Here is a 217,866-nt window from a genome sequence, read left to right on the forward strand (position 1 = left end):
GCCCTTGAACTTGTGACCCTCCTGCCTCAGCCTCTCAAGTGTAGGACTGTGGTGATGCCTCACTATCTTTCTTTTAGGCTTTTCCCTTGCTGGAAAGTTCTTCCTATTCCTCTCCCTGCCTAGTCAGATTTGACGATGGTCTGTGCCATCCTCAAACCCCAACGGTCCCAGGAAGTGAAAAAGGGACTTTGTGTTTCTCATCCACTATGGTCCTTTCCTAGTGACTAACGCCTGCCCTGAACTGGAAGCTCAGGAGATCCCCGACTGGATAAACAAGGTCATCGTGTCTGCCTCTGACTCCACAGCCTAGACTGCCCAAAACTTTCACTCCGCAAGCCGTCCAGTCCAGCCCAGCCCAGGACATCTCTCCTACTAAACGGTGTGTTTATTGCCTCCTGAGTCGCTGTGGCCAAGCAGGGCTCTTGTGTTGCTAGCGGGAGGGAGGGAAGACAGGGACTTGAAAGAATGCGAGGATGCTCTGCTTGGGAGATGGGCTTCTCTCTCTGATGCTCCAGCATCACCTGCTTCTGCAAACAGCCTTTCTTGCCCCCAGAGAATGGCTCTCTACTGCTCTGCATTTGAATCCTTCCAGCTCAACAACACAGTAAGAATTTCCCCCTCCAGCCCCAAATTTAAAATCCAGGCCTGAATAGGTCGCTTCCGTGTGTGTGTGTGTGTGTGTGTGTGTGTGTGTGTGTGTGTGTGTGTGTGTACATGAGTCACTGTACCTAAAGGTAGTGAGTGACACCAGGTAATTGGCAGCCCCCAGTTGGATAACTAGAGAGAAAATGGATCTCCAGACCCCGTTGAGGAGCATGGGTGAATGTTCAGGGCCACACTCTGGTGTCTGTGTTCTTGTTTTTATTCTTTTGGGGTGGGGGACAAGGTGTCAAGTGTCCCAGGCTGGCCCTACATTCCTTATATAGCCAAGAATGACCTTGAACTTCTGACATGATTCTTTTTTTTTTTTTTTTTTTTTCGAGACAAGGTTTCTCTGTGTAGCCTTTGCTGTCCTGTACTCACTTGTAGACAGGCTAGCCTTGAGCTCAGAGAGATCCACCTACTTCTGCCTTCCAGTGCTGGATGAAAGGTGTGTGCACCATGCCCGGCTCACATTTTGTTTCTAGGGTGCCAAAGATCAAAGCCAGGGCTTCCTGACATGTTGAGTGAGTACTTGACCAACAGGAGCTATGTCTCTAGCCTGAAGAATCAGATGAAGTTAGCCAAGGTCACAGGACTAAGATTCACTGGTTCCAGGATGTATTCTATTTTTATTTCCTTGCACCGCATGACCTTGGATTGGGCATCTAACCTGTTTGTATGTAGCTCCGTTTCCTAATCTGTAAAATGGAGGTGATTGTGACACCTGACTCGGGTTTGTTGTGAAGGTTTCAGAAAATGACCAGCTTGATCCCATCAGTGGACGGCTATGGTTGGTATTGTTGAAGACCTCCCACAGGGTCATGAGTTGGCCACTCCTTGTTACAAGAGAACCAGATCCCGTGGGAGCCCCTTTGCCAGCCCAGCTGCTCCTAAGACTCAGTGCAGGTGCCTGGGAAAGTTTACCGTGCAATCAAGGAAACAAAGGCTCCAGGTGCTCAGACAGGCCAGTGCCCAGCTGGCTGGAGGCCAGCTTCCTCCTCCATCACGTTGCTCATGGCTGCCCAGGGTCAGGGAATTTATATCCTTCTCCGTGTCCCTGCCTCTGCCAACCCAGGACTGAGAGCTGGGTTTGGGAACACAGGACAGGACCCAGCGTGGACTATATGCTCTTCCTTTCTGGATGGAATCAGTCTCACAGGCTGAGGCGGGAAGTCCTGGGGCACCAGGAGGGATCCTTGCAGCTTCTCCTTCCTGTTCGGTGGCCTTGTAAACCCTCTGGGGGATTGGCCTTGGAGGCAGAGACTAGGGCTTGAGGCTGGGATCCAGAGAAGACGCTGTGAATGCCAGCTGGAGAATGGAGCAAACGGGTGCCCTAGGGCAAGCGAGGCCAGGCTCTCTGTGGCTTGGTTTTCCTACTGTTTAGTTGGGTTTTTTGTTTTTTTGAAGGGGGGCAGGTTGGGGGTGTTCATGCTTAACGCCTGTGCCAGGCTTGCCAGTTCTCTTATGTCCTGAACAAAGCCTCCAGGAAAGGAAACTTCAGCCCCAGAAGAGAGTGATCTTTGTGGAGCACAAACTAGATCAAGTCTGAAAGGTCCTTCAAGCCTGCCGCAAGTCCCAGCCTGCTCCCTGCCCCCACCCCTATCCCCGCCCCGCCCCGCCCCATGGGCTTGCAGCCACCAGCCTGCACCACGCTCATGTGGTCAGAGTTGTTGCCCTGGGACTTTTTACTCACTGTCCCCTTCTCTGGGAACGTTTGATGCCCCAGGTCTTCCTGTGGCTGTCCTTCTCGCTCAGGTGCTCGGGCATGCTCTCCTCTGTTACCTCTATTTATTTATGGTTGTTTTGAGACAGAGTTTCTCTGTTTTAACCCTGGCTGTCTGGGAGTCACTCTGTAGACTAGGCTGGCCTCGAACTCAGAGATCTGCCTGCCTCTGCCTCCTGAGTGCTGGGATTAAAGGTGTGCAGCCGTAAAGCCACCTGGATGAAGTTCCTTTTGACTTTCCCTATCTCTCGCTTGGAGTAAGGCATCCAGGGCTTTGCTCCTGCTCAGTAATTGTTCTGCTGAGCCACGTCCAAAGCCTTCTGGCTGCTCTGCCTGCCCTCACCTGGGAAAGTCAGCTCCTCAAGGACAGTGGCTACGTCTCTTTATTTTCTCCAATGCCCCAGCAGTATAGGTTCCTGGGGTACTTGCAGGTCTCTGTAGTCTCTACCTGGAACCCAGTTTCCCTGTTGACCCCCTCATCTCTTCGGCTCTGGACAGGGGCCCGGAACTGTGCTATAAAAGGTTTGCGGGTGTGAACCTGGGTAGATTTCCAAATCACTTTCACACCGAGGTGCCTCTTCAGTGCCTCTCTGTAGCTCTGTTAGACAGGTAGGGCAGGATCATAAACCCCATTTCACACACGACAAAGTGGAGGCACCCAAAGGATTATAGGACTTGCCCAAGACCACTGGGCTCAGGTAACCAAGGGTCAAGAGTAAGGAAACCATTCCCAGGACATCAAGCCAGACATACCAATAACTGAAGAGGGACAGCCTACACATTAAAGCCAGTTTCCATCAGGCTACTGTATAGAACTGATGTATTTAGAATTACTTTAAGAGTGGTAAGTAAGCCGGGCATGGTAGCGCACACCTTTAATCCCAGCACTCGGGAGGCAGAGGCAGGCGAATTGCTATGAGTTCGAGGCCAGCCTGGACCACAAAGTGAGTCCAGGACAGCCAAGATAACATAGAGAAACCCTGTCTCAAAAAAACCAACCAAACAAAAAAACAAGCAAACAAACAAAAAAGTGGTAAGTAATCTGGCTAGGACTTTTCTGAGGTAAAACATTCTCTTTTTGTTTGTTTTTGTTTTTTGAGACAAGGTTTCTCTGTGTAGTCTTGGCTGTCCTGGACTTTCTCTGTAGACCTGACTGGCCTCAAACTCACAGCGATCTGGCTGCTTCTGCCTCCCAAATGCTGGGATTAAAGGCATGCGCCGCTACCACCCTGCTTAAACAAAAATTTTTTTTTTTTTTTTTTTTTTGGTAAAACATTCTTTTTTTAATAGATCAAAGAAAAAAGGCAGCCATAAGGGAGTGAGGAGAGTCTGCCTCCAAGACTCCCGTGGACACCAAAATCCACAGACACTCGATTCCCTTACATAGAATATAGAGTATTTGCATAACATCTGGGCTCATCCTCTCATATACCTGAACTTGTCTCAGATAACTTGTAACACCTGATTTAGTGTAAATCCTGATGGGTGGTACATACTTGTAATCTCAGAACTCAGAAGGCCAAAGCAGAAAAATCATGAGTTCAAGGCCAGCATAGACCACACAAAGAGCCCCTGTCTCAAAACCAAAGCAAAAGGAAAACCCTTAGAAATGCTATTACCACCAGGCATTGGAGAACAAAATTCCTTCTGCTGGCCTTAAAACAAAACAAAACAAAACAACAAAAAAAAGACACACCTGCAATCCCAGCACTCAGGAGGCAGAGGCAGGTGGATCTCTGAGTTCGAGTCCAGCCTGGTCTACAAAGCAAGTCCAAGATAGCCAGGGCTACACAGAGAAACCCTGTCTTGAAAAACAAAACAAAACAAAAATGATAGTTTCTCTGTGTAGCCCTGGCCGTCCTGCAACTCCCTCTGCTTTCCACCCTGGCCTCAAACTCAGAGATCCACTTGTCTCTTCCTCCTTATTGCTGGAATTAAAGGCGTGTGCCACCACCACCCAGATCTAATCTTTTTTTTTTTTTTTTTTTTTATGGGCATTGGTGTTTAGCCTGCATGTACGTCTGTGTGAGGATGTCACATCTTGAACATAGACAGTTATGAGCTGCCACGTGGGTCCTGGGAATTGAACCTGGATCCTCTGGAAGGGCAGTCAGTGCTCTTAACCTCTGAGCCATCCCTCCAGGCCCTCTAACCACTTTTTAAATCTGCGTTTGATTAAATGTAAGGATGTGTAAGTAGTAGATATAGAACTTTGATTGTGTGTACATCACCTGTAAGTAATGTCCAAGGAAACCCTAAAATTCTTGCCTTCTTCCTGGGCTGGACCGTCCCAGCTTCTTCTTTACCTTCTACCACTGAATCATGGTGCAGCCTCCGTGTGGTTGAGCACCCAGCACATGCTATGTACTACTTAGTTCACAGTACTGTGTGGTTGAGCACCCAGCACATGCTATGTACTACTTAGTTCACAGTACTGTGTGGTTGAGCACCCAGCACATGCTATATACTACTTAGTTCACAGTACTTGATGCTCTCTTGGTGCTTCACAGCAAGGTTTTAAAATTTCTTTCTTTTTTTTTTTTTTTTGTTAGTTTTTCGAGACAGGGTTTCTCTGTGTAGCCTTGGCTGTCCTGGAATCGCTTTGTAGACCAGGCTGGCCTCAAACTCACAACGATCCGCCTGCCTCTGCCTCCCAGGTGCTGGGATTACAGATGTGTGCCACCACCACCCAGCTTGTTTGAGGATTTCATACATACACACATGTCTTGATTAAACACATTCTCCCTGTTCCCTCTCCTCTGGTTCCTCCCCTGTTCTTCCCCCAATTTTCTCTCCCAATGTCTTTCTTTAAAAAAAAAAAAGTATTTATTTCTTTTTATTTTTATGTGCATTTGCCTGCAAATATGCCTGTGTGAGGGTGTCAGATCTTGGAGTTAACAGACAGTTGTGAGCTGCCATGTGGTGCTGGAAATTGAACCTGGGTCCTCTTAAAGAGCAGTTAGCAGTCAGTCAATCAGTGCTCTTAACCGCTAAGCCATCTCTTCAGCCCCTTTCTCTCCCAATTTCATGTGCCTTGTTTTAATTTTTATTTTTTAAAGATGTATTTATTTATTATTATGTATACAGTGCTTTGCCTGCATGTACACCTGCAGGCCAGAAAGGGCACCAGATCTCATTACAGATGGTTGTGAGCCACCATGTGGTTGCTGGGAATTGAACTCATACCTCTGAAAGAGCAGTCATCGCCATCTCTCCAGCCCATGTACCTTGTTTTTTGTTTTGTTTTGTTTTGTTTTTCTTTTTTTGGTTTTTTGAGACAGGGTTGTTCCATGTAGCCTTGACTGTCCTGGACTCACTTTGTAGACCAGGCTACCCTTGAACTCACAGAGATCCGCCTGCCTCTGCCTCCTGAGTGCTGGGATTAAAGGCGGGTGCCTCCACATCTGGCTGCATGTGCCTTGTTTTTAAGCCTATTGAATCCTTTCAGTGCTTCCTATGCTGCTTGTGTGTGCATGGATGTGGGACAATCTATTGGACCTTGAGTAGCCTATGTTATTCTTGTATTTGTTTGTTTTGTTTTTTTTTTTTTTCAAGACAGGTTTTCTCTGTGTAGCCCTAGCTACCTTGGAATTCACTTTGTAGACCACAGACGTCTGTGCCTCTGCTTTCTGAGTGCCGCCTTGCACGGTGCTTGCTCACCTGTAATCCCAGCACTCTGTGAGTTCGAGGCCAGCCTGGTCTGCAAAGTGAGTCCAGGACAGCCAAGGCTACACAGAGAAACCCGGTTTCGAAAAAAGCCTATGCCGCCACTACCCAGCTTGAACACCCTCCTTAGGATCAGATCCCTGAAGAAACCCAACTCTCCTCCATAGCAGTCATCACAGCCTACAGCTCCTCAACTAGGCTGGGGTTTCATGAAGCCCCCCCAACTTTTTCATGCTGGATTTTGGCTGATTTGATCTTTCACAGGTCTAAGCATGTAGTCACGATCAGTGTGAGTTTATGAGTGCAACAGCCCTGTTATACTTAGCAAATATTGTTTCCCCACAGATGTCCACCATGCCTGGCTCTTACAGTCTTTCTGCCCTCTGTTCTGCACTGAGTCTTAAGCTTTGAGGCAGAAGTGTAACGCAGATGTCCCACTGAGTGTTGAGCACGCCGCAGTCCAGTCTCTTCTTCTCTCCCCACCGCCTAGTGTGGGTCTCTATATAAACCACCATCTACTGGGAATTTCATTTTTCTTTTCACACCCAGCTTTGACTTCTGTTTAGCTGTACACGACGTTCAGAGAGGGGCAGGGACCTGCCCACACGAGGACAATGAAAGAAGCAGCTCCGGAAACTCAGCCAGTCTGACTCCAAGCAGGATGGTTTTTTGCTCCCATCATGCTTAGCTGCGTGTGCATTCATCTAGCAGCATGGAAGGTGGAACTCTTCATGGCTAAATCGTTAAGAGCGGAACGCCATCTTTAAATACCTTTATTAGGCTCGTTAAGGGCTAAGTCACTCCTTGCCACTGACTTCTGCTGCAGCTTGCGGCACAAGGGGAGGAGATCAGAGGCTCCTAATGAGCCCACATACTGGACTGGAGGGCACTTCCTGCCAGGGAAAGCAGAAACCGCCAATAGCAGTGACTTTGTAAATCTGTGTGCACGGTGTGCAGGTGTGTGTCAAGGGTCTGTAGGGGTGTGCTCCCCAGAAGCAAGGCTAGCGTCTTTGGGAATGCTCTTGTGCAGGACTTTTCACTCTACTGTTTGTCTTTGGAGGCAGAGTTTCACTCTGTAGCTTAGGCTGTGCTGGAACTCTTGGCAGTCCTCCTGCCAGGGTCTGGCTGCTGAGATTATAGGCGTGAGTCACCATTCCTGACTCTATTTTTTATTTATTTTGAGGCAGCATCTCCCTTTATAGCATAGGCTTGCCGTGGCTTTTAAATCCTCTGCCTCTACCTCCCGGGTGCTGGTGTTTTAGACATGTGCCATGAAGTCTGTCATGCTCCTCTATCCCTCTTCTTTAGATTGCTTTTTATTTTTACATATATGTCTGTGTTGATGTGACTTTATGTCATGGCTGTAGGTGCCCCAGGAATCCAACAAAGGGCTCCAGATGCCCTGGAAGTAGAATTACATGGGGCTTGTGAGTTACCATGTGGGTCTGAGGAACTGAACTCAGGTCATTAGAAAGAACAGCAAGTGCTGTGAACTGCTGAGCCATCTCCTCAACCCCTTTTTTTTAGGTTTTTCAAGACAGGGTCTCTCTGTGTCATCTTGGCTGTCCTAGACTCACTTTGTAGACCAGGCTGGCCTCGAACTTACAGTGATCCACCTGCCTCTGCCTCCCGAGTGCTGGGATTAAAGGTGTGCGCCAACACTGCCTAGCCCAATCCTCTTCTTTATTCTTCCTGATAATTTCTGAAGTTTGTTTTATTTTACTTCTTCATTTCTTTCTTTATTTATTGTAATGCTGGCTTTGAACCCAGCCTTGTGTGTGCTAGGCAAGTGTTCTTCCACTGAGCCACAACCCCAGTCCCTAGCTCTGATTTCAGAGTGGGAAAACTCTTCCTTTATAATCAGAAGAAACTAATAAAGGCATCTCACTTTGAAAAGGAATCGACAGTCCCAGCACTCGGGAGGCAGATGCAGGCAGGTTGCTGTGAGTTCGAGGCCAGCCTGGTCTACAAAGTGAGTCTAGGACAGCCAAGGCTACACAGAGAAACCTTGTCTTGAAAATAACAAAACAAAAAGTAAAAAAGAAAAGAGCCACTGGAGACTTTAGAAAAGGAGCTGGAGGGAGAGCTTCAGACAGGAGTGCTTGCTGTCAGTCAAATTGCTGTAGGCTGGATGCAGGTAGGAAGTGTGGCCACTGGTGAACCAGCCACCTATGTGGGAACGTCAAGATGTCAGGTAATGACGAGCAAGACATCTTCCGAGGATCAGGTCTCTCTGAACAGCCTCTGGTTTTCTTATTATCTGAACGGTTGGCTGGTGAATAGGTCGATTGAATCTGACTCTCAGGACTTTCGAGAAGGAGAGAACTGACAAAGGTTGTCCTCTGACCTACACACGCACACACACACACGCACGCACGCACTAAATTAATTAAAAATATTAAAAAAAAAAAAAAAAAAGAATGAGTAATGCTCCAGCCCTTCCCAAGGAGTGTGAGCTGGCCGTGGAAGAAAACACACCAGGAAGTGAAATGACTTGTTATGGATAATTGTGATGAGTCAGATGTCATTCTGAGCTTTGGAGTTTCCACGCCGTTAACTTATCTCTTGGGCTTGTGAGTCAGGGCCAGTCAGCCAGGGAGTGTGTCCACACCTCCTATCCTGCACTAACAGCTTGCATAAAAACATATCAGACTCACCCACAGGCCACCTCACCCGTGACGGAAAAGGGGCAGGCATGCTTGGCTTATTCATCTATCTGCAGGAGATTTGACTGACCTCTTAAATGCTGACGTTGTACCGGAAATGCCAGCTATGGACCAAAAAAAGGGAAAAGACATGTCTGAACTTCTTTTCCTGTGAGTGCTACAGCTGTAGACCTGTCGCTTAGAGCATGCATTTTCTGAGAAACTTCTTCAACCACTTATATGTCTCTCAACTATGGGCCATTAGAAAACACTGTAGTAGCCAGATATGGGGACACACATGCCTTTAATTACATGCCTAAAAAGACAGGCAGAGGCTGGTCAACGGCTGTGAATCTGAGCCCAGCCTGTTCTACACAGCAAATTGCATGCTAGACAAGGCTACATCATTAGACTCCATCTCAAACGAACAACAAAGAAAAACCATTGTAGTACAGCTAAAGAAAAGACTGTTGTGCAGCCATTACAAGTATGGGGCTTAGCTCCATGATAAACATTTGCCAAGAAAGGCTATGGCCTTGTTCCTCAGCACTGGGGGAAAAAGAAAAGAGTTTATGTGAAGGAACACAGAAAAGTATCACTTTATTTTAGTTTTAGTTATTTTTTTAAATTTTTAATATTTTTGGGTTTTCAAGACAGGGTTTCTCTGTGTAGCCTTGACTGTTCTGGACTCACTTTGTAGACCAGGCTGGTCTCAAACTCACAATGATCCACCTGCCTTTGATTCCAGCACTCGGGAGCGCTGGAATCAAAGGCGTGCACCCCCATACCTGGCTGAAAAGTATCACTTTTAAAAGTAAGAAGGGGTGCCAGGCAGTGGTGGAGCACACCTTTAGTCTCAGCATTCGGAGGCAGAGACAGTGGCAGAGGCAGAGGCAGAGGCAGAGGCAGGTGAATTGTTATGAGTTTGAGGCCAGCCTGGTCTATAAAGCCAGTCCAGGACAGCCAAGGTTACACAGAGAAACCCTGGGGGGTGGGGGAAGAGTAAAAAAGCAGGGGAGAGTAAAAGGGGGGTGGGAGTGTAGCTCAGTTGGTAGATTGTTTGTCTGGCAAGCCCCAGCACCAAAAAAACCAAAAAAACAAAAACAAACAAAAAACAAAAAACCCACAACCAGACATGCATACCTGCAATTCTAGCACATAAAAGGCTGCAGAGTCAGAAAAGTTCTAGGTCATCCTTGGCTGTATAGGGAGTTCAAGGCCAATCTAGGATACAAGAAATCTTGATGAGGGTGTGGAAGAAAATAATATATGGATGTCTCTTATTACTCTTTGTTTGTTTTTCTTTTTGTTTTTCAAGACAAGGTTTCTCTGTGTAGCCTTGGCTATCCTAGGCTCACTTTGTAGACCAGGCTGGCCTTGAACTCACATCGATCCGCCTGCCTCTGCCTCCCAGTGTTGGGATTAAAGGCATGTGCCACCACAGCCTGGCTCACCATGCTAGATTTTATTACTTTTAGTCTGAAAAATGATAACCAGCCATTTTTCTCATTGTCAGAAGATAGGGGCCTGGAGAGATGGCTCTGCAGTTAAGAGCACTGGCTGCTTTTCTAGAGGGCATGGCCTGAACCACTACCTACAAGGCAGCTCCCAGCTGTCTATAGCTATACCTCCAGGTGACCCAGCGCTGTCTTCTGGCCTCCGTTGTCACAGCACACATGTGGAACACAGACATCCGTTCAGATAAGACACCCGTAGCACATACGCAGATGCATAAAACATTTGAATGATAAATACATAATAATTTAGCACCAAATACAAAACTTCCCAGCACCAATTGCATCCACCAAGACAGGCTAGCTTATGCTGTACTAACATTTCCAAATAGCCAGGCGGTAGTAGGGCGTGCTTTTGATCCCTGGGTTTTCTTTTGTTCACATTCATGTCCTTGAAGATTTGTCATGACTGACATATACAGTACAGGGTTTGTAGGTTCGAGCTCCCAGTATCATGCAATATCATGTTTACCTACTGTGTGTCCCCTCCCCCCGTAAACAAGTCCCTTTATCTTTCCAAGATTCATTTTTCTAGCCATAGAGCCGTCCCATCTATAGCCAAAATTTCTTTTTATTATTTAAACATTTTTCCTTTTATTTCAAAGATTTTTTTATTGTTGTTGTCGTTGTTATTGTTATTATTGTTGTGATGATGATGATGAACCATTCGTTGGTTTTTTTATACTGACTAATTAATAAATTAAACTTGACTATAGACATGCACACATAGGACAAATCCTAGTATATATATAGGATTCTGTAGGAGTTTGGGAATGAGAGCCCTTGGGTGAGGGGCTCCCTGTTCCTGCTTCCTATGTGCAGGTGGGGGTTCAATGTGACGGTAGGTGCCAGGCGTGGTGGCGCACACCTTTAATCCCAGCACTTGGGGGGCAGAGGCAGGTGGATCGCTGTGAGTTCGAGGCCAGCCTGGTTTACAAAGCGAGTCCAGGACAGCCAAGGCTACACAGAGAAACCCTGTCTTGAAGAAACTAAAAAACAAAAACAAAACCAAACAATGTGATGGTAGAGCTGAGGCCTTTACTAAAGGCAGCTACTGAAGTCCTAACAGTAATATCTAACCAGGAAATCAGCTGTGCTGGAGAGTGGCTTTCGTTTAGGGAGGTGTTTCGTGCATTTTTCCGACTCATGGCTCCTTCCCCCTCAGAAATTTTAGTTAATATCTCCCAGTGATCTAAGTCTATAACATATTATATAACATATAACAACATGTTGGTTCCAGGGACTGGTCCCCACATCCATGTGCATACAGAAGCACTAAGTGAACTCAGTGAGTTATAAAAGAAAAAAATTTCACAGCACATTAACTTGGGAGAGGGACAAAGTGGAAGGGGTCTAAGAGGAGCTGGGAAGGGCAGTGGTGTCTGGATAAGTGGTTAGGAGCACTGAAGAGGCTATAGGTTGGATTTCCAGAACCTATCTGGTAGCTTACAACCATCTGAAATTGTAGTGCCAGAGGACCCATGCCCTCTCCTACCTCCACAGGCACATGCATGAGACACACACACACATGTATTAGGTTTTTTGTTTATTTGTTTGCTTGGGTTTTTTGGTTTTTTTATTTTGTTTTGTTTTGTTTTGTTTTTTGAGATAGGGTAACAGGGTTTCTCTGTGTGTAGCCCTGGCTGTCCTGGAACTTGCTTTGTAGATCAGGCTGGCCTCACATGCACAGAGACCCACCTGCCTCTGCTCCCCGAGTGCTGGGATTAGAGGCTGTGCCACCACCAACTGGCCATTATTTTTCTGTAAGAGCAGAAAATGCTGCATGTACAGTAAAAATATACCACAAGTCATAGCAGACAATAATCTTAAGTCTGAGCCAGGCGTGGCGGCGCACGCCTTTAATCCTGGCACTCGGGAGGCAGAGGCAGGTGGATCGCTGTGAGTTTGAGGCCAGTCTGGTCTACAAATTGAGTCCGGGACAGCCAAGGCTACACAGAGAAACCCTGTTTCAAAAAAACCAAAAACAAACAAACATACAAAAACCAAGAGTTTGTCTGTAAAATGGTTTGCACAGTGCAAAGGGTTCCAGTGTGCAGAACCAAGGAGCTAGTGAAGTCACGTGACATAAGGAGAGCACTGCCAGGAACAGCTCAGATTCATGGTATGCTAGACGTTGAGTTAATTTTGTTGTTTGAGACGGGATCCCTCTATTGAATAGGGCTGGTTGCCTGGGAGCTCACGCTGTAGACCAGGCTAGCTGCCAGCCTCTAACTCAAAGATTCCCCTGCCTCTGCCTCTTGAACCTGAGGGCCACCATGTACACCTCCCCCTCCTCCTCTTTTTTTTTTAATAAAAAAGAAATCTAAAACAAACAAAACAAAAAACCTAGGGTTTCACTGGTTAACTGTAGCTGTTCTGGAACTCACAGACCAGGCAGGCCTCCAACTCACAGACATATGCCTGCATCTGCCTCCCAAATGCTGGGATTAAAGGCCTGTACCACCACGGCCTGTCTCCTTCCCCTACCCACTTCTTAAAGAAGTTGGTAAGATGGGGGGAACGGGAAGATACAAGTGAGGGTATAACAATCGGGATGTAATTTGAATAAATTATTTTTAAAAGTTAAAAAAAAAAAAAAAAAAAAAAAGAAGTTGGTAAGAACAATTTCTGTTTACCCAAACTGCTGTTAATCCCACCGGGTAAGAATAAAACCGCTACCACGATTTCTGAGCCAAATTTGATGCAAGCTTTATTAACTGCTGTCCAGGACAATGGACACTGTTCAGGTCCACACGTGGGGTTCTCAGAGTGTGTTGGCGAGTCACATTAGTCAGGGGCTTATAAAGGTGACACCCGTGCTATGTACATCACATCTTTGTCCAGTCTAGGGCAGCCACACGTCCTGACATACTTTCTGCCTATGAACTTTGGCCTATGGATGATCAAGCACATCCTGTGCAGTTCAGGCAATAAAGCTTGTTTACAGAAGGGAAAATGGCTTGTTATCTTACATGAACACAGCCCCCAGCATTCCAGGAATTATCTGTCTGTGGGCAAATGGGACCTACAGGTTAGAGAGATTTTTGTTCTTTTTTAAAAAATTTATTCAATTTTAATTTATGTGCATTGGTGTGAGGGTGTCAGATCTTGGAGTTAAAGACAGTTGTGAGTTGCCATGTGGGTGCTGGGAATTGAACCCAGGTCCTTTGGAAGAGCAGGCAGTGCTCTTAACCACTGAGCCATCTCTCCAGCCACCACCCCCCCTTGTTTTAAAATGTGTTTATTTTATTTTATCTTATTTATTATTTATACAATATTCTGCCTGCATGTACACCTGCAGGCCAGAAGAGGGCATCCTCTCACATTATAGATGGTTGTGAGCCACCATGTGGTTGCTGGGAATTGAACTCAGGACTTTTAGAAGAGTAATCAGTGCTCTTAACCTCTGAGCCATCTCTCCAACCCACTCCCGTTTTTGTTGTTGCTGTCCTGGAACTCAATATGTAGACAAGAAATCTGCCTGCCTCTGCCTCTGGAGTGCTGGGATTAAAGGCGTGTGCCACCATGCCCAGCAAGAAACACTTTCTTGAAAAACAAAAACAAAAACAAAGCTTTTGTTTGTTTGCTATCTGTATAACAGCGTCTCACTAACTGAAAATGGCTTTGAACTCCTCCTGATCCTCCTGCCTTTATCTCTGAGAGACTAAGACCACAGGTGAAAGTAACACATCTGGCTTTGGTGTTTTGGTTTTTTTGTTTTATTCTTCTTGTTTTGTGTGTATGGGGATAATAGAGATGTGAAATCAAACCCAGGACACATATATTTTATTTCTGAGCTACACCCCCAGAGCCCACCTTTTCATCTTCTCAAAGCTCATATATATACACTTTTAAAAACAATACATCTGTCGGGCATGGTGGCGCACACCTTTAATCCCAGCACTTGGGAGGCAGAGGCAGGCAGGTCTCTGTGAGTTCGAGGCCAGCCTGGTCTACAAAGAGAGTCCAGGACAGCCAGGACTATAAGAGAAACCCTGTCTCAAGAAAACCAAACCAGGGCTAGAGAGATGGCTCTGAGGTTAAGAGCACTGACTGTTCTTCCGAAGGTCATGAGTTCAATTCCCAGCAACCACATGTTGGCTCACAACCATCTATAACGAGATTTGTATACATAATAAATAAATAAATCTTAAAAAAAAAAAAAACAAAACACCAAACCAAACCAAACCAACACAATGAATCAGAAAATACAAATGCCTTTCCATACTGCTTTTTTTTTTCATTTCTACTTAATGCTTTCAGCAGATTTGCAAGCCTTCATGTTTATAAATAGTTAGATAATTAATAGTTTGTTTAATCCTCTAAATCTGCACGTTTAGGTTGAGGTAGACAAGATGGCTCAGCAGGTAACGTTGCTTGCCACAGGACCTGAGTTTTGTTCCAAAACAAACCTAGTGGAAGGAGAGAACTGATCCCTGCAAGTTGTCCTCTGACCACCCTCACACATACAGTAGAAACAGCCCATGACACCCAGAATCCCACAGTCCCTTGTTCTGGGGCTGAGTTGGAGCCAGGCTTTCATACTCTGGGTCTGGATTTTTCTATAGCCTGCAAAGTTACCCCATTGTGAGCCTCATCTTTAAAACGACACCATCAGAGTACAGTCCCCTCCAGCTGAAAGTGTTCAGGGTCTACAAGAAATTATCACCCCCAGGATTCCCAGGCTCAGAGAGCTCTGTGTGTGTGTTGTGTGTGTGTGTGTGTGTGTGTGTGTGTGTGTGTGTGTGTGTGTGTTGGGGAGGGGTGTGTGTGTGTGCCTGCCAGCCTTGCCTAGGCTGCAGGACTCAGAAAACAGCAGCCTGCCCCTGGCTGTCAGGAGGGTGAGGGTGGTGGGTTGTTCTTGTCCTGGCATCTGGCCTGGTGCCTGTAGAACCAGGCAAGAGTGGCCCACAAGGGCTGGCTGGGTGCCAGGAACTCTTCGTCTTTTCTATTTAAACAGACACGGACTGTCTGTTGGGATTCTGGAAACATCTGACCTTTTCCCCGAGCATCTCTAGAGCCCTCAAGTGTGGAAGGAGCCTCCAGCTTTCTGTAAATGAGTTAACCCTTTCCAGTGAAAGAAGCCTGGGCAAGGCAGGGGGAGAGGGAGAGAGAGAGAGAGAGAGAGAGAGAGAGAGGCGGGCAGGTGGGGAGGAATCTGTTGCCTGAAGCTACTCAGATTCCTTTGGCCTTTTTGGTTAGCTGGCTGCAAGGGCAGCCACATTCAACCCCAGGGACTGTAGTTTTCTTAGATTCCCATTCTTAGGGCAGAAGCTCTAGAAGGGCAGATAGGGGATTCGAATGGAGCTGAGTGAGGGGATTCTGGCCAACTTACCAGCCAGAGGCTTCACTGAGATCTGGAAGTGGAAAGCAGGAAGAAGACAAGAGAGCCTGCGACACATTAAAACTCTAAAACTCTGTCTTTATAACTCCGTCACCCTATAATGTTCCGGCTGTTTTGTTGTTACGTTTCCACTTGAGACAGGCACTCATCTTTTTGTGTTGCCCAGGCTGACCTGGAAACCTTTGGCCAGCACTGTCCTAAGTTGCATTTTACAAATACTTCCCGGGCACCTCCCATATTCCAGGTACTGTGCAGTGTTGAGCAAACCCAGATAGATAAGGCTGGTGCCGTCCCTGAGTGTCCGTTGTATGGGGGAGTGCACAACAGGAAATGATAGCATGCAGGGGGAGCAAAAGCTGCTCCCCTTTACCCTTGTAGGTTCCTTGACTGAGCTTTAAGTCAAGTCACATGACCCACAAATTCAAAGAAGTGCAGGCCGTAGCTCAGGTGGAGGGTGCTTGTTACACTGAAGGGTTTTGGGTTCAGCCCCCCACTATTGCAGGAAGATGGATGAGAGGTGGGGTGTAATTCTGCACATCCCTCTGAAGCACACCCCTGGATTGTATCCCCAGCACAGAGGTCGGGGCGGGGGGATGTGAGGGGGGAGTACTTCCCTTTTTGACACATGGTCATCCTATGTAGCCTTGGCTGGCCTAGAATTCATTACGTAGCCCAACCAAAGCAATTCTGCCCCAGTTGCCCCAGTTCCAGGATGACAGGTGACTTAAGCTTTTACAGCTTACTGAGTTACACACCGGAAGGAAAAGGGCTTGGAGCGTTGGAAGCCAATGAAGACCTGGTTAGAGAGAGCAAAGGAGAGAGTGCAGCAAGAATGAGGACATGAGAGAAGCCCTGGCGGAAATGGGAGGAGGGTGGCGTGGTGGTGGTGGTGGTGCATGCCTTTCCTCCCAGTACTGGGAGGCAGAGGCAGGTGGATCACTGTTAGTTTGAGGGCAGTCTGATCTACAAAGTGAGTCCAGGACAGCCTAAGGCTACACAGAGAAACCCTGTTTCAAAAAACAAAGGAGCCAGGCAGTGGTGGCACATCCCTTTAATCCCAGCACTCAGGAGGCAGAGGCAGAGGCAGAGGCAGAGGCAGAGGCAGGTGAGTTTGAGGCCAGCCTGGTTTACAAAGTGAGTCTAAGACAGACTAGGCTACATAGACAAACTCTGTCTCGACAAACCAAAAAATCGAAACCAAAACCAAAAAACAGTGCTGGAGAGCTTGCCCTGGTGGTGTGGATAAGGGACTGGGGGGGTAGTCGCTGACCAGCTCAGCTGCCACCCAGGCCCAGATCCCAAATCCACACCATCAGTGAACTGTTGGTGTGAGTGAAAGGGGAGGTCCTGCTAATCTAAAGCCAACTGCAGGGTCTCCACGACACGGCAACAATAGGAGAACCAAGAGTCCCGGTGAGGAGCCAGCGTGATGGTGTCACAGAAGCCACCGACCTTAACTCAATTACCAGACCAGTGACTCATTGCAATAGACACTGCTAGTGAGGATGTGTAGGCAGAGGGGTATACTGTGGGACATACCGTGACACACTATAGCTTCCACGACGAGATCTTTTCTGTTTTGTTTTGTTTATTTTCATGCTTGTTTATGAGTGCGTTGTTTTATTTTGGGAGGAAGGTTGCAAGGGCAGAGAGAGGTTGGATAGGGGATGGGGACATGAGTGGGGACTGGGGTGCATGTTGTAAAACTCACAAAGAATAAATAGTTCTTTTTTAAAAAGATAAACAAGAAAGAGAAGCTGTCCTGGAACTCATTAAACAGACCAGGTTGTCCTCAAAACTCATAGAGATCTACCTGCCTTTGCCTCCCAAGTGCTGGGATTTAAAGGGCTGTGCCACTATGTCCAGCTGTTTTCTCGGCTTTGCTGGGGTACAGTGGAAACAGATGGAGGTACTCTGTCTCCTATGTTATAGGCACACACGTGTACTCCATGTTACGGAAAGGAATCGGCATGGTACGTACTGGTTACACGCAGTCAATGGCTTGTGTATTCTGAGTCAGCCCGCACCCAGCCCAGGTGTTCCTGGGAGTTGGTACCTCCAGACAGTAACTAGACTCAAAAGTCTGGAACGATCGTGGCTTCCTTTCAAACCACTGCCCACTTAAACATGTGCATGTCTGAAGTAAAACTACAATAGTTTGGCATGTCAGAAAGAAGAGGATGAGGATGAATCTGAGTCTAGACACCCCAAGAATGAAGGGCGAGCATGGGAGGTGCTAACAGGAAGGCACTCCTGAGCAGAGCCAAGAGTCAAGTCTGCAGCGACTGGCTTTCTTTGTTTCCTCCCCACCCACTTAAAGCTTGCTGGCTAGAGCTGAGACAGAAAGCGGGGAAGGAAGGATGGAGGAATATGTTGTTGTTTGCTTGTTTGCTGGCCTTTAATTCCAGCACTCCAGAGACAGAAGCAGAGGCAGGCAGATCTCAGTTTAAGGCCAACCTGGGCTACATAGTGAGTTCCGACCCAGCCAGTACTACATACCTGAGACCTTGTCTTAAAACATAAGCAAATAGCCAGGCGCCAGGTGGTGGTGGCACACGCCTTTAATCCCAGCACCCGGGAGGCAGAGGCAGGCGGATTGTTGTGAGTTCAAGGCCAGCCTGGTCTACAAAGTGAGTACAGGACAGCCAAGGCTAACACAGAGAGACCCTGTCTCAAAAACAGCCCCCCCCAAAAAAAAGAAAAAAGAAAAACAAAAAACAAAGAAAAACAAGCCAGCCAGCCAGCCAGCCAGCCAGCAAGCAAGCAAGCAAGAAAACAGGTGAGAGAGAAGTGGCTAGGGAGGTTAAGATACTAGCTGGTGCTCAGGAAGGCTGGCAGAGCCTGGGGACCTGTGTTTGCAGGGGCATCACGGAATCCACTCAGCATTTCCCAAGCAGTGATGACAGCGGCACGGGAGGTGTGGGAACTAAGACAGTCAGGGGCTGCAGGGAGAGAGTGAATCTCAAGTGAGTGGAGTGAGGAAAGAAAACGACTAATGAGGTCAGGAAATCTGTTGTTTAAACTGTCTTTCTGAAGCCGGCCATGGTGACTCACACCACCACAATTTGATGGTAATAGCCTATTGTGTAAATACCACACACTTTGGCCATATGACATAAGAAAAAAAATCAAACTGGCACTGACCCGGAAGCCAGTTTTCGTAGTTCGGGGAGGTGATATGAAGGTTTGGGGGGGGGGGGGGGGAAGTCACCGACTATCTTACCCAGCTGTAAACCATGCAAACTACGATAATGGCCAGCCTGACAAGACGTGTCCATTTGAGCCAGGCTTGATGGCGCACACCTTTAATCCTAGCACTCGGGAGGCAGAGGCGGGCAGATCACTGTGAGTTCAAGGCTAGCCTGGTCTACAAAGTGAGTCCAGGACAGCCAAGGCTGCACACAGAGAAACTCTGTCTCAAAAAACAAAACAAAACAAAACAAAACAAAACAAAACAAAACAAAAAGATATGCCCATTTGTGCAATAGGGGTATGAAACGTTTTGGGGTACCCAAAACTGCTTTCTTTCTGAACTGAAGGCCCATTTTATAGGAGTGGGACCTATGACTGGTATTGTAGACCTGGCCAAGAGCCTGTGACCTGGAAGGTCACACTACTGCTATTACTTTGTCAGTCATACTGCAAGCTGCCCCAGACACCATGCCCCCCCTGACACGATGGCTCTGCATCCCCTGAGCATGTGAACCAAAATAAAGCCTTGCTCCCCTCCTCCATTTCTGTCAGGTATGCTGCCACAGCGATGGGAAGAGTAATGAAGACAGTTTGGAGGGCTTACAGGTATATGTGCCCTCCACTGAAGATAGACTAGCAGTGTAACAGAGGACAAGTAGCCACCAATTCCTCCCCTGGGGCAGTCCCACCGCCGGGATTACAGGCACATGCTACCACACCTGGCTTGATTTGGGGTTATGATGTTTTTGAGACATGATCTCATTCTGTGGCCCAGAAGCTATGTCATTCAGACTGGCCTCAAACTCGTGGCAATCCCACTGCCTCTGCCTCTTAAATGCTGGGATTATAGGCATGAGTCATCCTAGTTGGTGGATCTATCTGTCTATCTATCTATCTACCTATCTATCCATCCATCCATCCATCTACTAAGTATGAAATGCAAGAGTCCTACCAGGGCCTCATGAATTACTTTTCCAGCTTTTGTTGGATTAGTTTTATTTTTTCCACGTGTAAAGCTTATTTACTATTGGATGGTATCCTACCCAATAGCAGATGCTAAAAAGAAGTGAGCCTGGGGCTGGAGAGATGGCTCAGAGATGGCTCAGAGGTTAAGAGCACTGGCTGGTCTACCAAAGGTCCTGAGTTCAATTCCCAGCAACCACATGGTGGCTCACAACCATCTATAATAAGATGTGATACCCTCGTCTGGCATGTAGGCACACATGCAGGCAGAGTTATGTATAAATAATAAATAAATCTTTAAAAAAAAAAAAAGTGAGCCTGGCCCTGGGAAGACCTAAGGTTGGTACTGGTATCAGGGTCATTGTTAGTCCCCATGCAGACAGAATTTCCCAGTTCCTCTGAGCAAGATGAGCCAGCTTTGCTTACCTGGCATCAACCTCCATGACCACTCCCCATTAGGACTGAATATTTGTGTGTATTCCCTAAAGAGAGGGCTGGGGCTTAGCCCACAGGCTGCTGCAGGAAGGCAGGCAGGTCCAGCAGTTAGCTATAGGCCCTGAGACAAGCTGTCACCCCTAATAGTGATGTCACCTTGCAGAAGCAAGGACCCTGTCTCATGATAAGTTTACTATATGGGGTGTCAGAGGCAGCTGGGGTGCATTGTGGGTGAGCTGGGGTGTGTTGTGGGTGAGCAACACCCACCTAGCTGTCAGGAGGATCCCTTCAAGTTAAGAGCTGCCCCAGGCCAGCCTTGACCAGGCCTCCTAGAGCCAGGGCAGGTCTAACCATGTGCAAACTCTGCAAGAAGGCACTCGCAGAGTTGGCACTGGTGGCCACTGGGTTTCTTGGGGCACACAGTTAGTCCGCCTGTGTAGCCTTATTCTCCATCACACATTCTCTTAGACCCTCCAAGCCCCCTTGAAATGAGGATGTAAACTGTGTTCATTACCTTTCTCATTGTTGTGGCAGGAACAGCCAGGAAAAGGAAGGTCTTGTTTTGGCTCACATTCTCCGAGGATATGAGCTTGTCAAGACAGGGAAGGTGTGGCCACAGGGCAGCTTAGTATGAAATAGCAGATGCTTTCAGCAAGCAAAGGAAAAAGGAACAGACTTTTTTTTTAGTTGGGGGGGTGTTGGTTTTTCAAGACAGAGTTTCTCTGTATAGTCTTAGCTGACCTGAAACTCACTCCGCAGATCAGGCTGGCCTCGAACTCAGAGATCCAGAGGCAGGTGGGTCTCTGAGGGTTCAAGGCCAGCCTGGTCTACAGAGCAAGCCCTGGGACAGCCAGGGCTACACAGAGAAACCCTGTCTAAAAAAAAAAACAACAAAACAAGAACCCACATACGTTAGCAAGGACCCCCACACAAAGGAGTACATCCATACTGTCAAGATTCTATTCAGAGGAGATCCTAAAACAGGCAGAATTAGGGGCAGCTTTTAGATCAAGGTTTGTGGGCTGGGAAGGGCAAACGACTGCAGAATTACAGGAAGGAGTTTTGGTGGTGATAGAATTGTTTCCTGTGTTCAGTGAGGTTGCACTTACTTTGTTGTTACTCATCAAAAAGCACACACACAAAAGTTGTGAATTATATGTAAATTGTATCTTGATAAAATACCATTAAAGACAAAAATAAGAAAAGATAAATGATAGTGTTTAGTTTTGGCAGAATTAGTTGGACAGAGCGCTGGGGATTGGCCCAGCATGGAGGCCCCCAGCCTGGAGAGATGTGGCCTATCAACCTGACTCCTGCAAATAGTCTCAAAGACACCAACTGCCATGTAGAACCAGAAGGCAGAGAGGCAAGATGACCTTGTCTGCAGTTATTTTCAGGTTCGATGTACTGGCCTCCTCCCTGCAGGTAAAGTCACATAAACTATGTGGACAACGGAGCAAGCTACAAGCCACTGAACAAAGAGCACTGTGTTTGTGCTGCAAATACAAAACTAAGAGACAAGCTCAGTGGACTAATACATGCCTATAATTCCAGCCCTGGAAAGACTGAGGCGGGAAGATACTGCAAGTTTGGTGCCAGGCTGAGCTATACAAAAAGACTCTGTCTCAACAACAACAAACAGCTGCCCCCTACCCACCCCAACAAACTAAAAAACAAAATGAGTCATATAACCAAAGACCAATTATGTAAATTAAAGACTAAACAAATAATCCAATTAGGAAATGAGCCAAAGTCATGAACTGACATCATTAAAAAAAAAAAAAAATACAGATTGCAGATGTGAAACAGCAGCTATCAGGGAAATGCAACTGAAAGCCATAATGAGATGTCACTAAGCAGGTAGAATTAAACTAACAATGACACCAGGGAGTGTGAGGCTGTGGAGAGAGTGGATCTCTGATACTTCCCTAGCGGGGACATGGGTCAGAACAGCTATCCTGGGAAAGTGTGTGACAACTTACAAAATAAAACAGGCACAATCCAGAGAAAGGAGAAGTCTCATTTATTCATAACTGTGTACATAGGGCTGGGCGGGGGTGATTCCAGCACTCACGAAGCCGAGATAGGAGGATCGCTCTGAACCTGAGACCAGTCTGAGCTATATATTGAGTGCTGGGCCATTCTGAGCTTCACAATAAGACGCTGTCTTGAGCCAGCGGTGGTGGTGCAGGCTTTTAATGCCAGCACTTGGGAGGCAGAGGCAGGCGGATCTGCTAATTCGAGGTCAGCCTGATATACGGAGTGAGTTCCAGGACAGCCAGGGCTATAAAAGAAACCCTGTCTTGAAAAACAAAACAAACAAAAAGACCTTGACTTAAGAAAAGAGAGCGGGCTGACAAGATGGGTAAAAGTGCTTGCTGCTGCATTGCATGGGAGAACAAGGCTCCTAGAGGGAAGATGTGCCTGCAGAGACTGACGGACTAGAAGTGCGGAACTGCACAGATGTGGGAATGGTGCAGTCCAGAGGCTAAATGACCAGTCAGCATCCACCTATTTTTTTTCAGCACCCATCTCTTTGCCAGGACTAACAGCCTGTAACAGATAAACACCTCTTGAAATCTATGAACAGGCTGCTAGCTTCTTCCAACTCAAAAGCTAAGATTGTCGTCAGATGGTAGAGAAAAGCTCCCTGCATCTTGCCGTAATTGTCTCTTTGATGTGTCCTCCAATGTATTTTAAACTTGTCTTGATTCATGACTTGGTTCTGCCAAACTATAAAATTTCATAAAACTGCTTCATGTGGGAACGTCTATACTCCCCGGGCCATGATGCTCCTCTATGCTCTAGGATGAACCATGTCTTTGATTGTTTTGAGGTGAGGCCTGTTTCTTTCAGTGACACATCCCAAATCCTCTGCCTGCACCCCCCTCCCATGCCCCCACAAAAGAAGTAAATAAATAACTGTGAAAAGAAATCAGCGAGGTTGGAGTGGCAGACCAGTGGCAGGGCATGTGCCTAACGTGTTTCATGTCCTGGGTACACGTCCCCAGTGCCACCAAAGGAAAGGTCATGGCTCATGGCTCAGTGGGGATGGATTCACCAAGAATCCAAGGATCAGGAATTCAAGGCCATGTTCATATACAGAAAGTGCAGAGAGGAGGGGAGGGAGGGAGGAAGAGAGAGAGAGAGAGAGAGAGAGAGAGAGAGAGAGAGAGAGAGAGGAGCGGAGAGAGGAGGAGAGAGAGAGAGAGAGAGAGAGAGAGAGAGAGACAGACAGACAGACAGACAGACAGACAGACAGACACAGACACAGACAGAGAGACAGAGACAGACAGAGACAGAAAGAATCACATCACTCAGATTATTATTCAAGGTGTGAGGAATGGAGACTTTTCTACCAAAGGTAGGCAATTTGCCAAAGGCCAATATTCCCTAAACCTCTCCCATCTGTGTGTGTGTTTGTCCAACTTCTAGACATTCCTGAGCTGCCACACCCTTCTCCTTTGAGCTGACTGGCTAATAATGTCAGATTGTGAAGTCCTGTTCCCATCAGTGGGACGAGACACAGTTACCTTCTGGGTTAGGGATAAAAGACTGAGGCCAGTTTGGGTCATGGTTCATCTTTCTTGCAAAATGAAATTGCCTTACAGAGCCGGGTGTGGTGGCGCACGCCTTTAATCCCAGCACTCAGGAGGCACAGGCAGGTGGATCACTGTGAGTTCGAGGCCAGCCTGGTCTACAAAGCGAGTCCAGGACAGCCAAGGCTGATACAGAGAAACCTTGTCTCGAAAAACCAAAAAAAAAAAAAAAAAAAAAAAAAAAAAAAAAAAATTGCCTTACAGAGTTAAATTTATTTTATATGTATGAGTGTTTCGTGTGTATATGAGTATATATATATGTGTGTGTGTGTGTGTGTGTGTGTGCATATATATACACACACAAATAAATAATTTGCATATGATATATATAGTAAACACTGTATATGTATATGGTTTTATGCAGTTAATCCCAGGAATAAATCTGTACTGCCACCCTACAATCAAGATACAGAACAAGCCACAAGAGAAGTATTTCATGGTACCCTTTCTGTCCTATCCTGTTCTGTTCCAGTCTTCTAGCAAAACTCAACCCTTCTAGGGCCAGCAAGATGTGTACCCCTGGCTGCCTTGGAACTCAACAGGTAGACCAGTTGGCCTTGAACTCAGAGAAATCTACCTGCCTCCTAAATTCTGGGATTAAGGAGTGGGCCGCACAAATGAGTGCATTAAAACAGGTGACAACTTGATGGTAAGATCTACAGTCTAACAGAACTGAACCAATGTCATTTTCTTGATTCTTCTATATTTTATATAATGTCATCATTGGAAAAAATTGTGATTTTTTAGAATAAATATGTTCTGTTTTTGCAACATCTAATTATCAAAATAAGAATTAACAGAAGGATTGTGGTTATAGCTCAGTGGTAGAGGATTGCCCAGTGTGCCCATGGTCTTTAGTACATATACATATGGCAAAAGAACAATGATATGTATAATTCTAGTATATATATGTATATATACATACATACATACGCACGCACACACACACCTACACACACACAAGAATAAAGCATGGCCTAGTGCGGTGGTATACATTTGGTCTACCTAGAGAGTTTGAGGCCAGCCAGAGCTAAACAATTAAATCCTGTCTCAAAAAGAAATGGGGGGGGGGGGGCAGGAGACAGAATAAGAAAAGTTTGTATGGATGCATTCTGACTACTTTTATGGCACCTTGACAAGCTAGAGTCATCAAAGAAGAGGGAGTCTCAATTGAGAAGATGCCTCCATAAGACAGGCTGTTAGGCAAGCCTGTAGGGCTCCCCCTCCCAAGACAGGATTTCTCTGTGTAGCCTTGGCCATCCTGAAATTGGTTCCGTAGACCAGGCTGGCCTTGAACTGAGAGAGACCCATCTGTCTCTGCTTCTCAAATTTTGGGATTTAAAGGTGTATGCCCCACTCTACCCCTGGCTGGGCATTTTCTTAATTAGTGATTGATAGGGGATGGCCCAGTCCATTATGGGGGTGCCATCCCCAGCTGGTGGTCTTTAGCTCTGTAAGAAAGCCAACTGAGCAAGGCATGGGGAGCAAGCCAGTAAGCAGCATCACTCCATGGCCTCTGCCTCAGCTCCTGCCTCCCAGTTTTTGCCCTGTTTCAGTTCCTGTCCTGACTTTCTTCAGTGATGGACTAAGATTTGGAATTATAAGCTAAATAAACCTTTTCCTCCCCAACTTGCTTTTGGTCCTGTTGTTTCATCATAGCAATAGTAATGCAAAGTAAGACAGCATATTAAACCCCTTAGAGCTGGGCGTGGTGGCGCACGCCTTTAACCCCAGCACTCTGGCGCAGAGGCAAGGGGATCTCTGTGAGTTCGAGGCCAGCCTGGTCTACAAAGTGAGTCTAGGACAGCCCAGTGCTACACAGAGAAACACTGTCTCGAAAAACCAAACCAAACCAAAACCCTTGGAATGTTGCCTGTTGGGGAAGGGCAGAGAAAAGACAATGAAGGATGAACACAGCTACATTAATCAAGGAGTTTTTGCAGTCCAGCCAATGCTGATCATGTGTGGAGAACTGAACCGATATTAACTCCAACCTCCCCATACCTGAGGTCAAATGGGTACTGACAGGACTTTGGCAGGGTGGATCAATATTGGTAGAGACCCCGCCCTTTTTAATGGGGCCTTTTATTCCCTCCAATGATGTGTGACATTTTCCCCCTTTACCGAATAAAAGAAAGGTTTCTGGAAGAGAAGCTGGAGAAAGAATGATGAGGAACAAAGGAGTTGGGGAGTGGGGTGCATTCTCTCCAGAGCCCTGGCTTAATGAAGGAACCAAGGGGACCACACAGAAACCAGCTGGAGCCCATAGGCCTGAGTGGGGCCAGGATTCCTGGTGTTTTTCCGAGCAGCTGATGCTCACAGGGTGCTTGGGAAAATTGAAAGCACTAATTTTTTTTTTTTTTTTTTTTTTTTTTGCATAGCCTCCAGGGCCAGGATGACCTTCGACCTCTGATTTAGCTGTGCTTGCAGGGTCCTTTAGACTTCCTGGCTGCGTTACTGGGAAGTCAGCGATAACAGAGAGTGGGAAGACGTCCAAAGCTGTTTGCCTAAGTGCACTCACCACCTTAGCTATAAACGGGATATATTTTATTTTACTGTTAAAGTGCCTGCTCATGAGGGAGGAGGCAAACGGAAATACACAGGAAGGATCTACAAGTATCCTTATTGATAAGGATGACCACCTCAGCATTACTTGAAAACCTTAATGCTCTATAGTAGAGACTTGGCTAAAAATTTATGTTGCAGCTGTGTGGGTCATACATACACCTTTAACCTCTGGAGGCAGAGGCAGGAGGGTCCCTAGAAGCTCCAGGCCAGCAGGACCTACATAGCAAGACTTGGACTCAGAAACAAACAAATAAAAACTCTGTGTGTGTGTGTGCGTGTGTGTGCGTGTGTGTGCGTGTGCGCGTGCGCATGCAGCTGGGGGTGTTGCTCAGTTGGTAGAAGGTGGCCTAGCATGCAAGAAGCCTCGTTCTCCATCTTCAGTACCCTGCAATTCAGTTGTGGTGGTGATCTTCCGCCATTCCCTCATCCCAGGGACTGGTTGATCCCAGGGGATCAGAAACTCAAGGATGTTTTCCATTCCCCCCCAAATCCATAGCTCCCCTACCCCACGCCACGCCACCCCACCTCACCTTTGTGGTATTACTTTTCACTGTTTTCAACCTTCTTGCAGTAAACACCCCTAAGTAACAGGTTTTGTAGATGAGTCAAAATAACCACTATGTTCTTTTTCTGCTTGCCCTCTTCCTGAGAAGGCTGAGGCACCATGCTCTTTAGGACTTCTCTGGCCCCGGAAGCACTAGCCCTTGGCCCATAGCTTCTCCTGGCTCTCTTAACCAGCCAGCTCAAGCCAGCTCAGCCACTTACATGACTAGAACTGGTTGTTTCAGGAACCGCCCAGAAAACTGCTGTCCTTTTCTGGTAGATAGGAGAGCCAGAACGCAAAGGCTGTCACTTGGGGCAAGGTCACTTGATAGACGCTGTTTATATTTGTACTCCTATCTCTTCTCTTTAAACTCTCCCAACTCGCTGTGGGTCATAGGTTTGTGGGCGGAGCTGTGAGTGGTTTCAGAGGCGGCTCTGCTCTCCTCTCTCTCTCAGCCTCTACTGTAAACAATACTACCATTATTGAGGGTTGACCAAGTGCCAGGTGTGTGCTTCTTTTCATCACGACACTGTGAGGTCCCTGTTGGTTTCATGCCCACACTGCAGGTGAACTAAGGCTCAGAGAGGTTAAGACACTTGCCCTAGCGAACACAGCCAGTTAAGTGCCAGTTGGATCCGGATTCCAACTCTTAACAGGAATAAATTCGAGCAGGGGAGCCAAGCATGCCAAGGTGAGAGAGGGTGCAGCCCAGTGGACTTCAGCCTGCGTGGTCTGCACAGCCAAGGGTGGGGGTGGGAGTGAGGGTTGGGGGGGGTGGAGGACCCTGGTCCAACGTGGGTAGCATCGTGTCCAGAGCTGCTGGATTAGGCTGCGGGACCTCCGAGCCGTGGCAGCGGAGCCAAGGAAGGCGCCTCCGGACAATTCCGGAGAACGCGAGCGGGCGGGGCGGGACTTGGGAGCAGCCCAGCATTTCCGGGGCCACGAAGACGCAGGGTGTTCACGGTACACTCCAGGTCCCCAGGGACGACGACGGGTCTGGCAGCAGGAGAGAGTCTGTGAAACTTCAGGGCCGCGCGGAGGTAGCCCTGTAGTTGGAGGTAACTCCTTCCAGGTAGGGAACTGGATGACACGGGAACTGAGGTCTCGGGGTGATAGTAGGGCAAGCCCAGGCCTTCGCCGTCGCCCCCCCCACCTTCCTCCCGCCCCTCTCTCCCAAGAGGACGCCACCTGCACGCTCTGATGGGCACCAGCCGGGGCCAGTGGGGGAGCCTGTTGCCATGGCAGCGCAGGAGGTTGGGCCCATGTTCCCATGGCCACCGGGGGCCTCTGCGCGAATCCTTTAACTGTGTCTTTCAATACCGCCCCCTACTCCCGGAGCCCAGAGGAAAATCACTAGGAAAAAGGCCTGGAGCCCCTCCTCTAAACGTTTGCGGGTTGTGACCTCCGAGTTTGGGCTTTTGTCGTGGCTTCTTTCTTTTTTTCTGAACAAGGTGGTGGATTAAGGGCCAGGAGAGGGAGCAAGTTGGGGTCCTGAGAATGAGGCCTATGCCTCTCCTTAGCTGTTCTAGTCGAGCACAAGAGGCTCAGGAGAGGCCTGGGTCACTTCCGGAAGGTCATCAAACCTATGTTCCCGGTCCCTCACCTGCCTTACGAATGTGTTTATTTAAGAATCAAGAAGGGCTGGTGAGATGGCTCAGCAGATAGGCGCTGTCCACCAAGCCCAAGGATTTGAGTTTCCAGGACACACATGGTAGAAAGAGAGCATTAGCCTCTGACTTCCACATGTGCAACATAGCACATGCTAACGGCCATCATACACACACACACACACACACACACACACACACACACACACAAAGTACAAAATTGAAAGGAAAAAAATAAAAGAAGAAAGAATCAGGACTCTCATAAGGGTCATCCACAGTCAGAACTGGATGCTTTGGACCTGGAGGAGATTTAGAAACCACCTTTTCTCTTCATCTTCCCAAAGGAAACTGGACCCTAGACATGTTCAATCCCCCCCCCCCCCCCCCCGCGCCAGGGGATTCCACCAGGTGAGTTGGTGGAAAGGTCAGGATTTGAACTCAGGCTTTTGACTCCAAGACTGTGCCTGAGTGATTTTTTTTTTTCCTTGAAGGTCAGAGAAATAGGAGTCTTGAACTCTCGGTGACAGGTGATCTGAAGATGGAGTGGGGTGTGTGTGGCAGAAGGCTTCTTGGATAAAAGTACAAGCCTGATAGATGACCTGTGCTGACCACAGGTCCCACATAGTGGACGGAGAGAATAGAGTCCTGAACGTTGTCTTCTGACCTCTTCATACATGATAGACATGCTCGCTCCTCGCATATAAATAAATAAGTGTAATTTAAAAACGATGGCGATGGGGCCAGTGTAGCTAAGTGGTAGAGCACAATGTTTAATAGCATGTGTGAGGCCCAGAGGGCTGGCTATGGTGGTGCACATCTGTACTAGCTTTTGAGAGGTGGAGGCAGGAAGGTTAAGAGTTCAAGGTTATCCTTAGACACCAGAAGTTGGAGGCCAGCATGGGATACGCGGGATACCAAATAAACAAATGAAAACATCTGAGAGCCCCAGAGCTCAAGGCCTGTGCACCGTGCACCAGGAAGACTTTTCAGCTCTGCCTGGGTCAAAACCCTCCACTTCCTACCATCTTCAGCTCATCTGCAATGTCACCCTAATAATTGTATTGAATATGTCTTATTATATGCATCATAAGTCATTGTATGCCTTTTTGGTATTATGTAATTCAGGCTTGCCTTGACCTCCCTATGTCACCAAGGATGACCCTTCTGCCTCCACTTCCTGAATAGAAGTGTGACCTGTCCCACGCAATGCTGGGAATCCAACCCGGGGCTTTACGCACTTTAAGCAACTGTTTTTACTAACTGCACTACATCCCCAGGCCCTGAGTCCCTCAATTTAAATTAGTGTCTGACAGGAGCCAAGCATAGCATCTCTTGTAAAGCCAACAGAGCTGCCTAGAAGAGTCTGAGCAAGAGACCACTGGGTTGCCCTAAGCTGGGGAGATGGGGCCGTAGCCCTAGCCCTCCCTTTGGTGTGGTGCCTTTCATTTTCCTCCTCCTCCTCTCCTTCCTCTTCTGGTTTTTTTTTTTTTTTTTTTTCCAAGACAGTCTTCTTCTTGTTCGCCCTGGCTGTCCTCTACTCCCCTTGTAGACCAGGCTGGCCTGGCACTCTAGAGATGCACTAGCCTCTGCCTGGGATTAAAGGCCTTCACTACCGTCCAGCCTGTGTTGCCCCTTCTCTTTTTCTTTTTTCTTTTTTTCTACCCCCCCAACCATGAATTTATTTATTTAGTCACTTTACAGCCTGACCGCAGCCCCTTCCCTCTCCTCCTCCCCGTGGTGTCTTTTCTTATTCACAATCTTTGAAAAGAATAAGAGAAAGGTTGGGGGAGGAGGAGGGTTAGAATCCAGGAAGGAACACTGGAATGAATTACTTGGAAATGATTTGAGAACCATCAGCGGGAGCAAAAAACTCATTTGTTCATTTAGTCAACATTTACTAGGCCCTTGCTGGTTCCAAGCTCTGCCCTGGGGCTGGACATTTAAAAACCCGAGTTGGGCAGGTCTGCTCTCTGTACTCACTGAGCTCAGTGGAAGGGATGGGGAGAGAGAGGGGTGGGATGCCAATGAGTGCTTTTACTGCAGGCGTAATGAGTGCCTTAATGGAAATCTGAGCCAAGGGCCCAAGGAGCCCAGAGGAGCAGCTCCGGAAATCAGTTGAAAACAGAAAGATCTAGTAGTCTGCAGCCTGGGAGCCCTTCTGGAGTTCCGCCAGGCTTGCCGTGGCTGCTACTACCTTTGTCTGAGACAAAGGAAGGAGTGAGTGAAGAGTGTCTAAAGATATTTAGTTCCCGATTGGTAGTCTCTGCAAAGGAGCATTTGATGACTCCGGGTGAGTTATGAGGTGGTGGCCTGCAGCAGCAGTTTGAGCCATGCCTAGAGGACAGCAAGTGAGCTAGAAGCAGCACTGCATGCCTGGAAGCAGGATAGGAGAGCGAGGGAGGGAAGAAAGGCAGCTGCTTGTATCATCAGAGAGTGGAGACGGTTTGCAAGTTGGGACAAAACCTGGTTGAAATTCTTCTTCTAGGTTTAGTGTCCACGCGCATTCCGGAGCCAGCAGATCCCTTGGCCCCAAGTCTTCTTTACCTGGAACACGCGTGGCCTTAGGAAGCCCCTGAACCTCTCTGTGCAGCCTGTCATCTGTGTAGTGGGAATATAAAACAGTAACTCTTGACTTCCCTCTGCTGCGAGGATTGAAAATTATTAAATGTGAAAGAGACCGGCATGATGCCTCACTGACAGTCAGCACTAAGGAAAATATTACCTGAATAACTGTCAAGTGTGATTTAGGTGGGGGCAGAGGGGTTGCCAAATACTTCCTGTGGCGGTTACATAGCTATTCCTGATACATGGTTATAGCTGGGTGTGGTGATGCACACCTGTAATTCCAGCAACTTGGGAGGTTGAGGCAAAGGGTTTGTGATCTTCCTGGGTCAAGTTCAAGGTCAGTCTGGGATATAGAGCCTTATAACCAAAACTAATGAGTTGGCTTGGTGGCTCATGCCTATAATCCCAGCACTCAGAGAGACAGAGGCAGATGGATCTCTGTGAGTTTGAGGCCAGCCTGGTCTAGAAGAGGACAGAAAAGGCTACACAGAGAAACCTTACCTTGAAAAAAACAAGAAACTCAAAACCAGCAACAACAAATGAGAGAGAGAGAGAGAGAGAGAGAGAGAGAGAGAGAGAGAATACAAGGTTCTTTTTATTTTTCCTTCCCGAGACCGGTTTTCTCCATGTATACCTGATGGTCCTCCTGGAACTTGTGCAGTGGACCAGGCTGGCCTTGAACTCACAGAGATCCCCTTGCTTCGGCCTCCCAAGTGCCTGGCCAGACAAAGTTCTTCACCCTGTAGGCTGCGTGACAAAGACGCAAAAGCCCTTTTCTGGAGCATGCACGGCAAATGCTGTAAGAACTAAGCTATATCCTCAGCCCTTGAAAAGAGATTTTTTTTTTTTTTTTTTTTGAGACAGAGTTTCTCTGTGTAGCCCAGGCTGTCCTGAAACTCTCTTTCCACACCGAGGGTGAATTTTGCTCTTTTGTTTAGTTTTTTTTTTTTTTTTTTTTTAAGATTCTTAAATTTTATTTCATGTGCATGAGTGTTTTGCCATGAGTATGTGAACTACATTTGTGTCTGGTGCCCATGGAGTGGAATCAAAAGAAGGTGTTGGATCCCCTGGAAGTGGAGTTAGGGGTGGATGTGAGCCTCTGTGCCAGTGCTGGGAACCGAACCCAGATCCTCTGAGAGAGCAACAAATGCTCCTAACCACTGAGCCATCTCTCCATCTCAGACAAGGATCGTTCTGAAATTAGACAAAAGCTCTGACACCTGTTCTCCAGAAGTGGCGCCTCATCCTTAGGGTTCCCAGTGCCCTGAATCCCACTCTGGAGTAAGGGCCTCTGTCTGCTGCACTGGCCGCAGGCTGCGGTGAGAGGCATAAGGCGACATTCCTGGGTGAGGTACCAGAAGACCACAGCATCATGATTGACCTCTGCGTCTGTCTGTCAGCTCTTTCAAAGAGTTATGAGAGCCGTGGAGAGTGGCACATAAGCCTACTCCAAGCTCCTCCTGCTAGGTTCACACCCCAGCGACCCTGAGGTGCCTCACTCATGGTGCACATGTGGCACTAGGAATCGCTGGGGTTTTCTAGTATTGCCGAGGACCCACAAGGCAGGTGCTGCCTTATTCCATCTCTCTGTGAGTGTGTCACCTGGTACCATTTCTTTCTTTGTTTTTGTTGTTGTTTTTCAAGACAGGGTTTCTCTGTGTAGCCTTGGCTGTCCTGGACTCACTCTGTAGACCAGGATGGCCTCAAACAGCGATCCACCTGCCTCTGAGTGCTGGGATTAAAGGCGTGCGCCACCACTGCCCAGCTTTTCTTTTTTTTAATTTTTGACTCCTTTGAGACAGGGTCTTGCTAAGCAGCCCTGGCTGGCCTGGAACTCAATCTGTGACCTCAGCTGGCCATGGAATTGACAGTGATCTTCTTGCCTCAGCATCTCAAGGATTACAAGCATAAGCCTGTACCTGGCTTTTGTTTGTTTGTTTTGTTTTGTTTTGACTTGAAATCTTGAGGAGGGAACAAGGTGTCAATCATAAGCTGGACTGGAAGCTGAGACTCTGCTACATCCTCAGCCTTTTGACTCTGTCCTCACTGGCCCAGGATCCCTGCCTTCTACCCGGGACTGGGGGACTGAGAGCAGCAAAATCATTGAGGAGTCACTGTCTCTGGGGTCAGTTACTAGCCCCCTGACAGGGTTGGGGGTAGGGTGGTAGTGGGGCTATGGGCACAGACAGCAATCATCTCCTGAACTCCTTCCTGTAAGGGAGCACAGGACCCGCAGTGGCAACTTCGTGTTCCACCCTGCCTGAGCAGGGACAGGCTGAGCCCTGCTGGTTGCACCACAGCCCTGTAGGGTGGGGGGATCCCCTCCCAGGGAGTGGCCAGCTCAGGTCCGAACAGGCCCAGTGGGGGTGGTGCTGTGTGAGGTGGGCTGCTTGCCACAGTAGGCACACCCAGGGCTTGGGCTGGGCAGGCTGGTTCCTTCTCCCCAGGAGAGTTGCAGCTTCAGCACCACATCTGCAGGAGGCTGGCTGAACCTGAGGGAGGACTAGGAAGGGGCTTCTAAGATGCTTGCTTTGTTGAGGCCGTGGGATGGCTTTCAGATGGGGAGGCAATAACAGTCTGGGACATAGGGCGTTCACTCTGCTTTGTGCTGCTGAGGGCTTTGTACGTGCTGTCTCATCACATCCCCTAATCATGCCGTAAAGCACCGTAGTATTACCTACCATCCCAGGAGAAGCAGCTAACAGCTAGAGGGATTGGTCCTCGTAGGGCCCATCCATAATGGGTAGTGATGGATTCTTCTCTGTTTGCTCAGCCACTGAATTCTACCACTTAACTGGGGGGCACATGGGGGGTGGGGGATGGGGCACAGCAAAGGGCTTATAGGCGGGGAAATTTTTTGGGGAGCAGATGAGGCAGAGAAAGCTGAAGGCAGTGTTAGTGTGGACCATGGGTGGATGCTGTCTGGGGCAGAGGGTGCTGCCTTTTCCAAGGAAGTGCCCAGCTCCCAGGACCTGGCAGTCATTGGACGATTTAAAAGCACACAGGGACTGTGTCTGCTGCTGTGACTTCCTCATCCAAATGTATTGCTGCTGCAGCTGGAGTTGCTGCCCGGCCCCTGGGGAGAAGACACGGCCTCGTGCCTAACCAGGGCAGGGTGGGGAACCGCAGCTGCAGATTGGCATAAGAGGAGGGCTTGGGGCTACGAGGGGATGGTGGCAGGGGGCCAGGGCCTAGGGAGCTGGGCCACAGCCAGAGATCATGGCTGAGAGACCTTGCTAGGCAGCCTGCCAGTCAAACACCCGGGGGTGGGTGGTGGGTGGGTGTCGGGATAGAGATGGGAGGAGTCTGAATGCTGCCCAAGGTGGGGTGGGTGGGACCTTTGGGTTCAAGCTTCACTGGCTTGGCAGGAGGCTCCTCCCCCGCATGGCAGCAAAACAAATCCAGAGTAGAGTCTGGCTCTCCTGGGTGGGAGTCAGAGGGGGCAGACCTGGCAAGAACTCTTTGGCCGGTTTCTTGCATGCCTGAGGACCTCTTCCTGCCTGCACCTGGGCAAAGGCTTGAGGGATGAGTGTTGACTGTGACAGGCTGGTTGTGAGGAGTGAAAGAAGCAAGGCCACAGGCAGGTGTGGGCGCTCATTTTCTGTTTTCTTTTTCTTTTTTAATTTTTTTGAGACAGGGTTTCTCTGTAGCATTGGCTGTCCTGGACTCACTTTGTAGACCAGACTGGCCTCGAACTGCCTCCCGAGTGCTGGGGTTAAAGGCGTGCGGTGCATTTTCTGTTTTCATCCCTCCTTCTCTTCCTCTTTCTTCTCTTTAATCTCCCCTACTGTTCCATCAGTTTGACCCTCCATTTGATTCTCCAGTCAGGGTCCCTGTTTCCCTTTTCCTCTCATTTCTTTTCTCCCATAACAGGTATAAAGTATCAACTTAGAGCAGGGCACATTAGGGTGCTCCTACATACGCAGCACAGAGATAGGGAATCTAGACTACAAGGCCAGTGTGGGCTACACAAGTGAGGCTATCTTTAAAAAAAAAAAAAAACTTTAATATAGCAAAATGAATAGATCTTAGGATCATAAAGCTCAACACATTGTAACATTTGTACACACTTGAAAATCCAACACTATATCAAGATATAGAATCTGTCACCTCTTCAGTTTCTTCATCTGCCCAGGAGGCATGTGCCCACTGGTCTCTCGCATCACTCACCACACAGCAGGTTTGTCTGGGGGACTGCTGCTTCTCCTCCTCTCCTTCCTCCTCTTCCTCTTCCTCCTCTTTCTGGTTTTTCTAGACAGGGTTTCTCTGTGTAGCCCTAGCTGTTCTGGAACTCATTCTATAGACCAGGCTGGCCTTGAACTCACAGAGATCCACCTGCCTCTGTCTCCCAAGTGCTGGGATTATAGGCTGCACTACTGCTAGGCTTGTCTGGGCTAATATATATATATGTTGTTGTTCATTTTGTTTTTGTTTTTCTCAAGACAGGGTTTCTCTGTGTAGCCCTGGCTGTCCTGTACTAGCTTTGTGGACCAGGCTGGCCTCGAACTCACAGCGGTCCACGTGTCTCTGCCTCCTGAGTGCTGGGATTAAAGGCAAGCACCACCACACCCAGCTATAATATATTCTAATGAACATTTTACTTCTCATCCTTGAATGTGTGTGTGTCTATGGAGGTGGGGGTGAGTAGACAGACAGACAGACAGACAGGATGGAAAGAAGAATGAAGGCCTGTGAGTGCAGGTGGGCAGCAACTTGTAGATGACTTCATCTTGCAGGCTAGGACATGGAGGAAGTATTGCTTTTTTCTTGTTCTAGTTTTTGGGACTCTCTTTCCACGCCGCACCCCCCCCCCACCCGAGTTCTTTGTAAACACTGACATCTGGCTGAAAAACACTTGCCTACATCCAAGCGTGGAGACACATCGTTGGCTTGGGAACTACTCTTTAGCCTACAGGAAGTCAATTCAAAGGCAGTTGTTCTTTGCCAGTCACCCGTCTGTTCTTTCCCATCTGGGAGAGCACATTAGGAACCACGTTAGCGCACTAACAGAAGACAGCGGAGCCCACCAGGGGCAAGGCTGCCGTGGAGGGGCATGGGAGGGTGCTTCCCCAGGCCAAGAGTCCTGATCCTCTCGTAGATATAGCTCCCCGTGGTACCTACAGGAGGGCCTTGCTAGGCATGGGGGGAGGGGTCAGAAGACAGACGGCCTGTCACTGGGTTTGCTGCCCAGTTGGCATAAGACATACTTTGAAAGCACATGAGCAGGATATAATTAACAACCATGAGAGGCTGCATCAGCCCCTGCCTCCTCTCCTCAGGGATGAGCACAGCCATCAGACAAGCTCTTTGTTGCCAAGACACAAAAGCAGGCCAGTCTCCCGCCACTTTAGGAGCTGCTAATGCCCAGATTCTGGCTCTCAATAAATGTTAATTGAGCAGATAGCCATAGATCAAGCACTGCTATAGACTCGGGTGCGGACAGACGAAGGAAGTGCTGTCGCTAGCAAAAACTGATTTTTGACAAGGCTTATATCTGCATGTGTATGTATATACATGGATGTGTGTGTGCACATATGAGATTGTCATGTATGTTTTCACATGCACATCTGTGTATGTATATGTGTGTACTGAGGCCAGCAGGCATTTGTATGTGACTCCTCGGGTACCATCCACCTTTCTTTGGAGACAGAGTCTCTCACTGGTCTGGAAGCTGCCAAGTAAGTTAGGCCAGCAGGGAGCCTCAGAAATCTGGCTGTTCTACCTCCTCTGGATTGGGATTACAAATGTGTTTTACAATGCTTGGCTTCCCCTCCCCCACCCTCTCTAATAGTTCTGAGATCAAACTCAGGTATTCCCGCTTGCATGACAAGTATTTTATCTACTGAACTATCTCCTCAGCCCTTGACAAGGTTTTTTGAAGAAAAAAAACAAAAAAACAAAACCTCTGTAATATTATTGTGGATAGTGTAGTGAAAAGTGTGGGTAGAACTGTGCACTGAGGAGCCCCACAGACAACTGCTCACCATAGAGCCCTGGTGGATGTCTCTCTGGAATGCTACTGGACATCCTGTTTTGATAAATCTTATTTTTTTCCCCTAAATGAAGAACTAAAATATTGGTACAAGACATCCAAAAATCGCTGGGCTTGGTGGCGTACACCTTTGATCCCAGTGGAAGCAGACACAGGTGGATTGCTGTGAGTTCAAGGATGGCCTGGTCTACAAAGTGACTCCAAGACAGCCAAGGCTACACAGAGAAACCCTGTCTTGAAAAATCAAAAAAGAAAAAAGACATCCAAAAATCTTTACATAGTTTGACCAGATCTTGCCAGCTATGTTCATATTTACACCACACACACACACACACACACACACACACACACACACACACACACACACGTATTTTTGCTGAATGGTTGAATGTCAGTTTGCAACATCATAGCCAGGGGACTTTATTATCCCAGAGAAATACTATGCTCGTAAGTAAGGAAATGAACATGAAAATAACTGCTAAGTAGCATGTTTTCAACCTAGCACAGGCCTTCAAATCTATTGCTAATATACAATACATATTTTTAAAAATGTCCTGGTTAGCTGGGTGGCGGTAGCAAACACCTTTAATCCCAGCACTCACACTCAGGAGGCAAATCTGCAAGTTCAAGGACAGCCTGATCTCCAAAGTGAGTTTCAGGACAGCCAAGGCTACACAGAGAAACCCCATCTTGAAAAAACTAACAAAAAAAACCCAACCAAACAACCAACCAACCAAACAAGCAAACAAAAAATGTCCCCATTGCTCCAGCCCCTTTTCCCCCTCTAAAACTCAGCCTGGATTCATATACCTTTATCTTTTGTCTTTAACTATAAACATCCCCACATTTATTATTTATTTATTTTACTTTCACCAGGTTGACCTTTTTGACGAGCCCAGGCTAGTCAGCTTTTCATATTGGGTGTATCTGCTTTCATCCTCATTCCTAGACATGGTTCAACCCCTTAGGTAGGAACACTGCGGGGACTGATGATGTGACTCTTTCATGGCATCGTATGGGAGGGGGCAATTTTGTCATATTCCTATTGCAGATGATGTTTCTTCTGACCACTTGGTTAAGATGGTGACTACTGAATCTCTTTGGCAGATATACATTTTCCTTTGGGCTAGTAAGTGGTCTGTGGGACAGGCTTTCAGGCTTTATTTCCTCGAAGTCTTTACATCCAGCCATGATCTTTGCTCAGTTTTCTAATTTTTCCACTTCTACACTCACCAGCCAGCATTTTTACATAAAGGAAAGTTCCATCCCTTTCTTTCTCCTTTCCCTTTCTCTCTGAGTCACACCAGGGACTAATGGGTTGTATTTTAATTGGATACATTTGCTTATTATGCCATTTGGTAACCAAAGAGGTCCTCCAGCCGCCTCCTATCAAAGTGGTCATCACACTGTCTCCCTGTCCTTCAGACATGGCCTCACCAGTCTTTGGCTTCTGTGCTTTCAGTTTGTGCTTTCCCTTCCATCCTGTGAGAGAGCTCTTTCCTTTTACAGGGGAGTGGTGTGCAGAAACCAGGATCTGGAGGCTAAGTCTGCACACCCATCATTTTTATCAGTGACTTGACTAAAGGAATACTTAAACAAATTTTAAGATGACTCAAAACTAGGAGGGGAGGTACCAAGCCTATGATAACAGAATTGATATTCAAAGTGACCTCTGTGGGATGAAAGCTGGGCCAGAATCAATAGATTGAAGAGAGATAATTTGAAGTCTTGGGTTCAGTTGAAAAAGTTTATTGCATAATTTCAGGTTCAGGGAACTCTTCACTGGGCAGAAATTGGCATCAAAAGATTGTTCCAGGCTATTAGTTAACCTGAGCTAGTAGTAGTAGTCTGTGACTCTTGTCACATTCGCTCCCTTGGTCATTCCTTCAGACAATATTTATTGAAGGCCTGCCTACCATGTACATAGGCACCACTCCAGCTGCTTGGGAGGTTTTGAGCAGAAGAAAGCTGTGTCTTGACTTTCATTTTATGTATTTATTTAAGTTTTTGTTTGTTTGTTTTTGAGACAGTCTTATGTTGCTGTGCTTGACCTCTAACTTGTTTTGATTCTGAGGTTGCCCTTGAATTCCTGGTCTTCCCCTCTCCACCTGCCAAGTGCTAGAATTAAAGGCATGTGCCACCATTTCCAGCTGACTTTAAACAATTATTTTTAGCTGGGCAGTGGTGGTGCATATCTTTAATCCCAGCACTGGGGAGGTAGAGGCAGGTGGATCTTTGTGCATTCAAGGCCAGCCTGGTCTACAGAGTGAGAAAAAGTTTTTACATGTATCTATTTATTCATGTATTCTCTCTCTCTCTCCTTTTCTGTACTTTCTCTCCTCTTTCTCTCCCTCTCCCACCGCCCCAATCTCTCTCTCTCTCTCTCTCTCTCTCTCTCTCTCTCTCTCTCTCTCTCTCTCTCTCTCACACACACACACACACACACACACACACACAAACCGTGTCCCTAGCCCCTGACAGTCACTTTTAAGGAATCTTGTAGTATATTAAGGGAAGATGCAGTTAAGAGGACCCTTAGTGTAGCCAGAAGAATATGGGTCGGATTTGGGGAGCAGTAAATTTCAGATTATAGATTTATTAGTGGTTTGGACATGAGGAATAAAAAAAGGACACCAGACTGTAGAAGGATGTCAGGATGGTGATGGTACAGAAATTGTGGGACATGAGGAAGTCTGGCTGTAAGAAAGAAAACCTGGGAAGCTGGGCGGTGGTGACGCACACCTTTAATCCCAGCACTTGGGAGGCAGAGGCAGGCAGATCGCTGTGGCTTCGAGGCCAGCCTGGTCTACAAACGGAGTCCAGGACAGCCAAGGCTACACAGAGAAACCCTGTCTCGAAAAATTAAAAACAAAAAGAAAAGAAAGAAGACCTGGGACTGTCCAAGCCCTTGCCTACCTTGACTGCTACCTACCTACCTGTGGGAGGTGTGAACCCTTGCGGGTGGGGATGAAAGCAGAAAGGTGTGGCTCTGTGGCTGCCGATATTGGCAGGGGGTGCACAATAGCTTCGACATTTGCAGAAAATTCTGGGCAAAACAGTCTCATTGTCACAAGAACAATGAACACAGATGATCAAGTTTTGTAATTTAACTATGCCCCTAGGAAAAGCTGAACCGGCTTCTCAAATCTTTTCTTTTGTTGAGCTCCTTCCTTAGTTCGCTTTATTCCTCTGCTGAGGCTCCACTAAGTTGACTACAGATGGGGCGCGCGCGGGGTGGGGGTGAGGGTACGGGTACCTCTGGGGGTCTCACTCCAGCCTTAGGGAATTCTTTCCTATGTCCAGCCACGTGCTGGTTGTGGAGAAGGTCTAGCCTCCTTGGCAGTGCAGTCCATGAAATCCTATTATCCCACTTGAGTTAATTCTGCGCCGCCCCCGGGCTTCCCGTGGACAGAATTCTAAACATAGACAACCCAGCAGAGTATCTAGATTCTAGACCATGCATAGACCTCTTGCGGAAGTAAGGCTGGAAAGCCACCAGTGCCTGTGTCTGCACAGCTCCCAGAACGGGGGTGGGGGTTGGGGGTAGGGGTGAGTGGGGCAGGGTCCTCAGGAGCCGGAAAGAGGGCGGGTCCGAGTGGCCTTGGGTGCTCCTGTCTCAGGTCCCCAGGCTCTGCATCTCTCCCTGTGTCCCAAGTCAGGTGACCCGATCCAGTGCCCCTCGCACTCCAGCGCCCAGGAAGGAGGAAGGGGGAAGAGCAGGGTAAAGACCAGCTAGGGGCCGGCTTACCCGCCGACTTCCTGCTCCGCTGGAGCCCACCCTGCAGCACTGGGCAGGGGAGCTTTCAGTGCGGCCGCCCACGTGACCGTCTTCCTTGTTTTCTCCCCCTCCTCTTCCTTTCCCTCTCCCGCCCTCTCCCCGCAGCACCGGAGGCGGACCGCGGGGCGGGGCTGCAGCTTGCGACTCCAGTAGAGCAACCTGAGCCGGAGCGGGAGGACGCTGCTGGCTGCCGCGGTCTGAGCTCCACGCGCCGCGATGGGCCGGGCGAGCGGCTCCTCCGCCCTGCTGCGCGGGCTGCTACGCCTGCTGCCACTGCTGCTGCTGCTGGGGACGATGACGACGCAGGCCCTCGGTCCCCGGATCAGTGTGCCGCTGGGTGAGTGCTGCGGGGCGCGGCAGAGGAAGGAGATTGCTGATGAGGTGCTTAGTTGGGTGGTCGCGACAAAGGAGGGGTTGAGGTGCAGTCGTAGGACCTCTTCCCTTTACAAAGTGCTGTGGTCAAAGCGAGAGAAGAGGGAAGCTAGGGCTCTTGAGAGCCGCTTTCTTCCTTTTTCTATCTGGACCTGAAGAGGGCCGCTCTCCTGCTCTGTTGCAGTTGCTTCTCTTCCAGGATGGGGCACACTCGGCACTGGCTAGGGGCCTTAGGTGCTGGCCATCCTGTCTACTCATCTACTTGTCTTTGATGCTGACCGGGGCCAACCGCAGAGCCACCCTCTGCACAGGGCTGAGGGGGCGGCTGCTGGCCCTGCTGTACGTTCTGGGTTGCTGGTATTCTCAGGCAGCCACAGCAGCGTCCGGAGCGTGGCGGATAAGCACCAGGTCTTTCCTCCATCTCTGATGAACCTGGAGGCTTTAGCCCCCACCCCCAACCGACTTGGAAACTGACATTCCGAAGACTCGGCAGGACCCTGCCTAGAGGGACCTGAGAATACCACCCTAGTGGGCCAGATTCCTTTCCTGGCGGTTTACATTAGCCTCTGTGTTTCCAACCCTCCACTCTTCCTCTCGTTACTCCCCTTTGTCTGATCACCCCTGAATCTTCTCCTGGAAACCTCAAGTTTTGGAATTCTAGGGACTTGGGTCTTAAGTCCAGCAAAAACCTCCTACTCCCTGCACTCCTGTTTCTTGTCCAGCATAGATACCTTGCAAAGCCATCTTGGGAAATTAATGAAACTTGGTGCATTAGGTGGGCCTCAGGCCCAAGGTGCCAACAGACACCGTTTGGCCAAACCCCTCTTAACTTGCAAGCTGTCACGTATGAGTTAGTGCATAAATTAGAGGTTACAGACTAAAACTGTACTCGACTTCCTTATCCTTATAACATCCCCACCCCTAAAAGCATCCCATTTGCAAAAGGGTAGAACCAGCCCCTCAGTTAAGACCCCTAACAGGATCTGAATCTCTTACGGGAAACATTACTGGCTGCCAAAGTTCAAATCCTGCCTCAGCCACTTAGTATCCATGTGACCTTAAGTAAACAACTTAACTTCTCTGTGCCTTGATTTCCTCATCTGTAAAGTAGGGATATTAGACCTTGCTCAAGGCTCACCCCATTACCCGTTGCAAAGTCCTTAGGATAGGGCTTGGTACAGAAACCTCTCAGCAGGTGTTGGCTGTCATTCTTGTTATGTTAAACTCGGACCACTCCTGCTAGGAGGATCTGGGTGGTTCTCCATGGGGTGGAGATGGTTCCAGAGTGTTAGTTTGACTGCAGCTCTTTGGGAGTTCTGTTCGTGAAGTGTGTGGGTGTATGAGCACATGAAACACGTGTGGAGGTCAGTGAGGTCAGAGGGCAACTGGCAAAGTTCTTTAGCCATGTGGATATCTGGCATTAAACTCAGGTCATCAGGCTTGGTGTGGAATGCCTTTCCCTGATGAACCGTCTCACGGTGACCCCCTCACCCTGGTTTCCCTTCTGAGCTAGGCATGGGACCCATCTTGTGTTAGCCATACCCCTTGCTCACACAGCTATCAAGCAGTGTCTCCCTAGACCAGTGGTCCCTAGCCTTCCTAATGCTGCGACGTTTTAAAACATTTCCTCAGGTGGGTGACCCCCCCAAACCATAAATTATTTTCGTTGCTACTTTGTAACTGTAAATTTGCCTCTGTTATGAATCGTAAGGTACATATCTGCGTTTTCTGACAGTCTTAGGCGACCCATGTGAAAGGATCACTTGATCCCCTAAATGAGTGAAAGCCACAGGTTGAGAACTGCTGCCCTAGACCCTTGTTCCCTCTCAGCTTTAGAAAAAAAGGCCTACGAGGTGGGGACAGATGCACCTGTGGACTCCACTCATGCCCTGGGAAGGCAGGACTAGCTCTTGGGGTCACACCAAACACAGTAGGTCTCTGTCTCTAGAAGTGGTGAGGAGACCTAAGGGAAATAATGATGTTCTGCTTTCTGGGAGAACATCAGTCCTTGGGTAGCTGCACACAGCTCCAGGACCTGGCCAGCTCCCACAGTTTTGTGATCAACCAGGACCTGCCACCGGTGGGTGAGGTGTGTCTTGTGCACTATACAGAGGTATCCAGCTGAGGGGTTGAAAGGGCCTGTAGGCCAAGAACATACACTTCATCTGTGTTTTGGGGCTGATTCTGCCAGGGGTATGGGGACACTTTGTCAGTCCTTACCAAGCTCTGCAGTGTTTCAGCAATGCCCAGCCACCTGAACACTGGGTGTGCATCCACACTTGGCTGAGCTACCATGCTACCACAGTGCTCTACTGTCCTGGGCTTCCATAGTGCCCTCGGCACCTGCTTCCACTCCCTTTCCTCCCGTGTACAGGCAGGTTCTGTGGCTGGACTCCCAAATGGGGAATGCCCTGGTGACTGAGCAGGCTCACCCTTTGAGTCTGGCCTGAGACCGTTTCCTGTCCCATCCCCGGGGGCTCGTTATATGTTCCTGGCAGTGTGCCCTTCCTTGGCAGGCCCTTGGTGACCATGGGGTGCCTGGGCCAGGGCCCTTCGGCCTTCTGACACAGGCATCTCAGGGATTGCACAGAACTGAGACTACACCCCTTTTCCCACCACCCAAACTGAATTCATACCCCCAAGGACCCCCAAGAACCTGATGCTCAGGTACAGTGGGCTCTGTCTATGACTGAAAACAAAGTCCCCTGAAACAGAAAGCCCTGTTTATTCTGCATCTGGGGTCTCATAGAGAACTCTCACTCCTGTGGATGGTTCTTGGGAGCCTCAGCTTGGAGGGGTACTTGTAATCTCACCTAGTGGTCAGTAGAGGAAAGGAAGACCTCGGACAGTTTGCGAAACAGTAGGGGAGCAGTTGTGGGGATTCCTGAGGCAGCTGGAAGTCTGTGGAAGCCACGCTTCAGAGAAGAACATGAAATTTGGCTTCTTTTGCCATAAAAACTCCAGGGCTGTAATGTGGGGCAAGAGCAGGCATCTGGCCTGTTTGAAGAAACAAAAACAAAACTGCTCCCTCCCACCGCCTGCTGAAGTCTGCTGGAGCCCCCTTATTTGGGCAATTAAGAGTTATTAATGTCCTCAGCCCCAGAAGCATCCTGCTAAAAAGCTCTGGAAACAGTGTATGAACCAGATTGGAATTAAATCTGTAGGCCTGCGAAATGCAGTCAACAAAACCCCATTGAATGCAGAGAACAAGGCACTTGGCACAAATCAGCTGCCCGTCCTCCGACCTGGAGCAGGCATTCACAGTCAGGGCTGCCTGAGTGGGCCCTGTGCTGATCGCTGCTTTGGTTCCCTCTTGTCTGGTTATTGACCTCCCGCCTCGATCTGACCTCTGCTCAACATGAGACTTTGTAGTTCTGTCCCATAGGCTGGTCTATTTATGATCCTTCAGAGGCGAGCTGATAGTGGAGAGCCCTATGGATGGCTACTGAGAGCCGGGATGGGAAAACTGGTTTACCACCCTTGTCAAAGGACACATTGCACGCCAAGCTATGGCCCTTTAAAGCCTTGTATCCATGTCCACAAGACAGGAAGAATAGCAGGGCCCATCATCTCCCGGGCTCCTGAGAGGGACTACAGAAATAATGTATGTAAAGTGCTTGGCAGCCTGGCCAGCAGAAAGTAGCAGCTTTTGCTGCACACCACCCTGCTCGAACCAGGAGGTGCATGCCGAGCACTGGCTGCTTGCATGGTGTAGGACTCTGGGAGGTGCCAGCACAGTTAAGTCCTGCATCTGCCACCAGAGCTGAGTGGGGTAGCCCCTGCCCTGACCTGGGGAGGAGTCAAAGCCAGGCCCCCAGGGCTGATGGGAGGTCAGTCCCAGGGACCCACTTAGGTTTGTCCACTTTTCAAGAGCTCCTGGTTCTGTCCTTTGAAAATTCTTCTATGGCTCAAGAACCTCTGCTGCTTGGGGCTGGGTTCCTCCCTGCCTGCCCTTTGCTGCTTCTCCTCTGCTCTGTGGTCTGTGGATGCCCCGTTCCATTCCGCTGTGGTATGCCTGCCCAGGAGAACACTTGCCGAGTGTAAGAGGAGCCTCTTGACACACTGCATAGCATAGTCATCATCAAGGTGATAGGCCCTAGTTAAAAGGCTTTGCAAGTTCGGGGCCAGCCTGGTCTACAGAGTGAGTCCAGGACAGCCAGGGCTACACAGAGAAACCCTGTCTTGAAAAACAAAAGCAGGGCTGGAGAGATGGCTCAGAGGTTAAAGGCACTGATTGTTCCTCCAGAGGTCCTGAGTTCAGTTCCCAGCAACCACATGGTGACACAACCATCTGTAATGTAATGTGGTGCCCCCTTCTGGTCTGCAGATGTGCAGGCAGAGCACTGTACACATAATAAATGAGTAATAAATCTTAAAAGAAAGAAAGAAAAACAAAAACAACAAAAAATGGTTCTGCAAGGCCATTTATACCTCTCCCTATAGCCACTGTCTCCTCCTCTTCCTCTTTTGTTTTGTTTTCCAAGACAGGGTTTCTCTGTGTAGTCCTGGCTGTCCTGGACTCCCTTCGAAGACCAGGCTGGCCTTGAACTCATAGAGATCCGCCTGTCTCTGCCTCCCCAAGTGAGTACTATCTTAAGACTACATTGTACAGCCACTTTCCCCCAAGTGGCACTCCCTGCCCTTCTTTACTTCTGGCCTCCCTGTCTTGGGAGGGTTTGTCACACCAGGAAAGAAGCCGGCTCCTGTAGGAGACAGCTTCTTGCCAGACCACAGGCCTTCCCTCTGCCGCTCACTTGCCCTCTGGGGTCTCGCTGGTCAGCCCTGTTCCTGTGGGATCGTCTGTGCCACAGGGCTGCCTGCAACCCTTCAGGGTCACAGTGGTGTTCCAGCCTTGGGAACGTAGATAGCTGGTGAGTTGACAGGTGTAGCTGAGGGTCACAGGCGTAGCTGAGGGTCACACAGGTGCGTGGTTTATCTGCGTCCAGGTGCTCCCTTCCAGGCCTGTGATGTAACCCTTCTTGGTTGGGCCTGTCGGAAAGCCCTTCCTCTAGCCTGGCAGAGGCGCTTCAGTGAGAGGCTTGTGGTAGGTGAAAGACAGAGCCCTCGTTCCTCCTCCTTCCCAAAGAGTGGCCAGGGTAGCCAACTTGCGGCCTTGGGGGATTCTTTTTTCTTTTCTTTTTCGCCCCCAATGCTAGAGTGGGCACCAGGAGCACAGAGCATAACATTTGCTGAGGAAACCCTCTGCTGTTGAGTTCCATCCCAGCCCTGGCCTCTCCTCACTCATCCTGTGTGAGAGGCTGTCTGCTTCAGAAGACAAGGACACCGTCCACTGCAGGGCCCACTGGGCATGCTCACTCTGGCCTGTGGAGTTGCATTGTTTTACCCAGTGTAGAAAAGCATGCTGAGCCCCAGAGAAGCCACCTCATCCTGTCAGGGTCACTGGTCATAACGATAAGAGACTGTGCATGGGCCAGTTTCTTCATGGACTCAGGAGCCCCATTCTGTGCAGCTGCCTCTGGCTTCACCTGCCAGTTACACACGAGCAGCATAGCGGCCCGGCTCAGCCCTTTAGTGATGGATCAGCTATGCAATTCCATCTGGTAAAGACCTCTACTGAGGTCAACTCCTCTACAGAGTGACTGAGCAAGGGAGCCAGCTGAGGCCCCGAAGGCACTGTCCAATTGGATATCAGCGGGCTTGGCCAGGAGGTGATGGGCACAGTGTGCAGGTTCGCACACTAGGAGTGGTGGCCAAAGCCAGCCTGCGGATACTTTTATTTTTATTTTTATTTTTATTTTTGGCTTCCAAGTGACTTAGAAAATTGTATATAGTGGCTGATATTTAAAATTTAGGAAATTTTATATAAAAATCCAGATTTCCGGCTCTAGGGGACTCTGGCAAGGCAGGGCCCCTTTTCCTTAGCAGTAAGCAGTAAGGGCTCAGCAGCTCCCTCCTTCTAAGGCCTCATGCCTCCAGGAGGTTAAACTCATACCAATGCTGTCTGCCTTGCCCTGGTACTTGGAAGAAGGTTATCACACATGTGTGAAAAGGTACAGAGGAAGGGAGGGGAGGGCAGAGGGCAGGAAGAGGAGTGCTGCCACGCCACACTTTCTTTTACTCAGAAGCCCTCCTGCAGGCTTTCCACTAAGGGGATAGGTGATCAGTGATGACGTCAGGGTGGGACTTTGTAACCATTGCCCTGTGACTCATTTCCTATTTCCTGCAGCACTTTTAGCTGCCACATGTCTTTTTGTGGCCTTTGGGATGCTGTGACTTGAGTGAGCTGCCAGTGTGCTGGAGGGGTCAGACCCGGGGTAGAGCAGGAACCCTCAGGACCTCCACGCTGTCTTCTTTCAGTGTAGGCCTTCTCTCTGGACGATAGCACCACAAAATGAGGGACTCTGTCCTTGGTTCAACCAACAAACATTCGTCACAGGCTTCCTTGGAAGTCACCTGACCAGGTGGTGTGTGCCTGGGGTAGCAGGTGTGAGTAAGATTTGGTCTTGATATTGAAAGTTCTTCTGTTTGGTGGCAAAGACATAAAGCAACGTCGCCCTAGCCAGTGGCCGCTGTGCGGAGTCTGACAGGCCTTTGTCTGGCTGGAGATTCAGGAAGGTTTATAGAAAAGATGGTAGCTTAGTCAGGGCGAACAGCAGCACAGAGCTGGCTGGCTGTGACCAAAGCGCCGTTGAGCTGCAGCTCTTTGTCGCTCACTTGAAACGAGTAGGGGACTGGTTCACCACTGTAGGCTTTGTGAGGCGGTGGCGACAGTTCTTGGAGAGCCTTCCAGAAGTAGCACGGATCCCTGGGAGGCTACGGTAGCCCAGGTAGGAGAGGTAGGGGCCTGGTTCAGGTTTGTGGTCGTGGAGCAGTGAGGTGGGGCAGATTTGGAAAATGCAGAGGAGGGAGAGTCGGCAAAATTTGATGATAGATTGCATGTGTGTGGCCGAGGGAAGGAGTGACACGTGGTACGAGAGGCACGTGAGAGGCCTATGAGGGTGTCCTTGGAGTAAAGCATTGTGCTTGAGTGGATGGCTAGAATTATGTGGTAGGTGTGGACACGTGACCCTTCTCAGTGAGAAGAACAAGAGCAACATATGAGAGAAAAGCCTAGAGAGGCCAAAGAGTGGTTGGGCGGCTGCACAGGTTCACATCCCACCTCCACCACATGCCCTAAGTGGAGAAGATCAACCATGCCAGCCACCTGGAGGGGACTGTGGGACTGAATACACAGAGGCCATGGTGTGTGTGTGTGTGTGTGTGTGTATGTGTGTGTGTGTGGCGGGGGGAGCATGAGATGACCCTTGAGGGCCTTTGGGCCCGACAACAGGAGGACAAGCAGTGTGAAAGATTATGAAGCCACTTCCTGGGCCTTGGAGGGCTCACCCACCACTGGTTGAAGCCAGTGCCTGGATCTGAGAGGGAGGCAAAGGCAGGTGAAGGTGTGGGCCAGAGCTCTTTTTAAGGAGTTTGCCTGGCTTTCCAGAAGGAAAACGGAGCCTCCTGAAAGGGAGCTCTATGCGTGGTAAAGCTAGAAGTTGAGGTCACTCGTACTCAGTGGCCCCTGTTTCTTCAGAAAAACACTGGAGACAGCTGTGAGGAAGAGGGTGGTAGGAGCACCAAGCCCGTGGAAGAGGGGGAGTTAGAGTGGCCAGAACTGAGCAGAGGAACATAGAAGCTGCCTGTGGTCCTGGGTGGGCCCAAGTGGAGTGTGGGGGGGGGGTCAGTGGTCAGGCTCTGAAGGTGTTGGAACAGTGTATGTAGCTGAGGCATAGGTCCCATGGCTTTGGGGTTCTGATGGGTTGGCCAGGTCACATAGGAACAGCTGGGAGAAACCCTCTCCAAAGTAAACCCTCCCTATGAGCACAAATGCTACACAAGGCTTTCTCTCTGTGGTTGGTTTATTATCATTGTTACTATTACTGGTTTTGAGTCAGAGTCTTGCTGTATATAACTTAGACTTTCATTGGGCTTCTAGTAGGTTCTTCCTCAATCTCCCAAGTGCTATAAATATTTTCTTTTTGTGGGGTGAGGTAGTGGGTTGAGACAAAGATTTGTGAGGTCCATACTGGATGCGCACTGGCATTGGAGCCATGGATGACCTCAAACTTCTGACACTTCATACTTTGACCTCCCAAGCGCTAGGATTCCCGCCCACCATACCAAGCTGAGAAATGGATTCGTGAGCACTTCAGCCCAGGGGAGACTGTGGCACAGACACCACCACAGTGGGACTGACTGATCTTCTCTAATCGACTCTGCCCTGGCCTTAGCCAAGTGATGCCGACCTTGGCTTCCCACTTCTGTAGCCTGGAGACAAGGTGGCTGCTTCCTGCCCAGCACTGGGTGGTGTGGAGGGAGGAAGTGCATACAAGTCAGCTTGCTGACTGTAGCAAGTGGGTTCAAGGTTTTGGTGACTTGGCATTGAGTCCCTGAGATACAGCCACCCAGGAGGCCTGTCAAGCCCCCTGCAAAAGGCCCCTTCCTTGCTCTGAGTTGGCAGGGAGGCTGGTGTGTTCTGGCCTCATCCTGCTGGGACTTGTGGAGGGCAAGAAGTTAGGGCCAGGTCAGCATCTCACTCTGATGGCTTATGAGTTGTAGAGCAGAGAAAAGTGGGGTGGGTCTCTGAGTCAGCAGTGCCACGGTGAGGCTGAGCCTTATTCCTGCCTTAACCCAGAAAACGCCAAGCTTCCGGCTGAGTCACAGGGAGAGGGAGAGTCTCCATGAGGCTGGGGGCTGAGGAGTTCCCCCATCACTTCCTGCTAGGATTGGGGGTGTGGGGCCCTGCAAGTAACTGGCCTGGAATAGCTCAATCCTACCTTCTTGAAGGATGGAGTACCTCTGGGGGGCACAGGCAGCCACCTGCGCAAGTTGCCCAGGGTCCACAGAGAGGCTCCATCCTGATTGGGACAGCAGCCAGAGCTTCTAGTTTGGGGATGGGGGACAGGGAGGGTACCTGAGCCACACTCACAGCCAGGAGACCAGGTGGGAACATGCTCTTTGGCACAAGAGGCACAACAGAAAACAACACACACACACACACACACACACACACACACACACCGCACCCCTCTCCCTACCTCCTCCAGTCACCTTTGCACAAAGAGCACCAAGAACTCATGCACAAGCCTGGACAGGCCCCAGGGTTCCGTGCACATATGCACACAGACACACAGACATGGGCAGGCTCAGGCAGGGCGTTCAGCACAGACGTCCACACAGCCACTCCGTCGAGGTGGCCCCAGACACGTGGGAGCTTGGGTAGTCACAGCACTCAATGCGTGCTTTGATAACACATATTTCTGTTTCCGACCTGGTCTGATCATGAGACCCTTGTGGACCACACTCAGAGTCAGGTGGGATGGGCTGATGCTGTAAGCTCTCAGGAGGGAGGCCGCACCCCCTGCCCTGCCCTGCCCTCTGTGGCTTGCCTGGCTGGATTTTCCTGCAGGCCTTTTGGATTTTGTTTTTGAGCCACTCGAGTGTTGATCGTGTGCCAGGCACCATGCCAGCACAGGGGAAACGTGTGCAAAGTTGTTTTGAGTAAAGCGCTCGGTAAGTGTGGGTTATTATGTACATTACTATTTACATGCGTAATCTCGTCTCTTCCCATAACAAGTCTATGAGGCAGAGGGCTATTATTGTCCCCATTTTACAGATAAGGAAAGTGGGGCTCTGAGAGGTTAAGTGGCTTGTCCTTATGAGCGGCAATGGCTGCACTGGAGCCTAGTCTTTGACTCCGGTATACGCTCTCAAGCTGTCCTGTGAGATAACTACAGCTGGGTCCATCAGTACACATGGCTCTTATGTTTGAGGCACAGGGTCGGTCGAAGGGATGAGGGGAGGCATGGAGGGTGGTCCCAGCATGAGAGAGCATGTGGTGAAGGCACTGTGCTCACTTCGGAGACTGTTCCACTTTCCACCCCTTGACCATTTTGTTCGATGTGTTTCCAGCAGATACAGTGAGTCTTGGACCGCCGGCACCCAGGCTCCCCCCTGCAGCCGGGCATGACTTTGTCTGAGGGACCCTGGGCAGCTTGCCATCCACCCAGGCTAAAGTGGAGGGGGTGTTGAGCTGCCACCTGGAACTGTGTTTATCTCGGACTCTGCGTTTCTTTTTCTGGACAGCATCCAAGGGTGGCTTCCACCCAGAGCTGTAGGTCCCACCCAGGTGGAAATGCCCTCTGGTATAGGCAGATAAACTTTGGCAAACCAGAGGCAGCCTGTGCTTCCAGAAACCTTGAGGGGTACCAGAGATAAAGGGGTACAAGAGCCGTGTGCCTTAATCTTGCTGAGTCTGCGTGAGGCTCTCGTGAGCTGCACTTTTTGTACACATGTGAGGAACCAAGTGAAGTGAGTAGGTGTCACACAGGGAAGGGCTTACCAGGAGCTTCTCAGAGTGCAGTCCTTGGGCCACCTCCTCCCAAGTCACGGGAGCTGGTCCAGTGGCCGTCTCTCAGACCAGCAGTTTCAGAATCTCTATGGGAGCATCTGGAGTGCATGAGATGTTTAGGGACGTTGGAATTGTACTGAAACTTTCCCTGGCCCCCCAGTGTGTAGAAGTACTAAAGGTTTGAAGTCTTGGGTGCTGCAGAAGTTAAGAGTTGGAGAAGAGGCTCTTGGTAGTTTAAAGAGAGGATATCTTTGGGTTTCAAGTGTCTCTGGTGTCAGTGGCAGAATTCGGGCTTGGGCATCAGGCTTGTGCAACCCTGTGTCTAACTCTGAGTTTTAGGAGTGTCACAAAACTTCAGCTACAGGGCCACACAAATTTCCCCCTGAACACAGTCCCCTCCCACCACTCCCTCCCCAGACCTTCTGGGGTGCAGCTATGGGCCCCAGTGGCCCTGTTGACTGGAGATGTTACTCATCCCATGTGTCTCAGCAAGCTGATTGGGAAAGCCCCATTTGAGAGGCTCCTCAGCATCTCATGTCATGGGATGAAAGGCTGAGCTTCCATCAAAGGAGTGGGATAGTTTCCTGTTCTTGAACAGTGAGAACCAAGGTACTTCATTTCCCCCTTCTCCGTGGCCACCGGAGTCTTGGAGCTAAATGTGCAGCACACGCCTGGTAGCTGTGTGACGATCTTATGACCTGCTTGTGTGACCTCTCTCCCCTCCCTTCTTTAGATGGCTTCTTCAGGTGGTTTTTTTTTTTTTTTTTTCCCTTCTGATTTTAATGCTTCTATTTCAACACGTTCTTTTCTTCATGTTTCCTTACCTCTTCCTGGAACCAGGCTGAGGGTATGTAAAAACACTGCACATGTAAACACACATCAAGCCATCCTCACAGTGCTCGGCTGGCATGCTGCCTCGTGGCTTCCCAGCTCTGAGAATCTGTTTGTTTGCATGGTCTCGAGCCACTGGTCAGCTGGGACATGCCTGAGGCTGCCCTGGGGCTGCTTGCTGCTTGTTTTTTTGTTCTGTCATGGCCGCTTAGAATTTTTAAAACAGTTTTCCCTCTGAGCCCATTGGTTATTCAAAGTGTAAACAGTACACTGATGGGTCAGTGGGGGTTGACTTGTTTTTCTCCTCTTAAATTTATCTTTTACATTATGCAAGTATAAATTGCTTACTGTAAAACCCCAAAATAACAAGTTTAAGGGGAAAATGGCTGTGACCCTTCTAGGGATTGCTTCAGTATTTTGTGCTTCAGTCTTCTGTCTGGATTTTTTTTCTCATTTTTATTCTTTGCCACACAGGGAAATAATCTGCCCAGACATTCTATAATCTTCATTTTTACCTAGTGATGAATAAAAATAGTGTCTTCTAATTATTACATCTTCTGCAACAATGAAAAGATCTTAAATTTTACTCAGTGGTACTGTGTGTGTGTGTGTGTGTGTGTTATGTAAATGCACAAGTATGCATGTATTTGTGTATTATGTAAATGCATGCGGGCTGGCCAGATGGCTCAGTGGGTAAAGGCGCTGTTGTTGCCAAGCCTGATAATCTGAAGTCAGTCCCTAGGACTCACACACACACACACACACACACACACACACACACACACACACACACACACATGCATTTTTTTGTTTGTTTGCGTTTCAACATAGGGTCTCTCTGTGTAGCCTTGGCTGTCCTGAACTCAGTTTGTAGACCAGGCTGGCCTCGAACTTGCAGAGATCCACCTGCCTCTGCCTCCCGAGTGCTGAGATTAAAGGAGTGTGCCACTGAGCCCAGGCACAGACACTTATTAAAATGTTAAGCAGGAAAGGGTTTGCTGTAAGAACCAACACTGTTGCCAGGCATATTGACGCACGCCTTTAATCCCAGCACATGGGAGGCAGAGGCAGGTGATCGCTGTGAGTTCGAGGCCAGCCTCGTCTACAAAGTGAGTATAGAACAGCCAAGGCTACACAGAGAAACCCTGTCAGAAAAAAAGACCAAAAAAAATATATATGTATTAAAAAAAATTTTTTTTAAACCAATATTGTCTCAGCAGTTGCATTCTATGCCTGGTTCACAGGCTGCCTCTGGATCATTGAGGGTTCACCCTACCATTGTTCCCTCTGGACACTGACAAGAAGGGTTCACACCACCATTGCTTTTCCATCTCTAAACTCTTGGCTTGCTGCTGAGAAAACTGAGGCCCCTCCATACATGCTCTGCAGTTTCCCTCCCCTTCCACTTAAAATAATACGCCTACCCTGGGTGGGGTGATACATTTTTGTCACCCCAGCACATGAGGCTGAGGCAGGAGGATCATGATTTTGAGACTAGTCTGCACTATGTAACAAAGCTGTGGTTTTTTGTTTGTTTGTTTTTGTTTTGAAAACATGGCTAGGCAGTGATGGCGCACGCCTTTAATCCCAGCACTTGAGAGGCAGAGGCAGGCAGATCGCTGTGAGTTCGAGGCCAGCCTGGTCTACAAAGTGAGTCCAGGACAGCCAAGGCTACACGGAGAAACCCTGTCTCGAAAAACCAACCAACCACAAAAACAAGCAAACTCCATTTGGTCTAAGGTTGTATACTTCTCAGTGGTCTAGGCTAAATGTCATCCACAATCAAAACAGCAGTACACTTGAGCATCTTGCTTAAATGTCTGATACAGCCCTCACTTTTGTTGTATGTATCTGCACATACAGACGTGTGCTGTTAGGGATGCAACCCAGGCCCTTACGTGTTAGACAAGCATGTTTCCATACACACTGTAGCCCTATAGCCCATATAGTGACCCTCTTTGCTCCTAGGAAGGACAGCAGAGTCTTATTCCCACCCTATCACCCCCAACTCTTCCCACACACTACCGTGCCCCCCCCCCCCCCCCCCCCCCCCCCCCCCCCCCCCGTCATGCTGTCAGTGGCACATTCATGTTTCTGAGGACAGGGCTAATGGCATTTATGTTCTGTTGAGTAACTAAGTCTTCCCAAGTGCTGGTGGCTCTGGCTTGAGGCAGAAGGGTTAAACTATCCCTGCAGGGTCAGGGGAGGGGCTGCCCTTGCCTTTCCTTTGCTTTGGGTCAGACACTGTTCACAGGAGGATATTACATGGACTAGTCTCCCTTGTCTGCATTACAGTTATTTATTTTAATGTGTACATGCACACTGCCATAGCACTCAAGAGGTCAGAGGACAGCTAGGGGAGTTCACCCTCCTGTTGTACGGGTCCTGGGTACTGACCTCGAGTGGTCAGGCTTGGTGGCAAGCACCTTTACCCACTGAGCCAGCCTGTCCTTTCTTATATTCTATTATGCACTTGCAACCCGTGACTTTATATTTTAATTTACTTGGTATTACTTGGTATTTTGACCCTTTCTCTCTCTTTCTTAAAACGGGGTCTCACTTAAATAAACCCAGATTGCCTTCAAACTTCTAATCCTCCTGCCTCATCCTCCCCTGTGCTGGGATTACAGGCATGTACCACAGCACCTAGCTAGACTATGTCTGTCTGTCTTTTTTTTTTAAGATTTAGTTATTATTATATATACAGTGCTCTGCCTGCATGTATAGGCCAGAAGAGGGCATCAGATCACATTATAGATGGTTGTGAGCTACTATGTGATTGCTGGGAATTGAACTCAGGACCTTTGGAAGAACAATCAGTGCTTTTAACCTCTGAGCCATCTCTCCAGCCTCTGACTATGTCTTTCTTACACAGCTTGCTTTGCTTATTTTCTGGAGTTTCTAACATATTTTGTTTTTACCTGCTGTGTAACACTGCATTGACTGGAGTGTCATAATTTATTTTCACCATATCCTTGGACTCTGAGGTTTCCAGTTTCTCAGTCCTATGAATGGAGCTGTAATTAATCTTCTTTTCTATGTATCTTGGTGCATTTCTTTCTTATGCTTGAGTGTCAGAAAAGCTACTTTTTTGTTTTGTTTTGGTTTTGGTTTTTCGAGACAGGGTTTCTCTGTGTAGCCTTGGCCATCCTGGACTCACTTTGTACACCAGGCTGGCCTCAAACTCACAGCGATCCGCCTGCCTCTGCCTCCCGAGTGCTGAGATTAAAGGCGTGCGCCACCATGCCCGGCTCAGAAAAGCTACTTTCTATAGCCAACCTATTGCCCCAAATTCTTGCCACTGACTGTCCTGCGGATCTGTCTTTGGCTAAATTCGACCATTCCTGAACTGGATGGAAAAGGTGGTTCTCAGGCAATGTCCGATTTCCTCTCCCTAGGCTCTGAAGAAAGGCCAATCCAAAAGTTTGAAGCTGAAAACATCTCCAACTACACAGCCCTTCTGCTGAGCCGGGACGGTCAGACGCTTTACGTGGGGGCCCGAGAAGCTCTTTTTGCACTTAACAGCAGCCTCGGCTTCCTGCCAGGCGGGGAGTACCAAGAGGTGAGAGTCGTGGGAGAGTGGCTGGGTGGCCAGAGAGGGGTGGTGAGAAAGCTTGGCCTGCTGGGCAGGATGCTCGGGGCAGGAGAGGAGCATTGCCCAGTGCACCCTCTAAGCCCTGGGACATCCCTTTCCCATCTTCTTCCCCAGCTGCTGTGGCGTGCAGATGCCGACAGGAAGCAGCAGTGCAGCTTCAAGGGCAAGGACCCCAAGGTGAGACTGGAGGAGGCGGAGGGACCTAGGCAGAACACTGAGCAGACACAGCCAAGAGTTATGAAAAGAGTATAGCCTGGAGATAGCCAGCGCTGGGCTTGGATCCCAGCCCCAGCTCCATCCTCTCTGTGATCTGGGGCAAGTAGATTCATCCAGCCGAGCCTTACTGTCCCCACCTGTAGGATGGGGATAGTATGCCTGTATCCCTGGATAAATCAGTGGGTCCAGGGCCCCTGACATAATAAAACATTAGTCTTAGCACCAGCATGACCCGGGTGAAGGGCTGATTGTGTCTGTAAAGGGTCTCTAGTGGAGAGACAAGTCTGGAAGATTCTAGTTTGGTTCTGGCCAAGACATTAGATGGGATCCAGCCCAACCCAGGGTTCTCCTGCACGACTTGCTGCCATTCCCAGAGGCCTCCACATCCAGTCCTGGCTCCCCCAGCCAATCATGCTTCATGCTGCAAACTGTCAGCAAGTACTTGTTGGCAGCATGGGGACAGAGCACAGTGCCTTCTGCACTGTAGACAGTGCTCTGGCTGTGAGCCGTGCCTCAGCCTCAGCCTCAGCCCCTCTTCAGCACTAGTTCTGTACTGTTAGCTACCAGAGACATGAAAAAGTAAAACCAGGCCGGTAATCCCAGAACTTGGGCAGGAGGATTAGAAATTCAAGGTCAGCTGGGCATGGCGGCGCATGCCTGTAATTCTAGCACTTGGAAGGCAGAGGCAGGCAGAATCTTTGCGAGTTCAAGGTCAGCCTGGTCTACAAAGAGTTCCAGGACAGTCAAGGCTACACAGAGAAAACCCTGTCTCAAAAACCAAAAAAAGAAAGAAAAAAGCTTACATAATGTGTAGATGTGTGAGCTATGATTTCAAGGCAGGAAAGGAACTTGATCTGGAAATATCCAGAGTGTGAGCAGGACTTTGGTTTCACTCTGAGTGAGCAGAGAAGTGACATGGCCATGCCTGTGTATTTTGCTTTGTTTTACAGAACTCTGGGGGTCAAGCCCAGGGTCTCATACAGGTCAGCCAAGTGCTCCACCACTGAGCTACTCTGTGGTGCCTCTGTTCTTGAGGCAGGCTCTTACTCTGTAGCCTAGACTGGCCTTGTAATTTAGGCTGTGCCCCTTCCCCCCTCCCCCACTCGAGACAGGGTTTCTCTGTGTAGCCTTGGCTGTTTAAGACTCACTTTGTGTAGTCCAGGCTGGCCTCAAACTCACAGAGATCCGCCTGCCTCTGCCTCCCGAGTGCTGGGATTAAAGGCATGTGCCACCACACTGCTCAGGCTGGTCTTGAACTTGGGATTCTCCTGTCTCACCTTCCAGAGTAAATGGAATTATAGATACCAGGCCTGTCTTACCTGTGGTTTAAAATGATCACTCTGAGCCTACTTGTAATTTTAGTACTTGTAAAGCAGAGAATTCAGTACTAATTCCAGGCCAGCCTGGGCTACTGGACTCTCATAAATAACAAAGAACAAATAGGTCCCTTTGTGTACATGCTAGAGTGGCCTCTCTGGGACTGGACAGAATGTCAGCCACTGAGGGTCAGCGATGATAGTGCCTCATGCAGGGTACTATCCACAAAGGAAGTGGGAAGTGGTCAGATTCTGGGTTTTTGTGTATTGAAGGTTTTGCATCTAGGAAGGTGTGAGATTTGAGAGACAGCAAGGCTGTCTTTCCTCCCATTGGAAAGATGGCACAGAAAGAATTCAGTGAGTCTTGGGGAGGCAGTGGCACGGATCTGGAAATTCCTATTTAGACACCTTGTGGGGTACTATTTGTGCTGGTCAGGGCTGAGCAGTTTGCCTGCTTTGCTTCCTGTTTGCCTCACTGGGTTGCAGAAGACTCCAGAGAGCCAAGAGGCGGAATTCCCCGCTCTGGGGTGCCCTTCACCACAGGGAAAGAACATTGCCAGTCTGGAGACTAGCTGAGCACCAGGAGCCTCTGCCTGCCGCTCCTGTTTTCCCTATTATTCTGTTATCCCCAGACCCCCAGCAAAGGCCCCACCCCCAGGCTTGGCCTCCCGTCTGGGCAGAAGGCCTCTGCAGTGCCCTCTGGTGGCATATGTGGGCCTGACATTCTCTCCTTCCCCACAGCGAGACTGTCAAAACTACATCAAGATCCTCCTGCCACTCAACAGCAGCCACCTGCTGACCTGTGGCACCGCAGCCTTCAGCCCCCTGTGTGCCTACATTGTGAGTTCCCTCTTCTACCCTGGGGCTTGGCTGCAGCTGCGGGGGCACAGCCCACCTGCCAGGGGAGCTCTCCTCTAGCTCTGACTCCTGGTGAAAGAGGGCCCTCAGGGTAGGCTTCTGGGTAGCAGCAGGCTCTTGAGACCCCAGAGCCCATCGTCCTGGCTTCCTCACACCCTGACATGCTGTAGCAGAAGGTGACATTAAGGCTGTGTTTTGGAACACAAACTCCTGGGTTCATGTTGTGTTGCTCTCCCTTGAAACTTTTCAAGCCACACCTCTCCCCTGCCCATTGGAGATTAGTGCCCACTGTACACATGCGGTCACATAGACCATGGTGTAAGGAGGGCACACAGTTTGGCCCCTGTACATCTCCCTGCTGGGCACTTCTCTGCTACCCGCCTTGGCCCTGAGCCACTTATCTACTCCCCCACAGAACACTGCGAGCTTCACTTTAGCCCGAGATGAGGCTGGCAATGTCCTCCTGGAGGATGGCAAGGGCCGTTGTCCCTTTGACCCCAACTTCAAGTCCACGGCCCTGGTCGTTGGTAAGCGGTGGCACAGGCTGGGTGCTTTGGGGCTCCTTGGAATCGGGAGGTGCACATGGCAGGAGGACTGGATTGGGGTGTGTTTGGACTTTGGGCAGTGTGAGCCCCAGGGTTGAGCGGGTGTCTCCTCATGCTGTGCTGGTTCCCAGGGGGCATCAAGTGACTCTAGGCTGCCCCCTCCCAAGTTCCTGCTTCCATCTAGGCAGGATGGATGGGGCTGTGGTCACTGTGGGCCCTGAGTAGGGCGCAGGGCCTGGGCCAAGGGAGCCATTCCCATGGGAACGTTCTCTTGGCAGACGGTGAGCTATACACTGGAACAGTCAGCAGCTTCCAGGGAAACGACCCAGCCATTTCCCGGAGCCAGAGCTCCCGGCCCACCAAGACTGAGAGCTCCCTCAACTGGCTACAAGGTGGAGTTCTGCCTCAGCTCACTAGGCAATCTCCTAACCCTTGGGAGGGGCCATGGTCCCAGAGGTTCCTAGACTGACTGTGTACCCTCCACTGGCCTCTGCAGACCCCGCCTTTGTGGCCTCAGCCTATGTTCCTGAGAGTCTGGGCAGCCCGATAGGTGACGACGATAAGATCTACTTCTTCTTCAGTGAGACGGGCCAGGAATTTGAGTTCTTTGAGGACACCATTGTGTCCCGAGTGGCCCGAGTCTGCAAGGTGAGAAGTGTGGGGATCAGGATCATCCACCCCAAAAGGCAGCTGACATCTGTAACCTTCCAGAACCAGCCTCCAGGGAGCAACAGCTCCACCAGCAACCTGCCTCTCTTCTTCCTCCTTGTCCTCCTCCTTTTTTTTTTTTTTTTTTTTTTTTCTCTTGAAACAGGGTTTCTCTGTGTAGCCTTGGCTGTCCTGGACTTGGTTTGTAGAACAGGCTAGCCTTGTACTCAGAGAGATCGGCCTGCCTCTGCCTCCCGAGTGCTGGGATTACAGTGTTTTGTTTTTCGAGACGGTCTCTCTGTGAGGCCTTGACTGTCCTGGACTCGCTTTGTAGACCAGGCTGGCCTCGAACTCACGGTGATCTGCCTCCCCAGTGCTGGGATTAAAGGTGTGTGCCACTACACCGGGCGAATTTTTTATCTTAATGCATGTGTTATCAGACCTGGCTTACATTGTGCTGGAGAGCGAGCCCAGGGTTATAAATATAAGGTAGGCACTCTAGCAGCCCCTTGGAAAACAGTCCTTGGCTTTCTCCTAAACTGAAAACCCAGGAAAGTACACATAACAGTGACCTACAAGACTGCATCACATTGTAAGTAAGAGCCCAGGTTTTTGAGTTCCAGCTTCCTGGTTCCTGCTCTGCTCCTCATCTGTTAAATGGCAGCGATGCCACAACCAGTGTCAGAGCTGTCACATGGATTCAATTCTGCCATGTAAAGCTCTTAGGGTGCCTACCGTCTCCACAAGAAGGAGCCACCCATACCATGAACGTGTTCTTTGCTGATCTATTCAAACTAATGTATTTGTATTGAGTTGGTTACAAACCTGAGTTGTGCTGCTCAAGGTGCTTTAGGCGTCCTGTTTGCTCAGCAGTCCATCATGGACACCTCTGCCTAGTATTCATGTATTCATTTAGATACTCATTGAGTTGAAGTCTTACTGTACTCCCTGGCTGGCTGCAATCCTCCTGCTTCATCCTCCTGAGTAACCTGAAGCTCCATGGCCAATGATGCTGACATGCTGGTGACACTGCTATTTCCTGCGCTATTTCCTGTCATCCACAATAGAGAGTGCATCTTCATGACCAGAGACACGTGTTTCTAAGTTTTCTCCATTTTAAGTGCTTATCTCTCCTGTCCCTCATTCTTCATTCCTCTGTCTGTCTCAGCTACGGCTGAGGGGCAGGCAAGACAACACGGTGCCTCCGCCTGTGGCCCTGAGCTTGTGGCTGAGCCAGTGCTGCCTCTTTTCCAGGGCGATGAGGGTGGAGAGCGGGTGCTGCAGCAGCGCTGGACCTCCTTCCTCAAGGCTCAGCTTCTGTGCTCCCGGCCTGACGATGGCTTTCCCTTCAACGTGCTGCAAGATGTCTTCACCCTAAGCCCCAACCCTCAGGATTGGCGCAAGACCCTTTTCTATGGCGTCTTCACCTCCCAGTGGTGAGATGCTAGGGTTAGCTGGGAGCAGGAGGGGAAAGAGTGGCCAGACCCCACTGGTGGCACCTTGAACCCTGACTCTCAACTAGGAATTAATTTGGCTGTTGCTTTTGCAGGCACAGAGGGACCACAGAAGGTTCTGCTATCTGTGTCTTCACCATGAATGATGTGCAGAAGGCCTTTGACGGCCTGTACAAGAAAGTGAACAGAGAGACGCAGCAGTGGTACACTGAGACCCACTCAGTGCCCACACCCCGGCCTGGAGCGGTATGTATCAGTACTGTTGCACTCAGAGTGGGTTCTGGGCAGGCTGGGTCCCTAGACCGTGCTGAGAGCAAGGCTGTGTGGCCTCAGACAAATCACCATGCTTCTCTGAGCCTGTTTTTCTCATCTTTGAAATAGGGCATAATAAGCCCAGGCCTCCTGTCTTACCTAATTCGATGTCACCATGATTGAATGCCTCAGCTCTGTCCTGTCGGCCTGACTTTTTTTTTTTTTTTTTTTTTTTTTTGGTTTTTCGAGACAAGGTTTCTCTGTGTAGCCTTGGCTGTCCTGGACTCACTTTGTAGACCAGGCTGGCCTGGAACTCACAGCGATCCGCCTGTCTCTGCCTCCCGAGTGCTGGGATTAAAGGCGTGCGCCACCACGCCCAGCTTCAGCCTGACTCATGTACTTGTTGTGTAACCTCTTTGAAGGTTGTCTGTAGAGTCAGTTGTGGTCGCTGCACTGGCAGAGAGCCGAGTACTAGCCAGGTTTTGGTACTGTCCTTCTTAGGGGTCACCTTTAGCATCGTATTTTGTAAATACACACTTTCCTCACTTGCTGATTGGTCTAATAAAGACTGACTGGGCAGAAGCTGTTCCTATCTGCTCCATTAGTTGAGGGTCACTGCCCGTGTTGCCTCATACCCAGAGAAACCCTTGGGCAGAGAGAAGCAGGGCCTGGGGAGGTATGGAGATTGGCTACGGCTCACTGTACTGAGATCTGACCAGCTCCAGCTTCCTGAGAACCTGAGTAAGACCCCAGGAAGATGAGCAGTCTGTGGGCAAATTTGGTAAGGAGCAGTAGGCCAGGGGCCAGCAAGAAATCAAAGCTCACATGTCAGGTTTGCCTTTAGACCAGCACTGTGCAGAAAGGCAGATGTGCCATGATTTCTGAAGCAGAGGGCTTGGGGCTGGGGATGCCACTGTCCCCTGCGGAGGCATTTCTCCACGCTCACTCCTATTCCTCCTGCTTCTGCCTCCTTCAGTGCATCACCAACAGTGCCCGGGAAAGGAAGATCAACTCTTCCCTGCAGCTCCCAGACCGAGTGCTGAACTTCCTCAAGGACCACTTCTTGATGGATGGCCAGGTCCGCAGCCGCCTGCTGCTGCTGCAACCACAAGCCCGCTACCAGCGTGTGGCTGTGCACCGAGTGCCTGGCCTGCACAGCACGTATGACGTCCTATTTCTGGGCACTGGTGAGTGCGTGCAGCCCAGCAAGATTGAGTTAAGGAGGAGAGTGCATGCATGGCGGGTGGATCCTGGGCAGTGGGCTCCACCAGGGCCTGAGTCGTGTCCACGCCCCCAGGTGATGGCCGCCTGCACAAGGCAGTGACCCTAGGCTCCAGAGTGCACATCATTGAGGAGCTGCAGGTCTTCCCTCAAGGACAGCCTGTGCAGAACCTGCTCCTGGACAGCCATGGGGTAAGTGGGCCATGGAATGAAATGGGCCGCTTCCATTGTCACAGAGCCAGCTCTTCCTCCCTTGCCCAAGATGGACCGTTATAGAGCCCTGTTTCATGACCATCAAAAGGATGTGAGGCTGTAGTGAGCATGTAAGGCTAGTGTGACTGACTGATGGGTTGCCTAGCCTCCCTCTCCCTCTCTGTGTTTGGCTGTGTAGGGACTGCTGTATGCCTCCTCCCATTCCGGTGTAGTGCAAGTGCCAGTAGCCAACTGCAGCCTATACCCAAGCTGTGGAGACTGCCTCCTGGCTCGAGACCCCTACTGCGCCTGGAGCGGCTCTAGCTGCCAGCTCCTCAGCCTCTACCAGCCTGATCTGGCCTCCAGGTGAGAGCACCCATGCCACCTCTAAGCCCTCTGCACGGTCTCCTTCCTACTCACGTCTCCACACGGTTAGTTCTTGGTTCTCTGCTTCCATCAGCGCCAGCACAGGCGGGATAGTCAGTGTTTGCCTTTCCTGCCTGGAAGGGGAAGAGAGTTTGTTAGATGAGAAACAGCCTCACAGGAGAGAGTGGATTGCCCTGTGAGCAGAGCTTGGTGAACAAGGACTACAAAGCAGCCTACTGAACCACTAAATAGCAGTTAGAGCGCCGGGCGTGGTGGCGCACACCTTTAATCCCAGCCCTCAGGAGGCAGAGGCAGGTGGATCACTGTGAGTTGGGGGCCAGCCTGGTCTACAGAGAGGGTTCCAGGACAGCCAGGGCTATTACACAGAGAAGCCCTGTTTGGAAAACAAAACAAAAAAAGTAGTCAGAGTAACATTTGGATTAGAGATGTCTATGCAGAAAATAGGGATTTGCTGTTTGGCATAGTGGTACAAACCTTTAATCCCAGCATTCAGGAGGCAGAGGCAGGAGGATCTCTGAATTCAAAGGCAGCCTGGTCTACAGAGTTACAGGCCAGCCAGGCTACATACTGAGACCCTGTCTCAATTTAAAAAACAAATTGGGGTGAGTCAGTGGTGGGGCGTGTCTGTAATCCCAATACCTAGTTTTATTGTTGTTATTGTTTGTTTTCATGTAGCTTAGGCTGGCCCGGAACTCAGTATATAGTTGTGGAGGATCAAGAAAAATATCAGGTGGTTAGAACATGGTGGTGCATGACTACAGTCATAGCACTCAGAGGTAGAGGGGGGAGTCCGGAAGTTAAAGGGCATTATCTGCAGCACAGTGGGTTTGTAGGACCAGCCTGGGTTACATGAGACCTGCTCTCACATAAAGGATGCTATTGGAGCTATGGCTAAGCAGAGGTTAGAGCCCTTCTGCTCTTGTAGGAGATCCAGGCTCCAGACCTAGCCCCCATCAGGCAGTTCACAACTGACTGCCTGTAACTGCAGCTCCAGGGGCTCCAACCCCCTGGCCTCCTACACATAAACTCACCCAGGCACAGACAGACACGCATACATTATAGTAATAATTACATCTTTTTTTAAAAAAAGAATAGGAGCTGGGTGTGGTGGCGCACGCCTTTAATCCTAGCACTCTGGCACTCAGCAGGCAGAGGCCAGTGGATCGATCGCTGTGAGTTCGAGGCCAGCCTGGACTACAAAGTGAGTCTAGGACAGCCAAGGCTACACAGAGAAACCCTGTCTCAAAGAGAGAGAGAGAGAGAGAGAGAGAGAGAGAGAGAGAGAGAGAGAGAAGGAGAAAGAATGTGCACAATGGATTGGATTTTAACGTCCTCATATTTTTCTAAAGCGTGTAAAACAATCTAATTGTTTTAGTAAACATGGGCAATCTCAATTGTAGTGTTCTTTTGTTTACAGCAAAAAGGACACACATTTTTTTAAAAAGGACACAGATCATTGTATAGCTACTGCACGGAAGTCAAACATCCAGTGTTCCTTGTATTCTTGTTTCACGTAGGGTGGTATAGCTGGTATCTGTGTTTAAACTATTGCAGGAGCTTCTGTGTTTGGGGACAGTGGTGCATGGCCTACAGTTCCATTACAAGAGAGAGAGGCAGGAAGATCTCTCGTTCAAAATCATCCTTGACTACAGAACAAGTTTGAGGTTAGCCTAGGCTACATAAGACCCTGTTTCAGCCAGGTGTTATGGTAAACTCCTTTAATCCCAGCACTGGGGAGGCAGAGGCAGGCAGATCTCTGTGAGTTTGAGGCCAGCCTGGTCTACAAAGAGAGTTCCAGGATAGCTAGGGCTGTTACACAGAGAAACTTTGTCTCAAAAAACCAAAATAAATAGATAGCACAAAGAAAGAAAGAAGGAGAGAGGGAGAAGAAAAGGGAAGTTTTTTGTTTTAGACAAGGTCTTGCTCTATAGCTGGGGCTAGAATTCATGCCAGTTCTCCTGCCTCTGCCTCCCGAGTGCTGGGATTAAAGGTGTGTGCCACCACGCCCGGCTGCCTCTTGGATTTTTAATTCCTTTTTTTTTTTTTTTTTTTTTTTTTTGGCAGCAGGGCTGGGGGACGGGTGTTATTTAAGAAAGGGTCTCATGTAGCCTAGACTAGCCTCCAAATCACTATGTAGTAAAATGACCTTGGATTTCTGTACCGCCTGTGTCTACCTCCCAAGTGCTAGGTTTTATAGTGAAAAGAGATTGTATGTGACTTTCATGTATAATAATCTGTAGATGGGAGCTGAAGAGACAGCTCAGTCAGTGAAGTGCTTGCCTCCAAAGTGAGCATCTGAGTTTGATTCCCAGAACAGACATAAAGCAATTCCAGGCATGTTGTGACGAGAGAGACAGGTGGGTCCCTGCAGGTCACTGGCCACTTAATCTCTCCCAGGTAGTAAATTCCAGGCCAGTAAGATGCTGTGTCTTAAAGGAGTAGATGGTGCTCCCGAGGAGGACACCAAGGGTGTCCTCCAGTCTGCGCATGAGCATGTACACACATAATCATAACTGGAGATGTGGGTCAGCTCAGGGAAGTTCCTTCCCGGCGGCCACGGACTTGCTGCTCCACACCACACCGGGTTCCCTGCCCAGGTCCAAGGCCAGAGGCGGGAGGGAACATGGGCCTATGGAATTCTACCTAAGATTCTTGTATCCAGGCCATGGATCCAGGACATTGAGGGTGCCAATGCCAAGGAACTCTGCAATATTTCCTCCTCCCGGCCCCGGTCTTTTGTGCCCGCAGGTAAGACACCCTGGGAAGGTTGGGCTATATTTGCTTGGAAGATAACTCCAGATATTTTTAGGAATAGATTTTTCCTCTAGTCTTACAAAAATGGTCCAGATAGTGAGTCTCACTCAGTCCCAAGAATCGCCTGGTATCAGCCATCCCATGGTATCACCTGTCATAGTTAATGTTCTATTGTTGGGAACAGACAGCGTGGCCACAGCAACTTTCATAAAGGAAAACATTCAGTTGGGGCTGGCTCACAATTCAGAGGTTTAGTCCGTTACTGTCATGGCAGAAAGTATGGCAGCAGGAAGATAGTCTCTGGGCCTAGCTTGGGCATCTGAGACCTCAAAGCCCACCCGCAATGACGCACTTCCTCCAACAAGGCCACACCTCCCAATAGTGTCATTGCCTGTGAGCCTATGGGGCCCTGTCCATTCAACCTGCCACACAGAGTACAGGAGGGTGGGGCTAAGCTTGGGACTGCTCTGGGCACTGGCCCCTTCTACCCCTTGCCTATTCTGCCCACAGGCAAGCCATGTAAACAAGTCCAGATCCAACCAAACACAGTGAACACTCTGGCCTGCCCACTCCTCTCGAACCTGGCCACTCGGCTCTGGCTGCATAACGGAGCCCCTGTCAATGCCTCTGCCTCCTGCCGTGTGTTGCCTACTGGGGACCTGCTGCTGGTGGGCAGCCAGGAGGGCTTGGGGGTGTTCCAGTGTTGGTCAATAGAAGAAGGATTCCGGCAGCTTGTGGCCAGCTACTGCCCAGAGGTGATGGAGGATGGGGTGATGAACCACAAGGACGAACATGATGGTGTCCCTGTCATTATCAACACATCTCGAGTGAGTGCGCCAGCTGGTGGCAGGGCCAGCTGGGGTGAAGACAAATCATACTGGAATGAATTCCTGGTGATGTGTGCTCTGTTTGGGGTTGCTGTGGTCCTTCTGGTTTTGTTCTTTCTCTACCGACATCGGGATGGCATGAAACTGTTCCTGAAGCAGGGTGAATGTGCCAGTGTGCACCCCAAGACTCGCCCTATCGTGCTCCCACCCGAGACCCGGCCACTCAATGGCGTCGGCCCTCCTAGCACCCCACTGGACCACCGAGGCTACCAGGCTCTGTCGGATAGCTCCCCAGGGCCCCGAGTCTTCACTGAGTCAGAGAAGAGACCACTGAGTATCCAGGACACCTTTGTGGAGGTGTCCCCTGTGTGTCCCCGGCCCCGGGTTCGGCTGGGCTCTGAGATCCGAGACTCTGTAGTATGAGAGCTGACTTTGGATGCGGCCACCTTGGCCTCGTGGGCTGAGAATGTTCAGTGGAGGTCAGCTGCACCTCTGCTGCTCACCGAACAAAACCATGGTACCCTGCTTGGGAGGCAGCTGGTATCACAACCCTGACGGTGCAGCCAGCTGGTTCCAGTGCCTGGCTCAAGATGGGGCTGCCTCCAGGGGCCCAGGGGCCCGTGTCTGGGTGGTAGGACTCTGCTACTTAAACTGAGCCCTTTGTTTAAAACTGCGAATGTGAAGCCAGAGCGAGAGGGGAGAGAGAGAGACAAGGAATACGACACAGCCACTCCAATTCAGCCTTTTGGGGAATTATCCAGAGTGGCTTTGTGAGACAAGAGTTGGGAGTCCCTCCCCCACTGGCCTATTTTACCACCTTACTCTGCTGCCGAGGGCTAGAACCTGGGCCCTGCTCCAGCTCCAGCCGACCGAGGACATATCTGTGGCCACTGACACCCCACGACCTCAGGGACCAGAGGGCTAGGCTGGCTCTGCAGCCCTCCTCACCAGACGCTGGGCTGTCCCCAGTTCCCAGGACTTTTCCGGCCTGTATCAGGCTGTGGCCTCAAGCCAGGGAGTGACCCCAGGGGAGTTTGTGACAGATAGTCAGAAGACTATGTCCCACCACCTCATCAGCCCTATCTTCCAATTCCAACACTAGGGCTTCATAGCCCTCCTCCTCCCAGTTCACCCTGCCTTTCCCATCACTCTAAGGGATGCTGACACTGCCCATCACAAGGACCCTTAATTTACATGGGTTTTATATTTTTTTTAATAAGATGCACTTTACTTTCTTTTTTAAATAAAATCTGACAAATTAATAGTTGAGGCCCTGACTGTTGAAAGACTTTGCTTTGTGTGCATGTGTGTACATGTAGAGGCCAGAGGTTATCCTTGTTTTGTGTGGTGTGAATACATGTGTGGAGACCAGAGGCTATCCTTCCTTCGTGTGGTGTGAATACACATGTGTGGAGACTGGAGGCTATTCTTAGCAACTGCATTCGCCTCTTTAGACAGGGCCTCATGAGCTTGGAATTTACTAGTAGGATGGACCAGCTGCCCAGTAAGGCCCAGGGATCCTCCTGCCTGCCTCCTCAGCCTGGGACTTAAGAATTGAGGTCTTCCTACTTGTGAGGCAGACACTTGGCCAGGTTCTGCTTTCTGGGGGTTCCAAGCCTTTTTCTCAAGGCTGACTGATGTTGCCTGGTAGTGCGGTTTTAAGCAGGGTGAATCCCTTTCCTCTGCACCCAGTTCAGGGGACAGGCAGGACTGGTTTTTGGCTTACTGTTCTCTAAGTTCTCATACATGTGGAAATGTACTTGAGTCTCCAAAGTGGGGGTGTTCAGAGGTTCTTACAAGTCTAGTCGTGTGGCTGGTGCCATTCAAGGAAGTCAAACTCTAAACCTTTATTACCGATTAGTAAAAACAGTGATGACAACAGCAGTGGGAAGGGGAGGGTCCTCCCCTGCCATGGGGCCGACTCTGAGTGCTCTCTCCAGGCTGGGCCGGCACTGGCCCTGACAGCGCAGGCATAACCTTGGCCACATCTCAGCAGTGCAAAGGTCTTGGACAGGATGTTGGTCCTCAGAAGCCATCACAGGACAATCTTGAAGGAGCTGCACAGGGAAGAGTAAGTTGGGGTTCGCTTTTTTGGTGCTGGGGATCAAACCCAGGGCCTGGCACATGTTAAAACTGCCCCTGAGCTACACTACAGCCAATAGAAGAGGGCAGTACAGACCTTTCCGATTGTACCCACTTCTTTCCTGGAACTTTTTTTTTTTTTTTTTTTTTTTTTTTTTTTTTTGTCCCCCTGAGACAAATTCTGGCTGGCTTGGAATTTACTATGTATATCAAGCTGACCTTGCAATACGCAGCAGTTCTGCCTTTGCTGTCCGTGTGCTGGGATCACAGACCTGCACCACCACAGTGTTAAGATTCCTGTTTGAGGGCTGGACATGTAGCTCAGTAGAGTGCTTACCAAGAGGTTTGAAACTTTTGTGTTCTATCCTTGGCACCACATAAACTAGGCATTCTGGCACTCAGGAGGCGGAAAGTCTACTCTAGGTGTAGTGGTGTGTGCCTTCAATACCAGGAAATGAGGAGGCAGAGGCAGGCAGGGTTTTAAGGTAAGTCTCAGCTACATGAGACTCTGTCTCAAAAAAACAAAAACGGAGTGGGCTAGGTCCCGTGTCCCCTCTGGAAAAAGAACATCCTGAAGCATCCCTGTAATAGTGTCTCAGAGTAGGTGGGTACTCAAATGCAGGGGGCTCCTGTCATACCTGGCAAAGTCTGGCGAGCGAGAGATGACGTGCTGGAACTCAGAGAGATTGATGGTCCCATCCCTGTCAATGTCCGACTCTTCCAGGATCTGGGGAAGGGAGGACTTTAGGCTTCGGGCCCCAGCTCTTACCCCCAACATCCCCAGTCCCAGCTGGGAGAGGCTGCTCACATTGTCGATGAGCTGTTTCATCTCAGAAGCACTGAGCCGCGTGTCCTCGCCCTCTCCTGTGAGGCAGTTGACAAGCCGACTCAGGTCTTCTCTGTCCAGGGTCCCATCATCGTCAAAGTCTAGGTGACAGACCCAGGGAGCAACAACAACACGCTCAGAGGAGTCGTGCAGGCACACACCTGCCCCCACTTCCCGTGCGTGAGGAGCGGGGTCCAGCAGTTCTTACGGTGCTTACCGAAGATGCGGAAGGCGTAGTGTGACTTGATGTCTGGGGTTGCTGTGTCACTGAAGACACTAAGAAGGTCCAGGAAGTCCTCGAAGCTCAGGCTGTCTCTGGTAGGGGACGTGGAGAAGACCATGCAGATTCTCTCCCTGAAGGGGTTGGCCTAAGTAAGAAAGCCTTATGTGAACGTCACAGGGCAGCCTGGGTTACATAATCAGCTGGCTCGACTAGAAATTTCTTTTGAGGCAGTGACTCATAAACCCAGGCTGGCTTCAAATTCCTGGTACTTCTGCCTCCACCTCCCAAGTGCTGGATTACAGGCGTGTACCACCATGATTGAGTCCCTTCTGGAAACTTGAGGAAGCTGATGATAGTAGCGGCACCACGGAGTCAGGCTTGAAGAGGAGACCTTAGAGGCCATTCCATGGAGGGCACAGGAGGGACCACTAAGCCAGCCAGGGAGGCTTTCTGGGAGTCTAACTCAGATACATCACAAGTAGAGTCACAGCAGGAAAGGAAGGCATGCTAAGTAGAGCAACAAGATGGGCAGATTATTACCGTAATTGTACATGTGTGTACATGTGTGTGCACACTCATGCCACCACACAGGGTAACATCCCATAGTCAATTCTCTTCTCCTGCCACGGGTTCCAGGGATCAAACTTAGGTCCTCAGGCTTACAAGGCAAGTGCTTTTGTTTTGAATTTTCCTTTTTTTTTTTTTTTTTTTTTTTTTTTTTTTTTTTTTTTTGATTTTTCAAGACAAGGTTTCTCTGTGTAGCACTGGCTGTCCTGGAACCTACTCTATAGACCAGCGTGGCCTTGAACTCAGAGCTACACCTGCTTCGGCCTCCCAAGTGCTGGAAATATGTGTGCCACCACCGCCTGGCACAAGGCAAGTGCTTTTGCCTGCTAAGCTCCTTGGCTGGATCAAAACTGGTCATTTTTAAATATACTTAATTGAACAATTATTTTGTTACAGAGCCAGGCTCTTTGCAAAGAATTGCACAGCACACAGGTGTTATGGTGCATGCTTTGAAGTCCAGCACTGAGGAGACAAAGGCTGGTGTATCTCTTTTTGTTGTGTTTTGGAGACAGGGTTTCTCTGTACCCTTCCCTGTTCTGGACTCACTTTGTAGACCAGGCTGGCCTTGAACAGCCTCTCCAGTGCTGGGACTAATGGCGTGCACCACCACGCCCAGTGCAGATATTTCTCTTAAGAGTCAAAGGGTAGTACTGGAGAGAGGTTAAGAGAACTGATTCCTCTTCCAAGGTCGTTAGTTCAATTCCCAGCAACCACATGGTGACTCACAACCATCTATAATGAGATCTGGTGCCCTCTTCTGGTGACTATGTGTAAGTGCAGACAGAACACTATACATAATAAATAAATGTTTAAAAAAAAAAAAAAAAAAGAGAGAGAGTTAAAGGGTAGCTTGTTTTACACAGCAAATTCCAGCCAGGCCAGCCGGGGTTCCACAGTGAGACCCTGTGTCAAAATAATAATTAAAAGCCAGGCAGTGGTGGCACATACTTTTAATCCCAGCACTGGGGAGGCTGAGGCAGGCAGATCTCTGTGTTCAAGGCCAGCCTGGTCAACAGAGCCAGTTCCAGGACAGCCATGGCTACATAGAGAAACCCTGCCTTGGAAAACAAAGAATTATTCACAGCAAGGCATGCTGATGCATCCCTATAATCCCAGTGCTCGGAAGGCTGGGAAGGGATTGACACAGATTCAAGGCCAATCAAAGCTGCAGAGTAAGAGCCCATGTCAGAAAAAAAAAGAACTGGGCTAGCTCAGTAAAGTACTTGGCATGTAAACATAACAAGTATTCAATCCCCAGAATGACTGTTTAAAAAGGGAGAGATGGATGATCCAGTGATTAAGAGCCCAAACTGTTCTTACAAAGGACCCTAGTTCAGTTTTTAGCACCCATGATGGGCAGCTCACCTCTACCTGTAACTCCAGCACCAGGGAATCCAATGCCTTCTCTACACCACGGGCACTGGCACTTACATGTGTACATACCCACACAAAACAATTATATATCATTATCATGAAAAAAAAAAAAACAGGGTGTGGTAGCCCGTGTTTCCCATCAGTTGGAACAGCAGGAAGAGGGAGGAAATGTAGCAGAGACAGGGTGGATAATGTGGGTTGAAGACCGAACCTTGAGCTCTGGAAGGCTGAGGATCTGCTCAAATGACACTCGGGTGTGCAGTGACTCCTCCACAGTCCGATGTTCCGGGGGAAGCAACTCACAAAACCGCCTGTGAGCTCTGGCAGAGAGAGGGGAGCTTATTGGTGCTGTGCAGCAGTCAGCCTCCCAGTGTTTACTGCGCTCCCATTCTGCCAGCTCTGTATCTAAGTCGCAGATCCAGAATGCCCAGCCACTGGGCAATCTTCAGCCAAAGAGGAAAGTCAGAAGACAGCAGAGGCTTGGAGCCTCTTAGGGTGGATATTTATGGAGGAGAGGAACTCATGTATGTCTGCAGACACTACCTGAGGGGACTCTGGCCAGCGTGAGCATGGCAAGGAGCACAGCTCTGGCAGGCCTTGCCCCTCTCCCCCATCCCCTCTGCCTTGCTAAGAGCCTGCATCCCCAAGGCTAGCCTCCAACGGCTATTCTCTTATTTGGCCACTTCCTGAGGTCGACTACCAAGGCCCAGCTATCAAAGTATTGACGTGCAGCAATCAAACCTCCCCTATGGCTCACCTAATTAACATGCCCAATATAAATTAAACACCTCATCCTAACATGGGGTTTCCTTTTTACCTTTATTAACTGCTATTTTCCTACGTGTTCCATCTGTCTCTATGCAAGGTAGCCCTTTGTCCTCCTGGACAAATACTCCTTCCCCATCTCCCTGTTCCCTTCCTCTTCTTCCCGGTTCCCTATCCCCTGTCTTTACCTCTGATTCCCTGCCCTCTGTCCCTCTAAGGCAAATAAATCTCCTTTGTGCTAAGAACTTGGTCTTGGGGGTCCTGAGCAGACACGTTTCCTTTTACTATCAAGCATTCTTGGCCAGTTGTGACAGGATGAAGAGACTAGAGATATTTGTGATATCTAGAGATATTCCCTTTGGCTGTCAGACTAAGGGGGAAAAAGTGGTCCCCAAGAAACTAGAATTCCCCAGTGATCTCTTGTGAGAAGGATGAAGCCTGGTGTCAGCAATGGAAGATCCGTCTACCAGGTGTAGTAACCTGTCAGATCACCTTTCATAAGAGAGCTGGAGGGACGACATCTTGCCATATATGTAAATATAAACCTCACGTTAGCGGGCCATGAAGATTGATTAAGGGGGAGAGGGTGGTCACTGGACCTCTTTGTTCCTTTTCTCTGTGTGGCCACATTTTGGTTCTCTGCTTTTGAATATTGTCCCTTTAATTGGCCTACTGACGGCAGGTAGCCCAGCCTAGCAGGTTAGGACTGCCTGTGGGCCAAGTTCCTGGACCCTAACATTACAATAATAATTTCAAAGACCCCTTTAAAAAAATGGAGAGATTAAGAAAGGAGCTATAGGGCCAGGCATGATGACACATGCCTTTAATCCCAGTGCTCAGTAGACAAGAGGCAAGTGGATCTCGGAGTCCGAGGCTAACCTAGTCTACAACAGGACAGCAGAGAAGTCCTGTCTGGAAAAACCAAAAGAAAACAACAACAACAAAAATCAAAAAGAAAACAAAACAAACAAAAGTGGAGGGGAAGGAGCTATAAATGACCCTAAACAACAGAAAATCACAAAAGCCTTGTTTCTCAACCACCCCCTCCTCCCTCCTGGAATTTCATCACCATGAGGGAGACCAGGAATCTCCTAACTCAAGCGCCCTGGCCATCAAATCACTTACAGTGTGCTTTATAAAACAAAGTTACCAGAACTCTCTGAACCGGTTTCCCTGTTCTGTAACCTCCTCCTTAAGATGTAAGTAATGTGGGAATCACTCGGCAGCTCCTGGGCAGAGTAAGGGCCCAATAAACGTTAACGGTTACTGTATTAAACAGGTAAAGTTGGGAGAAGAGCGCGCCAGGCTCAAGACTTCTTGTTTCAGAGGGCAAAGTCCGCACAGAGCCACAGAAGTTCCTTCCAAGAGAGCAGGAAGTTCGGCAGTGAGGAGGTTAGCCGGGCTCAAACAGCCTAACTTTTCCTGAATACACAGAGGGTTTGCGTCGTGAAGCACGGGGACCCTCGGAGGAGAGGGTCCGTCCCCACACTAAAACAACACCCCAAAGCCCACCCCCGAGGCAATCCCGAGGCGGAGGGCGGGGATCAGGGCAGCACTTACAGGACAATCTCCTGCTTGGTCAGGAACGTCAGGTCCTGAAAGGCAAATCCAGACTAGGGTCGGCAAGTCGCACGAAAGCTACGGCCTCCCCGCTGCCTGCTCCCGAACCCCCACTCCCGGCGCGGGCCCGCACGCGAGCTCCGCGCGAACTGGCGCCCCGCGCACCTGGTACTCGGCCAGCAGCTCCTTGGACAGGCGACTGCCCGAGCCTCCCATCGCCGCGGTGCGCGCACAACCGGACCAACTCTCTCCCGGACGCCGGCAACTTTCTCACTTCCGTCCTCGGGGCCGCGTCCCCGCCCCGTCCCCGGAGCAACCGCTGCCCGGCCTCCGCCCCCGGGCCCGCCCCTGCCTACGATGCCCCAGCTCCCTCGGCACCGCTCAGCTTGCCAGCTCCCGGCTCCTCACCCGCCCTGGAGAGCTGGAGGCAGGGCCCGGGGAGGAGCCGGACGCGCGGGGGCGGGGCCCAGGGCTCATGGCCCCGCCTCCTGGTGGGCGGGTCGAGTCCGGTCGCGTGCACGGGGTGCAGACTGAGCCTGCGTCGCGGACACTCTGCCCTCCGCTGTGTTCCGGGTTGCGTCTGCGCGCAGAGCCTGGAGATGCTTCTGCCTCACCTCGAGCAGGTGCTGGACACCTCAGTCCTGGGTGCGGTCGGGTGACCTCCAGACTCAGACTCGCACCGGGGCTGCAGCCCCGCCACTGTGCTGACTCTTTCTGAAGTAGCTTAGCTTGCTGGCTCTTGAAACTGTTGACTGGATTGTGCAGTTATCACCCATTCGTGGAATAGTTGACAAGGTAGGCTTCCATTTTGCAAATATAGGTCCAGTTTCAATGATGTGTCGGGACTCGGGCGTTTAGAGGGACCAAGGTTGGTCTATCTGTTCTTTTCTCCTCTCAGTTATCAGATGCATGAACAAATGAATAAATTTACACTGCGTGAAAAAAGTGAGGATTCCAAACTGCAGGGAGGAGGAAGGAAAGGTGGAGTCTGGGACATGATCGGATCTGTAGTCAAGTAGAAGGAGAAACTGCTGGGCACTCCTGTGAGGGACTTTCTTGATCAGATTCTTTCAAGTGGGAGGACCCACTGCGCAGTGCCCTCAAGTGGCAACCCATACAAAAGGGAAATAGAAGAAGGAAACTGCTTTTGGCCTGTTTGTTTGCCTTGGTTTGCTGATACGTGTCTATCCTCTTCCTCCACTGTGGCGTTCCTTTGCTGACATTAGAATCAGCTTCTTCCTTCCAGCTTCCATCTCAGACTGAACAGCCCTCCAGCAGCCCTCAGGCCTTCAGCACCAGATTGGGACTGCTGAGACATCCGTCCTTGTGGATTGAGCAGCTACTGTTGGGCTTCACAGACCATATCTAGTAAACCGATCTAATTAATCCCCTCTTTAATATCTGTTCATCTATGTGGGGCGGTGGTGGCGCAACTTTAATGCCAGCATTTGGGAGACAGAGGCTGGCAGATCTATGTGAGTTCGAGGCCAGCATGGTCTACAGAGCAAGTTCCAAGACAGCCAGAGAAGCCCTGTCTCAAAAAAAAAAAAAAAAAAAAAAAAAAAAAATATATATATATATATATATATATATACATACATACACACACACATATGTATGTGTACATACATATATTGTCATGGTATTTTATCACAGTGTGTGTGTGTATGTGTGTGTACCCATCAATTCTGTTCCTTTAGAGCAGTGGTTCTAAGCCTTCCTAATGCTGCCACCCTTTAATACAGTTCTTCATGTTGTAGTGACACACCCCCAACCATAAAATTATTTTCATTGCTACTTCATAACTGTAGTTATGCTACTGCATAGAAACGCTGCTCTTGAGTAACCTAATACAGATTTGGTTTTTCCCCTGGAAACCATAATATATAAGCAAAAGACCAGTAAGATTAAAATAAATAAATAAATAAATAAATAAATAAATAAAAACTCAAACAAACCATTTTGAAACCAAAAAGAAAAAAAAAGTATCCTAAAATACCATTGAGTTCATTTTCAGTTGGCCATCTATTGCTGGGCATAGGGCCTATCCTTGAATGTGGTTTGTAACTCATTTTAATTTCTGAGCTTTATTAAACCTGAGCATATATATCTTAGTTTAAAGTTGTTAAATAAGTTGGACCTGGTGGCACCGATCTGTAAGCCCAGCTATTTAGGAGGCTTGGCTTGAGGCCAAAGCATCACAAGTTCAGGGCTAGCCTGGGTTACCTGGTGAAATCTTAGCTCTCGTGATCTCTGAGTTCAAGGCCAGCCTGGTCTTCATAGTGAGTTCCAGGACAGTCAGGGCCGCACAGAGAAACTCTGTCTTGAAAAACCAAAAAAAAAAAAAAAAGAATTTTTTTTTAAATGAAAAAGAGAGACTGGATAGATGGCTCAGTGGTTAAAAGCACTGGCTGTTCTTCCAAAGGACCCAGGTTCATTTCCCAACAACCACATGGCAGCTCACCAACTGTCTGTAACTCTAGTTCCAAGGGATCTGACACTCTTAAAACAATGCACATAAAATAAAATTAAATAATTTTTTTAAACATGGAAAAGAGGATAATAACGTATCTTGGGGTTTCTATTGCTGTGATAAAACACCATGACAAAAGCAACTTGGAAAGAGAAGGCTTTATTTTATCTTACAACCCTCTGGACTCCATCACTAAGTAAAGTACAGACATCTACCTGGAACTTAAGTGGTAGCCATGAAGAAACACTGATTCCCGGCTTGCTTCTCATGGCCTGCTCCAACTTAGTCAACCCGGGACCACTTGCCCAGGGGTAGTGTCACCCACAATGTGTCGGACCCTCCCACATCAATCATGGAGCAAGAGAATGCCCCACAGAGGCGCGTGCCTACAGGCTAATCTGATGGAAGCCAGTCCTCAGTTGAGATTCCCTCTTCCCAGATATGTCTGTGTTTAAGTTGACAAAACAAAACAAAACAAAGCCAACTAACATGTTTAAAGCCCCAGCTTCAATCCCCTGGTACCTCAAAAATAAGTAAGTAAATAAGTAGGTAAACAAATAAGTAAGAACTGAAGGAAGGATAAAAAGCATTACATTTCAGTAAGATGGGGAGAAGGAAAACAGACAAGAGAATAAACAGTGACAACAGTCTTTTTTTTTTTTTTTTTTTTTTTTAAATGACAAACCTGCAGGAGGGAGTCTCTGGTCTAAGAATCGAAGCCACTGACTGGGGTAATTATGAGGCAGAAAGGGTTGGGATGGGGAATGGTTGGAAGCCTTCCTCTTTTGGCGTGCTGTTGGCCATTGCCGGGAGTAACAAATGAGTCAAGAGTGTGTCAGGTGACCAATAAGTACCCCTCATAGCCAACCATTACTGGGGGGCAGAGGGCAGAGAAGGCAAGAATCTAGAAAAACAAGTTACTTTAGTTCTAGAACCCAAATTACTTTAGTTCCATCATTTGTCACTGCACAGCCAAAATGAAGGTGGCTTAACAAAATGGCATGCGCATGGCTAACAGTTTGAAGCCCCAAGCCTGGCCCTCGGTAAGCAGACTTTCTCCTCTCTGCCCTCGGTTCTCCATGCCTCAGCCATGGTGCGCTCCCAGCTCTGGCTATCTCCTATGGCAGGCCTCCTCGTGCAGGCCTCCCAGGGTCTACACACAGAGCATCCAGTACGCTTCCACACACCACGCCCCGTGTTTACAGTTCCAGTTGACGCTGCTTAGGGTTGGCTTAAAGTCTTTCTCCTCCATTCTGCAAACCTCATAAGGAACTCTGAGACCCATGAGCTCCCAGGCCTGAGAGCACCAGCACTTGCTCAGCCATGTTTACTGAATGACCAGTTTTCCCAGCACTGCATAGTAAGGTCATCCTTCGTGTATGGCTGTTACCGCTACTTCCACGTGTGATTCCACATGTGTACAAACACTTCATGACGGGCAGGACATGGCCGCGGTCATGCCCAGAGCAGTTACTTTTCTATGAAGACAGGCCTTTGTTTGTTTTTTCTTTTGGTTTTTCAAGACAGGGTCTCTCTGTGTAGCCTTGGCTGTCCTGGACTCGCTTTGTAGACCAAGCTGGCCTCGAACTCACAGTGATCCACCTGCTTCTGCCTCCCGAGTACTGGGATTAAAGGGATGTGCCACCACACCTGGCAACAGGCCTTTTTTTTTAGGTCTGTTGTTAAAATAGGCTTGTGTAATTCACACTGGCCTGGAACTGGCTATGTAGCTGTAGCTATCTTTTTTTTTTTTTTAAATTAGTTTAATTTCATGTGTGGCTGTGAGTGTGTGCACACTTGTGTCTGTGGGTGCCGTGGAGGCCAGAGGATGTTGGATCCCTTGGAGCCTGAGTTACAGGCAATTGTGAGCCACCTGATCTGGGATTGGGACCTAATCCTCATGATTGAGCAGCAAACACTCTTAATTGGCGAGCTCTCTCTCCATACCTTAGCTGTAAAAGTGTGGACTTCCTATGCTACCCTTGCCCAGAATAATGACATGGAGAACTACTATATATATTTGTATATGAGCATTTTTATCTGCAGAAGAGGGCATCAGATCACACTATAGATGGTTGTGAGCCACCATGTGGTTGCTGGGAATTGAACTCAGGACCTCTAGAAGAGCAGGCGGTGCTCTAAACCACTGAGCCATCTTTCCAGCCCCAAGACCTATTATATTTATTAAGAGCTTTCGCCCTATACCTGGGCCCATTCTGAGCTATTCTAACCCAATAATACTGGCTTGGCCTGCTTCCCAGCCACGTGGCCCGACACCTGTCCTTCTTAGTCTTGTCCTTCATCCATGTCCCAATGGCAACTCTCCTCTCTGGTCCCCTCCTGAGGCCCTCTTCTCTCTGATCCTTGCCTTAACTCTCCAGCCCAGCTATTGGCCGGCACAAAAATCGGCATTTGAATACAGAGTGCACAAAAGCATCCTTCAACATTTAGCGTTGAATTTTTTTTTTTTTTTAAGATTTAATTATTTGAGCCGGGCATGGTGGCGCATGCCTTTAATCCCAGCACTCGGGAGGCAGAGGCAGGCGGATCGCTGTGAGTTCGAGGCCAGCCTGGTCTACAAAGTGAGTCCAGGATGGTCAGCGCTACACAGAGAAACCCTGTCTTGAAAAAAAAACAAAAAAAAAAAAAAAAAAAAAAAAAAGATTTAATTATTTGTTATGTATACAGTATTCTGGCTCATGTATGCCTGCACGCCAGAAGAGGGCACTGGATCTCATTATAGTTGGTTGTGAGCCACCATGTGGTTGTGGGAATTGAACTCAGGACCTTTGGTAGAGTAGTCAGTGCTCTTAACCTCTGAGCCATCTCTCCAGCCCTCTAATAATTTCTATTTGGACTACCTCCCATCCATAAATCCCCAGATACTTGCTATTGTTCTTTACTTTGTCTCCTTCCCTGTGGGACTTCAGAGTCCCTTCTCTGGACCACGTTGCTCTAGTCTACCCCATGGAGATTCTCCTCCCTCTTCCTCACTCCTGTTTCCTCCTCTTTCCCAAGAATCTCTCTGTCTCCCAGAGCCGGAGAACCTTAGCCACGCCCATCTCATTTGCTTGCTCAGGTGTGTGGACTTTTTATTGGTTAAATAAGAATAAATTTTGGGGCAAGATTACGGAGCTGTTTGGGGCCACGGAGACAGCAAGCAGTAATTAGCATCAAAATACATCAGATCAACCTTCCACAGACCAGGCTGTAAAGGTACCTGCTGCATTGAACCTTGACGGACACATTGCCTGTTCTTGATCTGCCGGATTTGGCATCATTTCGACTTCCTTAGTTTTCTGAGACATGGGAACAGATTCCTATCACTTTTACAGTCAGACTAAAAAGATTATTCAAAAAACAATCTCTGGAAATGGGCTGCTCTGGTGTAGTTAATTTATGCACTTTTCACCTCTGACTTTTTCAGGTAGGTAGCATTCATGGCTGCTGCACGTGACTCACAGGGCGCTCCCTATCTGCTGCCTCCAAACCGTGAGGACTGGGAAGAGCAAGGCATCCCGGACTTTACCTATGGACAGAAAGACCTCACAGGGAAGGGAGTTCGGTGGCCAAGGAATTCACCCAGCGCCCTGGACACAATGCCAGTGTCCCGCTTCGACTCTGCCCTCTGCGCGGCATGGAGGCAGCGGATGGAACTGGGCCTGTTTCGATACCGCCTAGAAGATCTGCAGACCCAAATCCTCCCTGGTTCCGTGGGGTTTGTAGCTCAGCTGAATATAGAGCGAGGGGTACAGAGGAGGCGCCCCCAGAATATCAAAAGTGTAAGGCAGGAGTTTGACCCCGAAAAGTTTAACTTCAATAAAATCCGACCCGGAGAAGTCCTTTTCCGGCTGCAAAGGGAGCCTAACGGCCCAGCTGCTCCACAGCAAGGGGACATCCTTGTGCTGATCAATGTCAGCCCCCTGGAGTGGGGTCACGTGCTGCTGGTTCCTGAGCCAGCTCACGGGCTCCCCCAACGCCTGCTGCCCGGAGTGCTGCGGGCGGGGCTTGAAGCTGTGCTGCTGAGCTTGCACCCAGGCTTCCGGGTTGGCTTCAACAGCCTGGGAGGTTTGGCCTCTGTGAACCATCTCCACCTGCATGGCTACTACCTGGCCCACCCACTGCCCGTGGAGGGCGCTCCAAGCACGCCTCTAGACCCAAAGGGCTTTATACATCTGCTGCAGGGCCTCCCAGCTCCTGGCTTCCTCTTTTACACTAGTGGGCCAGGGCCTGATTTGGAAGTCTTGATCAGCAGGGTATGCCGGGCTACTGACTACCTGAGTGACCATGAGATTGCACACAACTTATTTGTGACCCGGGGAGCTCCACCGGGCCAGTCATCATCTTCCTCAGACCTCATTGGGATCCGAGTCATTCTATGGGCCCGGAAGTCCAGCTTTGGGATAAAAGAAAGTGGGGCCTTCAATGTTGCTCTCTGTGAGCTGGCTGGCCACCTGCCCATCAAAACATCCCACGACTTCAGCTGCTTGACAGAGGCAGCTGCAGTGGCCCTCATTCAGGACTGCCTGCTGCCCCAAACTCAGGCAGATGAGGTACAGGCAGCGCTGGTGGCCCTGATGGCCCAGGAAGAGCTATGATTCTTGAGGAGTTTTTTTTTTTTTTTTTTTTTTTTTCTTTGCTAACTGATCCGAAGCCCTTCCCCAAAGGCTGTTGCTCATCACTGGCATCTGGGCATTTCTTTTCATGGTTGCCTTCCTACCTCGAGGGTCACTCCAGAATAAAATACGGCTTTGCAGGCAGCAAGGAGATCCAGAAGCACACTTGGTTTGTCAGCCTAAGAAACGTAAATAAAGCACTGAAGGGCTAGGGTGAGCCCGAGGACCTCCACTGCTCAACTTGTGGTGTTAAAATCCCAATATCAGCCCTTAAACCTCACTCAAGGATCTGAGATGGAACAAAACACGAAGCGGGGAATGCGAGGACCGGACATTACCAAAAGCCCTGTCACAAATCCTCCAGGAGCACAGGCCTACATCCACAGGCACCATCCAATCCCAGTTAGTGTCACATAGCCACAGCTAGGATGCACCTAGAAACTTTTAAAAGAGCCTGCGAGCTCCCCTGGTAGTCGCCGCCATTTTGTATGGATGGTGACCCCAGCATGCAGGCTGTTTCTGCAGAATAAACACTCTTTGTTTCTACTGTTTTGAGTCTGAGGTCCTCCTTCAGCGATTTTCAGACCCTTACATTTGGGGGTTTGTCCTGCATCACTGAGGACCCCTGACCCCGCAGTAGAGTGTTTTCAGGAGCACATATTCTGTTCTCCACTGATGGGTGAGTTTGGACATGCCTCTGTTTTGTTTGATTTCTCCAGGGACTCTGGTGTTGGGACACAATCTGATAGCCACTGGGGGATGAGTGGGCCAGTCAACTTCCTCTTCCTGGTCTGGGGATTCCTAGGACCCTCTGGACCCCTATCAGGTGGAACTGGAAGGTTCCTATCTGTCTCTGGTTTTGGTGACTACAAACCAGTTGCTCCCATTAGGTGGAGCTTGATTATGGGATAAGCCGCCTCTGGCTTAGGTTTTTTGTTTTGTTTCAGACCCCGGGAACTCTGGTTTTGTCTCTGTATGTCTGTGCTCTGTTTTCAGATTGTCTTTGTACTTTCCTTGTGGGAATCATGGGTCTGATAGCAAGCTTTCCCCCACCCGTAGTCTCTGCCAACCCTGCGCCCCAGTCCCACGGTGCATCCAGGGTGCATCCCGTTCTCAGTTCCATGAGGCCTGGCTGCTCTGTGCTCCTGTGGCTCATGCTTTGCCTCTTCCAGAGGCCCTGGGTTTAATTCCCAAGACTCCCAGGTGGCTCACAACTGTCTATAATGGAATCTGATCCCACCTCCTGGTGTGCAGATGTACATGCAGATGAAACTCTTTTCCAGGTGGTGGTAGAGCACGGCTTCAATTACAGCACTTGGGAGGCAGAGGCCAGCCTGCTCTACAGAGTGAGTTCCAGAACAGGTAAGGCTACACAGAGAAACCCTGTCTCAAAAAAACCAAAGGGGGGGAAAAAGTCACTGTTTTCTACAATGACTTATTCAAGGCCAAAGTACTTCTAAAAAACAACTGTTCATTCTGATGTCAACCCTAGATATAATGAGTCTACTAGATTTCCTGCTTTACTGGTTGCTATCTGGACACCTTTGTGTGACCCATCAGCCTCTGCTTTGGTAGGCTATGGATTATGGGGCTCAAACTGGCATGGCACTGGTGAGATAGGGCATGTTCAAACCCCAGAAATCTCAAATTTGAGATTCAAAAATCTCATCCTGAGAACCAGAACGTGTGGGACAAAGCTCTCTTCCCTGTTTCCGTTCCTGCCCCAGGAGCACGTGGCTCCAGGTGGTCTATCACGTGAGCTTGTCGCCTGTTATCTTTCCCCCATGTAAATAGAGCATTGCCACCATCCTAGTCCCAGCCAATGACACGCATTTATCCTCAAAACCCCTCCCACTGCCCAAGGTTTATAAGTCCCTGTTTCACATGAAATAAAACAGGCAGGTGCACCATCCGCTTCCCCGACTGGCTGCTTCTTCTGAGCTGTAGCACAGGGGAGTGGAAGGTTCCGGAAGAATTCATCACTGGAGCCCTGTACTTGACTGCCAGCCTTGGAGCCCTTACCTTCCACTGCCTCATGGCTCCGCTCAGCAGTCCAGCTGGCAAGGGTGAACCCACACTGCCTGCCAGTGCCGCTAAACTGGCTGTTTAACCTAAAGAACCATTAACGCTTTGCTGCGGAGAAATCTTTTTCTCTTGCACCCCTGGCTGGACTGAAAATCTTGTGGCACGGACCTCGTTCTGGGCCCCACCCTTCCCCTCGGGACACCTTGCTTCATCTTTTTTCGTGCTTCCTCCCCACCACCACCACCAGTGATGGAACCATCCTACTTCCATCTCTGCCTGGTGGCCTTCCTGAGAGATGCAGAGCTACAATGGATGCTCACAGCTACCATTCCTTGCCTTACCTTTCATCTTGTCCTTTTGCCCGCCACTGACTCTTTTCTCTTTGGTTTTTTGAGACAGGGAATCACTGTGGAGCCGTGGCTGTCCTGGAATTCTATACACCAGGCTGACGTTGAACTCGGAGATCTGCTTGCCTCTGCCTCCCAAGTGTGATCCACCAAACCTGTTTTGTCTTTTTGTTCTTTAACAGATGGAGCCTGCTTGTTGCCCAAGCTAGCCTCAAAACTCCTCAGAACAAAGAACCCTGCTTTAATTTCCTGAATGGCTGGGTCTCCAGCTTTGCCTATGACTGGTCAATAGGCTGACCCCCTTGTGTTTGGCACTGCCTCCTCCAGGTGCTCAACTTAGTGTTTCATGGAAAGTGTTTCATGGAAAATCCACCCTGATTTTTCATCTAGCCCCCAATAACAGAGTTGACTGTTGAGTCAAAGCCAGCCTAGCTTTATATATCAAGACTACATTTTTTTTTTTTTTTTTACTGCTACTCATAGGTCACATATAGTTCAAGGGGTAAAGGTACTTGCCATCTACACAATGATGGGAATTTAATCCCTAGGATCTTCTTAGTTCAAGAAGACTCAACTCCTGCAGATTGTTCTTTGACTTCCCATACATGTACCAAATAAATGTAATACAATTTCTGTTTTGATTTTTTTTTTTTTTTTTTTTTTTTTTTTTTTGGTTTTTCGAGACAGGGTTTCTCTGTGTAGCCTTGGCCATCATGGACTCGCTTTGTAGACCAGGCTGGCCTCGAACTCACAGCGATCCGCCTGCCTCTGCCTCCCGAGTGCTGGGATTAAAGGCGTGCGCCACCACGCCCGGCCCAATTTCTGTTTTGAGATAGGGCCTCACTATGTAGCTTTGACTTGCCTCCGATCCACAGAGATCCAACTGTCTCTGGCTCCTGCATGCTAGGATTAAAGGCATGGGGTCATAAGGCCTGGCTTAACCTTTTTAGAAAAGAAGTACTGGTCTTCTTATTGCTTCCACTTAACAGATGAGGAAATGGTTGTTGACACAGTCACTTCCTAGGTCAGGCAGCTAATAACAGAGTCAGGGCCACAGTACGGGTAGTGAGATGCCAGAACTGCTATAATATATAGTTAGAGACTATCTCTCTGGTCAGCAGTTGCCGTGGTGGTAGTGCTGTCTTTTAACATTGCTGGCCTGTTGGGGGTTGGTCTGGTGCTATATATTCTGATTCTAATTACTGTCCCCCCAAGATCTACTTGCTGCCCAGACAAGCACATTCTCACATACCATACACCTGTCCTTGTTGTATAAACCTTGCTCTACCTATTTAAAGTTGATTGGTTCATAAAAAAAATTCCAGAGGCTTGGAATTTGGCAGAAGAGAGAGAGGCAGAGTTTGAGGTTTGCAGGCCTGGGTTTGGGGAGGTGGGGGGGCCGAGAGGTGGGGGGGACCATAGGGAGGGGGAGATGACAGGTACAGGAGGAAGAAGAGGTCATGATGGAGTATCATGAAAAGAAGCACATGGCCAGATGGGCGCGGATGAAGAGAAGTAGCCAGACAGGAATGATTAAAACAGAAGGCCTGGAATGGGGGATGGGAAGTGATCAGGATAGTTTAGTTTAAAGGGTTAATATCTGCCCAGTCTCAGGTAACAAAGGCTATTCTAAAATACAAAAAGTGTCTGTGCCTTTACTTATTATGATAGCGGGTTAGATAATACTGCTGTCATAATTATAGGCTAATTTTATAATAAACATTATTAGATATTCTTATATTTTCTACAACAGTGGCCCTCCAGGGATCTTTCTACAACTAAGTCCCTCAATCTGTAGTTGAGTCAATCTGGGAAGTATTTAAAGTCTTATTGTTAGCAGGGCATGGTGGCGCATGCCTTTAATCCCAGCACTCGGGCGGCAGAGGCAGGTGGATCCCTGTGAGTTCGAGGCCAGCCTGGTCTACAATGCAAGTCTAGGACAGCCAAGGCTACACAGAGAAACCCTGTCTCAAAAGACAAAACAAAACAAAACAACCATGTATAATGAGATCTGATGCTCTCTTCTGTCATGCAAGTATATATGCAGGCAGAACACTGTATACATAATAAATAAATAAATCTTTTTAAAAATTACTTTTAAATGTAAAAAAAGAAAAAAACCACATAAACTCCTTCCCCCACCCATACCCCAAATCGCAGAGACTGTAGGGACATAAAGAAGATAGGACTAGTGCCGGGCGTGGTGGCACATGCCTTTAATCCCAGCACTCTGGGAGGCAAAGGCAGGTAGATCTCTATGAGTTCGAGGCCAGCTTGGTCTATAAAGTGAATCCAGGACAGCCAAGGCTACACAGAAAAACCTTTTCTTGAAAAACTCTAAGAAGGGGATTGGCTCAGAGGTTAAGAGCACTGACTGCTCTTCCAGAGGTCCTGAGTTCAATTCCCAGCAACTACATGGTGGCTCACAACTATCTATAATGTGATCTGATGCCCTCTTCTGGTGTGTAGGCATATATGCAGACAGAATACTGTATACATAATAAATACATCTGAAGAAGGAGGAGGAGGAGGAGGAAGAGGAGGAAAAGGCAGGACTAGAGGATGAAGAGTTTTGTAAAATGCAGTCTTGCAGACATAACATTGCAGTGGCAGTCATGAATTCACAGAGACTGTAGTTAAAAGACCTGTCAACATTCCAGTGTGTAAGGGGGCGGGGCACAGGTGGACCAGCCTCTAGCTGAGTAGCTTATTGGCTGTTGATAGCTGATGGGAAAGGAGGAGTCAATTTTCTTAAGTGTAGGCAGTGGAAAGTTGTCCACAACATAGTAAATAATTTCATACCTATGTGCATGCAAGAAATTCTAATTAAGCGAAGTTAAAAAAAAAAAAAAAAAGACATGGAATTAAGAGGGGGATGTATGTGTTGGGAGGAGGGGTTCCAGAGGCAGTGGGAGCAGCAGATAAGAGAGGATCATAAGATAAATATGATAAAAAGACGATATAGGATGTGTAATATACAAATAGGATATATAAACTTGTCAAAGAATAAAAATCCTTCTTTAAATCACTATACTGATTTTTTTAAAAAGTGTTTTTCGAAATAGGGTTTCTCTAGGCTGTCCTGGAACTCACTCTGTGGACCAGGCTGGCTTCAAACTCACAGAGATCTGCCTGCCTCTGCCGCCCAAGTGCTGGGATTAAAGGCGTGCGCCACCACTGCCCAGCTCACTATACTGAGTTTAAGAATAGAAGAATGAGAGTCTGGAGAGACAGCTCAGCAGTTAAGAGCACCGACTGGTCTTGTGGAGAGCCAGGATTTGGATCCAAGCAGCTACATGGCAGTTCGCAACCGCATGTGGCACAGGTTCCAAAGAAATTGTCAACCTCTTCTGGCCTCTGAAGGCATTGCACACATAATACATACATACATACATACATACATACATACATACATACATACATACATACATGCAAAACACCCACACACATAAAATAATAAATAAATCTTTAAAAAAAATAATGAAAGAGGGAGCTGGAGAAATGCCTCGGTGGTTAAGAGCAATGGCTGCTCCTCAAGAGGACTGGGTTCAGTTCCTAGCACCCACATCGTGACTCACAACCATCTGTAACTCCAGTCTAAGGGACTCCAATGCTCCTTTCTGGCCTCCTCTGCCACAGTGCACACAGCGTGCACAGATATGCACTCAGGCACACACACAGATACACATTTAAAAGGCTGGAGAGATGGCTCACCACTTAAGAGCACCAGTTGCACTTCCAGAGGACCTAGGTTCGGTTCCCATGACCCACATGGTGGCTTACACCCATGTGTAACTGCAGTCCCGAGGGATCTGATACCTTCTTCTGACTTACATAGGCACCAAGCAAGAATGTGGGCCACATACATACCCGCAGGCAGAAACTCATACTCATAAAATATAGATATTCTAAAAAATTGAAAGAATGAAAAAGCTTCCATTACTGCACAACCAGTTACTTTGGCAAATTTTCAGTACTGCAGAGTAAGCAGTAGATATTAACATCCATGTATTTTCTGCAGTTTGTCTTTTTATGAAAAAAAAAAAGTTCTATTCTTCTCTGGATTTTGCCACACAAAATAATCAGAATTATAAGTTGGGTTGGATTTAGTGGATAAAACTAGTGAAATTCAAAGTGTTTGTCATACATAAGTTAAATAAATACAAAATATTTAGTTGGCGGTGGTGGTGGTGCACGCCTTTAATTCCAGCACTCGAGAGACAGAGGCAGGCGGATCGCTGTGAATGTGAGGCCAGCCTGGTCTACAAAGCGAGTCCAGGGCAGTCAAGGCTACACAGAGAAACTCTGTCTTGAAACAAAAACAACAACAACAACAAAGAATTTATTGGGATAGGAGTAACAGGGAGGGAGGGTGGGACGGGGAGGAAAGGTAGGAGGGGTCTATGACCAGGATGTAAAGTGAAATAATAATAATAATAATAATAATAATAATAATAATAATAATAATAATAATCAGAAATTATTTATTTGTGGTGGCGGGCATCATGCCAAGGTGTGGGTATAGAGGTGAGAGGACAATTTACTGTTGTACTGTTTTTCTTCTTCCACTATGCGTTACGGAGGCCGAACTTAAGTCCTTTGGCTTGTAAACAAGCACCCTTACCCGCTCATTCTGTAATTCATTAACGCAACTGTTGCAGTTTAGCAGGGTGAAAACGTTGGAAGGCATGTGTTCTAATCAATGCTGTCCCTGTGAAGGGCGGCAATTTTTTTTAATAGCACCATTTCTAAAATGCAGAAGAAACAAACAGCTATTTGTTTCAAATACAGATTTGTTTGATTTAGTCACAGGATTACAGGAAAAGTGGAGTGGAAAAGGCGCACACCCACGCAAAAGCGGAACGACTACATGCCCCATAATGCATTGGAAGAATACGCCTTGGTCGCTCACTGGCTCCTCTACACTCGGATCTCAAGTCGCGCCAGCCAAACAGCACCTGGCCAAGATGGCTTCGACTGGCGCCAAAGTGGGTGTGGTTCCCGGGAAGGCCACGCCCCAGAACGCTACTCCAATAGGGGCCGCCTTCGTGTCCATAGCGACGGCGGCGGCGGCGGCCGTCGGCTTGCTTAAGAAGGCGCCGCCGCCGCCAGGATCTCGGAGCTCAGAGTTAACCCCGAGGGGGAGCGGGCTCCCCCTCGCGACAGCGGGGACAGACAGTCCTGTGGAACGAAGAGACGGTCCCCGACGTCCAGCAACGCCCAGGAAGAGCAGCAGCGAGCGAGGGGCGGCCATGAGCGACCAGCTGAGTCCAGCCCCGAGCCGCTAGGGGCAGCTCCAGCAGCCCCTGAGCTCTCCTCGAAACCTCGGGTGGGCAGTGTCGGCCGTGGGTTTCCTTTCCTCTATCACAACCCAAAGGGTCTCAGCCAACAGATGTCCGACCTCAACGTGTACAAATAGGGAAACTGAATCCTGGCTCAGGGAAATCGCCGGCCCGAGATCCTTTGATATTCAGCTGTATTTTAAAGCAAAGAGTCCTCAGGTCTGTCAGACACTCTTTTCCCCATCAGGAAACAACAGCTGCAGTCGTGGCTCCTACCAGCTCTGCTCTGCATGCACTGCAGTGTGTTGTATTATCCAGGGTGATCCTGAGTGATGGGGTCTTTTCGTTGAGAACTTTACGTCTTACAAACACCCCATGCATCTCACAGCCCTCTACTTGGAAACAACCAATTTTATAATAGTATTGTTGAAAGGGCAACATTTCCTTCTAGCGCCATGAGGGGACTCTAGGTGAATTCCTGCAGGTCTCCTTGGGCCTGGAAAAGAGGTCTCATAAATATTTCATTCCCATCTCTTTCCCCTTAGAATATAAGAGGATGGAGCCCAGTACCTGTAAGACCAGTGAATCTGAGGAAGACTATGTTGAGGAAGAAGAGTCTGAGGAAGAGTGTGTGAGAGAGGAAGCTTCCACCCCTAACTTGTCCCAGCAGGCACTTACGAAGACTGACTATAAAGAATTACAGAATGGGGTACCCTTATCAGTTGTAGCCAAGAAAATTCCAAAGAAAACGCTAAGTGCAACAGACACAGATGATTTAGAAGTTGGGAGGAGAAAGAGGAAGCGGAAACGAAGGTAACTTTTCCCTAGATCCCTCACAGGTCTGACTCTCGTTTGGCGATTGGCTTGGGTTACTGCTTGTCTTGGAATGCTAGCCTCAGGGTGGGGCAGATGGAGGTGCAGACCTATAATCCCAGCAATAGGAAAGCTGAGATAAAAGAATTACTGTGTGTTCTAGACCAGCTTGGACTATAGTGTCAGACCCTGATTCAAAAACCAAATAACAGCCAGGCATGGTGGTGCACACCTGTTATCCCAGCACTCGGGGGGCAGAGGCAAGTGGATTGCTCTGAGTTTGAGGCAGGCCTGGTCTACAAAGCGAGTTCAGGATAGCCAAGGCTACACAGAGAAGCCCTGTCTCGAAAAACAAAACAAAATGGCTCAGTTTGGGGAAGAGAGCTTGATACACAAGAATGAAGGCCTTGAGTTTGAATCCCCAGTGCTCACATTAAAAAAAAAAAAAAAAAAAAATTAGGTTGTAGTGGTGAATGCCTCTGATCTCAGCCCATGGGAGGCAGAGGCAGGTGGATCTCTGAGTTCAAGGCCAGCCTGGTCTACAGAGCAAGTTCTAGGACAGCCAAGGCTACTACACGGAGGAATCTTCTCTAAGAAATCAAAAATATGAACCTTTGCTGCAACAGAAAAATATCAGAGCATTTGAAGCCAGTCACATTGGCACACACCTGTAATCCCAGCACTCAGGGAGGTAGAGGCAGGAGGATCTCTATGAGTTCGAGCCCAGCCTGGTCGACAAAGCAAGTCCAGGACAGCCAAGGCTACACAAAGAAACCCTGTCTCGAAAAACAAAACAAATGAAAATCAAGAGCATTTGGGTCTGCCCAGCTTGGAAATTTAGCTTGTTAGTTTGGTATTTAAGATGTTTCTATAGAAACTGAGTTTGTGTTACAAGTTTGTTAGATGTGTCTTCACCAGGGTTCCTGGCAGCCTGCAGCCAGTCCTTTCCTCCTACTCGGTCTGATTTCTGCTCTTCCTCCATTTCAGACCTCTGGCCATCAACCTGACCAACTGCAAGTATGAGAGTGGTAAGCAGTGGACCCATCACTCACAGCTGTGTGTGTAAGAGGGACTATTGTTCTTATCCCTGGGACAGAGTCACAGCCATTTTCCCAGTCCCTGGCGCCTGGCTAGGTTACTGAGTGCGTACACTGAGGTCCCTGGGTGTCCCCAGGCTTAGCTCCTGGCAGCTGAGATGTTGCTGTTGCAGTTAGTATCAGTGGCAGAGAGGGTATCTTCACAGTCAGCTGAACAACAAAACAATCCCCCCCCCCAAAAAAAACTAATCATAGCCAAAAACCAGAAGCCAGGCACTTGGGAGGTAGAGGCAGGCAGGTTGCTATGAGTTCCAGGTCAGCCTGGCCTACATAGTGAGTGACAGCCAAGGCTACAAAGCGAGACCATGTCCAAAGGTATAGGCATATTATGATAATACTAATAATAAAAACAGTGGCTGCCAGGCAGTGGTGGCACACTCCTTTAGTCCCAGCACTCAGGAAGCAGAGGCAAGATCTCTGAGTTTGAGGCCAGCCCGATCTACAGAGTGAGTCCCAGGATAGCCAGGCCCACACAGAGAAACCCTGTATTTAAAAAAAAAAGGGGGGGGGCTGGAGATATGGCTCAGTGGTTAAGAGTACTGGCTGCTCTTCCAAAGGTCCTGAGTTCAATTCCCAGCAACCCCAGCAACCACATGGTGGCTCACAACCATCTATAATGTAATCTGATGCCCTCTTCTGGTCTACAGGTATACATGCAGACAGAACATTGTATACATAACAATAAATAAATAAATCTTTTTTTAAACCCAAATAGTAACAATAATAATACATAATAATAAATAATAATAAAATAAGGGGGTGCATTGGTAGAATTCTTGTCTAGCATGCTTGAAGCCAAGCTTGACTCTCGGCACCCCATTGAACTGGTCCTGGTGACTTACGCCTGCAAGCCCAGCACTTGGGAAATGGAGTGAAAAGGGGGAGAAGTTCAAGGTTATGCTTGGTTACACAGACAGCATGGATTGCATGAGGCCGTGAGAAAACAAATGTCACCACCACTGCCCTACCCTTCAAGTAAGGGACACTAGGAACAGTTAGAACCGCTTTTGGGATTGAGGAGTTGGGGGAGTTAGCTCATTGTATAAATACACTTGTCAACAAGGCTGACAACCCAAGTTCAGTCCTGGGGTCCCACGTGGTAGAGGGAGACTTCTGTAACGTGCCCTCCGATGTCCACATTCACAATCTGGCAAACATGCCAACCCACATACACGTGATTAAAAATAATGAAAATCTTAAAAAACAAAACAATGAAAAAAATAAACACACGCACACACACACACGCACACACACACACACACACAAAAACCCTAGCTGATTTTGAAGGGTTGAGAATACAACTTAATGGTAAAGGTCTTACCTACCATGCAACAATAACAAAAAACAAACAAACAAAAAAAAAAAAAACCAAATCAAACAAACAAAGCAAAAAAAAACCAAACACCCTAGATTTACTCTCCAACATCTCAAAAACAAAACCCATGGTTTTCCTCTGAGAGACTCTCAGGGGCATTAACAGTTATAAGTATCCCCAGATAAGGCAGGGTTTTCATCTTTCACCTCTTCTCCCCACTGACATCCGTATAAAGAGCCACCCAGAGTCTTAGGTGCCAGTACGCTGAGACCTAGTGTGAGCTGTATACCCACACAATCTTGATTCAGAGCAGCAGGGGTCTGCCTCTTGTTTTCTCCCCTAACCTCATGAACTCGGAATTGCAACCTGGTACCTAAGATGCTGAGGTAAGAACCAAATGCCACCAGGCATGGTGGCACATGCCTTTAATCCCAGCACTCGGGAGGCAGTGGCAGGTGGATTGCTGTGAGTTTCAGGCCAGCCTGGTCTACAAACGGAGTCCAGGACAGCCAAGGCTACACAGAGAAACCCTGTCTATAAAAACCAAAAAAAAAAAAAAAAAGGAACCACATGCCTTTACAGTCTGCCCTCTGGTCAGGTCTATTAAGGAATCCACCCAGCTAGAGTTCCAGGGCTCATGACTGGTTGCATAGGCTGGCAGCGCTGATCTCCCTGTCTCTACAGTGCGCCGGGCAGCCCAAATGTGTGGCCTGAAGGAAGTAGGTGAGGATGAAGAGTGGACTGTATACTGGACAGACTGTTCTGTCTCACTGGAACGAGTCATGGATATGAAGAGGTTTCAGGTACCAATGTCCTGGCCCAACATCCAAAATGAGCACTCCCACCCTGCCTGCCCCTGGTACTGGAGACGGCCTCTTTCCATTGCTGCGCCTTATACAGACAAGGAGGCCGCCCCCAGGTCTGATGCTCCAATAAAGATATTCTCTTCTTGGCTCTCTGGAGCTTCTGTTATCCAAAGTAAGTGATTGCTGGGCACATCCCTGTCACATTATTTATTCTCACTGGTGGCATCTGCCTGCCTCATTGAGAGCAGGTGTGCCCACCTGGGACGAGGACTAGAAAGCTGCTTTAAAGCTAATAGCAGAAGGCTAGGGATGTAGCTCAGTGCTCAGTGGTACAGTGCTTACCTAGTATGCACAAGGCATTGAGTTCACTTTTCCGTATCTAAAAAGTGGGAGGGGCGCTAGTGATCGGGCCAGCTGAGTGGTTTAGTACCTAAGAGCTTAGCATCACACATCTACCAACACAGTCGGAAAGAGCCAGGTTGGTGAGACGTCGTGTGGTAATGTGCACCAGGGATCCCAGCATTTGGGAGGGGGAAGCATGGATCAGGAGGGGCTCAAGGCCATCCTACATAAGCTCCAGGGTCAACAGAAAGAAAGAAAAAGAAAACTCAACCCTCTGACAGAGAAGAGGGCAGGAGAGAGAGCCAGGCAGCAATCACATGCCTGGGGTGTGGTGTGGTGATACAGGACAGAAATCTCAGCAAGCAGCAGGCTGGGTTGAGGGGATGAGGTGTTTTGAGGCCATATAGCTTGGCTCAACAAGAAGACAGGCGAGCGTGTCGTCGTGAAGTCAGGTGTGGCTTCCTGAGGAGGACACACCTGTAAGGAATGGGTTGCTAGGTGATTCCATCATGGGAACGCCAAAAGGGCACTAAACAAGTGGCTGCCGTGTCACTAGCTGATACGGTGTTCTAGAACCATCATCAGGTATGTAGTCTGTCCTTACCTGAGATGTCAACATGCAGCATGTGACTAATTAAAAAGGGTCTGTAGGCTTCTTTAGGGCAATCTAGGAAGGAGTCCAGGACACTGTAACTTGTCCTACCCTAGTCTCAAGGGAGAAAGCTAGGAGAGAGCAGCTGCTTTAAATGCTGGGAAAGCTGCAGAGAAGTGGGTATGTGGGGAGCAGCTGTCAGGCGAGGATTACTAATTAACACTAATTAACAGCTTTTGCTGAGGGGATTCCTATGCACTGGTTAAATACATCGCTAGGTGTTTCTACGTTGCTTCTTCATTAAATCCTTAATGTCCCTGAATAGCAGATGCTGCTTGTTAAAAAGAGAACAGGAAGACCCAGAACACAAAGTTCACACAGTTAGTGACTGAGGAAGCCAGCTGACCACACTCAGCTCTCTCCCGCCTCTGCCTTCCATCCCTGCAGGGTAGAACAGCTAAGGGCCTGCAGCAGACAGCATCCCTCTGTGGTCTCTGGGTGCGGTATCCTGCAGTCCCTACAGTCTTTTTTTCTCTGCTCCTTTGTGTCTTCAAGGAAATGTGTTTCTTATTATTATTTCTTTGGGCTATCATGTATCATTATTCCTCTTTTATTTCATTTTTATTTATTGGTTTTTCAAGACAGGGTTTTTCTATGTAGCCGTGGCTATCCCCTGGCTATCTTGGACTTGCTCTGTAGACCAGGCTGGCCTCAAACTCACAGCAATCTGCCTGCCTCTACTTCCCAGAGTGCTGGGATAACAGGTGTGCACCACCGCACCCGTTATTCCTCTTTTAAAAGCTGTGTGTGTGTATGTGTGTGTGTGTGTGTGTGTGTGTGTGTGTGTATGTATGTGTGTGTGTGTGTGTTGCTGGGTACTGGATCTAGAACCTAGTGCCCGATAGTCAAGCGCCCCACTCCCTGAGCCTTTCCCCAGACAGTGTCATTACTCTGGTGGACTGAGAGGTGTGAGAAGGTGTCTCCAGGGCACAAGGTCCTGGCTAGTCTACATCTTTCCAGCTGTGTGTGGAAAGGCTGCGGAATGCTTTCTCACCTGCCTTTTGGAAGTTTCCTGCTTCACCCTTACTGACTAGACACAGTGCTACCCTCCACTCTGACATCATCCTTTCTTTCCCAGACCCTTTTTATGGCTTCTTGGGATGCCCAAGTCCTAGAGGCTGCCACTTGCTACAGGGGGGGGCAGTATAACCAACTGACTCTGTTTCAGAAAATCAACCACTTCCCTGGCATGACAGAAATCTGCCGTAAAGATCTGCTGGCTCGGAACCTCAACCGCATGCAGAAGCTCTACCCTACTGAATACAACATCTTCCCACGAACCTGGTGCCTCCCTGCAGAGTGAGTGAGCCTCGATCCTGGGGGAAGGATGAGGGGTCACATCTTGTGACCCAGGCGTGTTTCAGAGGGTTGGAACTCTGGACCAAGAGAGATTCAGCTGGCTGGGAGTGGTGGCTCAGGCCTTTAAAATCCCAGCACTGGGGAGGCAGTGGCAGGTGGATTTCTCTAAGTTTGATGCCAGCCTGAACTACAAAGCAAGTAGAGGATAACCATGGCTACAAAGAGAGATTGTCTCAAAAAAGAAAGTTTCAGCTGGCCAAAGCAAAGTGGGTCCAAGGCTAAGTCCTCCAGGAATAGCCTGGAAATAGGTAACAAAAAAAATGGCCGTGGGGCTCCCAGGAAAGTCAGGATGCACAGAAACCCTTTGACCAGCCTCTCTCTGCATGTAGCTATGGGGACTTCCAGGCCTACGGTCGTCAGCGGAAAACCCGCACTTATATCTGCAAGCCAGATAGCGGCTGTCAGGGGCGTGGCATCTTTATCACCAGAACCCCCAAGGAAATCAAGCCAGGAGAGCATATGATCTGCCAGCAGTACATCACCAAGGTGAAGGCCACCTCGGACCCCCCCAGGCCTTTCCCCACACTGGGATGCTCTGTCCCTCATACACCAGGGCCAGAAGTCAGTCATAGGCTCCTGCCCTCTCTGCTGTCCTCACTATCTTACAGACAGACCATAGCCATTGTTCAGAGCTAGCCAGCCTGGGTTTGACTGGAGGCTTTCCCATTTCCTGGACATATGCTCTTGGGCAGTTATCTGACCTTGGCTCTGTTTCCTCACTGTTAAATAAGAAAAGCAGCAGTAACTACCTTATATGATTATTGTGAGGATTCAGCGTGTTATGTATTGGAAACACCTTTAATAACCATATATTGCACGTGACAAGCACTTCAGAAGTTCATTAGTGTTCCCTCTGGGTTTGCATGCTCTTAGCCCTTCCTCATTGATGGCTTCAAGTTTGACATGCGAATCTATGTTCTGATCACTTCCTGTGACCCTCTCCGGATCTTCATGTACGAGGAAGGCCTGGCGCGTTTTGCCACCATGCCGTATGTGGAACCTAGCCATAACAACCTGGTGAGGAGGCAGGGTGGCGCGCCTCTTCTCTTCCATTGCCTTGGTTCTAGGCACAAGCATGGTAGAAAAGTTTGTCATTGTCAGCCAAGACCAAGGAAGGAAGCCAGTGAGAGCCATAGCACCTGGGGATGCGGGGATGGCAGGTGGAGGCTCACTTGGTGGTGACTGAGGCAAGGTTCCTAATGGAGTTTTCCAGCACAGCCTCTTTGCCGGGATCATACAGGACAGTCCCTGGTGAAGAGGTCCAGGAGACGAGACATCATAGGGCAGAGCGGTGGGTTAATAAGTGACTAAGGGCCCGAGAGGCTGCACAGAGGCAGTGTGAACCAACACAGGGCTATTCACGTCACAGGAGGAAGTCTGCATGCACCTGACCAACTATGCAATCAACAAACACAATGAGAACTTTGTCCGAGATGATGCTGTGGGCAGTAAGAGGTATTTCCTATTCTGTCTTCCCTTGCTTCCTCTGCCCTTAGTCCCACAGTCTTAGATGCCCATGAAACCCAACTGGCTCTTGGGAGGCTGATTTCCCAGCAACCTCTGCTTTGGAAGACCCTAATCCTGTGTCTGAGCTCTAAGTGCAGACTCAATACCCTATAGCCCTGATAACTAATCCCAGCTCCCAGCTGCTAGCAGCACTTTGAAGCCCAGGGTCCCAGACATGGAATTGGGGTTAAGCCGGGGAGCCTCCTGCCTACAGCCAGGCCCTGCTGGCATGGAGATTGGTCTTTCTCTGAGCACTGGGCCTCATAGGAAGCTGTCGACACTCAATGCCTGGCTGCGAGAGCACAGCTATGACCCCCGAGAGCTGTGGGGGGACATCGAGGATATCATCATCAAAACCATCATCTCAGCCCACTCTGTCCTTCGCCACAACTACCGAACCTGTTTCCCCCAATATCTGTGTGGAGGTACATGTGCCTGCTTTGAGATCCTGGGTTTTGACATCTTACTGGACCACAAGCTCAAGCCCTGGCTTCTAGAGGTAAGATTTCTCTCCTGGACTTGACAAGGCCAAAGTCAGAGGCCTCGCCTTGAAAGGAGTACACTTACATGGTAGAATAGGGGGAGTGGGGTGGGGAGGTCTCAGGGTGGACAAGAACCAGGTGAAAGCGTAAGAACAGACTAATGTCAATTTCCAAGGCAAACACTGGAGTCTCTGGCCTCTACAGTAGCAATCAGGCTGGGCATGGCGGCACATGCCTGTCATCTCAGTAGCTGAGAACCGGAACAAGGATAATTGTGACTCTGAATGAGCCTCAGCTACATGGTGAGTTTGAGGCTCTCCTGGGTTCCATGAAATCCTGTCTCAAAAACCCAAGAAAAGCAAACAAGCAAGCAAACATAGCAGTCCATGTTTGGGAGTCTCCAGTGCTCCTTGAGTAAGCCTTGCCCTTGAGGACCTCTCCAGTCAACTTGCCTGGTTTTCTCTCACTCACCTGTAGACCAGTCAGATCTCCTCTCAGTCATTGGTTTGGGCCACAGGCCCTCAGTTAGACCTTCAAGCGACCACCACCCACTCAGGTGGCCTAGGAAAGGGACAATAAGGACTCCTCTTGGCAGGTAAACCACTCCCCAAGCTTCACCACAGACTCCCGCCTGGATCGAGAGGTGAAAGATGCACTTCTCTGTGACGCTATGAACCTTGTCAACCTCCGGGGCTGTGACAAAAAGAAGGTGATTGAAGAAGACAAACGCCGAGTCAAGGAGCGGCTTTTCCCATGCCACCAACAGCCACGAGAAGCCAGGTGTGCCTGGTATCTGATAGATGTTTGCGTACTTGAGACAGGTCTCTGGCTGGCCTGGAACTAGATATGTAGATCAGGTTGATGTCAAACTCACAGAGATCTACCTGCCTCTGCCTCACGGGTACTGGGATTAAAGGTGTGCATCACTGTGCCCAGTTTATTTTTAAGCTAATATGGTAACATGTTTAGTGTGTGTGTGTGTGTGTGTGTGTGTGTTTGCACACGTGCCATGCCAGACCTGTGATCAAAGGGTAACATGTGGGAGTTGGTTCTGTCCTTTCACCAAGTTGGGTCCTGGGAACTGAGATTTGGCAGCAGGTGCCATTACCATTGAGCTGCTGGATGGGTCCTGCTAGGTGTTTAGTTGTGCAACTTAACTTCTTTGTTATTACTTTCCAGATAGAAGGAGACGGGCACAAGGAGCTGATTAGCTTTTAAATACTTTTTTAGGGGGAAGGCATAGATAATACACTACATATTTTAGAGACAACATTTTAAAAAAACACTAAGTCTTTTCATTCCCCTCTCCTGCAGTGAATCAGTCTTCAGTTTATCCACATTATATTCATACTTGCACAAGCATTTAAAAGTCTAAATGTGGAAAAAAAAGGCTAAATGTGTTTATACAAAAATGTTTTCTCCTTGTCTACCCAGACTGTTAAATAAGTCACACTCTGTACCTTTCTTTCTTTTTTTTTTTTTTCAGATTTTGTTTGTTTGTTTTTTGTTTTTCAAGACAGTGTTTCTCTGTGTAGCCTTGGCTGTCCTGGACTCACTTTGTAGACCAAGCTGGCCTCCCAAGTGCTGGGATTAAAGGCCTGTGCCACCATGCCCAGTTTAGATTAACTTTTTTAGATGAATTTTAAAAAAATATTTATTTATTTATTATTATATATACAGGGCTCTGCCTGCATGTACACATGCATGTGAGAAGATGGCACCAGATCTCATTATAGATGGTTGTGAGCCACCATGTGGTTGCTGGGAATTGAACTCAGGACCTTTGGAAGGGCAGTCAGTGTGCTTAACCTCTGAGCCATCTCTCTAGCCCTCTTAGATGAATTTTTTAGAGATTTATTTGTTTATTATATATACAGTGTGCCTGCCTGCCTGCCAGAAGGGGACATCAGATCTCATTGTAGATGGTTATGAGCCACCATGTGGTTGCTGGAAATCGAACTCAGGACCTTTGGAAGAGCAGCCAGTGCTCTTAACCTCTGAGCCATCTCTCCAGTCCCCCTCTGTCCCTTTCTTTACAAGGCTCATAAAGAACTTTATGTAGTGTGATTGGCTATTTTAGGATTGTTTTGTTCTGTTATTATTTATTTATATTTGGTTTTGTTTTGTTTTTTTTCAGAACAGGGTTTCTCTGTGTAGCCTTGGCTGTCCTGGACTCACTTTGTAGACCAGGCTGGCCTCAAACTCACAGCGATCCACCTACCTCTGCCTCCAGAGTGCTGGGATTACAGGTGTGCGCCACCATGCCCAGCTACTGTGAGTTCATTGGCACATCGGTCCATGTCTGAAAGACTCTTCCTTTGCTTCTGTTCTCCCTGATCTCGGGCTCTTCTGACCTTTCTATCCCTCTTCCATGAAAGTGCCTGAGCCTTGGGAGGGGACTAGTTTGTTTTCTAACAAAACTCATCTACAACCAATTCTGCACACAGGAAGCAGTTCAGCTATTTATTAGGAAATAGTTTGAATTATTCTCTGCCACTCATTGTTTTCACTATAAAATAGGTTACCAACATGACAGCTGATGCTGATGTTGAAATGACAATTTGCTAATGAGACATAAAACTGAGTTGAATGGCTGGATAATAAAATCGCTTTTCTCCACTTTCATCTTGATATATAGAGGCAAAGTGTATTTGATTCCTTAAAATAGCATTAGGGACTGGCACATAGCAAGCACTCAAACATGTGTGGGGTGAAGGATAATTGTAGGCATCCTAACTATCCTAAAAAGATCGGCTGGTATGCCTGAATGAATCACGTCTTCCAGTGGGGAAAATGTATGGAAAACACTGGACTAAAGACATAAAGGAACCCTGGTGTGCTGGTACAGGATAGCAATCCCAGCACTTAGGAGTGGGACCAGGAGGATCGAGAGCTCAAGGCCAGCTTGAGCCACTTAGCAAGGTCTTGTCTCAAGCAAATGAACAAAAAAGCATTAAAAATATGAGAATTTCCCCGGGCATGGTGGTGCACACCTGTAATCCCAGAACTCAGGGAGGCACAGGCAGGCCAATCTCTGGGAGTTCAAGGCCAGCCTGGTCTACAAAGGGAATCCAGGACAGCCAAGGCTACACAGAGAAACCCTGTCTTGAAAAAAAAATGAGAAATTTTCTTTTTTATAGTGTAGGAATGAACTGTGTGTCTCACACACGATAAGCACATGTTCTACATTGCGCTACACCCTGGCTTTGTAGCACCTTTTTTGAGGCTGGCTAGCTGGCTTTGGTCTCACTGTGTAGCTGAGGCAAATCTGGTTTAATCTTTTTCTTTTACATTTTCTGTAGTGTATCGGTATTACAATTAGGAACACAAGAGACTGTGGTAACTAGAGTGTTTGCTTATGAATAGATCATTCTGTACTTAGGAAGAGACTCAGAATTCTGGAGGCCACACTTAATTCCATTATTACGTGCATGGCGGGGCTGGCATGAGCTTGGGTGCTTCCTTACCCAGCCGTGGGGTCAGGTAGATGAGGCAGCCAGCGGTAGGTTCTGAAAGCCCTTGATGGTGTTCTTTTCCCTCCTGAACATCATCACGGCCTTCTCCTGACTTCCCTGAGCTTGGTTTCCTTAGGCGAGAACAGATTGAGTCATCCCAGGCTGCCATGCAGGACCAGGAACGCTATGAAGATTCCCATCTAGGGGGCTACCGGCGCATCTACCCTGGGCCTGATTCAGAGAAGTATGCACCCTTCTTCAAGCACAATGGCTCCCTCTTTCAGGAGACCGCTGCCTCCAAGGCCAGAGAGGAGTGTGCCAGGTACCTTGGCTGCATTTTCCTCGGTACAGGTGGGTTAAGGGCAGGTCCAGACGTCCAGCTGCTCCCTAGAAGGGCAAGAGGAAGCCACACACTGGAGAAAAGAGCAAACATCTCAAGTTCTCTCTGTATGCAGGCACATACATGCATGCCTTCACGTGTATGTATGATGTATATTTATGCCGTATATGTATGCACATATATGCATGTGGAGGCCAGAGGACAACCTTGTATGTTGTTCCTTAGCTGTTTGTGTGATTTTAAATATGTAAAGACTACCTTTAATTATTTGTGTGTGTGTATGTATGTCTTGTGCACATGTGGAAGTCAAAAGATCTCTCAGGAGTCAGTTGTCTCCTTCCACCAAGTGGGGTCCAGTGAATGAACTCAGTCAGGTTTGGTGGTAAGCACCTTTACCAGATGAGCCTTCTGGCCAGTCCCCACATTGTTGTTTTTTAAAGTTTTGTGTTTTTAAAACTGGCTCAGAGGTTAAGAGCTCCGTCTGCTCTTCCAGAGGTCCTGAGTTCAATTCCCCGCAACCACATGGTGGCCCACAACCATCTATAATGTGATCTGATGCCCTCTTCTGGCCTGTATGTGTACATACAGGCAGAGCACTGTGTACATAATAATAAATAAACCTTAAAAAAATGGTGGCGCACGCCTTTAATCCCAGTACTCGAGAGCCAGAGGCAGGCAGATCGCTGTGAGTTCGAGGCTAGCCTGGTCTACAAAGTGAGTCTAGGATAGCCAAGGCTACATAGAGAAACCCTGTCTCGAAAAACCAAAACCAAACCAAACCAAACCAAACCAAAACCAAACAAAAATCCCAAAAAAACTGGGTCTCAATATATAGCTTTGGCTGGCCTGGAACTTGCTGTATAGATGAGACTGGCCTCAACTACATAGAGATCTGCTTGCCTGTGTTTCCAAGTGCTGGGATTAAAAGTGTGTGTTACCATGTCTAGCCCACTTTACTTTTGATTCTTTCATTGGCCTGAAACCCATAAAGTAAGGCCTGCCTATTTTTGCCTTCCCAGTACTGAGATGCAAGTGTGTGCTACCACATCTGGCTCCCCTCTCCCCCACCCCTTACTCCTAAGACAGGGCTTCTCTGTGTAGCCCTGACTATCCTGAAACTCACTCTGTAGACCAGTCTGGCCTTTGTTTGCCGAGTGCTGGGATTAAAGGTGTGTGACTTTACACAGGTCCTGGGGCTTGAACTCAGGTCCTCATACTTTCCAGGCAAGGTCTTTACTGCCCGAGCTATCATCCCATTCCACTCACAGATTTTTTTTGTTATGTTTTGTTTTGTTTGTTTTTCAAGACAGGGTTTCTTTGTGTAGCCTTGGCTGTCCTGGACTCACTTTGTAGACCAGGCTGGCCTCGAACTTACAGAGATGCACCTGCCTCTGCCTCCCAGAGTGCTGAGGTTATAGTTATGTGCCTCCACACCCAGCTCACTAACAAACAGGTTCTTTTTTTTTTTTTTTTTTTTTTTTTTTGGTTTTTTCGAGACAGGGTTTCTCTGTGTAGCCTTGGCCATCCTGGACTGACTTTGTAGACCAGGCTGGCCTCGAACTCACAGCGATCCGCCTGCCTCTGCCTCCCAAGTGCTGGGATTAAAGGCGTGCGCCACCACGCCCGGCTCACAAGCAGGTTCTTAATGATTCTTTCCTTTAGCGTGGTTCCTATATTCTCTAATCAGTTCTAGCAACATGTCATGATTTCCTTTTATTAGCGCGTCCTGTTTTCTCTCAGTCCCCATCCTCCCCACACAGTCTCCCTAGTGTCTGAAACTGCTGTGTCTTCTCCAGGCAGCAGCTGGAAGAGATTCGCCTAAAGCAGGAGCAGCAGGAGAACCCCGGCACCAAGAAACGAAAGGAAACCAAGGACCAGAACCAGGGGGAATCAGCTGGGGAGAAAAGCCGACCCAAAGCAGGAACACGGGGCCTTGCCACCACCCTGGCTTACAGGAACCGGAATCGGGAGAAAGAGGTGTCAGGGGCTGTGGCTCTTATCTTTCCACATGAAACTAAACTGGGGCTACTAGGGAAGGGAACCCCTGCTGTCCTCTCTCTCCTTGCTTGAGAGAGATGAGTAGAGCCTCATCTCTCTAGTAAACTGGATCTGACCTTTTGAAGCAGAAGGTGAGAGAACGGACAGCTAAGAAGATGGTACAGTGGGGCCTGGGGAGGGAAGGCGGCAGTAGAGTGAGGCAGGGGTCCTGCGGACATCCTTGCTGATGGTAGGAGGCTCATCTTGGACACCTGTCTCTCTTCCGTACCTTGTAGCTACTACCAATACACACAGACACGATGCAGCCTCAGAACATTGTAGAAGAGGAAGAGCTTGAGCGGATGAAGCTCCTGTTGCAGAGAGAGAACCTTATCCGAAGCCTGGGCATTGTGGAGCAGCTCACTCGCATGCTGTACCCCAGCCCCCGGGGCCACAGAAAGCTGCAAGAGTATCGGGTGAGAGTCCCTGCGAAGCCTCTCACAAAGCCAGGGAACAAGGGCTGTGATGCCAACACATGGTGGTGGTCACACCAGAGGAGGTTCCTGTGATGGCACCTGTCTCTGGAGCCCGGGAGAGGGTCTGTTGGTTCCCAGGATCCCTTGGGTTTGGTACTACAATCCAGCAAGGTGCAGCCTCCCAGCTTTCTCAATCGCAAGAGACTTCGCCGTCTCTATTCCTGTTCCACAGTCACCCACAACTCATGACTGACAAACAACAAGGCCACCACCATGCTCAGTGGCTTCTGTGTACTTGCCCTAGCATTGCCAATGCCCCGGGTCTAATGGGAGCTAAGTAAACAGTCTTGGGCCAACAAAACAACTGCCGTTTTCACTATTCCCCGGGCTATAGTAGCAAAACCTGTTGGGCCCTCCGTTGTTATTGAATGCCAAAAGACTAGCTAGTTAACCAGTGGCTGTGGCCTAGGAGGGATGGCTCTATTTGATAGTTACAAATGTCTTCAGACGCTCCATCCAGCCTCACAAGGAATATGACAAGGGGCTGCTCTTCTCCTCTAGCCTAGATTTCACCAGGACGGGCTGGGCGGTCAGGAACTGCAACCTGTGAATTTGGTCCCACTGGTGTTCCTGAGAGGGGCTGCCTTAGAGCAGGTCCCTCCTCATTTCCTGCAACCGCTCCGGCCCCACGACCTGATCCCCAGGATCTTAGGGCCACTATCAAGCAGGAATGCCGCAATCGCACAGCATTCTCGGTACCATCTGCAGCCCAGGAACCTCAACTGGATAGGAGATCCAGCAGCCATTGGCCCTTGTTCATTGTCAATGAAGAAATCTGGGAGGCACTATTTTTCCAGCTCTAGAGTCAGGCTCACTAGCCGTAAGTATACAAAACTAGCTTTGGTCACTTTTGACTTGCGTAAATTCCCAGTAGCAGATGTTAGAGCTGGGATGCTCCCAAGATATAAAGTGGCACTCCCTAGTAGTGTAGGGCCGGGGGAAGGCAGCGAACCTACTTATTTACTTCCTTCTAGTTAGTGACCTGGTGATAGACGGGGCAGAAACAGTCCCAGCCCTCAGCAAAGGTTAACAGGGCAATGACCGTGTAAATAGACTATTAGAATACAGTGTGGTAAAGATGCTGGAGGGAAGCACGGGATGCTATTCTTCTTTGTAACTGGACCACAGGTGGGAAAGATGTGAGAACATCTCTTCTGTGAATACTACAACTTAGTGAGGATCCATGTTTCTACTGCAGAAGGCCAAGCCAGCAGAAGGCTAGAAGCCATAAACCGGGCCCTGTCAGGATCAGTGCCACCCACTCTAACCCCAAAGCAGGGCTATCTTCTGTATCCCGAAAGACAGGAAAATGACTCATGGACTGAGTGCTGTACCTTGCCCTCCATGGTAAACTCTGAACACAGAGGAGCCAAGGCTGGGGATCTCACCCTGTACCCCGCCTCTGCACCAGTGCTGCAGCATTCTAGCCCGCTCCTCAACATCATCCAACACAGGTAAAAGGAAGGAAGCCCAGCACTCAACCAAAAGAGTAAATGGCCTTCAATCTTTGCTAATTGAAAGGCTGCCAACAAGTTCCAGTTTGAAAAGCTCTGGCCAGGACCTTTGTTTGCAAAAGACAAAACACAAAGACACCGAGAATTCTGCAACATTCTAAGATTCTTTGGGGATCGGTAAAGACTAAAAGATGAAGAGCTAATGCCAGCCCGTGTGCATCTCTGCTCATCAAGCCTTAGGCTGGGTTTGTCACTAAGTGATGGGTCTGATCCCTGGGTGTGGCTTGGGGCTAGAGTCCCGAGCAACAAGGAGTTCCTTTCCCAGAGGAGCCAAATGCCCAAGATACGGTGTAGTCGCCATCAGAAGATTGCTGAGGATTCGCCCTTCCCGCCACAGGGGCAGAAATCAGGCAGGCCGGGCAGCCTGTGCCAGAGGCAACTGAACAGTCTTTTTATTAAAGTTTATGTCGTTTTCTAGGCGCGTCCTGTACCTCTTTTCGATTCTCGCGTCTGAGGCAAGCTCTTTTCACAGCAGAGAAGTCCAGCCCGATGACTCAGGCCTATAATCCCAGTTACTTGGGAAGTTGAGGAAAGATGAATTCCAGGCTAGGACAACACACCCGGTCTCAAAAATTTTCTTTTTAATGGTTAGGGAGATGACTCAGAGGCAAAAGCCTGCCTAGCATATACAAGGGCCTAGCTTGGCTCCCCAGCACCGCAAAAACAAAATACGCAGAAAGGGTGGGCAACTGGACAGTACAGAGACAGCACCCGCAGCCCAGCACCCTCCCCGCTCCTACTCCCACCGCCTAACTTCCGGGTCTTTCTGCTTCCGGGCCCGCCCTCTCGTTTCCGGTGTTTTCCTGTCGCGCGCTGTAGAGCACTGTCTCGCGTTCCAATGGCGCTTTCCCTGAGTCTCTTGTTGCCTCGTGTTCGCGCTGCTGCCGCTCGCTGTGGGTTCGCGACCCAGGGCGTGGCGGGCCCGGGCTCCGTCAACCGCGAGCCGGACCCCGATTCCGACTGGGAGCCGGAGGAGCGGGAGCTCCAGGAGGTGGAGAGGTACCTGCTCCGTGGGCGGCCCTCAGCCTGAAGCTAGGCTTCGTGCCGCCTAGCTACGGGCATTCTGCTCTAAGTTTCTCCTCACCCGTTGTCCAGGGCGCAGGTGCAGGGGCAAAGGGTCACCTTCCTTGAGACCTCAGGTCCCCTTGCTAGTGACGGTTCACTTCCCTTAGAGAGTTAGGCAAGCTTACAGTCAGGTATAGATGTTGGGTTTCTGGGGCGTGTACAGAGAGTGCTTTAACCTGGCCGACGTGGCCAGGCTGTCTCTGCGGGCAGGCAAGAGGGCCGGGCTCCCTGATTTAGTCCGAGACACTTTAAACCCCGGTCTTGCTTTCGCGCATGCCTTCTGCTATTGGTTCTTTCCCCCAGCGCTCTGAAACGACAGAAAAAAGCAATGCGATTCCAGAAAATTCGAAGGCAAATGGAGGCTCCAGGTGCGCCACCCAGGACATTGACATGGGAAGCTATAGAGCAGATCCGGTAATTGTTTACAAAGTGGAGTTTACCTTTTGAAGATTTTACTATTATCGCCTGTTTTTGTTTTGGTTCCCTCCACCCCCCCCTTTTTTTTTTTTTTTTGGTTTTTCGCCTTGGCTGCCCTGGACTCACTTTGTACACGAGGCTGGCTCAAACTCAGAGAGATCCACTTGCCTCTGCTTCCGAAGTGGTGGGATTAAAGGTGTACGCCACCACCACCCGACATGCTATCAACTTTTAAATAGAAATGCCATAGATTCTTTTTTAAAAATACATTTTATTTATTCATATTATATCTCAATGGTTATCCCATCCCTTGTATCCTCCCATTCCTCCCTCCCTCCCTCCCATTTTCCCCTTATAGATTCTTTTTTTCTTTATCATTATTTTATTATATTGGTGTTCTGCTTTCATGTATGCATGTTGGTGTGATGGTGTCGGATTCCCTGGAACTGGAATTACAGACAGTTCTTAGCTGCCATGTGGGTGCTCAGGGCCCTCGCTTAGGGTCCGCCAAGGTCATTACCTTCTAACTACACACCCAGCTCGGATTTAGTATGTTACCATTATGGACAGTTGGTTTGTAGCCAAGGACAGCCTTGAATTCCTGATCCTCCTGCCTCTGCCCTCTGAGGGCAGTATGTGAGATTAAAGGTATGTGCCAACTCGCCTGGATTTTGATTTTATTATTTATTTTTCTTGACAAGGCCACTCTGTAGATCAGGTTAGCCTGACCTTCTGCCTCTGCCTCCCACATGCTGGGATTACATTGAGCCAGCCACCACTATTGCTTGAAAGGGTTCTTAAATTTTTCGTGTAATTCCAGCAGTGGTGAGGTGGGAAGCAGAGACAAGGCATATCCCTGCATCTTGAAGGCCTACACAGTGAGGTTGCAGGCCAATGAGAGACCCAGTCTCAAAAGGGTAGAAAATGTCAGAAGACCAACATTAGAGATTGTCCTCTGACCTCTGTGCACCAAGACACACATACATGTACCCTCTACACATGAATACACACACACAGTATTTTTTTTTTTAATTCCTATTTAATCTGAGTTTGGTCTATTACAACTGTAATCCCACCACTGACGAGTAGGACAGAGGTAATAGGTGGATCTCTATGAAAGCCCTTGTGGTCTACATAGTGAATTTTTTTTTAGATGTATTTGTTTATTATGTATACACTCTTCTCCTGCATGTAACAACTGCAGGCCAGAAGAGGACAACAGATTTCGTTACAGATGGTTTGAGCCACCATGTGGTTTGAACTCAGGACCTTTGGAAGAGCAGGAAGTGCTCTTAACCTCTGAGCCATCTTTCCAGCCCTACCTAATGAATTTGAGGGCAGCCAGAGCTATCCTGGAACTTGCTTTGTAGACCAGGCTGGCCTCGAACTCACAGAGATCCGCTTGCCTCTGCCTCCTGAGTGCTGGGATGGATGATATGCGCTGCCATGCCCAGCTTATGCTTGAGTTTTTCTATGCTATTTTTACTTGTCATTCGCATTATCAATTCATCTCTTTTTGTTGGAGACTTAATGGCAATTTGAAAAAGTGCTGTTTTTCTCCTGTAGGTATTTACATGAGGAAGTTGCAGAGTCCTGGTCAGTTCCCAGGTTGGCAGAAGGCTTTAATGTCAGCACGGATGTTATCAGAAGGGTTTTAAAAAGTAAGTTTGTTCCCACATTAGAGCAGAAACTAAAGCAAGATCAAAAGGTGCTGAAAAAAGCTGGGTTTACCCGAGTGGTTGGGCAGCTGCCCGTTTCTGAAGACAGCTTGAAGCTACTCAGCGAAGGTCGCTCTGTATCCGGCCCTCTGCTCATGCCAGGGGATGCAGTCTCCTCTAAAAGCCAGGGTCACAGCACGGCTTTGAAAGTGGGGAGGTCGAACATTCCCAGTTCGGATGCACAGAGGAGACAGGAAGAAAAGAATAAACGAATCCAAGGCTGGGAAGAAAGCTTGGTGTCCACCGCTACAGCCTTGGGTCATCAGAGAGAGCTTCAGAAAGACACCACCAGTGATTCTGGGGCCACCAGGAGAGCGGACAGTGACAGACGGCCAAGTGTTGAGACGCTAGAAGAGTTGAAGGCTGGGGAGCCAGGTGACCAGAACTTCAGCAGCAAAGTAGTACAGAGGGGACGTGAGTTCTTTGACAGCAATGGAAACTTCCTCTACAGAATTTGAGCCTGGGCTTGGCTTTCAGAGATGCCTTGACACAGCTGGGCAAGTAGATTTGAAGCTGCCAGCATTTCTGCACACGATGGGCCACTTTGGAATAAGAACTGATGAGGCGAGGATGTGGGTTGAGAAGTCCCAGCAGACTCCTGTGCATCTCCCCATTCAGCCTTGTTGCTTGGTCTCTGTTGAGAACCAACAGAGTGTTGTCATGAGTTTCTGTGGTACTGTGGTGGGAGGAAATTGAAAGCTTGCCTCCTGGCCTCATTTCTTTCTTTCTTTTCTTTCTCTCTTTTTTATTTATTTATTTATTTATTTATTTATTTTTCTTCTCTGTGTAACCCTGGAACTCATTTGGTAGGCCGAGCCAGCCTCGAACTTACAGATCCGCCTGCCTCTGTCTCCTAGGTGCAGGGACTAAAGGCGTGTGCCACCATTCTTGGCTTCCTTCTTGATAACTGAAAATTAACTCTTCTTGAACTATTTAATCAATAGGTTTCCTTATGTGAGAAATAAAGTAAAATGTAGTAGTTTGTTGCTTGGTGCTCTTTGGGACAGGATTTACTTGAAAATCTTTGTCATTAAATTGAATTTTAGTAGATAGCACCAGAAGAAGCCTAACCAACAAAAGAAAAAAAAATTTTTTTTTTTGAGACAGGATTTCTGTGTGTAGCCTTGGCTGTCCTGGACTTGCTTTGTAGACCAGGCTGGCCTTGAACTCACAGCAATCCGCCTGCCTCTGCCTCCCTGAGTGCTGGGATTAAATGTGTGCACCACTGCTACCAACCATAAATTATTTTTTACTTTTAAAATTAGATTGTGTGCCACAGTGCACATGTTGATGTCATAAGACAGCTTGTAGCAATTGGTTTTTTCTTTCCACCATGTATGTCCTGGAAATAGAACTCAGGTTGGTAGCAAATACCTGTACCTGCTGAGCCATGCTTCCATGGCAACCAGAACTTGGACTCTTTGAATTGCTGGTCTTTTGAAAACGATTTAGGAGCAAGCAAAGCAGTTTTGAAACAAAGCCTTTAAACTTTGATGGTTGAGATCCTAACATAGAGTCCCAAACTACATGCTCAAGTTAAGCTGTACTTTGATAGCCCAGTCATGCCAGGCTTCTCCTGAAGATGCAGAAGACGCTGGAGTACACAGGAACTCAGCCCCTGCACTCAGGCCTGAGATGGCTCCTGGCAAATGACAGTTCTGGAGCTTGAACCAAAGCCTCTATTCTAGCAGTGTGTTGTGATGTGGCGTAATGGCTGATTGTCTTAGGCGTTAGACTGTGAAAGTTCTAGTAGGAGATGAAGCACTTCAGCAAGGAGACTCCAGTAAGCTTCACCCATGCCTTACTTCAACACCTCTCTAGGTAAAGTTGGTACTCCCAAATTAGGTTGGCACTTAAGCCTGGACATCCCAACTTTGACATTACCATTTATTAGAGTCTAGCTATCAGACATGGTTGGTAACTGGTGATATTGATTGCTGTCTTTTGTTTTCGAAATAGAGGTCTTGTTAACCCAGGCTGGCCTGAAACAGCAATCCTTTTTCTCAGCCGTGGAAGTGCTGGGATTGCTGGCTTGTGATGTCATCTCCCTAGAGAGGCTTCCCCAGCCACCCAGTCTAAAGCAGCTCTCTTCCCCTTCTGTGCCCTTACCCTTACTCTCTGTGGTTGGGGAAATCAATACCATCATCCTTCACCTTCCCTCATTTTGAATGAAGACCCCGTGAAAGAAAGAGGGCTGCTGTGCATCTATCCCTGTTCCCGACCACCACCACACCTTAGTATTGGTTTGTCAAGAGACGACTGAAGGACTTTCTAACAGTAAGCGAATCTCCTGTGGTGGCAAACACTGCCTTTAGGTTCCCGCCTTCTTACCCACCCAGACCTCAGCTAAGACAATTAAGCTTCCAAACTGACCTTTTCTGCTGGATCCTAGCGTCTCAGGTCCTGACTCACTGGTGTTTGGAAACAGCCTAGGCTGGGACACTGGAACCGGAGATTGTACAATTCCAGTTCTGTATTCACTGAGCTGTGGTTATAGGATTTCATGAGTCCCTGTTTTGAGGCTGTGCTGTTTTCACCAAGCAACAATGAGGTAGCACCATCGCCATGTCTGGTGGAGGAAGTCTCACTTGAGCTGGAATGCTGCCTCAGGGCTGAAGACCTCAGCAAGTTGATTGGCAGACACAACACAAGTGGACATTAGCTGCACCACAGAGGCACACTTTGCTACTGTAAGGAAGGAACATGTGGGTGAAGGCATCTCAAGGCACTTCTTTGCCTCACTGTGTCTGTCAGACATCAACTTCGCTAAGAGGGTGTGAGACCAGGTAGAGGCCAACATAAAACATGAACTCCTGCCAGGCGTGGTGGTGCGTGCTTTTGTCCCAGCATTCACAGGCAGATCGTTGTGAATTTGAGGCCAGCCTGGTCTACAAAGCAGGGCTCTATTACACAAAGAAACCCTGTCTTGCAAAAACCAAAATTAAAAACAATCCGAAACTCACCGAAACTTGAACTCCTGAAGCTCAGGCCTGTTTTTGTTCATCTTTGTTTTAACTTTATTTATTATTGTAATGATGCTGGAGATTGAACCTCCCAGTCTGGTTTTTGTTTTTTGATTTTTGTTTTTGGTTTTTTCAAGAAAGGTTTTTTTCTGTGTAGCCCTGGCTATCCTGGACTCCCTTTGTAGACCAGGCTGGCCTTGAATTCAGAGATCCTCCTGCCTCTGTCTCCTCAGTGCTGGGACTAAAGGCGTGCATACCCAGCCCTAGTCTATTTTATAACTTGCCCCATTGGTTTGTTTCCTAAAAGGATTCATGCCCATTAATACCACATTTGGTTGGTATGTTCCTTAAGTCCTTTGACCCTTTGTGAGGAATAGGTTAACAAATCCGAGAGACTAGGGAAAAAGAAGGAAGCCGAGAAAAGGGCACCAGCAAGGAGAGAAGGCAGCGGTGACTAGGATGCTGACCTGGTGCCAGAGGGTGAACATGAGAAATTGCCGCCCGCAATCTCCATAGGCTGGTGGGGATTCACAATCTAGCATAATCCCTCTCAAGTTCCTTGGCCTACTGGTTTAGGAGGCTGGACCTTTTAGTATAAGTAGTTTGAGTCAGACTGTTCTCCCTTTTGTAGTTGACTGGGGTTTTGTTTTGTTTTCGTTTTTTGAGATAGGATCTCTATAGCGCCAGCTGTACTGGAACTATGTACACCAGGCCATGTTGCCCAAAGTAGCCTTGAACTTCTGATCCTCCTGTTGACATTCAAGGGCTGGGGTTACAAACGTCTGTCAAGATGCCAGACTGCCTTTGTCTTCTTTAAAACATTTTTTTACCCTTTCCACCATTATTTCTTCATTTATGTATTTCCTCAGTCAATTTCTGTCTGCAGCAGCATGGCCTACATAATGAGACCTTGTCTCAAAACAAAAGGTCTGTGTAAGGCCAGGTGTGCTGGTGCACACTTTTAATCCCAACACTAAGGAGGCAGAGGCAGGCGGATCACTGTGAGTTCGAGGCCAGCCTGGTCTACAAAATGAGTCTAGGACAAGTAAGATAACACAGAGAAACTCTGTCTTGAAAAAAACAAAACAAAAATAATAATTAAAAATAAAAATTTGAAAAGTCGATGTAAATAGCACTATACAGATGTACTTCTGTGGTTTTTTTTTTTTTTTTTTTTTTTTTTTTTTTGTTTGTTTGTTTGTTTTTTTCTAGACAGGGTTTCTCCTTGTAGCCAGGTGGTCCTGGAACTCACTCTATAGACCAGATCCCAAATTCACCTGTCTCTGCTTCCCAAGGGCTAGAATTAAAGGCATGAGCCACCACTGTCAGGATACTTCGATATTTTGCCTCTTTAAAAAAGCGCACACACACACATATATGTATATATCTTATTTTATACACATTGGTGTTTTGCCTGCATGAATGCTTGTGGGTGTCAGATCTTGGAGTTACAGGCTGTTGTGAGCTGCCATGTGGGTTCTGGGATTTGAACTCGAGTTCTCTGCACCAGTCAGTGCTCTTAACCGCTGAGCCATCTCTCCATCCCGGTATTTTGCCTCTTCAATTTATTCCGTTTTGTAGCATGAATGTGTCGCCAGTTTATTCATTTTCCCCATAATGGCCATAAACAAGTCAAAACTCCAACATCCAAGGGTCACAGCTGATAAGCCATAACTTTCATAGTCCAACACATTCATTTCTCTCACAAGGCTCAAACTCGCATCTGACTTCTATTGCTAGGAAGCCAAGCACTGTATAGTTGGAGGCTACATAAACACCCGGGGCTCCAGCAGTCAGCGCTCTGCACACTTAAAAGAAGGGCCCAATTTCTACTTGTCGAAACCCAGTTGTACCCTTAACATGTATCCCTTTCTGGGATCTGGAGTTTAACGAATAAACAGTTAACAAGAAATAATCCCTTTATCGAAGGAAAACTACCCTCTGGTCACTAATAGGGACGGAGAGGACTTAAGCGGTTAAGAGCGCTTGTTGCTCCAACGGAAGACAGGAGTTCGGCTCAAAGCACTCACGCCTGGCGGCTCAGAACCGCAGCTTCAAGGATGTAAGGTTCCCTCTTTCTGCAGGCACCCGTACACACATGGCAGGCATGCACACACGCATACACTTTCTCCCTCACACTCACACAAATAAAAGAATGTTGTAAAAAATTTAACTCTGTGCCTCCTGTTCTTAAATGTCCCTTTCCGGACGCCGTCCTCTTCCAGTGCACTACGTGCCGGCACGGTGAACCGGACGTCCGGGAGATCTAGGAAGTAGCTTTTCTCTGGGTTAGAGTTGGAGGCGGGGTTCTTCCGGCACGCTGCGGAGTGTGCGGATGTTGTTGGGAATCCTACTGACAGGCAGAGTGGACCCGGGCGGGGCCCAGCGGCTGCAGGTCTACAAGGAGAGTCTCCCGAGGCTGCGGCCGTCTGGCCGGGAGGTGGTCATTCATCCGTCTAGTGCGGCAGAGGAGCGAGGGCCCCTCGGGGGTCCTGGGACCCAGAGCCCAGGGGTGCGGGATACCAGTCTGCCCTAACTCTGGGCTGTCGCAGGCCTTTTCAGAACAGAGGACATCCTGCTACTCTCTCACGGTAGCCCAGGTGACCGCTCCAATGGCTTTCCCCCATCGGCTGGACGCCCCTGAGCTTCCTGACTTCTCTATGCTCAAGAGGCTGGCTCGAGACCAGCTCATCTATCTACTGGAGCAGGTCAGTGCCGGCCACGCCTGGCGCCTTTCCTGCGTCAACAGTGTGGCTCTCTCAATGTGACTTCTTCCTTGCTGAGTCCCTTGGTATTTTCCTTGGAGCTTCCGTGGCAGGTCCAAAATGGGGCACTCGACAGGAAAAACCGAAGAGTAGTAAGAGCTGCTTGCGACCTGGTCAGGGAATAAATCGAAATTGCCAGCTTCTGTGCAGACGACAAAGACACCCTTGTGCCTGCCATCACTGAAGATGGAAATATAGTTGAAATATCTTGGTCCCTAGTTACATTCTAGTAGGTGCCCCGTAAAATAATGACACCTAGGGAGTTGGGTGGTAAGTGTATTCTAGACTTCCTGAGAAGTTCATATAAACAACAGCAGCAGCTGAGGTGATCTAAGAGTTCCCTGGGATCTGAGCTTGAAGAAAGAATATAAACATATTTTCCGTGGAGTAGGAAGAGCATGCTCCATTCAAGCTAGGGCTGCTAGATGCTAAGTTAGCAGGGAAGGACTAAGCATGAGTAGAACAAAGGGCTATGGGAAGGTACATTGTAGGGCTTGGGGATATAGTTCAGTGGTTAGACAGTTGCCTATGCCAGGTCCTAGTTTCCACCCACTGCACCCCATGTAAAAGGAAGCTATGCAGTCAGAGGTGGTTGTGCACACCGTTAATCCCAGTACATTCATTCATTCATTCATTCATTCATTCACTCACAGGCAGAGGCAGACAGATCTTTGAGTTTAGGGCCAGCATAGTCTACAGAGTGAGTCCTAGGACAGACAGGACTAAGAGAGAGAGAGAGAGAGAGAGAGAGAGAGAGAGAGAGAGAGAGAGAGAGAGGTAGGTTTACACACCAGGTTGAAGACCCTACACACCCATTTGTAGTGTGAAGCAATATTTGATATTTGCAATAGTGATTTGTTAAGTGGAACAAATGGATGACATAAGGCCAGTTAGCAGACTACTGGTTAAATGGAATTAATAAAAGCCCACAAAAAAAAAAAAAATTGGTAGCAGTAGAAATGAGAGAAAGTGGTGGAGCTTTACGGCTGGTTTTGTTTCTTTGCCTCTTACTATGTGTTCCGTGTTGTCCTCTGGCAGCACCTCTGACTCAGCCTATCAAGTCCTAGCATTACAGGAATTTGCCAGCACACATGACCTGTGATATAAGTTACAGTGAAAGGAAATTCAAAGACATTGATCAGTTGTAAATGTTGAGGAAGGAGCAAAGTTTATTTGACGTTTTAAATGTGTGTTATTAGGAAAATAGTGTTGCTACTGTAATTGTAGTGGTTTGCTCATTGTTCGTGTTCCCCATTAGCTTGGAAGGTTCCCAGGTATAGGAATAGCATCTGTTCTGCACTATGTACCCAACATCGAGTACTTAGCTTGGAGTCAGGCACATGGCTGGCATGTGGTTAATGAGCATTTGTTGAGTCAAACATTAAGCAAAAATTAAAAACACACACATACAAGTGTTGTTTAAAAAATACAGAAATCTCAAACGTTTAACAGATAAAGACTCAGGAGCCAGATTCAAGATGAAGGCTTGCTAGCTCAGAGAGGCAGAGAAAGCACTCAGCTGACCTTTCTACTCAGCCAACATCCCAGAAGGAAAAAACCCTTCTCCATGCTGTCTAAAATATCCTTCAACGCTGTGTCCTTTCTACTTCCTATGAGTCTCTCTGTCTGTTCCCCCGGACTACTTCTCACTCTATGTTTTTTGCCTATGTTCATTTCCTGTCAGCTGGTTACTTGCTCTGCTTCTTGACCTAGAGTTAACTTTATCTAATCCTGTTTACTGAAAGCTCTTAGCTAAAAGGTATGTACTAGGGTTGGCGAGATGGATCAGCCATTAAAGGCTAGGCTTACAACCAAAACGGTGTGTGTTAGGACTGAGCCCCACCACAACTAGAAACAGGGTTTTCCAGTATACAGTATTGGGGTTCACAATGTGATCAAATATCCTGCTACATACACGTGTAGCATGTGTAGACACAAAGTACATGTGAGTGCACACGCGCGCGCACACACACACATCTAGAGGAAGAGGCTAAGTGGAGGAAGTTGATTGATTTGGAGCTTAAGTAAAGTTGAGGTGTTAGTCGTGGGGAGCTGTGGATGTTCCCCTCCTTTGGAACCCTGAGTTCAATCCTAGCACCAGAGAGGGGTTAGAGGGAGACAGAGAGAAAGAAAAGGAAAGAAGAGGGGAGGGATGGCTGACTCTTAGGAGGGATGGAATGAAACTTGGAATGTGGGAGAACCTCAGAGGATACGAGACCATATGTTATTTCTCCTTTGTATGTCCCACAGTGTTAGCATAGAAATTTGCACATGAAAAGGTTTCAGCAAGTATGTGAAGAATGGAAAAGGTAAGTGCCTAAGAGTAGGGGAGAGCCTTATTAGTGAGGATAGAACTTCATCAGTGGACTGTTGTGGCAGAAGAGGCTCCACAGGGCAACTCAAGGTCAGAGGGAATCGCTGGACAATAATACCCTCCCCATACTAATTTTTTATTGTTTTCTTTTTGCTTTTTAAAATTAGTTATTTATTATTTATGTACATAGGTGTGAGGGTATTGGATCCCCTGGAACTGGAATTACAGACAGTTGTGAGCTGCCATGTGGGTGCCGGGAATTGAACCCGGGTCCTCTGGAAGAACAGCCAGTGCTCTTAACTGCTGAGCCATCTCTCCAGCCCTGTTTCCTTTTTGTATGTGCATGTGGCATATATGCATGCATGTTTGCACGTGTATAGTTGCATATACATGTGCCCGTGTATGGGGAGGCCCAATGTTGACATTGGTAGCCTTTTTTTGTTTTGTTTTGTTTTGTTTGTTTGTTTTGTTTGTTTGAGACAGGGTTTCTCTGTTTTAACCCTGGATGTCCTGAAGCCCACTCTGTAGACCAGGCTGGCCTCAAACTCACAGCCTGCTTCTGCCACCCCAGTGCTAGGATTAAAGGCGTGCGCCACCACTGCCCAGAAACATTGCTAGTCTTTCTAATCACCTTACACATTGAGGCAGGTTTTCTCAGTTGAACCTAGAACTTGCTGATGCAGCCTAGTCTAGCTAGGCAGCTCGCTCTAGGGAGGAGCCTTTCTCTGCCTACAGAGTGCTGGGATCGCAAGTGGCCCAACACTCCCACCTGACATGTGTAGGGTTGCTGGGAACCGAACTCCAATTTTCACACACTGCAGATACTTCATCACTGAGCTGTATTCCTCAGCCCTGATTTGTGTTTTTTTGGTGAATATGCTAGTCAGGATTGATACACTATTTGGCCTTGTGTTTGCCTAGGCTGATGAGTCCTGCAGATACCTCCTCATACATGGCTTTAATAATAACAATTAGCCAGCTGGACACAGTGACACACACCTGTAATCCTAGCACTCAGGGAGGCAGAGGCAGGTGGATCTCTGTGAGCTTGAGGCCGGTGGTGGGTATCGTGAGGATGGGTGGGGGAAGGGGATGGGTGGATACTGCCTGGGGCTTCCTCTTTCTTCTTGCAGGGATGGTGACTGAAATTGGGGCCCCATGCTTGCAGCACACATGCTGTATCCCCAAGTCACACACCTAACCAACCCTGCCTTGATTTTCAAAGTTGTGCACTAAGTGTGTCATTTTTGTAGCTAAAAGGAAAATACCACTGGAAAAGGTATTTATCACTTAGTTGAAGGAGTTGCCGGATGCAGGGTGGGCTTTTGTTGAGGTTGTCTTCATTAGGATGAGAAACTGTCGTGAGGCAGAGTAGAAGAGGCAGTGGAGAAGAGAGACAGTGACCAAACACAACTGAGTGACAAGGAGTCAAGCTGAGAAAGTGGAAAGTTTTGTTTTTTGAGGCAGAATTTTTCTGCCTTGGCTATCCTAGACTCACTTTGTAGACCAGGCTGGCCTCAAACTCACAGTGTTCAGCCTGGCTGTGCCTTCCATGAGTGCTGGGATTAAAGGCATGTGCTACCGTGCCTGGCTTGGAATATTTCTTTATATACAAAATATGAGAACACAGCAGGACTGGAAGGTGCGACGAATCCCCAAAGATTCTCTAAGAAATCACAATGTCAACCAACACAGACTTTTCTCATTCTTCATATGATGAAGGTCAGGGGTCTGAGTTTATTCGGAAAGCTAAGGAGACACAGTGTCCCCATTGGAATGGCGGGGTTTGCAGTAATTCTCACATGTGGGTGTTACAAACTGAAGAGCAGGGAATATGAAAATGTCCGTTCCCTTGATCCACATGCGTGTGGCAGCCCAGGGCTTTGTTGTGGGAGCCATGACTCTTGGTATGGGCTATTCCATGTATCAAGAGTTCTGGGCCAAGCCTAAGCCTGAGAAGAAGTGCTGCTGCCTTGGCCTGGGAAGTGCTTGCTGTAGACAGGCGTCTTGCATTGAGGTTCCATGTTTGTGTCTATAATAAATAACATGGGTTTAGACAACAACAACAAAAAAGCATTAGTGGTGCATACAAACAGTCTTAGCTAGGTGTCTAATGTCCTTTCACCTCAAGACCAAGTTCTTGTTCAGTGAGTGCCTAGACAAATTCCCAGAGGAAGGGAGCTTGTGTGACCTATGAGTGATCAACCATACTTTCTCTCCTTCAGCTTCCTGGAAAAAAAGATTTGTTCATAGAGGCAGATCTCATGAGTCCTCTGGATCGAATTGCTAATGTCTCCATCCTGAAGGTACAAGCTTTTTTCTCATCTTTTCTCAGGGCAACTCCTATGTCTTTTCTTCTTTGAGCAGTTTTTCTTTTGATAAGCATAGCCAACTCCTGCAGAGCGGTGCCCTTGACAGGGTAAACACAGTTCACCTAAGGCAGACGCGCAGGGGCTGATGATGTGTTTGGGTTATGTTTTACTTTTGGTTTTTTGCATTGACAGTAAGGAAGGAAGTTTTAGTGGGGTGGTTATCAGCAGAGCAGATTGACTTCAGAATTCACCCTCCAGTGTTCGCTGCCTTTGCGTCCTGCCTTGGGCTGCTCCGACTCTCCCCCATTGTCATGTTGGATTCTCTCCGTAGCAACATGAAGTGGACAAGCTGTACAAGGTGGAGAGCAAGCCGGTTCTCAGCGCCAATGAACAGTGAGTGTTTGGGGAAGTCTGTGGCCTCCCAGATGGAGGAGGTCCCTGGGGGAACAGTTGCCTTACTTTGTCCTTGCCTGAGACCTGTGACCACAGTGCCCGTGACGTGGCCCACTTCCCTGAGTGTTCACAGAATCCTGCTCTTGATTGCTGGTCTGCTTTTCTGCAGTTTCCCCCACTCTGCCCTTTCTTCTCTCTACTCCGTGTTATCCACAACCACAGTTATTCCTTGTCTGAACATTGTTATGCTGCCATCAGCCACCACCAGGGGTAGCTGGAGATGGCTCATGCTGTGCAAGTCCAGCAACCCGAGTTCAGTCTCGGAAGCCATGGAAAGGTGGAAGGAGAGAACCTGCTTTCAGAATTGTCCTCTGACTTGGACATGTGTATCTGCACCCACATGTGCACAATAATAGTAAACAGATAAATAAGTAGCTAGATAAATAAATAACAAGAAAAAAAAATGAACCTCTAGGGTCAGGCTGATAGAACCTGAGTTTTACCCACATAGTAGAAGAAGAGAACCAACTCCCACAAGTGGCGCGTATGTACAGACATACAAATAAGTCTGTAAATCCTTAAAGGAAAAGCCTCAAATTATCTAGGCCTTGATGCTACTGCTATAGCCTTGTTCTTCATATGTTCTTTCAGGCCTCTGGGGACATGTGCTTCCACACACGTTGCAGAGAGCACCTTTGTCCTTTGTGCTGCTCCAGTCAGTCTGCTTAACACCCTCTCCTGTCCTTCACTCCTAGAAAGAGCACCAAGTCTTGAGCTCAGCCCCACTCTTCTTTGAAGCTCCCTTCCAGGCCGAGTTGATTTTCTTCTCGAGATTTCCAGGGCATTTTGTATTTTCCTGTTCATGTGTCATGCAGTCATAGTCTGTTGTGCTGAAGATCAAACCAGGACATTGAGCAAACGCTCTATCATTACACCATATCCCAGCCCTTTGATTTGTTTTAAATGCTTCCCAAACTTGAGTAGTGTATATCTTTCCTTATGGGAAAAACTTCTAGCTATGTGGAAAATACATACATACATCCCAGCTCTTATTATTTTTAGTACTTAATTGATTTTTATATGTATAAATATAATTTGTAAAAAAATATATGATTTGTAAATTTATTAATTTGAATATATAATATTATACATATATATGCACATATATAATTTTGGCCCATTGGACCATCAATTATTTAAGAACAGTAACTCCTGGACCCACCTTAGAGCCAATAAAGGCAGTCATATCATCACATTGTACCTGTTGTATTGGAAATGTCTTCTGTGGTGTCCCACAGTAGTTCAGAGATCTGTAGGCCTGGTCAAGAAGGGCAAATGACTAAAGACTTGCTTGTTTTAATTTCTTCTTAGGTCCTGCCACCCTCATGATTTTTCCTAACTTTCCCTTTCTCATCTGTAGGTTGTGCTTCTTGGTCAGACCCCGCATCAAGAATATGCGCTACATTGCCAGTGAGTGAGCCATGGTACTGTGTGGAGCTAAGCAGGGAAAGGGTGGCCAAGGTGGAAGGGCCTTGGCCATAAGGACCCTGTGATAAGAAAAGACCTGCTGGGCACACTGGGGTTCTTTTTGTAAATCCTGTCCTTGGGAGGCCAAGGCAGAAAGAATCCAGGTTTGAGGCTAGCCTGTGCTACATAGCATCTTGGTGGAGGTTGGGGGGGTGGATGGGATGGCATCAGGAAGGGGAGAAAAGTTCTGCTTCTTTGTCTCTTGTCTAACAAATGGCCCACGGGTTGCTGGGCTGCACTCCTCTCTCTATAGATCTTGTCAATGCTGACAAATTGGCAGGCCGAATTAGAAAATATAAAATCATCTTAAGTCCTCAGAAGGTGAGTTTGGATTCTAAAAGGGGGGATATGGGATGAGCCGGGAGGAGGACTTGGTGGGATACACTTATGTGGACAACCATCTACTTACCTCAGACAGAGAGCTGATGACAGACCAAGGTATGGCTACATCAGAGTCCAACTTGGCGAACTAATGAGTTTTATTGGAGTTATTTACAGGCACATGGTAGGGCATACTTATAGAAGCAGAAAAGACTGAAAGACAGCTGCATCACCAAAGCCTACCCCTAGCATGGGTGACAGTCACAAAAGCTAGAAACCTGGGGTGTACTGCACAATCTGCAGGCAGCTCAAGGCGAGTGTCCTTTTCAGATGGCTCAGGTGGTTTGTTTCTTCCATGGAGCTGGGCTTGACTGTGACTGACCCCGAGTAGTCTTTATTGCTGATAGACTCTTGGCAGGGAGGGACCTAGTGAATCTGGCCAGTTTCTGGGACTTCTCAAAACTGTTGTGAGTTGTTTACATGCTGTATTTAATGAGCTTCCCTAGAGGACTGAGTTTCTATCTCAGAGGAAACTACTATGCCTCGGGCCTGGGATGAACAGCCAGAGGCATGCTGTCTTTTCAGTACATATCTATGGCCACTAAATAAAGGGTCTCTTATCAAAGGTTGCAGAATTTGTGAATTACGGACTAGTGACTTCCATATAGATTTCTTTGTTATTTCTCTCTTTTTATGGGGGTTGGGAAGGGATGGTGTGGGGTTCTAGGGGTCTAATTAAGGTCTCTAGAGGTCTAATTAAGGTCTTAGGTATCCTAAGCAATCACCACAGTCCTAAAATAGTTGGAATAGCTGTCTATTTTTGAAAGGGCTCCTGTTGCGCATCCCTGTCAACACATATCCCTGAGTAGTAATGGTGCATGGCACTGTTTTCTCCTACTCCTGTCCCCATAGGTGTTCCCTCTCAATATTTTCTCCCTGCTTCTATCTTCTATACCACATTTGTTTTGCTTTCTCCTGGACTCTTGTCCTTCACTCTCTTCATGAAATACACACACATACACACACACACACACACACACACACACGCACGCACGCATGCACACACGCACACACCACACTCACCATTTTCTTTGAGACATGAGTCTATGTAACTCAAGCTATCCTTGAACTGTTTTGTGTAGCTGATGGCCTTGGGCCCTGACCCTTCTACCTCTTCCAAGTGCTGAGATGTCAGGTGTGCACTACATCACTGACTTCTCTTGGTTTTTGTTTTTTTGTTTGTTTGTTTGTTTGTTTTTGTTTTTCTTGAATATAGCTTGTTGTATCTGTTTTTTGGTTTCTTTTTGGTTTTTCAAGACAGGGTTTCTCTGTGTAGCCCTGGTTGTTCTGGAATTCACTCTGAGGACCAGGCTCGCCTTGAACTCTGAGATCTGCCTGCCTCCTGAGTCCTGGGATTAAAGGCGTGTATCACCACCACCTGGCTGCTTATCATATTTGAAATAGGATCTTGCTGTGTATCCCAGGCTTGCCTTCAACTTATGATTCCTGTTCCCAACTCTGGAATGCTGAGATTGCAGGCTTCTCTGATCATGCCAATCTTAAACCATTTAAATTACACACACACACACACACACACACACACACACACACACACACACACACACACACACTGATATGTGTGCATATACATATGTGTATTTGTGTGTGTGTGCATATATATATGCACACACATACACATCAGTGGCTGGATCTCAACATGTCAGTGTGTCTTAAACAGAACTTCCTGCTCTGCCTCCTCTCTGCTCCTCTGATTTCTTGCATGCCATTCTTCCTAGGTGTTCCTGCACAGCTCTTCCCTCAAAGACTGCTAAATGCCTACACCTCTATAAAGTTTTCCCAGTTTTAAGGGAAATGAAAAAGCATAATACATAAATAAAACTGATGAAATTTGAGGCAAGGTGGTTGCAGTGTTCCACTGTAGGTTGATGAGTTTGGGTGTCCTGTTTCATGGATTCTGAGATTAATATCCTCACCCATTGACTGCCTCAGGTTATTTCTGGTACTGCCATGAAGTCCATGAGACTGTAGTGCATCACTTATGTCTGCGTTCTGTAGGCTCAGAATTGAAGGGGCATGGATGGTGATGGCTGTCTTGCCTGCAGAGTCCTGGGCTGATGCAAGCCGTCCTGTGGAGAAAGACAGAGAGCACAAGGCTGTGTCCTCACCCCTGCCTTCTTTTGTAAAGCCACCAATATTCAATCATGGAGCCTCCACGCTGGCTGATAACCTACGCAAACGTGGTGAATTCTAAAGACTTTGCTCCGGACACCATAATTAGATTAACTTGGCACTCTTTTAATATCTCACAGAGGAGTTTAATTCAACACTGAGCTCTTGGAGGATGTACTGAACCTTATTCAGACCCTGAATTCCAAAGAGGCGGGAAGAGTAGGGCCCAGGGCGTAGCTTTGCAGTGGAATGCTTTCCTAGCTTGTGGTTTGTTTGGTTGTTTTGTGGGGTTTTTTTTTTTTTTTTCTTCTTCTTCCTTTTGGATTTTTGAGACAGGATTTCTCTGTGTAGCTTTGACTGTCCTGGAACTCGATCTGTAGACCAGGCTGGCCTCAACTCAAAGACCAGCCTGCCTCTGCCTCCTGAGTGCTGGATGTCATCACTGCCTGGTGGCCACAGGTGTTTTTAAAATCTACTTACTGTTTGTATGTCACTCATGCACAAGATGGTAGCAAATGCCATGGTGCTCAAGTTGAGTTCAGAGGCCAACTTTTGGGAGTCATTTCTCTCCTTCTACCATGTTGGTAGATCAACTCAGGGATCAAACTCAGGTTGTCAGTCTTGGCAGCAAGCACATTTGCCCACTGAGCCATCTCACTGGTCCTGTTAGTTTGTGAGACAGAATGTCACTAACTAGTCTAGGATGGCTTAGAACTGTTCAGCACTATCTGCCTTGAGCACCCAATCCTCCTACCCCAGCCTCCTGAGTGCTGGGGTTACAGATGGGTGTCGCCACTTTGCCCTGGGGCCTGGATTTGATCTCTACTACCTGTTCAAACTTTTCCTCGTTGTGGCAGATAAACTCATGAGAAAATTTAAAAGAAGAAAGATTTACTTTGCTGTGGAATTTTAGAGGTTTCAGTCCATGGCTGGCTAGGGCTGTAGGTGGTTGTTGTGGTTGTGGTTGTGGTTTTGACATATAGTGCTGGCTGACCTGGAACTCACAGAGATCCGCCTGCCTCTGCCTCTGTGGTGCTGGGATTAAAGGCGTGCGCCACCACACCAGCTCTGTGCCCATTGCTTTAAAGCTGTTTGTTTCCTTCATGGCAGCCAAGAAACAGACAGGAAGTGACCAGGGTCCCACAGTCCACTTCAAGAACACATCCCTTGGCTGGGTGTAGTGAGGCAGAGGCAGAGCTCGGAGTTTGAGGCCAGCCTGGCCTATAGGGTGAGTTCCAGAACAACTGCACAGAGAAACCCTCTCAGAAAACAAAAGAACAAGCCAAAACAAGAGAGCGTATCCCAGGCCACCCATGGCCTCTGCAGTTGCACCACGTGGTTAGTGTATTTAGGTCACGACCTAGCCATCTCAGGAAATACCCTCACAGATTCCCCTGGCACAGTGCTTTACCAATCTTTGGAAGTCTCTCAGTCCAGTCAGGTTGACAGTCAAGATTATTGTGACATCCCGCATCAGAAAAGACAAGGAACGGACAGAATCAAGTTGTTAGTAATCATTTTTTCCCAATCAGCTAATTGGCTTTTCTCTTTCAGTTTTATGCATGTGAGATGGTGCTTGAGGAAGAGGGAATCTATGGAGGTGAGAGGAACCGAATGTGAGTGAAGGGACAGAGAACATATGAAGAAAGAACGATCTCCTGTTTCCCACTTCCCAGCTCCTTCTCTGGGGCTCACCCCTGTTGGTCTAGTGAGCGGTTCCTGGGGATGAGATTGGGAGGAGGACCCAGATGAGGACAGCATGGGAAGCTGGGGCTAGAGGACAGACTGCCCAGCTGCTGCCTCTCAGCTTCCCACAGACAGGTGGCCCCAGACTCCTCAGCATGGGCTACTGTGTCTCCCACAGTGTGACTCCTTCCTCTCCCTTCAGCCTCTCCTTTCCTTAACTTGTTACCATCTAATCACAGGGCTTTGTGCTTGCTTTTCCTCTGGCTTAGGTTGCCCTCTTCCGTGAGAAGTTAACCCACTCAAACCTTACTCAGGTTCTAAGCTTGCCTGACTGTCACTGCTGTCTCCTTTTGTAGCTCAGGTGTTACTGGTGGCCTGGGTCTGGGCGGGGAGTCCCAGCCTTTCTTGGCCTCTTATCCAAAGGATTGAAAATAAGGGCCGACGCATATCTGCAAAATAAGCACGATAACTTAATTTGAGATTTAGTGTTAATACAGATTATAAAGGGGTACACATCAAGATTGTTAGCCAGCTACAGGAGTGAGAGTACTCAAGGTCCCAGGCTAGTGATCAATCGCTTTCTCTCTTTGAGACAGGGTCTTTCTCTATAGTCTTGGCTGTTCTAGAACTCACCATGTATAACCATGGCCTCAGATTCACAGAGGTCCTCCTGCCTCTGCTTTGGAATGCTGGGATTAAAGGTGTGCACTACCATGCCTGCCTTGTGATCTCTTTTCATGGGGTCTAAAGGAAGGAAGGGCATGGCTAGGCGTGGTGGCCCACACCTTTCAGTCCAGCACTCAAGACTTGTAGACCCAGCCTGGTCTACAAAGTGAGTCCAGGACAGGCAGGGCTACACAGAGAAACCCTGTCTCAAAAAAACTTAAAGAAAAAGAAAGGAAGGGCTGGTTATTGAGAGCCACAGTTGGGGTTATTCTCCATTTTGATTGATATATTAGATCATATATTCACTTTTTCTACTGCCCATATCCCTACAATTTGTCTAATTTTAATCATATGTATGCCAAATCATTCACAGGCATAAGATGGTAAAGAGGGCAGGGTTCCTAAGAGGTCACTTGAGGATACAGTTCAGGCCACATCAGCCTTTCCATTCTTTGTACCTAATATATTGGGAATACACGAATAAAAACTGTCTAAATTTGTTACTAGGGATGGAGAAACCTCTAATATTGTTCAGAGATGAGAGGAGGTTGCTCCGTACACTGTTAGGAGAGGAGTGTGTATGCATAGTGCATGCAAGCAAGCCAAGGAGCTAGGCTACCACGTGCTTTATTTCAAGGGGGGCTGCAATAAGCAAAACCAAATAGAGTCTGAGGCTAAACTATCTCCTATGCTTGCCTGCTTTACAGGCAGGCCTTGGGATTGTAATATTACCCCCATTTTCCTGGGTAGCTGGTCTAATAGGCCTATGGCATCAGGCATAGCTTTATTTAGCTATTTGAAATACTGGGTATTATATAAAGGGCCTTGGACATGCTAGACAAGGGCTCTACCACTGAGCTATTATATGGATCTTTTTTTAAACTTCCTGTTTATTTACTATTTTTTGGAGACAAGGGTCTCTATGTCTCACTAGCTGGCTTTGAACTCACAGAAATATGTCTACCTCCGCCTTCCAAGTGCTGCGATACAGGGTGTGCATTACCATGCCCAGTCTCTTTTACTTTCTTATATTGAGTCAGAGTCTCACTGAGTTACCTAGGCTGCCTTTGCACTCACTCCACAGCCTAGACCAGGCCGGAAGACATTCTTTTCCCCATAGCTGTGGTTAATCCATGTCATCTTTGTGCTCGTAGTTTCCTTATTTGTTTTGTGATGGAAACAAACAGGGGCTCATGTACACAGAGCACATACGTACGTCACAGGCCCAGGGCTTGCTATTTTGTTCTTTGGGAGAGTACAACTACAACGAGTACTGTGTCATAAGTTGTCTGCTGTATCTGTCCACCACTGGATGATAAGTTCCAGAAGACTAGGGGAGTCCACGGTCTTCACCACTGTCTCCAAGGGCTTAACACAGTCCTGTGTGTAGATGAATTTCAGTTTTACCTGTTGAATCGTGAATTCAGATGAGTGTTTGCTCAGCACTTGTTCTAAACCACCACTTTCCACATTGCATTGTGGGCCGCTGTGTACGCATCTCCTTCCATGATGGTATTAGATGCTCCTTGAAGACACGCTGTTTTTTACAGAATCTCCGGAGCTAAATGTGATCACTGGCATATAGCAGGCACTCAAGTATTTGTTGTATGACTGTAGCAGACCTTCATTTAGCATGGAGCCAAGTACCTTGTGCCTGAAGGCTGATGTTCTCTGTCCTTTCAGATGTGAGCTGTGATGAATGGGCCTTTTCTCTGCTGCCTCTCGATGTGGATCTGCTGAGCATGGAACTGCCAGAATTCTTCAGGGATTACTTCCTGGTAATGCTGGACCCTTGAGTCTTGGTATCAAGAGATATGTATTGGGTCCAGTGGACTAGAAGTATTGACACCTTTTTCTAACACATACAACTTATCATAAGTGACATTGATTTTACAGTTGAAGGCTACAGGTTGTTTTAGACAGAACTTTGGTCAGGGCTCTCAGGCAGCTATTGCTGTGGTCAGACACCTGAGAAAGCTCTTTTTGTTTTTGTTTGTGTGGGTTTTGGTTTTTTGAGACAGGATTTCTCTGTATAGCCCTGGCTGTCCTGGAACTCTGTAGACCAGGTTGTCCTCAAACGCACAGAGATCCGATCGCCTCTACCTCCCAAGTGCTAGGATTAAAGGCGTGCACCACCATGCCCTCTTAAGAGAAGAAAGACTAAAAAAAAAAAAAAAAAAAAAAAAAAAAAAAAAAAAAAAAAAAAAAAAAAAAAAGAGAAGAAAGACTTATTATTGTAACTCATGATGTCAGGGGTTCCAATCAGGCATGGCTGAGAGGGCACAGCAAAACAACTCATGATGGCCAGGAAAAGAGAGAGAGAATGCCTGGCAGGCTTGTTCTGCCTGGGGACTTGGTCATGGGTGGTCTGATCAGCTGCAAGGCAGATCAGTTGTAGTCCTCTCTGGAAGCACCCTCATAGGTATACCAGAGCTTAGCTTTGCTGCTCTCCTAGGTGCTTCCGCTCCATCAGGCTGACGTCAGGGTCAACCATCACAGAGTCTGTAAAATGAACCTCTCCAGCATTCCTCAGACACTGCCACCCCATCCCAGGGCATCTAGGACTAGCCATTCTGCACTGATGAGTTGACATGGTTCTTTGTGGCCCATGTGCTCGCTGCAGGAAGGTGATCAGCGTTGGATCAACACTGTAGCTCAGGCCTTGCACCTTCTCAGCACTCTCTATGGACCCTTTCCTAACTGCTATGGCATTGGCAGGTGTGCCAAGGTAAGAGTGCAAACAGAGATCCTGTCCTTAAAGCCTGTTTTTCTCTCTCTTTACCCAACAAAGATTATCCCTGGGCATCTGTGACAAAAAGGATATTCTTTCCTGTGCTTTTATGTCCCAGGATGGTTCCCTAGAGAGCAAGGTCTGTGTGGCCAACAGATAAGCGAGAGCGTCTAGGCCACATTCTGAAGTCTTTTTCTCTTTGGGGCAGGGGAACATTTTCCTCGCTGGTATGAGAGGATAGAAGCAAATAGGAGTAGAACAGGCCCGCATTCCTCACAGTTAACTCCCTTCTGGAGGATAAGGCAGGCTATGCCACAGAAGGGTAGGCCTCTAAGTATAGGGCTTCAAGAGGACCTGGACACAAAACTGAGGTGGTCTTGGGCTCCGGTAGATGTCATATGATCTGTGGAGAAAACTGGAGGAGGAAGAAGACAGTGAAACCAAAGGTCGAAGGCCAGAGATTGGACACATCTTTCTCCTGGACAGAGGTAAACATTGCCCGGCACTCCCTTGTCTTTGGGTCCTAGAAGGCAGGAATAGGGCAAATATGCAGGCAGAGGTGGGATCCTAAAGTTAGGCCTGTGACTCGTATATTGGTGTGAACAGTGGCACAGGTGGGAAGTTCTTGAGTTGATATTGAGCAAACTGAATAAAATGCTGGGTCTTGGGAGCCTTCATGGTTGTGGTCTTGGTTTCAGACATGGACTTTGTGACAGCACTTTGCTCCCAAGTAGTTTACGAGGGCTTGGTGGATGACACCTTCCGAATCAAGTGTGGTAAGTGCCATGATTCTCTGCATCTTGGCAAAGGGGAAATGACCCATCCTCTGGTGACTCCTCTGGTAGGGCAGTACTTGGGGGGGAGCCTGGTGACACTGGGAGACCTTTAGCAGAATTAAGGAATGAGTGGGAGAAGGCCTGGGTGGATCCTGACAGCTGCTTCCTCTGCCTTCAAAGGGAGTGTGGACTTCGGCCCAGAAGTCACATCCTCTGACAAGAGCCTGAAGGTGCTACTCAATGCTGAGGACAAGGTGAGGGTGTGGGTGGATCCGAGGGTTTACTCAGGACCACTGCTACAAAAGGCTGAGGGCGAGGCCATGTTCCTGGGATGTTTACCCCCATCAATTAGGATCAGACCCAAACCAGAATGATGGCTCCCACCTGTAGTTTTATCTTTTGGAAGATGGATCAAGAGTTTACGGCCAGCCTCAGCTATATAAGACTGTCTCAAAATCCAAAAATCAATAAATGGCGGAAAAGACTGGATCCAGAGCACAGTGGCTGTGCCTGACACCCCTTCTGATAGCAGCTCTGTCTGGTCATTCTTTGGCTAGCGCACCATTTGCTGTACCGTCACTCTGCTCATGAGGCAGGCAGGGGCTGTCACAGACCTGACATAGTAAGTGCTTCCCCTCCTCTGCTTGCAGGTGTTCAGTGAGATCCGGAATGAGCATTTCTCCAATGTCTTTGGCTTCTTGAGCCAGAAGGCCCGGAATTTGCAGGCTCAGTATGATGTAAGGCTCCGAGGCCTGTGCCTCTGTTGGTTTCCTCAGTGTTCCCTTTCCAACGCTATGGTAGGCCTCCTGTGCCTGCTCGTGGATGGGGAGCAGCTGAGGGAGAGTGGAGGCTTCCTATGAGGTGCTGACCTATGGGGACATCTCCACAGCGCAGGAGAGGCATGGACATAAAGCAGATGAAGAACTTCGTGTCCCAAGAGCTCAAGGGACTGAAACAGGAGCACCGCCTTCTGAGTCTCCGTAGGTGCTGGCTGGACATGAGGGAAGGTGACTGTGTGCCCTCTGGGGGAGTGCTGCTGTGCCATGGCTTTCTTCCAAGAGGAGACCGTTGTTCTCTTGGCAGACAGTCTCATCTAATTTAAGGCAGGAAAAGGTGCTGATGGATTTTCCTTTATGAGGTTCTTGTTCTGGCCATCAAGGATTATCCTAGAGCCAGGAAAGTCAGGGGTTTGTCCCTTCTGCAGATATCGGGGCCTGTGAATCAATCATGAAGAAGAAAACGAAGCAGGACTTCCAGGAGCTAATCAAGACGGAGCATGGTAACTGCGGGAGCCTCACCAACTCTTCCTCTTGTTCCCCCCATCCCCTGACTCCCAGCCCCCCAAAAAGATGCTTTTTACCCTCTCAACTGAGGATGCTGCCCATGTGGAATGCTGGGGGTCCCTTAGTTCTGCCCAAGGATGGAGAAAGAGATAGGGAGACAGACACATACCAGCCAAACCGATCTCCAGTAATGCTGTTCTCTGGTTTCTTGCAGCACTGCTGGAGGGCTTCAACATCCGGGAGAGCACCAGCTACATTGAAGAGCACATAGACAGGCAGGTGAGCACATGTGCAGGCGGCTGTGGGGCTGGAGGTGGGGCTGCCAAGGCAGAGCCCTGAGCCGTCAGTCCTCCCTGACCCCTTCCTTCCTGTGCAGGTGTCACCTATAGAAAGCCTTCGCCTCATGTGCCTTTTGTCCATCACTGAGAATGGTAAGCCCTGAAGACCAAGCCAGGAATGCCAGATTGAGAAATACGTATGCCCTGGGATAAAAGAATTAATGGATTTAAGAGGCAAACCTCAACAAACAGGATTTTTATTTATTTATTTATTTTTAAGTTTTTGATTTTTTGAGACAGCATTTCTCTGTGTAGCCTTGACTGTCCTGGACTCACTTTGTAGACCAGGCTGGCCTCGAACTCAGAGATCCACCTGCCTCTGCCTCCCCAGTGCTGGGATTACAGGCGTGCGCCACCACAACCAGCTAGGATTTTTATTTTTATTACTTTATTTTTTGTCATTTACTGGATTCTTTCTCCTTTAAAATGAGTGAGGTGGGTCATCAGCAGGTCTCAGGGAGCTTATTGTGTAGCTGGAAACAGGACCACCTTCAGTGTACTCCATGGTGCCCGTCATCCCTTAGGTGTGCAGTGGCATTTCTCTTCTCATTCAATTTGACCTCTCTTCAGTAAGGCTTCCTGATAAAAAGCGGACTGGAAGACTGAGACAAAGCGGTTTGTTTGTTTGTTTGTTTCATAAGCACTGCATAAAGCTCCAATTGTTCACTTTCATGGCCACATGCTTTTACTGTTGACGCTTTCAGTAGATGGTGAACCGTGCTGCTCTCTACCTGGAGACACATTTTGTGCTTCTGCATCCCCTTCCTTGTAGTCGGGAGCCCAGCTTCTTACACACTGGAGACCTCTGGAGTTCTTCACTCCTTCTGCTTCTCAGGGCCTGTAAATCAGTTCCCATCCCTTAGCTGGAACGCACAGGAAGACCTGTCTTCTCTTGTCGCATCTTTGAGATTCTCTCAATGGGTTTGAGACTATGATTGTTGAGTGTGCCTTCCTTAGTCCCAGTGGCTCACGGCCCATCCTTAGAGCAGGACACCTAGGCTTTATCTCTCAGTCAGCAAATTAAATTAAGCAGTGCGTTCGGAGCTGTATCCTATGCAAGGGTAACAGTTCTTCTCTCGGGTTATGGTGGGTTGGTTGGTTTGGCTGTACCCCTCTGGGGGCCTCAGCTGGCCTTTATCCCTCACATCCCTGCCTTGTTTCCCTTACTCTTAGGTTTGATCCCCAAGGATTACCGATCCCTGAAAACACAGTATCTGCAGGTAAGGAGGGAAAAATACACTCCTTTTTTCCATTTAAAAATTACATTTATTGGTCTGGAGAGATGGCTCTGTGTTTAAGAGCCCTGTCTGCTCTTCCAGAGATCCTGAATTCAATTCCCAACAACCACATGGTGACTCACAACCATCTTTAATGGATCTGATACCCTCTTCTGGCATGTACATGCAGATAGATAGATAAATAAATTAAAAAAATATTTTTAAATCCTGTTATTATTTTTTTCCTATGTTCATCTACTCATTCAAACATTGATTCACAACCATTTGTAACTCCAGTTTCAGGAAACTGAACAACTTTTTTTGACCTCTGAGAGCATACACTTGGTACATACACATTCAGGCAAAATACTCATTAACATAAACTCTAAAGAAAAATCTCAAAACTGCTTACTGATAGTGTGTGTGTGTGTGTGTGTGTCTGTGTGTGTGTGTGTGTGTGTGTGTGTGTGTGTGTGTGTGTGTGTGTGTGTGTGTGTGTGTGTCCATCCCCGCATGTTCTGGAGTGCGTGCCTGTGGAGGTTAGAGAAAAACAGGAGATGGTTTTCTTCTTCCACCATTTTTGGGTCCCCGGGGACCAAACTCCGGTCATCATGTTTGGCACCTTTGGCTGCTGAGTCATCTAGCCAATCCCATTCTTCCATTCTAAGTAGTTTCTGCTACTTCTTATGGCTCTTTGATACTGTCACACATGTGAGCTCTTTGAATAGACACTGCAGAGTACAGCTACGCATTCCTCCCCTGCCGTCTGTGTCATTGACTGTGCGGTTGTTGGGTGGGCACTCAGTAAATAACTGACTGGAAATTCCTTTAGAGCTATGGGTCTGAGCACCTGCTAACCTTCTCCAATCTGCGGCGAGCCGGGCTTCTAACAGAGCAGGCTCCGGGGGACACCCTCACAGCAGTAGAGAACAAAGTGAGCAAGCTGGTGACTGACAAAGCTGCAGGTGAGCCTCCATCTCCCACCCCCGGGAACTGTCCCTTTCATGGCAGCAGGGAGAGCCCTCTGCGACAGAGAGGATCGGGAGGTTGGTGTCACTGCGATGGCTTCTTCTGCTAGTTGAAGCAGGTTCTACATACCGCAGACTCAGCACATGCTGACCTTGGACGTGAGTTCTCACCTAATCCTCCAAGAGGAAGGGATTCTTCCCCTTGTGTTTCTTCTAAGGAAACGGAAGCTTAGAGCAATTTTTTTGGTAGCATAATTTTAATTTATTAAGTAATTATTGCCCTGCATAAAATTTTAACTTACAAACTTTCAAAATTGTCATTTCGTATCAGAGATGATACATTTCCTTGACTTGCTTTAGTAAAAAAAGAAAAAAAAATCTCTTCAAATGATTTTTCTAATTATTATCAAATTTACTGGCAGATTTTTTTTCATTTTGAAATCTTTTTTAAAAAATATTTTTTATTTATTTATTCATATCCCATCTCAATTGTTATCCCATCCCTTGTATCCTCCCATTCCTCCCTCCCTCCCATTTTCCCCCTACTCCCCTCCCCTATGTCTATGACTGAAAGGGACTTCCTCCCCCTATATATGCTCATAGGGTATCAAGTCTCTTCTTGGTAGCCTGCTATCCTTCCTCTGAGTGCCACCAGGCCTCCCCATCAAGCAGACGTGGTCAAATATGGGGCACCAAAGTGTGTGAAAGTCAGTCCCCACTCTCCACTCAACTGTGGAGAATGTCCTGTCCATTGGCTAGATCTGGGTAGAGCTTAGAGCAATTAAATGGCTTGTCCCTCAGTATATCTGGCTGGTTTTATTCTAAAGCTGATGCCTACCCTAGAAATTAAGGTTACCTTGTAGCTGCCCTGAGTGGGCTGATTTCAGTGATGAGGAAGGCAAGGCTGGCTGTGGGTGTATCATTCTTTCCCGCCCTACATGGCGCTGTGGATCTGTGGGTCTTAGATGGAACCCAGCACAGATTTCTTCCCTAGGAAAAATCACTGATGCCTTCAGTTCTCTGGCCAAGAGGAGCAATTTTCGTGCCATCAGCAAAAAGCTGAACTTGGTATGTAGATCAAGGTTGGATGGGAAACACTGTTTCTTTTTTTTCTCCCTTTGGTTTTTTTGAGACAGGGTTTCTCTGTGTAGCCCTGGCTATCCTGGAACTCACTTTGTAGACCAGGCTGGCCTCAAACTCACAGAGATCTGCCTGCTTCTGCCTCCTGAGTGCTGGGATTACAGGTGTGCACCACCACTGCCCTAGCTGTTTGTTTCTTTATAGTGTACTTTGAATCCATGTTAACCTGTATGACATTGCATTTCTTTCTTGTGTCTGTACAGTGTGTGTGTATGTGCATGCATGAATGCATGTGTGTGAATGCTATAGCACACATGTAGAAGTCAGAGGAAACTTCAGGTGTCTGTCCTTACCTTCTGCCTTGTTGGAGATGAAGGCTTAGTTGTTTTTTCTCTGTATAGGCCAGTCTAGCTTGCACACTAGCTTCTGGGGGTTCTCCTGTCTCTGCCTCCTAATTTCCCATAGGGCACTGGGGTCAAATCACTTGTGCTCATGGGTTCTGACAAATTGAACTCAGACTTGTGTAGCAAGTAATTTTACCCACTGAGCCATCTTCCTGTTTTCTGTCCTTCCATTTAAAAATATTACTTTATGTGATAAGTGTTTCCTTGCATTCATGTGTGGGCCAAATGTCAGCCCAGTGCATGAGGCAGCCAGAAGAAAGTTAGATTTTTCTGGAACTGCAGTTGTGGGTTGTTCTGTAGGTGCTGGGAATTGAACTCAGGTCCTCTGCAAGAGTCCCATGTCATTGCATTTCTATGAAGGAAACTTTGCAGCGTGAGCTTAATTTAATAATGAGACAAAACATAAAGAAACACTGTTTGATTAACATGTAACAGCACTTGTCATGCCAGAGAATACTGAGAAATATGGGTTCCAGGCTCCCTGGGAAGGGGCTAGAGAGAAGAGCCCCTCCAGCACCTTCCCAGGGAGCAGAGGAACTCCTGCAGAGAAGAGGCAGGTATTTAATTCAATGCTCGTCTTGGTTATGGACTTCTTGTCAGGACCTTTGCTGGCTCTCACTAGTAAAAGTATGAACTGTTGCTCAGGGTGTGCTATTTTTGTGAGACCTTTACAAGGTTAAAGTGCTGGGCTATCACCTGCCTAATGTAGGATCTTTGCTCTCTAGATCCCACGCGTGGATGGGGAATATGACCTGAAAGTGCCCCGAGACATGGCTTATGTCTTCAGTGGCGCCTATGTGCCCCTGAGCTGCCGAATCATTGAGCAGGTGCGAAAGACTCACTTCTGCTTCTCTTCCTCCTGCACTCTTTAAGCTTCTTCTGGGTCCTTGGCCCATCTCAGTCTCCACTTCCCAAGTAACTAGCAAGAGCCTGTGTCTCGCTGCTCTTCCTTTCTTTCCTAACTTAGTGTCAGAAGACTTGAGACCAGTGTTCACCCCTCCCTAGGTGCTGGAGCGGCGCAGCTGGCAGGGCCTTGATGAAGTGGTGCGCCTGCTAAACTGCAGTGAGTGTGCGTTCACAGGTGTGTGGCATGGTGGCGTTGCTAGTGCCCTAGGGTGTCAGGGAGGAGTGGGCTGGACACATGACCCTGGACCAGCGTGTAAGTGATGCTGGGGAGTCTGCTCTGATCCTCATAGACATGGCCAAGGAAGACAAGGCTTCCAGTGAGTCACTGCGCCTCATCTTGGTGGTGTTCTTGGGGGGCTGCACATTCTCAGAGTTATCAGCCCTGCGCTTCCTGGGCAGAGAGAAAGGTAAGAGAACAAAAAGGCGAGAGCTGGGCCGCATGGGTTCTGGGAGACAGCATGCCCTCAGCAGGAAGACTTTCCTTCTGGCTGAGGCACCATCGTGCACCCTTGCTGTGACAGCCACGGCAGGAGGTGGGGAGCGCAGGCCTCCCAGGTCCCATACATCGCAGTGCCCAAGAGACTGTTAGTGATATTTCTACTTTTCTAGTTTTCTCCCCACTTGTTGGGGACAGGATCTTACTCTGTTGTACAGATGTGTCTGGGCCTGTAACCCTGCGTTCTGATCCTGGGGCACTGTGGGACTGGTGGGCTTGGTCTGCTGGGATGTGAGGTCTGTTTAGTTACTTCTGCTTCTCTTGACTCTTAGGGTACAGATTCATTTTCCTGACAACAGCCGTTACAAACAGTGCTCGCCTCATGGAAGCCATGAGTGAGGTGAAAGCCTGAAGTTTTCCTGGCCAGTGTTGAAGTCATTCCTGATTGTGGACCCCCAGTGGGATGCTGGTGTTTGACATCCACCTGCTAGAACCCCCTACCTCCCCAGCTATACTATTCAGAGCTGGGGACTTTGGGGCTTTGGAGAGCATTCATGTCCTGTCCACCAGGATGCTCCTCTTTTGTTTATGAAGTATCTATTGTTCATGCTCCTAAGGGATGAGGGCAGAGGTATCCCTTGTTAAATCCCATTTGAATAGTATTGTAAATAAAGCCTCTGTTCTCAAATGCAGCACACAATCCCTTTTTTACACAGTGGAGCCTCATAAACTTCGTGGCCTGGACTCTGATTGATCGCTCTGGACCTGCTCCAGTTTTCCCTAGTAAACGTCACTAGCCTGCTTTGCACTAATGCACCCTCAAGTGTAAAAGAAGGAGGGTGGATTCAATGTTATACCCATAAATAACACCTCATTTCCCATCTCTGCAGTCCCTGGCAACTAACATTCTGCTTCCTGCTTCTGTGAGTTTAACTCCTGCATGTGAGCAGACCTATATGCTGCTTGTCCACTGGTATTCTTAGGCTCAGCCATGTTGTAACACATGCTAGGACGTCCTAATGTTGAAGACTATTCCATGTATGGTGAGCATCCTCGTCATCCATTCATCTACTGGTAGACAGTTGGGCTGCCTCATCTTTAGGTGACTAATGCTGCTGTGGTGGCGCATGCCTTTAATCCCAGCGCTTGGGAGGCAGAGGCAGGAGGATCTCTATGAGTTTAAGGCCAGCCTGGTCTACAAAATGAGTCCAGGACAACCAGGGATACACAGAGAGAAACTCTATCTCAAAAATCAAAATGAAAAAAAAAAAAAACAAAAACAAAAATAAAAAAATAAAGGTTCTAGCCAGGCGGTGGTGGTACACATCTTTGAGCACTCAGCAGGTAGATCTCTTGTGAGTTCGAGGCCAGCCTGGTTTACAGAGCGAGCTTGAGGACAGCAAAGGCTACATAGAGAAACCCTGTCTCAAAAACAAAAAACAAAAAGCCCTCAACAACAAAGTAAAATAAAGTGGTGGGGTTTTTTTTTCCTATTTGTTTGACACAGGGCCTATCTAACCCTGGCTGGCCTAGAATCTCTCTTTACCAGGCTAGCCTTTAACTCTGCTTCCTTGAGTGCTGAGATCAAAGGTGTGGGCCACTATGTTCAGTCCTGCATGATGGCCTAGGGGGATGGATGGTTCACTAATTACAGGTGCCTTGAGAACCTAAATTCAGTGCTTCTCGACCTTCCTAATGCTATAATTCAGTTCCTCATGTTCTGACCCCCAACCATAAAATTATTTTCATTGCTCCTTCATAACTGTAATTTTACTACTGTTATGAATCAAATATCTGATATGTAGGATACCTGCTATCCCATCCCTGTGAAAGGGCCCTTACCCCCAAAGGAGTCACGACCCACACTTTGAGGACTGCTGCCCTAGAGTCTAGGGCCTAGACTCAGGTAGTGAGAACTGCATCCTGTAAGCTGCCCTCTGGTCTCCATACACTACCACCCCCATCTATACACAAATAAATGTAATAAACCTAAATTTTATTATAAAAAAGCAAATAATAAGATTCTTATAGATTGTACAGTTGGCCAATATAGAAAACCATGATAGTTTCAGTTATAATTTTGTATAAGTCGGATTTAGTGTTTGTTTTGGACCTACAGATGGAGCCGAGGGGTTTAAAAGCACATTACTAACCACCACTGCTGAACAGGGGTACTCTGAGCAAAGCTCGGTGGAGAAGACAGTAGTCTCCCTGTCTCCCTCCCTCCCTCCTCTTCCTCCACTTCCTCCTCTCTTTGGTTTTTCTGACACAAGGGTTCTCTGTGTAGCCTTGGCTGTCCTGGACCTGTAGACCAGGCTGGCCTCCAATTCACAGAGACCTCCTGCCTCTGCCTTCTGAGTGCTGGAATTACAGGTGCCCCAGCATGCCCGGCTTAAATACAACCTCTTGGGAAAGGGAGTTTTCACTAATTACATTTATACAAATCATTTCAAAGAAGGTAGCAAAAACCAAAACAAAACAAAACAACAAAACATCTCAGCTTTACTTACACATTTTAGTCTGAGTAGCAAAATGTTTCAGAGAGGCTGCCACACTGGGCTATTAGGTAATAGTAAATCATTGGGAAATGTGATACAGGTGCCCCAGGGAGCAGCTAATGCTCAGTGGGAAGGAAGGACACAAGCTCTTAGATGTCATGTTCGAATTGTAAGGTTTTCCTATGTTACCTAAATTTCTGTAATTTATAAGAAAAAGCCTTGGTTACCCCTATTTGGTCACAGCTTAATTGGGCAAGTAAGTTATTCAGTTTTTGTTTGTTTGTTTCATGTAGCCGAGACTGGCTCACCATCCTGCATCAACCTCTTACGTTGTAGAAAAGCAGATCTTTTCGAGTTTTTCTTCATTATCAACAGGTGTGTCCTAATGATTAAATGTGATAAACTTGCCTACAAAGGTACCAGGCCCAAGAACCTGGTTTATTCTTTGCCTTCTAAACTTTCTTGATAATCCCTGCTCCTCTTGGGACATAGCGAGCGGTTGAGCTGTTCTGGCAGTCTCCCCAGTTACCTCTGAGAAAGCGGAAAAATTTGAAATCCAACGGCGCCGACCGGGTGGGGATCGGGTGACATCATCGAACTCGCCCCCCCCCCCTTGAGGCGATAGAGGAATTGTTGAAGCTGGGGCTATGTGTGCGCATGCGTATATGTGCAAACGCTTCCCACGCCCAGGGCGTAATCTGTACCCTGAGCCTTGGACCGAAGTCTCTTTGCAAGAGGGGCGGGGCGAGGGCGGGACTCCATGACGGACGGAAACAGGAACCAATTGTCGGGCAGCTCCGCCTTCTGCTGGGTTTGAATTCCGCGGGGCCCAACGGCTGCAGAGCGGTGTCTGAGAGTGAAGGCTGCCGTGGCTGATTGCCGTCCTCCGTCCCGCGTGAGGTGGAGGGGAAGAGCCTCGATTCTTGACAGCTTGAAACGTCCGCCATGAGGAGAAGGTGCGAGTCTCTTAAGGGGAGGGAGCCACTCTTGAGGTGCGAACCTGGTGCAGGGTTCGAGAGCCTTGGGTACGCCCCGGCTCAGTCCTCAGTGTGAGGCTGGGGGCGCTGTAAGCGGGGCTCCTCCGGAGGGCAGCTGGGCCCGAGGCGACTGGCGGGGCGAGCAGCGGCCGGGACAGCGGGGGTTGCCAGGGTTCCTCGAGGCCCAGGAGGGTTCGTCTCAGGTCCTGGCGCAGCTGGCGGCCGAGCGCCAGTGCGAAACCCGCGGCCGCAGCAGCCTCAGATCCTGGCTCTCCCGCCGCGTCGCAGGTGCACCTTCTGGCACCAGGCGCTCCGAATAAATGCTGAGCCTGTAATAGAGCCGACTTCTCATTTCTCTAATCAAATCCGTAATCCTGTTGTTCCGGACGCTGGAACAAGATTGACTCGAGGGGGGGGGAAATATATATATATATATATATTTTTTTTTTCTTTTTTGACTCGAGCTTACACTAGGAAACTAGTTTAAGACTAGCCTGGGCTTCGTATTGAGAGTGTTTCAGAAAGCCGTGTATTGTTTTTACTCGTGGCTGCTCTTCTGTGTTAATGTGTTACTTGAATTGGAAAGATAGGAAGATGCCTCGATTTCCTTGCAAGTTAACAATTCTTTTCCGGTCGTTTTAAGATTCCCAGGCATTGCTTGGGAGTGACTAGTTTGAAATCCGACCAGAACTTACTTTTTTGGGCAACAGGCTGAATACCAGTTTTCGCACTTCTAAAATAGTATCAGTGCATAAGGCCCTTGTGTTCGGACTATATAAATGCCTTCTGGACGCAGTGGTTGAAGCACCGAGATTCTAGTATTAGCTTGTAGTTACTGGTCAAACTGACTATCTCCCAAGTCTTTGAGATTTTAAAGAATCTTTTGATAATATTTTTTTGCCTCCAGATACTTGTCCTCAAGAGACTGGGAATAGAATGGAAACGACTAATAAATAGTATTGTGAAAATAAGTTGAGTACAGGGCTAAGGATCCAGATAATCTCATCTGAGTGACATTACACTTAAACTCTTCTGGGATTAATGGTGCATTATGAAGACTAGTAAAATCCTAACTGACACTGAAAGGAAATTTGTATTCAAAGTGTGTTTGAATGTAGTGACCCTCACCTGTAGTCTAGAAATTCAGAAACCCCAGAACAGGAGAGTTCCAGGCATCCTTCACTATATAAAGAGATGGAAACCCAAACAGCTGGCTGTGGTGGCACACACCTATACTTCCACTACTTTCTTGGGAGATAGAGGCAGGAGGTTCTGAGTTCTAGCCAGACTAGCTCTTAAGATACCCTATTTCTCTTAAAAAGGAAAGGAAAAGCAATATAAAGTTGAAGGAGAGATAAACATGTTTTTTGATATGATTCCAAGAGTGGGATGGGGAATGGACTTGTGAGAGAACAGGTGATGTTAATCTAGAAGACGAACCACCTTGTGCAGGAGCTTGGTTGTTGCCGGCTGAAGAAATCCCATGACCAGACTGGGGGGGGGGCGGGAGGAGATATATAGAGGAACCCAAGAGAGGAGAGGGGGCGGTTTCTCTGGAGACTGGTGATAGTTTTAGCTGTCTGTTCATTGCTCCACTTTGAGACGCTCCTAGAGAGAACCACTGGAAGGAAGGCTTCAGGGCTCCCGGGCTCCTGGGTCCGGTTGAGACAGGTTCCAGCAGAAGAACCTTAAGATTTCATTATTGTGTTCTTTAATCTTCTTTTCCTTTTGTTTAGGTAAGTCGGGTTATAACTGAGGTTTGTAAGTTCATAATAAAATATAATTGTTGAGAAAATTAAGCCTACATAAAGTCTTCCAGTATGGTTTTTTGTTTTGCTTTGTTTGTTTTTCAAGACAGGGCCTCTCTATGTAGCCTTGGCTGTCCTGGACCTGCTTTTTAGACCAGGCTGGCCTTGATCTCACAGCGATCGCCTACCTCTGCCTCCCAAGTGCTGGGATTAAAAGCGTGCACCACCACACCCAGCCAAGTATGGGTTGTTAAAGCACCTTTTGCTTTTTCTTTGTTATTGAGACAAGGTCTTGTTGAGATACCACTTCATAGCCACCAAGATGGCTACAAAGAATGTTAACAGCCAAGTTTCTGTGGTGCTCACCTTTAATCCCATCACCTGGCAGGCAGGCAGATGTCAAAGTTCAAGACTACCTGGTCTACAGAGTAAATTCTAGGGCAGCCAGGGCTACACAAAAACCCTGACTGGAGGGGAGGAGGGGGAACAGAAATTGGTGAGAAACTAGACCCTTCTATACTGCTTGTGAAGTGAAACCATATTGGTGTGCAATCTCATCAGTTCCCATACAACCCAGCAATTCCACTACTAGGATTTATCCAAGAGAAGTTATACAAGAATTTTGTGTTAAGCTGGGTGTGGTGGCATATGCCTGTGACCCCAGCACTCAGGGAGGCAGAGGCAGGCGGATCTATGAGTGTGAGACTAGCCTGGTCTACAAGCAAGTCCAGGGCAGAGGACAGCCAGGGCTACACAGAAAAACAAAAACAACAACAAAGAATTTTAGGTTTTATTAAGGAAGGGTTCTTGGGCTGGAGAGATGGCTCAGCAGTTAAGAGCACTGGGTACTCTTCCAGAGAACCAGGAACAGGGTTCAATCCCCAGCACCCACACAGCAGCTCACAACTGTAACTCCAGTTCCAGGGGATCTGACACCCTCACACCAATCCATATGAAATAAAATTAAGCAAATTATTAAAAGAGAGCCGGGCGTGATGGTGCACACCTTTAATCCCAGCACTTGGGAGGCAGAGGCAGGCAGATCTCTGTGAGTTTAAGGCCAGCCTAGTCTACAAAGTGAGTCTAGGACAGCCAAGGCCAGATAGAGAAATTCACTCGAAAAACCAAAAAAAAAAAAAAAAAAAAAAAAAGGAGAGCGAAAAGTAAGGGTTCCATGTAGCCTAGGCTGACCTCCAATTCACTGAATAGTAAAGGATTTTACTTTTTTTTTATTTTTTATTTTAGTTTTGGTTTTTCTGAGACAGGGTTTCTTTTGTAGTCCTGGCTATTTGTAGACCAGGGTGGCCTTGAACTCACAGAGGTCCTCCGGCCTCTGCCTTCCAAATGCTGGAATTAAAGGCATGCACCATCACGCCCAGCCTAAGGATTTCACTTTTAATTACATGTATGTTTATGTATGGTTCAGTCACTAACAGGGGCCAGATGTGCCAGGTTTTCTGGAAGTGGAGTCACACATGATTGTGATCTGCTTGATATAGGTGCTGGGAACTGAACTCCAGTCCTCTGGGATGCACAAGAAGTATGCACGGTTTGTTTTGGTTTTTCTAGACAGGGCTTATGTGCATGTGCAGCCCTGCGTGTGCTGGAGCTGGCTCTATAGACCTCCCAAATACTAGGATTAAAGGTGTATGGGACTGACTGGCTAAGGAGATTAATCCTAAAGTAAAATATTTTCAAAGATACTGCTGAGGTTGGTGGCACATAAGCTGGAAGCAGAGGTCAGAGAGTCCAGATTCAAGGTTATTCTTGGCTACAGGAAAACCCTGCCTCAGGGGAAATCTCATGGAAAGGGATCACTGTGCTTGAGTCCTTTTACCTAGCCATAGTTCAACATATTATGGGTTTTTTTTTTTAATTTATCAGTTATTTTGTAAAGGTGGCATGCCCATGCTACAGTGCATGCGTGAAGTTCAGAGGCCAACATACAGGAGTCTGTTTTCCCTATCCTGTGGGTTGCAAGGATGCAACTCAGGCTGTTAGTCTTCGCGTGTTGAGCCACTCTGCCAGCCCAGCATGTTTTGAGCTTTAGCAATGTTGTGTGTAACTTGTTCCTTTTCATTGTACTATCTTGTAGGAATGTACTAATCCAGTTTTAAGATCGCTATGACTAAATCTTTCTATATAATTTTTTTTTTTCCAAGACAGGGTTTCTCTGTGTAACAGAACCCTTGCTGTTCTGGACTCCTTTTGTAGACCAGGCTGGCCTACCTCACAGAGATCTGCCTGCCTCTGCCTCCCAAGTGCTGGGTTTAATGGCATCAATACCCAGCTTGCTCGCTCTTCCTTCCTTCCTTCTTCCTTCCTTCTTCTTTCTTTGCTTCCTTCTTTCTTTTTGTTTTTTGTTTGTTTGTGGGTTTTTTGGTTTGTTTTTTTTTTTTTTTTTTTCCAGGACAGGGTTTCTCTATGTAGTCTTGGCTATCCTGGACTAGCTTTGTAGACCAGCCTGTCCTCGAACTCATAGCAATCCTCCCGCCTCTGCCTCCTGAAAGCTGGGATCAAAGGCGGGCGTATGCCATCACGCTCTTCCTTTTTTTTTTTCCCCCTTTTTAGACAAAGTAGCTCTTGCCATGATTCCTAGATCCCCTAACCACTTTTTAAATTTTTATTTATTTCAATTTGTATGGGTATACTTGTGTGCCCAGGACCCTCATAGGTCAAAGGAGGGCATTAGATACCCTAGAATTGGAGTTACAGATGGTTGGTGAACACCATGTGGATGTGGGACCAGAACCTGGGTCCTCCTGAAGAAGAGCCAGTGTTCGTTAACTATTGAGCCATCTCTGCAGCCCCTCCAAGCACTTACAAAAAACCAAAACCAAAATAGGGTCTTTGTGTATGCTGTCCTGGAACACGATTTGTAGACCAGGCTGGCCTGGGGCTCACTATCCTGAATCAGCTTCCTAAGTGTTAGGGTTGCAGACATGTACCATCATGTCCAGCCCAACATTTTTAAATGAATGTGCCAATTTATACAGCAAGCGTATCAAGAATGTGAAAATTTGTGACGATGTCTTTTGTTTTAATGTGCATTGGTATTTTGCCTGCATGTGTGTCTGTGTGAGGGTGCCAGCTCCCCTGAGCAGGAGAATTGTGAGCTGCCATATGTGGGCGCTGGGAATTGAACCTGGCAGCCAGTGCTCTTAACCGCTGAGCCGTCTCTAGCCCATGATGATGTCTTTTAAGTTTAGCCTTTGACTTAGTGGTTGTAATTTAAGAATCAAGCTCAGTGTTGTGGTCACACATTTGTTTGGGTGGCCTAGAACTCACAGATATCTTCTGAGTGCTGAGATTAAAGGTGTGCACCACCATGGCCTGGCTTGTGGTACACACTGGTAATCCTAGCACTTTGGAGGCCAAGGCAGAAGAGACCTTAGATTTAAGGTTCAGTCTATTGGACTGGAGATAAGGCTCAGAGGTTAAAAGCACCAGCTATTCTTTTTTTTTTTTTTTAACACTTGTTTATTTACTTACTTATTATGTATACAGTGTTCTGCCTGCATGTACACCTGAAGGCCAGAAGAGGGCACCAGATCTCATTTTAAATGGTATGTGGTTGCTGGGAATTGAACTCAGGACCTCTGGAAGAGCAGACAATGCTCTTAACCTCTGAGCCGTCACTCCAGCTCCCACTGGCTTTTTTTTTTTTTTTTACATTTATTTATTTATTTATTTATTTATTTACTTATTACATATACAGTGCTCTGCCTGCATGTATGCCTGCAGGCCAGAAGAGGGCATTAGATCACATTATAGATGGTTGTGAGCCACCATGTGGTTGCTGGAAATTGAACTCAGGACCTCTGGAAGAGCAGTCAGTGCTCTTAACCGCTGAGTGGTCTCTCCAGCCCCCCACTGGCTATTCTTACAAGGTCCTGAGTTCAATCCCTAGCAACCACATGGTGACTCACAACCATCTATAATGAGATCTGGAGCCCTCTTCTGGCTGTAGCCAGAATACTGTATAAGTGGTAAATACTTAAAAAAGGTTCCAGCCTCTCAAGGGCAGGCTTTATAGGCATAAGCTACCATGCTTAGCTTTTTGCGAGCTGTTTTTAGGGGCTTCTTACCAGCAAGCTCTTATGTTAGTTATTTTGTCTGGTTTTTCTTTTATAAAAGCATTTGTAATTGAGTATTGTACTGCCATACATAAAATCATTGACCAAAGTCATTGGGTCTTATTCAGATGAATGTAATTTTGCTAGTGTAGCATTTAGGAGACACAGAGAATGGCTAGGCATTTATTAAACTTGTGTGCTTACTCTGAGTTTAATTTACTCTCAAGGCCTCTGGGAAACTATTCGATTTAATTCCTGAAAATAGTGCTTTTAGTCTTGAGGCAGTAATGTTGCATCTTACAAGCAAAATGGCTTCATATTGATTTTCAGTGAGGTGCTAGCAGAGGAGTCCATTGTATGCCTCCAGAAAGCACTGACTCACCTTCGGGAAATATGGGAATTAATTGGGATTCCAGAGGAACAGCGATTACAAAGAACTGAGGTTGTGAAGAAGCATATCAAGGTGAGTTGACTGGTACCGGTCTCTGTAGTGAGTAGTGAGAACAGTAGGGATGTTGCTACCTTATTTGAGATAGCAGACAGATTGATATTTGGGATCTTGGAGGAGTGGCTTAGTCAGAAAAGGCACCTGCAGCTCCATGATGCAAGCCTTAAGACCTGAGCTCAGTCACCAGAACCTGTATAAGGTAATGGGGGAAATGACTGTATAAAGTTGTCTTCTCTCACTGGGCGTGGTGCCGCACGCCTTTAATCCCAGCACTTGGGAGGCTGAGGCAGGTAGATCGTTGTGAGTTCGAGGCCAGCCTGGTCTACAAAGTGAGTCCAGGATAGCCAAGGCTAACAAAGACCCTGTTTCGAGAAAAAAAAAGTTGTCTTCTCTCCTCTACACTCTTTCCATGGCCTTTACATTCCTTAACCCCACATCGTGAACACACATAAAAATAAATTTTAAAAAGAAATAATACCTATTTATTTATACTAGGATATCATAGGCCCTTCCTGGTTTGATTTATAAATTTAAAGGCCTTTCTGCAAAATTTGAAATTATGAGAGTTTTGATATTAATGCTAGTTGGTTTTATTTTGTGGGATTTTTTGTTTTGTCTCATTCCTAGTGGCTCCAAACCTTTACCAACTGTTTTCTCTCTTGTAGGATCTTCTGGATAGGATGATTGCTGAAGAGGAGAGCCTGAGGGAAAGGCTTCTCAAAAGCATATCCGTCTGTCAGAAAGAGCTGAGCGGCCTGTGCAGTGAGTTACAAGTGAAGCCATATCATGTATGTAGTGGTACAGAGTGCTTGGGAGACTGTTTAGGTCTAAGATTCAGGAATATTTTATTTTGTTTTGTTTTGTTTTGAGACAGGGTTTCTCCATGTAGCCTTGACTGTACTGGACTTGCTTTGTAGACCAGGATGGCCTCAAACTCACAGTGATCCACCTGCCTCTGCCTCCCGTCCAGCTTTCTCTAGTTAGGAATAAGTTTTAACTTAGGACTGCATATGGAAAGGTTTCTTTTTGTTTTGTTTTGTTTGTTTGTTTGTTTGTTTGTTTTGGAGACAGGGTTTCTCTGTGTAGCCTTAGCTGTCCTGGACTCGCTTTGTAGACCAGGCTAGCCTCGAACTCACAGTGATCCACCTGCCTCGGTCTCCCGAGTGCTGGGATGTTAGGCGTGCGCACCACATCTGGCAGAAGCTTTCTTATAGGAGAAGGGCTAGACATGAGAAATGTGAAAGGTGGAGTTACCCTATTGACGTGACATAGCTAATAGGCTATCAACAACTTCTTGCTGTATTTCTGTTTTATAGAGCATAAAAATGTTTTTAGGTTAATATTGAGGAAAAGGTAGACCATAGATGGTCTTTATTAGAAAGAGGAGAGGGGCTGAGAGAGATGGCTAAGAGGTTTAGAGCACCATCTGCTTTTCCAAAGGTCCTGAGTTCAATTCCCAGCAACTACATGGTGGCTCACAGCCATCTATGATGTGATCTGATGCCCTCTTCTGGCCTGCAGGTATATGGGCAGGCAGGATATTGTATAAATAATAAATAAATAAATCTTTAGAAAGAGGAGGATGGGAGAACGTGAAGAAATGGGTTAATTGGTTAAGGCCTTTGCTCACAGGCATGAGAACCTGAATTCAAGTCTCATATCCCTGGGGTGGGGTGGGGTGAGCCAGGTATGGTGGCATATGCTTGTAACCTCAGGACTGGGGAGTCAGAGACAGGTGGCTCTCTGAGGCTTACTGGCTAGCCAGCCTAGTCAAATCTGAAAGCTTCAAACCAATAAGAGACCTTTCCTCCAAAAACAAAACAAAGCAAAACCCTGAAAGACAAGGTAGAGGCTGGAGAAATGGTTCAGCAGTTAAGAGTACTTGCTGCTCTTGCATAGGGGCTGGGTTCAGGTCCCAGCACATGTGATATTTTAGAACTGTCCTGAACTCCTCCAGTTCCAGGGGACCCAGAACTCTCTTCTGGCCTCAGTGGGCCTCAGGCTCAAATGTAGTTCATTTAAAGGCATGCAAGAGAAAAGCTCATACCCTTACAAGCATGCTTTAGAACAAAACACAAAGTGGACGAAGGATGATACCCAGAGTTGATCTCTGTCTTCCATCCATTTGTTCGTATGTATGTGCATGCTCCCATCCACCCCCACAGAATAAAGTGGGGTACATAGGAGGCAAGGATACCTCGTAATACAAAGACAGGGTACCAAACAGAATTCAAACTTTGTTGTTCTTTTCTTACTCAAAAGCTGCAAACCATGAACCAGCCAGAATAGTTACTTCCGAAAAGTTGGGACACGGAGGGATCTTTAAAAGGTGATGATGATGGTTCTCCTGGCCCTTTACTGTGACAGCACAGCTAGCCCCCTGGTCTGTAGACGGAGTAAATCTAGCCGCCAGACTGCCTTCAAAGGGTAAGGACAGTTCATCCTGGGCAGTCCAGAGCATTCAAGCAGACCATGTCACTAGAGCAGTTTCTTGAGATTAACATGAATGACATTGATTTGCTATATAAAGTTTCGCTTCAGTCTTCTTTTGTTTTTGTTTTTAAATGTTCAAAGTGAAGTTAAGTACATGAGAAGTTGGGTGTACACTGGCATACTATCTATATCTATCTTCCTTGGAAATATGGCAGTTTTTAACAATGCTAAATGGAACTATATATTTGTAGAACATATAATTACTATTCACTCTAGTCCCTTGTTTATCCACTAGCTACAGAGCAGGATCTACTGAACTGGTAAAGTGATGTTCATAGGATTATTAGTGTAAGTATTTCAGTTAATAAGAATTAGATAATACCATCATCTAGCTAACCAAAGTAAGCTTTCTGGTCCTTGTACACCTGTTACAAACATGCCCTGGTAGTTAAAAGAGTCATATTCATGGAGCCAGGAAATAGAATAGACTGGAGTGGGTAGGAGCATGGAATGAGGACCTTTTGCCAAATGAATAGTTTCTGTTTTGCGAGATACAATGAGTTCTGGATGTCGGTGATCATGATGATTACACAGCAGCATTTGCAATTGTTTTGTAACTTAGACGTACATCCTAACAAAGCTAAATTTAAAATTTGTTAAGTTACTGAAAATTGTAGCTTACACTTGGATATTGTACACATACACAAAACACATTAGCCTAGAGTTTGGCACTTTCATATACAGATGTTCAACCTATGGATTAAAACAAAATTGTAAGGCAGAGGCAGGCAGATCACTTGTGAGTTCAAGGCCAGCTTGGTCTACAAAGTGAATCCAGGACAGCCAAGGCTACACAGAGAAACCATGTCTCAGAAAACCGAAAACCAAAAATAAAGAAAAGAAAAGAAAAAACCGGGCTGGAGAGATGGCTCAGAAGTTAAGAACACTGTGCTCTTTCAGAGGTCCTGAGTTCAATTCCCAGCAACCACATGGTGACTCACAACCATCTATAATGTGATCTGATGCCCTCTTCTGACATGTAGGTGTGCATGCAGATAGAACACTCATATATAACAATAAATAAATAAATCTTTAAAAAAGAAAAAACCAACCAAACAACAACAAAAAAACTATTTAGGTTTAAAGAAACTGTAAAGTTCTTAAAAGAAAAGCTTTGTTGTTAGTGGTGGGTTTTTTTTGTTTGTTGTCCTGGACTTGCTTTTTAGACCAAGCTGGCCTGAAACTAACAAAGATCTGCCTGCTTCTGCCTCTCAAATACTGAGATTAAAGGCTTGTGTCACTGTACTGGCTTTTTTGTTGTTGTTGTTGGTGGTGGTGGGTTTTTTTGTTTGGTTTTGGTGGGGTTTTTTTGTTTATGTTTTTTTGTTTGTTTGTTTTTTGTTTTGTTTTTCAAGACAGGGTCTCTCTGTGTAGCCTTGGCTGTCCTGGACTCGCTTTGTAGTCCAGGCTGGCCTCAAACTCACATCGATCCGCCTGCCTCTGCCTCCCGAGTGCTGGGATTAAAGGCGTGCGCCACCATGCCCGGCTGTTTGTTTGTTTTTACATAGGGTTTCTCTGTATCCGTGGCTGTCCTGGAACTCACTCTGTAGACCAGGCTGTCCTGGAACTCAGAGAGCCACCTGCTTCTGCTGGGATTAAAGGTGTGTACCATCGCCCCAGGGTGGTTTTTGTTTTTGAGTTTATTGTGGATGTGTGAGTGTGCAAATGCCATTGGTATGTAGAGGTCAGAGGACACTTTGCAGGAATTGGTTGTTCTTTTTACCTTTTGTGGGCTCTTGGGATCAAACTCTGATTGTCAGGTTTGACAGCAAGCCTTTCCCTCCAAGCCGTCTTGACAGCCTTGCCCTCAGCTATGAACTATGTAGATGTCAGAGTTGTCTGACACTGTAAAAAAGGTTGTACACATTGCCGGGTGTGGTGGCGCACGCCTTCAATCCCAGCACTTGGGAGGCAGAGGCAGGCAGATCTCTGTGTTTGAGGCCTGCCTGGTCTACAAAGCAAGTCCAGGATAGCCAGGTCTATAAGAGAAAATCCTATCTTGAAAAAACAAAACAAAATAGAAGGTTGTACACACATAATTGTTGTTTGGTGTGATAGTGTAGGCCTGCCATCTCAACATGTGGAAACTGGAGGCAGGAAGATAACAAGTTCAAGGCCAGTGAGACCATCTTTTTTTTTTTTTTTTTTTTTTTAAGGTATGGTGTAGTTTGTATAAGTTTTGAGTACTGTGCTAAATGTAAAAAATTGGGTGTGTTCTTGAAATAGATTCTGCCTAGTGCATATTGCTTTTGTCCCATTCTAAAGATGAAAAATCACGAAATAAATCTGTTGTTAAGTTGGAGACACTGCACTATACACTTAAAGAATGGCAAAGGTAAAAAAAAAAAAAAATGGCAAAGGTGGTATATAGGGGTATTTTTAAACTAGTAAAAAAAAACAAAATCAAAAATGGAAAAGGAAATTTGACTTGGTGACCCATGTCTGTAATCTCAGTACCTGAGACACAAAGGCAGGAACATCAGGATTAAGGTCTTCCTTGGCCACATTGTACAGTCAAGAGAAATAGTCTGATTGCCTTTCCCTGCTGGAACGCTTAGGTGATCTTCAAGTTCAAGACCACACTGGCCTTGAACTTGTCTCCTTTCTAAGTGCTAGAATTAAAGGTGTGCATAGCCATGCCTGGCCCGAATTGCTTTGTTTGTAAGTTTTTTTTTTTTAAGATTTACTTATTATGTATACAACACTCTGCCTTCATGCGTGCCTGCCCGCCAGGAGAGGGCGCCAGAGCTCCTTACAGATGGCTGTGAGCCACCCTGTGGTTGCTGGGAATTGAACTCAGGACCTCTGGGAGAGCAGCCAGTGCTCTTAGCTGCTGAACCATCTCTCCAGCCCCCTTGTTTGTAAACTTAAACATTCATCGTTCATGTTTTCTCCCACTGTCCTTCTTTCCCATCCGTGGACCTTTAATAGTCACATGTTATTTTATACAGGAAGAAAAAGAAACAACTATCTTGCAACTAGAAAAAGATTTGCGCACTCAAGTAGAATTGATGAGAAAACAAAAAAAGGAGAGAAAGCAGGAGCTTAAGCTACTTCAAGAACAAGATCAAGAGCTCTGTGAAATTCTCTGTATGCCTCCCTCTGATGTGGACAGCACCTCTCTCCCTACCGTAGAGGAGCTGAACCTGTTCCGACAACGTGTGGCCACGTTGAGGGAGACAAAGGTATGCTGCCTGCATTCATTCTTTATTTGGCCTCTAGCTTTCTTTTTTTTTCTCCTCATAACAGGGTTTCTCTGTGTAGCCTTGGCTGTCCTACGATCTGCCTGCCTCTGCCTCCCGAGTGCTGGGATTAAAGGCATGTGCCACCATGCCCGGCCTGGCCTCTAGATATCTTTAATTTTGTTTTTGTTTTGTCTTTTTATTTTTAGGAATCTAGGCACGAACAATTTGTGAACCTTAAGAGAAAAATCATATTGTGTATGGAAGAATTAGAACACACTCCAGATACAAGCTTTGAAAAAGATGTAGTGTGTGAAGATGAAAGTGCCTTTTGTTTATCACTGGAGAATATTACAACACTACAGAAGCTGCTGCAACAGGTAATATCTGCTCAAATTATGGTGTAGCATCTCAGTAGTACTCACCAATTAGGAAAAAACCCGACAGCCTTTTCTTTAGTCTTAAATAAGGGGCCACTGTGAGTTAAGAGATAAGTGAAGACAAAGAACAATACACCATATACTGTTTGCTTGTTTGATGGGGGGGGTGGGGGGGGGCGTGAATGGGAGAGAGTCAGGCAGGACGGACAGTGTCATGACTAGGAACTGTACACTTTGTTGAGAAGTTTTCAATGGGACTAGTGCTCTCTCACCCTCTAGGCCTGCCAACCAGTGAGCCGTACAAGCATGCCCTATGAGGCTCAGCTTTTTATGTAGGTTCTGGGCATTCAACCTACAATCAAGTCCTTATGCTTGAATGGGAAGCCCCTTACTGACAGAACTATTTTAGTGGTAGAGATTGAATTCAAACCTTTAAGTCTCATACATCCTAGACAAACACATCATTGAGCCCTACCCACAGCCCTGACCTTTTCTTTTTAATTTAGAAAAAGAACCCAAGCTACTTTTTGTGTGAATAAGAATGTAATAAATATTCTTAGAATATTAAATTGAAATGGTATTAGCTATTTTAATTAGCCTAATGTTTAATAATAATATAAAAATATTCCAAATTTCAATTCTAAGTTGGGCATGGTGGCACATGCCTCTAAACCTAGCACTCAGTAGGCAGTGGCAAATGAAATCTCTGAATTCCAAGCCAGCCAGGGCTACATAATGAGACCCCATCTTAAAACCACAGCATGGCAATGACAGTCTTACAGCATATGTTTAGATGGCATAAAAACATCTCTTTTCACTTAATGTAAAAGTACGATAGCACACACCTAAACTGTGATCCAGCATTCAGGAAGCTTGTGCTGCATAGAGAAGATATGAACATGAATATATATGAATCTCAAAAAGGGCTTTCTCCTCAGGGTCCAGACATTTTCCTCTGAGAGACTAGGAAGACAGCCTTTGCTGTTCTGGTGTAGCCACTGCCTTTCCTTCTTACAGCTGGAAACGAGAAAATCACAAAACGAAGCAGAGTGTGAGGCACTCCGGGCTCAAATCCGAGAGCTCTGGGATAGGCTACAGGTACCTGAGGAAGAGAGAGAACCTGTGGCAGCCATGACTGGGTCAAAAGCCAAAATCAGGAATGCGGTAAGAAAAGCCATGGATGCTGGGTAAATAGTGCTCTCTGAGCATTTCTGGGTCCAGTCTAGTGACTGTCCTTACTAGCTACTCCTTTGGATCAGCAAAAACATGGTCATTTTGGGGCACATTTTTGGATTTCTGGCTCTTAAAATGCTGTTATAAAGCATGTTGATATGTACTTGTATAGCTTTGTGTTATAATTTTACTTAAACCTTGTCTTTTTCTTTTAGCTGCTGTTAGAAGTGGATCGGCTAGAAGGACTGAAAATGCAAAACATAAAGCAAGTGATTGAGACAATTCGAGTAGAGCTGGCTCAGTTCTGGGACCAGTGCTTTTATAGCCAGGAGCAGAGGCGGGCTTTTGCCCCCTACTATTCTGGTTAGTACAGAGGTGATGCTCTTCATGTGGCCACCCCAGAGTCTTCACAAGCTCAGACCCTCACCAGGAGGTTCTGATTTCCCCTTTTGAGCAGATACAGCCCTGACTTAGTTTTCATGCCACAAGAAAAGGACACTAAAGCACAAAATTTAAGCCGCTGAGGTATAACAGCTAAATGCTTAAGTCTTTGTCTGAGCTCAGAGAGTCAAGAAATAGGAGTTCCAAAGTGTCTTAAACTGATGGATCCGAGAGGTGAAAGTATCCTAACAAAATAACCACTGTTTAGAGATTTTATGTAGCCCAGTCTTCTACTGGCTGTGCAAGGCATAAAGGAAGAGTATGAAAAACAGAAGGAAGAGACAACACATTCTGAGAAATGTTCATTGTTTTAGACACATTTGAGTCCATCCCAGCTACTGTGACAAACCTGGCTTGTATTCCTCTTTTCCTTTAAGATTTATTTTTACTTTATTATAAAGGAGAAAACTTTCCATACTGTAGGGTTAGGTACTTGGAATACCAAACACTAGAGCAGTATTTCTTATTTTCCTTTTTAAAGATTATGTATACGGTGCTCTGCCTGCATGTACACCTGCAGGCCAGAAGAGGGCATCGGATCACATTATAGAAGGTTGTGAGCCACCATGTGGTTGCGGGGAATTGAACTCAGGACCTCTGGAAGAGCAGACAGTGCTCTCAAGCTCTAAGCCATCTATCTCTCCAGCCCAGGTCTTACTTTCTAACACTGTGATCCTTTAATACATTTCCTCATGTTATGGTGACCCCCAAACATTAAATTATTTTGTTGCTACTTCATAACTATAATTTGCTTCTGTTTTGAATCGTCATGTAAATATCTGATATGCAGGACGTCTGCTATGTGACCCCTCCTGGGGAAAAGGGTTGTTTGACCCTCAAAGAGTCGATGACCCATAGGCGGAGAATTGTTGCAGTAGAGGAAAAAAAGTTTCTAACCACTAAACTAGCTAGGCATGGTGGCATATGCCTTTATTTAATCCCAGTATTCAGGGAGGCAGAGGCAGGTAGATCTCTGTGAGTTTGAGGCCAGCCTGGTCTACGAAGTGAGTCCAGGACAGCCAAGGCTACACAGAGAAACCCTGTCTCAAAAAATCCAAACAAACAAAACAAAACAAAAACAACAGCCAGGCTGTAATGGTGCATGCCTTTAATCCCAGGCAGAGCTTTGTGAGTTTGAGCCCACCATGGTCTTCAGAGCAAGTCCTAGGACAGCCAGAACTGTTATACAGAGAAACTGTCTTAAAAACAAACAAACAAAAACTACTAAACTTGTCTATTACAGAGGACTACACAGAGAACCTGCTCCATCTTCATGATACTGAGGTCATACGGTTAAAAAACTACTATGAGGTTCACAAGGAGCTGTTTGAAGGTGTCCAGAAATGGGAAGAGAGCTGGAAACTTTTCCTAGAGTTTGAGGTAATAGCCCAGTGTTACCTGTTTTTCTCTAGAGTGACGTGAACATCATGAAAGCATGCCAGGTATGGTGGGTGACCCATACCTGTAATCCCAGCACTTGGGAAACTGAAGGATTGTTATGAGTTCTAGCCTAGCCTTGGCTTAAAGTGAAAGGAAAACACAAGACAAAACAGAAACAAATAGAGAAATCAGACTGAAGTGAGAGAGACAGGCTTACCACGAGGCTTCAGGCTGAAAGCAAAGAGAAGTCATGATCAGATGGATGTACAACAGATTCCCTGGTTGATGCACCCACATAAGCTTATACACAATAGAAAGTAACAAAAATGAAAAGTTAAAAAGAAAGACAGACTTGTGTGTGTGTGTGCTTGAACTCAGGGTCTTTTGCATGTTCTACAGCTTAGCTACATCCAGCCCAACATTTTCTGGCAATGCTGGGGATTTAACCCAGGCCTTCACGTGTGCTAAGTGTAAGTGGGCAGAAGTTAATGGACAAGTAAAGGCACTACACTAGTTCCTGAATGCAGAGGGCAGGCCTCCTTCTATCCCCTCCAGATAGCCTCTATTCCTTTTTTTTTTTTTTTTTTAAACAAACAAGGTCTCACCCCCAGCAGTGGTGGTGCAGGCCTTTCTTTAATCCCAACACTTAGGATGCAGAGGCAGGCGGATCTCTGAGTGCCAGAGCTACACAGAGAAACTCTGTCTCAAACAAGGTCTCATTCCAGCTCCAGATGGCCTGGAACTCTTGAGATCTGCCTGCCTCTGCCCACTAAGTACTTGGGGTAAAAGGCTTGTGACAACATGCTTAGCTTTTAACTTTGTCCTCTCACATTCCAAGAGAGCACTTACTACTTTTATTATGGCTGTGTGCTTCTTTGTTCTCTAGAAAGGGTTTTTTTTTGTTTTTTGTGGAGCACTGGTTATCCTGGAACTCAGAGGTCTGTCTGTCTCTACCTCTAGAGTGCTGGGATCAAGGCTGTAAGCTGTCATTGCCCAGTTGACCTACTCTTCTTAAGTAGTGTAGCTACTGGAAAATTACCCATGCTACGTAAATAACTTGGCTGGGTGGTGGTGGCATATACCTTTAATCCCAGCACTCCCAGGATGTAGAGGTTAGTGGAGATCTCTGAGTTCAAAGCCAGCCTGCTCTACAGAGAGAGTTCCAGGACAGCCAGGGCCACACAGAGAAATCCTGTCTCTAAAAACAAACAAAAACCCTTCACTCATGATCCTGTAAACAACCCTTGTTAAAAGCTCATTGGGTCACCCCACTCCAAAACACAGTAAGTAGAATGGGGATAGTTGGCAGTCGGAAGGAAACCAGCAGGAAGGTGGTAATAGAGTAATAGGAGGGTGAATATAAACAAAATATATCACACATGTGCATGGGAATATGAAACTATTATGTATATGTAAATGTAATATGTAATGCTAATAAGTTTTGTTTGAAAGGAAATGCTAGTTTTCCTGAACCCCAGTGGATGACCTTATTATATATGGCCCATGGCACGGAAAATTACCATTTCTCATGTTGGACTAGATACTAATACAAAACCTGTAAAAGCATCTTAAAGTTATCTGATGAGGACCCTTGGCAGAAGTAATTGTTGTCCCTAGTAGGTTTCTGATCTTGATGTTTTATGTGTGTGGGGGGTGTATGTGTGGGTGCACATGTGTACATGTGCAAGCCAGAGATTAACATCAGGTATCTTCAATCCCTTTCCACCTTTTGAAAGGAGGTTCTGTCTGCCCTGGGACTCACTGTGTAGACTAGGCTGGCTTCCATCTTATTTCTTGGCATCTTTCACTGAACTTGGAGCTCATAAATTAGACTGGTTGGCCATCAAGCCTCAGGATCTTGTCCCAACATCCCCAACCTATGAGCCCGGGATCACAAACATGCGCTGCCAAATGCAGCTCTTACACGGCAGGTACTTTACTGAGTCATTGCCCCATGCCTCAAGGATTTACTCTATTAAGTGTATTTTTCACAGAGAAAAGCTTCAGATCCAAGTCGATTTACAAACAGAGGGGGAAATCTTCTAAAAGAAGAAAAAGAACGAACAAAGCTCCAGAAAACACTCCCTAAGGTAACTTGGTTGTAAGACACCATATTCTTTGTTCTTGTAAACATAGGAAGGACAGCATGTATTGGACCTTTAGTGCAGCAGTTCTTCATCAGAGTGTATGAGTTTGCTCGAGCTGCTCAACTACATCCCAGAGATTAAAACCACAGCATGTATCTGTTTAATGAGCTCAAGGTGTCCTTGATAGGCTGGGGTCTCTTCTGAGTGTGTGCGTGACTTAGAGATGGCCACCCGCTGTTCCTGTGTCTTCATGTGGTCTTTCTCTGGGTCTCCATCCTAACTGCTGCACATCCTATCGGATTAGGGCCTGCCCTAATGACCTTATTTGAACCCACTTAACCACCTTAAAGCCATTTCTAGGTAATAACAATGAGGCGTCTGGACTGTTAAGACTTCAATTGTGCCTTTGGCATAAGGCAAACTTTTACAGAAGTGCTATGTACTTTATTATTCTATTTTGTTTTGTTGATTTTTTGAGACAGGGTTTCCCTGTGTAGCCTTGGCTGTCCTGGACTTCCTTTGTAAACCAGGCTGGCCTTGAACTAACAACAGTGATCGCCTGCCTCTGCCTCCCGAGTACTGGGATTAAAGGCGTGCGCCACCACGTCTGGCTTGTCTTTTATTTGTAATAGCATTAAATAGCTTTTATTGACTTTTGCCAGATACTAGTCCATGACATTTGGGTTAACTCATATCATTGTCCAGTATTTCCATAGTTAATAATATTGCCATGTGTAAAGATGAGTGGATTGAGGTATTAAGAAGTTCACCTTACCCACCTTTAGGGCTAGTTAAGAGGTGATTCCAAGCTGGGTGTGGTGGCACACGCCTTTAATTGCAGCACTTGGGAGGCAGAAGCAGGTGGATCGCTGTGAGTTTGAAGCCAACTTGGTCTACAGAGTAAGTCCAAGACAGCCAAGGCTACACAGAGAAACCTTGTCTTCTTGGGGGTGGGGGGAGATGATTCCAAATTGAAACCCCAGTGCTGCCAACTTTAGTCATCAAAACCTCCATCTTTAGACTGGGTTTTTACCTTCTTTTCCTCCTTAGTGTGTATCCAAATGAGTCTTCTAGTCTGATTTCCATTTGCTCCATCCTGCATCTGTGTGGGTCCAGCTGTCAGAAGGTTGATGACACTCTGGGAAGAGTCCTTCTTTAGGATAATTACTTCTTTTGAGATTAGCACCAGAGATTTGAAGTAAATAACTTATCCTTGTTTTCCGGCCAGCTGGAAGAAGAGTTGAAAGCACGAATTGAAAAGTGGGAACAAGAACAGTCAACAGCATTTGTGGTGAATGGGCAGAAATTCATGGACTATGTTACAGAACAGTGGGAATTACATCGTTTGGAGAAAGAGCGAGCCAAACAGGAAAGGGTAAGTTGTGCACACAAATTAGGAAAAGAGGATAGCAATTAGAGTGGTCCTGCATCTGCATAACCATCAGGGTTGATTGAAGAACAGGTAGACTGCAATAGATCTCAGGGTTCAGGGGCTCTTACCTGGGCCTTCTGGCCCTATCATTGTTTCATACAGCAACTAAAGAACAAGAAACAGACAGAGACAGAGATGCTATATGGCAGTGCTCCCCGGACACCGAGCAAGAGACCAGGACTTACTCCTAACAAGCCTGGAAAAGTACGCAAGGTAACTCTATCTTCATGCTGTTGCTGTTCTTTTTATTGCCCTCTGTTGCAGTTATTTTACCAGTATGGCCTAATGATGTTTATTATTAGGCCTATAATTATTACAGCACTGACACCTTTTATATTTTAAAATAGCCTTAGTTGATCTGGGACGGGGCAGGTATCCCATGCTATCTGCTTCTAATAATTTCTATCAAGCTACCTCCCATCCATAATCCCATGTACTTGCTAATTATCAATTGGGCAAAGTCTCCATGCCTGCCATGTGCTTCTCCTCCACCTGCCTCTGCCTCCCGAGTGTGGGGATTACAGGGGTGCGCCACCACGCCCGGCTGAAGCATTTCTTAAGGCTGTGCAGTATTGTGCACAGCTACCTTTACTGTGGAAGCTCATTTCCTTGACACTTCATGCTCACTGATGTGCAGGGTAGAGCTGGGTTGCTGGAAAGGCTGGTGTTGTTAACCTCACACCAATACTGTATCTACTCTTAGATGAACACCACCACCATGTCCAGTGCCACACCCAATAGCAGCATTCGGCCTGTCCTTGGTGGAACAGTGTACCATTCACCTGTGTCTCGATTACCTCCTTCTGGCAGCAAGGTCAGTATATTCTGTACAAGCGCATCCCCGTTTGTTACCTGTTTTCCTCGGTCTAGTTTCTAAAATAACAGTTTGGGGATCATTGAGATTCTGAGAATTAGGCCAGAGCCAGATTATCATTAGACCAGGGCCATTTTGTTTTTCTGAGACAGGGTTTCTCTGTGTAGCCTCGGCTATCCTGGGCTTGCTTTGTAGATCAGGCTGGCCTCGAACTCACATCGATCCTCCTGCCTCTGCCTCCTGAGTGCTGGGATAAAAGGTGTGCACCATGCCCAGCCTAGACCAGGGCTTTTTAATCTTTTCCCTTAATGACCTCTTTTTACATGAGGAATGACCCTGGTTATATGGGTATGCATGTAACATAGGTACACACCTGGCTACATGAGATCATGCCTCAAATGCAAACAAACAAAAAAAGATATACAAATAAGGAATTTATTTTAGGCTGGATTTGATAGTGTATACCCGTAATCCTCCTATTTGGGAGGCAGAGGCATTGCAAGGCAGGCACACACACAGCTAAAACTGCACCTGTTTCTTGTTTTGTTTTGAGACAGGGTCTCATTTTGTAGCTCTGGCTATCGTGGAACTCACTATATAGACCAGAATCTCAAGAGATCACCTGCTTCTGTTGGGATTAAAGGTGTCCACCATCGTACCTAACTGCAACATTATTTAAGCCAGAAGTGTCGGATTGTACACATGAATAGTATAAATGTGGCGTCAGGGTTTCGTGTGTGAGTATATTCATTCTAAATGACAGATAACATGGGTTTCTTTCTTCTCTGTAGTCAGCAGTCACTTCTATGTGTTCTGGAAAGAAAACACCTAGAGCTGCCCGGCTTAGGGCCAACAAGGAGAATATGGAGCTCAATGGCAGCATCCTGAGTGGTGGGTACCCTGGCTCGACACCTCTCCAGCACAACTGCAGCATTAAGTCTGTTGCCAGCACCTATTCTGAGTTTTCGGTAATTCACCTTTTCTCATATCTACCAGTCTCTGGGGAGCACACAGTTGGCAGAGCGGGTATCTTCCCAAGGGCACCCAGGATATTCAGTCAGGAAGAGACCTGAGGGCTGAGAATCCCTTTCCTGCCTTGATCATGGTAGGGTGTGGGTGGCTTAAGGGGGTGTACAGGAAGTTGGTGTCAGCAATTAGACATTTGACTTGGATCCTTCTGCTTAAGCTGAACCATTCCCTGGCTGCAGGAGGTAACCTGCTAATTACCGCCCTGGTGCTCTCTTGGTGGAGTTCTTGGTAATTGTCTTAATTCTTTGTTCTTAGAAGGACCCAGCCCTCTCTGACAGCTCCACTGTTGGGCTTCAGGTCTGTATGGCCACCCCTGCATGTCCCCTTTCCAAACTCATCTGTCATCTGCTGGCTTCATTCCTTTCTGGGCACAGAATTACACTAACCCATAATCTCAGCTGTACCAACATAGAACCTTTTTAAAACAAAGGAAGCAAGAATTCCTATTATGGGCTTTTAAAATTGAGTATTTGGTGTCTACTTACTGACATGCTGGATAGCAAGAAAACATGTTCAGACTTGAATTGGATTCTCAGTTCCACCTAAGATTATACAAAGTTTTTTTTTTCCTTTACCTATTTACAAAAAGAAAGAAATTAGAAAAGAATACCTGCTCCCCATCCCATCCCCAAGTGTGATACCAAAGGCCTAGAATGTGCTATAAATAAAGGCCCCATCAAATGGGGATGGGAACCCCAGCTGTGTGCTGCTTATACTGAGGCTCTTGGCCTGTGTGCTGATTGTTTCCTGGAGTATATACCTTACTAACCTTCAGGGATGAACTGTCCTGTCTGTCTACATAGGCTGGCCTGTGCTTATTTCCTCAACTCTACTTATTTATACCACAGTGAGTTGCTAATATGTGTGTGAAGACTGAAAATGCTTTTTTACAATGGTCTTTACCTTCAATTATTCGGCTCAGAATTTACTGACACTTAACTACAGTGCCTTTTCCTTAACCATCTGTTTTCTCGTCCCCCAGTATCTTAACAGTGAGAGCTAAAGGCTGCCCCTTCCCTTGTTAAAACTTGGACTGCCTCCTCTCTTGGTAACAGGGAAGGAGACTGGGACATGATGAGAGCACGGCCAGTTAGGAATGTGCAAACTTCATGTTCTAGCCTTTCTTCCCAATGACCCTGGTAGTGGTGTTTCTCTTAGAAATGGGTGTCTGTAGCTCTAGTTGGCTGATTGCAGAACAAGAGATTTAGCTTTCCCTTTTTTGCTTGCTCAGCCAAAGCCCATTTTTTGTTTGAGGCTTAAATGTACCTATACATTCATCTGTCTCTGGCTAAGCCTGGAAGTTTTCTTCTGATTACCAGCAGCTCTGGTTAACAAAGTCTGTGGGGCAGCACCACAGCCACTCCCTCAGCTGACGTCTACTAACACCTGTCTTCCTCAATAGCTTCTCTTGCTTGATCTTTTGCTTTTTCACCATATACTCCAGCATGAGATCAAATCGCCAGCAGGTTACAAAGCCCTCAGCCCCAGGGATTGGTAGATAAGTGGTTTGTCCCTTGTTTTACAAAGGGGTCAAGCAACCAAAGCGTTAGCAAAAATAAAAACCAAAAAGCCTTAGCATGTGTAAGGCAGGCCCCAGGGCCCTATCCCTACCAGGAAGAGGGAAAAAGCAAAACTCCAAACAAAACTTGTTGGTCTCCTGCAAAACAGCCACAGGAGTAACTTTGCCAACTATAAGGCATTTCTCTTGGAGAGGTTTTAAGATTGGACTGGCTGAGGATAGGAACGGGGCTCATGTGCATGGACTAAGCTTGTGACTAACAGAATGGTGCTAGAGTTCCTCAGTCCGTCCCTAACACAACTATGGTAGGAACTCTTAGGGAAACTGCCCTGGGGGCTTTGTGCTAACCAGTAACCATATTTACAAGCAGAGGGGTACACACAATAGTGCTGTCGCTGATGTTGCGTATTCTTCAACAGCGAGAACTTTCAAAGGCTTCCAGATCTGATGCTGCTTCCCGAATCCTCAATTCAACCAACATCCAGTCCTGAGAACCCCTGAGTTAGCCTCGCTCTGGCTCCCTGTGCCTACACTGGACTGACTTATACCAGGGGTGACTTTCAAGTTTTTCATCAGTTTAGATATATTTGAAACAACCTTGGGCAGGTTCTGTTTCCATGGGCCTAACTTAGATATGAGTGTAGTGAGTTCATGGAGACACCTTAAAACCTAGTTTATGACACTTTAGTACCAATTTTAATATCTGATACCTAAACTGTTTTCTCTACCCCATAATTATACTTAAAGAATGATCGCTACTATATTGGAAAATGAGAAAATGATTATGTCCAGTTTGGGGATAAGAGACATGAAGAATTGTGGCATGTAGACTTGAAATTAGCAATGAACATCTTTTTATGTTGTTGTTTTTGTTTAGGGAACATTCAGTTAATGCTGTAGCTATGGCAGCTTTAATCTTATCCAGAGGCCTGGGCTCTGTACTATCCCAATGAGCATTTCTTGTGTTTCAGCATTTGAGATGTCTTGACCTGCTGCCAAAGAGTAGCAGTAACAGTTGTTTATATAGTGCAATCTCTTTGAGATCTGTGTGTATAAACACACATTTGTCTGACCAGTTCTCCTCCAGTCTCTCATCCCTGTGTTCACTATACCTAGTTTTATTCCCTATAGTTGACAACTAAATGGCGAGGCTATCTAGGTGAGATGGGCCGTTTCTGTCAAAAACTCAGCAAATTTGCACATCTATAAGGGAGTCATTCCTGTAATCACATCCACAATGAGGCTTTTTACCTACCCAGTCCATCACTACTCTTCCCAAAGCACTATCTATTATTTATTCTTTCTCTGCCTGTGCCATCTGTCAACACATTAAATGATTGTTTAAAACTTGGTCTGTGTCAGCATGCTGTCTGTTTATTCACATATATATTATTTTTAACTATAATAAAATGTATATAGTTACCTTTGAAATACTATGTTGTTACTCACATGTTATTTTTAAATATATTAAAATAAAATGTATATAGTTACCTTTTAATACTACGTTGTATTATTTTAAATACTACGTTATTTTATGTTTCATTGGTTTGGTCTATAGATTAAACTCATAAAAGGACACAGGAGAAAAAATTAAGAGTCTGTTCTCAGAACAGTTTGGATCCACTCTTTATTCTCATTCAGGTTATACCACCTTAGCTACATATTTTCATGTTTGGAGTCTTCTCATTTTGCAGGGTATATTTATTGATACTTGCTTAGTACATGGAAGGCCTTGGGTTTTTTTGATCCCTGGCACTGCTCCAAAAATAAGCATTTATATACATATTCAAATATCTCATACATCTTTCATAAGATTTATCTGGAAACAGGGTTTCTCTGTGTAATAGCCCTGGCTGGCCTCAAACTCACAAACATCTGCCTCCAAGTGCTGGTATTAAAGGTGTCTGCCACCAGGCTGGCTGTAAGATTTATCTTGATCCTTTGTTTAGAGATTCTTTTAAAAGTCATGCACTTAGGAGGCAGGGGCAATCTCTATGACCCTGTTATAAAACTTACTTGTTTCTATGCATCTGTGAGAGCAAAAGAGAAGAATTTGCAAGAGCTCATTCTCACCCACGCACCATAAGCAGCAGCCTGGGCATCCACCTGACTGACATCTGTCAGACTTTCTCTCTCTCCACTGCATAGACATACGTATTCCAGGGTCCACAGGTGACAGCCCTTACTTCGAGTTGCTTTTTTGCAAAGTATTCCACACGGCAGGGTCGGTCCAAGCTGATGCTGTCCTTGTGGCCAAGCTGTCCATATTTACCTAGAATGAAATGAACCCCGTTGTCTGGTAGACCTTGCTACTACTTTCCCTCAAGGACTGCAGAAAGCTTCCAAGCCCAAACAAACCTTGGGGTCCCCAGAGAACAATGGCTCCTCTAGGTTTCCCTGAGGCCTGTGTCAAGATGATCAGGCTACCTCCTTCACCTGTGTCATCTTATTTCTGTTTGGCCTCGGGCCTTCTAAGTGCCTCTCTGTTCTCTCATCAAAAGGAGAGACACTTGGCTTTTCAGTCCTTCCCTCCCCGGCCCCCTCCCCTCACACTGATCTGGCTGAAACCCCTGCTCCCTCTACTTTGTGTGGCTTTTTTTTCTTTCGGTTTTCCAGACAGGGTTTCTCTGTGTAGTCCGGGCTGTCCTGGACTCACTTTGTAGACCAGGCTGGCCTCGAACTCAAAAGAGTGCTGGGATTAAAGGTGTGCGCCACCACGCCTGGCTATACTTTGTGTGGCTTTTGTCATCTCTTCTATCTTCTCAGGTTCTTCCCCTTGGTTTAATGGTCACAACTCCTTTTTACTTACCCCAGCCCCAGGTGTAGAGTTCTCCTGTTCCTGCAACCAAAACGACAGTAAGTAGCTGCCAACTTCTGCTGCTGCCAAGTAGAGCTGGGCGTGTGGCACATGCCTTTAGTCCCAGCACGTGGAAGGCGGAGGCAGGCGGATCACTGAGTTCCAGGCCAGCCTGGTCTACAAAGGGAGTCCAGGACAGCCAGGGCTACAAGAGAAACTCTGTCTCGAAAAACAAAAAGATACTACTTGGCCTGGCACAAACTATAGACACCATGTTATAACTCTGATATGTGCTTGCTATCACATTGGGGGGGGGGGGGAGGGTAAAGGATCTGGCTGAAAAAGAGTTATCTTCCTAAATATCAACTGACTTCAGTACAAGCTTGTATAATAGAGTGAGACTCATCAGAGATTAAAAAAAGGCAGCCAAGGCAAAGTACGGTCTCCAGCTAAAGAGTGAGATGGAGCACTGTTCCACCCTGAGCCAGGCCCACTCACGTGTCACCACAGCTGTGTGTCGGGATCCGCAGCTGGCCTTGACTGCATCTGAGCCCAGGGGAAGATCCAGTAGAGCTGGGAAGGGCTGGATGGCTATGAAGGGGGCAGGAGCTCCATCACCAGCCTGAGCTGCTTCCTCTTCGGCTGCGTCATTCAAGCCTGTGGCTTTAGAATGATTACCATGTTTAACACTTATGGGCACGAGAAGCTCCTCCACACACTGTCTTCCTGCAATGGCTCTATAAACAATAATTTTTTAGCTCCAGAACTGGTGCCCAACTCTTACTCAGCAGACCTACAGGTTGTGCAGTGCCAAAACTGGCGTCAGCCTCCCCACAGCCAGGAGTGCCCACTGGTTCCCCGGGTGACCCGTGCTCCTGAGCACAGTACAGAAGCAGGCATGACATCCTCGAGGCTGGCCGTACCTTCTTCCCTCACTGCTGTCCTTTCCCCTGCTGTGCTCCTTGTAGGCAGGGCCAGCTGCCCCGACTCATTCCAGCCCCAGATATAAACATCCCCAGTTTCTGCAAGAGACCAAGAGGACCCATGAAGCACACTGAAACTCTTCCATCCACCCCACTTCCTCCAAACATCCCCACTACCTGTTCCTAGGGTCAAGTGAAGGCTACCCTACCCGGGTACCCCTCCAAGCAGAGATGTCCCTGTGCCAAGTCCCAGCAGTTTCCCTGTTTTAGATTCCTTGCCCATACAACACCCTCTTTCTTTTCCAAACAGCATCACTATGTGCCTCTCTCAAAGTCTCCATCCTCTTCCTGAATGCTGGGACTGGGACAGAGAGGTTCTTGGGAAAGGAAGTAGGCAGAGACCGGAAGAGGATCATGGGAGGAGAGGAGAGTAAAGACAAGAAAGAAGGAGGCCACCATGGGTGAGGTGAAGAAGCACATGGCCAGTGTGGATGGAGGATTTGGCCCAGATGATGAACGTTAGCAAGTATTTGGGGTTATAGATGGGAGGTAGCCCGAGAGAAATTATTAGAAGCAGATGGCATGGGATTTTGGTAGGGAGATAAGGGAGGTAGTTTCGGGGATTAATATCTGCCCTGACCCAGGTGAAGCAAGGCAACTTTAAAATATAACAGGTGTCTGTGTTTTTATTGGTTGCTGGTGGGTTAGAAAATACTGCCATAGGACACGAGAGATGGCTCAGAGATTAAGAGCACTGATTGCTCCTCCAGAGGTCCTGAGTTCAATTCCCAACAACCACATGGTGGCTCACAACCATCTATAGTGTGATCTAATGCCCTCTTCTGGCCTGCAGGTGTATGTGCAGGCAGAGCACTGTGTACAAATAATAATCTTAAAAAAAAAAAAAAAAAAGAAAGAAAAGAAATTACTGCCGTAATAATTATAGGCCAATAAATACTTATTAGACCCTACTTTTAAATTAATAGCAACACATGCCTTTAATCCCAACACTTGGGAGGCAGAGGCAGGCACATAAGAATTACAGTGATTTAAATTTAAAAGCCACTTGCAAAAGGTAGGCTGAAACTCAAAATGAATGTCCTTTGTGATCTAAAATTAAATACACAAACATTGAATTTCTCTCTCTCTCTCTCTCTCTCTCTCTCTCTCTCTCTCTCTCTCTCTCTGTGTGTGTGTGTGTGTGTGTGTGTGTGTGTGTGTGTGTGTGTGTATCTTATAACTCAAGCTCCAGGAGACCCAGTAACCTGGCTTCTCTGGACACCCTGCATAGACACTCCACCCATATTTTTAAAAACCAGCAGCTTCTCTCTACCCTCTCTTTCTGCTCCAAGAGCCTAAGAGACAGCAGTGCCTAGAGAGCCCAACCACCACATGGACATGAAACACCCTGGGCCACATGCTGTGACCAACACAGCATCACACCTCTCCCCAATCCATCACAGCTACCTAGGCATATGCAGCCATCTTTACTCTTTGTGCTTGAGCTGTCTTCCACCAGTTCCCTTGGCTAAGTGTCCTTCCCTTCTGGAGTATTTTAGAAAGCAAACCTGTGCCTAGCAGATGGATAGGAGTGGTTGGAAAGCCCAGTAACAGAAAGACAGTAACTGAAGCACTCAAGGTATGAGGGCGGGTGGAGGCAACATGTGAAATCCGGAAACACTGAAGAGCCGGGAATGACTTAGGCTGGCCTGAGCCTGGGATGAGGCCTGTGCTAGACCACCCACAAGAGCAGAATGAAAGGAAGGAGGGGCCAAGATCACCAGCTTGTTTGGAGAAGCCCCAGGTCTCTCACCACTCAGACACACAGAGTGCCAGCCACCTGCGGCCACCTCAGTCATCCGCAGGCCTTGCAGTGCCTCCAGCAGCCTTGGCTCCGGCTCTGCCTCCAGCGTCCCGTGGCCCAGCTGTCCGTGTCTGATCAAGGGAGTCTCTAATCAGCTACAGGTATATTTAAGAGACCACCCCACCCCCGTGAGCTTCATCTGACCACACCCAGCCGGTTCTCACCTGCCTCCACCCCAGGAGAAGACTTGGCCAGCTTCGCACAGCAACAGTACATGCTCGGCCCCCAGCTCCAGCTGGCGCACCCGCAGCTCTGGGGCCAGAGGCTGACAGAAGGGTGGCCGTGGGTTCACGTATGCACGGGCGTGGGGCAGGAGTGGCAGGGTCCCCGCCCTAGCCTCACTGCCGGGTTCATCTTCCCCTTGGGCCTCTGCCCCAGAAACCAGGTCCTGGGCCCAGAGGGGCTCCCCCTGCATCGAGGAGCCTGGTGTCCAGGCCTGCAGTTCTGTGCTGGACCTGGCCTTCTCACGCAGCACCACCAGGAGTCCCTCTGAAGCCCATGCGTCCCTGCAGCCATCTGCAGCGATGCTCACGGAACCTGACAGCTCCACCCGGCCTCCACCTGTGTGGGTAGAGGAGGAGGGGCAGCGAGGTTGCGAGACGAAAGCTGTAGGTTACTTACTAATGTACAGGCATGTTCAAAAGGGCTGGGCAGGTGTACAGGGGACAGGCCCAGAGAGGGGCTTCTGAGGGCACTTACGGGTCACGAGGGCAGTGTAGCTCCAGCTTGCGCTCACTCGGCAAATGTCATCACTGGCACTCAGTGGTTCGGGACAGTGCACCGCATGGCACCCGTTCCCAGAGCCCGGCGCTTGCCCAAAGCCACAGAAACCGAAGCCAAACCAGGTTCCGTGTCGTTCCTTGGCCATGTTCTGGCAGAGCCCTCTTGTGAGTGGCCACCTGGCTGGGGTGTGGGCTACAGCATGGAAGGTTAAGGCTGCCACCTGAGGAGATTCTTGCAAACAGGACACCTCAGGAACACAGTGGAGTCTGGCCTTCAAGGGACTGTCGCTGTATTGTCTGTAAAATAGAGACTGGATACCATCTGGATCCCTTTCTAATCACAGGGGCAAACGATGCCCATCCCACTGTTGTCTGCTAAGTCGAGCTTTGGCAAAAGGTTGTGCTGCAGTGAGCTGGGTGATTCTCCTACTTCTGGCTCAAAGCCAGTCGGCCAGTGTAAAAAAATATTAAGTATGTGTCTTTTCTATCAAACACTATAAAACTTGTATTCAGGGCAAGAAGTTTTTCTCTATATTATCTTGGCTGTCCCAGACTCACTTTGTAGACCAGGCTGGCCTCGAACTCAAAGCAATCCACCTGCCTCTGCCTCCCGAGTGCTGGGATGAAAGGCGTGTGCCACCACGCCCGTCTTAAGAATTTTTTTTTTTTTTTTAAGATTTATTATTTTGGGCTGGAGAGGAGATGGCTCAGTGGTTAAGAGTACTGGCTGCTCTTCTAGAGGACCTAGTTTCAATTCCCAGCACCCGCATGGCAGCTCACAACTGTCTCTAACTCCCTCACACAGACCTATATGCAGGCCAAACACCATCCACATAAAATAAAGAGTTTTGTTTCCTCTGTGTGGGTGTTTTTGTCCTGTGTGTTTGTGTACATGCCTGTGTACCATGTTTGTGTCTAATGTTCCTAAAGGTTAGAAAAGGGCATGAGATCCCTTGGTACTGGAGTCAGGATGGTTGTGAGCCATCATGTGGGTGCTAGGAATTGAACCCAGGTCTTCTGCAAGAACAGCCGTGCTCTTATCCACTGAGCTCCCTCATCCTTTTTTTTAAATTTTGAGACAGAGTCTTACTATGCAAACCCTGACTGTCCTGGAACTCACTGGGTAGTGTAGACTGGCTTCAAACTCACAGAGATCTGCCTCCCACATGCTGGGATCAAAGGCGTGTGCCATGGCCTCTACATACCTGGCCTGGAACTCAAGTCTTTTTATCTCCTTGCACCTTGTAATACTATTTTGAACATGGTTTACACACACACACAGTAAACCCTTTCTTTACTCAAAGTCCTGTGGCTGCATTCCAAGAGCAGGGAGGGACACTTTTCTCTTTCCTTCTTAATTTCCTGTGAGCTAAGTCTTGTAAGACTAACCAATTTAGGCCAGGGTGTGGTGTCGCACACTTTCAGTCCCAGTACTTGGGAGGCAGAGGCAGGTCAGGTCTCTGTAAGTTCAAGATCAGCCAGGTCTACCCAGCAAGTTACAGGTCAGCCAAGGCTACATAATCTCAAGGCTACCTTGTCTCAAAACAACAAAAAGACCAGCGAAATGAGTAATAAGGTGAGGTCAGACTTCAGCCAAGGTGGAAAGGGCAGGTCCACCTGGGACTGAAGAAAACCAAGTGTGCTGCTTTGTCTCTGTTATTTCTAACACCACAACGGATCTGTGGGGTATTTTAGTGGGAGATTTGGTGCAAGACTAGGATCTGAGGCCCCTGGCTCCAACTTCCTAGCCTCGAGAACGTTAGCTCCCAGTCTGGAAATTGGCTCCCTCCTTCTGTAGATTCCTAATCGCAGAACAGGGGCGCAGCTGAGCCGAGTCCCATGTGTAATTTATAAAACTCTTCCCAACAGGCAGTGGAAGGAGAGCATTACCTGCCGCCCTGAAACCTCTGCGCGCCGGCCTGTGCAGCTGAATCCTACCGCACAAGGCTGGGGGGGCGGGGGCAGCGCTGCTTGTATCTACTTTGCAGAATTGTTTGCAATAAATACAAATCAAAGTTTAAGGGACGACGTAGTTTTAGCTTATTAAATGCATCTCTTACCAGGTTTCAGAGACATTTGAACACTTTCCACTGGACCTTCCTCGGTCGTTCATTCTTTCAACAACCCTTTACCCGCGCGCCCTTCCTTTGGCTTAATGGGGTGGCAGTGGGCCCCAGGGAGCTTACGGTGAGTTGGGGAGACAGACAGTCGCACGGTTCCAACAGCCACTTCATTGGACTGGATCAGAATTTTCCACTGTTAAGTATCTTAAGTCAGGTCTGAACCACAGCTCCTGGACCCCCAACCAAGGTAACCTTTGACCTTCCCCTTGCCCCTGTACCCTCACCCATGGGGAAATGTAGAAAACTGGCCAGCTCGTAGCAGCGAACTGACCCGGAACAGACCGCGTTTAAAGGGCCGCACAAGGCGGTCATTGGCTTTTCGCAGCCAATCGCAGACGTGAGAGGTGACGTCACCGCTGGGGGGGGGCGCCGTGACGTACTCACATGCGCCCTGTTACCTGTCGTCCGCCGAGCCAATGCGGACCACTCCAGGGAGTGCGCCGAAGCTTCCGGTGAGCGCGGACACCAGCGTACGCGCTTGGACCCACTGAAGGAACCCTCATGAAAACCCGAGGGAAATGGCGGAAGGAGGCCAAGCCTTGTCACTCTCCATTCCCTTCGAGCAAGGAGGGAGGTGGTTCCCTCCTGAACAAGAGCAGAACTGCGGCCCAGACAGGAAGCGGTAGTATTAGTGCCTTCACTGATTGGCCCAGGCTCTGTCATTTACTCCTTCTGAGCCAATGAGCCCCAAGCTTTGGACTCCAGCCTCTAAGAGGGCGGCGTCCCCAATTAGAAGGGGAACCTGTTTGAGCCTTGCTTCTTCTCCAACTAGGTACAGACAGCTACAGGAAAAATGTATTACCCGAGGGAAGCGCACACCAACCCCAAGTGCCAAACACTGCCTGAGTGGAGATCACAGAGAACGCACAATATCGGGACAAATGTATCCAAGGGCCAGCATATAAGACTCTACTAAAAACCGCTGATCTCAACCACACTGGAATTTGATCAGTTTCCTAGGCTCACCCTTCGACCAGGACTAAGACAGAACTCAGGTTGGGTATGGTGGCTCTCTTGTGATTCCCACCACTCTAATGACTCGTCGGTTTGAAGTCAGCCTGATCTACCCACTATAAGGCGTGTGTGTGTTTGTGTGTGTGTGCGCGCGCGCGCGCGCCTGGCTGTCCTGAATTTTTTTGTTTTTTGAGACAGGGTTACTCTGTGTGTAGCCTTGGCTGTCCTGGACTCACTTTGTAGACCAGGCTGGCCTCAAACTGACAAAGATCCTCCTGCCTCTGCCTTCCGAGTGCTGGGATTACAGGGGTGCACCACCACAAGGGCTGGCTTCCTTCTCTTGCAGAGACAGGATTTTGCAGCACACTTTGCTGATGCCCACGTACTGTTCCTCTGGAGCCTCCCACCCTCAGCAACCCCTGCTACATAACACACACCTCAGTTCCACTCCATTTATTAGCGGGACGTGCCTGCTGGCAGGCTCCAGTGATGCTCACAGCTGGTGAGGATGCTGCTGTGCCCTTCCTTCTTGATGCTGGTAACCCACAGGTTTCAGCTGCGGTGCACTTGCCCCATTCCTAGCTCTACAGTACAGACAGAGGGCCCGTGTGAGTGCTGCCAGGGCAGGGCTGTGTGGCGTGTGATCCCTCAGAACAGAGAACACCAAAGTGCAACTGAGGAGGAGAGGCCAGCATCCAGCATCTGAGTCCTCATTGGCCACGCCGTTCCTGTCCCGGCTCTCTGAGCTGCAGTGGGTGGCGGATGCATGAGCTGTGGGCTCCAGGCCAGTCCTCACTCTCCATCCTGGTTGGGTTGGATGAGGTTATATTCCATGGCTTTCCCCAGACAGGCTGCAGCAGCCCTGGCAACTGGGCCCTCTTCACCCTTGGCCAATACTGACAGGATCTCCAGCACCTCACTCTCCATCAGGGTGCTGGCGATCTCCTTCGAGGCCTCCACCATGTTCAGCACTACCACGGTGCCCCGGTGTTGCAGCTCCTGGTTGGGGCTTAGCAGCAGGGCCTGCAAGATCTCCAGCCAGTGTGTGGTCTGTAAGAAATGGTGCGTGTGAAGACGCAGCCACAGGCTCAACCCCGCCAGAAAACACATCGATAGCCTAGGACCTCCCCCACAGAGCAGCGATACCACTATGTAGGGGTCCTTCCCGACCGAGGGCAGGCACTGACCACTTGTGGGATGCGGCTGCAGAGTGAGGGCCGCATGGAGGTGAGCATGGCCAGGCCGCCAGCAGCAGCTCTCCGCAGCAGCTCATCGTCCTCCCCGCTGTATAGCACCAGCAGCTTCAACCGGTCATTGCCCTGCGCTTCAAAGAGATCCTGCACCTGTGATCAGATGGAGGAAAGGACCGTGCCAGCGGGGCCCGGGGCCATTCGCATCCCTGTCCTGGGGACCAGCTAGACTAACCCTTACCTCTTTGCTCATGGCCAAGTTACACATGCACTCGGTAGCTGCCCGGCGGATCATTTCGTGCTCCTCGAACATGTAGCCCTCAATCATGGGCACAGCCTTCTCCTTCAAGATCTTCTGTCTAGGGGACAAAGTTGCAAGGGTCTGCACGGTCAGAGTCCCCATGTCCATAACCTGCCACGCTCACCCCACGTGGTCCAAAGACCTTCCTGGGCGAGCTATAAACTGCAGGGCCTTCTGGCCGTCTGTGGCTGTTAGGTATGCTGGAGATGATCAGAGCAGGGGGGTTGTGGTGATGGCTCTGCGAGCATCCATCGTTTGAGTGCTGACCTGACCCTGACCGAGCTGCTTGAACTGTTTCACCTAACACTCATATAACCCCGTGAGGCGTGACTCATCTTACTTAATGCTCGCCTTCCTCCACGGTGAAAGTGCAGAGGTGGTTACCCTAACTTTGCCAAAAGGGCTACTGGGCTGGGTGGTGAGTAATGTGTTCGGGGGTCACAATTAGTAAGAACAGATGATACACACTGATTGCTGCTAGGGGCAGGGACCTAGGCACTAAGGGCTTTTGGGTAGGGGTGGGAGGGCTTTTGAGACAGTTTATAGCCCAGCCTGGCTTAGAACTCATAGCACCCTTCCTCCCTTGACCTCTCTTGGCATGAGCCACCACACCCACTCCTGCCTGCTAAAGCCTTTCATATGCATTTTCTCGAGTGAACTCTCCATGCCACCACCTCCGGAGTTACATACTTAGCTCACAGAGGGGAAACTGAGGCAGAATCACTTAAAGACTTATATAGTGAGCCGATGAGTGTCAGCAGCCTGGGGAGAGGAGGAGGAAGTGGAGGCCCCAGAACCTAACCGCTTGGATTCTGTATCTGCTGGCAGATTTGAACCCCAGGCAGTCTGACTGCAGAGCCTGTGGTGTCCTCACCCTATGCCACCCTGGTACCACCCTTGGCGTGACTCTTGCTATGTGCTGCAGAGGAGTCACTGTGAGGCACAAAGAATGACTAGGAACTGTGTTCCAAGCTGTAGAGTGAGCAATCGGGCCTCGCCTAAACCCCCATGCCAAGTTCCCGAGGGACCTCACCGGAGCCTCTCGCTGATCCCTGCCAGGTTCGTCAGGGCCATGAGGGCCTCAAAGTTCTGCAGGCCCGAGCAGCTGAGGTGCAGCAGAGAGACAAGGGGCCGGACCACTTCGTAGATCTGTGACACACATCCCGCCTGTCAGTGCTCGTTGCAGTGGCCCCCCACAACCCCGCTGACCCACAGCAGGGAGCCCACCCGAGACAGTGGTACTCTCTACGGCTGTCCCCTACCTCAAGACTCAGCAAAATTGCCATTTCTCGTTGATACTGAGAGGGAGCCCGGGGTCAGGGGGCATCAGGGTATAAGATGGAAGCAAGGTGCAAGGAGACACGTACCCGCTCCCCAGGAAAGGTCATCTCTGGGTTGGAGGTGATGGTGAGCTTGGCAAGAGCCTGGGCTGCCTTTGTCTGCCCGACATCGGTGCCTTCCAGCGCCAGCGGGAGCAGAGCCTGTCAGAGAGGTCCCAGCCCTGTCAATGCCCAGTCTAGGCCTTAGAGCACAAGGTCCAAGCCATCGCTCCCGACTGCGCCTTCCCACTGTCTCCTTGGGCCTGAGAATGCTCCCTGCTCAGACTCTACCTCACTCTGAGCTCTCTCGTTAAAACTACCCAAACCGCCCTCAACCACCTATTAAGATGCTAACCATGGGTTGCGCTGCGCCCTGGGGCCACAGACGGAAAAGGAGACAAACTTGGGATTTTTTATGGGCTGAGGGACTCTGAGGAGCCTGTCCACATCAGCATCACACTCCACTGGCAGAAGTTCCTGCTGGTCACAGATAGTATCCTCCAAGGCCAGCAGCCACCGAGTCATGTTTTATAGGTGGCTTGAGATGAGGAAGGGGTCAGAAACCAGCTTACCTTGCCCCCTCCCTGGGCAACGACAGTACCTCGATCCTCCACCTCTTCCACCAAAGCCAGGAAGACCCTGCAGGTAGAAGGCATGGTGGGCAGGTGGGGCCCAAGGCTCTGGCAGGCAGGCAGGCAGGCAGGCAGGCAGACAGACATTTCATTCTTAAGCTAAGCCAAGGATACCAGCCAAGCCCCTGTAACTCACAGGGCACAGCATCCACTCCTGTATGCACGCTGCAGGCTGAGACAGGAGTTAGGAGCAGCAAGCTGGCTTACCTGGAGAGTAGCTCCCTGCAGGAGTTCGTCAGCACAGGGCTCTCTGCCTTCACCATACACGTCATGGCAGACACCACACCTGCTGCTAGCAGCTTCTTCACACGTGCCCGCACGAAGCTTGGTTTGTCCTGCAAGAGGAGGAGATTCAGGAGGGGGCCCTGGCTGACCGGATAGGGAAATGTGGGCTCTTTTCATAGCAGAGACTGATGAGCACGGGAGAACCGAGTAGCCATGACGGATCTTGGAAATAGGCAGCTTAAAGGAAAGCTTTCTGATGAGGACCGATTGCCCAGCTCAACTGCCGCCAGCAACGGTCGGGACCCCTAGGCCCTCCCCGCAGACCCGTACCTTGGGGTGCTGCTCAGGAACATGCTGCTTGGCATACTTAGCAAGTTCTACCATCTTGGGGTCAGGCTCTTCGTAGTCGTAGCTGTTGGTGCAGTTGACCAGTGCCGAGGCTACTGCAAAGAGCACTGACCTCTCCTCCGACTGCCGGGAGAGAGGGGCGTTCAGCACAGCAGTCCCAGTGTGGTGCAGCCGAGCTGAGCCTCCGTCCTACCCTCCTGGCCCCACCTGGAACCTAGGGGGACACTAGGAACCTGCCCCAACCCCCGACTCAGAGCTCTCAACCCTGGCTCCTTAACTCAGTCAAGGCAACTGCGTTTCCAGACACTGTAGGCACCTGAGGCCAGGCAGTGCAGCCAGCTCCCCACAAGTGACGCCGGTGAGACCTACCCCTTAAGCTCTTATCCTAGATCCTGCCCCTAGGCTGAGAGCGGGAACCCCCGGAGCTACCCTGCTAAGCTGGAACAGGGCCTTTAGCGCAGCCTCGTCCTCCACAAACTCTTCCTTTACATCGGCGTCAAAGGTGAGGTAAGCCAGGCCTTCCACCGCCCAACGCCGAGTGCCCGCATCAATCTGGTCGTTGCACAGCCACCTAGGGGACATGTATGACAGTAGATGACCATCAGAGGTGTGAAGTGGGAGCCAAGCATGCTGGTACTGTAAACTCAGTACTCAGGGAGGCAGAGGCAGGAGGGTCACAAGTTCAAGGCTAGCCTGGGCTTAGTGATAAGACCCTATCTCAAAACCAAACCAAAACACTAAAGTACAGCAGCAAATAGTGGGGGAAAGAAGGAAAGCCTGGACATAGAGGTGAGCCAGAGGCTTGGGTCTCCCTGTGAGTGAGGATCTAGGAGGATTTGTCTAAGGGAAAGTGGGTCCTGCCTGGGATAGACACCAGGAAACAGGAAGCCCCACCTTCCACCCACACCCTTTAGAAATTACATGTGCGTGCATGCCCCAGAGGATGATGTCAGTGCCCTGCCCTGTCTTACTCCCTCGGAGGAGGATCTCCCTCTGCAGCTGACCCTAGGCTGGCAGTGGGCAAGCCCTGCTGTTCCTTCTATCCCTGCCCCCCCACAGCCAGAGGCCCGTGGGTAACTATACCCAGCTTTTTAATAGGGGTGCCCGGGATTCTAACCCAGGCCCCTCACCCTCTCACCCACCGAGCATCTCTCCAGTTCCACACCCTCTCTTAAGGTCTGTCCCAGAAATGGAGAAATACGAACTCACTTTCGGCACTGCTTGGCCAGTTTGAGCGTAGAGCCTTCAGCAAACTGCTTCATGCTAAAGTCAGTCCCTCCAGCTGACCCGAGCTTACAGAGTCCCTGGAGGAAGAGGACAAGGCCAGTTGTTTGGTGCCTAGGATGGAGGCAATGGCTTGCCTCTCCTACCTGGCCTGAGGTCCCTCCTGGGCGCTCTGTCATGGCTCTTGGAGGACCACGGACATTAATCAACAACCTCCACACGGATGACACATGGACTGTTAGGCAGCAGTCACCCACTGAGGCAGCCACCCTCGTACCCTGAGCCTCTGCCCCTTCTCACTCACTCCCATTCTATACTGAGACATCTTCTGTCCCTGCCCTGTCACACAGAAAGCACTTTGTCCCAGACATAGTGGTTCACACCTAGAACCTTAGCCCTTGGAAGGCAAAGGCAGAATGATCAAAACTTTAAGGCCAGCCTCGGGTCTATAATGAGTTTGGGGCCAGCCTGGGCTACATAAGACCCTGGCTCCAAGGAAAACAAAAAGTACTTTAGCCATGGCCTAAATTCTTACAAGTCAGAAGAAACTCAGGTCTAACTGCCTGTGCTAGCTGCTTTCTTGGTTAACTTTAAACAAGCTGGAGTCATCTAGGAAGAAGGAATATCAGTTGAGGAATTGCCTGCAGCGGGTTAGCCTGTGGTAAGGCCCAGGCCACTGGTGGTTGGTGCCATCTCTGGGAAGGTGGTTCTGAGGTGTACAAGAAAGCAACCTGAGCAAGTCATGAGGAGCAAGGCAGTGAGCAGCGTTCCTTCATGGAATCTGCTTCAGTTCCTGCTTCCAGGTTCCTGCCCCAAGTTCCTGCCCTGCCTTCCCCTTTCGATGTAAGCTGTCATATGAAATAAATCCTTCCTCTCCAAGTTTGTGATGTCTGTCACAGCAATAGAAAACAAACTGGGACAATGGCAAGAGGAGAACCCAACCCTACAATGATGACTACTTCTGGTTCATGGATGCCTAGAGAGGGCCCAAACATACAGTTGTTGCATTTCCATAGGCCTTCCAACCAGCAAGGGGACAGTATGAGGCTCCCTGCAGACACCCTTTGTACCTGGGTCATCTTCAACTTGACCGTTAGCCCTGCAGTGACAGGAGCCAGGCCCACACCTGTAACCCTAGCAAGGTCCTGTGTGTACTTCCACCTCAAGTGCTGAGACTGCCCCCAGAAGACACCAACTGACCAGTACCCAGGTCTGGCTGCCCAGCCAGGCCTCCCACCTCACCACTAGCGCTCTGATGCGGATGCTGTCCCTGTCGCTGGACTTGTAGAGGTCCTTGAGCAGCGAGACACCATTGGCAGTGATGAATGAGGCCCGCTTGGCTTTGCCAGCTGCGTGGATCAGCGCCTCCACCGCCACCAGCTGCTCTTCCTCCCGCTCGGAGGCGCACAGAGCGATCACGCTCTCCATGACACCGCTCAGCTCCAAGGCCCGGTTGCCAGCGTCGCATGGGCCCTGCAGAAGGCAGGACACTGTCTGGATGGCTCGCAGCTTCCCGGCCAGCCCGTGGCCCTCAAACCAGCTCCTAAGGGGCACAGAGTTAGAGCGGTCATGCCAAAGCACACGTAAGGGGCCTCTTCTCCCCACCTCCCCTTAGTGGGTGGGCACTTGGTGCAACTTGGGCAGAAACAGCAAGAAAAGCTGCCAAGGGGGAAGACTTGACCATGCCACCACAGCAGCAATTCCCGATTTCCGTTAACTCCCCTCCGCTTGAGCCTAGCTGGTGACATACCCCCAGACAGGTTATTCTCACACGCATCGCCTTGCCCCATTCCTTTCCTGTACTGCTTTAACTCACCTCACTGAAAGTCACTGTCAGTCACTTCCCCTCAGCTGTCAGCTCCTCAAGGGTGGACTGTCATGGTTAGTTCATGGGTTATAAGAGAAACCCAGTAAGTACCTCACTCATTTGTTGTACGTGACACATTGAGTTGCGGTATCGGCAAATCAACTTGAAACAGTTTTCCTGGTACAGCCACTTTGGAGCGAGCAGGAGGTTTTGGGCCAGACACAGTGGCATACAACTACATGTCCTGGCTACTCTGGAGCTCAGGAGTTCAAGGCCAGCCTGGGCTACATAGCAAGATTCCCATCTCAAAATGATGGGGTCTGGTCACAGATTTGAATGGCTGGTCTGTAGTTGGTGGAACTGTTTGAGAAGGATTAGGAGGTGTGGCCTTGGTGGGGGAGGCGTGTCACCGGGTGAGCTTTGAGGCTCTGAGGTTCTGAGTTACTTCTCTCTCTCTCTCTGCCTACTGGCTGCCATGCTCTCTGCCATGCTGGCTATGAATTCTATTCACCCTCTGAAACTGTAAGACCCCAACAGACTCTTTTTTTTTTTTTTTTTAACTGACTCTTTTATAAGTTGCCTTGGTCACGGTGTCTCTTCACAGCAGTAGAAAAGTAACCAAGACGTGGGGTGGGGGCTCTGGGATGGCTTTAGCTTACTAGTCCTCCCTCCATGCCGAAAGCCAGTCAGCTCTCCCACTGGCACCCCTGGCCGTGGGGGGGAAGCACATTCCCTCACCTGATGTAGCTCTCACAGAGTCGGTGGAAGTTTTCCCTCTCGGCATCACACTTCAGGTCATCGAACAGCTTGCTGAGGAGGATGGAGGCACTCATGCGGCTGTTTGCCGTCACCGTGAGCTCCCCGGCAGCATCCTGCAGGGAGCCCCCCACCTCCAGAATCTTTTTCAGACCTGGAAAGATACCCCATTTAGACAATAGAGCACTGGGGCCAACTCCCTAAAGGTAGAAACATCCCAGGAGGTGCAGAGAAAAGCAAGGACACCTCTCTCAGCCAGGAAGGTCAGAGTTCAAACAGGGCATGGCAAGTGTGAGTCCACAGGGAAGGCAAAAGCGGGGTCAAAGGGTCACTGCAGGGGGCTGCTGGGCAGGGCCCTTGCAAGTCCTTCCTTATCTTTTGGAAAACGAGAAGTGTAAATTGCTATGCTATGATTTAGGTGTCTTTTTCTCTCCAAGCATAGTAGTGACACATATATACTGAGAGAAACTTCAAACAGGCCAGTCAGATGGCTCAGCAGGTAAAGGTGCTTGCCACCAACTTTGACGACCTGAGTTTAATCCCTGGAACCCACATAGTAGAAGGAAAAAGCCAACCTCTGCTTATTTATTATATTATTATTATTGTTGTTGTTGTTGTTGTTTTGTTTTGTTTTGTTTGTTTTTTAAGGCAGAGATCCACCTGCCTCTGCCATGCCCAGCTTCCAACCTCTGCTTGTTTTCCTGACTTCCGCAGAACACAGGTAGGCCACGCACACAAACATGTGCACACGCACAAGCCGAGACATCAAAAGTGACACAGCCTTTCTACTGGCCTTCTTAAGGACTATACGATGTACATGCATTTGTACACTCACACACATGACACACACAGGTGGGTCTCAGAGCTCCTCACAGGGGCTCCCAGGGCCACAGGAGGACAGCTCGGGACAGCACATCTTGTCACTTCTACAGAAGCAAGTTTTCTAAACTGCTCCACCTTACCTTGATCGATGACCCAGAGTGTGAGGCTATTGTTGGGGTCCTTCGGAGATTTCCGGGGTACCATTTTAATGAGGAGGGTCAAGGCATTGTCACGTCCTTGGCCGGAGACCCCCGCCTCAGTCAATAGCTCTAAGAGGTTACTGATGAGGACCTTGAGCTCCCGGGCAGGATCTGGCAACAGTACACACTAGTGATCAATGTCCGAGACACTATGGGTTCAGTCTTCCACACAAAGACAAAACAGCACAACAGGAAAAGTTACATTAGTGGGCTCTACTGTGACCCAGCCCTGTGTGACTATTGAACTCCTCAAGAGACAGAGAGAGCCGGACAAAGGAGGCTTCCCCGCTGGGTTCTGAGCTGAGCCCAGCTTTCTCCTCACCACCTTGGTTATTAGATTCCAAAGGAAAATCTGGGGAGGGGGGCAGAGACACAAACCTATGACGTCAGTACTTGGGAGACTGAGGCAAACAGATTGAGAGTCGAAGAGCTACATGGCAAGTTCTAAGCCAGCCTCACTTCCACAGGGAGATTTTGTCTCAGCAAAACGAAACAAAAACTCTAGGGTACCCTATCACCACTAGGCCACATCCCTGAACAACCTGGAGCTGCAAACCTCATCCTCAAAGACTGGCTGGGCGGGTCCAGCCTCCTCTACCCCTCCAGGACAAAACCATCTGAAGGCCCAGACCTGCTTCCACTCACCCACGATGATGGCGCCTTCTTTGCCTCGGAAGCCTTTCTTGACGCCTTCCTTGAGGGCATCAAACATCACCTGCAGCAGTTGGCAGGCTGCCAGCGACACGGCCTGGTTTTCAACACCCAGGATGGAGACTACTCTCCGCGTTCCCAGGACACTCAGGGTGGCCACTGTCTAGGGTGGAACAGATGGACAGAGCTCTGGTTGGTAAAGGGCGACGACGCTGATGCCTAACGGTAAGTCAGTGAGCTTGGCCGGAAAGGGAGCAAACACCTGGGTGAAAAGGAAAGTAGGTCTGTCTCATGGTGTGACCTGGGGTCAAGCCATGCTTCCTGGTAGAAAAGATCTAAAGAAAGCATCCCATTTTGGTAGTGGTGGCATCATTTGCAAGCCCAGACAGAGACCGGATAGCAGCTAGTTCTAGGATAGCCAAGGCCACATATTGAGACAGTGGCTGAAAATGAGGAGGAGGAGGAACAGGAGGAAGAAGAAGAGGGGGAGGAGGAGGGGGAGAGGAGGAGGAGGAAGAGAAGGAGACATTCCAGAGCTCTCTATAGCTCAAGAGAAGACAGCCCCAGGAGTGGCTATTTGGTCTCATGTCTCCTCCAGAAGGAAGCGCACCTCAGACAGAGTCTCCTGATTTGATGCCAGCTCCTTCCCAAACCCAGAACTGAGGTCTGTATACCCCTGAGGGTGTGACCATGCCTGGGCAGACCTGCAAGGCCTCTCCAGCTCTCTCTGGTAAGCCCAAGAACCCAGGAGGCCTGGTGAGCTCATCCCAGCTCCCACAAACCTGTGTGAGCTAGAGCTTGCTATGGGACAGCACGCTTTGACTATTGGTAATATGGTCCAGGCTTGGCCTCAGTGGAGTTCACTGACAATGTCACCGTCTACCCTTCTTGGGACTGGAGCTTCCTCTAAAAGCAATGAAGGAGCCCAGCATGGCAGCACATGCTGCCGTCCCAGAGGGGCCATGAGTTCAGGGCACCTAGACTCTGTAAGAGGACCCTGACTCTAAATATATGCATCTATACACATAAAAACATACTCATCAACCAGAGACCAAGTCCCTATCTCCTGGGTCCAGCCAGCACAGGCAAGGCCGCGGGCCATTCCTGCCACACTGTCTGTACCAGGACAACAGTCCATGTTGCTCATCAGGTCACTGTCTCTAAGGCTGTTGATGACATCACTGTTATCTCTCCTCTCCAGAGGAAAAGGAGAGCCCGACGCTTAGAACACAGACAAAGCCCCTTTCTGAGAAGCCTGGGTGGCCCAGTGACCAGGTATCCCTGTAAAGTGGCTTTGAGAGAGTGATGCTCAGGGTGTGAGGGGGCTACGTTTGTCCTTTCTGGCCCTACTCCATCCTACGGTGTGTGAGTCCCCTCTAGCTGTGTATCTCCCATCTCCGCTCTAGGCTGTTTTGGGAACAAGAGGAGGAATGGAAAAGGTAGGTGGGGAATTAATGGGCAGACACACAGCCCTCTCCACACCACCTACCCGTGACTGGTGCTCGGAGCAAATGCCAACCAGTGTGCGCAGGGCGGCCAGCATGAGGTCCGTCTCTCCCGTGTCCAGCAGCTGCTGCAAGAGCTGAACTCCATTGCTCCGGAAGATCTTCTCGGCTCCAGCATCCTCTCGGGCCAGTACCACAAGGTTCTGAGAAGCCTACGGCAAAGGAAGCGCGCATTCGGATGTGGACACTGCAAACATCCAAGGGCAGGGCTAGCCCTGAGCTCTGGACCCCACCACTTCTCCTTAGCATCTGAGAGGTGCCAGCCGTAAACTCAACCTCGTGGGACTTCAGCTCCCCTCTCCTTGGGTAGAAAGGACAGCTATGGTTAGAGCAGGGTCCCCAGCAGGGCTTCGAGAGCAAGGACAGCACCTCAGTCACACTGTACGCCACCTCCTGGTTCCAAAGTGGCCACCAAGGTGCTCTGTAAACACTACTTCCTTGCTTCACTCTAAAGACCCAATCCCCAAGCGTCCGAGGCACGACCTGAGGCCCACACTGGTGAGCATAGGGGTGTGTGCGCAGGAGCTCTAATGGCCCACTGCAGGACCCGTACCTTCTGCTTCTTCTCTGTGCCTTTCTCTTTGGGGTCCAAGAGTATCTGAAACATCTGTTCTACTTTGGCATCTGTCGAGGACATGTACCGCACCTGTGACAAGGCGACAAAGCACAGACTAAATCTCCTTTCTTCATCAGACATCTTGTCTTTCCTATGAGTTCTCCCTGGCTCTCCTCCCTGGGAGGCTCAGAAGCTCAGAGTCAACAGCTAGCAACCACGGCAGGCAGGAACAGACTTGCCAGGCATCTCCTCTTAAACTTCCCGGGGCTGTTTTGCTCTCTGAACTACGTCCTGCTTGGGCAACAGGGCCTGCTGATGCTGAAGGAAGAGCCTCCGGAAGAGGAGGCATCTTGTTAGGCACGAGGAAACCCACTCCCAGTAGGGTCAGTTATGCTACAGCCGTACAGCACAAACACGCTGCTGTGGCACTGTACTTGATGGCTTACAAGAGGCCAAGAAGCCTGTGAGGAAGCTGCTAACGTGCTGTTTGATGCTGTGTGTGTGTGTGTGTGTGTGTGTGTGTGTGTGTGTTAAATCAAAGTATTTTTTTGGAAAGCCTTTTTACTTCCATTCTTTTCTTCTTTTCTTTCTTTCTTTTTGTTTTTTGGTTTTTGGTTTTTGGTTTTTTGAGACAGGGTTTCTCTGTGTAGCCCTGGCTGTTCTGGACTTGCTTTGTAGACCAGGCTGACCTGCCTCTGCCTCCTGAGCACTGGATTAAAGCCGTGCGCCACCATGCCCGGCTCCATTTTCTTTTTCCAATGTTATCATTTTGATAAGTACAATACACACACAAGCACACTTTCGCTCTCTCTTTTTAAATGTAGATCAAGCTGGTCTTGAACTCACAGAGATCCACCTGCCTCTGACTCCCAAGTATTGGGATTAAAGGTGTACACCACCGCTGCCTGGCTTTTAACAGGTTTTTTAATGTACAACTTTAATATTTTTCATTGTACTTACGCTTATTTACCCAAATGTGCCCAGACATGATGTACTGCAAGGATTGCTAGCTCAGGGATGGAGCTGTATGTATCACTGCGTATTCTGCTTTTCCATCACCAAACAGAAGAACCCCAGCAGGGATCTTAGAAAGGACAGCATTGACCTAGTCTGTTTAGTTTTTCTCTCCTTGCTGGGCATTTAGGCAAGTTCCAAGTTTCTCTTACTATAAACAAGACTAAAATAAAAGCCAGATGCCTGAAACTCCAACACTTGGGAGGTGTAGGCAGGAAGTCAAGGCCATCCACAGGTACACTGCAAATCCAGGACCAGCCTGGGTCTCATAAGACCCCTCTCTAAAAGAAGCAAAACCAGAAATATGTTTCGGAGCCAGATGCGGTGGCACATGCCTGTAATCCCAGCTCTCCAGAAGCAGAGGCAGGTGGATCTCTGTGAGTTCGAGGCCAACCTGGTCTACAAAGTGAGACCAAGACAGCCAAGGCTACACAGAGAAACTCTGTCTTGAAGAACAACAACAAAATGTTATTGGAAGCAGGAGCATCAGAGGTTCAAGGCCAGCTTCAGGTATGTAGTGAGTCTCAGGTCAATCTGAGCTAACAAGATCACCAGCTGTTCCATTTACAACTTCGACGTGCCGGCCTAAGGGGAGTCACACCAATTCACACCTCCCTCCTGTGGCTGGAAGAGCCTACACACACACAGCCACACCCTTTACATATCTGCCTCACTCTCTGCCATGGGTAGAAACTTTTACATACACCAAACAACCATGCTTTTAGTTTGATTTCCTCCAACGGGCTGAGCTCTGTTAATGTCTGGAACACTGTGCCCACACTCTTGACCCAGACCCAGGCAGTGACCAACTTCTCTTGGTCTTTCACATACCTTCTCCTGAATCTGGCCCCCAATGTTCCTCAGGGACTCCTGGAAAACTTTGTTCTTCGGTTCTAGGCTCACACATCTCTTCAGGTCAAGGACGGCCTGGTCTAGGCGGCCCAACTTCTCGAGGGCTTGGCTTCGGCGATAAAGCGCTTTGACGTCCCCACCGTCCTTTTCAATGGCTGAGCACAAACAGGAGCTCTGTCAGCACCCATGAGGCCACCGTCTCCAGGCAAGAGCAGGAGGGAAAGATCTTGAGGGGCCAGAGGAAGGTGGGGGGTTACGAATGTGGTGCTCGGTGCTTCAGCCTCAGAAAAGGTGAGGGCAGCTGCAGAAAAGGAAAGGCCGAAGACGTGGGAAAGCAAGTAGAAAGAGGAGTGTCTGGGACCAAGGGAGGAGGAGAAAGAAAGAGATGGCCCGGTGGTCCCAGAGTCCTTGCCCACCAAAGAAGACCCATAACTCCATGCGAGGGCCCACACACCCTCCCTACCTTTAGATGCCTCCGATTCTGCTTTATTGTAATCTTCCTGTAAGAGAAAGGTGGGGAGCCTGAGAGGAACTAATAGAGTAGCAAAGGCACCCTTGGTCTCCTGAGCCACCCGATCCCCCACCACTGATGCCCAAAAACCTCTGGCAAGTGCGTTGGCAAGGAAATGCCCAGCTGGTGCGCAAACAGCGGCGGCTATGGGCAATCCCAGGCCCAGGTAGAACCAGGTTAGAGCAACCCGACCCCCCTCACCAGCTTGAGGTGGCAAGCAGCCCGGTTCCGGTGCAGAATGGCCTGGTCCTGGGGCGTCGCACCGAGACTCAGGGCCTGGGTGTAGGCGGTCAGCGCTCCCTCGTAATCTCCGCATTTGAACAGTTCGTTGCCCTCCTTCCGCAGCTGCTCGGCGGGGCTGGCCTGTGGAGAGAAAGGCGGTGGGCATAGCAGCGTGGCTGGGAGAGGAGTCGTGGGCGAGCGCCTTGGAGGGCTAGAAGAAGGCGACCGCGGCCAGGTGAGAAGGCGCATGTGCGAAGGGGAGATGCCATTGGAGGATCATTACACACCCCAGGGACGGAAGGTCGGGGCTCGGGGGTTCCAGGAGCACTCACAGTCATTATGAAGCCAAGCTCCAGGGGCAGCGCAGGCGCAGCCTCCGGAGCAAAGGTGAGCCTGGGCTGGGGAAGACGCCGATGGCTGCCCCGCCCCAGCTAGGCGTCAGAGTTACGCTAAAGAAGGCGAGGCCAAGAAAGAAGAGGTTGCGTCTGTGTAGGGGCGGGGTGCTCGGCCGCGTTGCGCCTGCGCAGGAAGGACGCTTCAGCCGCTCCTAATCTATTCCTACTGGGACCTGTAGAGGGCGCGCGGTGGAAGCCCGAAAGGAAAGACGGCGGCCACTAGAGTTCAGTCTTTCTCTCTGTCCCCGACCACGGCAGAAGTGCACGAAATCTGCGGTCATCAGTGCCATCAGCAGTAGACTGTAGAGGCCCAGTGCTAGGAGCGGGCCTGGCCCCCTGTGGGAGAGAGGAGAAAGCAAGATCGTACGCTGGCTGCGACAAGTCAGGGCTTACAAAGCCCAGCAAGTCCGGGGAAAGCACGTGATTAATACAGAGTGTATGCACATATTGTGCAAACATTTGGGAGTTTGCAAGTACCTTAAAGACAAGCGCGGTTAGATTCAGAATTAAACACCCTACTACAATGTGTCCATGGACTACAAGATCCTCTCTACTGACACAGTCCAAACCGCTCAGTAACAAGCCTCCCGCAGCCGAGTTCAAAACCAGAGCCCAAGACAGACACTGAAGCATCCCGTCAGTGGCGTGTGCATCTGGGACTGGAGTTCTCACCTGAAGATGGGTGGGGGCTGGAGAGTAGACAAGTTTACTTGGTAAAGGCCCTCAAATTCATCCAGGGTACAGCAGGAAGCCCCGGCAGCCTGCAGGTGGCAACAGTAGGCTTCCTCGGGAGTATCAGAGAGGCGAGGACAGAAGAAACCGGGGTAGTGGCGGCCTTCGGCGTCCCGTGTGGTCTGGCACAAATGGGGGTGGTGAGCCAGTGCTGGGGAGAAGCAAGAAGTTTATAGAGGCGGGGGGTGGGAGGTGGGGGAGGATTATTCACATTCCCTCCACCCTATTCAAAGTGCAAAATGAGATCCAGGTCTCTCCCGGAAGAGGAGCGGAAGCTTCACCCGTCACCATCAGCTTGCTCTCCCAGTAGTCCAAATCCCCCTCAGAGGATAGGGGAAGTATTGTACCTGATAGGTCGGTTGGCTGGGCAAGGTTTGTCCAACTGAAAAGTAGCCCCACACACAGGCCTGTCAGGAGAGACCCTGGGCTCCTTCGCTGGGGGCCCATGAGAAGTCACCTTTGCCTCAGTCTCAGTCCTAGGAATCCAGTGTGTGTCCTAAGCCATGGCCACAGGCAATATGGAGCCTGAAATTAATGTCCCAAGACTCGCGGGGGTGGAAAAGTTCTCCATCACAGGCTTCTAGGGAGACAGTGAGTGACTGGATTCCTACTGTCTGCTGGGAAATGTGAGGCCTTTGGCTCCAAATTGCCTACGATTTCCTAAGCAGAAGAAAGGAAATGCTCAGAGGGTAGGATTGCTAGGAGAGAGAGGGAGAGGGAGAGGGGGGGGGGAGACGTTGAGCCATTCTTCCCTTTGGGGAGATCCCAAGGTCTTGCTGACTTACCCCTCATACTTCAGAGCTGCCAACACTGAGGCAGGGGGTTTCCCCAGAAGACCCAGCGCTCACTGGCAAGTAAAGAGTGAAGTGTTATTCCAGCCGACCCACGTTACACAGCATTATGCTCCTGAGCCGACAGGGATGAGACGCACAGCAGAAGGCTGGGAGCTGAAGCAGGCTCCCTTACAGTACAAGAGACCAGTGCAAACGTTTCTGTAGCAACAGTGCTGCCTCCCAGGAGCCCAATCTGAAGCAGTTAGGCAGGCAGGACCCAATTCTCTAGGGCCCAACTGGAAGGTTCAGATGCCCATGGTAACAGGGACTGGCCCTGTGGGGAGAACTATGTTTGGAGCACTTTGAGAATGTTCTGGGTGCTGACAGGAGGTAGATCTCCCCTTTCTCCTGGAAGTAGCTATCTCTGACTCCCAGGCCAGATGAAATGGGCTTTCTCCACTGTCCCTTGGCCACCTGGGCCTTCCTGCTCCACACTCAGTATTCCCTGAAGCCATCATGTTGTTCTTGCTTTATCTCCCTTTTCTGTACAGACTGCTGGTTCTCAGAGCAGAGTGCGCTGTACCAGCCGCTGTGATTGCTAAAGGCGTTTTTCTGTGCCCGGGACCTCAGCCTTTCCGGAACCTCTATTGAGACCGGGTAAAGCGCTTGCTGCACAAGGACGTTAACCCAACAGCCTGATAAAAAGCTTGGGGTGACAACCTGTGCTTGCTGTGCTGGTGAGGCGGAGACAGGAAAATCTGTGCAACTCCTTGGGTAGCAAGTCTTGCTAAACACCTGGGCTACAGGTTCAAGGAGAGACCTTGTCTCCAGAACTAAGGTGGAGCCCAATAGCCTCTCCACGCCACACGCAAGCCGCAAGCGCACACATGCATGTCATGCGAGCTGGTGCGTGCATCCCTGAGGAGAATAAATTACAGCTTGTTAGAATTAGCTTGGGTCTCCGAGCCTCCGATGCGCCAGAGGGCGCTGTAGGAGATCCGTTCGGACTCAAGCTTCAGTCCCTCGTGCCACCGCGCGATGGGCTCGGAGGCAGCTCAGCTGCTGGAGGCTGCTGACTTCGCCGCTCACAAACACCGACAGCAGCGACGGAAAGATCCCGAAGGGACTCCCTACATCAATCACCCCATCGGTGGGCGCGCCGGTTGGGAAGCAGTTCTCGCGGCGCGTGGCGGGTGGGGACTTTCTGGGACGGGAACACCAAGGGTGCATAAATTATTGAGCGCCTACCTTGAGTCCCAAGCTTTGTGTCAAGCACTTTTTATGCGTTGTGCGTGTAAGCCTCACCCGGGGCAGTAGGCAGGATTGTCCCCTTAGTATAGTCTGTATTCCAAGAAGGTAAGGGACTTCCCAAGGTCACCCAGCTGGTGAGGTACTACATCTGGCTTCCTCTAGTCTGACTTCTGCTTTGCCCCTGTCAGGTGTAGCCCGGATCCTAACCCATGAGGCGGGAGTCACTGACATTGTGGTATTACAGGTAACTTTACCCTTCACTGCTAGGGGGCCGGTGTGGGGGAGATCAAGAATACTGTTGAACAACGGGGCGCCCTTTAGCTGGTAGGCTGCTACCACTAACCGAATGGGAGCCTATCCCCAGGCCGCCCTGCTCCACGACACCGTAGAAGACACAGACACTACCCTGGATGAGGTTGAGCTGCACTTTGGAGCACAGGTTCGGCGCTTGGTGGAGGAGGTAACAGATGACAAGACTCTACCCAAACTGGAAAGAAAGCGGCTACAGGTGGAACACGCACCCCACAGCAGCCCAGGGGCCAAACTGGTGAAGCTGGCAGACAAGCTGTACAATTTGAGGGACCTGAATCGCTGCACCCCTAGAGGTACGCTTCCCTCCTGGCTATGAGGGGAGGGGGAAGAGAGGTTCCGCTTCTGAAAAAACAGGTTGGTCTAGTTCCCAGAAATAAGGGGGGAGGGGCGGGGGAGTGCTCTTAATGCCTCAGACTAAACCTCCTAGAACAATCTTCTACCATAAGGTGGGAACAGAGTTGCTGGGTCAGGGAGAAACTGTCAGATCAGGCCATTGCAGCTCATCTTATCGCCTTGTGCCAAAGCACGCCGGGAAACGGGCAAAAGACAATGCCGGAGTTGGCATCACGCGATCAGGTTTCCTCTCCCCACTCATGTGCAGGATGGTCAGAAGATCGAGTCCAGGAATATTTCGAGTGGGCAGCACAGGTGGTGAAGGGACTTCTGGGAACGAACCAGCAACTGGAAGAGGCACTTAAACAGCTGTTCCTGGAGCGAGGCCTGACTCTTTGAATGGTGCTTGGTGCAGTCCTGTGGCATGGTTCCAGCAAGGCCCAGATGAGATGGGATTCTTACCGCAGCATTTCAGAACCCCCTCATTTCTCACATTCCTTCTCAGCGGAGCCCAAATACGGAAATCGGCGCGTGCGCGCATACACTCCCAGCCTTTTCCCAAGTCTTGAGTCTGTTTGCTATTTTGCACGGTGGGACTTCTGGCCCCTAAGGGACTTAAGATCGCATAAGCATTGGATTAAAATGTGTGGAAAATAAAGCACTTAGGGTAAAGGCTCACATGGCTGGTCCTCCTTCCCTGGTCCCCTGAGGCTTCACATGCTAGATACTAATTTCCAACTATTGCCCCTTCTATCGGCTCTTTTGGGTTAAGAGCATCAACGCTTGGAGCGTGGCACCCTTATCACAGCACTGGCTTGTGTCCTTATGAAGGTCAGATGATGCAGAAGAGGAATCTGGAAAGTTCCTTGACGGTAGTTGGGATGGCAGATAGGTATACTGGGAAGGAATGCAATCACTTTACTGGCAACTGGCTGGGAAGGAGAGACATCCCAGTAACGTGAAAAGTCCTAGAAAACCTCAGTTACCCAACACCAACTGCAGCGGGTGCTCAGTTATTCATAGCCTATGACCCTAAAACATTGCTGGCTTCCTGGGTTGCTAAGCAGCAAGAGGTTCCGGGGTACTCGGAAGTGGCCCTGACGTTGCCCCGCCCTTGGAGGTGGGTGGAGTCTCGAGGAGGCACAATGCCTCCCAGTTAACTTTTTAATTATTACTATTATTTTGTTTTGTTTTTCAAGACAGGGTTTCTCTGTGTAGCTTTAGCTGTTCTGGACTCTATGACCAGGCTGGCCTCGAACTCACAGAGATCCGCCTGTCTCTGCCTCCCGTTTTTTAGTTTTTTGTTTCGGGGGTGAGGCGTAATGGCCCATAAACTGCTGACGATATTTCTTTTTTTGGTTATATTTTTGTGTTTGTGTGTGCACGCGCAGTTGAACCACAGTGTGGGTGTGGCAATCAGACGACAACTTGAGGGGAGTTGAGTTTCCGCCCTTCATCTGTGGTTCTGGGATATAGAACCCAGTTCATTAGGTTTGGCGGGCTGGTATCTTTAACCACTGAGTTATCTCGCCTTCACCAGCTTCTTTTTATTTATTTAATTTGGAGAGGGAAAGGGTCTCAAGCAGCCAATCAACAATCCTCCTGCCTCTGCTGGGGTTACACAAAGCTCAACCGTACCCGGGCTCCCCTTAAGGCTTCTCAACTCTCATCAGCCATGCAAAAATCTGTACAGTTTTTACACTGAAGCTAATGTTGAGCTGCACTGAATTTCCCAGCAAAGCAGTTTGCCTGACCACATGTACACACTCCCCACACTACAGGGCGGTCATTCCTCAACCTTTTCTGGCTCGGTTTTTTGTTTGTTTTTGTTTTTGTTTTCCCCCAATACAGGGTGTCTCTGTGTAGCCTTGGCTGTCCTGTTCTCCCTTTGTAGACCAGGCTGGCCTCGAACTCACAGCGATCCGCCTGCTTCTGGCTCCCAAGTGCTGGGATTAAAAGCCTGCGCCACCACAGCCCAGTCTGGCTCTTACTCTAAGCCTGTTGGCCTCCCAAGGCTGGTCCTTCCTGCTTGACTGTTGCCCTCGGAGCGGCGTGCATCAGTCTTTTATGCTTCTTTAGTCTGGCTGCTTTCTGCTCACGTGGTTATCTTCGGCTGTTCGGTCGCCCTCCCCCCACCCCCACAGTATCTCTAAGAGACAAGCCTGGGTGTTCATTTTTAGGCTCCGATGTTCAGAGCAAACAGGAAAGAGGCAGATTGGGGCCCATAGGAGCATTTGGGTTTTCTGCTTTCCTTTCTTTGAACCTTTGGGAGGGACATAATTTATCTCCTGGGCACAGTGAGCTTCATTACTTTGGACCATACCTTTTTTTTTTTTTTGAAAGCTCAGTGACGTTGACCGAAGAGTCAGGGTGTTGCTTCTCGTGCTGTTCTACAGAGCATGAAAATGTATGAAGACATTCTGTCCCGTGGCTGCTGGCCAGAGCTGCCAGAACCACCTCTGCCTGAAGGAAGCTTTCCCCTGAGCCCAGCACAGATTCTTCCTTCCCCAGGGTAAACTAACTTGCCTCTTTCTCCACACACCCCTACCCCTACTCTCTCTCACACACACACACACACACACACACACACACACACACACACACACACACACACACGGCACCCACGCCCACTAGAGGGAACCCTGTAGAACCTAATCACCTCTCATGGGTCTCACCTCCTAAGAGTATCTCTCTGAACTTGAGGGACACACACATTCAAACTATAGTATGCAACGTTTAGAGAGACCAAGTGTTTCCTCCTGCAAGGGACTTTCTGGCCCACTGCCATCTCTAATCTCCCACTGTGTTACATTGCCCACCAGCCTTCCTTGGGCTTCCTGTGTGCACACTTACCCTAACTATTCAGGGAGGTCCATAGTCAGGTGCAGAGACAGACCTGGCTGCTCCAAGCAACTCTTAGGATTTGAATTTTACTTTCCACTGGTTCTAAACAAAACTGGCTTGCTGGATGATCCATCCAGTCTCTCTCCCGCCCAATCTCTGTGTGAAACTTGACTTTTATGCACATTTTCATCAGGAAAGATGATTTTTCAGAGACACCCCCCACCCCCAGCGGAACTGCAAGCCTCAACCTCCACTACATAATTTATTCTTCTTCCTCTTTGTGTTGGGGGAGGGGGGACACGGAAGGCAGTTTAGTTTGACAGCCAGTGCCTTTTTGTTTGTTTGAGATAGAGTCTCCGTGTTGCGTAAGCTGCTTCTAAACTCCTAGGCTCAACAGACTCCCGCGCATCTGCCTCCAGAGTAGGTGGATCATAAGTGCCTGGTTTCACGGGGACCGTTTAACTAGCTGTGACAGCAAGCTAAACAGTTCCAGTGCAGGCTAGAGATGCTCTGTCCAGGAATTCCTGCCTCCCTTCATACCCTGGGGCAGGCAGATCTCCAACCCTGTCTAGGCCTGGCTCCCCCTACAAGCCAATGAAGCTTCTCACCTCTGCCTGCCTTTCTCTGTCCCCAGCTAGCCACTTCCTCTTCGTGGAATCGGCTGTGTCTCAGTGAGGAAGTTCTTCCCCTTCTGAGGAATGAGGTTGTTTTGTGTATCCTGGTTCCACAGCAGATTGTTAGCCTCACACAGCCAAGTCCTCATTGCTGGGGCTCTGCAGACAAGCGCTGCTGCTGCTGCTTGCTTTAAATAGTCTGCACTCACTGGGTTGATACTAAGAACAATTTGAGTCAGGAATGCTGGTGTACCTGTAATCCCCAGCACTTGGGAGGCAAGAGGCTGGTGGTGGATCTCTGTGGGTTTGAGGCCAGCCTGATCTACAAAGCAAATCTAGGACAGTCAGAGCTGTTACACAGAGAAACCCTGTCTTAAACAAACAAACAAATAATGCTGGGTGGTGGTGGTGCATACCTTTAATCCCAGCACTCGGGGGTGGGTGGGGGGTGGGTGGGTGTGAGGGTGGGGCAGAGGCAGGTGGATCACTGTGAGTTCCAGGCCAGCCTGGTCTACAAAGCAAGTCCAGGACAGTCAAGGCTACACAGAGAAACCCTGCCTCATAAAACCAAAAGCAAACCAAAACAAACAAAAAAACAGAGCAAAACAAACAAAGGAAATTCTTTGGCCTTTACTCCCAGAGATTGGTTCAGGCTGTTCCAGGAATTGGTTTCTTTCCTCCTGTGCTCTCCAGCAAGCTTTTCTTTTCTTTTTTAATTAATTTATTCAGATTATAACTCAACTGTTATGCCATCACTTGTACCCTCCCATTCCACTTTCGTTACTTGATCTAGTTACAATGGCTCTGCCCCACACATCACCGCAGCCCTAGCCTGCATTCTCCAGAAGCAATTCTGCTGGCTGGACAATTTGAACAGTACTGCTCTAAGTACTATTTAAATATGTGAACACCAGCAGGGCATGATGGTGCACACTTGTGAGCCCAACATGTGGGCAGCATAGGCAGGCAAGCACATTACAAATTCTAGGCCAAAGTTCTATGGCAAGTCTGCATCAGCCAGGGATACACTGCAAGACACCACCACCCCCACACACACCAAAGTGTGTGCATATGATGGCTATTTGTTTCGTCAAAGAACTTCACTGCCCATCTAAGACCTCCAAGGAGCATCCTTTGTTCTGCTAATCCCCAGGGGTTCACGGTTTCCCCTATCCTTCGGTTACAAACCATCGACTAGCCAGTAACACTTGCTGTGGCAGAGGCTTCCTAGTCTTTCCTGCCATGTTTATGCTCGTACTGTGGAGCTAAGTGCGTCCCACTCCTTATTCCTTTCACTGAAACACAGGAGTCCACGTGGCCCGAGCCTGGCTGCACAGACTCTGGAGGCCCAGCAAGAACTCAGCCCTGTCACTACTGGATCTTTGGGTACTGCCGAGCAGACCCTAGGGACAGTCTCTGAGGTGTCAGCTTTTCTCTCACAGGGATTGTACACACTGGAGACACTTTCCCACCCATGCAGCTGTATTTTAACCTGTTTCCTATAGCATGCTTTCAAGATTTTTGTGGCAAAACCTAGTTTTTAAAAATCTTTACCCCACTGTGTTTGTTTTTTGATTTTTCGAGACAGGGTCTCTGTGTAGCCTTGGCTGTCCTGGACTCGCTTTGTAGACCAGGCTGGCCTCGAACTCAGAGCAATCCACCAGCCTCTGCCTCCCAAGTACTGGGATTAAAGGCGTGGCCCCCTGCCCCACCCTCCCCCCCCATTGTGTTTTAAAGTGTCACGTTATGTCTAGAAAAGACCTTCCCACATCAGATATACAGGTATTTTTTTCTTGCCAGGTGTAATGGCACACGTCTTTTATAGCAGCGTTCAGGAGGCAGAGGCAGATGGGGCCTGTGACTTCCAGCCAGCTGGGTCTACATAGTGAGGTCAAGGACAGCAGAGCTACATAGTGAGGCTCACACACATCAAACTACATACATCATACATACGTTTCTTGAATAATTTTATTTTCTTTTGCTTTTCCCCTCTAGCCCCAGTGTTTTGTAAACTGAGGTAGCGTTCTAACAGACGGCTAGTTGCCTCAAAGCACTATTTATGAAATAATCCATGCCCCCGTCCCCTGCACTTGAAATCATATACTAAATTTCTGTGTGCCTAGGTCTGTCTGAATTCTCCATATTGGCCCATCAGTGTGTCTGATCTATCAATCACGGTGACTGAATTCACTTTGGCGGAGTCCAAGTCCCCTGAGAACTCTGTTAAGATAAGTGCCCTCCTGGGGCATGGTGGCACACGCCTTTAATTCCAGCACTCGGGAGGCAGAGGCAGGCGGATCACTGTGAGTTTGAGGTCATCCTGGTCTACAACGTGAGTCCAGAACAGCCAAGGCTCCACAGAGAAACCCTGCCTAAAAAAAAAAAAAAAAAAAAGAATAGTGCCCTTTGCCCACCGTAGTGTCACCACTGCCATTCAGAAGTACTTCCTGGCCTCATTCACTCTTCTAGACAAATGTCAGAACTTGCAGAATTCCAAGAAGTATCCAATCTCATGGGAATTATATCGATTTTATGGGCTGATTTGGGGAGAATCAGTCTTTACACGGCAACTCACAGAATGCCTTGCTGGGCCTTCTTGACACAGGTTTCTTAGGTAGCTCATGGTTTAAAATCAGTGGCAATTGTAATTCTTCTTCGTCTCCGTCTGCTGTATGCGTTAGTGATACTGGGACACTCTGAATCACAGCACTCCCCCAGCTAGTGCCTGGCTCTCGGGAGAACGCCTGCACTGTTCTATTCTTTAGGTGACAGAGCCCTGTATCTAGGCTGCGGTGCTTCTTTCTAGCCTTGGCTTACTAAGTTTCCATACGGGATGGAGTTTCACTTTTACCAACTCTCTTTTTGTCACTTACAGATACATTCTCTGTTAAGTGAAGATAAAATGAAGGCTTATTGAAGCATATAGCCTCTTAATTTTGTCTCCGTCTCCCTAGCCCACACACTGGGAGGGTACCTTCTGCAGATGCACCAATGATAAACCTTCTCAACCTGCCGCTGGGCCCAGCGCAGATGCTGGGAAGCAAGATGCCCAGGCACAGGGGTCTTGGAAGCTGTTTCCCTGCTCGGAAAGGAGCTCTGCCAGGAACCGCACAATGGGAGCTTGTGGGGAGAGTGGTGTGTGAGCTAAAGAAGCACGCCCCACTCTTGCTGCAAACCAACACCAAGTGACCAGCTTAGAACCAGTGTGGGGGGTACCTGGAGTCTTCTATGGCCTCCAGCCTTTAGAGTCTCGGTGATACTCTTCCTGCCACCGAGCAGGCCCGAGCCAGTGCATACAGGCCCAGCGGCACTTAGAGCGGAGCCAGAGCAGAACCAGGAAGCCTTTAGGCTCTTAGGAGAAACAGGGGCTCCTTCCAGTCCTCAACTCCCCCCGATAGTGGGTCTCTATCCCCTTTCTCCCAGAACCACTGCTCCTGTGCCTCATACCAGGACATGTGGGGTGCATGTCACCATGGGATCCCCCTAGAGCTAGCTCATACCTGCAGTCACCTGTCGCTGGGCTGTTCTCCTCAGCCCTCTTGACCTCTTGTTTGTCCCCACTCTTCCTACATTCCATTTTGGGCCTGAGCCCGAGCCTGCGCCCAGCTGGACACCTACTCACAACGCAAGGAAAGCGGCCCTTCCCCCTGTCTCACGGGCACCTGCCCACCACTGGCGTGCGGGTTGTCCCAAACAGAGAAGCAGCAATAGATAATGTAAGGGCAGAGCTCAGTCTGTCACAGCTGTGAGGCAGAACGGGGTGTGTGTGGCTTGTCCAACCCAATCTTGGTGTTAGGAGGCGGTCTCTGTGGGGGAAGTTTTTCTTCATGCCACAAGGAGGCCTACCCTAACCCAGGCGCAGGCGAAAGGTGCTGATCTCCATGGGCTCCAGAGAGATGTCAGTGCTGTTGGAAGGTGAGGCCAGAGGGTACAGCAAAGTCAAAGAGGTTGGCTGCAAGAATGCCACATCCAGGCCATGGAAGAGGCTCCCCAGGGCGAGCTGTGGGGAGAGAGGAGACAGGCTGGGCTGGGCACTGCCAACACTGGCGGAGTTCTTCCACACACCAAATGCCTACCTGTTTGGGTCTTTTTGTTTTGTTGTGTTTGTTTTTGTAGCCCTGGCTATCCTGGACTCAGAGATCTTCCTGACTCTAACTCCCGAGTGCTGGGATTAAAGGCATGTGCCATCACTGTCGAGTGGGCCCACCCCACCCTGCCCCCCTCCCTAGCCTTTTTTTTTTCAGACAGGGTCTCACACAGTAGCCTAGGCTGCCTTGAACTCACAGCAATCCTGCCTTTGGACTCTCTTTGTAGGCCAGACCAGGCTGGCCTCGAACTCACAGAGATCCGCCTGCCTCTACCCTCTGCCCTCTGCCCCTCTGCCCCTGCCTCTGCCTCCTGAGTGCTGGGATTACAGGAGTGTACCACTGGGATTAAAGGCGTGGCCACCACACCCAGCTCAGATTCTTATAATAAATAGAGCTAAGATGGTGAAACAGGACTCCAACTCTTGGAAGGCAAAGACAGGTGGCTCAGGAGTTCAACTCAGCTTTGGCTACAGAGTAAGGCTGCTACATGAGACCTTGTCTCAAAAATAAAAATAGGCTAAATAAATAAATATAAAAAACAAGAGGGAATGAGCTGCTGGGAGCTACAGTCCTCTCAGGAGCAACAACATGCCTCAGACAGGGCTCTGCCACCATCTGCTCAAGCCCACAGCTCATCCAGGTCGCTCAGGGTAGGAACTCTTACCAAGCTGTTTGAAAACAAGGTCTGGGGGCCAGGCGTAGTGGCGCACGCCTTTAATCCCAGCACTCAGGAGGCAGAGGTAGGCGGATCACTGTGAGTTGAGGGCCAGCCTGGTCTAAAAAGCAAGTCCAGGACAGCTAGGGCTACATTGAGAAACCCTGTCTCGAAAACGCCCCCTCAAAAAAAAAAAAAAAAAAAAAAAAAAAAAGAAAGAAAGAAAGAAAAGGAAAACAAGGACTGGACAGGAGAGATGGCTCAGCGGTTAAGAACACTGTCTGTTCTTCCAAAGGTCCTGAGTTCAATTCCCAGAAACCACATGGTGGCTCACAACCATCTATAATGTGATCTAATGCCCTCATCTGGCCTGCAGACAGTGCACTGTATACATAATAAATACAATAAATCTTAAAAAAAAAAAAAAAAAGAAGGCAGGTGCAGTGGTGTGTGACTTTAATCCCAGCACTTGGGAGGCAGAGGCAGGAGGATTGCTGTGAGTTTGAGGCCAGCCTAGTCTACAAAGTGAGTCCAGGGAAGCCAAGGCTACAGAGAGATCATGTCTTGAAAAACCAAAAAAAAAAAAAAGAAAAAAGAAAAAGAAAAAAAGAAAGAAAGAAAAAGAAAACAAGGGCTATGTCTAGCTTTACTTCTGAGTCACCAGGGCAAGCAAGGTGCAAGCTGACACCATGAGCAGTGCTTTCAAAAGTGCAGCCAGTTTTCATGTCTCAGGTCCCGTCTCAGGAAACCTGAGTTTTCTAGTCCCATGCCATATCTGAAACTGCTCCTTCCCACCTCAACAACCTCCCCTTTGTCTCTGGAGGGCTCTGAGGCTACACCTTCTCCTCTATCCTATGCCAATACCTCCCCACCCCCACCCCTACACAGCCTCCCTGGAAGCTCTCCACCCTGCTACCGCAGAAGGCCCAGCATTGCTGTCCCGACGGGGCCGCTGCCTCCCGCTCACAAGGCCTGCTCACCTTGCCTTGGCTTGTGGTACAGTTGAAGGCCAGGTTCTTGGCCTCCAGGCCACAGTCAAAACCCTTGCGGTGTAAGATGAGAGCAGCATCGGCTGAGGGTGAGTTGTCCTCCTGGAAGACAGTCGGGGGCATGGGGGGGGGGCGGCGAGGGGGTGGGAGATGGAGGGTCAGTGACACTTCTGCCACGAAGGCAAAGGTGAGGCTGGGCAGAGCAGAGGTGGGAGAGGGGAAGCTGGTGGTGAGGGTTAGTACTCCCTGGGACACTTACCTCAGCTGGGAGCGTGCGCAGATTGAGCAGATGGAAGTCACAGGGCAGGGGAGAGGCCAGAGGGTGGAAGGAACGCAGTGCAGGGCTGGTGGCCTGCCTCTTGGCCACGGGCAGGACGAGTGGAGGCGTGTTGAGGTACATGGAAGTCAGGTGGCTGAGCAGGGACGGATAGCTGGTAGTGCGCTCATGTTGGGCCTGCAAGATGGACCCAAGACGTAAGTGAGGGAGCAGAGCCAGGCTGAAGGGTGAAGGGAGGCAGGCCAGCTCCTTCCAGAACATCTTTCCTAGCTCACTGGGACTCCGGCTGCCTGCTCCAGGCCCTATACCTCCAACCCCTCACAGGTGGCGACTTCTAGTGCCACTCAAGTCATGTTACTAGGCCCACTTCTGTGTTTGTTTTTGTGGCTTCTTTGACACTCTCGTGAAAAATGCAGTCTCATCAATGCCGTCACCCCACACAGAGAGGAGCAGACAGACAGACAGACAGACAGGCAGGCAGGCTTCACTGTGGACAGGCTTCTGATAGTGACAGTGCTTTAACTGTCCCACGGTAGATGCCACTTCCAACATGTCAGCCAGCTGCTCAGGCCCATGAGCCCGAGGTGCTAAGACTATTCCTCAGGTGGCTCCTAGGACAACGACGCATTCACAGGATTGCACAGCCTTTTCTCCACAGTGGAGCATGCTCGCCTGTCCCCGGCACTACCTGAACGCCCTAGCTACAGCCTCCCTTGGCCTTCGAGCCAGGCAGGGCCACTCCTCTTCCACTTTGCTTCTGCAAGGTCTTCAACACAGACAGCGCTCCAATGCCGTCTCATTTCAGCACCTGAAACTGCCATCCCTAGTTCATCTTCCCACAGAAGCACCTTCTCCTTTGGGTCCTGATAGCCGAGGGCAGATTCTGACTGTGTCCCTCCCTACTCAGGTCTTTCCTAGTCTCCAGACTCTGCCATCTGCCGTGCCCCACCCAACACACTCTAACCCCACTTGGAGTTTTCTGAAACAACGGAAACACCATCTGTCCTGCCATCTGTGCTAGATACTGACCACCTGGAACTACCGGAGGCTTAAATGTAATTAAAAAAACAAACAAACAATTTATCATTACTGTTTTATGTGTATGAGAGTTTTGTCTACATATATGTCTGTGCGCTTCCTGTATGCAGTGCTCTTCGAGGCCAAAAGAAGACACTAGATCCCATGATAGGAACTGAGCTGTCCTATGGGTGTTGGGGTCAAACCCCGGTCCTCTGGAAAAACAATCAATGTTCTTAACCACTGAGCCATCTCTCCAGTTCCCTGTAATTTTTTTTTTTTCCGAGACAGAGTTTCTCTGTGTATCCCTGGCTATCCTGGATTCTCCTTGTAGACCAGGCTGGCCTCGAACTCACAGCGATCCACCTGCCTCTGCCTTCTCTTCTGAGTGCTGGGATTAAAGGCATGTGCCACCATGCCTGGCCCCTGGAGTTTTTTTTTTTTATTCTTTAATTTTTTGGAAAAGGAGTCTCTCTCACCATGTAGTAGTGGCTGCCCTGGAACTCTCCGTGCAGACCAGGGTTCAATCTCATAGAGACCCACCGTCTCTATCTCCTGAACACCAGAGTTAAAGACACAGCCACATACTCGGCCAAGGAATGTGGCCGGTGTGAGTGAAAACCTGAATGTACTTCATATTAATTCATTCAAGTAGCTATTATTTAAAAAAAAAAAAGCCTAGCATGGTAGTATAGACCTCTAATTCTAACCCTTGGGAAATAGAGGTAAGAGGATGAAGGCTAGTCTGAGCTACATGAGACCATGTCTTAAAAAGAAAAAGGTAAATAAATAGCCATATGTAGCTGGGCATGGTGGCATATACCTGTGGGCTTAGCTACTCAGGAGGCTGAGACTGGAGGCTCACTCAAAGTCAGGAGTTCAAGGCCAGCCTAGGCAACAGTGGGACCAAAATCAAGGTTAACCAAGGATAACCCTGAAGCTACATTGAGAGGGCAGCCCAAGCTACCTAAGACCTTACCACACACACACACACACACACACACACAGCAAACACCCCAAAACCAAAGCTGGACTGGAGAGTTAGCTTAATGATAGAGCACTTGCCTAACATGTGCAAAGCCCTGGGTTCAATCCCAAGTACCCAAAACAACACATGGCCAGCACATGTTGATGGTGGCTGCCATGCTGGTCAGCACACTCTAAGGTTACCAGTAGTCCCACTTCCGTACTGTCCCTCCTGCCTTCTACTTTGTGCATGGTTCCCACTCATCAGAGCTGAGCCTGGTGGCTGCTGGCTCAGGAAACCCCCCTTCACCTCTTCAGTCCGTGTTGCCTTGGCTCCGCAGGCCCGGAGACCCCACTGCTGCCTTATACTCTTCCGCTGAGAGCAGCTAGCTCTCCTACCCTGCTCACTGGTAGAGCCCACGGCCGACTCCAACTACAGTGCTAGCCTGCTCACCCTGGGCCACCAAAGCCCTCGCTGACCCTTACCTTTGGGCTCCTGATCGAGTTTCTGGAAAAGACCAAGCCCCTAAACATGGCTGCCAGTTTGGAGAATAAGCCAGGCTGGTGAGGCAAAGAAAGCTGAGATGAGCAGGGCTGTGTTATGGTTAGGAGAGTCTCAGGCTGAGGGAGAGAAGATGAGGGCAGCAAAGAGACAGGATGAACATGACGGGGAGGTCAGGTGACAGGCTGTGGCTGGGGGAGGGACTGCCAAACTGCATGAAATGGGTTAGCAAGATGCCAGGTAGCCTCCTGCCTCAACGCAGGAACTAAGCTGCACTGTCTGTCCCTCGCCCTCTAAACCCCCCAGGGTTGCCCACAGGGCTGAACCTCTGCTAGTTCACTAAACAGTGGATGCAGACTTTACCTCATGGCTCGTGGTTCGCCGTTCTAGCAGGAGGCGGAAGTGGTTGCAGGTGACCTTGTTGTCTTTGAGGCCTTGGCCTAGACCCCGGTTGTCATCCTGCATCAGCCTTCGGTCCAGGATCACCTCCAGCTGACCTGAGGAAGAGAACAGGAAGCGCCAGCTCGCCAAACCCATGTCTAAGCAGACACAGGCCTTAGGAGTGGACTCTCCACCCCAGGTCCTCAGAGAAAAAGCCAGTGAGGCAGACAAGCCGAGTCACTCAGAAGAGAGGACAGTGGACTCCGAGCACCGGGAGAGTGGAGTGTGGGTGTCTTGCCTTACTTCTGTAGGTGAAGAAACAGGGGTCGTAGAAAGGGGAGCACTGACCTGGGCAGTTCACCTCTGTAACTCAGGAGTAGAACTTGGGCCCTGGGCCCAGCAGGAAACCTCTTGGGGACCAGCCATACAGGTCACAGTAATCAGTAGCCAGGAAACAGAGAAAGGCCTGCCTGCAATACTGCCGCTGAGGCGGGCTTTCTCAGGGTGGGCAGACTCATGACTGACACATGCTGCCCAGCAGTGCAGACTGGAATGGCTGGCCTTGGTTGTCAGAGGAGGGCCATGGTGAGGACAGGCATGTGAGGTGGAGGCTCAGCAAGGCCTCCAGTCAGAAGAGCACCAGCTCTGTTTCAGTCTGGAATATGCTTGGGAGATGGGCCTCGCTGCAAAGCTGATGGATGTGATGAACCGGCTTTCACCACAGCAGCCCACACGGCTCCTTTTCATCTCCTCAGCCCTTCCTTTTATTTCCCTATTTTCTCTAGCTCTGCACTCTGAGAAAACACAAGAAGCTACCTCCACCTCTAAGGTTCCTTGCATAGAAGCTAATCATTTCTTAACACACTGTGTCCCCGAGTGGCAGCTGGCTGACTCAGCAAGGACAATGGGCTACATTCAGGAGTTTTGAGGCCGGCCAGCTCCAAATACTCCCAGAAGAGGGTCGGAAAGCCACAATACCCATCATTGTGGCATAGCCTTAATCCTGCACTTTCAGCCCTCACTTGCTCAAGATCCCACAGACAGAAGGCCTCCAGGGCCTGAGATAAGTTACTGATCACTTTGTCCCAAGGCTCTGGCAGTCATTGGTGGTGGGAGTGCTCTCAGCTGGCCCCTTCGCTCTCTCCAGTGCTGAGGATGGAACTTCACATCTGGCTAAGTGTTTTTTTTTTTTTTTTTTTTGGTTTTTCAAGACAGGGTTTCTCTGTGTAGCCTTGGCTGTCCTGGACTCGCTTTGTAGACCAGGCTGGCCTCGAACTCACAGCGATCCGCCTGCCTCTGCCTCCCGAGTGCTGGGATTAAAGGCGTGCGCCACCATGCCCGGCTCTGGCTAAGTCTTAAACCATCTGTCTTTTCACTTTTTCTCTTCAGACCAAGTCTTCCTAAATTTCCCGGATTGACCTTGAGTTTTGGACCCTCCTTCTCAGCCTCCAGGGAGCTGAGGTTGCATGTCTGTGCTACTAGACCTAGAAATTTTTGATTTGTAAGCCGGGCAGTGGTAGCGCACACCTTTACTCCCAGCACTCGGGAGGCAGGTGGATCTCTGTGAGTTCAAGGCCAGCCTGGTCTACAGAGTGATTCCAGGACAGCCAAGGCTACACAGAGAAACCCTGTCCTGGAAAAAAAAATCTTTGATTTGTAAGAACGTCATCCTTTCTTTTTCTGACCATTAATAGGAGAAAAATGTGTCTTTCTCCTTTCTTAAATAATACACTATAACCACTTAAGAACTGCCCCTTGCTGGGCAGTGGTGGCACATGCCTTTAGTTCCAGCACTTGGAAAGTAGAGGCAGGGGGATCTCTCAGTTCGAGGCCAGCTTGGTCTACAGAATAAGTTCCAGGACAGCCAGGGCTATACTGAGAGACCCTATCTCGAAAACCATAAAAAACAAAACAAAAACAAAAAAAGGAGGAGGAGGAAAGAAAAAAGGGGGGCTGCACACCTCAGCTGAAAGTCACCCTTCAACACCCCCACTGCTTCCACCAAAGGACAGGATGCCCCAGTGTGCCTGACAGGAGCTGTGGATGCTCACCTCCATTTCAAGCCCTGGAGTGAGGGGATCTGGAAAGGGCCGTGAGGGGGGTGGGGGGAGGGCAGGGTGGGGAGCCAACAAAGTGGACCGGCTAGAGCAACTGGAAGGCTGGATCCTACTCACCATCACCCAGGCTGGAGACGCCAAGGGCCTGTGCAGTGTGTAGTGTGAGGCGCCTCTGTGCATCCTGGATGTAGGCCATGACTGGCATGGGGTAAAAATTAGCCTGCAGGGGCAACTTCTTTAGATACTGCCGGGGCTGTACCTGCAAGGAGGAGTTCAAGGCCACCCTGGAATGCTGTCTGATTTGTGTTCTGAAGGGTTCTCAGCGTGAAGGCATTCTTGGCTATTTTTGTTTTGTTTTGTTTTCATTTTTTGTTTGTTTGGAGACAGGGTTTCTCTATGTAGCCCTGGCTGTCCTGGAACTCACTTTGGAGACCAGGCTGGCTTCAAACTCAGAGATCTGCCTGCCTCTGTCTCCGTGAGTGCTGGGATTAAAGGTGTGTACCACCACTATCACCACCACCTGCTATTTCTTTTTACTTGTGTGTGTGTGTGTGTGTGTGTGTGTGTGTGTGTGTGTGTGTGTGTGTGTGCGCGCGCATGTACTGTGTGTGTATGGGTGTATGTGCCATGGCACACATGCGGAGGTCAAAGGGCCACTCCGCGGGATGGGTTCTCTCCTTCCACCCTTATGAGGACTCCAGGAATTGAGCTCAGGCTGCCGGTCTTAAGCAAGAGCCTTCACCCATTGAGCCGTCGCACTAGCCCTGTACTTGCCACCAGGCCTTGGCACACACACCCCACCCCCACCCCCCATAGCACCTGTACTGGAAGCCAAAAGCAGTACAAGCTCTGTTCCATGGGGCCCAAAAATTACCTGAAAGCCATTGAGGTCTGTGAAGAAAGTACCGTGGCTGTCAATGTCCGTGTGGATGCGCAGGGCCAGCTCTTTGTTCACATGGTCCCTGATGTCCACCAGGAATGACATGTCCAGAGACAGCCCCTCTACCCCTGGACACAAGGACAGCCAGAAGTGAGGTGAGCAGAGCCTGAGAGAGTATTCAGGGAAGGTTCCGCCCACCCACCTCCTGGGAGCCCCCAGGGCACTGCTGGATGGATTTTTTTCCTCAAGAGAATCAAGCAACCCTAAGTCCAATGACAGCTGATTGTCAGCAGCAGCAACGGTGCGGAAGGACAGCTGGCAGCCTGTGGAGCTGGCGCCTTGCAGGGCTCACCTGGCAGGTTATAAAGCCGAACCACTTGGTGAAAGTGCTCATAATATGCAGCCACCTCTGAGAAGAAAGGGCCTTCGGTGACATGCAGCACAGGAGGTTGCTTGGGGATGTAGGGCTGGAAAAAGAGCAAGTGGCCACTGAAGCCACAGTGCAGAGTACAAAGCAGTGGTACCAATCCGGGGGCAGGGCAACAGAAACCCTGGTCCCAGTGCTCTGGCCTGAGCACCTGTGCCGAGCAGGCCAAAGCCACCGCCCATCACCCTCCACAAGTCAGTGAAAACACAGGGAAGACACAGCAACCACGGAAGGAATGGCAGGCCGCTCCCAGGCTCTCCCCACCCACAGGAGCCACCAGGTTCTGTGAGGCACCTCAGGTACCTTAGCCTCGCCATCAGGCAGGAAGAGGTAGGCACCGCTCTTATCTTTGGATGTGCGGGTACCATAGATGAGAACCCTCATGTCCATCTGCTGTTCCTGCTCCTCATCCACCCTTCGGATGCTCTGCCAAGAAACACAGCCCTGACCCCTGGCCCCACACCAGCATGTCAGGTCTCCCCCTGGGAGGGCACGGACTGACTTCCCCCAAAGAGCCAAGCCCAGTGCTACAGTTGGGATCTCAGATGCCCCCAAAAGGGCTTGCTCCCCGATTGTGCTAGCAGAAGTAGGGGAAGGTGAGGCTCTACCCTTTCCCTCCTTCTTCCCGCCCATGTTTTATTTGGTTTTGTGTGTGTGTGTTTTTTTTTTTCAAGACAGGGTTTCTCTGTGTAGCCTTGGCTGTCCTGGACTTGATCTGTAGACCAGGTTAGCCTGGAACTCACAGAGATTCACCTGCCTCTGCCTCCGGAGTGCTGGGATTAAAGGTGTGTGCCACCACCTGCCCGGCTAAAGCTGGCCTTAACTTCTGATCCTCCTGCCTCCACCTCCTAATGCTGGGTTTTCTGCAGTGTTGGGGAATAAGCCTTGGGTTGGTTTTTTTGTTTTGTTTTGTTTTGTTTTTAAGATTTATATAATTTATGTATCTGGCCCTTTACCTTGAGGAGCCCAGTAAGGCCGGAGAACCAGACCTGCATGTAGCGATTGCTGATGGCGAAGTCACTGGGGTTGGAGTCCATGACACGGAGAGGGAATGGTGTTTGTCTGCTGATGGACAGCTTCACGCCGTTCAGGTAGACACGAACGGAGGATGGCAGTGTGTAGGGCCCATCCAGGTCTGGCTGCAGCTGAAGCACACCCAGGCCCAGGGCTGGCAGGCGGATGGGCACGGACACCTGTGGGCACAGGGGCGGGGAAAGGCATCAGCCCAGACAGTGCTTGTTCCCTGACCTCTGCACTCTGTTCCTTGAAGCTAAGCGTAGACCCCAGCATTTCTATCTGAGAGACCCTGTCTATCTGGGGATCCTGGGTTGGAGTTGCAGCATCAGTCTCCACTCCTGTCAGCAAAAGGTAGCAGCACTCAGCTGAGAGCCTAGGGTCTGAAGCCGGCTTCACAGACACTGTCTGAGTGACCTCAGGCAAGAAACTTAACCTCAGCACTCAGGAGGCAGAGGCAGGCAGATCGCTGTGAGTTCAAGGCCAGCTTGGCCTACAAATTGAGTCCAGGACAGCCAAGGCTACAGAGAGACCCTGTCTTGAAAAATCGAACAAACAAACAAAAAAGAAAGTTAACCTCTCCTGGCCTCAGTTTCATCACTGTGTACACCATAGGAATCTAAACGGCACTCAGGGTGACAGATGGCACATCTTTGTACCTCAGCAGTCAGGGTGCTGAGGCAGAGGGTCGCATGTTTGAAGCCAGCCGGAACTACACAATAAGGCCTTTGTCTTAATCGTTTTCTTTTTTTTTTTTTTTTAAAGATTTATTTATTTATTTATTATATAAACAGTGTTCTGCCTGCATGTACACCTGTAGGGCAGAAGAGACTTCAAGTCACATTATAGATGGTTGTGAACCACCATGAGGTTTCTGGGAATCGAACTCAGGGCCTCTGGAAGAGCAGCCAGTGCTCTTAACCTCTGAGCCATCTCTCCAGCGCTCCCTGTGCGCCCTCCCCGCCCCCCACCCGTCTTTTTTTGGTTTTTTTCCAGACAGAGTTTCTCTGTATAGCCCTGGCTGTCCTGGAATTCACTCTGCAGATGAGGCTAGCCTCAAATTTACAGAGATCTGCCTCTGCCTCCCAAATGCTGGGATTAAAGGTGTAAGACACCAAAGCCTGGTTAACTTTTTATTTTTTATTTTATTTTGATACTGGGTTTCCCTGTGTAGCCATGGCTGTCTGGACTCATTTTGTAGACCAGGATGGCCTCAAACTCACAGAGATTCATCTGCCCCTGCCTCCCTGAATGCTGGGATTACAGGTGTGCACTACCACACCCAGCTAACATTTTTTTCTCAATGAGTATTTAAGCACCTAGAACACAGCCTATCGTGAACTACATCTGAACCTTTACTTTTTGTCCATGTTACAGGTGAAACACATAAGTCAGCACAATAAATCAAGAGCAGCTTGAGTCCAGGAACTGGAGACTAAGCTGGGCAACACATAAGACCCCAGCACACCGAGGTAAACAGTGAACACTGCGAAATGAGCAGCCGAGGGCACTGCTGCTGCCATCTTTACTATAATTGTTGCCACAGTGCCCTTGCCACTCAGATCCCAAGAGTGACCGTCCTTTGGGCAGCGCCTCTCCCCTGGCCATCTGCCTCCATCCTAGGGAAGTAAGCAAAGCATAGCAGAGGAGCCGGGAGCAGGTGTTTGTGGGGAGTGAGGTCCCAGGAGAGGTACTGATGAGCACTGAGGGCTGAGCCCTGCCTCACCTGGTAGACATTGGGGACTATGGTAGTGGCCGAGCTCCAGTGCAAACTGATCTGCACAGACAGGGGCTGACCCTCCTCTGAAAGGACTCGAATCCGTGGCGAGTTGACCAGCAGGGACACCACACTGAGCCGTTCCTGTTCCAGTGGGTTGAATAGCACCACAAACCTGTGGGTGGAAGGTGGGCTTGCTTCGGCTGCAGCACAGAACAAAAGGGCCCCCTGCACCGGGATCCCAGGATCGTGTGGGGGTGAGGTGGAGGGTGCCTCTGTGAACCTAGCCAGGCCTGGCTCACCTGGGTGAGGAATCCAGCTGGATCACTGTGCGCTCTGGCAGGGCATCGTGACTTAAACGGCTGTCATCCTGCAATGGTGTGGGCAAACAGGATGACGACTGGGCTCAGTCTCCACCCTACCCCAACCTGTCCGGGCTATGGACCTTCGTGTGGAACCTTACGCCTGGGACTTGCATCCATCCACACCAAAAAACGAGGAAGGGGAAAAAAGGAACAGTATCCACCAATGGCAGCTCTGAAGACAGTTCCCACCCACACCAGAGAGTCTCTTAAGCAGATGCAGGAGTGGGGGGGGGGGCCCACCATTTGGAGGAAGGGGGCCGCAGGGTCAGAGTGGTAGGTCTCCTTGTCCCTCAGCACCAGATAGTGAGCAGCATTGATGATGACCTGCTTTAAGCTGACCAGGGAGCGCAGCAGCCTATGGTGGGCAGGAGAGAAAGCTCAGAGAAGATGGGCACAGGGAAGCTGCCTGCCACGCCAGCAGGACTAGCCTGCCCCTCCCAATCACCCACAATTCCTCTCTTTTTTTAACGGTGAAGGAAGAAGGGGTGGCTTCCTACCTGACCCCATAGTCTACCACTACCGCCTCCTTGGCTGTCCCGGTGATGGCATCATGGTGCTGGAAGAGCCCCAGAGTGCGCCGAGCTTCCGTCAGAAGAGCAAAATCAGACAGTGGGTACTGGCCAGCTGGTCCAGACCGGCGGGCGTGAGCTACAGCCAAGCTGAATAGAACCTCTGCCCCACTACCCAGAGAAAGAAGTCAGAGCCTTCCTGTTCGGTTTGCCCTTGCTCCCAGGTGTCACCCACCCACTCAAGGGGTCCTCTCTCACTACCCAGCCCTTCCTTCACTTCAGAGGTTAACCCTAACTGAGCACAGGGAGGTGGGCAGGCCTCACCGCAGGTGGGCTTCTAGGACCCGGTCTAAGCTCTTGTAGAAAGGCCGGGAAGTGTAATAGCCTGTCCAGTAGTGGTCCTCCCGGTCAGCATAGGAGAAGAAATCCCCAGTCAGCACAGGAAACTCTGGAGGCCGGGCCCCAGGCTCCACTCCTGTCCTCTTATACAGGGCATCAAAATACTCAGAGAGGGTCCCGAACTGCGCCTGTAGGGACCCAAAACAAGCTACCATCACTTACAGAGCCTCCTGGGATCTCTGGCCACAGTATCCATCCCACAATGCTGCAAGTGCAGACAGGGGTGGCAACTCTGTCTAGCAAAAAGCAGCAAATGTTTGTGTCCTACTCTTCTGGGCCTGGCAAGACCTGGCGAGCCTGGGAATGAATTCTGAGACACACAGGAACCTTGCCCAAGACTGGCTCTTAAGGGAAGGGCCAGGCTGTAGCACTGTAGCACAGGTCTGGCTGCGCACACCCCGTACCTGTACATGGAGCTCGGGCTTGCTATTGAGGAAGTCAAAGAGCCGTTGGTAGTTGAAAAACTGGGCATCCCACTCCTGGGGCTTGTCGTATCGGAAGTCATCGCCCAGTGGTACAAGGAGGACGTTGCTCCGGAACAGACGGGACTTCTTTCGGTACTGGTCGAGGAGCAGGGCTGCCCTAAAAACATGGATGGTTACGGGCCCAATATGAAGTCTCAGGCTTTAAAAGCCCAGTAAGGGGGCCGGGGAGGTAGCTCGGTGGTTAAATACTTGCCACCCAAGCGTGAGGACTAGAGTTTAGACACCCTGCCCCCAACTCAACATGTAAATACCAGTGGGCATGGTGGCCGCACTGTCACCTCAGAGCCCAAAAAGTGGAGACAGGATTCCCAGAGCAAGCTGCATCGCTGGACCCGCCCATACTGGAGGTAAGCTCTGGGTGGGCTCAACAGAGAAACTTTTTCAATGAATAAGGTGGAAAGAGACCAAGGAAGAGTTCTGATGGCAACTTTGGGTCTCCATATGCACTCACAGACCTGCCTAAGTACCCACAAACGTGGGCCCACACACATACAAACTGTGCCTTGTGGCACCTGCTTTTAACTGCAGCACTCAGGAGGGAGGCAGAGGCAGGCAGATCTCTGCGAGTCTGAGGCCAGTTTGATCTATACAGTGAATTCCAGGCCAGCCAGAGTGACATCATGAAACCCTGTCTCAACAAAAGACAAAGAAAGAAAATCCCACAAAAAGCTAGGCATGGTGGCACAGACTTGTGTAGGCTCTATTTTCTTTCTTTCTTTTTTGGGGGTGGGGGGTGGGGTTTGAGACAGGGTTTCTCTGTGTAGCCCTAGCTGTCCTGGACTTGCTTTGTAGACCAGGTTGGCCTTGAACTCACAGTGATCTACCAGCTTCTGCCTCCCGAGTGCTGGGATTAAAGGTGTGCGCCACCATTAACCGAGAGTACCTCAGTTATAACCCAACTAACCTAAACAATAGGAAAAGAAGATTAAAGAATACAATAATGAAACCGTAAGGATATTGGTTCTGAGGAACGATTCTCTTGCCAGAACCTCAGCCAGAGCCTGAGCCCCGAAGCCTTCCCTCAAGCAGTTCTCTCTAGGAGCGTCTGAAATTGGAGTGATGAACAGCCAAAACTATCCCAAGTCTCCAAAGGCCCCGCCTCCTGTTTTTGGCTCACATTTATATCTCCTCTCAGAATTTGTTCAAGTGTGTTTTTCAGCTGGTTAACAACCAATCTCCCACACACTGTGGTTTGACTTTTCTTTTTTTTTTTTCTCTTGAGACCAGGTTTCTCTGTGTAGCCTTGGCTGTCCTGGACTCACTTTCAGACCAGGCTGGCCTTGAACTCACAATGATTCACTTGCCTCTGCCTCCCGAGTGTTGGGATTAATGGCATGTGCTACCACACCCGGCTGGTGGTTCAACTTCTAAGAGGATAAACATCACCTGCTCTCTTCACAAGTCTTTTTCTCATCCCCCACTTGTGATCTAAACAAAAAACAGGTTTATCTCTCCTTCAGACTTGCAATCCCAGTACTTAGGAAGCTGAGGCAAGAAGACTCCAAGTTCGAGGACAGCCAGGTCCACACAGAGAAAGCCTACTTGATGTACTAGCCCATGCCTGTAATCCTAGCACTTTTGTGGTCATCAGTAATTCAAGCCCACCCTTATCTACATAGCAAGTTCAAGGACAGCTTTGGCTACATGAGACTCAGCCTAAAGCTCCCCCCACCCTGACCCCCACACACTGAAGAATGGAACTTAGCTTAAACTGTATGAGACCAAAATTTTAATCTATATTATCTATCCAATGGGGCCTTATCACATGCCATTAGAACCTTTCTCCTGCCAGGTACAGTGTCATAAAAAACTGAGGCAGGAGGACTGTTGCAAGTCTGAGGTCAGCCTGAGCTACAGAGTCAGTTCCAGGTAGGCCACAGATACATGACAAGACCTTGTCTCGAAAAAAACTAAAAAGAAAAAAAAAAAAAAAAAAAAAAAGAAAGAAAGAAAAGAAAAGTAGCCTTTTCAGTGCTTGCCACACTTTTGTAGGGGTCTAATGTTAGCCAGAGTGACATCTTTGAGGTCCCTTACTATTCTCTTAAAAGGGACAGGTCTTTTTTTCTCAGAGGCTAGAGGCTCTCTGGCAGGACTGGATGGAGCTGAACAAGATTTGGCCCATTGCCTAACCTGGAGCTGACCCAGGGACCTGGAGTCAAATGAAGGACAGCAGCTGGGAGTTTGCAAGACATGGTACTGCAGGGTGCGGTGGCACAGGCCTGTAATCCCAGCACGTGGGAGTCGGAGGCAAGTGAATCGCTGTGAGTTCAAGGCCAGCCTGGTCTACAGAAAGAGTTCCAGGACAGGCAAAGATACACAGAGAAACCCTGTCTTGGAAAAAAGGAAAAGAGAGAGAGAGAGAGAGAGAGAGAGAGAGAGAGAGGGAGAGAGAGAAGAAATGGTATCAATGTAAGAACTCTTTAAGGCAGGTGCCTAGCATAGTGGCGCACACCTTTAGTCCCAGCACCTGCGAAGCAGAGGCAGACAGATCACTGTGAGTTTGAGGCCAGCCTGGTCTACACGGTAAATTACAGGACAGCCCAAGCTATGTAGTGACATTTTGTCTCAAAAAATTAAAAAAGGATCATTTAGGGCTGGGGATGTAGCTCAGTTGGTAGAGTGCTTGCCCAGCATTCACAAGACCCTGGCGTGGACATAAACCCCAGCATTCTCATAAACCAGGTGTGGTGAGTCATGCTTGTAACCCTAGCACTCAAGAACCGGGGACATGTTTGAGGCTAGCCAGCCTGGAATATGAGAGATCTTGTCTCAAGGAGAAAAAAAAAAAGGCGGGGGGAAGGGGAGTTTGTAAAAGGAAAGTCAAAGCATTCTGGGAGCTGGGTGGTGGTGGAACACGCCTTTAATCCCAGCAGAGGCAGGAGCATTTCTGAGTTCATGGTCAGCCTGGTCTACAAAACAAGTCCAGGACAGCCAAGTTTACACAGAGAAACCCTGTCTCAAAAAACAAACAAACAAAAAAGCATTCTGGGGAAGATGTTTCCTTAGCACCGTTTCCAGGGAGGCGCTAAGGAGCCACCACTGCAGACACGTGGCCTAAGCTCCCCACCAGAGTCTACCCTTTCCCCAGGTATTTTCAGCATCATGCAGCCCTACGTGGCACAGCCACGTTTCCGCTAGCTCCTCTGAGAGGTGAAAAGTCAACACCAGCTGGGTCTGGTAGCAAAGACCCGTGACCCCATTGTCAGGAGACAGGGGCAGAAGGACAGTATTTGAGCCTGTTGGGACTACACAATGAGACTGCAGCTCAAAACCTAGACCCAGCACCTTTGCCCAAGCAGGGCTGACAGCAGATACCTACCTCTCTGCCACGTTGGCCTCGGTAATAGGGCGGGGCGGCACCTTCCAAGGGCAATTGATTCGCCCACCAGGCAGACGTTTGAAGTCAAACTGGCAGCAGATCTTGGGGTCCGGGCCGCAGGTATGGGGGACGTCGTAGCTGTAGAAGGGCATCATGTGGCAAAAGATGTCTGTGCTGGACTCTGGATCTACAGGAGACATGCCATAGGGTGAACCACAGGCAGGCAGCCTTAGGAGCTGGGCAGAGACATCAGGAGGGCGTACCTTCATGTCCTCAGCAGCCCTGAGAGACACTGACACTCAAGACTGTAGCGGGGACTAGGACATGGGGCTCCCAAAAACCCAGCTGCCCACAGAAGGCAGCAGAGGTCACTGTGACTCTCTCCCAACCTGAGAGGGTTGCTTCAGGTACTCTGCCCTTAGGGACCACAGGGGTCTGGTTTCTAATGAACCTTCTCCTCTGCACTGAAGACTACATTGCTATAATACTCATGCCCAGGCCAGGCAGTAGTGGCGCACACCTTTGATCTCAGCACTCAGGAGGCAGAAGCAGGCGGATCTATGTGCGTTCAAGGCCAGCCTGGTCTACAGAGTGAGTTCCAGGACAGCCAGGGCTATACAGAGAAACCCTGTCTTGAAAAACAAACAAGAAAAAGGACAGCCACGCCCTTACTTGGCCTTACCCCATGTCTGCCTCCACATGAACTCCAGGCTGTGAGTGGCAGCAAAGTGCTTCTTGATGGCATAATGCACCCTCTGAATCAGCATGCTGGTCAGGTTGGCACGGCGCAGCAGGTAAGGCATGGTGGAACTGTGTCCAAAGGGGTCCACTGCCCAGCCCGAGCGAGGGGTTGCACCTAGGCACAGCACAGAAGTCAAAGGCCCAGAGTACCTCCTTGGGCCTGGGAGGCCAGCTCCTGCCTTGCCCATCAGACAGGCTGCATAAGCCGAGAAAGGAACAACTCCCTGCCAATCCCTATGCCTCACAGCATCTTGCCACAACATTCGGAACCAGCCAGAACTTACCGAGGTTTCTCTCCAGCCACTGGTGTCCCTCGATGAGCTGGTCAACCAAGGCAAAGTAATGGGAGTTGGCCTCATCTGGCATCACCCAGCCGCCCGTTGCAATCTCCAGCTGCCCATTTCCCACCAGCCTAAGGATGAAGACACACTCAGGATGGGGCAGGGACCCTTCGCTTGGTCCTGGTAGGCAGAGGATGACAAGAGCTGCATGCACTGGCCTCCTCCAGCCAGCTCACCCACGTGACGTGGCTGATAACCAAGAGAGAACGCCTATGCACCCTCCTCCCTCTCCAGCTCACCCGACACTGTCCTGGTCTGCTTCTGTGCTCAGAGGCAGAAAGTCTCATGCTTCTGCACTTAGGCTCTGAGCATTCTGATTTCTCCTCACAATAAAAGACCTTCAAATCCTCACTCCTGGTCCCTGTCACAGCTCTATCTGTATCTTCCTGCCAGCCTGGCACCCACAGAATGGGACAAGATTGACCCACCCAGCCAGGGCTTAGATAGCAACCCTCCCACACCTCCCCAAGGACCACTGACCTTCGAACTGCTGCCCTTTTTTGGGCACTGATGTTATCCCACCACTTGGCGAAGAAGGAGACCTCTGCCCAGAGAAAGCGCCGTCGGGGATCTTCCTGCAGCTTGGACACCATGCTGTTGAGGATGTGTTGGGTTTGTTCTGTATAGTACTTGTCAAAAGTCTTGATCCAGCCTAGGGGAGCCAATACAAGGTCCCTTGAATATGCCACCTACTTCAGCAGCAGCCCCGCTCTTTGGTCTGTCACTAGAACACCTGCCTCACACTCTGATGTTGGGGCCTCCTGGACCTTCACCTGGGTCGTTGTGTGAGTGGGGCACCACAAACACCTGCAGGTCTTCAGTATCCCAGTCACTGGGGCTGTAGGAGATGTCAAAGCCTTGCCTCCACACGCCACCGTCCACATTGTCAAATGGCAAATCCTCGGACACAGTCAACATCTGTCAGAGAGAGACGTGGTGGCTCAGTGGCCACCTGCGTGGCAGAAGGACCCTGCCAGCTCCAACCTTTACCTGCAGCTCTGGCTTCTGAGCCCGGCCCCCCAAAGCAAACTGGCAGTCCTGGGGGGAGACTGAGAAGAAGCTGGGCCGAGGCTCTGGGAGCACAGCCCAGGAGCCGTTGGCCGTGTGGTAGGGCAGCAGGGCTGGGGGGCCCTCCACGTTGGCTGTCAGCTCCAGCACAGAGTCCTTGATATGGCTGATGATCTCATGGTTCTCCTCTAACAATTGTTCCAACTGTTCGATCCGGTTCTGGAGCACAGAAATTTGGCTCTGCCAAAAAAAAAAAAAAAAAAAAAAAAAAAAAGAACAGAAAGTTCCCTGTCACAGGAAGCACTCCTGCTTAGGGGCCGCTGCCTGATGCCAGGCTGGTCTGACTATGACTCCCCTTCCCGCAGGCCATGTCAGGCCATGGGCCTACAGGGATGGAGTGCTCCGACCATCACCCCTGCAGACTCCCATCTGCTTGGCTCGGAAGCAGCATCACCCTCAAGCTCCCGGAAGGCACACATTTCATCTCACATGCCTGTGCTCAGTGACCTGTACTTCCTGTCTTAAGTATAGTGCTGAGGACTGCATTCAGCTTAATGGAAAAGAAACACCGCAGTCAGTTAGCAGTGTCTGTCAGGAACACAAGTCAGACTAGCAATATACAAGGCCACTCCTCCTCCCCCTCCCCCCTTCTTCTTCTTCTTCCTCACCACTGTTGCTTTTCACTTCCTGTTGTGGCTAGGAGCATAGTCCAGTGGTAGAGCAAATGTTTACCATGCACCAGCCCTTGGGCATCTGTCTCCAAAAGAAAGAAAATCTGCCTCGGAGTATTCCTGGGCTACAGATTCCACAAGTCGGCTGTAGATCACAAATGCTGCGTGCATGTATGAGGCTCTGGGTCTGCTCTCTAAGACCATGGGCAAGGAGGATGCTCTTGTCCTGTGCTGACAGATGACCCAAGCCCAGCTGACTTGCTTTTGAAGACGAGAAGAAAGTGTGACTCACCCTGGGGAAGTTGCTGCCACTCTGGTGTCGGGCTGGGTCATGCTGCACTCGGTCCAGCATGAGGTAGAGTGAGAAGGCTGCCACACAGAAGATGGCGGCCCCACACACTGTCACCTGCTTTTTCAACCTCATGCTGACCCCCCTGCACGCACCTGGAAGGAGACACACCATCTTTAATTCTGGCGTGCAAAATCCTCTTGTTGGCCTTCCTGCCGAATGCCCTTTGGATTCCCAAGCAGAGCCTACTTGCCTGACTCCAGGTAAAAAGCAAGCAAGTTTCCAAGAACCAAATCTTGGTGAAGACTCCCAACACACAAGTAGCACAGATATCTGGGCCTGATCCTATAGAACGGAAGTTCTGTCTCCCCTCAGTCCAAGCTGTAAAACCCAGCAGAAGGGGTGTGTGTGTGTGTCAGGTAAGACAGCTCAGTAGGCAGAGAGGCACTTGCAGAGCCAGGCCTGACAATTAAGTTAATTCACTGACTCACATGGTAAAAGGAGAAAAACAACCACCACTGACTGTCCTCTGATCGCCACGTTTTTTTCTGTGGCCGTAAATGTAGTACGTACGTACACACACACAAATCCAGGGATAACAGATTACAAACCCGCTGATTACAAACAGCTCAGGACACTGCTGGCAGAGCCAGGCTCCCTGGGTTCAGATGAATAAATACCAGGGCTTCTATTTTGTTTGGCTTAGAGGATAATCACAGTAATCACAGGCTGGAGAGACAGGCAACCCTTTAACCTCCTGGGTCAGACTGGAACTCAGCAAAAACAGTGCCTGGCCCAGATCCTGTCTCAGGAAGATTTCTTCTTAAAGAAGAAATGTGCTCATGTTTCGGATACAACCCAGTTCTAGTCTTGTCCCTGTCAGTACTGATTCCTGCAGTGCAAAACTTCCAGTCCTGGCTTCCAGAGTGCTTTAAGGGACTCCTGAGAAGCCAGCAGCTAGACCCAAAGTCCCCAGGGTAGGGGAAGCCGAGCACAACTGCTCGGTAACCGGCAACTAGAGAGGATCCACAGTGCCGGTTGCCACGGGTCCCCACTTGCCTGAAGGGAGGAGAGAGGACGCTAGGGGCTGAACGTGCGTGGGCGGGACCGCGTTCTGGAGTCTGCTCTTCCGGCCCTGGTACTGAAGAGCTGTCACCCCAGCCTGCGTCCTACTTAGCGCGATCTGATTCCACTCAGGAGCCTCCGGCCAATATTTTTAGCCCCTGGAGATTGGGTCCCGGCCAAAGAGGGCGGAGCTGGGGAGCAAGAGCTGGGTCACCGTGGGGCAGTCACCTGCTGCGGGGTCCGTTTCTTCCCTCTCCCCCCCGCCCCCCGCCTTCCCACAAGCCCGCCCAGCCCCCTCCGGCCCTCGGGGCTCAGCCCGCACCCGGGGACCGTTACGCCCGCCGGCTTGCAGGCTGGAGTCCTCGCCCACGCCCCGCCTGGCCCGTTACCGTTCGCCGCCGGCCTCCGCGCCGCTCGGGACCCGGCCGGCCGAGCCGCCGCCACTCGCATCACCGGGGACCGCGGCCCGCGCGCGGGCAGTTGCGCAGGCTAAGACAGACGCCTTCCCACCCACCGCTCCGGCTCGGCCCCGCAGCCGCGCTCCCGCGGGGGCCAGGGCCACCGCGCGCTCCCTGCGCTCCCGAACTCTCGTCTCCAGCGGCCGCGGGGCCGAGCGGCGCGCAGGGCGGGAGGAAGGGCGCAGGGGACCGCGCGCAGCGTCCCCCCTGTGCTGGGCCCTGCCGCCGCCTCGCCCCCCAGCCGGGCTCCGCAGCGCCCCCTAGCACCGGGCTCGGTAGCCTTCCGGCGTCTCTGCTGTGTTCCCGCGGTGCCTTCCCGCTGGGTCGGCGCCGGGGTCCACTATGGCTGCCGTGAGCCTCTGCGCAGCCGTTGACAGGGCAGGGCGCGCTCGGCCGAGCCGCCGCAGGCCCGCGCGACTTTCCTTTCCTCGGTTTTCCAACAGTACGAATTAGGCAGAAGCAGAAAGGGCAGAACCCTGCGATGCGTTGTGGCCTTCCCGCCAGACTACTTAGGCAAAGGGATGCTGGCTCCCTCTGGGTGCTGTGCGTTCCTGCCACTGAGGGCGAAAGGCAAACCATACTGTTAAAGGTTACTCCTTTATTGGGCGACCAAGTTTCTACTTTGCCACCGTTAGACACCATACTGCAATGAACATGTCCACAAATTCCACGTTTTTCTTCCATTTAAGATTAATGTTTTGCCGGTCGCGGTGGCGCACATCCGTAATCCTAGCACTCAGGGAGGCAGAGGCAAGTGGGTTCCTGTGAGTTCGAGGCCAGCCTGGTCTAAAAAGCGAGTCCGGGACAGCCAAAGCTACACAAAGAAACCCTGGGTGGGTGTGGTGTAATGTTTGGCCAGGCATATGAGCGCATACCTAATCCCAGCACCTGAAAAGCAGATACTGAGTTCTAGGACAGCCATACCTTCATAGGAAAACAAAAAGATTGGTCGATTGTGGTGGCACACGCCTATAAATCCAAGATAGTATTGGAAGCTATCCTGGGCTACACATTGAGACCCTATTTCAAAAGAAAGATTACTAAAAATTATCGCCTATAACTGGGCTGGTGGTGCCCGACTGAAAGCCCAGCTGTTGAGGCAAGAGGATCCCAGCAAATGGACACCAGCTTGGGCTACGTAGCAAAACAAATATTACCATCTGATGTAGACTCTCCCTGACCACGGGTTCACATCTAGAAATTCTGTCCCCGGATCTGACCATATCTGTAGGTGGCGCTCTGGTGAGATTAAGATTAGCTCCTGAAAGTAGAGATTATCCTGTCCCTATAAAGCACCACAGAACCTGGCCCCTCCGCAGTCAGAGGAAGAGACAGGCAGGTCTTGGTGAGTTCCAGGCCAGCCAGGGCTGCATAATGAGACTCTGTCT

General features: G+C 48.9%; 11 protein-coding genes and 1 pseudogene across 17 annotated transcripts; 8 read left to right on the plus strand and 4 right to left on the minus strand.

The window, feature by feature from the left end:
- Window positions 1-40,906: 40,906 nt before the first annotated feature.
- On the plus strand, window positions 40,907-67,303 carry Sema4b (semaphorin 4B). The gene is made up of 14 exons (XM_051148777.1): window positions 40,907-41,114; window positions 55,733-55,896; window positions 56,044-56,106; window positions 58,203-58,301; window positions 58,735-58,846; window positions 59,143-59,256; window positions 59,361-59,512; window positions 60,767-60,948; window positions 61,062-61,212; window positions 62,195-62,405; window positions 62,516-62,631; window positions 62,831-62,997; window positions 65,681-65,766; window positions 66,283-67,303. Exons 1-14 carry the CDS (start codon window positions 40,994-40,996, stop codon window positions 67,020-67,022), a joined length of 2,478 nt encoding a protein of 825 aa, XP_051004734.1. The 5' UTR covers window positions 40,907-40,993; the 3' UTR covers window positions 67,023-67,303.
- Window positions 67,304-68,511: 1,208 nt separating this feature from the next.
- On the minus strand, window positions 68,512-74,314 carry Cib1 (calcium and integrin binding 1). Its single transcript, XM_051148778.1, has 7 exons — window positions 74,162-74,314; window positions 73,997-74,031; window positions 71,883-71,991; window positions 69,725-69,875; window positions 69,490-69,608; window positions 69,320-69,408; window positions 68,512-68,656 (listed from the first exon to the last, which is right to left on the minus strand). The coding sequence occupies exons 1-7, from the start codon at window positions 74,210-74,212 to the stop codon at window positions 68,635-68,637; spliced, it is 576 nt and encodes a 191-aa protein (XP_051004735.1). The 5' UTR covers window positions 74,213-74,314; the 3' UTR covers window positions 68,512-68,634.
- A 262-nt stretch (window positions 74,315-74,576) lies between these two features.
- Gdpgp1 (GDP-D-glucose phosphorylase 1) lies at window positions 74,577-81,379 on the plus strand. Of its 2 annotated transcripts, none has more exons than XM_051148779.1 (2): window positions 74,577-74,791; window positions 79,897-81,379. In XM_051148779.1, the coding sequence occupies exon 2, from the start codon at window positions 79,910-79,912 to the stop codon at window positions 81,065-81,067; it is 1,158 nt and encodes a 385-aa protein (XP_051004736.1). In that variant the 5' UTR covers window positions 74,577-74,791; window positions 79,897-79,909; the 3' UTR covers window positions 81,068-81,379. The 2 variants fall into 2 exon arrangements, with proteins under 2 accessions (XP_051004736.1, XP_051004737.1); XM_051148780.1 differs by lacking the exon at window positions 74,577-74,791 and adding an exon at window positions 77,366-77,512.
- A 987-nt stretch (window positions 81,380-82,366) lies between these two features.
- Ttll13 (tubulin tyrosine ligase like 13) lies at window positions 82,367-105,346 on the plus strand. Of its 3 annotated transcripts, none has more exons than XM_051148781.1 (15): window positions 82,367-82,447; window positions 89,285-89,552; window positions 90,540-90,580; window positions 92,649-92,767; window positions 94,933-95,063; window positions 95,453-95,609; window positions 95,997-96,140; window positions 96,493-96,578; window positions 96,897-97,128; window positions 97,707-97,891; window positions 100,703-100,888; window positions 102,703-102,883; window positions 103,180-103,359; window positions 103,921-104,239; window positions 104,618-105,346. In XM_051148781.1, exons 2-15 carry the CDS (start codon window positions 89,296-89,298, stop codon window positions 104,875-104,877), a joined length of 2,478 nt encoding a protein of 825 aa, XP_051004738.1. In that variant the 5' UTR covers window positions 82,367-82,447; window positions 89,285-89,295; the 3' UTR covers window positions 104,878-105,346. The 3 variants fall into 3 exon arrangements, with proteins under 3 accessions (XP_051004738.1, XP_051004739.1, XP_051004740.1); XM_051148783.1 differs by lacking the exon at window positions 82,367-82,447 and adding an exon at window positions 88,531-88,786 and having other exon boundaries at window positions 104,548-104,757; XM_051148782.1 differs by lacking the exons at window positions 82,367-82,447; window positions 104,618-105,346 and adding an exon at window positions 88,528-88,786 and having other exon boundaries at window positions 103,921-104,410.
- Window positions 105,347-105,733: 387 nt separating this feature from the next.
- Ngrn (neugrin, neurite outgrowth associated) lies at window positions 105,734-108,772 on the plus strand. Its single transcript, XM_051148784.1, has 3 exons — window positions 105,734-105,932; window positions 106,302-106,412; window positions 107,982-108,772. The coding sequence occupies exons 1-3, from the start codon at window positions 105,772-105,774 to the stop codon at window positions 108,589-108,591; spliced, it is 882 nt and encodes a 293-aa protein (XP_051004741.1). The 5' UTR covers window positions 105,734-105,771; the 3' UTR covers window positions 108,592-108,772.
- A 4,601-nt stretch (window positions 108,773-113,373) lies between these two features.
- On the plus strand, window positions 113,374-135,957 carry Vps33b (VPS33B late endosome and lysosome associated). The gene is made up of 23 exons (XM_051148785.1): window positions 113,374-113,804; window positions 118,401-118,481; window positions 118,819-118,880; window positions 120,301-120,350; window positions 120,661-120,728; window positions 124,473-124,518; window positions 126,954-127,048; window positions 127,894-127,998; window positions 128,393-128,489; window positions 128,700-128,777; window positions 128,958-129,031; window positions 129,428-129,514; window positions 129,667-129,757; window positions 129,982-130,056; window positions 130,275-130,339; window positions 130,437-130,491; window positions 131,572-131,618; window positions 132,448-132,580; window positions 133,578-133,651; window positions 134,793-134,894; window positions 135,073-135,148; window positions 135,264-135,380; window positions 135,742-135,957. Exons 1-23 carry the CDS (start codon window positions 113,709-113,711, stop codon window positions 135,819-135,821), a joined length of 1,854 nt encoding a protein of 617 aa, XP_051004742.1. The 5' UTR covers window positions 113,374-113,708; the 3' UTR covers window positions 135,822-135,957.
- Window positions 117,855-118,213, plus strand: LOC127192339 (HIG1 domain family member 1A, mitochondrial-like; annotated as a pseudogene).
- Window positions 135,958-138,730: 2,773 nt separating the features above from the next.
- Prc1 (protein regulator of cytokinesis 1) lies at window positions 138,731-162,530 on the plus strand. Of its 3 annotated transcripts, XM_051148786.1 has the most exons (15): window positions 138,731-138,863; window positions 145,039-145,171; window positions 145,822-145,944; window positions 150,601-150,834; window positions 151,041-151,211; window positions 152,229-152,375; window positions 152,600-152,747; window positions 154,069-154,205; window positions 156,200-156,295; window positions 157,521-157,667; window positions 157,827-157,937; window positions 158,428-158,538; window positions 159,330-159,506; window positions 159,823-159,864; window positions 161,506-162,530. In XM_051148786.1, the coding sequence occupies exons 1-15, from the start codon at window positions 138,853-138,855 to the stop codon at window positions 161,575-161,577; spliced, it is 1,860 nt and encodes a 619-aa protein (XP_051004743.1). In that variant the 5' UTR covers window positions 138,731-138,852; the 3' UTR covers window positions 161,578-162,530. The 3 variants fall into 3 exon arrangements, with proteins under 3 accessions (XP_051004743.1, XP_051004744.1, XP_051004745.1); XM_051148787.1 differs by lacking the exon at window positions 159,823-159,864; XM_051148788.1 differs by lacking the exon at window positions 159,823-159,864 and having other exon boundaries at window positions 159,330-159,429.
- Window positions 162,531-162,827: 297 nt separating this feature from the next.
- Rccd1 (RCC1 domain containing 1) lies at window positions 162,828-167,637 on the minus strand. The gene is made up of 6 exons (XM_051148790.1): window positions 167,370-167,637; window positions 166,835-167,231; window positions 166,620-166,741; window positions 164,807-164,905; window positions 164,382-164,546; window positions 162,828-163,358 (listed from the first exon to the last, which is right to left on the minus strand). Exons 1-6 carry the CDS (start codon window positions 167,536-167,538, stop codon window positions 163,207-163,209), a joined length of 1,104 nt encoding a protein of 367 aa, XP_051004747.1. The 5' UTR covers window positions 167,539-167,637; the 3' UTR covers window positions 162,828-163,206.
- Window positions 167,638-171,074: 3,437 nt separating this feature from the next.
- On the minus strand, window positions 171,075-184,828 carry Unc45a (unc-45 myosin chaperone A). Its single transcript, XM_051148791.1, has 19 exons — window positions 184,584-184,828; window positions 184,335-184,371; window positions 183,851-184,026; window positions 182,003-182,095; window positions 181,434-181,601; window positions 179,939-180,107; window positions 179,234-179,404; window positions 178,254-178,425; window positions 176,951-177,251; window positions 175,694-175,788; window positions 174,914-175,055; window positions 174,467-174,607; window positions 174,119-174,246; window positions 173,852-173,918; window positions 173,328-173,441; window positions 172,994-173,109; window positions 171,901-172,018; window positions 171,657-171,812; window positions 171,075-171,519 (listed from the first exon to the last, which is right to left on the minus strand). The coding sequence occupies exons 4-19, from the start codon at window positions 182,084-182,086 to the stop codon at window positions 171,262-171,264; spliced, it is 2,400 nt and encodes a 799-aa protein (XP_051004748.1). The 5' UTR covers window positions 182,087-182,095; window positions 183,851-184,026; window positions 184,335-184,371; window positions 184,584-184,828; the 3' UTR covers window positions 171,075-171,261.
- Window positions 184,829-187,510: 2,682 nt separating this feature from the next.
- Window positions 187,511-188,899, plus strand: Hddc3 (HD domain containing 3). Its single transcript, XM_051149450.1, has 4 exons — window positions 187,511-187,654; window positions 187,944-187,999; window positions 188,120-188,360; window positions 188,669-188,899. Exons 1-4 carry the CDS (start codon window positions 187,543-187,545, stop codon window positions 188,797-188,799), a joined length of 540 nt encoding a protein of 179 aa, XP_051005407.1. The 5' UTR covers window positions 187,511-187,542; the 3' UTR covers window positions 188,800-188,899.
- Window positions 188,900-195,506: 6,607 nt separating this feature from the next.
- On the minus strand, window positions 195,507-215,462 carry Man2a2 (mannosidase alpha class 2A member 2). Of its 2 annotated transcripts, none has more exons than XM_051148793.1 (23): window positions 214,959-215,462; window positions 213,978-214,235; window positions 213,761-213,905; window positions 213,468-213,639; window positions 212,931-213,058; window positions 212,588-212,761; window positions 211,906-212,092; window positions 208,506-208,683; window positions 208,027-208,229; window positions 207,691-207,873; window positions 207,434-207,548; window positions 207,131-207,198; window positions 206,838-207,003; window positions 205,054-205,290; window positions 204,401-204,523; window positions 204,023-204,137; window positions 203,665-203,798; window positions 202,908-203,049; window positions 200,716-200,849; window positions 200,331-200,411; window positions 197,850-198,044; window positions 197,582-197,692; window positions 195,507-195,858 (listed from the first exon to the last, which is right to left on the minus strand). In XM_051148793.1, the coding sequence occupies exons 1-23, from the start codon at window positions 215,127-215,129 to the stop codon at window positions 195,706-195,708; spliced, it is 3,573 nt and encodes a 1,190-aa protein (XP_051004750.1). In that variant the 5' UTR covers window positions 215,130-215,462; the 3' UTR covers window positions 195,507-195,705. The 2 variants fall into 2 exon arrangements, with proteins under 2 accessions (XP_051004750.1, XP_051004749.1); XM_051148792.1 differs by lacking the exon at window positions 200,331-200,411 and adding an exon at window positions 197,757-197,760 and having other exon boundaries at window positions 197,815-198,044; window positions 214,959-215,460.
- Between the last annotated feature and the right edge of the window lie 2,404 nt (window positions 215,463-217,866).

This window comes from Acomys russatus, chromosome 7 (assembly GCF_903995435.1).
Source record: "Acomys russatus chromosome 7, mAcoRus1.1, whole genome shotgun sequence".
Classification (NCBI taxonomy): domain Eukaryota; kingdom Metazoa; phylum Chordata; class Mammalia; order Rodentia; family Muridae; genus Acomys; species Acomys russatus.

Bases quoted from the DNA above. Each gene is read 5' to 3' on its own strand.
- Gdpgp1 (XM_051148779.1), top strand. From the start codon at position 79,910: ATGGCTGCTGCACGTGACTCACAGGGCGCTCCCTATCTGCTGCCTCCA.
- Ngrn (XM_051148784.1), top strand. From the start codon at position 105,772: ATGGCGCTTTCCCTGAGTCTCTTGTTGCCTCGTGTTCGCGCTGCTGCC. The intron at 105,933-106,301 runs GTACCTGCTCCG...TCTTTCCCCCAG, and splicing joins GAGCTCCAGGAGGTGGAGAG to CGCTCTGAAACGACAGAAAA. The intron at 106,413-107,981 runs GTAATTGTTTAC...TTTCTCCTGTAG, and splicing joins GAAGCTATAGAGCAGATCCG to GTATTTACATGAGGAAGTTG.
- Sema4b (XM_051148777.1), top strand. From the start codon at position 40,994: ATGGGCCGGGCGAGCGGCTCCTCCGCCCTGCTGCGCGGGCTGCTACGC. The intron at 58,302-58,734 runs GTGAGTTCCCTC...ACTCCCCCACAG, and splicing joins GCCCCCTGTGTGCCTACATT to AACACTGCGAGCTTCACTTT. The intron at 60,949-61,061 runs GTGAGATGCTAG...TTGCTTTTGCAG, and splicing joins GGCGTCTTCACCTCCCAGTG to GCACAGAGGGACCACAGAAG.
- Cib1 (XM_051148778.1), bottom strand. From the start codon at position 74,212: ATGGGAGGCTCGGGCAGTCGCCTGTCCAAGGAGCTGCTGGCCGAGTAC. The intron at 74,032-74,161 runs GTGCGCGGGGCG...TTTGCCTTTCAG, and splicing joins AGCTGCTGGCCGAGTACCAG to GACCTGACGTTCCTGACCAA. The intron at 69,876-71,882 runs GTTCGGTCTTCA...TTTCTTACTTAG, and splicing joins TCAGCCTTCCAGAGCTCAAG to GCCAACCCCTTCAGGGAGAG.
- Ttll13 (XM_051148781.1), top strand. From the start codon at position 89,296: ATGGAGCCCAGTACCTGTAAGACCAGTGAATCTGAGGAAGACTATGTT. The intron at 95,610-95,996 runs GTGAAGGCCACC...GCATGCTCTTAG, and splicing joins GCCAGCAGTACATCACCAAG to CCCTTCCTCATTGATGGCTT. The intron at 103,360-103,920 runs GTGAGAGTCCCT...CTTCTCCTCTAG, and splicing joins GAAAGCTGCAAGAGTATCGG to CCTAGATTTCACCAGGACGG.
- Man2a2 (XM_051148793.1), bottom strand. From the start codon at position 215,129: ATGGTGTGTCTCCTTCCAGGTGCGTGCAGGGGGGTCAGCATGAGGTTG. The intron at 207,004-207,130 runs GTGAGCCAGGCC...TTCCACCCACAG, and splicing joins CAGCTGGATTCCTCACCCAG to GTTTGTGGTGCTATTCAACC. The intron at 197,693-197,849 runs GTAAGTGTCCCA...ACTGTCTTCCAG, and splicing joins TGCGCACGCTCCCAGCTGAG to GAGGACAACTCACCCTCAGC.
- Unc45a (XM_051148791.1), bottom strand. From the start codon at position 182,086: ATGTCCTCGACAGATGCCAAAGTAGAACAGATGTTTCAGATACTCTTG. The intron at 179,405-179,938 runs GTGAGTGGAAGC...TACTGTTGCCAG, and splicing joins AGAAGGCGCCATCATCGTGG to ATCCTGCCCGGGAGCTCAAG. The intron at 173,442-173,851 runs GTAAGCTGGTTT...CCTCTCTGACAG, and splicing joins TTGCCCAGGGAGGGGGCAAG to GCTCTGCTCCCGCTGGCGCT.
- Prc1 (XM_051148786.1), top strand. The intron at 145,172-145,821 runs GTGAGTTGACTG...TCTCTCTTGTAG, and splicing joins TTGTGAAGAAGCATATCAAG to GATCTTCTGGATAGGATGAT. The intron at 152,748-154,068 runs GTTAGTACAGAG...TGTCTATTACAG, and splicing joins TTTTGCCCCCTACTATTCTG to AGGACTACACAGAGAACCTG.
- Rccd1 (XM_051148790.1), bottom strand. From the start codon at position 167,538: ATGGCCAAGGAACGACACGGAACCTGGTTTGGCTTCGGTTTCTGTGGC. The intron at 164,906-166,619 runs GTGAGAGACCTG...GGTCTCTTGCAG, and splicing joins GCACTCTGTGTGTCTGAGTG to AAACTGGGGATGTTTATATC. The intron at 164,547-164,806 runs GTACGGCCAGCC...ATCATTCTAAAG, and splicing joins GACAGCAGTGAGGGAAGAAG to CCACAGGCTTGAATGACGCA.
- Vps33b (XM_051148785.1), top strand. From the start codon at position 113,709: ATGGCTTTCCCCCATCGGCTGGACGCCCCTGAGCTTCCTGACTTCTCT. The intron at 127,999-128,392 runs GTAAGAGTGCAA...GGGCTCCGGTAG, and splicing joins GCATTGGCAGGTGTGCCAAG to ATGTCATATGATCTGTGGAG. The intron at 130,340-130,436 runs GTGAGCACATGT...CTTCCTGTGCAG, and splicing joins AAGAGCACATAGACAGGCAG to GTGTCACCTATAGAAAGCCT.
- Hddc3 (XM_051149450.1), top strand. From the start codon at position 187,543: ATGGGCTCGGAGGCAGCTCAGCTGCTGGAGGCTGCTGACTTCGCCGCT. The intron at 188,000-188,119 runs GTAACTTTACCC...GCCTATCCCCAG, and splicing joins CTGACATTGTGGTATTACAG to GCCGCCCTGCTCCACGACAC. The intron at 188,361-188,668 runs GTACGCTTCCCT...ACTCATGTGCAG, and splicing joins GAATCGCTGCACCCCTAGAG to GATGGTCAGAAGATCGAGTC.